The sequence below is a fragment of the Rhipicephalus microplus genome, chromosome 2 (genome assembly GCF_043290135.1).
Source record: "Rhipicephalus microplus isolate Deutch F79 chromosome 2, USDA_Rmic, whole genome shotgun sequence".
Taxonomy (NCBI): domain Eukaryota; kingdom Metazoa; phylum Arthropoda; class Arachnida; order Ixodida; family Ixodidae; genus Rhipicephalus; species Rhipicephalus microplus.
In genome coordinates, this window is record NC_134701.1 from 266,643,742 (window position 1) to 266,928,523 (window position 284,782).

Genomic DNA, 284,782 nt, shown 5'->3' on the forward strand with positions numbered 1-284,782 from the left:
GTCAGCAGCCGAGTACCTTAGCCACTAGACCACCGTGGCGGGGCGTTATTAAGTTTGTAGACGTGGTGATATTATTTGTTGGAGATCCCAAAACCACGATATGATTATGAGAGACATCACAGTGGAGGTTTCCGGAATTTCGACCACCTGGGGTGGGGTTCGTTAACGTGCACTGAAATTTTAAATCGCGGTACTCGAACATCTCCACCGCAATTGTGCCCACCGTGGCCGGGATTCGACACAGCAACCTTCGGTTCAGCAGTTCGGCACCACAACCACTAGAACACCGTGGTGGGTCGTCCGTAGACATGATGTACCTTGCAGACCTTTCTATGATACAAACGTTTGTCTGGTGATCTCGATGGGCTGAGGTTTGCAGCCACTGTCCGGAGAGATCAGCGCCGGCAGTCGGTTTGGTGACGACCGTCTTTGATGAAGTAGAGGGCAACACCTGCTTCATTGAGGGCTCAACAGACATCACATACGCACATGAAAACACAACTACTCAGCCGGTGAGCGCCGGACAATTCCGCCAAACTCCACCAGGCAATTTTCCCCTTTAACTGATAATAAAGGAAATACACAATTTATTCAAAATGTTACTCACACTTTAAGGTGACACAAAACAACAACACTGGAAGCACACCGAACCCGGAACCCTAGATAGCCGTGTCTTCAACGTTTTCAAACAAGTACACCTAAAAGAGTAAAAAAACAATCACTAGCTCTTGTCTAGGTCAGGAAAAAAAATGCCAGAGTTCTCGAGACATCCTCTCGCGTCAGGGGCATCGACTTAAGCCATCAGCGTTGCCATGGAGTACACCCTTTTTGTAGCGTATTTCAAACGTATATTGTTGCAAAACGAGGCTCCAACGCAGCAGGCGGCCGTTCTTAGAGGACATGGTCTGTAGCCAGGTGAGAGGACAGTGGTCCACTTCCACAATGAACTTGCTTCCGGCAATATAACAAGCCAGTTTCTGGACTGCCCAAACCAAGCACGCACTTTCCTTTTCGCTAGCGCTGTAAACCTGCTCGCGAAGGGTGAGTTTCCGGCTAACATAGAGAACGGGATGCTCTTGATCCCCCTCATCCCTTTGACTAAGAACTGCCCCCATGCCTCTATCACTAGCGTCGCATTGGACTATGAAAGGCCTCGAGTAGTCCGGTGAACTAAGCAAAGGTTGGCTCGACAAGGCCGCTTTCAAAACGCGGAAAGCCTTTTCTTTCTCCTCATCCCAGTCGACCATTTGGGGCTCGGTCTTGCGCAACGCGTCAGTAAGAGTGCTGGCAATGTCGGAATATCTAGGGATGTACTTACGATAGTAACCAGCTATTCCAAGAAAAGCCCGAATATCGGTTTTCGTTCGGGGCTGGGGAAAGTCTCGGATAGCTGCCACTTTCATTTCAGAGGGACGGCGATGCCCTCGACCGATAACATGCCCGAGATAGAGTACCTCTGCTTGTGCTAGCTGACACTTGGGCGCCTTTACCGTTAAACCTGCTTCGCGTAGGCGTGTCAGTACTGCTCTCAAATGCGCCAAGTGTTCTGGCCAGGACGAGGAAAACACGGCACGTCGTCCAAGTAAGGCAATGCGAAGTCCTCTTGACCCCGCAAAACCTTATCCATTAAGTTTGAAAAACAGTAAGGCGCGTTCTTTAGGCCGAAACTCAACACTTTAGGGCGGAATGTCCCCAATGGTGAAATAAATGCAGCATACCGGCTCGCCCTCTCGGTGAGCGGCACCTGCCAGTAACCTCTCACTAGGTCTAGCGTTGAGATAAATTGCGCGCTGCTTACCCTCTCGACGCGTTCCTCAATGTGGGGAATTGGGTATGTCTGATCCTTGGTGATGAGGTTTAACTTACGATAGTCTACGCAAGGACGCGGATCTTTGCCGGGTACCTCCACAAGAATTAACGGGGAAGTGTAATCACTTTCACACGGCTCAATCACGCCCAATTCCAGCATCCTGTTAACCTCTGCTTTTATTAGCTCAAGCCTGCGAGGTGACATCCCGATACGTCTTAGATCTTACCGGTTCCGACGAGGTAAGCTCTATGTCATGAGTGAGGACGGATGTCCGGCCTGGCTCGCTTACAAATCTGTCCTGAAACTCGGTCAAAAGACCACGGAATTCCTGCTTCTGCTTCGTTGTCAGTTGTGACTTTGATACTAAATCCTCAACTCTTTTCTCGATCGGGACTTCGTCCGATTCGGGAGCTAATTCAGGGATTTCTGCCGGAACCTCTTCCGGAACATTTAAAGTCATATTCACGATGGCTTCCCTCTCTTTGTAGGGTTTGAGTAAGTTGCTATGATACACCTGGTGTGCCTTACGACTTCCTGGTAATTTTACCACATAGTTGGTGTCAGACAATTTTCGAGTAACCTCGGCCGGGCCGACCCTTTGCACTTCAAGCTTATTTTTTTGGGAGGGCCTCAACAACATGACCCTGTCTCCTACAGCAATGTGTCGCGCTTTAGCTGTCCGATCGTAGTAAAGCTTAGCCTTCTGCTGTGCTTTGGTCATCGCACTCTCGGTCAGTTCTTGGGCTTTTGTTAGACGATCCAATAAGGTGAGGACATATTCCACTACTACAGGATCATCACCCTGACCTTCCCACGACTCTCTCAGCATACGAAGAGGAGACCGCAGTCTGCGGCCGTAAACAAGTTCCGCTGGCGTAAACCCTGTTGTCTCATGTGGTGCAGTTCTTAGTGCAAACATCGTTGCAGGTAAGCACATTTCCTAGTCAGTTTTTCGTTCAAAACATAAGGCTCTTAACACTCGCTTCATCACGGAGTGAAGCTTTTCTATCGAGTTCGACTGCGGATGGTAGACTGAACTATGCAATAATTTCACGCCACACCGCTCTAGAAAGGTTGTCGTTAAGGCACTCGTGAAAATGGTGCCCTGGTCTGATTGTATCTCGGCAGGAAAGCCTACCCGGGCAAACACGGACAGAAGTGCGTTCACTACTTCGACGGAACTTAGCTCTTTTAGCGGGACCGCCTCTGGAAATTTAGTAGCTGGGCAGATTAAGGTCAGGATGTGACGGTAGCCTGAAGTTGTCTTGGGCAAAGGACCTACTGTGTCAATTACCAACCGACGAAAGGGCTCCGTGATTACGGGTACCAGCTTCATTGGAAATTTCGCCTTATCTCCCGGCTTACCCACTCGCTGACACACATTGCAAGATTTTACAAACCTCTCTATATCTTTAAAGCATCCAGGCCAGTAGTATTCCTGTAAAAGACGATTTTTCGTATTCTTTACGCCTAAGTGGCCTGACCATGATTCTCCATGCACCAAACTAAGCAAATCCTGACGATACGCCTGAGGTACGACTACCTGGTCAAACTCTACTCCTCGCCTATCTAGATATTTTCGATAGAGTATGCCGCTCCTCTCTTGGAATCTCACATTTCGTTTGGCGATTCCCTCTTTCGAACTGTCCTGGAATTGCTTAAGCGTCGGGTCCCCCTTTTGTTCGGTTATTAATGAAGCGGGGCTCACCTGCAGCAGCCGACTGAAATTATCCGAAGTTGGCATGACACACAACTCTTTTGTATTTCCTAGTACCTGGAATGTGTCACCCTCTGTGCTATCCTCTGTACTACCAGGAATCGGCTTGGGAGCAACGGCATTTTCTATTTGCTCGGTCAACGAGGCGTAATTGACCCCTTCCAATTCGGGAGGAGGTTCAACGTCGCCTTTAGGAATGGTTGCCTCCGCGACTACGGCTTCTGCAGCCTGTTCTCGCACAAGTCGATTTGTTACCGTGGTGTCCAACTCGCAACCAGGCCCGTTGTCGATTTGAGGCTTGTTTGCCTCAGTGAATGTTGCTCTCGCAGCCAGCGCACGTGCCTTCGATCTAGTCAGTGCCTGCACTATGCCTTCTCCCAATTAGACCTTTCTCCTTCAGCATTTGATCTGACTTATTTGAAAATAAGTAAGGATACTGAGGGGGTAGATATGGCGATACCGGGGCTTCCGTTTCCAACGTACCAAATGCGCCTTTAAGGACAACTTTAGCTACGGGGAGGCACTGACTGTTTGCTTCTACGGCTTGTCTAATCCAAGCACAGTCTCCTGAATACTGTCCGGACTGAACAAAAGACGGATGAACTACGTCCATAGTGGCTGCGGAGTCTCTAAAAACCCGACACTGCTTGCCGTTCATGGTAAGGTCGTACATATAGGGCTCTAACAACTTCATGTTCTCGTCGGCTTCATTTATAGATAAAAAGGCCACCTTTTCTTTCGGGCAGTGTTTCGCGAAGTGCCCTGTTTCGTGGCAATTGAAACAAGCAGCCGGTTTTCTCGCCTCAAATTTCCTTTTGCTTGCCTCTGCCGACGCCCCATGGTTAGATGAATATTTTTCCTCACCCTTTTGTGCGAGACTTGTTGGTTGTTTTCTAAACGGCGCCTTATTCGGTAGTAGGAATTTTTCCCTTTCTGGCTCGCTGTTTGCCCCGAGGGCGCGGCGCGTAACGAATTCTTCCGCGAGCTCTGCGGCTTTCGTTACGGTGTTCACGTCCGGTCTACCCTGCACCCAGAACCTCACCTTTTCTTGTAACCTTTGATAGAATTGTTCCAGACCGATACACTCGAGCACCTTGTCATGATTCCCATACGCCTTTGCCTCTTTGAGCCACTCCCCTTGGCCATTAACTTGTAAGCAAACTCCGGGTGTGAATCATTGTTCCCTTTTACGGCATTGCGAAATTTTTGTCTGAAACCTTCCGCTGACAACCTGTATTTCTTGAGAAGGCTCAACTTTACCTCACTGTACTCGTCAGCCTCCTCTTTCGTGAGGCGCGCGATTACTTCTGAGGCCTTCCCCGGAAGTAGGGACAAGAAGCGTTGAGGCCATGTATCCTGGCTGAAACCTCGCCTTTCACAAGTTCTCTCAAAGTTGACGAGGAACAGCCCAATGTCCTCCCCTAGCTTGTACGATCTCATTAGGTCCGTCATTTTGAACCTGACCCGCTCTGCGGTACCGGATGCCTCGCTGCCTCCTGTTCTACTATTATGGCTAATCTCTAGCTCGAGGCGCTTCATTTCAAGCTCGTGCTTTCGCCTCTTATCTGCCTCGGCTTCTGCCACTTTCCTTTCGTCCTCCGCCGTCTTTCCTTCGGCCTCGGCCGCGGCCGCCTTTCTTTCGGCCTCTGCCGCTTGCCTCTCCTGAATCTCCTCGACACATTCTGACAGCTCATCATCCTCCGCCCCCAATGCGAGAATCGCCTCTATCAGCTCTGGCTTTCTTTGAGAGTCCGACACCTCCAGATTCAACTCCCTTGCAAGTAGCAACAACATGGACTTTCGCAGGGATTTCAGATCCATGGCTGCTTCCAGTACCGCTGTCTCTGTTCCACAAAGATTCCTGTCCTGCAACTAATTAACCTTGACGGCAACGACAGCTCTAGATACCTGCCTTGCCTCAAGTTTTCTGTTAACTTAGTGTACAAATAAAGCTTCAAAAAGCTCTTATACGGAATCCTGCCCTGCCACTGTTAACCTTGACGCCACCGACAGAAGGAGCTTAACCAAGCTATCACACAATTTCTGCCTGACGCAAGTTACCTGTTAACCCAATGACCAAGACAGCCCCTCTCTACCAGCTTTTACTTAACACATAGAGTAAATGCCTGGTAAAATTTAACAGAGAAAGCCGGCACTCACCCAGTTCGCAGTCATGTCTCCGGCATCGTGCCTCTCAGAAGTGCCGTTCGGTTCCCTTTGGAAGTCGATGAGCTCGTGTAATCCTTCTCCTGTCGTCCCGTTGTTGAACTTCGTGCTCACTCCGTCCAGTGGTCGCTTTCGGGGTTATCGGCATCCCGCCGCTGCCATCCAGTTGTTGGGACTCCGGGTCCTGCCGGTCTCGTTTTCGGTAGCTGGCCCCGTCGCAGGATCCATCGTCCAACAATTCAGCGAGAAGAAGCGCCCGAACGAACAACAGAGATTTATTTACATGTGGAGAAGTGGTCAACTGACCCAAAGAGAGAAGAGTGAGTGTGATACAAAACATCTTCGACATTTTATAGCGCCGCGCCGTTGACACTGGGCGCCCCGTCCGCATCGTCAGCCAATACGGTGTCTCCGGCACCTCGGCCACGAGAGAGGGGGAAACACACCTCACAACACATGGAGTGGCACAACCTAACACGAGGTCCATATATGGTCACGGCGCCCTAAAATGTTACCAAACATGGTCACGAACGCACAGCAGACCCCGGAGCTCTCCCGGCGAGAGGAGGAACCCGAATGGGGAGGTGGGGGTGGACGACACCGTCGGTCAAGAACCGGTTCTCCCCCAAACTCTTCCTGCTTGGCTCCCCAGGGCCGGTCGTAACAGCGGTCACGTACAAACAAGGGACGGGCACAGTGGGACAGTGTGTGGTTCTTTAACGCACACCGGGAGACAAGTACACGACCATCTTGAATTTCATATTGGCTACTCAACTGTATTTGCCTTATGATCGGTGAAGTGGTGGATCCGTGATGGGGCGTAGTGGGATGTTAGCAAGGACAAAGTAGTGGGCACTTGGAAAAGTTGGATCTATAGGTGGTTACGTACATACATGCAAGGGTAGGACAGATCCGCGCCTTTAGGAGCTTCGCCCCTTAAAAAAAAAAAAAAAATAAATGCTTCACTTTCGCTCAGTGGCACCCCTCAAGGGTTGAGGCTTGACTTTCGGAGCCCAGCTGTGTGCCAGAAAATAGCAGAGTAAGCTCGGGAGCAGCAGTTTACTTGCTGCCATTTCGATCGAAATACTGCCTCGGTGTCAAGCACCTTTCACGTAGTGTCACGCATAGTTTGGTGTCAGGCGTGTCAACTTGTAGGGGCGTATACAAATGAAGCTGGGGCGAATTTCAAGAGAGCTCGCGTAAGTGAATTAAGGTCCCGGTCTCACAGAATCGCAGCCTGTCAAAATATCATTTGAATACTTTCGTCACGGCGTTTCTCCTACCATCCTCGTTGTGCTGGGCCGTTCTCTCACTCACTCACTCAATCAATCGATCAATCAATCAATCAATCAATCAATCAATCAATCAATCAATCAATCAATCAATCAATCAATCAATCACTTACTCACTCACTCAAAATCAAAGGCACTCTGGTCTGGAGAGAGTATTTAATAATCCAACTGCAACGTTACGTGACTCGTAATTTTTTTACGAAAAAAAAGGTCACATCAGTCAGCGAGCCACTATTTGTAGAACCGGCAATGTCTTCAAGACACTGTCTGTGAATGTCGTCATAAAATACTAGGAATCAGCGTCCTTCAGAATTACTCCCATAGCACAAACTAGTTCATATTGCATAGGATTCCCTCTGACATAATGACCTGAGGCAAATAGAAGACAGAGGAAGAAATCACCCAGAGTTTTTTTTTTTTTTTGATTCCAACGAACTTGCATGCTTGGGGTACTTGCTTGTTGCCTTGTCTTTTTATTCCTTTTCAAGATGGGGGCGTTTCTGTCTCCTCTGTTGGGGCGTCAAGTGGAGGCTCTTAGAGAGTACGTTGTCCCCCGGCACCGGCGAGTGGCCTTGGTGGTATCCGGAGAACGAAGGCACCACCACCGCTTTGGCCGAAACAGACGCCCCTTTGATAACGTACGCGCTTTTCCCGCTACGCTCTCTGGTTGCTCCGCTCTTAGTACAACTGCTCATATAGTACGTGTGTATACATATAGTCTATATGCAGAAAGGAAGGAAGGAAGCAAGAAAAGGGAGAAGACAGGGAGGTTAACCAGAAAGACATCCGGTTGGCTACACTACTCTGGGGGATCAAAGAAGGGGACAAGAAAGATGAGAACGAGGGAAGAGAAGCAAAATAAAAAAAAGAGAGAATTACAGTAACTTCACTGCATCGTGTAGAACTTCACCGCATGTGGGAGGCGTTGACACAAACCCATCTTTCTCAAGAAATACAAGAGAACTTTCACTGCCTTGTGGGCTGTCAAAGGACGTGGACGCTGCTGTAATAGCACTTGCATAGAAAGAGGCCGATCATCTAGTCGCCGCATTGCGTTGGCAAGTACTTGTCTGTCTGAGGCAAATTGAGGACAGTGGCACAGCAGGTGTTCGATATTTTCATCGGTGCCGCAAACATCGCATGCCGCACTGTCAGTCATTCCGATTAACGTGGTTTAAGATTTCGTGAAAGCAACTCCCAGCCAAAGGCGATAGAGATCCATTGTCTGCTTACAGCATATAGATTAACGGAGAACACATATCGTTCAGCAGAAGCCACAGGTTTTTGGGAGTCAATAGACAGAAACCTGTCGTGGACTCCACATGTGAATTATGTGGAGAGACGGCTTATCACAACATGTCACATATCCACATTCCTTGCAAGAAAGAAATGGGGAGTGCCCATACCATCCATGCTACAACTGTACAGAATACTGTTTATCGGATTCTTGTGGTACAGCTTACCTACAATATCTAACACCGGCAAGACCAACCTGCGCACAATTCAGGGCATTCAAGAACAAGCACTCAAAATATGCCCCACAGTGCTTCAACGGCTGAAACCATTGCCATCGCTAAAGATCACTCGATAAAGACGCATATTATTACCGAGACATTGCGCATGCACCTCAGGCATTATGCCAGGACCCCTTCCCACCACCTGGCGAGCCTCGCTGCTTAAAGGCCCCGCACTGCATACGGTGCCGCTGTCTGCAAGAATCGCCCATCTTTTACGGAGGCGCACGCACCCGCATCAAAGCCACTGCTTCCTCCTTGGAGCTTGAGCCGGCTGCGAGTTTACCTAATGATCCCAGGAATGCGGAGAAAATACCGACACATGCCGTAAAACAACCGAGTCCATTCCTACTGGAACAAAACCATAGTATAAGCACGTGCACATTTACACGGATGGCCCGACTACGCCGTCCAGTTCAGGTGGAGCAGTGGTTATACCATCACCAGGGGTAACTCGGCGTTTCAAGACTTCACATGCGACGACGTCCACGACGGCAGAACTCGAGGCTCTGCGTAGTGCACTGTAACTCATCAATTCTGAAGAAAGACCAAGTAAATGGGCCGGGTTTTCTGACTCAAAACAAGCGTTACAGTGCCTGCGGTCAGTCTGTATGTATATGTGCCTATATCCGGGGCGGATTCAGCTTCCATTATAAAGAGGGGGGGAAGCGGTCACCTAAAGTACCACCCTCTTAGGGGGTCGTGGTCTTGACTTCTTTGTTTTTACTATCAGAAAAAATCACTTCATAGCATAAATACTGTTCGTGTGTGCTCACAGGGGTTTCACTCATTTGTCCTAATTGTTGATAGGAGGTGGACTACGAGCACTGAAGTGAGGGGAAGGGTGTGCTGACGCAGACATTGGGGGTGGGGGGAGGGGGTGGTCGCTTTTACTGTTTCCCCTCTCGATCCGCCACTGGTCTATATGTATATGTGTTTACATGGGCATATACGGGTTTTTCATCACAAAACCACGATATGGTACTAAGGGACGCCGTTGATCTCCGGAAATTATAACCACCTGCTTTCCTTCAACGAGCACCTGAATCTGAGGTAATCACACGGGCCCTAACATAGGGCTTGTCTCCTTCTTGTTCCTTTGTCATCGTTCTGTTCTCGCGATATATAACTATCGTCATGTCATACCAACTAGAAACCGCCACACTTCTAAATTGTGCCTCCATCGAAATGAGGCCGCCACGGTTTGGATTTGATTCCGCGACCGTTGGGTAAGGAGTCAGTACCTTAACCACTAATCTACCGTGGCGGGTTAGCAGGCATACGCACACATGCAGAACAGAACAAGAATTTCTGGGGAGGGAGATAGATCCCCCGCCTCCCCCGACTACGCCAATGCAGATGCACAGCCCCAGAGAAAAAGAAACAGATAGGTAAAGGAAATGCAGGGAGTTTAACACGAGAAGACCTTGGTTTGCTACCCCGTGCTTGGGAAGGGGAAATGGGTGTGAAAGAGAGGAAGAAGAGTTGGTGACAGCAGGGCAAAAAATGAAGTGGCTGGAGCACTATCCGAGCCATATAGGAAGCTACGTTGCCCACGAACAGTCACCGTTTGTCCAAGTTCGGTAGCTTGCAGGGACCGCAGCAACGCCCTCAGAGCAGCTCGTGATGCAGACCAGGTGGGCCAGGGCCACAGGATTTTCTTCTCTGTCAGGGGGGTGGTTGTCCAGTTGGCCTAGTGAGGTTGAGAGGGTTGCTCTTTCGCAGTTGAAGCGGGTGCAGTCACAGCGAAGGTGCTTCACTGTTCCGCTGCGCCCGCATACTTCGCATGACGGGTTGTCGGCCATTCCAATCAGAAAGGAATAGGCATTTGAGAACGCCACTCGAAGCCACAAACGGGCCAGCAATGTAGTGTCACGTCGCAATACGCTGAGCGGGAGACGTAACTGGAGGTCAGGGTCCGATGTATGTAGCCGTGCATTTGTGAATGCTGGTGAATGGCCATAAATATAACGTGAGACGACGGGCTAGCACACGAAGTTCTTTTGCGGCGTCGGACCTTGAACGTGCATTGGCGACACCGCTGACACCGTCATGGGCTGATCGAGCGACTGCATGCGTCCGCTTTGTCATTGCAATGCCATAATGACTAGGCAGCCGCTGTAATATCAATTTGTGTTCTTTTCAATTATTTCATGGTGCACTTGCCTGATTCCCAGGATTCCTGGTATGTGGACGTGGCATTATCAGATACCGGCTTCAGCTGCTCATTTGCTGCAGTCTGGCAAAAGCAACTGGAAATCGAACAGGCGAGGATTACATACTTAATTTTGTAGTAAATAGTGCCTAATCACGTTGACAACAAAATATGAGCTGTTCAAAATAATCGATGAAGGAGAAGGACGACGAACGAACTTTCATTGAAACCAGTAGTTTAGTTGGCTGGGCCTAAGCGGCCAACGCGGCGACGTCGAGGCATTGCCTCGTCTCCTCGCAGGCTTGCTGGGTGGCCCAAAGCTGGCCGTCAAGGGGGGGAATCGTGCTGGGAGGCGTGCCATCTCGACGAGCTCTCGGTGTGAATGGACGGGTGCTGGAGATGAAGTTCCCGCAGCATATTCGGAAGCGAGGTTACATGGTTCTAACAGATTTTACTAGTAAAGTTAGGATACATATATGGGTGTGCTTTGTGGTATCGATACAGTCACGGGCACGTGGGGAAGAAATTACGAAAAAAATATTTGAAGAAATAGACAAATATATGAAAGGTAGAATAGTTATTAGAGGTTAGCGATGGAAGTATTTGATCCCGCTCACTTAACATTAATTGTCCCATAATTACAAGGCTTAATTCTTGATTTCGGCAAGACCTATGCACAGATGAGTCGATCACGCTTCCGCAACGTGGCGACTTCCATTTTGTGGCAACCGACAAATTTGATGTCACATGCTAACTCCGTCTGCCGAAAATATGCTAACCTCGACCCACTGGCTGCGCCAACGGACTCGGGGGATATCGCAGGACGCGATCATGCCCACACGTCGCACAACTATAGGCGAGTGCTGTCGCAAATCGGGCGTCCAATCTCACTCGCCACGCAATCTCACTCCGGGTCCCTGCCGCATTGTGTATTATCGCGTTCGGGCTACACAATGCAACTGCAAGTGACGTGCGTTTGCCGCCGCGATGAACAGGCACAAATGCGCGCAATCGATATCGACACAGTGTGAGGCTACGGCCTTTCAGAGTCACTTTTTTTCTTTTTAGTAATACAACATATCTCTCTGTGCTCCTGCGTATAACTCCGTGCACTGTGGCGGAAAAGCGAAGCCCGAGGCGCACGGAAATTCTCGGGACGGTCGATACCAGCGTCACTCTTACCAACGCCGGCACCAAAGAAATGCGCAGTGGTGACATCGTGGCTCGTGCGATTCAGTCCTCCTCCCCCACTTTTCTTTTCTTTTTTTCGTCAACCTCGCGTCTCGCTTTTGTTCCCGCTCGTTTCCAAGCCACAGTTGCCGTCACTGAAGGAACGAATGACGAGATTCACTTCCTGCCCCCGAGCCTATTGTTACGTTTTCTTTCCTATTTTTTTACTTTTCTCCACGCGAGATGTGTCACTCGTTACTCAATGCTTAAGGCCAGGTCGCTTGGAGTTCCGTCGCCTTTTAGCGGCGTGAGGGGTTTCGTTGACGTTGACATGCGGTGCAGCGAACGAGCCAACGACCGATCCACAATGAGCGTGACGCCTCGAAGGAAACAAACACAAACGTGACTTGTCAATAAGGTTGATCGGGCGAGTTGGTGATACATGACGGTTTGAAATAAGAGCGCGACACGGTACTACGTAGTCTCTGTTTTTCTGTCCGTGTCTAAGTATTGCATTCTCACTTCAAACCGACAAACGTGACGTCTTAAAGAAGGATCATCCCTTGTGGGAATTGAGGCTGGCCCGCTGCCTTTAAGCGGGCTTTCCCGCCTTTTCTGCCGTTCTCATGTCCCGACATGTCTGCCCTCCGTTGCTGTCTGCCGCGCTGAGAGAGCGGAGTGACGTTTAACTCCCTCACCCGGTAGCGGATGCTGACGGTGGCGCCGCGCGCGGGGACTCCCAAGAGAGGTTTTCGCGCGCTGCGTCGGGAGCGGGCAGATACTCTCCGGGACAGCAAACGGTGAGCCACGCTATCTTTTCGTCCGTCGACTCCCGTCAGTCGGGGCTCGTCGGACTTCGCTGACGGCGCCTGGCGCCCAAGGCGAACGCTCACCCGCTGTTGCCCCGCTGCGTACGCACGGCCGAAGGGCGGTACGGTGTCCTAGTGCGTGGCCTCGCTACGCCGACCCGTCTCCCTTCGAAGCCCACGCGAGCGCCTTTGCCCTCGCTCGAGCAACCGGGCCTTTGCTCCGGTGTCTCCGTGGATCGGCTTTACCGCGGAGACGTGCTCGTGGCACCCCTGTGTAGTACTTTGTGCCCGTGGCGTGGATAAGCCTACTTGATTTCCCGCCGCGCCTATTTGCAACGGGCTGTACTGCGTTTGGTGTTGCCACAATAAAGTGTTGCGACTTGAGCAGTATCGTGTTTCCCGCCACGGCGACGGTTAACGCGTGCCCTGCGGCTCGCTAAGACCGGACCCACGCTGGTGGCCGTACTCCTTCGGGATACGTGTACACCACACTGGCGCCCAACGCGGTATCAAAAGCTCTAGCTTTTGATTGCTCTTAGCGAGTCAGTTCGCCTGCGCGATTCGGGCTCGTCGCAACATGGCTGCTTCGCGGGACTTTTGTCCGCTGTCCCTTTTAGCGGATGCCGCGTTGCACACGGAGGCCATTGCCTCTATGAACGGGAACCCTTCTGCACCCGTCAGTGTCGGCACCCCCTATTGCGGTGACGACACGAGGCGCCTAGCCGCTCCCTTTGGAGATGGCGCGTCGCTTCGGAATGGGCCTCTTGCCCTACCCGAACGTTACGCACAAGCGCCTCCGACTGCTAATGCGCCCTTTGGCATGCATGGCAGTTCGTCGGCACAGCGCTCGCAGTCGGTTCCCTGCGGAATTGACGGGGCCCTCGCCGACTTTTGCCCGCTATCAGCCGTGCAACCGACACTTCGACCGCACGCTGAGCAGGCGCCTGAATTGTCGATGGTAGCCGCACCAAGTGCGCCTTTGGTTCGACAACAGGCAAATCCCACAAGGAGCCTATTTTGCTCTGGGAATGGCGCGCAGGGCGGTGGTCTGTTTGAAACCGCCCCACTGATCGAGCTGGGCGACTGCTCGCCTTCGCTCGACCGCGCCGCTAACGCACCAACGGTTTCCTACGAAGCCGGTGCGACGACGCAGACTTTGCTGCAAAACGCCGTGCAGATGATCCAAGCACTCTCGGGAGCTGTGCAAACGCTTTCGGCTGTTCCGAAAAGCGGTCACCCCGCTGTTATGTTGCCTGTGCCAACCTACAGCGGATACGGTGATCGGCTCACCGCCCGAGATTACCTCGACTCTCTGTCACGTTATCAGAGAGCGATGGGTTTGGATGATAAGGTGGTGCTCGAACGTGTTGTTCCAGCTGCACTGACTGACACGGCGGCGAGATGGTATCGGCTTTCCGGTTACCGTGCAGCAAACCTCGAGGAATTTCGTGCGGTCTTTTTGCGCGAATTCCTACCCGCTGACTACGAAAGTAGGATGCGGCGAGAGCTCGAGCTCCGTACACAAGCTCCTGACGAGTCTTTACAGGAGTATGTACGGGCGATGGATGAACTTATTTCTATCGCTGAGCCCCGAGCCTCGAACGAGGAACGCGTCGAACGGGTGATACGGCAGGCACATCCGACTTTTTCGGCTTACCTGCGCGGCGGCCGCTTCAGTGATTTGGAAGCGTTGGCCGCCGAGGCGAAGCGCATCCAAGGCGACATTCTCGCCGCGCGCGCCTATCGCCCGCCGCCGCCAGCCAGCGACGCCCTTGAGCCGCGCTGCGCTTGGAGAGGGGCCATGACCCTTCCCCAACGGCAACAGCCTCTCGGCGCCGCCTTTGCGGCTGCAACCGGCTGTGCGTGGGAGTTGAGCGATCGCGCTCTTGACCCCTTTACGCATGAAAGGCGGGCAGCGTGCGCTGCTCCGCCTGAAACCTCCACACAGGGACGCTTTTCGACCCAACGTAATGTTGGAGGTGCGGCTCGTAGAAACGTATCCTACGATAACGTAGCGAGCCGATCACGACAGCTCGAAGCTGCTCCGTCTGGGAATACAGACCGTGATGGAGTGCGCTGTTACCGCTGCCGTGAAAGAGGGCACATAGCAAGGGAATGTACCGGATCCAGGCCTCCTGCGAGGCAGGGAAACGGGCTTCCGGGTCGTTCGTGAATGCACGACCGACCCAACCTTTGCTTCTTCCCTCTGCGTGCAGGGCAAGCACTTTTCTTGCTGATACGCACGCGCCGTTCATTCCGGTCACCATTGCCGGCCGTGAATTTTCGGCTTTGCTGGACACGGGCGCTAGCGCCTCGTTGTTTGGCGAACAGGTGTTGTCCCACTTGCGGAAGCACTCGGTGCGCTTGCGGGACAGCCGAACGACATTCACCCTTGCGAAAGGCGTGGCCCATTCGGCAGGCGCTGCAAGGTTGACTGTCCGATGGGGAGATCGAATGAGACGCTGCCGTCTTATTCATCTTCCAGGGCTCAATGTTCCAGTGATTCTCGGTCGGGACTTTCTCCTTAAAACCGGTATCGTTGTGGACATTGCGAATGGCGGCTATCGTGATGGCCCATTTTGCCAACTCAAGCCGTTCATCAGCCCGCCGGCGCTTACCGTCGCCTTTGCGGCAGAAGCGTCGGAAACGTGCCTTGCGCAGAGTTCGGGGCCAAGCCCCCGCTCACCGCATTTGCCCTCTCACAGTCCCCTTCGGGAACGAGAGGCGCGGCACGAACCGTGTCGTGCGCCAACTCCGGGGTCGTACCCTGGCGTTCCGCGCTCGTCGGCTCGAAACCCCTGCTTGGATCGACCGGCACGACACGAAGAGGCACTACATCCTTTGGTCGCCTGCGCGACTCAGTTGGATGAAGCACAGAAGGCTCGTCTGTCGACACTGTTATGTCAGTACGACGAGCTCTTCACCGATCAACCTGGCTGCACCGATTTTGTGAGCCATGTGATCGAAACTGGTGACGCGCTTCCTTTGAAGTGTAACCCCAGGCCCGTCAGTCTAGCCAAAAGGCAGATTATCGATGGGTTGCTAGATGATATGCTTGCGGCTGGCATTATTCGCCGCTCGTCTAGCTCCTGGGCGTCTCCAATTGTGCTGGTGCCTAAGAAAGATGGCAGTCATCGCCTGTGCGTAGACTATCGCCGTCTGAATGGAGTGACTCGTAAGGATGCCTATCCGCTCCCCACGATAAACTCCATCGTAGGTAACCTGGGTGATGCACGGTACTTTACCACGCTTGACGCCTCTAAAGGTTACCTACAGGTCCGGATGGGTACCCGTGACCAGTGTAAAACTGCGTTCACGTCCCACAGAGGGTTGTTCGAGTTTACTCGTATGCCCTTTGGTCTTTGCAATGCTCCTGCGACGTTTCAAAGACTCATGGACCGCGTCCTCGGGGAAGCAAAGTGGTCATACTGCATGTGCTACCTCGACGACATCGTGATTTATTCACGAACCTTCGAAGAGCACTTGGCCCATGTTGCCGATGTACTCGAGAGGGTGAGGACCGCCGGGATGACACTTAACCCCGCTAAGGTCCAATTAGCGCAGACCCGTGTTCAGTTGCTCGGGTTTACGCTGGGCGAAGGCTCCATAGAGCCGGATCGGGAGAAACTTCGAGCTATTCTCGAATTTCCCGTGCCCAAGGACGTACGTGGCCTTCGCCGCTTTCTAGGAATGGTCAACTTTTACCGTTCCTTCATTCCGTCCTGTGCCCGACTGCAGGCGCCCTTGAGCAAACTCTTGGGTAAGTCTGCTGAGTGGCAATGGGGACTTGAGCAGCAGGAGGCGTTTTGCCGACTGTCTAACGCCATAGCGGAGACAGCGCAGCTCAAGCTCCCCGACCTGACCAGACCGTTCGTTGTACAGACTGATGCGAGCGATCTGGGTTTAGGAGCTGTTCTCCTACAGGAATACGATGGCGTGTTGCAGCCGTTGGCCTTTGCCAGCCGCTCCTTGGTCTCTGCGGAGAAAAATTATTCCGTGACCGAAAAGGAGTGCCTCGCCATCGTGTTTGCACTGCGGAAGTTTGACGTCTATCTTGATGGGACGAAATTCGTAGTGCAAACGGATCACAGTGCGCTCAGCTGGCTGATGCGGCTCCGTGAGCCTGCCGGCAGGCTGGCGCGCTGGGCTCTCCTGATACAGCACTATGACTTTTCGGTGCAGTATCGAAAGGGGAGCACCAACGTGGTAGCTGACGCGCTATCTCGTGCCCCACTGTCGGCCGAGGACCTTGATCCCGGTGCGACCGCCGCTAGCGGTGCCTTAGCACTTGCAAGCGTCGGGGGCGAAACAGCAGCTTCGCCGCCGTTCGGCGTGAAGGGTGAGTCCCCATGCGGACAAACCTTGGCTGCTAACCAGGTAAGCGGCGCACCGCGAAGCGGCCGAGCGGGGGAGCTTTCCGAAGGCCACGAGGCCGAGAGCGAACCCGTAACGCCGACTCAAGCGGTTGTTGCTGCGGTCCTGAGTGGGCGCGATACCAGACTCCCCCATTTTGGGAGAATGGGCATCGCTTTCAGCAGAGAAGAGCTTCTGAAGGCCCAGCAAAGTGACCCGTTTTGTCGCGAAATGTGCGACGGTCTCAGAGAGATGGAGCGCCGTGACGCTGCTTGTCCTGCAGCGGGCGCCGATAACGACTGTCTCGACGAGACGGAGCGCCGTGACGCTGCTTGCCCTGCAGCGGGCGCGAATAGGGGGCTCGAACCAGCGTGTGTCGCTGAGTCCCCGGCGGATTCATATTTGCTGGACCATGACGGGCTCCTGCTGAAGTATATAGCCACTGACGACGAGTCCATAGACCCGTTTAAGGTGGTTATGCCCAAAAGTCTGAGAGCCGCACTGTTGCGATCCTCTCACGACGAACCCATGGCTGGTCACCTGAGTGGCTCGAAGGTTTTTGCAAAACTGAGCCGCGTTGTGACCTGGCCCGGCATGAAGCGAGACATTTTTCGCTACTGCCGTTCTTGCCGCGTCTGTCAAACGGTGAAATCAAGGGGTGGCAAACCGCCCGGTCTGATGAAACCGATTGTCAGTGAGCGTCCGTGGCAAGTGGCCACCTGCGATCTAATGGGACCATTTCCCAGAAGTAAGCAGGGGTTCATTCACCTGATGGTAGTCGCTGATCACTTTACGAAATGGGTGGAACTTTTCCCACTTCGGAAGGTGACAGCGCGAGCGGTGCTTGAGAAGCTGCAGGAAGTGTTTTGCCGGTTCGGCTTCCCGGAAAGGCTCATCACTGACAATGCTTCGTATTTCACCGCTCGGGTGTTTGGTGTCACGTGCCGTTCCCTCGGAATTGATCACTGCACCACTTCACCCTACCATCCCCAGTCCAATTTGACGGAGCGCGTCAATCGTACGCTCAAACCGATGTTGGCGGCCTTTGCCGAAAGTCAAAGGGACTGGGCAGACCATTTGAGTGAGCTCGCGTTCGCTATTCGAACATCCGAGAGTCGCTCAACTGGTTTCTCGCCCGCCTTCTTAAATTTTGGAAGGGAGTTGGCAAATCCGGTGACCAGCGTCACTCAATGCCAGCTCGAGGACGAGGAGGCGCCGGCAGACTGCTCTGCTTACGCGTCGGCACTTCGGGACAGGCTTTGTCGAGCTTTCTGCAAAGCAAGGCAAAGTTTGGCGTCGGCCAGGGCTCAGCAGAAGGCCCAATATGACCGCAAGCATCGCGACCTAGTTTTTGAGGTGGGCGATCTTGTCCTGAAGCGCAACCACGCCCTTAGCGATGCCAGTAAGGGGTTCTCAACCTCGCTCGCTCCTAAGTGGCTTGGTCCGTACCGAGTGGAGAAAGCTTGCACTCCACTCGCGTACTTGCTGAAAGATCCCCAGACGGGAAAACTCAGCCGTGCCCATATCGCAGACCTGAAACCCTTTGTATCACGGTCTGACGAGCTCGCGCAAGAGCCCTGCGGCACTTCGCGCCAGCAACGAGGCACACCCGGAGCGGCGGACCGCATTCGGACCCCGCACCGGTATAATCTGAGGAAGCGGTCACCTTTGTGATTTCGCGCCGGACGGCGGACTTCTCCGCAACCGAAGGCCCTCGGTTTACTGTCTAGCCTCAGTATAGGTTGGCTTCTTTACGGCCTTTTCTCGTAAAGAAGTTAACCCCGCCCTGTCTGCTGCCAGTTTTTTTTTTTTAAGTGTTCATGTGTATTTTATGTTTCTTTTGTCTAATATTAAGTGTTATTTGTATTTTGTTTTTTTTTGCCAGATGTTTAGTGTCAGTATGCTCTGTGTTTACTTTTTTTTTTTTTCGTGTTCGTTCGTCTACCGCGAAGGGAGCTGTGTGTGACCTTGAGTGTCGGTGCTTGCCGGGGGAGAGAGACGAAGGACGCTTTGCGCCTACGCTCGCGCAGCCGTCGGCGGTGTGTGTGCGTGTGTAAGTGCGTGACGCTTCAGTGCGAGCCCGCGAAGAGTGCGTCATGGCTTCCCCCCCATCGATGCGGACGCTGGAGGTGCTGGGGGGTCATTGACCCACTGACGTCAGACCATCTGGCTGTGCTCTGCTCTCGGCCGTCGTCGAAGAAGCCCCGCTGCCTTTACCACCATGGCTCCTGCGCGAGGCCAGCTGAAAGCAGCTATATGCTGCCGGCCAACGCCATTCGCAGCCAATTTGGGTCGGCCTCCCTGAGCACTGGAGAGGCCCGGCTTCGCGCAACGTTCCAGCTTCATCATCGAGCCAGAAATGCGGGGCCTCCGAAACACAGCCGAGGCAGCGTTCGTCGGACTCGCTGCTTAACAAGACCAGCAACGAGCCATCAGTGAGCCCCCCCTTCCGGTACCTCTGACCTCGCACTCGGGCATCGCACCCAGCGGACACTGTCACGCCTTTACCGCCCCTCCGCGCACTGGACGCTATCCCCCTTCAGCACCACGAACACTAGTGCCACGTTTCTGTGCTCCCTTCCGCAGTTATTTGTATAGTGTCATGTGTTTATTTTGTTATTTATGTTTTTGTTCCTCACTTGTAATCTTTTTCTTTAGCAGCAGTAACAGGGCTGGACTGAGGTTAGCTGTCGCTCATAGCAGTGTCATTTTAACTGCATGGGTGACGCCCGGCTGCCTTTTGCAGACCGGTAAAGGGCAAATTTAGGAGAGGGGGATGTGGGAATTGAGGCTGGCCCGCTGCCTTTAAGCGGGCTTTCCCGCCTTTTCTGCCGTTCTCATGTCCCGACATGTCTGCCCTCCGTTGCTGTCTGCCGCGCTGAGAGAGCGGAGTGACGTTTAACTCCCTCACCCGGTAGCGGATGCTGACGGTGGCGCCGCGCGCGGGGACTCCCAAGAGAGGTTTTCGCGCGCTGCGTCGGGAGCGGGCAGATACTCTCCGGGACAGCAAACGGTGAGCCACGCTATCTTTTCGTCCGTCGACTCCCGTCAGTCGGGGCTCGTCGGACTTCGCTGACGGCGCCTGGCGCCCAAGGCGAACGCTCACCCGCTGTTGCCCCGCTGCGTACGCACGGCCGAAGGGCGGTACGGTGTCCTAGTGCGTGGCCTCGCTACGCCGACCCGTCTCCCTTCGAAGCCCACGCGAGCGCCTTTGCCCTCGCTCGAGCAACCGGGCCTTTGCTCCGGTGTCTCCGTGGATCGGCTTTACCGCGGAGACGTGCTCGTGGCACCCCTGTGTAGTACTTTGTGCCCGTGGCGTGGATAAGCCTACTTGATTTCCCGCCGCGCCTATTTGCAACGGGCTGTACTGCGTTTGGTGTTGCCACAATAAAGTGTTGCGACTTGAGCAGTATCGTGTTTCCCGCCACGGCGACGGTTAACGCGTGCCCTGCGGCTCGCTAAGACCGGACCCACGCTGGTGGCCGTACTCCTTCGGGATACGTGTACACCACACCCTCAACATATATAGAAGAGGAGGATATCGGTATTTAGTGTTTCACTCCTACTGTCGTAGATAAGGTACTCTAAGTTACTCTAGACCACTATTAGAACTCATTCGCTCAAACCGAACAGCCCTGAAAGCTTGCTGCAAATACTTTGTTATCAAGAAGCCTTGAGACTGCTGCAATTTTGGAAGTCATGTGCAGCTTCAAGGCGGCGCTATTTGGCTACAAACAACAACAAGGAATAATCTGTATCTACATGACACTGACGTAGTCGAAGGGGGCGGTCAACACTCGCCCTGCCCCGGCTACGTTGCCACGTAGAAAAAAAATTCAATTTTGCACGTAATGTATGCACGCATACATGCAAATGCACGCACTGTACGATCACAAAAAGAATTGTGACACTCCACCCCTCCCCGAAAATTTTGATAATTTTGAGTGCGCCCCTGTTACAGGGCATGAGCTACGACAGGAGTGAAAAACAATATTGAAATTTAGGGCGAGTTGTTTGATTGCCTCACTGTCCTCTTAGAGCAATTAAAATAGTATTGAAAATCAGGACGTCACTACGAATGGAACCTTTTTAACTTTCAATACAAACTGCTATGCATGCAAGATTTTGACGGCGTTAGCGTAATGCTCATGAACGCAGAACTAAGGAATAAACAGCGTTTAAAACAGGAGTGTCAACCTGGTTACTATTAGACGTCTTTTTTCCTCCCTTTTTAACATGACAGAAATATTCACATAAATGGTGATCAGTGATTGCCACAAACGTCTGGCATTCTCATCAAAGGAAGGGCGTTTTTGTATGGGAAGCTTCCGGCAACAGACGACGCGGGAACGGCGCCACCGAGTCTTCTCTGCACCAGCAGCGAAAGGGGACACATGTGTTCGGAGAAAATGGCCTCCAGGGAGGATGCGTACGCCCCGAAGAGAATTTGTCTGCTTCGGCAGTTACTTGACGTTGAACCAGCGAGAAGCGCGGTCGTCGGTGTCGCAAGTATCGCACAGGCGGGGAGTGCGTAGTGTCCCGCGCAACGAAATGAATCGGCTGCAACCCCGGGCACCCTCGTCGTTTACCGAAGCGGGATTCGCTCGCTGGATTTCGTGCAAATCGGTTGTGCCTCCGCGATCTCTGACGACAGCGTAGCTCTGGCCGACTGGCTCGCCCAATTTCCTGACGCCGACAAGAGCTCTCGCCGAGTGGTGCTCCGTCCTCAGACTCCTGCGACCGTGTCCTTCTTTCTCTATCATCTCTTTACTTCTGTATGTGGGTATCTCTGGCCCCGTTCCTATCCCTATCTCTTAATCCTCCCTATTCCTTTTAATCCATCCTTACCCCCATCCCTAGTGGGCCACTGTTCAGGTGTCGCACTATGATGCAGACAGTTACAGGCTCGCTTGTATCTTTTCTCTCTTTTAAGAATCACACACCGGCTACGTACACCACGAGCTGGCATGGTTCGTATGGAACTTTTTATTGTGATTTTTTTGCAACCATAATTTTATTATACCCAGCCAGCTTTCAATAATTGCAGTTGCGTGCACTGCATCCCACAAGAAGCCAAGACGCGAGAGCACGATCTCAGGGACACGATTTCTTTGTGTCCCTGAGTTTACTTCATGTCCACTTATTTTAATAATATACCGCGTTGTGTATATTTGTACTCGTAGTGTTCTTTTAGAGCATAGTTTGTTTTGTAACTGTTCCTTTAATCGCGCGTATTTGTATTTTACCTCTTGATTTTTGTTAGCTCTTGCCATTGCCCTTGTTTTAATTAAATATTTGTTTGCTTTTAATGATCCAAACTTCACTACACGTGCAACCCCACACAAGCCGACCAGCCTATAACAGTTTGAATTGCACCACTTCGAGGTCATTCAGGCGTCGCAGGCCGAAGCATAAAGTAGAATGCCCGAGAGTCTGTCGCACGCCGCTGTTTTAGAGCGGCGGGGCCTCGCCCGAAGTGTGTGACGGTGACAGAGTCAATTTGACGCCACTGGTGCTACAGTTCGAGAGCGAAAGTGAAGAAAGGATGTTTCGCATTCGTTAGCACTGCATGCTTATATTAAACCTTTCCTAAATACAAACACTAGAAAACAAGAAAGAATAGTTTTAAAGTACGTGCACTCAACACTGACTCATCAGTATACTTTAAAGCAAAACATGTCTTAGCGAAGTAAAGGCACTTCGACCATTTTTTGCTGCCTAACTAGCAGCGTACGTCTAGGCGCTCTCGTGGTTGTCTCCTTAGCTTGATAAATAGCAATGTTGGCATGCGAGAACATGAGTACGTGATGGACACGACTGGCAGGTCATGGCGTGAATAACATGGCTCTCTATAGTCCCGTACATCATGAAACTTTTTCCCATTATTCGCGTGAGCACGTACCCTCATAAAACGGCCATATGGTTATGCGCTGCAGGGCGATTCACAATCAAGTGGACCTTCAAGACCCTTGCAGACAAACACCTTCTCGTGTCCTTCGGCCTCCCAGCATTTCATGCCAGGCATAATAGGCTAATGTGAGCATTGTTGGGTGCTAGCCGACACCTACCACATGACTGCAGTATGCACTGCCATACCTAATCTTTTTAAGGCCGAAGCTCCTTAGACTGTGGCTCAGTCCCACCGTTGTAGTAGCCACCCCTTACTTCTCACAATGTTCACAAGATGGCAATGCGTTGTTGCAGTACGTGAAGTGATCACTAGATGGCATGAAGCCACGCGTTGCGTGTAGTTTAGTTTGATAGGGTGGCAGACGGACAGATAGACAGGCAGAAGGACGGACGGGCGGATGGACGGCCGAGCTGAGAGCCCGTGAAGCCTTCCATTCATCATCATTCACTCCATGGATATGCTGTAGATTTTTTTTTTCTTTTTCATCCGCTTTTCCCTACCCAAAAGAGGGGCTTGGGAGGAGTTCCTGCTTGGCTGCTCTACCCGGGACGTTCAGCGCTCCTTGGTGACCCGTGCCAGGGCGGCGATCACCACCAGTGGACTTCCGGAATAGGGAGACCCAGCAAGTGCACCTGTAGTGGAACTCTGTACTTTTCTCATTAATGTTCTGTAATCACCACCAATTCAGAGGCAGCGCGAATAGAAAGTGACGTCTTAACGCTATCGTGTGAAGGATCCCGTGTTGCAGAAAATTGGGTGCTGGCGCCGATGGCGTTGACGCTGTGTGAAAAAGTCCCGACGAAAACACAGAATAAAAACTGCCGCTCCAGTCATAGAGATTCCGGGTATTCTTAACGACAGTCAAGTATTTTACAACACAGCCAAGCCATAGAGGAAAAAAAATACCAACAAGAAAAAAAACCCGTGACGTATCCACAAAGTGAATGATGCATTAGCGAAGCAGCAAGATCGTTTGGCGTTATTCCATCCCCCCTGGCATATCCACCAAGTGAATGATGCGTGGGCGAAATAGGGAGATCGTTTGGCGTTATACCATAAATCACTCGTTACATTGACCACTCACGCATGTAAATGAGTGCCCAGCGGTGTACAGTTAGTAGGCAATATTTACTGGTCATAACTGGTATGTTGTGTTGGGTTGCGAGTTTCGTTGTGCCTTCATTATTACAAGATTGTGGTATCAAAGCCAGAAATTGGCAAAGACAAGATCTGGGCACGTTGCCCTGGTAGTTGTTGGTCGTTTCTAGTCATACGAAATGCATCGTGCAAAACACCGATATATATCGCACCAGCCAGTCGTTGTCCGTGATCATCACCGCCATCATCGACGTCAGCGGCGGCTATGGCGCACAGCGCCGACGCCAACAGACAAGACTAGACCATAAGGAGCTTCGTCCCTAAAAGGCCATGTACAAGCACCGGCCAATAACAATCGGGCAATAACAATCGTTTGTGTTGGAAATCTTTCATAACAAGGACATCGATTCTGCACGTCACAGGAAGAAAATTACTCAAACACACGTTGCGATTGGTGGAATTCAGATACACCGAAGTCTTTGCAACAACATAACATTTTATTACACCGGCTTTTTTTTGCGTTAGCATACGCTATGAAGCGTGCCAGTGATATAGCTTGGCAAGCATTGAAGTACGCATGCCTGCAAAAATCTATTACGTTTTCATTCCTTTGGAGGGGGGGGGGGGGCGGAGGCGATATTGTGGCAACAGACCACATTGACATGATCAAATGCAGATTCGACGTTGAAGCATGATTCACAACGATACTTATGTTCTTTGGGAAACACGTGTAGCACATAAATTCAACAGTTCAGTTACACTGGGCCTATAAAAATATTCTGCAAAATTTCGGAACGCAGGAAAGGGCTTTCTTAGCGTGGGAAATATGGCAAATGAAGAAATTTCGTTACATGTTTTTTTAAGAGCGAACATTTGATATCGCGATTATGAACGGAACGTACAAGGTCAAACAATTTAGTGAACTATAAAATGGTACGTATAAACAATTGTAATGTTGCCAGCATACTTTATATCCACATTTTGGTATGATTATGTTTCGTAATGTTACCACATCTGTAATAAGAAGATAACAATTGAAAAAGGTTCTTTTGGTAAAGCACACAGGTAAACGATATCACAAGTTGAGAGCGCACCAACTCTGAACACTTGAGCAATGTTGAAAAGCAGGCTTTGTACGCTGTAAACGAGTTCGTCCTGTGAATGCATACGAAAGCGCGTCGATAGGACACGCCCGTCTCTGTTCCCGCGCTTGAACATCAGTGAGGCGCAAGCTTCTAGTCAATGCTTACAGCTGTAATATGATAAAGTGTGCGTCCGCAGGACTCCGGTATGTTTACACGTGATCAGTACGGCGCAGCTTAGAAAAATTCAGTAAGAAGGCGAGACACGTAAGGAGTACTCCCGGAATTACATCCTTCACATTCAAGATCTATACACGTACTGCATTGATAACGTATTAAACACATACACGAGTGGTAAAGCAACATCGATGAGACACTGTGGTTCGCACTGTCGCAGTCCACGTTCAATCGATCATGGAGATTGAGCTATCTGGCATTGCGAGAGAAACATGGATGAAGAAGAGAGAGAGAAATACAGAACAGTGTTATGGGGGGCAGCGCGGAAAAGTGTTTTCTGCGGTTCAGTGTGGAGATAATGCTAGAGCTGTAAAAACAAATACGCGATGACGCTATTGTTACGAATATTATTAGTCGTTACCTTGCATCGCCTAAATCAAGAAGATTTTCACGCAAACACGAAATAAGATGGGGAGCATATCTTCTAAAACACGTGCCACATAAGCCTAGTTATGAAGCAGCCAAGAAAGTACAACGTTTAGCACACTGGAAACTGAAAAGCCAATCAAGTATCGCAACTTCGTTTTAACGTCAAAGCTTACACGATGAAACATCAAAGATATATAGACGATAAATGTTCGTGCAGTTTGTCCAATGTAACAAGTGTACAACAGTTCAAAAAGACGAGTATAGCTGTCCTCATTTTTCGCTCCTCTACGGAAGCGGCAGCATGTCGAAATGGATGCAATGTATATACGTATACGCGTATGATGTATGGGGAGGGGTTGTGAGGCTGGCGGGAATGCTCCGTTAAAGATCGTCGTGCGGCACTTTCTTGAGGCCACAGTTGCCGTTCGGGTAGAGGACGTAGTGTTGCAGCATGAACACCACGTCGAACAAGATGCTGATGACGCCAAGGCCGAACTTGGTGAAGTTCCCGAACAGTGACGACCAGTCATCTGCGAGAGAAGAAAGTACACAGAAAAGCGGGTGACGCCCAAAGCATTCTCCGTGTTTTGTAAAGTTTCTAACGTGAGCTACTAGAATAAACTAACCGTTCACATTCACACTGTCAGTTTTTATGAAAGGGAACACGCGAGCGCGCGGCCTGCACGCTCCGGCGGCTGCTGGCAGCGCGTTCAAGTGGAAGCTTGAACAAGTTACCGAATAGTATAGTTAAAAGAGGCAAATACGGTGATTTCGCTCACGGGCCTTCGGTGTCACGAGCTTGTGATCACCGTAGATTCAGCGATCGCGCAGCATGTCAAATAACAGGCAAAGAAAGTAAAGAAATAAGAGAGAGAGAGAGAGAGAGAGAGAAAGGTTTGAAGATGGCTAAGCGTACAACACGTTTTAACGCAAAGTGAGCGGTGAGAACACAGCACGCACTAAAATATGAGCCATCTGCTAATGCCTGTCAAGAAGGAGCCCCCGCGAGTCGCAACCACGCAGGACCCCTCCCGGCAGCTCAAAGAACGCAGCTTCTGCTGGCATGGTTTCTGAGATGGCAGGCGCACGGCATGTAACCCACCGCAAGCCCGCCATCTCGGAGGTCATCCTTCTAATGAGGCGGCGATCGTAGGCCGTCTTCGCACGCTTTCAATTGCACACGAAACATGCGACGCGCGGCGCGGTTACCGACCTATAGGTTCTCATTTGAAACCTCACGGCAACGGCGAAAATGCGCATGGAATGTCCATATATTTACTATCGCAACAAAAGCGAAAGGAGTGACTTCACAAAGAGTTTCTCATGCCAAGTGTAGTATAAAAGGAGAGACGGTTAGCAATCCCCTTGATAAGGACGGAATGGCCCCTGGGCCTCAACACACATTCGGTTAAGGCACAGCCGCTTACTTCTCATGCCAAGGATCGCGGCGTGGCCTATAGGCTAGCGAAACATTAGGGTGTAGCATGAGTTACTCTGTAGAATTGCGCCATGTTGTCGAATTCGCCATCTTGTAAGCTCCCATTGAGCCACATTGTTGCTACGGCCCATGATTGGCTTAAAACGCGGCCGTTACGTAATTTAACGCCATGACTGAGCTCAACGGTGCCAAAAAGAATGCTCTCCGCCTATTTCCTCCCCCACGGTTTTAGGTATATTAAGCAGAGGATTCCACAATTATGTGCTGCGTCGGTCAGTGGGAAGAGATATGAACTGTTTCAGGAGCGTGGCTGTGAAACAATATCGTTGCAGGAGATTATGGGCAGATAACTTGACACATAACTGAGGCTTGGCATATATGCAAAATAAATAAAAAAGGAACCATGCACCAGCTTTCCGTCCACCACCTTGCAACAGAAATAATACATTAAAATGGGTAGATGGTTATTCTCTTTGTTGTTTTACTCGTTGCAGCCCCGTGCAGGTATACGTACTATAGGCTCATTCACAAGAGTTGTCGGAAAAGCTCGGAAAGATCTCGAGTTTCGCCAAGCTCGGGAAATCATCCATATAGCACCCATGTACATGTGTGTGGGTGCATAGAGAAAGAATGAAGTTTTTTCTCTATTGTATGTGTGTGTGTGTGTGTATGTGCGTGGGTGCGTGCGTGATCTACACGCGTGATTAAATTTCACTTGGGAGCTCAGCGGGTGTGTTGCTTAGCGATTTTGGCTTATTCGTGGAGCATGTTCCAGATCCTTATTACTGTGGATTGCAAGGATTTGGCTCGATACGATACACGCCACTATCTATTTGGCTGTATAAGACGGTAAGCAAGGTATCGTGCTAATGTTATGCGGCTTCATCCATCATGTCGCCGCATTGTTCTTCGAAATGTCGCCGCCAACGAGTGCCAGAACAGAGGTGGCTGGCACGAGAAACGCTGGGCATCTGTTCAAGCGGGCTCGACGAACGACGCAACGCAGCTGCTTGCATCTCGTGATCTATAGCTGCAGCTTTCGTATACACTTGAACTGATCCTCGTGACCTGCAATGCGAAAGCAACGCACGTACACATTTGACGTGCCCCGACAGTGGGTGTTTCGAGAAACGTCTTTGCGTGGCAAGTTAACACGGAAACGAACCCACGAAGGGTTTCGTTATTGTGGCGTATACAGTACACACGAATCGAAAAGCGAGAACTTGGGGCTGAGTACTGGCACATTTGCAACGACATGACGCGGTTATCACGAGCAATCGCTAGAATAACTGTCGCTATATATATAGTGACTGCACGTTTAAGTCTTTGTTGTATACCCTTAAAAGAAAGCATCCGCCTTTTTTTTTTTTGCGAGATCTGATTTGCCATGTGTATGGTAGCTTCAGAGACGCACGTTAATTCTCTATCGGGAGTAGTTTCACCGGGCAGTTGCGTGTTAGACTCAAAGGAGCGTTAACGCATTTCTTTAAGATAGGTAGGTATGTGGGGTTTAACGTCCCAAAATCACCATATGATTATGAGAGACGCCGTAGTGGAGGGCTCCGGAAATGTCGACCACCTGGGGTTCCTTAATGTGCACCCAAATCTGAGCACACGGGCCTACAACAACATTTCTTTAAGAGTGTCGTATATACGCAGCAAGTAAACATTCCCCTAAAAGAGTAGCACATACTCTTTCTTTTTCTGATAGTGCATACAAGAAGCACCGTCTTCAAGCTCCGACCCTCCTTTGCAAATACACATTCAATGCTTTCGTCACCACAGAGCAAGGACCCGTTTTTACAAGCCGCTTTTCTCGTTATGCGAGCGCAGTTTCACCGCAGTAAATTCATGTGCCAACTTCCATTCCAGCAAGCGTGCAGTCGCCGTCAGTTTTCCCGGCGTAATGTAACGGACATTCAATCGGGCACGAGAAAACAAATATCTCGCCTTATGCGCACGGGAAGAGAAAGAAAAAGAGTTACCCTTTAAGAAGGTATGGTAGTTGGCGACCACAATTAACAGTCAATTAACGCATCAAGGCAGACGGCCGCTGCAGAGTGGCATGCGGCGCACGAACGAACGACATTAAACGGAGAACGGAAGAAGCATGCAGTGCCATGTTGGCTACCGTCAACTCTTTTTAAAGACAATAAGGAGCACTTCAATTACCGTAATTGTAGGCGATGATAAACATCTGCAGCATGCTCAGGGTTCCGCCAGTGAAGTCGAGGAGTATGTTGCCGATACTCCAGCCTAATGTCGACTTTCTCCTGAAGTTGAGAATGGCCTGCAACGGGGGAGAGAGTGAAGTATTCGAGCATCACGACCACCATCAACACATTCGACTGAGAAGGAGAAGAGGAAGATGGCTGTTGCCTTCCGGTCACCTTAGGCAAACACACGAGAGACCGTGCGACTCATTTACCTGCGGGATGTACTTGACCAGGGTGATGACGAGCTTGCAGTAGGAGAAGTAGTAGAGGTAGAAGAGCCAGGGGCTGCGCCAGTGGCGCCCCGCGGCGAGCGTTATGATGCCGTAGAGCGCTGCGCCGATCCACACGATGCCCAGCAGTACCCGGGCCGCCATGGACATGCGCTGGTCCTTCCTCTGCAATATTCAACGCATTGATTGCCGCGTTTCGCTGCTGTTCCAATTACACCGCCGCCTCTTAGGACTGCCGGTAGTCGCCAAGGTTGAAGCATGCACGTGAATAGAAGCACGTGAATAGCTGACACAGCGTTTTGAACGCTGATTGTAGAAGCGCTAACAGGATGCATTCGCTATTGATGTTGCAAGTTGATTTCATTTGACCCACATTTATGCGCCAAATTAAGATATAATACTTAGAGTAATTAGACTACAAATTAGAATGGGCTAAGAAAGAAACCAACTACAAGGTGTCCGACGAAATTTCGACGACATATCTGCGTGCTATGTAAGGGGAAGTGATTTGAAAAGAAAAGAAGAGAAAAGTGAGCCCCGTAACTTTTTCTCAGGGGGAAGACACCTCCACAGTAGCTCACGAGCGATGAGGTAGAGAAGGGAATAAAATGATATGATGAAAAGGTAGAGAGAGAAGAAGGAGAGAGCGAGGCGCTGGGACAGGGAGCGACGGAAGTAAGGAGAGGGCAGGAAAGATTGACACAGTTGCAGGAGTCCGAGGACGGCGCACCACTGGCGAATGCTCTTGTCGGTGACAGGAGATGGCGTAGGGCTAATTCAGCCGGTCAGAGCTGCGCTGTCGTCATCGTAGGGGACCGGCGGCAGGAGGTGGCGTAGGACCAACCCAGTCGGTTAGAGCTGCGCCGTCGTCGGAGATCGCCAGGGCACAACCGGTCGGCACGGAATCCAGCGAGCGAGGTAGTACATTATTGTACGGTGTTATTGTATTCCATCGCAGTACCACTTACCGCGGTTGGAAATCCAACCCATGACCTTGTGCTCCGCAACACGACACGAAGATCGAGGCGTGCCATTTGCATGTCTGAGACAAATGTGTGAGTCGACGACAGACTGGGGTCGCGACGGTACATTCATAGTTTCACCACAGGCGACAGTGGCGTAGCCAGAAATTTGTTTCGGTGGCGGCACTATCTTGATCCGAAGTGGAGGCTGGGTATAGGCGTGTGCGTTCGAGCTTTATTCTGTGCACTGTGTCCCATGACACAGAAAAAAAGTTCTGGAGGAGGACGCGTGTGGTGTGCCATCCCCTGGCTACGCCAGCGTTACGCGACGACACAAACTTTCGCTGAGCAGTTTCATGAATAGGGATCGAAGGCGGAGGTTATAGTAACAGTTGACGGAGAGACAGGAGGCAAGGGCACAAACACCAGCTACATCAGCGCACAACCTAACGACTTGTTACTTTATTGATCTGATTAACCACCAGAACTGCTGCACCAATAAATGTTTTTCTGCCCCATTGCGGTGGTCTAGTGGCTAAGGTACTCGGCTGCTGACCCGCAGGCCACGGGATAAAATCCCGGCTGCAGCGGCTGCATTTCCGATGGAGGCGGAAGTGTTGTAGGCCCGTGTGCTCAGATTTGGGTGCACGTTAAAGAACCCCAGGTGGTCAAAAATTTCCAAAGCCCTCCACTATGCCGCCTCTCATAATCATATGGCGGACGTTCGGACGTTAAACCCCACATATCAATCAATCAATAAATGTTTCTCTAACTTGGAGAAAAGTAGATAGTCTTGTTTCCTTTACTCCTGTCGTGCAGCGCGATTTCGTCAAATTGCATGAGAAAGAACGCCATAGAGAAACACTCACTCCACGAAAAGGAGCGATCGCGGGCATGCAGCGTCAGTCGGGCCCGTCCGGGGAGCGACTCACCTCGTAGAAGTAGCACTGCAGCACTGTGATGAAAGTGGCGAGCGACGCGTGCAGGCCGAAGACGATGTCGTTCACCTCCACCGGCAGAACGCCCGTGGGATGCCGCGCGTAGTACTCGCTCTGCAAAGACCACACAGTCGAAGAATCAACGAACGAAACAACTTCATGTAGTCCGGCGAAGTTGATGCGGGGTGGGCCTCAGTAGGGAGCCTACAAACGCCGCGCCGCGCCTTCGTAGGCGCGGCGTATGTAGGCTCCCTAGGCCTCAGCCCTTGCCGGGAGCCCTTGGGAGATGGCATCTACGTGGGCTCACGGGACGGCCCAGAGTTCTAATGCGGAGCTGAGCTGAGCTCCCTTTCTCCACAACCTACACTTCCAGGCACGCGGTTTCAGTGTGTTTCTTTGTCGTCCAAATTCGAGTACTCGAACTCGAACATATATATACTCGAATAGTATATATGTGTGCCATTGTTGCTCTTGCATAACACGCCCTATATTTATCTGTCGAATAAAGATCAAGGTAACCCAAGAAGCTTGGCCTCTTCTCTGTCTTTTTTCTTTAATTTGCGCTTTCACCCTCTGCCATGTATCACGATAACAGAGACGGAAGGTGATTTGGGCAAGTGTGTGTGTTTGCAGTTGTCACCACGCAACCACCTAGTTTTTAATCAATCTGTTGTGTAGTGGTGGGAATGCGCGCCCTTTAAGCTTGTAGTGCTGTGTTATTATTTATTTCGCTCGTCATACGTTTCCCCAACTCTTCCCCGCGTGTGACCTCGGTATATAGAGTTGAAAAAAAAAAAAACGCCATAAATTTCTTAGAGTGCAACTTTAAAGCTATACCATAAAATTGAAAAAAGAAAAACATTCAGCCCTTCATAGCACAACAGCTCGAGTATGCCGACCAGCCTTTCTCAAGAAGCTTCTTAGTGGACAAAAACGTTTTCCTGTGTCAGGATTCAAACTATAGGGACCAGCTACTTTCCGGAGTGGTCACTCTAGGAAATGAACTAACCAGGAGGCCAGCGATTGGCGACGCGCAAGCGTATTAATCGACAACTCGAAGCATATGAATAAAAATTTGAGAAAATCAGTTGGTAAATGGACAGTTATAACGTCGCACCTGGCTCCAGCAATTTATAACTTCGGCTGAATCGAGGAATGGAGTAATTATGCTAACACACACGCCTCCACTTTGGCGTCAGATGCAGTTTATCAATTAAGGCGCTGTTTCTTTAAGAAGTGACGCCAGTAAGTTGCACTGTAGTCATTTCATAGACATTGAAACACACATGAACTTTACACTGCAAGCATTTAGTTGGCATCGCGTGTATTTCAAAAGCATGGATGAATAACGGTTTGAGTTCACCGCCACGCTTACCTGAACGACGGGGCTGAAGAAGACGCCAAGGTTAAAGAAGGAGTACGCCAGAAAGCCCGTTAGGTTGAGGCCGATGAAGTCGAAGCTCAAGCCGACAACACTGAAACGGGGAGTGAGACGAGAGCAAATGAGAGACAATCATCTGAGCTGCTGCACGCATAATGGTGCTTAAGCGAAGCGAACACTGTCAACGTGCGATTTATTTGTAATGACGAAAAAAATCCGCGAACAGGGGTCACGTGCTCGAGCCGATGTTTCGACAGGTGGGCTTGTCTTCCTAAAGGCTATAGAACACGTGAATTGTGTTTGTGTTACGAACACTTTCCGCACCTAACTTGGCTTCGCACTGACGGTCCAGGATCGGAGACATTGCAAGCTTATTGCACGTCACTTGGTGCTGTGCACTGCATGCCTCCGTGATCGCGGCTGCGCTTTGGCTAAGCGATGCTGTCATGTGATGACGTAACGTGGAGTCACGATGCGAGAACGCATAATGACGTCATGACGACGTCACAAATTTCGGAAATCTGTGACGTCATCCTGCAATTTTTGTATTCCTTGTGCTCCCACTGATGCATCGGGACGCCGACACTTACGGTGAATTTTTGTGTTCGATGGGGCATCCGAGGCTTTTGCCTTAATGCAGTCCTGAAGGGTTAATTTGTCGGCTGTATAGCTGGTTTAACATATCTTAAGGTAACCACGTGAAAGACGAGGTCCACAGAGGCACACACACCACAGTTGAAGCGCTTCGTCTTTTCCCGCCTCTCTGTTGTTCTCGTCTCTGACGCTGCTACCGTAAGATAATACGATTAATTGGAAATTTCAAAAGGTCAACGCATTCGTCAACTAGCCCTCCCGTCACACCTTGATAGCTATTACAACCGGCAGAAACATTCAGACCCACCTTTTGCGCTTCCAGTTCAGGTAGATCTGCGGGTAGAAGGAGACCGACCAGGCGACGAAGTAGAGCCAGCCGAACACTGCGCTCAGCACGTTGAGCCAGCTCAAACGGAGGACGCTGATGCGCACAAAGGCGTCGCTGGAACTGCGCACGCACAGAAGCACCATTAAAGCAGCACGTCTCGTAACGTGCACTATGCAAAGTACTGTACGAATTCCGAACGATATTCCAAGATGTGCGATCCATCGTTGTAACGCTTCTGCGTACAATTTTTTCAAGGAGTCCACCAGTAGTAGGCTTAATTGTTCACGGAACTGGGAGCGCGGGAGGAACACAAACACGAAGCAAATTACCAACTAGCCCACCTTTCCATCCTGTTGCAATGTATTACCAGTAGGCTTATCTTAGTGTCTTACTTTTTAGCGCGCAAAATGGCAAAAACGAAAAGCGACGCGCACACAGTCCTTGTCCTTTTGTACGCTAAACGTGAGACATGCAAGTGTGGCAGCTTGGGCTAGTTGGTATGAGGTGACGATATAGTTATAGCGCGAGAACAGGACGACGACACAGAGACAAGAAGGACTCGAAGGGCACGAGTGTCCTTCTTGATAGTCCAGTTAGTCCAGATACTCCAGTAGTCTAGATACTCCAGCTGGAAGTTAGCGCTCGTGTCCTTCGTGTCCTTCTTGTCTGTGTGTCGTCGTTCTGTTCTCGCGCTATAACTATCGTCGTGACACATGGGTTAGCGACATGCCCAAGCATGCGCTCTTTCAAGTTATTTTCCCCTAGACCTTCTAATGAGCTAATGAGGAAAGATCTAGGAGCACATAAGCACTAACATGACAAGTGGTGACTGGCCTGACGAATACGTGCCTCGATACGTTGGCTTCAGCGGCATTTATAGCTCGACATCCCATCACGACACGTCTCTTTTGAACATCTCTCTTTCGATGATACATATGTTATCAACTGTTGAGTAGGCTCAGCATAGATGAGCTATTCGTGAATTTGACTATCGAATGCGCGTCCGAGGCAGCGAATTCCATAAACGCTATAGTCAAACACCAATCTTTACTCGAGTATTTTTATATGCACTCTAGTATATACCGTATATGTAAACTATACAGTAACTGCTACCAGACCAGCACAGTCGACTTAAGTAGAAATAAACAGTGCCTGATACAAGTTTTGGGCAAAGTATGAACGTTCGAAGGAGTTAAAATGTAATTATACACGGAACAGGACGGAGAAATATTGTCACATGAACAAATATATACGCGCTCAGCCTATACTTTTACGCAACACTAACAAAACGCGCGTGATACTCGCTATCAATAGGCGATTATTCATATTAAAACATTTGCTCTATATGATTACTAACTTGATTGTAACAGAACACACGGTTACAGAACTTAGAGATGTGATATATACTCCCACCAAAGACAGAGTCTGTACAGCAACCGTACCCGTAAGCAGCCTAATAGGATATCTTGTTGATATAGCCCTGCCCCCGAGGGACATAAGCTAGGCATTAGTCATCTGGTTTCCCACTGGTAATCAAGCGGTTTCGGAGCCCGCAGGAAATTTTCTGAGAACGGTATTAAACCTAACTTTTAATTACGGTGATCCCATCACGTATGGGTGATGTTCGGGGCCTCTGTGGATACGCACGGGATCTGTTCGAGCGTGCAATTTTCCTACAGCGAGAACATTGTGCCTCGAAGTGCGACTGCAGCCTGTTAAGTGGAGGCTTCAACGAGAGCCTCATTAAATACCGATGTTAGAGTGCAGCGCGTAGTTCCGATGCCGTGCCAAAGATTTTGTTTAGCTGAAGTGTACATTGCACGCGCATTCTAAGTGATTCGCATCTATATGATCAATCTTTGTCGGTCTAGCGAAGCGACATAGACACTCGTCTTGGGACACTTGGGAGTAACTATAGTTGGGAGGAAGAACACTTGGGGAACGCTATGGAACACTCGGGTGGACTCGTTAAACGTCATGCTCGATTAAAAGAGATTTGGAAAATGTATATTTTTTTTTGTAATCAGCGGAACAGTCACACGTTGGTGGCGGCGGAACACGGAGTTTACAGTTTTAAGAAAATGTGAAGTTTTCACTCTGGCTTTGAATGATGAACGAGCGGATCGCATCCCAACACGCTGTTGACGATTGCCTCTGCATGCCCAAGGGTATAAATTTCACGCTTCATTTCAACCATAATTCCGTGTGGGCTTCGAAAGAGAGCAGGTAAAGTTAGCTTAACTGCTACAGTTCATTGTCAATTCAAGCATTATTGCCCGAACGCGGGAGATTAGCTTGAGTGCTTGCCTAATCAGCGCCTCTAGGCAGTTTATAGTATCTATTGTTCCTTTTCTACAGTGGAACAGACTGCCGGGATAGTTGGCCCAGCACTTTAGGAAAATTATATTAGTGCAAATGAAGACGTCTTCATTAGCGCTAGTTTATCAACATTTTTATTTTTGCGTACTGCTTATCAGTTGCTTATCCAAATTATTGACCAGTACGCCGTCCAATAGTTAGTGGCGGCGTTTTGTGAGAGCGAAATTTCTTCAAATGCACGTGTTTTAGGTAAGATGATACCGGAGAAAGAGAGAGAGAGAGAGAGAGAGAGAGAGAGAGAGAGAGAGAGCGTTATTATCTACAACCCTATTGCGGGACCACGGCTCAGCACGCCAAGTGGTTTACGTTTCTGCATTGATAAGGTGGTGAATGCGTTCTATTTCACTCTCAACCTCCCCGGAGTCAGTAATTTTTATCGCACTTTCAGCGTCTCTACTCGCGTGTTCGTTTGAATCAGATTAAAGCGATTCTACGTTGTACAACCATAAACAATGCCGTTTGTGATGGGCTAACCTTTACTACGATATTCACAGGCTCAGCTATACGTAGCGAGACAATGCGTTAGTAATATTTATTCATATGAGCCATTTCTGCCACGCGGAAGAGGTACTTATAGGTCACCAAGGTCCACTTATACACCCACGCATACGCACACCCCCGAGCATGCGCTTGGGTGACGCGTGAATTCGCGTATACGCGCATGCGCACTCACTCGACGTCGGGCAGCGACGCGTTGAGGTGGATCACGGCGTATCCGGCCTTGTGCGCACTCAGGTTGAGCCAGGTCACGGATCCCGGCGCGATCACGTGATGCCCTGGAGAGTCGGCGAGCAAGTCCTCGCCCTTAGATGCAACCAGGTTCACCAACACCGACTCGTTCCACGGTGGGCTGTGCGGGCACGGCAAGAAAGGCTGCAGCTCGTGACGTACGACTTAGAGCTTTCTACAAATGTAAGCGTGGAAAAATGTGGCGCTAGCGTCGGCACGACTAATGCCGATACGGCTGTTCGCTTTGTTCTTGTTTTGCAATGTCAAACTCCGACGGTGGAGTCGGAGCAAGTTCGTTCCTATGACACAGTGAGAAAGGGAGTCGAGTGTTTCGATGAGAGAGCTCGTGTGGATTAATAACGAGAGTTGTTTCATGGAGCAGAGCAAGTTGCTACGCTAGAATCGGCGGAGTCGACCGGAACTCGGAGTGACGCACTTCGGGGCACTGTCGGTAGTCGCGTTCATCTGTTTTGGTGGCAATGACAACATATATAGTCAGAACGCTTGAGCGATTCATCGCATAGTGACGCCGGCACTGACACTGCCTCTTAAAAGCGGGAATTGGACAAAATTGAACAACCGTAGAGAATAACTGCGCGTGAGGTATATATATAGCAACTCGGTACCCGAAAGGCAGAACTTTCACTTCCGACTTACTCCAACGTTGAAAGTTGTCTTGATATCGCGAATATGGAGGCGTTAATCTACGCCAGAATAAAGTGATCGCTAGCAGAGTCCGTCGCCTGCTCCGATAACATTAAGCTTGAACTTCGTGGCTTCAAGCGTGTCTCGCGCATACGTGTAGTTTGCATTGGTGTCGGCAGACTGAGAAATGGGTGATGGGTCAACAACATCCAGCCCAGCGAGATTTTTGTGTGCTATCTTTACGTTTCCTTGGACAAATTGTTTGTTCAATTTAGTATTCGGATGCCCCGACAAAGAAAAAAAAAGTCCATAAAAAAACTTCCTTTTTCCCTTTATGCATACATGCGAAGGCAGACATGCATGCACGGACATTCAGAAGAGGCAATCGGACCCACTCCGTTTCCAGAAAAAAAAAAAATTAAAACATTCTGGCTATGACCCCAGTCGTTTGAATAGGAGTTTCAAGCATTAACGCGAACTTGAAACTATATTTGTAGTCAATGAGGGTGGCGATTTGGGCTTGTTGGTATGGTTGCATGATGATGGATGGTAGCGCAGACAACGAACACGGACAAGAGAAGGCACATAGACACAACACAGCGCTAACTTTCAACAACAGTTTATTACACGCAGATCTCCGTGGTGTATGCGATCCACCACGCCAACGTCGCACGTGCGTAGCTCTAAAAACCATCAAATATAACCAAGTATTGGAACACGCGCGTTGGTTATATTTGATGGTTTTTAGAGCTACGCACGTGCGACGTTGGCGTGGTGGATCGCATACACCACGGAGATCTGCGTGTAATAAACTGTTGTTGAAAGTTAGCGCTGTGTTGTGTCTATGTGCCTTCTCTTGTCCGTGTTCGTTGTCTGCGCTACCATCCATCATCATATATTTGTAGGCCATAGATGTCTCGTTCCTAAATAAAAGTATATAATACGATTGTCACAGCCTTTGCTGCTGATTATGCTCGGCAAGACGTTAAGTTTTTGAAGACTGTACGGGTGCAATTGGCCACGCTGACACACAACATTGATAAACTCACTCGATGAAGACTTGAAATCCCGACGAATCTCCAAGTTTCCATTCCAGGTCGTGAGTAGAGACTCGGATCCGGCTTCCTTTGCCGGTAGCAAGTGCTGGGAACAAAAAACGAACAGATTTCAGACGTAGCGGAGAGAAGGGGGGGGGGGGGGCAAATGAATCTTGATGTCACTAATGCAACCTAAAGTTAGTTGAAGTTTAGTTAAGGCAAAAAGCGAAAAAAAAAGATGAGTACAATTTTCCCAGGGGACTGGCGAAAACGCATAAAAACCTGACAAGGCGTTTGCCCCCTGTGAATCTAAAATTCCACCAAAATGACACAATACTCAGTGTAAAATTAACAGTGAAAAAGGAAATCATTTTAAATGAGTTGCTATATGCCAGTCACATGTGTATAAAGAAACCAAAAACTTTGAATGTTGCGTGATATATATTCGTGCAGTACCACAGATTTCGCTTTTTCTGGTGAAGAAATAGCTATTCAACATTAAAGCCGATAAAATGAATCTAAGCTTGCACACATGCGTGAATCTGACCGCACATTACTGTCAGATTCACGTCTGCCCAAAGTATACCAGTGTGGAGCAGTCACGGTGGTAGAGTTGCTACATTGTTCGGCTACTGCGACCCAAAGTATCGGGTTCGATACTGGTCGCGGCGGTGGCATTTTAAACGCAGGCTAAGATGCTAGAGGATCATGCATGCACTTGGATTTAGGTGTCCGTCACAGAACATCAAGTGGTCAAAATTTCGTTAGAATACTACGTGTCTCGTTATCTAAAATGCGATTTTGGCCCATGAAACAACAACATCAATACTACTACTACTACTACTACTACTACTACTACTACTACTACTAATAATAATAATAATAATAATAATAATAATAATAATAATAATAATAATAATAATAATAATAATAATAATAATAATAATAATAATAATAATAATAATAATAATAATAATAATAATAATAATAATAATAATAATAATAAAAGTGGTCGTGCAGTCAGACGCAGGCAGCAGTGCCTGCGTGCGATACTTAAAAACAGCGTCAGCTATATAAAAGTAAAGGCTATCACAAACGACCGTCGAGATAGCAATGAACACTATATGCTTCAGAGTCTTGACGTAAGGTAAGTGACAACTTTAACACGCGGCGACTATCTCTTTTCGGACTTTCCCCCTTTTTTTCCAGTATACAAAAACCCACGTATTTCGTCGTGAACAAATTGGAATTTTAGCTTGTCTGTGGTGAGCCTTGAATAACTTCGGAGCTCAGTAAAATTTGGACTCGTCTCACAGCCAAACATCGTGAAGCTGTCCGTTTAGTTGTCGAGGTGTTATGGCTCGAAATCACGATATGATTAAACTGCGACCATTTGGGTGAGTTGGTCATTCATGTCGAAATGATTACGGCGCAGAAAAAAAAAACGGATAGTATTCCGTCGCTTCCTTTCTTCTGTCCACGTGTTTCCTGGGCTGTAACTATTTCGACGTGATTATGAGAGAAGACACAATGGAGGGCTTCGGAAATTTAAACCACCTGGGGTTCTTTAACGTGCACGTAAATCTAAGTATATACACCACCTCTGGGATTCCGCCTCCATCGAAAAATTCGATTACTGCGCCCGCCCGGGATTCGGTTCCACGACCTTCAAATCGTTGTAACGCACGCAGATGCGGGTTCGATAGGCTAACACTTTGGCACTGGGCCGAACGAGAAGCGCCCCCATCGCACAAGGCCTCGGCCGAGCGTCAGTCTGTGGTCAAATTCAACGGGAGAAACTTAGAGCTATGGCGTCCAGCGGAGTTTCTGTCGTTTTGCAGCAAGGCTGCTGTCGAAACTCGGTATAGGTTGAACCCTAGAAGTGTGGCAGCTTCATCATTAGGTTGAGCCCGTCAAACTCGCATCTGGAACGTGTTTTCCTTGGCATTGCCCAGCTAATGGTAAGAGCATCCGATGTCAAAGGAAGCGTGCAGTGCAGAAACCTCGCACGGTTCATGCACCCTAGCGACCGGAAGCCTGTTCCCCTCTTTCATAGTTGGCAGCGCTCAAGTCCGCCCATCTGGACGGCAGCGCAGAACAGGAAATTGGGGCTCGCACAAGCGCGACGGTTCGTTAGCATATGTTGTGCGCATTCACAGGCTGCATCATTCGGTCGAGTTGGTTTGTATTGCCACGGCCGCTGTATGAAAGAGTGATCCAGCGGCCGTGGTATTGCTCTGCGAGAGTTGGTAACACAATCGACGAATGCCACATAATAAACGATAACGAAAGCCGAGAAAAAAAATCACGGGGTAAATCACGTGTCTCGATACGTGTCACAACCAAGAGTTAAACAATTCATTGCTTTAGAGACGCATACCCTTAATGCGAAATAGGATGTATAGCGCGGCATTTCGAACTTGTCGCTGACGCAGCACTTCTCAAAATGCTCATCTGCAACCACACTTAAAGGAACAGTGTCTCCACTACAATCCGTGAGCGCTGTGAGAGAGTGCCAAGCATCTCAATGCGCCGACTTAATGGCACGATTTAATTAAATTATTGAGCACAATTCTCAGCGTTCCGGAAAACACGCCAAGCATTTGAACGGGATGCCTTGCACGGGGATACTCTTACACAGGTCGTTACGCCTGATTACGTATGCACCCAAGACGTAGCCGGAATATATAGCGCCCAGAGTTCAAATACAGCGTCAAGACACCTTTATTTATATAAGCCTGTGTGGATATGCGCTGCGCTGGCGTCACTCGCGGTGAGGCAGATTTGTTGTAACTGACAATGACAACTAAACCAACGCTATATACGCCCTTAGTAATGATTGTTCGCAATAAAGCCGGCCGATAAGCCAGTCAGCGGTCAATCTTCGACGTTACGCACAAGAAGTTTTATACCTCGTCCATATTCTGTGCACGATTTGCTTTGGCAATTGTGGACAGTGACAGCTGCAGGGTAAAATACGTTATCACGTATGTGTCTTCTAGTAATTCTGTTGTGATTTATATACGCGCCGTTCTAAATTACCGTTCGTCCATGAATGTGTATGCATAATTTACTAGAAGCTGCATACCGTAACGATGTTGCTTGCTAACTTGACCTTTGCTTAATATAAGTCAATGAATGTGGCATAATGAACGTTTGTATAGCGAAAAAAATATTGATTTAAATGGAGGAGGGCTGAACTTTACTAGGGAATTGCCTCAGAATTGTGGAACACGATTACTCCGACATATTCTGAACGTTTTAGAAGAACCACGTGTGCAGGCATTATACAAGATTCCCAAGACTTCTGTTAAACTTCTCGTCGAAGCACTCGAATGTTGTAAAAAAAAAAAAAACGGCATAGCCACGTCTTGCCCTAAGTCAGCCCTCATGAAATCTTGCGAGCACAAAATGAGTGATAGCTTTAACACACAGTTTACGCGTCTTTTAGAAGTAGGTTATCCTGCTGTTGCCACCGTCGCTAAACGTTTAAGTTCGTTATGCAAGCATGCGTGGTTGCAGAAAGCAATGGGAGGAAACGTGCCGTTGGTATACCATACGTCCATTGTGCGTCTCACAGGCTATACAGAAAGTAGAAGCAGACTCGGCGTTAATGTAGTTTTTACGGCTGAGAGTAAGTTATATGCGAAATTTGTGCCGCAATGCAGAGAAAGAATGAGCGAGCAAACGACCAGAAGCGGACCGATATTTGTTTCGTAAAACACATTAACAGGCTCACTGATCGCCGTGCAACTGTAGTATATAATGTTCCTTTCAGCTGTTGTCGCTTGTATATACGTAGGACGGATGGGCCCCTGCATTAACCCGATATGATTGAAACATCACAGATCGCTAAACGGAGGCTCACCTTCTAATCCTTCTTGACATTGTCGAGAATGTCAATGCACGCCGAAATTCGGTGAATGCGCAGTTTTGGGCCGGCGAAGGATTGAAGAAATGCGTCTGACGATTGGGGCATGGCATATCAATAACAACGGTAGCGCAAGCGTGAGCCAACCGTCGATTAACTTGCATAGCGATGAAATCAAATACCTGAACAGTTATCTTTCACGCAGACCTACCGCCTCGCGTGCCAGACTGATAGCTTCGCATGTAGCATGGGAATGCGTAGGTCAGCTGGTTCTCGTGCCTTCTTTCTTTTCCGCCGTTGTGCGCCTCTTCAGTTGTTATAATCAACGTCTGTGGTGTGCCGACTTCCTTCTGGTGTCCGTGTTTGCACGCCCTGTTTTGTTTTTTTTTTTGAATGATACGGTTGACAATCACATTAACAACTATCACTCCCTTTTTCAATCACTCACGTTGCCACCGCTACCGTCACTACTTATACTTTAGTACGTGCGTAGTAAATGCTGTGATAGTTAGTTGCTACCTTAAACCAGTAATCAATACTATTTTTTTTGTAAAAGGAGTGTGCGCGACTACTGCCTATGGCTGTCAATTTTCGATAAATGTCGACCGTCGGTGGCCACCGTCTCGCGCCGTCGGTCACTATACGACGTCCTCGTGACGTCACACAGATAGCAATAATGCGACATAATCATGGCGTCCCGAATTCCGGCGTGACGTCAGGTGACGTAACGCCACACGATGGCGTTGTAGCACTCTCCTTTGAGCAGCGAACTAAGCCAGAGAGCGCGACCTCAAGAGAAGGAAATGCAGACTGCGCTTGGCGGCGGCTCCTGAAGTCGCGCCTCGTGTTGCCTGCAAATCAACAGGAAACTCCTACTCCATCAACCAACAGGAAAGCGAGATCTCCAAGACAGCCCCATTAAGCTGCGCAACGAAAGATTCGTCACTGAATATCAACTCGATCAAACATGAGCAGCAAGATCAACATTGTACACCAAACTAAGAGCTCTCTCTTTTTTTTTAATTGTCGTCCGGTTCGACTGGGGGTGGAGTCTGCTTCTCCTGCACACATGCTTCCCCCTCAAAATTTCACTTGGCTCTGCCCTGTTCATTTTTCTTTTCTAATTGGCAATGCCTGCTAAACGTTTATGGTGCGGGCCGAGGATTTGTTCATTCTTATCTCACAATAAAGAATGCTCCCTTATACAGCAACTGAGAAGGAAAAAAAAAACGAGATGAATTTCAATTTATAGGGGAATGTCCAAGGAACCCTGCGAGTTTTTATTCGTCCTTAGCGCGGTCACAAAACTGCCACGGTACGAATGACCCACACGTATATTAACGCGCGTTAGGCTGGCAGCTATATTGGCCGGCCTCTTCAGCGAGAATGAGGAAGTCGATGTGCGCGCACTCTTGCGTGTCAGCCATTTTCTAGAGTATGCACGTCCCTGTATAGAACCTTCACCGCTGCATCTTTTCGCATCTACCCGTTAGCCCAATGACAATAAGCCGGTCTCTCGCTCTTGCGAAGGGAGCGCCTTAGTCAGCGTTATGGGAATTGACAGTCGGTGTCCAGATACGCATATTGGCGCAGGTATATATACGCGTCTCACCTGTGATGACGACCAGGAGAACGGAGAGAACCGAACTCGGAAGGCTGCCCCGTCTCGTCCGCCCGTAGCGCATGACTTCGACGTGTCAAGCTGCATTGACGGGTCAGAGGAAATTGACGTAAGACACGTGACATGGACGCGTGACGTAGACATATCGCGGTGTCGACAAAATACACACGTTCCCAGTTCGTCAATTCTAAAAAAAAAAAAATCGAGGAGAGCGTTTCATAGCGTTTCAAGCTACCAAAAAATTTAACCAGTAATTATCAAGAGATGCACGCGGTTCACCAATGGCTCGTGATACGGTGAAACAGAGCAGTAAGGATTCGAAAAGAAGCAAGAAAAAACTTTTCTGTGATCGACTGATAGCAAAAAAAAAAAGGAGTGCAGAAATGAGTTCACCTACACGACAACTTAAATGGTACTTACTGACAGTATAAACAAGTGTCACAGATTGTTAAGGAGACGTTTTTCGCTAACAAGAGACACAGTCATTTACGGAACAGCTGCTAGTACAACTGAACATACTACGAACCTATAGCTACATATGTCACAATCTTTCGCTACCTCATGGTGCAATTCGTCGAGACAAGCATGTAGCGAAGGCCCGCAAAGGGATCAGGACATCATGACACCTGTCCTGCGAGTGTGCATGTTAATCGGGGTTCACAAGACGATACAAAATTGTGCAATATTTGCGAACACATAGGCGTGACTGGAAACGTTGCCGACATTCATAGGTGAGCACACACAGGCACACAATGCATTTGTTTAGGGTTCACTTGGATTCAGCGTCAACAAATTTGTGTGCTTAAGCGCGCCTGACTTGCTAAAATCCTGCTTAGCTTAAAGTTTCAGTTTTAGGCTTAATATCACCGACAGCTCAGCTGGAGTTGTTGAAAAGTAGGGACCACTCGTACTCAGACTCGCCAAATGCCAGCACAGCCGGGTTCGCTCAGATTCAACGCCATCAAAATTTTATTCAACCGAACTTACTCAGACTCACAGGTCAATTGAAGTAATTTTTTAGCGCATAAACTTTTACGACAAGGGACAAAACTAATTAGTATTGCAGTTTCGTTATAGCTGCCTTGTTATATCCGTTTTTGTGCGCTTAGAAGGCATCACGGACTACAAAGTAGCCAATGCACACTGCCCTGTCGGAGTCTTAGCGAGTCGTCCAATGATCGAGTTTTCCAACCAATGCCGACGTACACTTTCTGTATACCCCCACGGGTAACTCAGAGCTGCATAGTACTCAACATAGAACGAGCATTCAAGGCACTTTAGAAGTAGCGATCATGGGAGAATATTAAGGTGTCGCTAATCCACGTTAAAAACAAGGCAGCAGTATAGCAGGGACAACTTTGACACAATGTAGAAACAAGATGCCTCCGATGCTACTTATCGTGTTACCTTTCGATATCAGTGTATATGCCTGTACGAGAACCGTTGTGCAGTAGCGCGTTTTCCAGCGCAGTGTTTCCGCAGGTTTCATTGTGCTCTCGGACATTCCACAATCCCCGGCATATAGTACACAGCTGAAATATGCTTACCACCTGCACTCAGACTGACGACCTGTGCTACCAGCACGACCTCGCGATATCATATGCAGTACTTACAGCTACTTACAGCCGACGTCCCCGATTAAAGGCCGCGATATATCTCGAGAAGTGGAGCGAGCCCTTCTTATCCGTAATGCGAGGTCCAAAGTATACATATCGCACAGATGACGCAACTGTGGGAGAGGCAGCATACACTTTGCGGAAGACGGCTGCCAGCAATCGAGCTAGGCGGTTCCGGCTGAGGTGAAAGTGTTGTGGAACATGCACCGTATACTTTTCCGTCATATCCGGTATGACGTTATTTAGACGACGTGCGAGCTATAGGTTGACGAACTCCTGGCACACAGACACGCACTGCGCGTATTCGTCCAGCTTTAAGCCTTTAATAAGTGTTGTGTATTTTATACGGGTGAGAATATTTCTGCTAACACGTTTATTTTTCACGTACTTTGGACCCGTACACTGAAATCAACGATATGATCACCGCTAAACCCGCACTTTCAGCAATGCGAAATTGCGCGTCAAAGTCATCGATTGCTTTACCTTGAAAGGAATTACCCTGCCCGAGTGGTCATTGATTTTCTACTTGCTTCTTTTGGGGGAAGGCGAAAGCCTTGTATGCCCGATCAACCGCGAAATTCGATTGTCAGCGTCAACACGAGTGGCGCAAAAAAAAAAAAAAACATCGTTGACAACGTCGCCATATGACGTCATGGCAACGTCACACGTCGCGAAAATTAGTGTCCGGCATCGTAAAGTCACGTGACGACGTATCACGTGACATAGTCGCTTCGCCAATCGTGGGCCGATCTCCTTCAGCGACAAATCGTGTGAGGTGCAGAACTGTAAGTAAAAGCAGCGCTGCAAAAAAAAAAAAAAAAGTTGACTATACACAGGCAAAGCGCATCTAAGCGTAGTCTAGATTTTTCTGTCCTTAATTTTGGAGCGCTGCCTTTACCTGCAATATGTTCTAACTATAGCTCTACACAAGCTCTTCTGAGGTGTAAAAAAACTATCGGAGAAGGAGGAGGGAGGATCAGTAAATCGACTCAGAAGATAAAGATGAAGGCACCTTTCTCCTTCGAGTCACCTTAAGCGGATGCATGAGGGGCACAGCAAGTTTTTATTTTCGGTGGTTCTCAATAAAGCGTCACAAGTTAGCACCCAAGCATCTCACGCGTTCTTTTGTGTACTTGTCCGCTCGAACACCGTTAGCCACGAACAACACTCGTAGTAAATCGAATACCAGTACATCACCGATTACGTTTTTTAAGAAGGGGAAAGGCTATCACATACCTGTTGCATGCACACATCCACTTGGGAGAACAGCCGTAAGCTACAAGCTAAACTCCGACGTGCCCCTTCCAGCTGAACCACATCCACACGACGTGACGCAGACAACAGAGGGCGCGATCTGCCTACGACGAATTGGCTGCCAGAGATAGCTATAGGATGTACAATGATAGCTATAGGATGTACAATCGATTCGGAAGACGAAGCTTGATGTATTCAAAATTTATTGCATCAGAACTGTCAACTGGGCGGGTTGGAGCGCTTCCATCTTAAACGAACACTATAGAACGACAAAAAACGAAGACGAAAAAAAAAAAAAACAGACCACAGTGATCAAAATTTATTTTCTCCTTCACCAACGCTTGTAGTTACCATAAGCTGAACTGTTTAATCTATTAACAGCATGGATAAACTCTGATAACTGGAATCTGATAACTGGATACGTATGCACAATGAGGCTGCGATCGGTCACTAAGCAGATCGATGTGAAGTTCAGCTCTTCATACTGTACTGGCTGCTCCGCTAAATGCCGCCCTCGACTATACGCCAGTCCACGTACTGCGCACGCGGCGATGTAATACGAAAAGTAATCGAACAGACATATCGAAATTCCAAATGTGAATCAAGCTTGCTCGAGACCGGGGGGAGGGGGTTCCACTCCCCCTTTTCCTCTTGTATCCACACTGGGCGCCACCCCTGTCAATACGGTCGTCATGTCACGGCTGCCTGTGCCTGTATAATGCACTATATATATATATATATATATATATATATATATATATATATATATATATATATATATATATATCTGCCGAGTTCCGACGTATAATTGCGAGCAAACGAGCGAAACCGCTCCACGCATAAATAATCGTCAGCTGTCAATGCGTATGGCAGTACGCGCGAGATAGTTGCATCGGTACAAAAGCTGTGTTTGTGGTACGCCAAGACGGACTTCAACCGGACGCCCGTACACGTTCGGCAGCAGAATATCAGCCCGCGGAAGCGACACGCTTAAATTCGTAGAATTCCAGAGTACATTCAGTGCTTAAATTCGGAGGATGCAGGTGCCAGCATCCATATGATTCAACCATGCCAGATGACGCTGGCATGGTTGAATGGAGCTGTGCACAAAATAAGTTGTGATACAATGCGCAGCAAAAAGTAGTGTTCGACGTCTCCTAGTTAATGAACTTCTGCGACAATATTGTAATAAGAAAAAAAGATAAATAAAGCGGAGAACATGCACGCGCGTGAAATAAACGACGGGCCGTTTTTTATTTTTTTTGCAGCCTTTAGTATCCATTCAGTGGGCGGCAACCTCTGCATTCCTCATTTCCGATGCAGGCGGAAATGGTGTAGGCCCGTGTGCTCAGATTTGGGTGCACGTTAAAGAACCCCAGGTGGTCGAAATTTCCGGAGCCCTCCACTACGGCGTCTCTCATAATCGTATGGTGGTTTTGGGACGTTAAACCCCACATATCTAACCTCTGCATTCCTTCTGCAACACCACGACGGGTCTTTTCGCTAACCCATCGGAATTTATATACCATGGTAAAATAAATCTGTAGCAAGTAGATTCAATTATAATGATTCGGTCGCCTCCAACAGACGCCTCTATTGCGATGACGCAATGCTATACGGCGTTTGGTTAATCATACCACATGGTTTATCGGAAGGCGCACCAGAATTTACTGCGATAAACCATGATGTACTGTTACGAAACACTAAAGCTCGCATGCGCGATTTCTAACAGCGAATCGACGAGCGCAGCTAGTGAGCAACTGGAGCCCATTTTGCAAGCTTTTGACGCTTCAGCGTCTAGTGGTAAAAACATCGCTCGGCACAACAACGAACGGATCCCGACGCAACATATGACGCACTCCGTGTAGTAGGACATTACTTTGGATTCGTAAAAGCTTGTCAATCAACCGGCTATTGGCGAAAAAAAAAATTGTTCCTGTATCGCGACAGTATGAACGTTAGTGCATTTGTTCCCCGTCCGTAAATTCGGCAAGAAAACCATACCAGCCGCGTTGGCAGCACTTTCGATGGAAGCGGAATGTTTAAGCCGTGTAGCTAGATTTAAGGACGCGTTAAAGAACACGTACCAGGTGGTTCGAATTTCCGGGCCCTCCTCCGCGGCGTGTTTTAAAATCGTACCATGGTTCTGGGACGTAAGATCCCAACATTATTATTATTATTATTATTATTATTATTATTATTATTATTATTATTATTATTATTATTATTATTATTATTATTATCGGCAGTCAAACCGGGGACTTCTTGTCTAACATTCGAGCACCACACACTCTTAGAGACACCGCATAGTGGATGGCCCGTCTGCCACGCGTGAAAGGTTTTCTTCAAAGACCTTTCAAGGCGGTCAGATTAGCGTTAGGCCGGTGCAGCGGCGGCTTTAGCAGCGCGGTTCCTTCAAGCAGGAATGAATGGCGACAGGGAAATGAATGGCGATGGTGGCCGCGGCCGCGGAGGATTAAGCACTCACCGGCTGGAACCCGTGGCGTCCGTTGCGTACCTCTGCCGACGTAATAAACACACGCACACACACAAGCACGATGGGCGTCCGGCGGAGCGCTGCAGCTGGGGCTCCCGTTGTCGAACGGTGTCGTTTCCCGCTATGACTGCAGACGCGCGCCGCACACGTCCACGACGACTCTTTGAACACACACACGACGCGTTGGAGAAGCTAAGGTTAGTACTGACGCCCCCTCTCGCATCTGCAGGCACACACGGAACCGTACTAGCCGTGCCAGCGGCTCTAGCGTCGCCGTGGAAAACTTGCTTGCTTGCAACGGCCGGGGTTCGAGTTGGCGGCGGCGGCTTCTTCTTTCTCTTCACCGCGTGTTCAGCGCCGCTCGCATGTCATCTTCCTGCTGCACGCGGAACAGCGCACTCCTCTTTTTTGGGTGTGTACTGTGCACGAGGGGTTCGAACGCCGCTGCCGGCACCGCTTACGCAACAAACCCCGGCGTGTTGGCAAAGATAAGAAAGAAAGAGCGCGGCGGGAAAAGGCGGCAGCTGCAGCGGCGGCAGTTCTTCGAACGGGAAAGACCCCCGTTACGCGTCGGCGTGTTAACTTTGCTCCTTTCTATCGCTTTCGTTCATAAGTTGGCGCACGTGAAGAAGCCCGGGAAGAGCGCTTTTGTCGGGACGGAAATTAAATCATCCACTCTCGGCGTTTACAGCTTTCACTGCCTCGCTTTAATCCCCCCGGGCGGTGTTTTTTCTTTTTTTTTTTCAATGAAAAAGGTCGCGAAAGAATCGGAACGGCTCTGCGCAGATGGCAAGTTTCTCGGCAAGGAAGCCGCCTTTTTTTGGTCGGCGCAATTAGATACGCGCGCCGCCACAAGCTGCTTCTTTCAGAAGCCGAGCTCGTTTTTCACCAGCATCAGGTTTTTTACGAGAAGCACGTTTCGCAGTCGGTTTTAATTGCTCGGTTCGAGTTGTTAATCGAGGCTCCTTTTGCAGCGCGACTCAATTTATTACTCTCTCTATATATACACACACATCAAAATAGTATACAGTACTTTAGATGTTATAAAAGAATAAAGCCTCCAAATTGTAGCCCACTGAATGACCTTCGTTATGCGACGTGTACTGAAAGAAAGCAGGCAATCAAAACATAGTGGAGCACAATCACCAAGGTCAAATAAAATTAATAAAATAAAACGGGGCACCCCAAATATGCAGGCGAGTGGGCCATGACAGACCTTCTTTTGATGTTTATTGAATTGTCTTCAACAATAATCCAGTCGAAGTTTTGGGACCCAGAACCTCGACAGTTATGTGGGGCGCCGAATAGTCGAGGGCACCGCAAGATTCCGGCGGTGTTTGACGAGCCCCTAAACGTAGGAACGCCACAACAAATTAACGTTCTTATGGATCGCCACCGACTCGCTCGCTTCTCCGCTTTGCTTAACTTTAATTAGGAACGCCAGTCTTCAGTATTTTTCTTCATCGAAATGCGGTTGAAGTATTTTATTACTCGCATTGCCATGTATTTCGACGGAGGCCAAATACAGAGCTCCTTTTCGTTAGATTTATGCGCACGCTGGAGGAACGCCAGGCAGTCCACCTACATTATATTTGGTCTCTCGTAATCATATCATGGTTTCGGGACATCAAGCCGCAACAAATATAGTAATAATAATAATTGTTGCGGCTTAATATATATATATATATATATATATATATATATATATATATATATATATATATATATATTGGGTGAAAAATAAAAAAAAGTAACTTGCCCGGAGCTCATGGCAAGTTATTCCTCCGCAGTTGGTTCATAAATTTCGCTGTCCTTGGAGCACCATGGCTCTCAACGACGAAAACCGGCACATCACATAAACATATGCAGACAGTAAAATATGCAATAAAATACTAAATGCAGACAATAAAAATATTTTATCATGCTTATCCTTCGAAGAAGCAGACATAAACACGGCTCACATAGCTGCGCATTTGTGAGCTCTCGCAGTGCCAATGTAATAAACAGCGGCGCAGGCGCCACGTGAGAGCTATAATCACGCTCTGCGTTGACGCCACATTGCACAATTGCACTGTTACGCCCTTTTGTGCAGCAAAACACGACATGTCGAAAGTGCCTTGGTGTTTTCGTTCCGACCATAACATGCGCACGTGTGCGCCTGCGCTCGTCCAAGAATGCGATATAAAATATTTTAGAGATGGATATAGGTGGCACCATATTGGGCCGTTATATAACCTAGCCATTTTGTGGTACGGTGAGTATGCACGCATAAAAAAAGTTGGGTTGATGCATCAGACGTTCCATGTTTTTATCAGTTCCCGTCGCGATGTACAAAAACAAACTTTCGTTTAACAGCCAGAGGTGTCGGCACCCCTATATATGTCTTACGTGATATCGTGTGTAAAATTGCTAATGCTTCTTGCTGTCAAGAAGGCATCGGGGGAAGAGTCAAACTTCGACTCAGGCCAAGTTACATTGAACAAATAATTACCGGAGTTTTACGTCTCAAAACCATGACACGAATGAGGGAAGTCGTAGCGGAGGGCTCCCGAAATATCGACCAATCGGTGTTCTTTGAGATGCACTGACATCGCACACTACACGACCCTGTAGCACTTAATTCGCCTCCGTCTAAATGCGACCGCTTTGACCGAGATAGAATTTGCAACCTTCGAGTGAGCAAGCAGGCGGGCGCCATGACCACTTCTCCACTGCGGCGGACTCGCGTAGAGGGTGAATTTATTCCGATTATTCTATGTTATGTTGTAGCATATCATTCGTGGAAGTTATAGTTCACTTATATATTTGAAGTACCAATTATTAGTAATAGAATATTTAAAACAGACAGAATTGAGCTAGACATTATTTTAGTCTCGATATCTTAACGGCGATCCCTGCGGCTGTGTGCCACAGTGGTCAGCCCCAAAAGAAGTCTGATACATCTCGGTACAGCTTGCGAAATGCCAGAGGCATTCCTTTGTTCACTGTCATGTACCATGCAGCGACAGGAGAGAAATGAACGACCGATCTTCTCCTGATCGCAGAAGAGGCACACAGGGAGAGTCACAATACTGGCTCTATGCTAATAAAACTTGAGGGAGCTAGCGCAGTGGCAAAACTTCGTTGTGGCTATTTCCATATATTTCTGCTTAAAAAAAAAAAAACACTGCGCTAGGGCAACAAGAGGTAACCCGGAGGGGCATTAAATACTGTCTCGTAAATTACTTAACTTTAGTGAGCGAAACTTCTCCATCGCAATTTGTGCTGTTAGCCTATAAACAGGAACGATAGGCGCCAAAGGCGTCGCTTGCTGCTACAAAATCGGCTATTTCATTTAACAACAAACATTTCTGAATTGCTGCCCATATCAAGTGAATACACCTTATGTGAGCGGGATCCACCGTTCGAAAGAGCTTTAGTAGTAGTGTCTTTATAAGTAGAAAGAGAGAAGCACACAAATAGTAGTTGCAATCACAACTGACTCATTGATGCTTAACTTGCGTAAAGTTGATGTTATTGTCAAAGTTCGTCTCAACATAAAAAAGAAGAAAATTAGGAAACCGTAATCATGGGTTAAATATATTGCTTACTTCATTTTTAGTGGACCAGTGGCCAGTAGAGGGATTAACCAAATTTCTGTGGCACATACTGAATTAAGATGACCGTTTTCTGCGATCGACTCGCAGGGGACAATTTGCGAAACAGCTTCGCTACTAAAGACACAGCAGCCAAAGGTGGCGGCACCTGTGTGCTTGGTGTAAAGTCGTATTACTAAGTTCAAAATAAATGAAGAAAATAGCAGCGTCAATGCGGTGGGGCAATACCAGTACAAGTGCAGGAGGTTCTAACTGCGAGCACCAAAAATCACAGTGACTATACTAATAAATAAAGGAAACGCGTTTAGGGCTTTTTTTGTGTGTTTTGAGTTAGGTATTTTGTTAAACGGTGTTTGTGCGTCCTTTTGGAGCATGGAGCGTGTAGCTACCGAATTCGCAGCGAGGAACGTTACTGGACGTTTTAGTAGCAATTAAGAACACCGGCACTTGGCTGCTGCGGCATGAGGGAGGGTGACAGTATACGCTACAGGCGATGTCTAGAAACAGCTGCTCGACAAATGTGAAACACTCGGCTATGTGACATGTGTGCATATATAGCCTTCTCCGAGCGTTCAGTCAGATGTGATGCATGGACCGTGAAATAATTATGCGGTAGTCCTGGCACTATTTTGCTCTGGTACGATGTATGTTCCCCTGTATACGGACTATTTCACGGGTGCGGCTCGGTGCCGCCTTATATATAGGGCTGTTAACGTGACCGTTTTGTGCCTTGAACAACAACTAAACGAACATTGCAACGGCGGACGTGTAGATATGAAAACAGCTGGGATGGTGCGTTAGACTTTTCATGTCCTTATCAATTCGTGTCTTGATATACCAAAAAAAAATCGTCAAACAGCACAAGATGGCGGTGCCAATGCGTACACATAAAATCGGCAATAACAGCCACATCCTTTGCGCCTTTGAGAAAGTTAAAAAAATGGAGAGATATGTCAGAGTGGATTGGTAGTTAGATTGGTATTTGATAATAGTGAGACAGCAGACGAGTCTGTCGACCTATACCAACACATGTTTCAAGCATGTTACCAACCACGTTAGTTGCTTATCCTGATGTACTCAGGTTTCACCAACGCCTCCTAGCATTTGGTTTCACCCACAACAACTGCTAGCAACGCTCGGCGGCTGCAGGCCGTCCCGGAATGACTTGGAAGCGTCTCAATTGTCTTTTTCTCTCCCAAGACCATCCTCTTAGTATTACGCGCAGGACGAGAAGAGTCAAGTTTATTCGCTAGCTTAGGCGAGCCTTAGCGATAATGCTGGAAGGTTTCATCACTAATTTATAAGAAAGGACACCTTCCATTAATGACCAGATTATTCACCTATGTACCGGCGACCGATGATTGTGCCCGAAGATATCGTTGCACTGAGCGTGTCACTTTTTTTTTTTCCTTGTGGACACAAGTTCGCCAGAATAAAGCTTTCCCTCTTGAAAATGCCGACTGATCACAAGTAAGCGAGGAGTGTTTCGCGAACTTTCTCGGCATTACTGAAACGAAGGTGAGCGATGTATAGTGATGAAATATAGATTGGTGAAGCCTATACTGTTGAACAGAGCATGATACTGAGCAATGAGTGAATGAAAGGTGGAAACAAAGGGTTAAGTATCCATATCTAACTGGTACCCTACCGCGATGGTCGATCGGTTATGACGCTCGGCCGTCGATTCGAATGTCGCGGGGTCGAATCCCGGCCACGGCGGCGCATTTTCGATACAGGTGAAAATGCTTGTGGCATGTGTATTTATATTTAAACGCACTTAAACAAAAAAAAAAAGCCCTGTTGACTGAAATTTTCGGAGATTTCCAACGCGGGCGTCCCGCATAATCATATCGTGGTTTTGATGCGCTGAAAACCAACAGTTATTGGGGTAATCTCTTGTGGAACATACAACAGTGCTCAATTTTCAACCACAGATAAATATCACAGTTCTTTCGCACGACAATGCGAATAAGCCTTGCGGCATTTCTCGTTCGTTTGTCGACGAAGATCATCACATCTCTGACGACCAGCCATTTACTAGCCTGGCAAGACAGCATTCACGCTGACGTGTTTTCTTATAGCGAGAACAAAGCTGAACTAACAGCGCAAAATGCCGGTCATATACAATCGTAACATCAACCCGAATGGGACGAGATGTGCCGGAGCATGATAGACGGCCTGCGGGACAGCTTCCGACGGGAAGGGTGGTGTTACTCACAGCGAGATAAATGGAGAGAAATTATCACTACTACACGGGTTATATGGGTAAATTATTAATCATACCACTAACCATAAACCAGTGTCTGACAGCCAGGATAGCGAGACAACACAGGGAAATGAAAGAGAGAGAATAAAAAAAAAAGAAAACTCTCTCATATATATATTCGTGTTACGATTTGTTGTTATTCTGCTTGTGGTCATGCGTCTTATGTTCTGATTTAATGCGATATCATTAAAGAGCTCATTTTGCAGGCATTTCGGCGTCAGCGTCGTTGTTTGTGAGCGAGAAATCATTATTGTGTCCTTGACCGAAAAATCAAAAGTGCAAATAAAATTAAATGTAACTATTCTTGAGTTCGAGTGCGGATTCAACCCAGGCCATACAGAGGCAGGCGTCTTTCTTTTTTTTTTTTTAAGACGATAGTCCTTCTTGGGGACCTTCGACGCAAAAATTTGGTCTGTCTGTATTTTGTATGTTTGTACACTCTTAACGGCACCGGGGTTTCTAACGCTTTGCTAAGACGAGACGGTGATGGCACCTACCCGTCGTCTTACGTTCTACACCTTATCACCTCTGAGACGGGCGCGCACACCCGTCTCAGAGCCAAGTGCTTCGTTTTCCGAAAAACTGCCAGATGGCGCTCATGTCTCACGTGTGACGTGCTTGATGCGCTTGTTCGCCTCCGCTGCACACTCGAGGCACTCTAACGCAGCGCCTCCGGAATACCGTTCACCCATTTCCTTGCGCAGAACATGTAATAAATGTTTTGTCCACTCTCTCTCCAAACGCAAGATCGTCTTTCGACGACATCTGCAGAATAACACGCAGATACGGGGCAAATTTTTTGACACGGTATTGATTATATTGCGTATTAATACCAGAAATGCTATGACGTGGTGATGCATTCACTCAACGACAATATTTGCACGAGCACTACACAAGCATTGAAAGGCTCGGGCCCGCATATACTGTGTAATCTGAGAATAACAAGAAAAAGTTATTTTGTCTGCTTGGAAATTCAGTGAAAATAAGGTTCATGCTTTACAAACAGACGCGTCCTTATACATGCTGCAGAATACAACATGTAATATCGTAGTAATATTGCGTCGTACAAGCGTATACTGTCATCAGGCGTCAGAGCACGTGATTATCATGACTTCACGGTTTGAAGCCGGCCACCATTGCACAAGGCCCGCAAGTTACTGCGCGTATTTCCTCAGGATTACCAGCAGGTGCATAGCAGGTTCGAAAATAGTTCACGCGCATAATCACTCGTGGTTTAAAGCATGCTATCCATTACACAAAATGCAGCCGTATGGGAAAGCTTTACTGACACAAGCCACTTTTCTCTATATTGACTACATTGTAGATATACACCATACAAAAAAAAGTATGCACACATTCGTTAATGTAAAGACAGGATATCACTATCACGTTGAACACTCCCAATTTTCGTCATCATTACCATAATCGCACGTATCTAGTCTATGGATATATGTAATCAACTAAAATAATCATTATTGTTCTCACTAAAATGCCCGTAATTTTGATGTATGTACTTGTAAAGTTACTATAACCATGTATTAATAGGTGTTCTGGAAGTTTTTGTTTTCTTCCGGAACGCTGGGACATCCTTCTGTAACACTCTAGCCAGGGTAATTGATTGATTGATATGTGGGGTTTAACGTCCCAAAGCCACCATATGATTATGAGAGGCCGTAGTGGAGGGCTCCGGAAATTTCGACCACCTGTGGTTCTTTAACGTGCACCTAAATCTGAGCACACGGGCCTACAACATTTCCGCCTCTATCGGAAATGCAGCCGCCGCAGCAGGGATTCGATCCCGCGACCTGCGGGTCAGCAGCCGAGTACCTTAGCCACTAGACCACCGCAGCGGAACACTCTAGCCAGGGTATGGCAACATGATTTTCTTAAAATATGTTCAAGGATGGGTTGGAGTCTGTGTGTGGCTTCGGCAATTTTTCTTTTCTCGTACGATAGCTACAAAACTACGCAAATTACGACATTACTCCGACCACTACCGAAGGAAAACCACGCGTTTAACAGCCTATTCCACTTGTCCCAGACACCTCGGGGGGGGGGGGGGGGGGGGGGGGGGCGGGGCAATGGTCAATTTTCACGTTTGATTAGGCATCAAAAGGCTTTTGGTTTAAAAAGAAATAAATAAACCATTCGCGTTAAAATACTACATAGCCCACCTGCATCATGATGCCGGAAAAAGTGCGGTTCCTCGAGGATCACGAATTGATGTCTAATTCCAGAGACGCAACTTAAACCTCACCCTGTGTCATAAACGATGTTGATGGTGGCGAAACGCACCATTTAATAGGGCTCAGATCTCTTCGCAGAATCCAGAACAACGCATACGCGCTGAAGCAGCCCCTAAAGAAAGACAGAAGGCAAAGTTTGTGCTTTAGGGTAGGCACAAAGTTTCACCTTAGCCCCTTCCCCCGCCCCCTTACCTACCCCATTACTGCTCTTAGGTCGTGTCTGAAATTAAACAAGCTTCGCAAAGGACGAGCAAAATGAAAATGAAGCGATGATACGCTTGTTCTAGTGGCCTGTTCTTGATCCCCTGCTTTCAAGCAGTAAATGTGTGAAGTACCGTTTCTCTGACACATCCGATGTCCTCGGTCACAACGATTGTCAGGAACCTACATGACTATAATTCTACACATTAAAATATTGTTACGTAAAAATGACCCGAAACGTGTCTATTTAAAATCTATATTCAAACTGATGCGTATGGCGTCGACTAAGATGGAAGACAGCACGCACAACCGACAGACCACTTCCTCGTTGTCGTCTTCTGACCACTGATATGTCAGCTACGTAGCATTACCCCCCCCCCCCCCCCCTGGGTGTAAAAGCGCCGTCTCGGTGCACAATAACTACGGTCTTCAGTAGGCAGGTGGTAAGGTTTTAGCCTGCTGACGTGCACAACATCACTGGGTGTGGTTGCAGGCAGGCTTGTGGTCTCAGATGCAGGAATGATCTCATAGGTGACGTCAGTTACCTGAGGGATGATACGGTAAGGATCCATGTAGCGAGACAACAACTTCTCTGACAAGCCAACTCGACGAACTAGACACCACAGGAGAACAAGAGAACCGGGTGAGAAGTGAACGTCAGCATGCCGGCTTTCTGGGTGGCTTGCGAAGCCGAAAGTCTAGAGCGGGCGATCTGACGTGCGTGGTCGGCACGAGCAATAGCGTCGCGTGCATATTCGGTTGACGGCGTTGTAGTGGTTGGAAGTAGGGTGTCGAGTGGTAACTTCGGATCACGGCCATAAAGCAAATAAAAGAGTGAATAACCAGTAGTGTCGTGGCGTGAAGAATTGTACGCGAAGGTCACGTGAGGTAGCGCCAGGTCCCAGTCATGCATGGTGGTAGGAGGACACATACATCGTGAGCATGTCCGTGAGGGTCCGATTTACCCGTTCAGTAAGGCCATTTGTTTGGGGATGGTAGGAAGTGGTCAGCTTGTGGTGCGTCGAGGAAGAGCGCAGAAGATCGTCGATTACACGGGACAAAAATGCGCAGCCGCGATCCGTGAGTAATTGGCGAGGAGCGCCATGGTGTAGGATGACGTCGTGGAGCAAAAAGTCCGCAACGTCAGTAGCGGTGCTGGTGGGGAGCGCTCGAGTGAAGGCATACCTATAGTCGCGTAGTCTATAGCAACGGCGACCCACTTGTTGCCCGATTTCGACTCGGAAAAAGGACCGAGAAGATCTATACCAACATGATGACCGGAGAAGCCCTACCTAGTTAGAGTATATATAGGACAGACTAGGCGTCTTTTGAACACTTGGTGGTGGGACTGCAGTGATATTTTTCCCCCTTCCCTACATGTAATGTACTCGAGCACATCACGAGTTACTGAAGTTACTGGAATTGCCGAAAAAAATTGCTCACCGGAAATCCTACGGAGAGATGGTTCGCAGAAGCTAAGCTCGAAGCTTAATCGCGCGATTCGCAAACAAGCGGACACGGGTCGGGGAGGCTGAAATCCAGAGACGTAACATCGAGCTGATTATGTCTCATTTGTACCGTGTGACGAGCTGCGCGCAAAATTCAGAGAAAGAAAACGCCAAGCGATGAAATTTTGCACCTATACGTTAGCCGTAACCAAACGAGGAAAAAAAAAAAACTATTACAATCACCTGAATAGCGCAGACGGTGTCGAAGTATCGCAAGACCGCGGTGAGTGGCCCATCATCAAGGCTCGACTGATACATGCCACCGTCACAACGGAAAAAAACGTTATCGTACATCGAGACAGATATAATTGTTGTCTTATGGGTCCAGGATATGTTATCCGAGATTCCTGCAGATTAAACAATGCTGACGAATAGCACTACGGGACAAACAAACCAGGCAACCGTCTGCATGACGTCCAGTACAGTCATAACGGCCACGAAAAATACGACAACACGTACTGGACGATAATACAAGGCCTGCGCGACAGCTTACAAAGGAAAAGCGCGGCGTTCCTGATCATATACAGCAGCAGACTACAAATAGAAGTTGAGTGGTTAAGAATTTGTTGTGCAGAGTGGTCGACTCATTCCAAACCTCCATGCATCTTGCTCTCTCCTGTCCGCTATTTTACACAACTATAGCAAAAGAAGTTGAGTACAAAAATGTGCACAAAGCATCTTCATGGGTCATTAGACAGGCTTGGAACGCGCTGGGCCTCTCCTAACGTAAAAATTGCTTTCACCCAACACACACACACAAAAAAGGTATCGTGACTTTTCTTTTATACATATGGGAGTCACATGAGTGGCGTTCCATTTAGAGAGTCACATTTTCTTTCAGAGAGTCGTGCGTTTTACGACTCTAGCTCCTGAAAAGAGTAATGCGACTTTTTCATATATAAAGGAACAGTAAAAGGACACCAATCCCTTTTTTTTAGAGTGGGACGTCATTTTGGCAAGGTTGCCAGGCCATAAAGACAAAAAAAGAGTCAAGAAAGAAGGAAAAGTAGCCAAGTTGAGCCAAGACTAGTAAATGTAGCCAAATGTTGATTTGCTAATTATGCGGGGTTTAGCGTCCCCAAACCACCATATGATTACGAGAGATGCCGTAGTGGAGGGCTCCGAAAAGTTTGGCCACATGGGGTTCTTTAAGGTGCACTCAAATGTGAGAACACGGGCACAGCATTTTCGCTCCCATTGAAACTGCAGCCGCGGTAGCAGCGATTCGATCCCGTGACCTGCGGGTCAGCAGCCGAATACCTTAGACACTAGACCACCACGGCAGGGCAAGTAACCAAATGTAGCCACGCGTTCATGAAAAAAAAATCACGGAATTGCCACGAAGTGAATGATGATGAGTGGGCGAAGCTCCAGAGGTACATCGGGAACCCGTGAATTTTCCGTGAATTTTGCCCAATCGATACACGCCATATTCACGAAGTGAATGATGGTCAAGGAGCTTGCTTCATCCGTCCGTCCGTTTGTCTGTCTGTTTATCGAAACATTTCAAACGCGGCGCGCACCTCCGCGCCATCTAGTGATCAATTCGAGTACTAGTTATGCGAGTGCCATCCCTCGCTGTAGTTATGTGTCGTAGCCATCCCTAGTACGCCAAGTGTACAAATTGGCGTACTAGGGATGGCTACGACACATAACTACAGCGGACAAGCCTACACCTTAAAAAGCTTCGCGTTAAAAAAAAGAAACAAATAAAAAAAACTGTGATACCGTTAAGGTACCAAATTCAAGAGAAGTTTTGTGGAAACGTAAATAAGTACGGCGAAAACTCTTCCAAATACCGATATCTGATAAATCATTAACTTTTGACGCTATAGCAATCATTTCATGCAGGATGACGAAGTTTCTTACAGCGTCGTAGAAATGGTAATATTTCAGGCGTTTTGCATGGCTTTTCTTAAAAGGCTAGAAGTATCAGAGACAATAAAGCTGAACACTTCATGAACGTGCTCAAAATGGCAGTCATGCAATTGAAGGATAAATTAGAATAACTTCCGCAATAATTTCTCGCATTAGGAAAAAGTGCGAGCGATTCATGCTCTCTAGTCAGAGTCCGTATCTACTCTTAAGAAACGTCACGGTCAGTTCGTGAAATATCCGAGATTTCGATTTGGGTTGCACTTTCTGCGCTACTTCAAGAGTGCTGCACTCTGGCTACAGTGAACTTTTAGTTCACTATAACTGTGGCGCTCAATTTTGCGAGTGCAGCGTGAGCCAATTGCACTTGTGCACTCGATTTGACGTCGCGCTGCACGAGTTAAATTGAGGAGAACTACTTCTTCTTCTTCTTCTTCTTCTTCTTCTTCTTCTTCTTCTTCTTCTTCTTCTTCTTCTTCTTCTTCTTCTTCTTCTTCTTCTTCTTCTTCTTCTTCTTCTTCTTCTTCTTCTCCTTCTCCTTCTCCTTCTCCTTCTTCTTCTTCTTCTTCTTCTTCTTCTTCTTCTTCTTCTTCTTCTTCTTCTTCTTCTTCTTCTTGTGTGTGCGCGTGCGTGCGTGCGTGTGTGTGTGTGTGTCTCTGTGTGTGTGTGTGTGAGTGTGCATGCGTACGTGCGTGTGCGTGCGCGTGCGTGCGTGTGTGTGTGTTTGTATAATGCAAGCGCACAATTCTAATTTGGGGTCTGAAAACATACATTAGTAGCCTCGCGCCCCGCCGCGGTGGACAAGTGGCTAAGGTACTCGGCTGCTAACCCGCAGGTCGCGGGATTAAATTCCGGCTGCTGCGGCTGCATTTCCGATGGAGGCGGAAATGTTGTAGGCCTGTGTGCTCAGATTTGGGTGCACGTTAAGGAACCCCAGGTGGTCGAAATTTCCGGAGCCCTCCACTACGGCGTCTCTCATAATAATATGGTGGTTTTGGGACGTTAAACCCCACATACCAATCAATCAATCAGTAACCTCGCTTTGACACCAGTTACTGGAACGCCAGCGACTGCGCCCTACCAAAACATTGATAACCTGCTTCAAATCGAGGCAGAAAAAAAAAAACGAGTCAAAATGTACCCAAATAGCCAGGAGGTTTCTTCCGCCCCCACAATCCTAAAAAAAAAAAAAGTAGAATATTTCGCGCAAAGTTGCGAAACCGGGCAAACCTGCAAACCTGCATTTCGGATTGTATGCATCATATTGCCAGGCAGCGTATGAAGTTCATTTCGCCTCTTTTCGCTTTGCAAGTGCAGTCACGCGTTCATTAATGCATTTGTCTGTGAATCGTTCATCCTGAAAGCGCGTCAACAAACGCGCGTGTTCATCCGGGTGTCTGAAGACATAATAGGCGTATCTTTGGCCGTTCCGTTAAACGCCCGCGTGTGACGGCGGCTATACTATGTGTAGTTCCGTCACGCACTCAGTTCGAATTGTTGTTTGGAAGGACTCTTTTATCCCACAAGACGACTTCTTACGCTACTTCAAATGAAAATAATCGCGTGACACTTCCTTATTGTTGCGGAAGGGTGCTACAAGCACTGGCATATCCGCAGGAAGGGGCTAGCTGGGTTGGCAACAGACCAGATTCCAAGAAAAGACGCGTGGGAGAAGCCTTTTATTTGATAATGATGATATTGATGGTGATGATAATAATTCTTTTAATACTGGCGCACGCCCACAAAGGGGGATCGGCTAAAAACCGGGCGGCAGGAGCTTTAAGCTAAAGGCTTACAGTTTTATAAACACAAAGTAACTTCAGACAATATTATATATATATATATATATATATATATATATATATATATATATATATATATATATATATATATATATATATATATATATATATATATATATATATATATATGAGATGTAATAGATAGTAATGCCACGGAATGTATAGGCGAAGTTATTAAAACCAATGTAATGGAGATAAGAAGAAAGAAAAGTGGGTGAAAAAATAGCTTGCCATGAGCAGCAAGCAGCAAGCTATCCTGCTCAGGGCAAGCTATTTTTTCACCTACTTTTCTTTCTTCTTATTTACATTACATTGGTTTTAGTAACTTCCCCTATACATTCCTTGGCATTATTGTCTGTTAGATCTCATTAATATTGGGTCAAAACACGGAAAAACGAGCCCTTAGTTAGACACTTCTTTCCCTTATTTATATAAATATATATATATATATATATATATATATATATATATATATATATATATATATATATATATATATATATATATATATATATATATATATATATATATATATATATATATATATATATATATATATATATATATATATATATATATATATATATATATATATATATATATATCAGCCAATAATCGAGAAAAGGAGTATATCTGATTAAGGAAGCAGGCTATCAGATGTGATTTGAGACAGAGGTAGTGGTGGGTCCAAAACCGTAATGATATAAGTAAATAAATGCACGCTAACATGACAGTCGCTTTGTTCACTTTGCACAGCTCGTAGTAAGGTCGATGATGATGACGACGACACAGTTATCGCTACTTCGCAAAGCTGCCGCTGCATTCGGTTAGATTCCGTCCATGGCGGCCGCATTTAAATAAAGGCTGACGTATTCGGGCTGTGGAATGGGAGCGTAAACTAATCCCCTCTTCCCCCCACCTCGCCCGAAGAAAACTGCCGGACTTTTCATTAGGTTCACTCATTCATTCTGCGATGCCATGTCCGATAATAATAATAATAATAATAATAATAATAATAATAATAATAATAATAATAATAATAATAATAATAATAATAATAATAATAATAATAATAATAATAATAATAATAATAATAATAATAATAATAATAATAATAATAAATTTTGAGAGCGTACAATGCCATGCCGATGATACCAGAGCGAGAAAGACAGCGGCGCAGCGCGTTGGTTTAGTGCTAGGTTCCTCCTTTTCAAGAACACGGACTAAAGCACGCTAACGTGAACATTTTGTTTGGTTATGCAACTCGGAGAAGCAGATGTGACTTGCAAGAGAGTTGGGAAGTGCCACGTGGCGGTGGCTGACGAGGCCATGCCGTCGTCGCTGTTTTACTGGGACGCGGGCGCAGGCTATGGTAAAGTGGTTAATTGCGGCTCGCAAGTCAAGCATTAGAACGCTTTAACTGCCTCGAGCCACGAGCCTTCGGCGCTGGTCGTCTGTATGTCCGGCCAGCCGGCCGGCACTGGCGTGGTGCTACAAGAGGCTTTAGGGAGACAAAAATTGCGGATTGTTAAAACTAACGCTTTAATTTAGAGTCCAACACTATAGGCGCCCCTTCCTGTGTGTAGCGGCGTTGCCGTGGGTGTCGGCGTAACTGAGAGAGCAAACGAGGACAAAAGAGAGCGAACGGGGACGAAAGAGAGCGAACGAGGACGAAAGAGAGAGAACGAGGACGAAAGAGAGCGAATGAGGAGCTGGCCGATATTGAGAAACACAGGCGTGTAACCTCGCTTTAGTCCTCCGTCACACGTGCTGGCCGCATGGTCGGAGCTCGTGCGCACGCAGGGCTGCCACGTGCACTGCGGCTGACTTCGCTTGTCGTAACGGAGCGGTCGGCATTTCGCTTCGTTCGCGAAACCGCAATGCACAGGGGGGCGGTAGCGTTCTAACACTGGCAGTTCATACGACAAATTGTATCGAACGTTACATTCCTACAAATGCGTTTAGCCAAACTTTCCAACACAGATAACATTGCCCCCCCCCCCCCCCCCCCGAAGTTGCACTGAAAATTCGCTTTAGGGAGTATCGTAATTGTGGTTGAATTTTATATACAAATAACAAAACTACGCTTGATAATGAGCCACAGAAGCGTTCCAGCGCAGCCGAGTTGAAAATTAAACAAGAATCGGCGCGACACAAACTAAAACGTGACATACACGAAGTCACGGGAGAGCGCCAACGTCACGCCCTCTTTCAACTACTGTGCTACTGCTGTCAAGCTACCCACAAGTTCAAGTGCTTGGCGTGGCCTAAGAGAAGAACAAAATAAGTACGCATCACAGAGAAAGTGAAAATAGTAGTTTGTGGGAGCGCCCTCCCGCCTTCCAATCTGTGTCGTATTTCCTCTGCTTTAACGTGTCACGATAATTCCCGCCAAAATTATGAGGCACGTAGTAGCAGGGAACTCGAGTGCAACTTCGCCCGCCTGGTGTTAGTTAACTTGCGCCTAAATTAAGGTGCACGTACGCTTCTCGCATTTCGTCCCCCACAGAAATGCGGTCACTGTGGCAGGGAATCGAACTCGTCTCCTTGAGCCTAGCAGCGCCACAGCTTAGACGCTCAAGAGACACCATGGCGTGTAAAGTGTTGCTGTATACGTGCCAAGCTCGGAAGCACGCATGACGAAATGCATCGAAGGAGAAATTCCGTCACAACTACATACATAGGAGGCGCAGAGGACACGCCGAAATGTTCGGAAAAGTTACCGCGAACGAAAACAACGAATGCTGTGTTGTAAGAATAGAGTTGCGCGATCGGCAGCAGACCAGTGGCATTGTACACTGCCCAAGACCGACCGACCGACCGACCGACCGACCGACCGACCGACCGACCGACCGACCGACCGACCGACCGACCGACCGACCGACCGACCCACCGACCCACCGACCGACCGACCGACCGTGACGTTGTGCGTGTGCTCCCTGTCGGGGTCTTTTACAATATAGCTCTCGAACTCTCCTATCCCTTTCCGCAGTGTAGTGTAGAGTACCAGCTATTCAGAACTCGTTAACATTCCTGCCTAGCTTTCCCTCCAGTCCTGTTTCCTTCATTCCCTTCACACAAAATAACTCGCGAAATCACACGAGCATTAAGTATTAATTTCTATCGCAAAGAGGGAAATGAATGTAACAGAAAAAAAGAGGACAGTACAAATCGGTTAGGAAATGTGTGTCGGATGGAATTTTGGCAACTTGACATGACGTGAATGTTCGCTGTGGTCTCTTATAAAGGAGGGCTGTATGAAAAACAAAAGCAATAAAGCCAATCTCTTCGGAGCGCACATAGATCGGGACAGGAGGAGTTACTCACAGAAGCAGCGCAAAGCCCCAGGGTAAAAAAGGACAGCCGAGTCTCGACGGTGCACGACTCACGCATCTGTGTTCGCAGAGTGGCCTCATAAGATTGCACAAGCCTGCTTCTCCCGACGGCCCTGACGTGAGAGTGAGCAGGGATGGTCAAAGCACTGAACTGCTTAGTGATGTCAGCCGCAACGCGATCAAGTTTATTTTGTCAATTCTCTGAAACTTTTCGTTTGACAAGAACAACAGAAGGAAAGAATCGGCCCAATATTACAGAGCTCGTAAAGCAGTCAATCTGTGGACGCGCTGCTGAGGTTCAATACACAGGGTGCTCTACATCAAAGCTTAAGGTTGAACAAGACAGACAATCTGCGCACGCACGGATGCCTTCATGTCTTCAGAGCATGAATCTGTGTGACTTGCCGTGGTCATTTTGACGACAATTACTTGTGACGATTTGCCATACTTTCGCTTCGTTGCGAACGAAAAGGTGTACTGGTTTTAAAACGTCCTATTAAATGGTCTTTTTTGGCTGCTGATTTCGGAAAAAGGGTACAGTTTTTATGAATATTCGTATGTGCTTGTTTTATTGAATTCACGTTCAGTGTAACAAAACCATGAGGCGATATAGCATTAGAAACGAAAAATTGCGGGACCCTTAAGCTTCGTCTTTAAAGGCAAAACCCCATAACCGCGAAAATGCTCGCGACAGCGACGAGCGACGCGACGTAAGTTTGACTTCGCGCGAACAGTCGGCTTGTGCAGGCAAACCTCATTCACGCGATGGCTTGGGTGAGCGAACTTCACTGTTGCTGGCGTGAGGCTGTCCACTCGTACAAAAAATTCCACGTAGTTGGCAATATGCTATGTAAAAATAAAACGTGTTGTTGTATAATGGAATAGGAGGGCTTTATTATTGCCTTGCAGCACTTCTTTTACGCGAACGTGCATAAATATTACGTTATTTCTTCGTTGTGCACACGTGACTCAGGCGGCGAGAAGCATGAGAGGAGGTGGTGGTTCGCAGCACATGAAGAAAACCGGCAGTGATTCAGTCATGTCCATTCTGTCCCGGCGCTTTTAGCACAACACTTCCGGGTGACGGGCGACGGTTTCCAAATCTTGAGAACCAAGCGATCAAGCGAAAACTACCTCGAGACACGTCGCGCGAATGCCCTGTTTTGTTGCTCATGGCCTAGCTCATCGCTGTAGCGTGCATTTTCGCGTTTATGGGGTTCGCCCTTGAGAGTTGAACGCGAGAGCGATATACTGTTCCGAGTGCATTCTTGAAACACTTAGTGCACGAGATCTTTTTGAACCTGTTAAGCACCCACTATGTGGTCTTAAGGTAATAGGCGCAGTATCGTGTGTGCCTCGTGTAGTGGGTGACAGGCTTTAAACCATGAGCCATTGTGATAATCACAAGTTCTGACGCCCGATGGCAATGCACGCTTTTACCACGCATTATTAGTGCAATATTTAGATTTGTATTGCGTAGCATTACCACGCATTATTACTGCGGTGTTTAATGTTGTATTGCGTAGCATGTATACAATACGCTTGTGTTTGTAAAGCATGCCAGTTACTTTCGCTGCGTTTGCAAGCAGGGGAAGTTATTTTCACTGTATTCGCAAGCAGATGCATGTCCGTAGAACATCCGCTTGCCACGCATGCGACCCTGGTTTGATCCACACTGGGACCCAAACGAGCCGTGTTGGATACCAATGCCGACCTAGAATTTCTTTATTATTTGTTTCCTCTGCATAGTTCTCAATTTTTGGTCACGCAGAAGGTGATGATTTTTTGCTCACTACTAACAACGCCGACACCGACACCAACGCCGACGCTAGAATTAATGCGGAATGAGTTCATTAACGGTATCATGTTAAAAACACGAAAGTGTGCCGCTTTACCAGCAATATTGCTGTTGTACTTCGAAAGTAATCAAAGTACCGATACCAGTTTGTTGGTTTTGGAGCGTGCGTTAACGGCTGTGGCGCGAACATGATACAGGCTCACTGAGAAGAAACGTAGTACTCAGGAAGAGCACTGGTCCAACCTACTCAACTGCTTCCGTGCGTGTATCAAGCTCACGTTGCAACCTTGGACGCCAGCTCAGCAGGCAGAACCATCCTTCGCCTTCTGGGCACACATCTTCAACTCCTGACCGGCCAGCTGTTTAAGCATGGCATGTCGTTGCCGAGTGAACTAGTTTCCAGACCTGACTAAGGGCGCATGGAAATCGATGCTATCAGTCAGGCATTGCTGTTGCGTTCTCGCGTGAATTTCGGAGAGTAAAAGCCCTTCCAGCGGTACAGAGCCTTGAAACTACGTTAGGTAAGAAAGCCGAGAAAGACAGCACGAGCGAGCGCCCTTTCCCCTTTTCCGAAGATTGGAGATATGCGGCAATGGCTGAGAAGCCCGCTACCCACTGCTTCCGTGTTGTCATTTCTTTTTCAACCTGTTCTACGTTACAAAATCTTGCGTCGGTGGTTCCTAGTCGTGGTTCCAAGGAGTACCAGCTCTGAGTGTTTTTAGACATGTGCAGGATTTGTTAGTATTTTCGCAGCGTGACCACTGTGGTGCCTCGTGGTTGCACCCTGAGTTGTGACGAACTGTCTGAACATTAGAAAAAAGTCCCCCCTCCCCCCTGTCATAACTCATTAAATTTAACTTGATGATTCCCACTATTTTAGTTAGAACAGTAAATACATGCGCATTGTGTAAAGTATCTGATCAGAAGAACAGTTGTGTATTTTTCTAAGTCACTGCATCTTGTTAAGACACGCAAATATTGTCGAAAGTTGAGAAGCAACTTCGCTGGGAGAGGTACAAACTACCGGAAACCTGTTGCAGGGTTCACTCACGACGTAGAACGCAACATTTGAAAGAAAGAGAGAACGACCGAGAGAGGGATACCGATCTCAATACATTCGACGCTCGAACTGCCGAACTTGTACAAAAACAGCTTCCATTTCCGTTCATGTGCTCACTGATTTCATTATTTCCCAATTTCACCCATTAATGTCGCCCGCTTTCCGCAACATTCCTTTGTGTCTACACCGAATCTTCTAGAAATGACCACGGGAGGGCACCAGCAAGTTAGGCTGCACCGCACAACCCATCGATTCGACAGAAAAGCCTTCACGAGCGCGCGCGCGGGAGATTCAGGGAAAGAGCCGGAATCGGCGCGTGGCTCCTCCTCGGTTCCTCAGCCTGTTTCGAAAAGAACGGGACTCCACATCCGGTCCCGCCTGGGGACACGTGAGGAGCGTCGAGCAGACGAGCGCCGCCGCTGGCCATGTGAGAGCGTCGGCGCCGGGCGCGCGCACGTGGCGCTCCCGGGAGTATGCGCGCCTGGCCACGGCTCCTGCTCGCCACGCTGGGTGAGTGACAGTCGCTACTTTTACATCCTAAACACGGCTTCTACTCGCCACGCTGGATGAGTGACAGTCGCTACTTTTACATCCTAAACACGGCTCCTGCTCACCACGCTGGGCGAGTGACAGTCGCTACTTTTACATCCTAAACACGGCTTCTACTCGCCACGCTGGATGAGTGACAGTCGCCACTTTTACATCCTAAACACGGCTCCTGCTCACCACGCTGAGTGAGTGACAGTCGCTACTTTTACATCCTAAACACGGCTCCTGCTCACCACGCTGGGCGAGTGACAGTCGCTACTTTTACATCCTAAACACGGCTTCTACTCGCCACGCTGGATGAGTGACAGTCGCCACTTTTACATCCTAAACACGGCTCCTGCTCGCCACGCTGGGCGAGTGACAGTCGCTACTTTTACATCCTAAACACGGCTTCTACTCGCCACGCTGGATGAGTGACAGTCGCCACTTTTACATCCTAAACACGGCTCCTGCTCACCACGCTGAGTGAGTGACAGTCGCTACTTTTACATCCTAAACACGGCTCCTGCTCACCACGCTGGGCGAGTGACAGTCGCTACTTTTACATCCTAAACACGGCTTCTACTCGCCACGCTGAGTGAGTGACAGTCGCTACTTTTACATCCTAAACACGGCTCCTGCTCACCACGCTGGGCGAGTGACAGTCGCCACTTTTACATCCTAAACACGGCTTCTACTCGCCACGCTGGATGAGTGACAGTCGCCACTTTTACATCCTAAACACGGCTCCTGCTCACCACGCTGAGTGAGTGACAGTCGCTACTTTTACATCCTAAACACGGCTCCTGCTCACCACGCTGGGCGAGTGACAGTCGCTACTTTTACATCCTAAACACGGCTTCTACTCGCCACGCTGGATGAGTGACAGTCGCCACTTTTACATCCTAAACACGGCTCCTGCTCGCCACGCTGGGCGAGTGACAGTCGCTACTTTTACATCCTAAACACGGCTTCTACTCGCCACGCTGGATGAGTGACAGTCGCCACTTTTACATCCTAAACACGGCTCCTGCTCACCACGCTGAGTGAGTGACAGTCGCTACTTTTACATCCTAAACACGGCTTCTACTCGCCACGCTGGATGAGTGACAGTCGCCACTTTTACATCCTAAACACGGCTCCTGCTCACCACGCTGGGCGAGTGACAGTCGCTACTTTTACATCCTAAACACGGCTTCTACTCGCCACGCTGGATGAGTGACAGTCGCCACTTTTACATCCTAAACACGGCTCCTGCTCACCACGCTGAGTGAGTGACAGTCGCTACTTTTACATCCTAAACACGGCTCCTGCTCACCACGCTGGGCGAGTGACAGTCGCTACTTTTACATCCTAAACACGGCTTCTACTCGCCACGCTGGATGAGTGACAGTCGCCACTTTTACATCCTAAACACGGCTCCTGCTCACCACGCTGAGTGAGTGACAGTCGCTACTTTTACATCCTAAACACGGCTCCTGCTCGCCACGCTGGGTGAGTGACAGTCGCTACTTTTACATCCTAAACACGGCTTCTACTCGCCACGCTGGATGAGTGACAGTCGCTACTTTTACATCCTAAACACGGCTCCTGCTCACCACGCTGGGCGAGTGACAGTCGCTACTTTTACATCCTAAACACGGCTTCTACTCGCCACGCTGGATGAGTGACAGTCGCCACTTTTACATCCTAAACACGGCTCCTGCTCACCACGCTGAGTGAGTGACAGTCGCTACTTTTACATCCTAAACACGGCTCCTGCTCGCCACGCTGGGCGAGTGACAGTCGCTACTTTTACATCCTAAACACGGCTTCTACTCGCCACGCTGGATGAGTGACAGTCGCTACTTTTACATCCTAAACACGGCTCCTGCTCACCACGCTGGGCGAGTGACAGTCGCTACTTTTACATCCTAAACACGGCTTCTACTCGCCACGCTGGATGAGTGACAGTCGCCACTTTTACATCCTAAACACGGCTCCTGCTCACCACGCTGAGTGAGTGACAGTCGCTACTTTTACATCCTAAACACGGCTCCTGCTCGCCACGCTGGGTGAGTGACAGTCGCTACTTTTACATCCTAAACACGGCTTCTACTCGCCACGCTGGATGAGTGACAGTCGCTACTTTTACATCCTAAACACGGCTCCTGCTCACCACGCTGGGCGAGTGACAGTCGCTACTTTTACATCCTAAACACGGCTTCTACTCGCCACGCTGGATGAGTGACAGTCGCCACTTTTACATCCTAAACACGGCTCCTGCTCACCACGCTGAGTGAGTGACAGTCGCTACTTTTACATCCTAAACACGGCTCCTGCTCACCACGCTGGGCGAGTGACAGTCGCTACTTTTACATCCTAAACACGGCTTCTACTCGCCACGCTGGATGAGTGACAGTCGCCACTTTTACATCCTAAACACGGCTCCTGCTCACCACGCTGAGTGAGTGACAGTCGCTACTTTTACATCCTAAACACGGCTCCTGCTCACCACGCTGGGCGAGTGACAGTCGCTACTTTTACATCCTAAACACGGCTTCTACTCGCCACGCTGGATGAGTGACAGTCGCTACTTTTACATCCTAAACACGGCTCCTGCTCGCCACGCTGGGTGAGTGACAGTCGCCACTTTTACATCCTAAACACACTATGCATCGCCAAGCCACGGAACAGCAACAATGTGTTGCAGTTCGGGTCTCCGCGAATACGCACTGTTGGCGCGAAAACACAACCACTGGGGAATATCTCTCGTCGTTACAAACGTTCGGTCAGTTCGTAGGACGCTTTGCACGTGCCTCGGTAGCAGAAGCAACTGCTTCGGGACCTATGTCTTATCAACCTACTACGATGACAAGGTAACACAGTGTATGCAATGTCCTTTTCAGTCTCCTCAAATAAAATAAAAAAAAAACTGTTTCGTTGCTCAAGTATATATATAGGTCTACCATTAAGAGTAGTGCATATTTAAGACGAAACCTAAACAATGCAGAAGTTCAGGGAAATACGAAATTTCAGAGCGATTAAATATGCTTGGAGCAAGGACCTGGAGTCAACGTGACAAGCTAACTTTTGTTGATGGCTAGACTGCGGCCTTGCAGGAGACAAGTCCATGTTTCTGTTGTTGTTAAGTCGAGTTGCAATAATTGAGTTGTAGCATTGACAAAGACAGGCAAGTTTGTCGAAACGTTAGCCCCTGCGACACCGCATGTTGCGAAAATTTTTCATACAAGACCGTTTTACTTCAAGATACGTGTTCAAGTTTCACTCAACGGCTAAGGAGTAGCCGGCGCCGTTATGGTGCGCCAACATCTCCTTATATATCATACTGTCGCTAGGTGAAAATAACAGGATACAGGACGACGGTGCAACCAGAAAAAACGAGGTCTGTATTAACAGAGCAAAAGAACATTGTTTGTTTGTTTGTTTGTATCCTTTAATCCATGGCTCGTACCCACTCTGGGGGATTGGCCAAGAGAACAAATAGTCTCATATGAACGATAACTGCATTATTGCTTACAACGAAAAAAAAAAAGGGGGGAGCCGCTTCTACTTCTTCTTCCTCGGAGGAACCGTGGGTGCTGTCCACGCTCATCACTTCATCGTCCTCTGTCTTCTTGCCCGGCCTTTAGCCGTGAAATTAGCCTCCCATTCAAGAAAGCATCGTCCCGATGCTTTATAATCAAAGCGGTTTGTACTCGTTGGAAACGCATGAGTTCATTCGGAGAAATAAGGCTTCATGCGTACCACGTGCCCAACTTCTGGAGCATACCTTCGACGCCTTGAAGAGTGCGTAGTATCAGGAACAACCTCATAATTAATGTCACTGAGACGTCGCAGAACTTTATAGGGACAGAAGTACCGTCTTAACAGTTTTTCTGAGAGGCCACGGCGCCGAATAGGCGTCCATATCCAAACTTTCTCCCCTGGCTCGTGGGAGACTGGTCAGTGACGAAGGTTGTACCGTCTTGAATCGTAGTCCTGCTGGCGACTAATACGTAGGCGTGCTAGTTGTCGGGCTTCTTCGGCCAGCTGAGTGATATAATCAGCATTCGTTTCAGCGTCTTCGCATTCGTGCGGCAGCATAGCATCCAGCATAGTGGTGACTTCACGACCATGAAGAAGGCGGAATGGCGTTGTTCTTGTTGTTTCCTGATAAGCCGTGTTATAGGCGAACGTGACATACGGCAAGATCTCGTCCCAGTTTTTATGCTCCACATCGGCGTACATGCAGAGCATATCCGCTAGTGTCTTGTTGAGATGCTCCGTAAGACCATTCGCTTGCGGATGATACGCCGTTGTTCGCCGGTGGGATGTGCCACTAAGTCTTAATCTTAAAACTGTCTGCAATAGTTCGGCTGCGAATGCAGTTCCCCTGTCAGTTATTACCACTGATGGAGCACCATGCCTCAGCACCACATTCTCTACGAAAGAATTCATATAAGACCAAACTGATAAGAAACTTTGTCGTTAGCTGCAGTAGACGACTTCGACTTCGCCAAGCTTGTTGTCTCTTTATTCTTTCTTGTCGTGAGAAATATCGAAAGCTTACACGTTGTTTTCTCATTCCTTTCGTGCGTTGTATGAGATGCCCACGTTGTGCCACATGTAACTGCCTTGATGTGAGTATATACGAAAACAGTGGCGTGCCCGCGCTGACCGCGTAGTCGCTTGACTAATTGCGCTTAGAACTATATTCAACGGTGCTCGGATGCGCACAGCAGTTACTCTTTCACGACATATTAAGGCGGTTGCTGCTGGACATCATCATGTGTTTCAAACCTGATGCACGCCTTGTAGGATCACTGATATTGACTTCCAGTTTTCTGTCAAAAACTGTCAGGTTTTTATTAAGACCCACGCGTCAAGAACAAAAAAAAAAAAAACCTAATCTAGTGGGTGTGTACCCCTTTCTTCGATGCGTTAGATGTGGAAAACTTCTATTGAAAAAAAAAATTGCACGTGGCATTTGCGTCTACATTTTTTTGTTCAGTTCGAGTTTTGTACGCCTATGCTTTCAGAATATGAAAAAAAGGTTGCGTGGTTGGCGCGCTATTTCGGAATGCACAGTTCATTCGGCGCTGAAGTAAAAAATGAACATACACGTTTTTGTCTAATTTCCTGTATTCTGATCCTTGTTTTCCGTTAACTAGCTGATACTTCATTTTTACTAATCATTGTACTTTCTTCTGTGATTACAATTTTCATTCAACTGTCGATTTATATCTAGATCACCCAATCGTGTCAGAGTTTTTTTTACGTTTGCAGATAAGAACTTTTTACGCATGCATATAATCGTTTTCTTTAAGTGTCCTGATTGCTGCGCTTATAAGACAACGTATTTTTTATGTCCGCTTTTTTTGGACACCGTGCTAGAAGCGTGCTCTGCACAATGTGCTGCTCTGCATACACTAAGCGGTAGTACTCAACACCTGTACTGAAATGTTAAGTATGCCATATGTTTCCCTAATATTGTTACGAAAACATGTCAACTATATGGGGAATGTGTGTACTCTATATGTATTCCGCAAATACACGTATGAAATAGTTCGTCATACGGAATGCTTCAGTGAGGATATAGGGCGTTAATACAGCAAAAGCTGTTTTGAGATCAGAACACGGGTCACGCGCGGTGCCGTAGTAGTCCACCGGTGTCCATAACCAGCATCAAAAGACAAAAAAAACTCAAAAATAAAACACCAATGACACAATTGGATTCAAAAACGGGTCCGCTGCGTGCCAGCTCAGTGTTCTACCACTGAGTCGTGTCAGTGTTTGGAACTCGTTTCTAAACTGGCCATATAGGCAAGGCTTGATTTCGGGAAAGGAATCGCGTTATTAGGAGTAATGAAGCATTTTAGAACATCAAAAGAACAGCCAGGTGTCACACAATGTGAATTGCGTAACGAGTGAGTCATCTAATAATCCAACCCATTAGAAAATTTGTTCTTGATTCCCTATTAACTGTGGCGCATATACCCACATCAGACAATTATTCATCGTCGTCAGCCACTGCATAAAAAATGCACAAAATTCCTGACAAGTGTGTAGCGGATACCATGCTTCTCCAAAGAATGACCATGGTCCTTCAATACTTTTTTGAAAAATATTGAAGGACCATGGAATGACGAAGGATAACATAGTGAATGCGGTCCTATATACTACACAAAAAAAATATGATTATTTATGGCGTAGTGGGTGTTTGTAGCAGTTACCCAAAGGGTATTAGGTTCTGAAAGGCTGCTCTTCTAGCTTTCGCTGTGACTGTGTGCTGCGCGTTCCACGCAGGCCAGGCGTTTGTTTGTACAACGTCATCATTTTAAGCTGTCAGTGGCGTTCACCTGACACCATGTTACATACTCAACAGCAAATAAACTAACAAAATGAAACGTTCACGTTTTTTTCACGTTAATCCCGGCTGTCGCGTATATAGTGCGACGTGACAACTTCAAACAGGGGTTGATGCAAACGGGATTGGAAGAGTGTGTGACGCATAGAGCATGTCGCAACAGATTAAAACACATGTTTACCGGGGGAGACAGCGAGGAGCTTAAGAGAGGTTTACAAGGAGCAGATGAAGGCGACAGCCAGGAAGAGAACGCTGACAGATTGAGTCTGCGCAGGCTTCGAGAGCGTAAACAAAAAGGGTGTTTGATAACAGGCATTACATCTCCCTTTCTTGTAGTAATGCGGTATATGAGCGGATTGCGCACACTGCGTACAACGATCTCGTCCGCAGAAAAAAAAAGCTATGTGGACCTAAGAGAAATTTCAATGGTCCATTACAGTAAGACTTATTTACTACATTGTTATAAGAAAGTAACCGTCGTTAGTTAACATTCGTAAACAGTTATTTAACACTACAGTCGGATGGAACTTTAGGTTGGTGGATGTACACAAGTCTGCACCAATGGGCGCGCATTTCACACTGACGCCATGAGCTGAACGGCCAGTGACCCCGCCTTCAAAGAACATTGCCGTGACTATTACTGCAGTCGCAGAACCGATCAACTGACATAGCTGTGTGTAGCACATGCAAGCATTCATAGTACAGCATAACGGGGGGTGAACAGAGCAAGAAAGAATGAGGAGGAATGAAAAGAGGGGTGCAGGGTAAAACTTACCATTGCCGTGCAGAGTACACGTAACGTGTTACAGGTCATCGATTGCTATAGTAATCAGTTACATTTTCTTGTGATATAATAAATTAGATTTTCGACACTGTTACGAACTGGTAATTGAATCAATTTTCTTTTAGTTGATTACAGCTAGTCGATTGCTGTTTTTATTTCAAAAGTCAAGTTTGGACCAGTATCCTACGGTAGTTCTCGTCCCAGAAAATGAGCGACCGCTCTGTATAGGATGCCCCATCCTGTCAGATGCGGGCTCCCTATTTTTTTCTTTTTAATGTTTTCTTTGGCTTTACCAGCGATGCCTTAACTGAGCGTCTTCTGGACTGGTCAACATCCCTGCCTTTGCTTTTTTTTCCACATGTTCCTGTCTTCTTACCCGGGTGCCAGCTACAGCGAAGCGTTTCATAGAGGACACAGACACTAGCATCGAAGCACTGCGCATCTACGAGATGGTGCGCAAGGTGTTCCTACGTTATCATACCGACTTTCCCTCCAGCGCATGCAGCCTGGGAGTGTTCTGTGAAGCAGGTGACCTGGCCTGTTAACGAGGAAACGTTGAATAATCAGAACCGACAATGTTGAGGTTACAACTCCTGTTCAGAGTAAAATATCACACGGACCACAGTAAAGGCATCTTAGACTTCTCTCTAGCATGCAAACCTCAGCATTAACGCGATAACGTTAAAAAGCTCGTTTCGCAGAACTTCCACAGTTGCAGTCATTCGTTGTGAGTGAAAAATCGTCGTCTTATGCGTGACCGAAAATTCCAGTGCAATAAAAATAAAATAAATAATAAAAAACCTGCGTCGGAGTGGGGACTAAACCCGGAACCAGAATCTTGTGGTTCCGAGCTGGGATAGAACTCTGGTCGTTTTACCACATAGAATTACGCCTCTTTGTTTACTTTATTTCCGGTTAAGCTTAACACACGAGATGACAAGATAAATATATTACAATACACAACAAACATGAGAGAACAATTACTACGACCGTCAAAGACTGCTAAAGCACATCACACCTTAAAATTCCTTCACAGTAAGCAGGGTTTCTACCCTTTCTATTAGGGAACACATTCAATTGTTTACAAAGTTTCACACGGCCAGGCCTCTGCTTGTGACTTGAATGAAAATAACTTCCTCTGCCTGGAAATGCAGTGAAAGTAACTTCCATGCTTTACAAACACACGCGTCCTCTATACATGCTTCAGAACACACCATAAAATATTGCAGTAATAATACGAGAAAATGGACATGGGCCGGGCATGTAGCGCGTAGACAGGATAACCGCTGGTCATTAAGGGTAACTAACTGGATTCCCAGAGAAGGCAAGCGGGTTAGAGGAGACAGAAGGTTAGGTGGGCAGATGAGATTAAGAAGTTTGCGGGTATAAATTGGCAGCAGCAAGCACAGGACCGGGTTAACTGGCGGAACATGGGAGAGGCCTTTGTCCTGCAGTGGACGTAGACAGGCTGATGATGATGATGATGAATACGTGGTACAAGCGCACATTGCCATCGGGCGTCAGAGCATGATTATCACAATTACTTCATGGTTTTGAGCCAGTCATCCACTACATGAGGCACACATAATACTTCGCCTATTACCTTAAGGCCACGTAGTGGGTGCACAGCAAGTTAGAAAAGATCTCGTGAATTAAGTGTTTGAAGAACGCACACGGGAAAGGATATCGCTATCGCGTTCATCTCAAAGGCAAACCTTAAGGGTCCCCTAATTTCTTTTCTCCTAATGCTAAATTGCCTCTTGGGTTGGTTACGCTCAACGCGAATTCAATAAAACAAGCATATACGAATATTCCTTGAAAGTCGTACCGTCACCAAAATTAGGAGCCAAAGAAGAATAATTATTAGGGCGTTTTAAAATCGGTAAAGTTTTTCTTCGCAATGAAGTGAAAGTACGGCAAATTGTCACAAGGAATTTTCGTCAAAATGAACACGGCAAGTCACACAGTTTCATGCTGTGAGGACATGAAGGCATCCGTGTGCTGACTATCTGTCCTTACCCTTAAGCTTCGCTGCAGAGCACCCTATGTATTAAACCTCAGCAGCGCGTCCGCACATTGGCTGCTCGCGAGCGCTGTAGTGTTGGACCGATTCTTTTCTTAAATTGTTCTTGTCAAACGACAAGTTTCAACGGAACGTTACTGTGCCTATTGCCTTAAGGCCATGTAGTGGGTGCTTAGCGAGTTCAAAAATAGTTCATGCACTAAGTGTTCGAAATACCCACTAGGTACAACAATTCGCAAGCGCGTTCAACCTTTAAAAGCGAAGCTTAATGGTCCCACAAATTTTTCGTTCAAGTTTGAGTAAACTTGTGGTAATGTGCCACAGCAATAAAATTATAAAAGGAAGACACGTAAAGGTAATTGATCGCATTTCTGTAATTGTTTCCTTGCTCTTCTGGTGCTTTAATTGATCACTTTAAACAATAACGCTTTCACGCTGTCCTTCTTTCTTTTAATCATACATATTTTTCAAAGTGCACTTGTCAACCGGCCGCCCTAAGGACCATTCCACGCACTTCCCGCACAGCCGCAGCGCACGTGCCAGGACCCCTACCACACGCAAGCAGGGGACAAATAAGCCCCCTCCACAGCGTCGCCAATTGGCTTATTTGGCCCCACTTGCGTGCGGTAGGGGTCGCGGCACGTGCATTGCGGCTGTGCGAGAAGCGCGTGGAACGGCCCTAACACTTGACGCATTGTCGTGCTTTCTCGGTTTCCGTCACGTTTCTGTGGGCATGCGAGATGTGTGTGTGTGGGGGGGGGGGGGGAGGCGAAGGGGTTAAACGCAGAAGTCACCATCTGACCGTGAGGCTCATCGTAAGAGGAGGTTCCGAATAAATTGTTCGACAAACTCTTGTTAGTTTTCGCACCTTGCCCCTATACCGAAACACGACCACCGTGGTTTGCATCGAAACAACAAACTTAAGGTCAAAAGCAACGTCATGTTCTGTAGGCATGATATATATGTGTGTGTTTGTGTGTGTTCTCCCGGACTGAAACTCGAGATCGTATACTTTTTTAGCAAGACAACTGCTATGAGCTCGTGGTAACCGTATCGTGTCGCTCCAAGTATGGGCACAAAAGGCAATGTTGGCTCTCCTGTCGATGTTCGTTCGAAATCACGCCGATATGAAACGAATTGTATAAACGCTGGAAACGAAAGTACGTGCATTACTTAGCCCCGCAGACAGTGCGGCATGCATGCGATGTTTGCGGCACCGACGAAAGTATCGAAGGCCCGCTGTGACACTGTCCTCGTTTTGCCTCGGGGAGACAAGTATACTTGCGAACTCATCGCGGCGACTGGATGACCGGGCCCCTCTCTGGGCAGGTGCTTCTGTAGCACCACCCACATCTCTTGGACAACCCACAAGGCGGTGAAATCCCTCTCGTGCTTTTCGAGGACGACGGGCAATTGTGAACGCCTCTGACTTGCGGTGCAGTTTTAACGCTGCAGTGAAGTCACTGCCCCCCTCTTCCCCCATCAGTTCCCTCCTCCCTCATCTTCTACTTTCTTTCCTTAATCCTACAGTGTAGCCAATCAAAAGTGTTTGCGGTTAACCTCCCTGCCTTCTCCCTTCCTGTTTGGTTTCGCGTTCAAAACCGCATGCACCAGTGCGCGTAGACAATTGCGTCTGCCATTTTCCCCAGCAAGGAAACAGGCCAGCAATGATTGCTTTTCGTCTCTCTATATATGTTGTCTCTATATATACATACAGAGACCTGCACACACACGCGACGCACCTTGGGGAGGGAATGCCAGACCGGCCTAATCAGGTGAACCGGCACTTGACCGGTGCTCGCGTAACGTAGGAGCTTTGCACGCACAGGGCTCTCTATTGTTCGCAATCGATCGTGCGTGCGTCGCCCTCGCCGGCTGCTCCTCCCAATGCCGAAGAGTTCAGGGAGCCCAGAAGACCATCAACGACCGAGGGCGAGCAGGGACTCTGCTTGTTTCGGGGCGCTGTTCGAGACTTAGGGAGCTCCTCTGTTCTTAGAAAGAAAACAAAAATGCTATCAGAGAAGCATCACAAAACGCACGAAAAATAAAAAGCTCCCTCGCTTTCGCCGGCGCACCAGTCGTCGTCGTACTTGCAGTTGGGCTGCAGTGACTCCGAACCGATTACGTGGACGACACCAATCTTGCAATCCAGCGAGCATGCGTGCGTACGCACTTGTTTGGTGTCTGCCAGTCACTCTGTTAGTATAAGTTTATATTATGCCACGGCGATACGTATTTTTTGTTTCCTTGGGAATGCCTTTTTAGCGTCAGCTGGGGTAAATATACGATACACCAAAGTAGGGCTTGAGTACAAAGCAGGGCTTGAGAGAATTACTGAGCGCCCGTGACCGTTGCGAATGGGACGTTATCCGCGCTGCATTTCAAACACACAAAGAAAAAACAGAGACACGGATATCGGCTATAGTCTGTGCCCACACTATAGTGTTTTGGTGCCTCGCTTATTCTTGCGGCATTGCACTTCCTCGGTTTAAAACTCGCGCGCTTTTCTAAGAATTCGCCTAAAACGGCTACGAGGCCAGTCTTCTTCTTTCAAGAACGAAGTTGTTTAGCAAATCGTTCCTTGTGAGCCGATCCACTAATCTTTCATCATCGTAAGAGAGTACGTGCCACAAAAACGGGGCAAGTTGCAGCACTCACCGCTGGATCAGTAAAAATGAAGGCGACCATTAGGCCAGAAAATTTCTGCACATCGGTGGCGGCGAGACAATACTAGCCAACGGTAAAGGCAACGGTAAAGGCAACGGTGGCTGCGAAAAGACCACGGAGCAATGCGACGCCTATACGCAAACGACGACCTACCCGTAGATTTACAAGAGGTGCGAGCGATTCGTTTGAGCCCCAGTGTCTGTCTCAGGGCATCCGTGTCGAGTCTGTCCACGGTTCAACTCGTACCTTTCTGCGCTGAGAATTTACCTAGAAAAAAGATAGCGACGACCTAGAAGCAACAAGATAAGTGTTGAGAATCGTCCTTTTTTGCTGTTCCAAAGGCTTGCGCGTCTTGGTGCAAGCTAAGCCAACATTTTCCATCTGTGTCGACGCAATCATCATCCAACAGCGACATCCGAAAGCTTTGTACCCTTAACATAGTCTTGCACTGTCGCGAGGACGGTAGGCATAATAGAATTAGTCGCTGGGCGACATGGTGCATTGCTGTTGATGTGATCGTAATTCGTACACACATAGTTCCATTCCTCATCCATCATCATCATCATCATGCATTATACGACAGTCACATCGGTTTGAGAGCGGAGGACGAGCAATGCGTGCACTAACTAACTTTCGATATCACTTGAGAGGGGTCTTGCATTTTGTTTATTAATTTATTATAGTACGTGTTTTTCTAGCTTTCTAAAATAATATACGAAATGACGGGATACAGGAGACACACGTAGGGAAACATAAGCGCCCGTCCAGCATACACTCTTAATCGGATTCTGGTTAAATGGTTCCTATGTTAATGAAATGAAACGAAAATTGTACAGTTTCCTCTTTATAAGTAGCAGTTTAAGGAGGACTTGATTAAGAGTGTACTTATCTCCTGTGTCCCGTATCTTCGCGCTCTGCATTTATTTTCAAATGGTAGGCATGACACGCTTTCAGCGTTTCGTCTGATTGTGCGTTACCTCCGCGATAAATCAGCCCACCTATGATCAAGCTACGGTGTCATGTTATGGCATCATCACGTGAAGTGACGTTATACGACTTCTAGGTGAGTCACAAATTTTGGCCACCTGTGACGTCATGATGAAGTCATCACTTGACACTTTTTTTGCATCACTCGTGTTGATGCCAACGCCAAAGGACGCCAACACCGACGGAATATTCTCGCGTTTGATGAGGCATCTAAAGCTTTAGGTCGCGTTCACACTGAGCATTCCAGCCGCCGAAACTACTCCGAATCCGGTTCGGCGGCAGCGAGATCCGCCGAAAGGGCCCTCTTCGCGCCGATCGCTCTCGGACCGATTTCTGCGGCGTCTGCCGCCGAATCGGTCACCGCGGACCAATAGGAGCGCTAGTCAAGGAATTTTGAAAAATGGCGGCCAAGCCCTACTCACTTGTTATGCCGCAGTGCACGTAACTGAAAGTTGAAACTGTTCTGCTTTACGCGCTCAGCAAAGACACAACCACACGAGACGCTAGCTAGCAAGGGACTGTTTATTGATGGCTCCCGCGCCGCGCGCGCGCCCTCTCTCAAGGTGGCCAGGTGAGGTGGGATCATCCCGATTTATTAAGCGGTGGCCCGCCTGGTACATCCTCCTTTTTCTTTAGGTGATGTAGTCGGCAAAGCGCGTCGGTGCTCTACGTGGCCTAGTTGATCTTCTGAGACTCGAGTCGGCTGCTTCTTGTGCCTGGCAAGTGACCTTATGCTGGGACGGGACCACGTCGGGGTCCCTTGATGGTTGACTTGCAATGGGTGGTGCACGTGCAGCTGACTGGTTCAGTAGAGCATCCGATGCAGGCGCCTGTTGTGACGGATGTCGTTCCTTTCGTGATGCGGATGCTGTTGTCAAATCGGGCGCTGTATCTGATGTTGAATGTTGTCTATGCTGTATAGGCAACGGGATTATCGGTGCGACATCCTTGTCATCCAGTGGGTCTAAGTGTTCGGGCGTCCTTTTTAGATGCTGACGATTCCTTCGATAACGCCGGCCTTCATCTGTACAGACTATGTAAGATCTAGGGCCAGCAAGTTTCTCTACTCGGGCTTTCGGAAACCACCCCTTGTCGTTTCTTATTCTGACGACGTCCCCTTCGGAGAGAGGTGTGAGAGGTATGCCTTTGCCGTGATCCTGTGGATGTTTCCGCACTGACGATGTCGAAGCCGATGAGAAGTCTGGAAGTCGTCCCCGAAGCATCCGTCCCATAAGGAGCTGACTTGGTGTGCGTCCGTCTATCAGGGGCGAGATTCGATAATTGAGCAGTGCAACCCAAAACTCCTCGCCAGCGTACTCACTTTTCTTCAAGAGGCGCTTTACGACCTGTACCCCTTTCTCAGCTAGACCATTGGCCCTGGGGAAGTGTGGACTGGATATGGTATGAGTAAAATCGTATTTTACTGCAAACTGTCTAAACTCTCGCGATGTGAACTGTGGTCCTCCATCGGTACAGACTTCAATGGGTATACCGTGGCGAGCAAACATGGTCCCTAGTGTGTCCACTACGACCTGACTTGTTGACTGAGGCAACTGTTCCACTTCTGGGTAGTTGGAGTAGGCACAGTACGCAACCAGGTAACGCTTGCCCCCATGGTCAAATAGGTCGACACCAATTCGCTGCCACGGCCGCGTTGGGATTTCCCTCGATAACAGTGGCTCTGAAGGTTGCCGGTAGGCAAAGTGCTGACATGTGGCACACTTGCTAATGAGTGACTTGATGTCAGCATTCATCCCAGGCCAGTACATCAGAAGGCGTGCTCTGGCTTTGCACTTGCTCATTCCCAAATGGCCTTCATGAAGACGTTGCAGCATGGATCGCCTCAGACTCTTTGGGATTACCACCCTGCTGCCCCGCAAAAGCACTCCATCAACATATGACAGTTCTGACAAACATGGAGCTAGTTCGCCTGAGACTGGTCGTCCTTCCTGGAGTGCCTCCACCACTTGCTTGAGGTATGGGTCCGCCAGGATTGCAGAGGTCAGTTCAGTCTTCGTGTTCTCACTTACGATGCTGGCTAGCACGCGAGTCGCATGGATGCATACGTCTTGTTCGCTTTCTCCGTCACTCGGTTGGGTTCCTGGAATTCGGGACAGTGTGTCCGCCACTAGCAGATGCTTCCCAGGAACATATTGCAATTTGATATCAAAAGGCATTAGCCTCAAGAAATAGCGCTGCAATCGTGGCGGCATTTCACTCAGGTTCTTTTGTGAAATAGCAAGCAAAGGTCGGTGGTCTGTTTCGACTGTCACTGATAACCCCAGTACGAACTCCCGGAAACGCTCACAAGCAAACGTCACGGCCAGCGCTTCCTTTTCAATTTGGGCATATTTTGTTTCAGCCTTTGAGAGCACCCTTGAAGCATAACCCACTGGGCGCCAATCTTGGCCATGGAGTTGAAGAAGAGCAGCACCTACTGCAAAGCTTGATGCATCAGCTGAGAGTTTCGTTTGCTTCAATGGGTCAAAAACTGCGATCACTGGAGCCGATGTCAAAGCCTTAATAAGATCTTTCCATTCTTTGTCATGGTGAACTTCCCATATGAATTCAACATCATTCTTTATCAATGACCTAAGGGCGTCAGTTCTTTTTGAGAGATTAGGTATGAATTTGCCAAAGTAATTCATAATACCTAAAAACCTTTGAACTTCCTGTTTACTCGACGGCTTTTGCATGTTGGCAACGCATTCAATGAGACTAGCATCGGGTTTTATTCCTTCTTTGCTGATACAATCTCCCAGGAATTTAACTTCGGCCTTCGCGAACAGACACTTTTCTTTGTTCAGTGTCAGGCCAGCCTTTCTCGCTGCCATCAGTGCTGCACGCAGGCGTTGATCATGCTGCTCTTTTGATGCACCCCAAATTAAAATATCATCGACATATACGCGTGTGCCCGGCAGGTTTTCAAACACTTCCGTCATTGCCTTCTGAAATACTTCGGGGGCGGACGCGATACCAAATGGCAGGCGCAAAAATCGGTATCTTCCGAACGGCGTGCTAAAGGTGCAGATCTTTGAAGTGTCTTCGTCTAAGGGGATCTGGTGAAACCCGCTATTGGCATCAAGCTTGGTGAACATCACCGCTCCTGCCAGCTCTGCTTCTATTTCTTCACGTGAGGGTAGCTGATAATGCTCGCGTTTAAGGCTTCGATTAATGTACCGCGGGTCTAGGCATATTCGCATGCGGCCATTCTTCTTCATAATAAGAACAAGTGGACTCACCCAGTCTGACGGCTCTTCCATTTTGCATATGATGCCCTGCGAGACCATCCGGGCCAACTCCTGCTTAAGTGGCGCTCGCAGTGCGTGTGGCACTTTCCTCGGCGGCATGATCGTGGGGCGCGCATCATCCTTCATTGCCAGCGAATATGGTCTACGGATGCAGCCCAGACCGTGGAATAACTCCGGGAACTCGGTGACCCAGTCGGTGCTAACGTCACTTCTTGAAGATACATCGTGAACGCGGGAAATCAGCCCGAAACGTTCTGCTGCATTCAATCCGAGTAGGACTTGCTTGCCTCTCTTGACCACAAAAAAACTGATATTCTCTTGCTGCTCTCCTAGACGTAGTGGCAGACTGATAACGCCCAAATGATGTATTTTGCTTCCTTCGTAGTTAGTAAGTACTGTGGTCGATGGCCGCACCATGGTCGGCAAACGCATCCTGCGAAAGTACGAGTACGGCAATATGTTCGCTTGCGCTCCTGTATCCACTTTCAGTTCTGTCGGGTGCCCGGCAAGGTCCCCTGCCACCGTCCAATCCTGATTTTTGGACACGTTTCTGATTTGTACCGTGAGAACTTGAATGTCTTCATCGGTAGCGTCCGAGGACTCCTCCAGTGCATCTTCTGTTGCAGCGACGCCTAACTCATGAACGCCGCGTCTACTCCTGCAGCAAGCTGCAAAATGGTTTCTTTTGTTGCACAGCGTGCACGTTTTTCCAAACGCTGGGCAGCGTCTTGGTCCGTGAATCTTGCCACAGTAGCCACAGCGTCGACGTTGTCCGCTCGTACGAGACTGTCCGGCAGCGTTTGCAATTTTTTCGACTCTCTGCACTTTCGCTTCGCTTTCAAGAGCCCGGTTCTGCGTTGCTGCCAGTTCCGCGGCTTTGCAGATTTCTACAGCTGATTCTAGGGTTAAGTCCTTCTCCTGAAGCAGGCGTGCACGTAGCTTCTTGTCGACGATACCGCACACTATCTGGTCCCTCACCATCGAGTCCCTAAGTTCGCCAAAATTACAAGTCTGTGCTTTCAACTGAATATCGCGCAAAAACTGTTCGAAAGGTTCACCATCCTGTTGTTGCCGACTGCGCAGAACGTACCTCTCGAATGTCTCGTTGCACCGAGGCGTGCAGTAGTCTTCGAAGGCTTTGACGATCGAGTCATAGTCCTCTCGTTGTTCTGCTGATAGAGGTAGGGTGTTAAACACTTCAATTGCCTCTGGGCCCGCGACGTGTAGAAAGATGGCAGCCTTCTGTGCTGGCGTCCGTTTCTTGTTGGTCTCAGTAGCTTTGAAGTAGAGTTCGATTCGTTGGCGGAACTTTTTCCAGTTGTCGGCCGGAGTATTTGTCAGTACAAGTGGCTCGGGTGGTGGTAGGCAGTCCATCTTCAGCGCAGGGTTCGACTGTTACACTTCTGACACCATGTTCTGCTTTACGCGCTCAGCAAAGACACAACCACACGAGACGCTAGCTAGCAAGGGACTGTTTATTGATGGCTCCCGCGCCGCGCGCGCGCCCTCTCTCAAGGTGGCCAGGTGAGGTGGGATCATCCCGATTTATTAAGCGGTGGCCCGCCTGGTACAGAAACCAGCGGGAGTTTAACCTACTCTGTGCCTACTTCGCCTCTGTATATCGTGAAAGAGGTGACCGAGCTTGCTGTTGGCGTGACCGAGCTTGTTGCGGTCTTGCAGAGCAAAAAGAACCCACCAACGCCGCTGGAGTCGGTGGTTTTTCTGCTCTTCGTGCATTACAAGACAGCCACTTGCCAGCAAAGTAAGCAGTACTGTCTGTTCTTGCTTCTTGCGTATGAGAATCGTCGAAGTATACACCACCGGATAGCGTAGTGGCGTTTGCGAGCCACGACAACAACCGGGTGACAGCGCATCCATCCCGCGTTCGCCCCGTTGTAGATGGCATATTCGGCGGCGCGGCCATAACGTCTATCCGAAACCCGGTAAGGGCCTCACGAAGGCGGAGGAGCGAATGCTCCTTCGCCTTTATACTAAAACTCTATTGTGCCCGGGAATCGCAAAACACTTTGACCCCGCTTGCACGGGGAAGTGCCCGCATTGTGAGGAAAATTCCTCTGACATTTTCCACATGGTGTGGGCATGCCAAAAAACCCCAAACCTTACCCCACTACCCAACCCTTCGCGGGAGGACTGGGAGGCAGCCCTGCTCGGCTGCTCTGACCTGACGGCCCAACAGGCCCTGGTCGAGCGTGCCCGGGCCGCGGCCAACGCCAATGGACTCCGGTAAAAGGGAGCTCACCTAGTGTTTGTACGGGGCGGCCCCTTAAGGACCGTTCCCACCCTCCCTGTAAATAACATCTGTAAATAAATGTTTTTCAGCAGCAGCAGCGCGGGGCGCGTCCAGTGCGAATGACGCTGCGTTTCGGCGGTAGGGGAATTTCGGTCGCTGTAGAAAGCGGATGTTTCAGTGTGAACTAAGGCTTAGTCCTAAATGTGATGCGGATGGTTTCCTCGTCTGATTTCGCTGTCTAGCGCTGCATTGCAAATACCGAGCCTATAGCGGTAATTTCATCGAATTTGTCCTGTAGTTTAAGATACCTGTCCTTTACTCGGCGCATCAGTATTCACCGGGTGTAGGCACAATTAATGGTTGTTCAAACTCAATTACAAAAGCGTGGAACAACGATTTTGAGCACGTGGGACAATACTATTCTAGGCACCACAACAATACGTCATGTTTGACGAGGGATCATGTCGTTGAGCAGGCAGAAACACCACTAAAAATGAATCCGAAAGTTAAATCCAATCAATAATACTTATTTGAGAATGTCAAATGGCACCAATGTTTCAGGCTCTGATCGTTATTCGTACACACATAGTTCCATTCCTCATCCGTCATCATCATCATGCATTATACGACAGTCAGATTGGTTTGAGAACGCAGGACAAGCAATGCGCGCACTCACTTTCAGCATCACTTGGGAGGGGTTCTGAATTTTCTATTAATATGTTATATTACGTGTTTTTCTAGCTTTCTAAACAATATGCCAGAAAATATGTCGTCCTAGAGCCTTGACGTGTAAACAATTGCCGTCACTCAAAGAGTTTTTGCTAATTATTAATTTCGAATGACTTTGGTGTGGCGAAGCATTTGCGCCTCGACGTAAGGTTTGTGTGCGAAGACAGCACGTTGCTGAATGTCATAGCAATTTTATTTTAAAAATCTGCCTTGTCTAATGAAAGAGACACTATTTATACATTAATAATAGTACGGAATCCCTCGCGCGGTCACTCACTCGCTCACTGCGTGCGCGCTTTTGCGTGTTCGTGTGTGTGTGTGTGTGTGTCTGTGTGTGAGATAACTGATGTTTTTTTTTTTAACATTGGACAAGTCCCGAGCTGTACTTTCAGAGGATATGATGTAAGAAGACTTAATAGAATGTAAGAAGTGATTGTTGATATGCCTTTCCAAGAGAGAGAGAGAGAAAGAGAGAAATAATTAAAAGGAAAAGACAGGGAGGTTAACCTAGACGAACTGGTTTGCTACCCTGTACGGGGGTGGGGAAAAGAGTCGGAAAGAGGATAGATATAGAGAGATATAAATTAAATTAGAAAAAAAGCTCCACCAGGACCTTAGAAGCTTCGTCTCTTCCTCCTCTAACCAACACGAAGGATGACAATGCGATATTTTTTGTGTTTTCACGCTTCAAGGCCACGATATGATTATAAGAGATGCCGTAGTGGTGTGCTCCGGAAATTTTGATTATCCGTAGTTTTTCGACTTGCACATAAATCTAGGTTCGGTGGCTTCTAGCGTTTCGCTTCTATCAAAATGCAGACGCCACCGCGGCCGGAATCAAACCCGCGTCTTTCGGATTAATGTGATTGATTGATATGTGAGTGCGGCGAGTTGGGCAGGTTGGTAACGATGCATGATTAAGAAATCTTAGCGCCACAGGAACGGAAACAAAAGAAAGAAACGTAGACAACACGAGCGCTAAACTTCAAACCAAGTTTATTAGGAAACACACATGAATATATACGCACTCAAATCACAGAAATCTCACGCCTACTTTTTTACACATATATTGTTATACAACGTCATACAAAAACAAAAAATGTAATATCAGGAAATAAACAGGTAAACGCGCATGTGTAAATGGAACCAAGAAAACTTAGAAAAAAAAACTTAACAGCCCCCCGAAAAACCCTACAAACGAAAAAATGTGACACCAACTGCGCATGCTTACCTCGGTGAAACTATGAAAACGTGCTCATTAGGAATGAAAATTCTTTATCGTGAAGGAGTACAGACGGATGACTCACGCACTTCTCGCCACGTTTTCGGATGAAGCAGGCCTCAACTAATTCTCGGGTTAACTGCTCTCTGTGACGGAATAGCACAGCTGTTTGATCGAACATTGGAGTACAGCCACACTGACGGCAATGTAATGCCAAGTGGGATGTCGGTGTGCCTTTCAAAGAGCTGTGGTGCTCGCGTAGACGGATATTGAGACACCGCCCAGAGATACATATGTGAGGTTTTATGTCCCAAAACCACCATATGACTATGAGAGACGCCGTAGTAGAGGGCTCCGGAAATTTCGATCACCTGGGGTTCTTTAACGTGCGCCCGAATCTGAGCACACGAGCCTACAGCATTTTCGCCTCCATCACAAATGCAGCCGCCACAGCCAGGATCAAATCCCACGACCTGCGGGTCAGCAGACGAGTACCTCCCGCCAGACTACCGCTGCGGGGCCCTTCGAATGGCGAAGGCGAAGGGCTGTTCATCACCTTCGGATGAACAGCCGAGCCCCGTAACCATTGCACCACCACAGTGGTCATAATAATGCAGTGGTTGGCATTTGCACTGGATAGTCGTGAAATGAGTTCACAGTACGTGACTGCACGCAGACGGAGCTGAGCAGCACAAAATAATATGGGTGGTGTAATGCTGACGCCTTTTCGGTTGTGCCTTCGCGAGAATCGGTTAACGTAGTTATGGAGCTGTTTGTTTACCCTCCTGGTAGAAGTGACGCAAGCTAGTGCTCTCTCACTGCTGCCCTTTAACTACAAATAGCAAAAAAAAAGGGGGGGGGTTGAAAGAGCGCGATCGCATTCTGACCTCTGACATATATGGCTCAGCGAGAGGTTAATTTGAAAGTTGTCACGGTTCGGAGATTCGTTGCACTCTTTAGCGCTGAAAACACGATGTTACCACGCTGCTGTGCTTTGTTAACGAAAGATTACCCAGCCTTGATGAGGGACGACTGCTTTGCGCGGACACGGTAGCATATTGTATTGTTCTCGAGATTAGAATAACGAAACGCTTGTTTCGAACCACTTCACTCTTTTACAGCGAAAGCTGTTATGAGATCAAATTTCGGGTCACGCGCGGCGCCGTAGTTGCAGCCGCCGCCGGTGTCTGTAACCACTATCGCGAAATAAGAAAAACAAACCAGATACCAAGGACACAGTGGGTCACGAACCCGGGTCCGCTGCGTGCCAGCTCAGCATTCTACCACTAGCCACGCCGGTTCTTGGGACTTCGCAAACTTGCCTTAGGCAGGCTTGATGTCGGGAAAGGAATCTCGTTAATATGAGTATATTTAAGGCGTTCTAGAACAGCAAAAGAACAACGAGGCGTCCCACAATGCGAACAGCGTAACGAGTGGGTCGTCCAATGCTCCAACCAATTACAAATGCTTGTCTTAGTGGCGAAGCTCCTTATGGCGTCACCCAATTGTCCCGTTATCGTAGTAATCACCGCTCGTATGCGGGTATGTGCCATATGGGATATGCCACAAAGCGCGTATGTGCCAGAGGGGATAGAGTTTTACGGGTGAAGCTGAGCCACGGTTCGTGCGTCCTCGATGTATGTATAGTAGTTAGCCACCTCTCGTTTAGTTCTTGGAATGTCTGGTAGATGGTTTAGTTCTTGGAACATCCGCTAGATGAAGGTACCTTTATATAATCAATATATGATGAAAAAATGCGAGATGGTGGTACTTTGAGTGTTTACTAGACGGACGGACAGACGCACGGACGGACAGATCAACCCATGGTTGGATGAACGGACAGATGCACGAACGGGCGGACGGACACTTCGCCCCACTCATCATCATTCAGTCCGTGGATATGCTGTGATTTTTTTTATCACCTATTCCCTGTGGCACATACTCACTTCAGGCATAATTCCTCATCGTCATCAGCCACTGCATAAATAATTGGCACAAAATTTCTTGCAAGTGTGTAGCGGATACCACGCTTCTCAGAAGAATGACGAAGGATAGCATAGCGAATGCTGGCGCACTACCAAAAAAAAAAACATTCAACACTTATGTCGTAGTGGGTATCAAGCAAGTATGCTTGCAGTAGTTACCCAATGAGTGTTTTCTAAGGCTCCGAAAGACCACTATTCTAGCTTTCGCTGTGACTGTGCTGCGCCTTCCGCGCAGGCCTGGCTTTTTTTTTTGTCGCAGCTAGTACTGTTAACCGCACATGGCAGTCAGCTGTGTGTTGTGTTGTTTCTTCAGAGTGTGCCTTCCTCTCTTCTTTTTAGTGGTAATCGTTAGCCTTCTCCCGCGCTATTTCTTTTTGTCCGAGCATACGTGTTCTGGAGGCGGAAATGTCGTAGGCCCGTGTGCTCAGATTTGGGTGCACGTTAAAGAACCCCAGGTGGTCAAAATTTCCGGAGCCCTCCACTACGGCGTCTCTCATAATCATATGGTGGTTTTGGGACGTTAAACCCCACAAATCAATCAATCAGCATACGTGTTCATACGCAGGTTTTGATGCGAATGGCCTATTAATAATTCATCAATGACGTAGGTATGCTTTCAGAATCAATCTAATACCCAACAAAGAGTATCATAAGCTCATCTGTAATGCCAATACGCCGGTGCGATGCAACGCACAATAAAATCGGGTAGATTAGTCTTTGTGTTACGCTGAAGCCTCATCCTTTCATGTCTGTGCTCGATTAACGAAATTATTATTTCGCGCGAATGCACTCACGCACACACTAACTTTTTTCGGTTCTTATTACGAAGAGATGAAGGATTTCTCGCCTGAGGCAGCAGAAGCATCAAAGAAAATATGTGGGCTCTGCTACGTATACTTGCAATGTAGCTTTGCCATTTCGTATAGTGCACAGTCCTCGAAGGCAGAGATTGTTGTCCGCATTGTTGTGCAACAAAGCCCTACTGAATACCACGTCGTCAAAACCAGTTTCACCGCTAGTGCGAAGCAATGAATGTGGTAGCAACAAATTATAACGTTATACGAAGTAAGTCTGGCCGCTAACACTTTTAGTTTCAGTATGGCGTAACTCTTCAAAACTCTGGTGCAAGAGTGTACGGCCGCGCCAGGAAAAGGACCGGATTTCGCAATGTCTCCTGCTGAGACAGCACGCGTGCTAGGAATCGTGACCACACCGTTTTTTTTTTTTTCAATGTTCATAGTTTCGGCTCACGATTCCCCCCTCCTCTCGCTCCATGAACCCTTTAACGCTCCTCAAGACGGGCGGGGGGGGGGGGGGGGTTGTTTCACGCAACGTTACTATACCTCTGCTTGAGTAGAATTCGATGGCAGACCTCACGCGTAGGGTGATCTTATCGCATGCGCCCTTGGACTTCAGCCACGTTCGTCAAAACCGCTTGCGCATTTAACATAGAATCCGCGGAGTTTCTTGTCGACGTAAAAATTATACGGAAAGTTACAGCGACGTCGAGAAGTGGTCCAGAATGCCCACATAATTGCTGTTGCGATAGTATATGCGAATAATCTTATTACATCTACAGAAGTGCGCTAGGTGGACACAGGAAAAGACAGGACATTTGGCGTTATTTTTCTATCCAAAAAGTGTCTGCATTAACTTAGTGCACGTGTAGAGATGAATCGACACCAGCTACCCTACTTCGTAGCTCTAATGATTATACTTACCATTTACATGGTGTGACATCTAGCCAAGCGCCGTTTTTTTTTTCTTCTGCAACCGAGCGATATAGGTCGCACGCCAATATTGGTTAGGTGTCGAAACAAAAATGCCGTATATATGTTGACAAGAATTGATTATTCTTGTTTCGATGCGTCTGCTTGCATGCGGGTCTCGTTTCCACGCAACCTTGCATGGTCTACATGCCCCAGGGTGCCGTCATTTTTGGTAATACGGTCGACTTAAAGGGCTTAGGTTACGGCGCCTATGCGTGGGCGACAGTGCAAATAGCAAGCGGGATTCACTGCAATCTGCTTGCAACGAGGAACAGATCGACAGATGCCTCTTACGCTCTCTTTCTCTCACTCTGTTCCTCACGAATGTCGCGAAGCATTCAGAATGACAACCAGTTGTTATTCCACCGTATGCAAACGCTAATGCGAATCGAAAAAGCTTTCAGTGTTCCGGCTTGACGTTAAAGTAGGTCACGGCGTGATACCATCTTTCGCAATATGTCAGCGCATGCTTTTCATGCACGACTAAACCCCTCGGGCTCTCTTCACAATCAATCATGCTGTAAGCTTGCTCTTGTGCTCCTAAGTACGTAAAGCATGTGGTCGATATATGTACGAGAGAGAGGTTCGAAGCAAAGACATGCGAGATTAGATAGACAGACAGACAGATAGATAGATAGATAGATAGATAGATAGATAGATAGATAGATAGATAGATAGATAGTGAAGAGGGCGAAAGAGGGAGAGGAAGGGGACGGGAGGGATATCGACGGGATGAAGAGAAAAGACAACTTGTATACGCCACTTCTTTCTGTACCCCAGAGCCTCGGTGCAAACAACGACGATTTGTCAGCTCAACACACACCAATCTGCCGGAAGCCAATAACGGCATTCCGCCCACGTCTTTCTTTTTCGGAGAGCGGCGAACATGACAGCTGTTTTCGCTCCCACAAACGAAACACATTTTTCCGCTATCTGATGCAATCGGCCGGTATTAGACAAACGTCCGATCTCGGAACCGTTCATAAGCGTGCCTCGTGGTTGTTTGTCATTCTATACTGATAAGAAACGGACGACATCAATATCGGACGTCAGTTAAGATAAGATCTAGTTCTCCTTCGCGTGTCAAGGTCCGGGGATCGATTCCAAACAGAGGAAACGCACACGTACTGAGGCGTACATTGACAGAGGAGGATCGTATAATTCATCGAGCGCGATAATTTGATCCCCCCTGTACAGGACGACGCCTCTAGCGCAGCCGTCCTTGCACCCGTTTCGCGACAAAGCCCGTGAGAGATCAGTTTCTCGTGCAACATTTGCCACGCAGTCACTGAAAGAGAGTCGGGCTATAAGCGTGACGCGCCTGCATAGTGTAAAGAAAATCACGTAAAACAAAGGATCGTTTACGTATAAAAAGATTACCGGTGCTCAACGGGGATGGTCGGTCGCCTCCGCGGTCTGGCTGAGCGTGCCTGATAAACGTCGCCCGAAAAAAAAAAAAGCCCGTGAGGCACTTGTTTTCGCGAGTCGCCGACGCGTGCTCTTATAATCTCTGAGCCGTGAAATGAACACGCGGCGGTCCTCCTCGTTCATCCAGGGGTCCGTCGGAAGCCTTCCATATTCTCGCACGGCCTTGCACAGGATGGGCCACGGCGCTCGTTCCCGCATCCCGATAAGGGAGAACGACATCCCCACTTCCCGCCACGTACTCCCTTCATTTCCTCCTTGTATTACGCGCCTGGAGCACGATGCTGTTTTAATACGCTACCATTTAAGGGAGTACCCCTCGGGAGGTTGTTTACTTGTACCACAAGCTTGGAGCAAAGCACTGGTTACAAAAGCGGTCAGGTCCTTTACTGGGGAGCTTTAAAAATTTTTCATGCGCGAACGGTTTTCCGTGCCGAAAACGTCACAGCGTTTTTTTTTTTTCGCCTTGTTCCGGTCTCAGACCTTTTATACGCCCAGCGCTTTCCGACCTCTAACTTTGAACTCGCAAGGCCCAAGCCCCATTAAAGTACAATACTCAAGGATTCAAACGCTACTTCAAACTTTTTTTAGTATAACAACTGATACGAGCAGCTAGTCAAGATAACCACGCTATGTCATGACGAAACCGGTCTCCAAAGGTAACGTTGACTTCGATCTATACGCGTTCCAGTCGAAATCACGCCGATATGACTCAAATGAAAACAGTGGAAACGAAAGTATGTGCGTTACTTAGCCCTAAATTGTCCTGTATGAATCCGCAGTACCTTAAATCTTGTTGGCGTGTTTTGAAACAGGCCGCAAATACAACTTCAAGGCTGCGTGCCGAAACTGAGAAAATGTTCATCTGTTTCTCGTGTCTCGCTGTTTCTAAACTTTTGACGGTGCTGAGAGTACGTTTCAAACGAGAAAACAAGGGCCATACCGTATACAGTTGTGGTATAGGTACGGAACGCGAAGTATACGCTGCCGGAACATCAATCAAGCCGCGAGGCTTTTCGGGAAGATTTCCTGCTTCCTCTTTACCTCTGGCTTCTTTTCCTGCTTTCTCGGAACACCGCGCCTGCTATCTTCGTTGAAGTGCGGAAGGGTAAAGCTCCGCGATAATGAAACTCAGCTCGTATTTCATACTCGCAAACTTCTCTCCCATCAAAACGTTCCGGTCCTCTGTCTTGCCTTTCTTCTTTCGTTGCTCCGATGAAAGATGGGACTGTCAACGTTCTCGGCTGAACAGTGCTGCGAATAAAACGGAACAGCATTTGCATGTCCGAGCATTGTGTTTCACAGAATTCTTTCATTCAGAACAGAACATTAATGATCAGGACAGGTTTTATCGCAAAGGACCATTCAAACGAATAGTGAAGAGAAATGCTGAAACGTTATCAAGCTATTATATAATATAGTTTTGTTGATCCCATCTTTAGTAAATATGTTAACGCGAGAACAACGAATGCCACCCATCGTTGCTCTGAGCCCTCTAAGCTGATCGAATGTTCGGACTTTGTAGCATCCCTTTAGCGGGATACACACAGCCACAAACTGCCAAATCACGATACTCTAAAAAAAAAAAAAAAACACGCGCGCACACTAATATATTGTTTTCAAAAACCTTGTCTAAGTTTCTCCTTTCACTTTCTATTAACTCCTGCACAAAATAATAGTAACGAATTTCGGTGTTTTAAGTTTCAAAACACAATTACATGATCAGAGATGCCAAAGTAGAAGGCTCCGTAAAGATACGGCCACCTAAGTATATATATGTACATACATGGGCTTCTAGCATATATTCCATCGAATGCGGCCGCCACGGCCGGGATTCGATCCCACCATCCTCGGTTCAGCAGTCGAGCCCCACAACCCAAAAGACAACCACGGCGGGTTAATGAGCGAGTGAAGTCCGAGTGAGACAGTACTTTTTTTGTTTCTTGAGCAGTCGAAGACATCGTGGTCCACCAAGGTTAATTCGGGGGCTACGGTTACATTTCGGCGGAGGCGATATGGTTGAGCATATGACAGCGCACGTCAAAGAACACCAGGTGGTCGAAATATCCACAGACTACGGCGTCTTTCATATAACTGTCGTGGTTTCGAGGTGTAAAACCAGAGATACTATTATTATTATTATTATTATTATTATTATTATTATTATTATTATTATTATTATTATTATTATTATTATTATTATTATTATTATTATTATTATTATTATTATTATTATCGAAGACATCTTGGTTGTAGGCTAGGTTAATTACGCTTAACATGGGTAAGATGAAAGCTGTGCGACAAAGTATACATAAAATACGACAGTACATGCTAAACATGCGAGCAAGCGTTCAACTCCGGGCTGGCCACTAAAATTTTGGTGCGTAGTTACAGTGCGCACCGAAATTTCGGTGTGCAGGATAATTCCGAGCCATTAGAGACTCTGCGAACAAGTACTCTAGCATAAATAAGAACAAAAAAAGATAATTATTCAAGTTACCTTTCAACTCCATGGCACATGGTCAGGTATTTTTATAAGTGTGATGAAAGTAATGAGTTATTCTTTGACTGTTCAATATATATTGCAAGAGAAAAAGAAGGGCAGAGATTTAGGACTATACATGTGAACAAAATGTTTCTTTTTCGTGCAATCAGGTCATTAATGACGTCGGAAGGAAGAAGCTTTGCAGATAGTGCCGGTAGCCGGGACCTGTCAGGCGTATGGTCGGCAGTGCACTGGAATTGTTTTATAATTTTTATTTTTTTCTTGCTTCGCTGAGAGTTCGACTCGGAAATGGGGTGTTCTTCTCTTTTGTTTCGTTCTTTTTCTCTACAGAAGCCTGCCGGTAAGACCAGTGCTGCCACAATATGCACAATAGCTGTAAATCAAAAGGAACTAAAAAAGAAACAGAAAAAAGGAAGAGAGCAAGACAAAGCGCTGTAAATATCGCCCTTTATCGGTAGAGTCTCGTATGTCTTATTTTTGGGGTGTTCCACACCAGCAGACACAGACTACGTGCCAGGTGACGAAATTGCTTTGCAGCGTCTGTCCTTGACAAAGGAATAACCGATAATTATCCTTAGTAAACCCCGTAATTCTTCCCCATTTATATATATCCCTTAGGGAATAGTGTCCGGCATTCGCCTTTATTTGGCTGCGAAACTGAAAATTTGACAAAATTGCAAATTGCAAAATTGCAAATTTGGCTACAAACTTTTGGCTGCAAATTTGGCTGCAAAATCGAAGGACGGAATCAGTTACAGAAATGCTCCGTTCTTCTGGCCTCCATTTGTCAGAAACGCGCAGACAGAAAAATCGTCTGAAACTATTATTTCAATTTCTAAGTGGCCAAATAAATATTAGCAAGGAAGTATACTTACTGCCACCAGGTAAAAAGAGCTCAAGAAGCAACCACAACAGGGCCATTCAAACGTACAGGACTCGTACGGATACATTCAAATACTCATTTTTTTCTAATACAATTGAAATTTAGAATGAATTGCCAGTGAGTGTTGTTGACCAGAACGATTTGTCGAAATTTGAAGAGACCTTGGATGATTATCTGTACTATTGTAGCGTTTGATCTTGATCCATCCTGTATTTGTGTATTTGCTAATAATGTTCTTTTTGCTATAATGTTTTGTTATGTTACCCTCTCTGTAAGGACTCTCGCATGAGAGTTGACAGTATTGCTAAATAAATAAATAATAAATAAATAAACCACATAACCTCCGTCAGTGTGTGCTATTCAGTGCTCGTCGAGATACGGTTGGCTAAAACAAAGCGCAATGCGGCGGGCGGAAGGAGGTATGTACTAAGATATGATCTGACATATAAATCCCCGTAGTCGCTGAATGTGTCGCTAATACGCCTTCGCTGCTGGGAACGTTATCCAACGCAAAGCTAATGGCCTGCTTGCAAGATTCACCTCACTCACTCGCGTTATCTGTTCCTCCATTCACGCATTTTGTCTGCACTCCCCGAGGGGGCGCCCTGATTAAAAAAACAAAAAAACAACGTCGACCTCTGAGCGAAAGAGAGCACACTGCTGGGAGCGAGCGGTGCTTGATTGAAAACCCGTGCAACCGAGGATTTCCCTACACGTTGAGAGACAGATAGGAGTTGTCCCCCTGCGCCCTGGTTTCATCCCCAATCTCCCCACGCCGTAGATGAAGCGTGCTCGCAGAATGATAAAAAAAAAAGCTAAAATTTCGGCGCGGCGTTCATCCTCCCGACATTTGCGGGGGCGGCGTGCGTTTGTTTGGCAGCCAAATGGCAAGAGCGTGTCCCCATGCTAATGAGCTGCAAACAAAGGCGCGCTCAAGCGTAGATAGGGACGGGAGCTTTTCATGGGGAACACACAAGAGCGTGCTTGGGGTTCGCGGGACGGTAGGGACGATTCTGCAGTCGAGCGCGATGAATGCCCAACAAATCAAGAGTGCACCGAGATAGACGCGCGTGGTTGAAATAGAAAAAAAAAAGTTAGGAAATAAAAATCCACCACCAAGGTCGCCAGGTCCGAAATTGAATAAAAATTTCGGGTCTATAGCGTCATTTGCGAAGAGAATGCGGCGACGCGACTTTTCCCCGGCCACATTCTTTTTCGTATAGTGTGCGTGAACCGTTCCGACGGCTGCCCCCCTCCTTCTCTCTTTCCTCGCGACGACAGTTCACGAATCTCTCTACCCTCGTTCGAGCTTAATCTTTCATCGCTCTCATTTTTGTGGGGCTTGGTTGAATTGTTGCTAGGCGGGAATTGCACTGTTTTCCCACAGTGTGACCGCGCGTGGTTATTATGGTCCGCAGTTTTCCTTTCCTTCGCTTTCCGCGCCAATCAAGAAAAGAAAGATAGTGATTAATTAATTTTCTTACTTTAGTTATAGTATGTGTTTCTAGACTCGCAATGGCCGCGTTTACGTCTTGTATAAAGGCCTTGAAGCAGTGCCGTCATTCTGTCAACTCTCTTCATTGCTTTCTCTTCAGTAAAGCAGCGAGAGTTTAAAAAATCACAGCATATCCACGGACTGAACGATGATGAGTGGGGCAAAGCGTCCGTCAGTTCACCCGTACGTCCGCACGTTCATACGTTCATCCGTGCGTCTTTTCGTGCGTCCATCCCTCTATCCGTGCGTTCATCCGTGCGCCTGTCCGCCAATCCACCCCTGCATTCGTCCTTGCGTCCGTCCGTTCGTCCGTGCGTCCATCCATCCGCCCGTCCATCTATCGAGTTAACACTCTAAGTACCGCCATGTCGCATGTGTTTATAACATTTGTATTGGTTTATTCCACCAACAACCATAACCTAGCGGTGAATGCTGGAACTACTTGGCTACGCACTACATACATCGGGTACGAACGACCCGCGCCTTAAGGAGCTTCGTCCCTAAAATCTACATTGAACAAAAAAAAAATCGTTAGTGATTCCAAATTGTGAATGCGGGCGACCAACGGGGCTTAGTAGCACACAGATTTGTAAATTCCATTTATTCATCGGTTTGTGAATCTTTATTTATAAATGCCAAGCGTTAGATGCCTCACCAAACACGAAACGTTGGCTGTCGATGGCATCTACACAAGTGATGAGAAAACGTGGTTTATCCCTCCGTCATCGGAATCGGTAACACACGAAAGTATAGCGTTCTCACTTAAGAAGTGGCTTTTAGCACCAAATGCATCCACGTTGACGCTTAGTCATACATCTCCATCCTGACGACTTACGGTCAACATTGTAATGGTTAAACAAACCTTTGTGGTTATAGACGCTTCTGGTAGCTGCAGCAGTTAGCGGTGATGGCGGAAACAGACAAAGTGCTGTGACAGCCAGAGAAACCGATGTGACTGATTGGACGCGGAACTTGGGCTAAGGTTGCCTACTCGCGGCCTGTTGCAGCTATTTAACACCACTGCCCGATCAGAGGGAAACGTAGCGCGTGTTGTGTCTTCCTTTTGGCCGGCCGCTGGGCGAGGGTAAGCGGGAAAACGCGGAGTTAAAGCCAGGCGAAGCCGGCAAGCGTCGCAAAGGTGTTCTTAGTATGAATGAAGGCCAAACCTCATAAGCGCGAAAATGCACGCGACAGCGACGCGACGTAGATCGGCTTCGCGCGATCAGTCGCTAGCGCAGGCAAACCTTTATTCACGCGACGGCTTCGGCGAGCGAATTCCACTGTTGCTGGCATGAAGCCGTCTACTCGCACTATCAAAAGCGCGTAGTGAGCGGCATGCAATTTAAAGTACGATATATTGTTGTGTAATGGAACGGAAAGTGTTTATGAATGCCTTGCAGCACTTTTTTATATGCACATGCGTAAACATTGAGTTATTTCTTGTTGCGCATACGTGACTTGGGCAGGGTCACGTGCACCTATGTAGTCTTTGTCTTTTCCGGTTTTTCGCTATTGGCTGCTTGAGCCCAGCACTTCCGGGCGATGAGCGACGGTTTCCAAATCTGGAGAACCGAGCGATCGCGCGAAAACGAGCACGCGACACGTCGCGCGAACGCCCTGTTTCGTCGCTGATAGCGTCGCTCGTCGCTGTCGCGTGCATTCTCGCGCTTATGAGGTTTGCTCTTGAATGCTATGTGCGACGCCGATAATTAGGGCAAGTTAAGGCGTTGATAATGTTGCAATTTTTGTATTGGAAACGCATTGAATGGGACAGACACTTGGAGACAACGCGTAGAAGCAACTAATCGTGGATGTCACGGTCATGATACACTACTGCACCAAGGACGCTACGAAAGGACAATGGTATATATAAAAGGCATATTTTTAAAAACCGCACAGTGCACGCCATGCTGATGTTAATGCACTTCCGGTTTGACAATGCTTCTTTCAGTCTATTTGTTCATTCGTGGAATCACAAAAGGTTCAACCGGAAGACCTTCTACAGATGAAGGAATTAAATAAAAAAGCTTGTAAACTTTGACACTTCTCTATCTTTTATTTTTGTTCTTGTTTGTCCTTTGTTTGGTATATGTTTGTGAAGGTGCCCTATCCAACCTCAACGAGATCGCCCATGATGCAGCGCGCGCACTTACCGACCGCACTGCCACAGGGCAACCTCATCTTGCTGGGTTGGATACCAATCGGGATGCACCAATTACGTACAATGAAATTACAAAGCACTTTTACTTGGAACGCCGCATTTTTCCACCCCCACATCCGAAACTTAACCGACCACAGGCATTAACCCTACGCCTATTACAGACACACACGTACCCAAACCTTGCCACGCTTCACGTTTATTATCCCGATGCATACCCCAGCGACACATGCCCATCATGTGGACACACAGCGACACTCGAACACATGCTCTGGGAGTGTAGAACAACTCCTCCCGACTCTACCTCAAGCAAGTGGGAGAGGTCCCTCAGGAGCTCACTTCTCGCCGACCAGCAATGGGCCGTCCAGCAGGCCCACGAAGCGGCCGCCAGGTACTCCCTGTCGGTCCCTACGTGGGAGACGCCCGCTACGCGCTAAACGCGTCCTGCAGGACTGAAATAAAGTTTTTTCATTCCATTCCATACTGTATGTACATAGGCAATAAAAAAAGAACGTGGTGGAGTGAATAGCGTGCCCGGCATCTGTTGTCGCGCATCCAGAGGTCATGGGTTCGAGTCCCAATGACAGAATTTCTTTCTTGTTTGTCATTTTCCCGCGTGTATTTTTGACGTCATTTCCGTGAAAGAAATACGTCACTGAACTCTTTGTAACTCCGGCATAAAACACTTTCGTGTTCGAGTCACGTGATTACGCCACCATGACGTCACGTATCACTAAATTTTGTGACGGCACGTCGGTATGACGCCATAGGGATGTCACTTCATCACATCGTCACTTGGTCAAGGGTGGGCCGATCTTAGAGGCAGTGCGAAACTACGTAATCTCCAAAAAGCTTCCAATGCCACCGATCCTGGAGCCCATGCAAGAACACATTAGGTCCACAAATTTACTGGACGTTGTGAGGGAAGTTCAATCGACTGAGAGGAACAAGACGAAGAATATGGCTATCGCATTCTGGTCGTCCCCGGAGAATGTAACATTTGAGCTTTTTTATTTACACATGTTATTCAATCACCTTTTTATTTATGTTGCTTTTTTATCCTTAGAAGACCAGCAGTGAATTGGGATTATCCAATTAAGACGCCACATACACGTTAGTTCTCTCTTTCGGGGGACAGTGGTAAAGGGTTCATGGGACCACCGCTTTTCGTTTCGCCTAACCATAGAAAGCTTCACATAGCGCCGTGATGCCAGCTATTCTCAAATGTCTATGACCATGAAGCAGCTATACGATGGATTGCAGCGCAAGTTCAAAACAAACTTTGAGATCCGTTGCATGTAGAGTTGTCCACTTTTCCAATGCACGCGACTCCTGCGGAACCGAACAGATAATGACCGCGACATGCGAAACTGAACTCGCTGTGACACCCTGCGATGTCCACTCCGGATGCTTTCGGGCCAACTGGACTCAAAGCCATCTTTTGTAAAGAACATTCTGGAACCACGGTCACGTGCATCGAGAGTGCAGAAGGCATCGAATGGGCTACTGGAATACCTGAAGTCAAGATATCTGGGCGGCTGTCTGTATATTCACTTCATAAGTTCCCCCAAAGCGTGCTTGCGATTCTGTACATTCCTGGCGTCCATTGTAGTGCACCGTGGCAATAGACGAATGTCTGTTCAGTCTATCATTGAATGCCTTCCACAGAGGACATCGCTCACAGCTGAAGGCGGCCTAGCAACGCTTGAAAATTCTAAGAAAAACTAACTCGGATAAGATGCTGTGACATTGATATGTTGCTGACATGTTACTGACTGCATGTTTGTAAGTTTTCTGCAGTGTGTTGCGCGCTAACTTAATTTCTCGTTCCACCATTTGTTCTTCCTCTTTCAATCTCCCCTCCAAGTTCTCACGTGCAGGGTAGCAAACCGGCTTTTATGAACCCCCGCCTTTCCTTCTCCACAATTTATTTCATTTCCTGTCCACTCCTCCTTTTCCCTTCTGTCTCTATCTTCGCCCCTTTGTTCATCCCCCCAATGCGGGGCTAGCAAACCAGACGTGCGTCTCCTTGACCTTCCTGCAGTTTATTGCCCATTTTTTCTCCCTTTGCGCGTCGATCTTTCGGCTTAAAAGCGTACACAGACACTGGAGAGACAGCGATAGCCAGTACAGAGCACATGGCGCACGCAACACAGTGCCCAGTGAGAGCCCCAACGTGGAATCGATAAGGTAGAACAAACCTCACTTCAGTAATTTGGCCACACATCGTGCGGCGCTAAGAGCTGTGCGACTGACGGCTACGTGGAGGCACGGTGACTATGAAATCAGTCGCGCCTACACAATGCCATGCAAAGGAAGGAAATAAAATGGCAAGCCAAAGTACGAGAAAGTGTTCAAAATTAATGAACGTGTCAGCGGCAGAGATGAGCTGCAGAAAGGCTCCCATTTGGGTCTCCGCCACAGCAAGACTGTTTTAAGCAGTTCTTCGAGAATATCAAAAAAAAAAAAAAGAAAAGAAAAAAGAAAGAAAGGGGATGAACGCACTTTTTTTTAACGACTAGTTTAATTAACGGGATGGAAACCCGATAAGCCATGTGTAATGAGCGCAGTTCAGTGCTTCTTGTTAACAGAAAATATTTACATTTTTATTTTATCTGTTGACTAGCGTATATATCGTGATTACAAACTTTTTGTTTGTTTGCTTTTTAACGAATCTGAAGATTGAAAGTGAAGGCGGCTCAATTTCTTCGCCCTATTTCTAACGCAAGACACAACGTGGCTTAAGAAAAGTAAGATGGGGACGAGGCCCGCAGAAACACATTAAAAAGAAAAAAAAAACTGGCAGAGCCCTATTAACAGGCTTTGACGGTGCCCATATGGATGGGTTCTAACTGAATTAATCTTCGTTAGTTGCGCGAAAAACTATAGATAGCACGAATCGCGCATTAGCGTCGAAAAAATATGCTGCCGTGAAAACATTGCGCTGATTTTTCGGGACAACCTGCGCAGCATTGAAACATGTAGGACCAGCGAAACAGAATAAATGCCTTCCAATGTATTCGCGATAAATCGAAACCAAAATACATACATCTTCAAAAGCAATAATTCCCGTTATAAGACAAAATTCACCCAAATCCACGCCATGAGAACAACCGGACAGCATTGCTGTCTTTCCTTTTCGTCAGGTGTTGCATTTTTTTTTCTGTCTCATTTCACAAGTATTTCTAAATAATTTTCCTTCCTATCTCATTGCTGTTTTTTCATTACTCTATGTTGTGGGACCCTACGGTTCCGGAGAACGCGGGTTGCCCTGGTTTGTCCGTCTGTTATTGCGCTTAAGTGCCTTTACTTTTCTCGTGTTTCTTCTTTTTTCTGGTGATGCTCCAGCGTCTAAACTTTTCCCCAATGTTTTGTACAAACTAGATCAGAACAAGTTCGTTTAGGCTTAAGTCGCATCTCTTACCTGCCCAAGCCTGTTAAGACTCCATACCCTCTATCCACTTGAGCGAGCGCACAACGACAATCCTCACCTTCTCTCCCTCCGAGCGGGCTCCTCTCTGGCCACTCTCGGCGAGGGGCAGCTCCTTCCCCCTTTCCACTGAGCCTTACTTTCGCCCCTAAGGTCCCGTGAATAGCGAACGCCGACGCCGGGTGGACTGAGACCACCTTGATGCAAAATATTGCAGTAGCTGAAATAAGGCTTCTTCATCACCAAGCAATCGAGAAACAGCACAGCATAGTGTATCAGTGGATACCAGGACATGGCGATATATATGGCAACGACCGCGCAGATGAGGCCTCTAGATCTGCACACGACGGTACCCAATACACAGCCATCCCGTTCTCAAGAACCAACGCAGCGACAAGACTTCGTTTGCTTGCACGTCATCTTACACTGGTACAGTGTAACTCAACAGAATTCACAAACGCGCTCCTGCATAACTTGGATTCCGATCTGCAGTTTCGTCTTCCCTCAGGGATATCTCGAGATGAGGAGACTCTTCTATGCCGCCTGTGACTTGGAGTGGCCTTCACGAACGCATACTCCTATCTCTTTGGAATGGCCAGCTCTTCTACATGCACCTACTGCAGCTGCGAAGAAACCATTGCGCACTTTCTATGTGAGAGCACCCATTTCAACGCGCCAAGACAAGAACTGACTGCAGCTCTGGATAGACTGGATGGTCGGCCTTTGTCGGAACAAAGGATTCTGGGTCACTGGCCGAGCCCATCCTCAGCCCAGAAGGCTTTGAAAGCTGTGCTACGCTTTTTGCGAACAACTGTCCTCAGAGATAGACTTTAGTGTATTATACCAAGTCTTTGATGTTGCCTTTCCTCTGTCGCTATATTTTATGGGCGAAGCTCCTTATAGCGGCACCCGTTCGTCCCTCGTAGCCGTTGTAATGTGTAACAAGCATAACATTTTGACCTTCAAGGTGGTGCCGGTGAGAGATTTCTTCTGTGCGTTGTTGAACAATAAAAGATAGTGCTTAATGTACATGCCAATGACTGCTAAGGGGGAATGAGAGACAGGAGAATGCGGCTTTTAGTTAACGCGCACGCTGCGAATTTTTATCGTTCAACAAAGCACAGAAGACAAGAAAAGGTTGCTACGTTATACTCGCTGGGCGTAACCTCCTAGGTTTTAGAAAGGTTTAGCGAGCGTTGGGCCGCAGTGCCACGGATACAGTGATCTAGTATATACCATGAACTCGAGGTGGTTAAAGGTGGGAAGTAGACACGAAGTGCAAGCCGTAAGAAAGTGTGCGTGTGCTTCCTCTCGTTTTCTGTCTCTTTCTCTCTCTCTTCGCATCATTTCTTTTTATCATCTTTTATTCCCCTCACCCCTTTCCCCAGCGCAGGGTAGCCAGCCGGTCTAAGAACTGGCTAACCTCCCTGTCCTTCCGCTTAAACTTTCCTCTTCTTTCTCCTGCGGCAAGAGAACGCGCGCATTTCGTAGAAAAGTGCTCGAAACGTGTTCTGTCGTAAAGACAGTTGCGAAAGCATCTCGTAAACTGAGAGAGAAAGAACACGCACACGACGAAAGTACCACACAATGAAACCGACGTTCGCAACACCAGCGTGCAGTAATTATATTACGGCTGGGGACTGCAAGTCACCGCTCACGCTTCTTTTCGTTGCTCGTTAAGTCAGAAGCAGCGTTTCAACTCGACAACAGTGAACCTAAACTAGTTATGGCTACTGCAGCTAGAAAACTAGATTTGCTTTCACGCGTTTTGCAGCTTGACTTACGGCGTGGGCACAGATTGCCGCACGCGCCTTCTCTGAACGGGCAGAACTTTTCTTGCTCGTTTGGTGCACAGAAAAAAAAACACTTTTAGTCCCCGCGTGGGACAAACTGCCACTTTTAGTCCCCGCGTGGGACAAACTGTACACTCTTATTCTGCTGCACTACCATGCAGCACGATAGAGGTCAAAATTGCGTGTCGTCCAAACAGTGGCGCAAAGCACAACTGTGGGACTGTTCATCCTTGATTGCTCCACACCACTGCGGTATAAATGATAGAACTTATTGGATGGCTCATTGGGCACTCGGCAAACCGGACCTGCAGTTCAGCGAACCGCTACTGAAGCTTGGACATTGCCGATACTAGTGTTACTATTGCTACGTGGCCATAGTGCTGAAACATGCGGAGCGTACTAGGCATGTTTTGCCAGTAATCGTTTTGCCATTATTACTATTTTGTTGCTACTATAGCTGCTGTTCTCACTACTACTACGGCTACTGCCAACCGCGTTTCATAAATAATGTGAAAATGAAAACATAATAACAATAACGGTGGTGACATGATTAGTAGTAGTAGTAGTAGTATAATACCAAGATAATGCGAAGTGGGTGCAACGTATGACTCTCTTGTATCCTATTATCCTAGACAACTGAACGCCGCGGCTATGACGGAAGGTGCCTCAAAGGTGTTTGAATTAATACTCCTTTTTTCGGGGTTGTACAGCGCATGAGCCCTTCACCTAGCGGAAAAGTCACGAAACTCTTCTTGATCTCAAAGGCTTGCATCCTGGCGATACTCGTTGTACCAGCCATTACCAAACAGAAAAGGGCAGCACAATAAATTAGAAAAAAAGAAAGATCCTAAAGGTCGATTCTGACAATTTAATAACGTGGGTTTGAAGCACATGTGAAACATACATCTTTCCCAGTTCACATGAAAGTCAACCGGCATCGTACCCGCGACTATCGCAATCACAGAACGTCTGTGTGTGAGCGTCCGCTTCAGCCAGTCTGGTCCGCTTCACGGATAAACCGATGACCACGAATCGCAAAACACCCGCCTTTCCGCACATCTGGTCATGGTGCCGCGACTCCGGCATGCAGCGCACTGCATGACATTTGCTAAGGTGCGAGAAGGGAATGCACATGCTCCAGTAGCGTAGATGCTGGGGGAAAAAAGGAGGGGGGGGGGGCGTTGTTGAAGCGTGGCGGTGTACAGTCAAGGCCGCCCGCGAGAATCCCTTTGTGCCCGCGAGCACCAGAGCGGAAGCCGTGCCAGTGGCGGTCGCCCGCCACCACTGGCGGCTTTTGTGCGCGGCCGTCGCTATCTTCTTCCCAACGGCTCACGCTGCGGAAGCTCGACAACTGAGAAAGCAGAAAGAAGCGAAGGAAGAGAAAGTCGAGCGGAAGATGCGGGGCTGGAAGGGAGTCCTAAAGCCATTGTGCCCCGCAAATCACTCACGTGAAGGGGGAAAATGGACGGTCCGAAAGGAAGGGAAAGAGAAGATGAAAGCGCGTCCCCGCGGCGAAGTCTAACGGTCAACAAGGAGGCAGGCTAACGGGTACATCGAGATGGCAGCAACAAAGCAACCTTATGGTCAAACAACGAAGACATTCACCGTTGTTGCGCCCTCCTTCCGTTTGCCTAATACATTTGCAGCCACATCGCACAAAGCCTATACGAAAGAAGGAGAACAAGGCGGCGTAGCGGGGACTGCGCGAAGTGACGCGGTCCACGTGAACGGGCTTGCACGAATGGAGGACAAACAATCGGGCACGTTTTTAGACGCGAGCTCACCCCCTCCCCTCTCCACCACCCAACCCTACCCCTCTCTCCCAATTTTGTTTTTCTGCTCCCGTTTGGAGGAAGGCAACGCGATTAGGAGGGGCGCACAACTTTCCGCGAATCGTTAAATCAATAGACGGAGCGCCGAAGAAAGGGGAAGGCGGCGGTCACGGCTGTAAGTGAAAGTTTGAAAACTCCCCGCTGTCTGTCCGAAAACCGATCGATGCATCCTCGCTTCGCCTTGTCCATTTATATATATCTATATATTTTCGCGAAAGGAAGAAGTGAACAACGCGGGGAGCGTAGTCTGGCAATGAAGAAAGCAAACACCGCGGTTTTTTTGTCATCGCGGTGAGACAAGTTTATGAGTCTGTCCGCGAAATGATTAGTGGCTACGGCTCGCAAGAGACGCTACAGCCCTTTTATCGACGCGCAGTTTATGGCAATCACAGTGTTAAAACTTCACATTTTTTTTCGTGATATTGGAAACATATTTTTCCGCGAAGAATGGTCAGCGACGGATGTATAATCTTCGCTTTGATTAGTAGTTAACAAAGAGTGCACGAGCACTATAGCGTTAAGCGTGATTTTTTCCCCCTGTAATGTACGAAATAGGTGTTTCCACAAACTCAAAGAAGAAGAAAATTGACGAACTATTCTGTTAAATGTTGCCGGGATGAGCCAACACAAACAAGATGCAAATCAATAATTTTTGGCCTACGTGTATGCTTGATCATATTTCAGAGCTTGAAAACATCTGGTTTAAGGATACACGTTTGATTATATCACCCGTGCATAGCGTGTTAACAGTGTTTATTAAAGCAAGCTATTAATAAAGCTGAGTGTATTATATAGGGTGACCAGCCAATGACCACTACGCATTGATAAAAGCAAATAGATGAGAATTTATGCCGAATTTCGCAGCTGTAGCTCGTCACCCAAATTAGGGACATCTCGCATTGCGTGTCTGCGTGAACTACATTCTGCGCAAGGCGCATGCCCCGAGCGCAAACACGAAATGCAAATGCAATAGGCGCCCCTATCATCGTACCTATAGGTCCGTCTTTATACATACTTTTCGCGATTCACCGGTCGGTCTCATCGGCTTATAAGATTTCCCATACTATATGATTGGCTGGCATACGTTACAGCGAAGGGTCCTATTATAGCTTAAGAACACTTCTCCGGTTACTTATCTCGATCCTTGCGGGCGCGTCTGAGAAATCGCGGGTACCAGGCGCCCTGCTTGTTTCATTTATGAAATGGCTTACTCCGGGTCGACTACCGGATGAGGAACGCGATCACAATTAGAAGAGCGCATCTCTCAACTTCCTCTTAATATAGGAAGTCGAGCTCAACTTTCAACAAGTTGTGTAAATACCGGGGAGCCATAATGTGCCGTTTTGTGTTGCTCACAGTTGAGGCTTTTGTGGACGTCGAATTGTATATTGGTACTGCAAACGATTGCAGTAATCCTACTGAAATTAATCTCTTACGCGTAGTTGTGCGTACTAGCACAACTTAAGTGTGAACGTAAGGCTCCTATAAAAAAAATAGTCATGTCTACCGACTTTCGTTCTTACTTTCGGCCTTGCATTCGCACTGCTAGTCCTGCGGACACGGGCCCCGTTTTTTTCGAAACCAGGGTGCTCGGTGAAAGTCAAAACCCGTTGACCAGAGAAACGTTGGAGGCTTTTTGCCTAAATAAGAAGGGTGTCCAGAGTGTCATTGTGCCGTCTTCAAGTTTATATTGTGATAATTATTATTCAATGTAGCACTGTTTGCTGAACTTTTATCATTTCGCGTGCGGAAGCCATGCCAGGCCGAATGGCATTTAGCTTAGCTTCGTTTTTCTGTATCTCTCCAGAAATAAAATCCGACCACTTTCATTTTCATATCACAGCGAATTGCACTTTTGAGCCAAATCTTGATAACTGAAGGTCGTGTGTCATTCTTTTACGGATCTGTGTGACTGACACATGTGTTTGAAGTTGGCTAAATTAATTAATAGTTCGCACAAGTCTTGTTATTTGTCGTCCTCCTTCCTTTGTGCCTTTAATTTTTATTAGACTTCCGCAGTTGACCGGAATGAGTCTGTTCGTTTCGCAACGGCTTATTTCAGTTGTATACGTAATCCAAATAACTTGCTCTATATAGTTCAGGTGCCTGCTTGATGTCTCACAGCACAATTCAAGAGGTCCCCTGCACTGGCTTTCAAATTGATGACAACGCCATGAATTTAAAATAGGTTAGCTTAAGAAACTAACATATAAGGGGTAGCAAGATTGGTGTCGTTAGTAAAATGACACAGTTGGTGTCACCGCTAAGAGAACAAAATGTCAATAAAATGTGATAAATTGACCGTGTTTGTAGGACGTAATAGATGCGAGAACAGCGCAACAGACAAGAAGTGGCGAAAAACACACATACAGTGCTTGTCTGTCGCGCTGTTTTTACATTTACAACGTCCGAGGATCTCCGTGCCACGCAGTAAAACATGACAACGCAGCTCATATTTTGTCGTAGACGAAGTAAGTTTAGTAAGTCGTACTGGTCCCGGAGCTCGATCTTTCCCACCGCACATAAAACACCATCCCGTCGCCGGAACTGGCACGCTGCCCGTGAATGATATGCAGGGACATGACCGTGTAGTCAAGGTCAGTGTTGCAATATAACCCGGTTTGACGCATTTCGCCGAGCGTACACATATCGACTTGACCCGTCGGATGGCTTTGTTTGGCGCTGCATGCCTCAGCTGACCTTTTTATTTATCCCCAAGACTTCACTTGTTTGCTTTTTCAGTAGCTCGCGATGAACTTCAACGACGCACTCTTGCGAGTCCTGGTGAAGTGTAACGAGATTACACGAGACTCGGAATAGATTGGCAACCCTAGGAAAATGTTCAAGAGAAACCCCGCGGCACGATTTGCCAAGGTAACATTTAAAAGAACGTTAAGACCACGAAAAGCATCTTTGAATGGAAATGAAAAGCTCTATTCTGCAGTTTTTTAAACGCGTGTTTAAAATATTGACAGTTTACAAGATCTAGACATTGCTAACCACGATAAGAACTTTTTTCTGTATTCAATAACGCGACTAACTACAAGCGATTTAATGTTAACAGAATCTTGAAGCCATGCAGATATAGCTTCACTGCATTAAGAGTGTCAATAAGAAGAAGCCTACCTCACAAGCGAGAAGAATAATTTATTAAAATTGCGAACGCGCGCGCACGCACACACACACACACGCACACACACACACACACACACACACACACACACACACACACACACACACACACACACACACACACACACACGTGTGTGTGTGTGTTTGTGTGTTAGTGCTTCTTCAGCAGTACACCAGTAATGTTAGTGCTTCTTGTGCCCATGCGCACAATAAGCGCTCTAATTACAACAGTATACAGTACAAGAACAGCTTCTTTTATTGCGCTGCCATCAATAATCCATGCTTTACGTTCCATTATCAATCTTCTTGGGAAATTTCGTCACAAAATACTCAAATTTGCTGTCACAATATACCCAAACTTGCTGCCTCAATAATCGATCTTCCTTAACGTAGCAGCTTTCAATCAACATATTGTTGCACCGGACTTTCAGCGGTCACAGTCAGCTGCAAGAGATCCAGGCAATATTCTGATGCCGAATAAAGAGAGTTCAAAATGAAAGGAAAATATGTATGTATTAATTATACTGCTTTGCATACCCGATCGGCCAACACAAGGCGCGTTACATATTCATGTTTCCGTCATCACGAAGTGGTGTCAAAGGCAAGAAAGACCAATACAAAACGATTCTTTATCGAAAAACAAACTTGTACGTCAGAAAATATACTAACGTTTGAAAACTAGAGAAAATCAGCGAAAATGATTTTTAAGATTGCAAAAGAAGTTGATTCCTCGAGACTCATGGCATCAAATCTTTACCTGGGTCAAACAAGATTGCGCAGTGACCACACGGAGGACAATACTTTTCACTTCATTATGCAAGTTTCCGCATGAGGTTCGAGTGGAAGACATGAAAGTGTACATGCCTTGAAAGCCTTGGGTAAGTGTTTAAGCAAGGCACAGGTTCTCAGCAAATCGCGAGAAAGTGCGGCTCTTTGACGTATGAATCACATGAAGGCTGACTTGCTGAAACCTAGTTGGCTTGAAAATGTTATTTCCCCATTCCAAGTCGAACCCGAGAAAGCGTCGAAATTGAATCTGCGGTTTCGTAAGAGGGTACTGGAGCCTAAAAATGAAAAACTTCCGCAGACAGAAAACTATGCCTCTTGCGCAACATTCTCAGCATACTTCTCGAATTTGACTCTTGACCTTTGTTTCTTCACGTCAGGCGGAAAGACCGGCTTTGTTAAATAAACAGGAAAGTAGAAGAATTGATTCCCTCCAGGAACTATGCTCTGTGACCAGTATAACGGCATTCTATCGAGAGTGCTCCGTTATATATACCCATGAGACGTTATGTTAGATATATACCTGTACGCTTTCAGTGACCGGAGCTGGTAACAAAGCCCAGTTGTTCTTAAACGCCGTAGCGATAGTACGCGCATTATTTGTTTTCCCTCTTCTTGTGCCTCTCTTTTTTTTTTAATGAGAGGCACAAGCCGGTATTTGTGTGTGCGGCATCATAAACAAATTTGTGCCGCAGAAATAGGTTAAAACCCACTATTCCCCACTGGTCTGCTAAAATTCAAGGCAACAGGCGCGTTGGACGACCACGCTGCGCAGATCCAACCTTCAGAATCAACTGTGGGTCATCCAGCAAGCAGGTGAGGCGGCGAGAAGGTAGGGTCCCCGGTCCTTCTCGGGGACGACCTAGGCCCAGACCACGGATTTGCCGGAGTCATTAATAAAAATGTTACCACCATCACCACCACCACCACCAGTTAGCCCAACAAATGGCTTCGAAACCACGGCGGCGAGCCTACGAACCCGAGCACGTACAACGAGAGAATGCTATAAGGAACAAGAGAAGGCAACGATGGCGGCAAGAAGACCCCGAAGCGATGGAAGGTGTATACATCAACGACGACGACGTACACACACATCTACGAGAAGTGCGAACGTTCGGTTCTAGCGCCCGTCTTCGTCTGTGTAGTTTAAACGCACGTGTCGTGTCTGGCTGTGGTTTAACGCGAACCTCTCTGCGCTGAGAATCAACGCAGAGGCAACCTAGAAGGTACCAGATTTGTCTTAAGAATCATGCGGCTTCGCTGTTTCAAGCCTAGCGCGGCTTAGTGCAAGGTTAGCTGTTTTTGTTATGTTCTTTTTTTAAAATTTCTACAACAAATTTCTCATTCCCAAATGCGGGAGTTGATAACCATGGAAAACCTGATTACTGATGCAAAAATCTACACGCGAACAGGACGAAGACAAGGAACATTGCGCACAGCCCGGGCGCCGAACCAGCTTAACCATCTCACATCTCCTTCGCCTGTTTTTTTTCGCTCTCTTTCGAACACCCGTTGGCGTCCGTCGGATGCGGCCATTCTTACTTCCCGATTTTTAATTCTACGAGCTTCCACCTCACGCACTCCCACGGTTCTCGCAGACTTGTGCCTGTTGCCCTTCGTCAAATACGTTTCTTGCCCTAAGGATAAACCATGCATTCTAGGGCACGGCGGGCCTATGCGAACGTATTTTGGTGCAGTCAGCGGATAGAACATACATTTTCTCTTCTCTCTCCTATGTGTCATCTTTTTTTTTCCACATTTGAATTCCTGTAGTGGAGGCAAAACATGTCGGTTTGTTTGTTTGTTTTTCTTCATACCTATGCTACTACCCCCCCCCCCCCCACAGGGGGATCGGTCAAGAATGCGTAGTTGAAAATTTAAAAGGTTGTTTGAATGATGTTAGGTGATTAAAAAAAACAAAGGAATGAAATGGCATTGATACGTAATACATTAGATTAGGACAATTATTATGCCGTTGGGCTCGTATCGTCGACTGTCCTATTAACCTGATGGGAACAACTTTGAAGACTTGACGTTAAACCGTGATGTCTTCTTTCATTTTGCTCCGTTCCGCACGTTCTGACAGCGGGCGGCGGGTAGCTAAACATACAGGGCTACGGTTTTTCAATCGGTTTTCGCCCTTTCTGTCTTCTTCCCCCCAGCACCAACGCTCAGTTATACTGACTGATGCAAAGAAAATTTCGGAAACGGGTGGCTAAAACACCTGTAGGCACCGACAGTGAATAAAGTTTGAAACGTACGCGTGACGTTGAAGCAAGATGCTAAAGGGAGAGCGAAAGCAATTAAAAGGAGAGAAATATTTTTTTTTTTCGCGCTGAACTTAAGGCACGAGAAGACGAAGAAAGTTAAAACGACTGCGCACATGCTCGGCGGTGCAGAAAAGAAGCAAAAAAAAAAAAACCCGTTAAATTTCTATTCACATAGGGCTGGTCTGGCGATATCACCGCTATGAAACTTTTGTTCAGAATAAAAAACAATAGAGCACTATTTTTTATCACGTCGCCGATACAAATTGCTCAGAAAAACACACTCAGTCCTCCCATTCGCTAGCCTGGGGCTGAACTTCACAATAGAAAATATACTTTCCTTCGGTGCTTCCGATCTAGGCTTCAGCCACGAGAACGTTTTCTATGCAGTTTGCAAGTACCTTAATGAAAGTAAAAGAATTAAGCTTTTAATTGCGAGATGATTGTTCCTGCAAAAATATTCCAACATAAACAGGAGCTTTGTTTAACCACGCTAATTCCTATTCAAGGTAATGAATGATTGTCTGATCTGAACGAGTGACAAACAACTATTGCACTCATTTCATTCTGCCTAGGGTGTCTTTTTTTCTTTATTTTTTCTCTGGTAGGCGGTTTCGATATTGAACATTAAAAAAATGTTACTGTAGTAAGTAATCGATTCTTGGCCGATACCCCTAAGTGGGTACGATCCATGGCTGTGTAATCATCATCATCATCGCGAGGGAGTAGGGGGATGAAGAAGCTTATGAATACAACCGTATAGCAACGCGGCATTTTTTGAGGTTTGGGTGTTTTCCCAGTGTTGTTTGGAGCACATAACATATGAATCACAATAACGTATGGTTCGCAAGCAATTCATTGAAGTTGCGGATCCCGTCACGCTGGTTAGTTCGAAGCAAGGCAGCTTACAACTTTAACTTCCAAGAATTCATTGTGATTTTTCATGCCTGATGTGGAGACGCAGTATGCCTAAACTGTGCAAGTAGGAAACATTTCGGTCTCGGGTACCAGCACTTAGACTGTACAAAACTTCTACATTAGGCAGATGTTGCGCACGCTTTTTTTCTCGTTTTTTTTCTCTTCCTTTTGCATCGGTAGTCTATCTTCAAGCCCCGATAACAAGGAAACAAGCAGGGTTTGTGTATTGGAGGTACTTAGGAAGGAGGGCAAGCAACTTGCAAGACTTTTAAACCCATCTAACATTGCCCGAACGTAGAGCCAGCGTAGACACGCCAGATTGCTGCACTAAAACATTGTTCGTAGTTTTTGAGAGCTTTGCATTGTTGCGAAATGTAACAAAGTAAATGTTTAGCGTGCCTATAGTCTCCTTTTACTGCCTCCCCAAAGACAGCTGGGGAACGCTAGACACGATTTTGCAACCTATTGACAGCAAATGAGCATTTTCTTCTTTAAATTGTTTTCCAGCCTATGCATTAGTGGTCGACCTGAGTGCACTTTCACAAGTGTGCACACTTCGGAAACTTCATTGTCTTTTATACTCCCACGTGCTGTTCCAAAACATCAGCATTCTTCTACCAGTAGCTCTAACACATATACAGAATAATGAACTTGCGATGCATGGGCATACAAGTTCTGACCTAAAGTACTTCGCTTGCGCTTTTAATAATCCACACGTGAATGAAGTAACCGTGAATCAGCGTTTCCAGAATAAGAAAGAAGGAAAGTTCATTTGCATAATTCACCATGCGTCTTTAAAAGTCCATAATAAATTCTCGAGGTTCAGATCAACTATGGTGAAAACTCATAGCTGTGACCGCTGTGACCACAAGACGTACTCGTGGCTCGCCTGCGTTCTGTTCTTGAGTCTCCCGAGTGCGATTGGTAACGGTTTCGTCGTTAAGTTGCGCTATACAATGGTTAGGCATCAGCCGCACTAATGTTGTACTACTGACAACATCAATCTACTAGGAAACGCCGTCATGTTTTGCCACTAGGTGACCTTTTATTAATATTGTGCGGAAGAATCAGTCATCGTCCTTCAGTTTTCTTTTGTTTATCTGTCTCGGGGTCGTCCGCACTTCGCTATAATCGGTCGCTATGATTATCGCTCGACATTCAATAATCGACCTGCGAACTCAAGTACGAAGAACATAATGGTGCTGTTCAAAACAGGGTATGCAGCTTTCGTGGAAATGAATCGTGAGTACGTTTTGAGGTTATTTTGCGACCGGTTCATGCGGCAGCTCAAAAACGAATACTTGTAAATAAGGGGGGCGGGGGGAGAAGGGGAAGACAACGCGTTGTAGATAAAAGCTGTTTCCACACTCAAGACTGTGTGTTCATTGATTTCTGAACTGACCTGGACGAAAAAAAAAAAACACATTCGCAAACAGAAGTCGGTTCTTACAAAGCTCTGATGTTTCGAAACGAAGCGATGGGAGCAGTTGCCTTTCTGACCCAGTGAATGAGAGACTGATTCGATGATTGGGTGGCCGTAAAGCTACCTATAAGTGTATGTTTACTAATAAGCTATAAAATTTTACAGACTGAACACGAGTGTGTAAGTGAAAGTGCAAAGGTAACCACGACTCATTATACCTAAGTAAAAGGCTATGCGAATGGGAGGGAGATAAATTTTTCGATGAAAGGAAGGTGGAAAGTTTGGGTCTAACAAAAAAAAAATTACTGTTGCGCGTTGGAGAATGAATGAATGAATGAATGAACAAAATTATTTGTTCATGCCTAAAGGGAAGGGGGGCAATGAGACAGAGGGAAGAAAGGAAGGGGGGAGGAACTACTTCAAGTAGGCCAATTGTACACCTCGCAGCCCACTCCAGGATGGTCTCCTGAATGACGGGCTTCGAGCTGCCCAAGGCAGCTTCCTTCTGCTTTTTACTATAGAGACCTTTGCACAGCGAATACATCCTTCATGCTAGTCTGTAACATAAATATTGGATGGGCAGGCATGCTTTTTGTGAACGTCAGTCTTTTTGACCGTGACATGTTGCACTAAATGTTTGAGACGCAGAGAGGAGGATTTCTAGCCTGCGCAGCATTGTCGGTTTGAAAAACATATAAGACTAATTAATCGATCGATTTATTAATTGATTGATTGATTGATTGATTGATTGATGCAAAGTGATAGCGGAACAATACGGTTCAAATCCGAGCAAATGCCGCTCCCACACGGGTTCTACCTATCTATAGCCACATACAGCTTATATCCTGGGCTCCCATAATAATGTTTCCTCCATGCAGAATGACTTGTTCCTGGGCTAGTTGGTGCAGGATCAAATTCATAATGTAGCGCAACAAACGACAAGGCGTTTCGCTGTTAAAGATAAAAAAAGACAAAAGTTAACAACCCAACGTGGGGGCACACAAATCCATCCGTAATACAGACTATGCTAAGCAGAGACGTAGTCACAGGTAACGACGCTGTCATAGGCACATATATAATTTCATTGTGATTTAATCTAAGCAGATATCCAACAAGTCGGCATTATTCCCCAGTATGGCAGCATTAGCCAGTCGTGACATCACGAGAGTAAATATGGTAAGCCTCACATAAGAAACACAGTTCGAAAAATAATGATTGCTCTAGTATACATTCCGATTCAATTATAGTGCCATAGAGTAGTTCGTTCGTCCCACATTTTTTATACACATAGAGATTTGTTTTTTTAGGGGCGAAGCTCCTTAAGGCGTGGGTCTGTTCATCCCTCGTATGTATGTATGTAGTAGTACGTAATCACCGGTGGCACATACCCGCCCGCTCTAGAGCGGTATGTGCAACCCCAACCCCCTCTAGAGCGGGTGGCACATAGAGCGGATATATATATATATATATATATATATATATATATATATATATATATATATATATATATATATATATATATATATATATATATATATATATATATATATATATATATATATATTGTTACGGGAAAGATTTATTCACCGAGAGCTGGTCTTGCTAACGGCTTAGAGAGCGCACAGTCAAGCAGGCCAACGGGAGCAACTTCAGAGTCCAACCCACTACAACCTCCTTGTCGTCTCCTTCATTTGGGTGCCAATTCAGCTGTGTCGGTGCGACAGTTCCATACACGTATCATCACCCCGGCCCGTAAGGCACCGTCTCGGTGCATGTTACATGAGCGAGTCGGCGTTGTAGGGCTTCAGACGAGAAACGTGGACCACTTCCGTTCTGGGAGCAGCAGCTGATGAGTTTGTGGTAGCGACAATCTCGTAGGTCACAGGTGTGACCTGACGAATGACTCGGTAGGGCCCAGCGTATCGCGATAGGAGTTTCTCGCAGAGGCCAACACGTCGAGATGGGAGCCACAGGAGAACAAGAGATCCCGCAGAAAAAACGGCATCTCTATGTCGACGGTCATAAAGAGACTTCTGTGCTGTCTGCGACGACGATAACCGAGCACGCGCTACCGCACGTGCCGTGAGGGCACGGGTGATTGCATCCTGAGCGTACGAGGTGGAGGATGGGTGGTCTGATGAAAGCAGTGTGTCAAAGGGCAGTAGGGGATGACGTCCGTAGAGTAGATAAAAAGGGGAGTAGCCCGCTGTTTCATGACGCGACGAGTTATAGGCGAAGGTTACGAACGGAAGAGCTATGTCCATGTCCCAATCAGTGTGGTCGGTAGATACGTACATGGAAAGCATGTCCGTCAATGTGCGGTTTAGTCGCTCCGTAAGACCGTTAGTCTGAGGGTGGTAAGATGTGGTGAAGTTGTGACGGGTAGCACAAGATCGGAGTAGATCATCAACCACACGAGGTAGAAAGTAGCGACCACGGTCTGTGAGCAGGTGAGTCGGAGCGCCGTGCTGGAGAATAATGTCGTACAGCAGGAAGTCGGCAACGTCGGTTGCGCAGCTGGTTGGTAGCGCTCGAGTGATTGCATACCGAGTGGCATAGTCTGTGGCCACTGCAATCCATTTATTTCCAGTTGTAGAAGTAGGAAAAGGGCCTAGCAAGTCCAACCCCACTCGATAAAATGGCTCGGCTGGAACTTCAATAGGTTGAAGTAGACCGGCAGGGGGAGTCGTAGGCTTCTTTCGGCGCTGGCAGAGGTCACAAGATGTGACGTAACGGCGAACAGAGCGGTACAGACCCTTCCAGAATACTCGTCGTCGAATGCGGTCGTAAGTTCTGGAGACTCCTAGATGTCCAGAAGTTGGAGCGTCGTGAAATTGTCGCAGAACATCCTTTCGCAGGTGATGCGGTACGACGAGTAAAAGTTCGGCGCCGTCGGGGTGTAAGTTGCGGCGGTACAAAACGTTGTCTTGAAGCAGATATCTGCTAAGAGAAGGGTCAGCATAACGCGATTGAAGGCGGTCAATGATGGTGAGCAGCGACGGATCTTGGCGCTGTTCGTCAGCCACGTTCAGAAAGTCAGTGATGGCTAAAACGCAGGCATCGGATTCCAAATCAGTGGAGCTAGGTGGATCAACGGGGTGCCGGGATAAGCAGTCAGCATCGCTGTGCAGCTTTCCAGATTTGTAAACAACCGAGAACGTGTACTCCTGTAATCGAAGTGCCCATCGGCCGAGTCTTCCTGTAGGGTCCTTAAGCGTCGATAGCCAGAAAAGCGCATGATGGTCCGTGATGACTGCGAACGGACGTCCGTATAAGTACGGACGGAATTTCGCAATAGCCCAAACGAGGGCTAAGCATTCCCGCTCAGTGATGGAATAATTTTGTTCCGCTTGCGACAAAAGACGGCTAGCGTAGGCTATCACACGGTTGGTGCCATTCTGTATCTGAGCGAGTATAGCACCAATGCCATGGCCGCTTGCATCGGTGCGAAGCTCTGTTCGAGCCGCTGGATCAAAATGAGCCAACACAGGTGGTGATGTGAGGGCGGTAATTAGCGACGCGAAGGAATGTTCTTGGTCACTTCCCCAAGAAAATGCCACATTCTTTTTGAGGAGATCCGTGAGGGGCCTAGCAATATCCGCGAAATTGAAGACAAAGCGGCGGAAGTATGAACAGAGCCCAATAAAACTGCGAACTTCTTGTGTGGAACGCGGAACCGGGAATTCTCGGACTGCACGGACTTTGTCAGGGTCGGGTTGAACACCAGTGGCGTCAACAAGGTGGCCGAGTAGTTTAATCTGCCGACGTCCAAATGAGCATTTCGACGAATTAAGTTGGAGACCAGCGCAACGAAAAACGTCAAGAATTGCCGAGAGGCGAGACAGGTGGCTTTCGAAGGAGGGCGAGAAAACTATTACATCATCCAGATAGCAGAGGCAGGTCGACCATTTGAAACCGCGAAGAAGAGAGTCCATCATACGTTCAAAAGTAGCCGGGGCATTGCACAAACCAAAAGGCATGACCTTGAATTGGTAAAGGCCGTCGGGTGTGATGAATGCCGTCTTCTCGCGGTCACGGTCGTCGACCGAAATTTGCCAGTATCCGGATCGAAGGTCAAGGGACGAGAAATAGTTGGCGCCGTAGAGGCAGTCGAGCGCATCATCGATTCGAGGTAAAGGATAAACGTCCTTCTTGGTGATCCGATTCAGGTGGCGATAGTCGACGCAAAAACGCCAAGTGTTGTCCTTCTTTTTAACTAAGACCACAGGGGAGGCCCAAGGACTCAATGACGGCTCAATGACGTCTTTACTGAGCATTTTCTCGACCTCCGTCTGTATTACTTGGCGCTCAGCACGTGACACGCGATAAGGGCGTTTGTGAAGTGGACTGGCGTCGCCGGTGTCGATGCGGTGGGTTACGGCACTTGTGCGGCCCAGGGGACGGTCGTCAACGTCAAAGATATCCAGGTAAGAAAATAGAACACCCCGGAGCGCCGCAACTTGGGATGGTAAGAGGTCACTGGATATCATTTTGTCAAGGAACGCCTTATTTTGCGACGTGATGACACGTTTCGTCATGGTCTTAGTGTCAGGTGTGAAAGAACAAATCGAACATTCATCAAGGGTGGAAAGATCGGCTAAAGTGATGCCTTGGGGAAGCACTTGGGTCGACGTAGAGAAGTTCAGAACTGGAAGTAGCACCGTGTTGTTAGAAACAACCACTATAGTATGTGGTAGTGCGATGTGGTGCGTAAGAGTCAAATCAATGAGGGGAGCTACCAGATAGTCTCCATCAGGAACGGACGGGAAGGGCGACAGAGGAATGTACATAGCAGCCTGGGGCGGTAGCCGTAGAGACTCCACGGATCGTAGCCGAGTGCGACTTGGAGGAGTGAAATCGGAGCACAAAGGCAATTCGAGCCGTAAGATACCGGTAGAACAATCGATGAGGGCGGAGTGGGCGGTTAAGAAGTCAATTCCAAGGATGACGTCGTGTGGGCAAGCATCGAGGACTGCGAAGAGAACGGAAGTGTGGTGGCCAGCAACAGTAACGCGGGCAGTGCACATACCAAGCACCGATGTTCGACTTCCGTTGGCAACTCGAACAGTAGAGAACATAGCTGGTGTGAGAACCTTTTTCAGGCGAGATCGAAGTGTAGAACTCATAACAGATACTTGGGCACCAGTGTCAATTAGAGCAGTAACGGCGTGGCCATCAACGAACACCCGAAGTAAATTGCGTCTTGAATTTGTAGCCGGTTGAGGGTTTTCGTTCCGAGTCGTCAACGCAGCGCCACCTCCAGGAGCTGCACTCGTCAGTTTCCCGGGGAATGGGCAGAATAAGCCGGTGACGGAGAGCGGCGGCGTTGAGGGGAGCGTGACGGCCGACCCTGAGGTGACGGCGAGCGGCTGGACCAGTTTCTCTGGGCGACGACGTCAGCGTAGGATGGTTCGGAGCGTGGAAATGAACGGCGAGCTGAAGGGTCCAGAGTATGGTCATCCGGAGAACCGGGTTGCGAATAGTGTCCGCGGTCCTGACGGCGATCTACATTACGAAAGCTTGGCCGGAAATACGACCTGTTGCGGCAATGGCGGGAGATGTGCCCAACTCGAGAGCAAGAAAAGCAGATTGGTCGATCATCATGCGTGCGCCACTCAGATGGATTTCGGTAGCGTGGTGGAAACCGAGGAGCCGAAGCTACCGCAGCGACAAGTGGAGCAGAGTGGTGGTCAGCGTTGTGGACGGGAGTGCTCATGGGCTGCGGCATAAGTTTGGCGGGCTGGGGAACCTGGACGCCCAGGTTAGCAAACTCCTGACGTACGACGGCTTGAATAAGCGAAACTGTTGCCCAGTTGTCTTGCGCAGGGGGCTGATAGGAAGCGGGTGCCATGGCTTCCAGCTCCTGGCGAACAATCCTTGCGATATTCGCAGGAGGGGCGAGTGAACGGGGCGCTGCAGAATCCTCGCAAGACGAAGTCGCAGCAGTGTTTGGTAATCTCGCGATTTGGTGGGTGATTCACCTGCTTTTAGCTTGCTCAAATCGCCGGCATTCAGATATGATGGAGTCGACAGTGGTGCAGTTCTTGCACATTAGTATGTTGAAAGCATCATCAGCAATGCCTTTCAACACGTTGCTGATCTTGTCCGCCTCGGACATGTTTTTGTCCGTCTTCCGGCACAGTGCCAGTACGTCTTGGATGTACGTGACGTACGACTCCGTCGATGATTGAACACGCGACGCGAGTTCCTGCCTGGCTGCCATCTGACGAGCAACTGACCGACCGAACAAATCGCGAAGTTTTTGCTTGCATGTGTCCCAGCTGGTTAATTCTTCTTCATGCGTCTCATACCAGGCGCGTGCCGTACCACGTAGGTAGAATAGAATATTTGCCAGCATAAGCGTTTCGTCCCACCTGTAGTGCTTGCTGACGCGCTCGAATAATGCGAGCCATTCTTCGACGTCCGTGCTGTCCGTCCCGGAAAACGTGCCAGGGTCGAGAAGATGGGGGGGAATCACAGGCGATGGAGCCGGCGCGGATGGCGAGGCCTGAGTGCCAGTTTCGGGCATCGTGGCTGGACAAAGCTGGCGTCCACTGCGGAGTTCCAGAGCCGGGTTGTGTGAAGACCCAGCACCTTCCACCAAAAGATGTTACGGGAAAGATTTATTCTCCGAGAGCTGGTCTTGCTAACGGCTTAGAGAGCGCACAGTCAAGCAGGCCAACGGGAGCAACTTCAGAGTCCAACCCACTACAACCTCCTTGTCGTCTCCTTCATTTGGGTGCCAATTCAGCTGTGTCGGTGCGACAGTTCCATACACGTATCAATATATATATATATATATATATATATATATATATATATATATATATATATATATATATATATATATATATATATATATATATATATATATATATATATATATATATATATATATATATATATATATATGTGTGTGTGTGTGTGTGTGTGTGTGTGTGTGTGTGTGTGTGTGTGTGACGCTAGATGTGGGAGACGTGGCCTGGCTCATACGCCATGTTTATTCCATTCTCACTTCTTCCTTCTCTGCTTCTACAAACCATCACTTCATACGTCACACGATTCCCCCTCCCCCCTAAATAGTGAGCGCGTTACAATCAACAAAACAACAAAAAGCATAAAGTGAAGAATGTCAAAATGCACGGTAGTTCGATTTCATAAGGGAGTTTCTTATCTCGCACAAAAGCTTCACAGCAGAGGGCAGCTGTCCGGTCAAATCTAGGGTAGCTCTGGTGGACGAGGCTGGGTGTTGCGCCCAGGATAGCATAAGCATGCTTTGAGCGTGAAATCAGATGAAAACACTGCCGGTATTCTTGCGATGAATGAACGTGGTGTGATGGCCTTGAAGCATTGGCTGGATGATTTGCGCAGGTGTCGTGCTATTTGTCTTGATTGGAACACATGCGTCGCCACCCGTTCGCGTGCTTGTTGACCGAGGCTGGTGCGGTGATTTCTGCGTCCTTGCGGAATACAGGGTATGGTTGGGCGCCTTTCTCGACGTTGTATGTCGTGTTGCCTGAGTCTTGATCTGGACTGGAGAAAGCTTACTCGACGTCCCTTGGGAAAATATCCCGGGTTCGATGGTTTCTTTGTTTCGAGCAAGAAATCTTGAATATGTCGTCGGTTTGGTTGACACGTTTGTAAACGGCTTTCCATAAACCGCCTGTGTTCTTCCGAAGATGATTCCATTCGTCGTCGGCCTTGTTCGTATAGCCCTTGGAATCTCTGTTGTTCTTGGACTTGCTGGCATTGATGATGTTGCTGCGAAAAACTTTAGGTGGCAGCCCTTTTTTACCATGACACTGACTTTCTGGGCAATCGAATGTGGTGTCGAGTGGGCAGGTAGTAGTCTCTAGGCTGTTGTGCTGCATTTCGGATAATGAAGGTAATGCTTCAGAGTTGACAGATACATCGTGAGGGGCTTCTTCGCTGTTCGCTGCGAGTGGTTCTTGCTCCTGAATCTGGATGGTAGGTTCAGGGCTTCGCTGAGTATTCTCCGAGCTCCGCAGCTCTATCCCGACCATTGTGAGCGTGCTAGATGTGAGGTGGGCGTTGTGAGCGACGAAAGAGCCAAGTGGCGGAAAACCAGGAGGTAGCCCGATTGTGCTAGATGGAAAATAAGCTGATCCAATGAGTGAAGACTGATTTTCACTCTTTGAGCCGACGTGGCGTTGTTCGGCATTTTACTCATGTGTCAGCTGGTCTACCATGAACAATGCGTCCTTATGACACGGATAGTGACCGTTAGGAGCCTTTGAAGAGCTGCGTCGTAGAAAACCAGGTGGTGGACCATGTATGCGAGACGAAGTATGTTGGTGCCACGACTTTGGAAATGCCGACTTTCGTGCACAAGGAAGCTGCGCTTGACGGTTGGATTTTTCCCAATATACGCATGGCCTTCTGTAAGTAAACGCATGTGCCACTTCGTCTTGAGGCACTTGTAGATTCGCGCTGGACTTTCGAATGCTTGAGGACTGCTTCGGAAATTGACGATAGTGTGCAGTTGTCTCTTGATGGTTGGCAATGAGTAAGTCTTGGTCATAGTCATTAAAACGGGTAATCATTTTCCCTTTGATTTTTTGTCATGACTCGTCGTTCTCGAATATGTGAATTAGGTAAAATTTAAATGCCTCACCGGTGACGTAGTCGGTGATGTTCGTAACTATCTCCCGTTCCGACCAAGATGCAGCGGTAGCGTGGAGCTCGTACAGGTAGAACCAGTCCTGCACGGGTCCATCGTCCGCTGATCCGGTGTACTTAGGAATGGGAAGGTCATCTGATGCTGCTGTCATGATGCTTGGTGGTCTTGGTGGTCCGCGTTCAGTCACTGCGTCTCGCTGAGGTCTTCGATGATGACGGCCGGGCGATGAAGTGGTTGCGAGGTCTTCATCCTGTCGACTTGTGTGACGCTATGATGAACGGAAGACGTGGCCTGGCTCATACGCCATGTTTATTCCATTCTCACTTCTTCCTTCTCTGCTTCTACAAACCATCACTTCATACGTCACACACACACACACACACACACACACACACACACACACACACACACACACACACACACACACACACACACACACACACACACACACACACACACACATATATATATATATATATATATATATATATATATATATATATATATATATATATATATATATATATATATATATATATATATATATATATATATATATATATATATGCGTGTTCCTCCAAACAGCTATACACGCATGCATGTCGGCGTGTACGAGCACCACCTGAGTGCCAGACGGTGTCTATCCGGCAGGGCAGCGCGGTGCACGGCCCGACGAAGTTGTCTCGCGTCCTCTTACCGCTCCATCCTTCCCGGAATTCAATATCCTCCGCGATGAAGGAGACCGCTGGGAGAGCCGATACGGCGCGCGGCTTTTCTCGCCGAGGAAGGCATGCCACTCGTTCGCTGCCCTTCCTTTTAAGAAGCCTGCCTCGAAGTGAGCAAGGCTGCCGCCTCGATCGAGCAGAAGAAGCTGTTTGCGCACCCTTCTCTCATTACGCGAATTTCTGATGGTTCGCCCTCCCGATAGAGGGCTCCGCGAAGTGCACTGTTGGGAGACCTTCCAGAATGCATGCTCGAAGGGAAGCGTCCGTAGGACACTGCCGGACTTCAAGGTGGCCGTCGCCTTCGTGAAAGAGCTATATTAAAGAAGCCCAGTAACATTTTGCCGAGTAATTAGCTAATTACTTCGTTGAAGCACTTTAGTGCATCAGGAATCAACTGCAGCAAAAAAAAAATTCAGGGTATGTTAAGTAAAAGAAAAGTTACAAGGATTTGTCACAAGCTTTAAGCGGTTTATTTCTGTTGTGCGAGCACGCTGAAAGCACCACAGGTCGGCATGATACGAGGCCAAGAAGCTACCGTCTATTCGTCAGTGCGTGTCATCACCATAGGTCAGCGAACTCACTCATGAATCAACAACTCACTCGGCCTGACTCATACTCAGTAATATTTTGGTGAGATTGAGTCCGAGTGAGTGCGGCCCAGGAAAATTTCGGCGAGTCAGAGTTCGAGTGAGTCCTAAACTCTGAATATGTCTCATGAGTGAGTCTCAGTGAGCTCCGCAATTTCTGCCGACCTATGGTCATTACTTTTAGCACATCTGTTCGAGATGGTCCATAGTTTTTTTTTTCTTTGAACACACGGCATACTTTCAGCGTGATCGTGAGCACGCCGATGCGATTCGATACTGCGTGTAAGTCTTGCCGCGTAGAGTCAAGAGCGGGCTCGTCGTGACATCCAGTGGAGGCCGCGGTAACTATGCTGCTCACGATGATCAGATAAGCCAGTGGCCCTGAACTTTGCGTTTATGAAGCGGTCATTTCTAATATGGCATCGTTTGCCGATAGGAGAGCCAGTGCTTTCCAGCTTGCTTCGAAACTTTATTGCAAATTGCACGTCCCGTGCTGCGTTATATTTGGCTCACGTGCTCTCGGAAGCCTCGGCTGCCACTCGGCAACCTATTTGGCTTGGATGAAAGTGTAGCAGGGTCCCTTCAATTCGAGGTAAACTAGATATAATAATAATAATAATAATAATAATAATAATAATAATAATAATAATAATAATAATAATAATAATAATAATAATAATAATAATAATAATAATAATAATAATAATAATAATAATGTATTACTGCTTCAGGGGGATCAGCATATTGATGTTGGCTTCTTTCCCTCTCTCTAATGAATGCGCACCTTCCTTCACGGAAATCTTAAAGGTATGTTGTTAGCCCGTAAAACCAGTGTCTTGTGAAACCATGCAGTGTCTAGGCGGGGATTTCGAAATAATTCTCAGCCCTACAAACAAAACATAAAAGTAAATAAACGAGAACAACAACAACAACAACGACGACGACGACGAATCCGATAAACCGTGCCAGAAATGAAAAAAGACAATTTCACAGACAAAAGCCGAGCGTTCATGTAGAAGCGAAAGGGTAAACGTTGCGCACCACGCGTTTCTCGAGAAGAGATTGCTTCGTAGACCTAAGCATTGAGACAAACAAACTTGGCCCATACCTCATGTTTCGCAACACTGTGCGAGTAAAAGCGTTCGAGGCGCGCAGTGTTGCGCATTTAATCAGCTGGGGAGGTACGAAGTAATGAGAAAAACGTATACGCATTTTGGTTTAACAAGGTGAAAACTAACTAACCAGCGCTGGTCAGTATAGTGTACGTAACCTAGATTCCTCATTCTTTACGCCCGTTCCTCGCGGTCTCATGATCTAAGATAGAGGAGCGAAGAACGCAACAACTCCTTTCTTTTTATGCTCGCTCCAGGTTAATAAAAATAGTTTAATATACTCGCTCTATAAAATATTTGAGCTTGTTGGAATCCAGAAGATGCAGAACGTACCCTATTTTAGTGTTGAGCTCTTGTAACAGCTGAGAGAATGGAGATTGCGTATTGCCCTCAGTGGCAAAGATCTGAAGAAAAGAGATGATAAACAGAAAGGTATTCAGCAGGAGCACACGAAGCACGCTGATTCTTTATTTTCCGTAATTTTCCTTTTGCACATCTATATAAAGCAGTTACAATACACTTGAAAGCAGTATAGAATTAACGTCCACTGTATCTTTTTACGCTTCATCATCTGCTGGTTTTTATTAGGACAGCGGTTGAAGTGAGCCCACGAAATTCTCTTCTTTCATAATATACCGGCATATAATATAATCTTGAACACGGATGAAAACGAGAATCCGAGCTGTCGCATGAAGATGTTAGAAGCAAAGATTCGATAAAATTGCGTTCCCAAGAATCGCAAGAACTACATATCGCATGCTGCACTAAGTAGGACCTGTTTTACTTCTGCCACCGGCATTAATTTCTGGCCACATTGTGATTATTATGCTTTAGCCCCATGATGACGCCTGCATCACTCCGTATTGTCCCCCGGAAGGCGTCTTGGCTCCACCAATAGCACACGAGTGCTAAGGAGGGAATTCTTGCTTCAGCCACTTTTCCTGAACTTATGCGTCTTAGCAAGCGCGACGCAACAATAACAGGAGGGGAGGAAGGCGCTGCTAGCACAAATAACTGCAACGTTGAAAATGCAGTTATTTATGTTAGGAGCACTGTGGACACCTTTTTGCAGGTTATGCGCACGTGTGGGCACAGCCATTGTTTTGTGTCTGCAAACCTTCAAATGATGTCTATCGCCCGTCCTGTTTATGTGTGTTCTGTTCATGTGATTGTTCCTCTGCGCTTGTTAAAATAAGTTAGTTCAGTCACCACAACTAGCCCGAATTTCAGCGTTCTATATTTTTTCACCAATATCTTGGCACTTTTATATGTCTCAAAACCACGATACGATTGTTAGGGGCGCCATAGTGGAGGGTATCGAAAATTTCGACCATCTGGTATTTTTAACGTGTACCTGGATATACAGACATACGTCGTACATGGGCCTCTAGCACTCTACCTCCATTGGAATGCGCAGAGGCTGCGATCAGATCCCGCGACTTGCGGGTCAGCAGTCGAGCACTGTATAAGCACTATAGACCACGAGTCACTTTTCTTTTTTCGCCTCAGAGACATTTCCGCTCCGCGTCACCTCTCTGCGCACCTTCACAGTCGTTTGCCGGCGAGGTGGGAAGCATTCTCACGCCGTGTTTCCATCCATCTGCCTGAGAGCATCCACCTGCTTCCCCAATTCTAGCAAGTGAATTAACCAGTCGATGAATTATTGAACGGTGAGGGAGGAGGGTGGCCAAGGGCGGCCAGCAGGCCGATCAGGTGGGCTAAAGTGCAGCAGCTGGAGAGTACGCGCAGGGCGCGCTCAGCTGACCCCAGCGATAAGACAGAGTGCTCTCGTGTTTTGTTTTTTTTTGTTTTTTTTCTTTCTCTTTATCCTGTCGGGATCTCGTAGCCGTGTGTCCCAAACGAGAGAGCGGGGTAGTGACGGCAAAACAGCAGGCGGGCGTCTCTTTATTCATGACGGCTGACCAGTGCGGCTTAGTCGCGCCGCCATTAATGAGTAAATATTTGGCCAGCAGCCGGGGGCTAAGGGCCGGTGCGATCGAAGCAGGCCTGTCCTCTGCTGCGCAGCCGTTGTAACTAGCCGCGGACGCTTCAACGAGAGCCCAGATGGCCTTGTCCTGTAGGGAGACGAGCTTAGCGTTTCAATTTTCCAATTTTATTTCTTAGTAGGCACGCAGATGTGCATACAATGGTGACGAGGAGGAAGAAATCGAAGAGGTCGCCCGGCAAAAAAGGCACGATTAGCGCTATCCGTCTTCGCTCTTGAAGCGGAACTGCGAGACAGCTCCGCCCCCGTCCAAACGGAGTGGGTGAAGGAATAGAAGTTTGTTAACGACGTCGAGCTGGGGACAAAAACTTTTGTTCACTGTATAAGCAGGGTACAGCGCGTAGGCACAAATTGATCGCCACTTATTGCACACCTGTACAGCCACACTCACCACATTAGCTGACACTAATGTTTATGTAAAAAAAAAAACTTATTGGAATAAATGATTGCCACCTGCTCCAGACGACTCACAGGGTGTTCCTAAATTTGTTGCATTTCATTTTTACCCTTTCTCGCGTTTTCTCATGTAGGCTATAGAATGAGGTGAGCGTGAGATTGTTTGGCGCCAAAATTCAGACGGGTGGGCACAAACTCAGCCACCAAAGAGAAAACGGGGAGCAGTTATCTGCATATATTCGACAAACAACCTACAGGAAGAGACTCTATCATGTCAACGTTTCGACTAGAAGAGAGTGGCTTCAATCACAAGTATTATTCGATGACTTCTCTTGTGTACAATCACTCCTATCGTAGAGGCTTCACGTCTGCATCGTCTCACGATTGCGTAATAGGTGTAAAAACGTGATCCTCGAATTATAAGCGAATATGGGCGTCTTCATTAGGAAAAGGGGTGGGGGTTGCGGGGTTCAACTCCCCCTCCACCTCTTCCGAATATTTCAAGTTTACTTGTGTATATTTACACGCACACATAGAAACGCACGCACGACATACATGAATTGTTGTTAACCACCCCCGCTCCTCTCCCTCTCCCCTCCCCCGGGAAAAAAGCATTTTTGGCTACGCTACTGGGAAGAGTAGCGAAATTTCATCAGTGTACCGCCACCCCTCTCCCCAACACCCTTACATTAAGAATGCAGACAAAGACGGGGCATCAAAAGTCCTCTCTCCCTTTTCCTGTGCGAATGTTTAGGCCTATATAAAGGGCACAGTTCCGCTTTTGATTGCTTGTCAGCAGGTTTTCACTGCACATTTCAGGCAAGTTATGCAGTAGACATGGCGGGTTCATAGTAACCGGACAACTGACAACACTCTTGGCCAGCTATAGGCATAAATTCGCGGCGCTTTCTGCAACTTTTTCCTTGTCGTGGAGCGTATGAACGTGGCTTGCTCCACTGCATGCAGACACCAAGGGAATCAGTGGCAGATTCGACCTCTAGTGCCAGAGAAAGAAATCGAACAGACGTGTGGAAGAGCTTACCACGATGCGAAAGAAGAAAGACGGATAGACAGCGAGGTTAATCGGAGCGAATCTCCGGTTTGTCGACACCGCTCCGGGAAAAGGACGAAAAGATCAAAAAAAGAAGTCATCAGGAGAAACACACTGGTGAGCGCCCAGCGACGATCGGAACCTATCTCAGCAGTTTGTAACTACAGAGAGAAAGTGGGTGCTTTATTACAGACACTTCCGTTGACACAGTTTCAGGACGTCGTACATACACGAATCGAAACTTTACTTTGGCTTCAGTACAAACGTCCTCGCTTTAGTAGGGAACACTGAGGTCAGCCAATAGCAAGATAAACGCAAGTTAAGGTTGTTTCGTTTCTTTATAGAATAATGAAACAAAAATGAACGAAAGAGTTGTCACCATTGCCTGGCGACAGCTGCTTCTCTTCACTTAGTTGTCAGGATATGAAAACTAAGAAACCAAAAGATATATTGTGAGCAGGAGAAGTGAATGACTCTTCATTCTCGTTACGTATCATCATAACATGCACATCTTCGTCATCTGTATAAATCATCGTCAATGTGATTTAGCCCGAGCCTGGCTGAATAAAGCTGTTCCTCATAATATATACCAATATACTGTCCAACATTTGGTGAGTTAGAAAATTCTAGTTTGAACAGTCTTTGTGCAGTTTCTTTCTTTCTTTTTCTTTCTTTTCTTCACTCCTCTTCTTTCACTTCTTCCTCCTCTTTTGGGCGATGACCAATGGCTACCATTACATTTTACTATAACTAGCGTCGAAGTTCAAGAGCAGATAACAGCTTGCAATGATGAGAAACCATCGAAACATGGGCATTTGTAGCTTTCAACAACGACACCGTAGATTTCTCATCACTTTGCCAATAAAGATGTGCATGATGTTAGTTTTACGCCATTATTCAACATGTGCTTTTCAGCAACTCCTCCTTAAGAGGGCGGCCAAGGAAAATAGAAAAAAAGAGCACTGTTAATTACGTTTCGACAAGAGCCAATTAAGCCCGAAAACTCCCACAAAAATTTGCGAATTTCTCTGCTTTGCAGGCGAGAGTACACCGGAGCTTCTTAAATTATTGGCCGCCTCATTTGGTAGTACCAACAAACTCTGAACATAGAGCTTCTGTTGGATCCCGAAACGACAAACTAATCAAGGTGGCTTTTGAAAGATTAATGGCGGATTAGGGACGTAGAACGTTGCCTTTAGCAGCTGGATCTGCTCCTCTGCGTGCGAACACCCGTGCAGGTCTGCAAAGCAGTAATGATACCTAAAGCGTATTCCGAACGCCGACGTTAAGTAGAACCCCTAAAATTAGCAGCGGACGTGATTTCGCGTAAACCAGAACGCGATGACCGTATTAGCAAACAGATCACCCGCACAGTGAACTGATTATACATATAAAATAGAACCATCTTGTAATCGTCAAACCGCCCTTGCATCAACTGAAAGCTTAGTCTTAGGGCGTACAGCTAAATTGTTGTTAGCTCTTAATGCTAGTTATTCACTTAAAATAGAGATTAGGTGCACGGTTCATCATTAAGTGTGCGGCCAATGAATACACTGATTTACACCAATGCTCAAGTTCAGGGGCTCTTCCCTCTCCTTTTGGCATCATCTCCTTCCCCAGACACGGTAATCTGATCGCCAGCAGCGTAATACCGCAGGCTTAACGTAACACATTGCCTCCAGATATCGGCGAAAAGGAGCGACTCCTTCGCTTTTGCTCGGAAGACGCGGAGAGACGCGGGCGAAACTAACGCGAGACTCGGGATCTAACGATGTGAGCGTATATTAAGGGGGCCTGCCGTTAACGGCGGCTCTTGCATCGCGTGGTTCACTTCAACAAGAAAAAACAGCTTCATCGGAGGCACGAGCGGAATTTTCTTCCTTTCGGTCGGCAGCGTTCGATGAAGGGCGAGAGAGATGATGCTTAGAGGCGCTCGCTAACCACGATATTAACGTCATTACTGCGCCGCAAGTGAACACGGCTGTGCACATACCAGGCAGTAGAAGTTTATGCTGCTTGTGAAGAAAACGGTTAATTGAGGAACGAGCAACCTTAGGGAAACTTTGCAGGCATTCCGCGTGTTAGCATTATACGAATATTCATGAAAAGCCATCCATGTTCTCAAACAGCACCGAGTTAGCCAACATATAATCGACGCCCGCAATTTGTGCACCAAGTGGAACACATATAACCAAATTACGACGACCAACACGTCGCAGCGTTGAAGCACATTTACCCGAGCAAAAAAAAAAAATAACGCAAGAATTCGGGAACTCGTTCATAGCACCTCACCCGAGTTCTTGCGTTTCCTTTATGTGTGAATGTACTTCAGAGCTCAATTTGCCAATTAGCAAGGAATACGTTTTTTCTGAAGTTTTGATAATCGCGTTGTAAATTTGTAACGACTAAAAGAACTGCAGCACACCAAGCTTCTACCACCTGAAGAAAGAAACGATTCTCGGCTTTCACATGCTTAGGTCTCCCTTGCTGCTCGGCGCTAGACTAGGGTAATTGGGCTTACCGTTCAATAAACCTCGCGAAGTGGCCTTCACAGCATAATGTGAACGCCGAGTGAGAAGTTTAGTGAAAAAATAAATGACTGCTTAGAAAGTTTGCTCCAAGTGAAACGAAACTTCAAGAAAAGAAGTTTTCAAGCTGCGAGTCTCTCAGGAGGTAAATAGGATATTGATTGCCCGTCCATGAAGATTCGGTTCACTTTGACAACTTATTTACTGACTGCAAGTATTGAATGTCGTAGAAATTCGAGAAACAAAGTAGCGGTTATTGCTCCGCACATTTTTTACTTCGTTAATCGCTCTTTGTTTTATACATAGACATACTTCAAGTACTTCTATATACTGTTAGATACATTTACATTGTTGCATTTTATACTGAACAACAATTTGCGCACGAAGTTTAAGAAAATTACATCTTTCTGTTTATGTCGCAGGTATTTTGGGAAAACGTTTAATCGAAGCTTTGCGTGCGTCGCAATCTGGAAACAGTGCATGAGAAGAGTTTCATATTAAACGCGCATCGATCTCGCTGGATGGTCGATAACCTGGTAATCCTGAAAAGTAAAGCCAGCTGGGAGCTCACATAAGTTAACCTTCTGCGCGAAAACCTTTCAGCTGTAGTCTTTTCGTGCATATCTTCCGTAAATTATTTCCAAACTTATACTTTTCTCATTTATTTTTGGAATGTCTGTGCTCGTAGCAGTGACTTCTGAAAAACACCGCCAGGTTATGAAGATAAATACACAAATAATGGCTCAGCTCACTGATTCCTGGAAAGATATCAAGCGGAGCATGCATCTTGAACATTCATTCGATCTTTGACAACGAAAATTTGGAAGAGATGCACGAAACCTTAATTGTTGGCATGAACTTTATGTGCATTTACCGCAGGATGTATTCCCTGAAATTACCGTATGACATGCGTTGAGACACATGGCTAGATGTGATGCGAAGCATTTTCAGGAGAACTGCCGGGCTGCTTGAAATCCGTGCACTAAAGGGTGGCCACGCTGTATGTTTGTATTATTGCTATTCCGGCCTGTAGTGGCTTTACGAAGTTATGTTTCAGCGTTGTCCTATCGCTGCATGCCTGTGAATTACATTTTGCGTGTCGAAAGACTTCCAGAAATTGTTCAGCCTAACACGTCGCTTTACACAAGGAAAGGAGGGCGTAGATAGACACAAAAGAAAGGAAACGCTGGAAGGTCAACCACGGACGGTCCTCATTGGCTACCATATTAGTGGGAAAGGGGGAGAAAAGGCAGATCAGAAGGGAAGAAGATAGTCAGAGTGTGAACAACAGTTGATGAATGCCCAATCGCATCTAATATGCAGACAGTATAGGAGTTTCAATGCAATCGCCGTGTTGACACACTTGGCTATGCCGTGCTTCATGAGTACACGCGCCGAAAAGACTCAAAGGTGTTCGCAGAAGCCTGCCGCCTTCAAGGAGCACCAATGTTCCTCCAACGTCTTGTGGAACGATGAACCGCAGAAACGGCGTTAGTGCAGTATACTTTTGTGGGAATGTAGCCGACCACCCATTCTACGCAACACGTTGCAGTGTTTCTTTAACGCGAAAGCCTCAGCTATCTCAGCAAAGACAAAAAAATGGCCGTCGGTGTACGCAGCGTCCCGACGAATAATGCAAGATCATAACGTGATCACGTCCATATATGACATCAATACGACGTCACATATTTCTGAAATTCGTCACGTCATCACATGACACCGCCGCTTGGTCTAAGGATAATGGATGCCATGCAAATGCACGTGGGTGTGCAATCCTTTCGGAGAAGGGTATAGCGATGATCATTACATCGACTGCGAAGAAAAGGAGACACTCGCCCACAGAACATCTAAGGTGGCTACGTAGAAGACCCTGTGAGATGATGATAATGATGATGATGATGATGATGATGACGTCATATTTTCTTGACGTAGGTATCTCACACTGCGTTGTCAGTCATGATAAAAAAAAGGTAAGGTACGCAAGCAAGTTATCCATCCGTACAGTCGTGCAGTTGATTGATATGTGGGGTTTAACGTCCCAAAACCACCATATGATTATGAGAGACGCCGTAGTGGAGGGCTCCGGAAATTTTGACCACCTGGGGTTCTTTAACGTGCACCCAAATCTGAGCACACGGGCCTACAACATTTCCGCCTCCATCGGAAATGCAGCCGCGCAGTCGTGCAGTTCTAATCGCGCATTGATGAAAGGCGAATGATTGGAAGTGTGAACGAAGATTAAGAACTATAGATGAAGTTTGCGCCAGAGGGCGAAGAATACAGCTACTTGAAGATGCGACTCGTAGAATTATACTTTCTTTGCATATAAGTGGTCTCTTATTCGCGAGGAGCCGAGGCGCTGAAGAAAGACCTCTGGTGAAGAGAATTGCAGTGGTGGCGGCCGCATACCGCGGCAACACATCCCTGAGGCATGGCACACGCCAGCTGCAGCAGCAGTCCGCGTGCTGCGTCAACCCGCGTCACAATGAAATTTGCGCCGTTTCGATTACTTTACGCGTGCGCGACGCGTGGAAAAAGCCGCGCGCACCACTAAAAGCGAAGCCCACGGCGGGCGCGCCTCTTTAGTGCGCCTGCCTCAAACAGCGCACGGCGCCCGAGGTAAACTGGGCGCGCGCGTGCGCGGGATGAGAAGAAAAAAAGGAGGAAATGAGGAGAGCCATTCGCGAGCTTGCACCGCCGTGTATAAAAACGAGCCAGCGGGGGGAGAACCCATCGATGGCCGATATATGCGAAACGAGAGGAGTTTACTCTTTTACGAGCTTTTAACGCCGTTTGCCCAGCAATTTAATGGTCCCGCGGCGAAAATATTGATGGAGGAAATAGAGAGGGGGGGGGGGTGAGAAAAGAAAAAAAAACTCTGGCGATTGGTACGATTCCACCCCTTTGCTCCGTTACTTAGTTTGCCTTACTTTTTCTACGCCGCTTTCGATTTCAGATGGACTCGGCGCGCGGGGTATGACTGCGAGGGGCTTCGAATTTGATGGCGCACTCTTGACTAGTCTGAAACTCCCGACTATGTGGACGCTAAACTTGCCCAAATGGGAATCCTCTCGCGCCGGTATTTTGGCGTTGATTCGAGGCCGTCAGCTAGAATGTGCGAATCGGAGCTGATCTTTCGAAGGTTCTGGCTAACTGGGGTCTAGATGTTACGAGGAGAGAAAGTTAGAATGTCTGCCATGAATAGCCACCTAAACGCATGTATACATTTGATATACTTAAAGAGAACAATATCGATCCCTGCAGGACACGAGAAAGATGTTTCGGCTCCCATAATAGATGCCCTGTTTACAATGAAACTGAAGTGTTGTTTGATTCTTCGAGAGAGCTTAAAGCATGACGTAAGCAGCGCGTGCGGACTGTTACTGAAAATGACAAGCGTGTATTGAGCAACACGAATTATAGAAGAAACGACAACGAACATTAATTAGACGCATATATAGGCCTATCTATTTTTGCAATGACAGGGCGGCCACAAGTAGGGACACTATAGTGGACTCACCTTTGCATATTCGTAAAGGAAAATGAGGATACACCAGAGAAAAGAAACTATCATATGCATTGTTTTTCTTGTTGATTCGTTGTAACATTCTCTTCTTTTTAACGTAGAGAACTAAGCTAAGTTCATTCTTTGCCTACGCTTCTAGCTATCCTTCCTATGTTGCTTTTTTCCCCCTTTCATTTCTCTCCGATACTTCTCTGACACTTTATTTCTCTCTGTTTGTCACTTTATGGTAATTAATATAAACAAAAATCATTCATTAAAATTTTCCTTGCGAGTGATCTTAATACAAATTACAGTATATTCAGTACAACACAACACTTTGTGTGATTCGATCGTTTCTTGACATTTTCAAGCTGCGCCGATCTGGGAAATTAATGCGAGCAAACTTAAGTCGCTGATACGCACCGGAACACTTTTCTTTCTAGCTTGTTTTCGAGTTGACGAAGTATGTGTGGTGACATAATGTTTATATAAATGTATATGCGAAAAGAGGACACAAAATAGGGTCACTTCTTTCTTTCGCCGGAAGGCATTCTTCGCCAAGGCATCGAAAGAACTAAAGAACACAGGATCACAAGGTTGGGGCTCTGTTTCTTGTACCATGTTTTCGCGCAGGCGATTGTTAGTCGACGACGATGCAAGTTCCATGGACCCGAGTCGTTTACTTCGGGAAGTTTCAATACGAAGCTTACACAGAAGAAACTAGGTGGGCTTTCAGGTCAAGTATCACCTCACCATGTTTAATAATAATAATAATAATAATAATAATAATAATAATAATAATAATAATAATAATAATAATAATAATAATAATAATAATAATAATAATAATAATAATAATGTTCCGGGCTGTACGTCCCAGAACCTTTCCACTATGGCTGAGGAAAGCAGTTGTGAGGGCTCCTGAAATTGCGATGACCAGGTGCTCTTCAACGTGCACCTAAATTTAAATGCACGGGGCTCGAGTATTTCTGCCTCAACCTAAAATGGGGCCACCGCGGGCCGGATTCGATGCCGCTGCCTTTGGGTCAGCAATTGAGCACTGTAACCATGGATATTGCCAATATGAGAGCACGTGGTGGTGTAGAAATCTTAGCAGACAATGAAATAAACGAAAAACAATCAAGACAAGTTGTAGCTCAATAAAACAGCGTTTTTTTCTGGTTTTAGAAAAGCGCTTGAAACACGCGATGCAGGTGGGAACGTCGCACACTACTTCAACGAAGATTTTTTTTCCACGCTCAGCTTCAGTAGTAGATAAAACAAAAACAAAAAAAAATCACAGAATACCTACGGAGTGAATGATGATGAGTGGGGCGAAGCGTCCGTCAGCCCGTCCGTTCTTCCGTCCGTTCGTTCGTTCTTGCTTCCGTCCATCCGGGCGACCATCCGTGCGTCCATCCATGCACCCGTCCGTCTGTCCACGCGTCCATCCGTGAGTCCGTCCATTCATCTGTTTGTCTATTTGTTCGTGCGTCCGTACGTCCACGCGTCTATCCATCCGTCCAACCGTCTGCTAGTCTGTCTGATCATCCGTCCGTGCGTCCATCTAGTGAACACTCCAAGTACCGCCATCTCCCATCTCGCATCCCCTGCGGCACATACCCGCTCTAGAGCGGATATGTGCCACCGGTGACTATGTACTGCTACATACATACATACAAGGGATGGACAGACCCACGTCTTAAGAAGCTTCACCCCTAAAACAAAAACCCCGCCAGTCTTGCACGGAACGTCCAGCACAGACACAGCGAAAAATGGAAAAGTGATCTTTTAGACACTCTTTTAAGCACGCTTAATTAAAGTACACTTGCACGGTACCGATTATGCCATAAATCATAATTTTTGTGTAGCGGGAAAGCGTCCACTACGCCATGATTAATCATTTTTCGCAAAAGCGGGGAAAGCCGCCTGCACACCTGCAAAACATTATGCGCACTTTGTTGAGGCTCTGGCTGACGACGATGGAATAATTATGTGTAGATGCTTTTGTAATCAGTTGGAGCATTAAACGAACCACTCGTCACGCAATTCGCATTGTGTTACGCCTGGTTGTTACGTTCCAGTTTTAAAAGGCTTTATCAGACATGTTACCATGCAGGATTCCTCACGCATCATGAAGCCTGCGTAGGATAAGTTGTCGACGGAGTTTCACACAACGACGTAGCTCAGTGGTATTGGGCTTTCACGAAAAGGGCCCGGGTTTGATTCCCATTCTGGTCTCGGTATTTTTTATTTACTTAGTTTTTTTTCCTTCTTCCGCACGATAGTGGTTACAAACACCAGCGGCGGTGGCAGGCAACTGCAACTTTAGAATCAGCCCTTCTTGTTATCTCGTAACACCTGTCGCTGTAAAGCAAAGGTGTCTTTAAAAATCGTAAATGCATGTAAACGTGTAGTTAGCAGTATTCACTCACTATGCATGACAAGCGTGAGTGCCTTCTAATTATGACGAAACTAGATGACGCATGTGGCCGTCGCTGGCTACTTTTTTGTCACGTGGGAATGATATACTAAAGGCTACGCAGATAAAGAAGAAACACATAAAATTACTGCACTATAAACTCAAGCTTACGTAGTAACTCAAGCGTTTGACTTTAATGCAGTAACAACAGAAATAAACAAATTAAAAAAAGGAACAGGAATGCAAAAAGCTCAGTTTTCCTATAGGCGTCGTGAAAACGAAGTTCTGCCACTATTTCACCCAAACATATCCGAAACAACTAAGAAATGACTGATGTGCAAAAAAAAATGTGAGGAAGAAGAATAAAACAGAAAGTGACAAACACAAGCACTGACTTAATTTGCTTTCCGTTTATTACTTGCCTTTCTGTATTTGGGTGCTTCGCGGTGCGAATGTTAAGCCGACACGAGAACATCGCTATCCCCTTTCACGATTTAGGAAGGTTACACCCAATTTTCTTTCTCTAACAACAAAGTATTGGTTTGTATGCGAAGAAACTTTTGAAAACTACTCAATTGCAGTCATCGCATCAACACAGCATGCGTGCGATTCACATGGCACGCCACAGCGCTGGGCAATGAATTAAATTTTAAACAGCCATAGTTTTTTGGCACCCTTCAAGATCTAAACAGGTGAAAATGTTGTAGCCTCGTGTGCTCATATTTGGGCGCACGGTAAAGAACCCCAGGAGGTCGAAAATTCCGGAGCCCTCCACTACAGCGTCTCTTGTAATCACATGGCGGTTTTGGAAGGTTGAACCCCACACATCAATCAATAAATCTAGATCTAAACGCACAAACAGTTCTTTCTTTTGGATAGCAACTGTAATGCGGTCACGGTGTTGCGCGCGCACACACACACACACACACACACACACACACACACACACGCACACGAACACACACACACACACACACACACACACACACACACACACACACACACACACATATATATATATATATATATATATATATATAGTCAGTGGGAGTAATAATTCAATGGGCCAGTTAGTCTTTGTGAAGGTATGGGATATGGCACAACAGGGCGTTGTCAACAAAGATAAATATATTTATTTCCCAACAGTTTCGGGAGGGGTCCTCCCTTCATCAGGGGATGAGTTATCCCCTGATGAAGGGAGGACCCCTCCCGAAACTGTTGGGAAATAAGTATATTTATCTTTGTTGACAACGCTCCCGTTGTGCCATATATATATATATATATATATATATATATATATATATATATATATATATATATATATATATATATATATATATATATATATATATATATATATATATATATATATATATATATATATCACTTTCGAACGAAACGAAACTGGGGCTCAACCAGTTTGCGCCGTTCCTCCGCAACGTAAGATGCGCGGGCGAACGTTTGAAACTTCATTATAAGCATTCACCGAGTGGTTCATGCACGAAGACTGGGTTTGCTGTTCGTTGCCAGGCTCTGGTATATACTTTTTGCGCAGGAATCGATCCTGTGAACAGTTCGCACGGTTCCGCGTGCTATGCTAAACACAGCTTGTTCTTGCATTTCAATTGCCCCTCTAGTATTATTTCGTGGAGCTTCGACTATAGTTAGGAGCTGTTAGAATCTCTCGGCCTGTTGCTTGTGCATTATTCACCCTCACTAAAGATTCGACGGCGCTTTTCTACGCTTCATCGCCTCAAGCCGTTCGTAGGTTTGCTAAAAGTTCGCGAATGGTTCTTCCTTGCGAACGGTTTATGCGAGTTCTGAGCGAGGCACGTGCTTGCAACTCGTATTTATAAAGTTTGCTCTGTAAGTGGTTCGCAATGGCTAGTTCAACTACAAGGGACAATGTTTGCTATAGTCAGCGCCATAACGGTTGTCTCCACACAGCAATGTCTTGAGCGCAGTTCGATACTGTTACGATTTATTCTATGTAAAGTGCAAGTCCGAGATTGATCACTCGAAGCCCGGTTCTTATATTTGGGAGCTGATTGTTTCCCACTAATGAGGTTGTATTATACGATGATCAGCCAGTCCCCTCCTGGAAACGAATCAGACAGACAGACAGACAGACAGACAGACAGACAGACAGACAGATAGATAAATAGATAAATAGATAAATAGACAGACAGACAGACAGATAGATAGATAGACAGATAGATAGACAGATAGATATATAGATAGATAGACAGACAGACAGACATATAGATAGATAGATAGATAGACAGACAGACAGATAGATAGATAGATAGATAGATAGACAGACAGATAGATAGACAGACAGACAGACAGACAGACAGACAGATAGACAGACAGACAGACAGACAGACAGACAAGTAGATAGATAGATAGATAGATAGATAGATAGACAGACAGATAGACAGATAGATAGATAAATAGATAGATAGATAGATAGATAGATAGATAGATAGATAGATAGATAGATAGATAGATAGATAGATAGATAGATAGATAGATAGATAGATAGATAGATAGATAGATAGTGTTATAACCGGCCCTGGGGAGCCAAGCAGGAAGAGTTTGGGGGAGAACCGGTTCTTGACCGACGGTGTCGTCCACCCCCACCTCCCCATTCGGGTTCCTCCTCGCCGGGAGAGCTCCGGGGTCTGCTGTGCGTTCGTGATCATGTTTGGTAACATTTTAGGGCGCCGTGACCATATATGGACCTCGTGCCACTCCATGTGTTGTGAGGTGTGTTTCCCCCTCTCTCGTGGCCGAGGGGCCGGAGACACCGTATTGGCTGACGATGCGGACGGGGCGCCCAGTGTCAACGGCGCGGCGCTATAAAATGCCGAAGACGTTTTGTATCACACGCACTCTTCTCTCTTTGGGTCAGTTGACCACTTCTCCACATGTAAATAAATCTCTGTTGTTCGTTCGGGCGCTTCTTCTCGCTGAATTGTTGGACGATGGATCCTGCGACGGGGCCAGTTACCGAAAACGAGACCGGCAGGACCCGGAGTCCCAACAATAGATAGATAGATAGATAGACAGATAGACAGATAGATAGATAGATAGACAGATAGATAGATAGACAGATAGATAGATAGATAGATAGATAGATAGATAGATAGATAGATAGATAGATAGATAGATAGATAGATAGATAGATAGATAGATAGATAGATAGATAGATAGACAGACAGACAGACAGACAGACAGACAGACAGACAGACAGACAGACAGACAGACAGACAGACAGACAGATAGATAGATAGATAGATAGATAGATAGATAGATAGATAGATAGATAGATAGATAGATAGATAGATAGATAGATAGATAGATAGATAGATAGATAGGTGTGTGGTTGAGAGGCGCTTGCACGATTTTTTCACGTGAAGATGTCTTGTACGAGCTCAGCGTACTTCTTTTTTTCTTTTTTTTTAAAGGAATAGGGCAGACTTTCAAGAGGCTGCCCAACTGATTTCCCATGGCATTGGTTTTGAAAGTGTATGTCAGTTACCAATCACCTAAATTAAAAAGGCGCACATTCAACTTGCATTCAGGCAGGGGTTTAAGGCTCTGAAATTTATTAGCCTAACTGACTTACACCCAAACATATAACGCGCCAGCAATTTACAATTCCGAAACATTCGAATCGCACTAAGAAAAAAAGTTTGACTCGTTTGCATAACTTTTTTTAAAGAAAGCGTGAAAATAGCGCCAATCTTAGCGTTCTTCATTCACAATAGCCAGCGGGAGACTGCTCAGAAAAATTCCACAAACAGGACACGTCTCAACTCGGTGCTCTGCTCCTAGAGTCCGAAGTGTCTCAATCTCTGCGCTGCTTAAAAAAAAGATAAAAGATCCAGCACGAAGCCTTCCCAGCGGATATAGCGAGAGGCCAACGGCCGTGGATGAAGCTTTTAATTAAACGCTGGCACGAAAAGGGTGTCTCCTCCGGGACCAGAGGGCGGAACGCTTTCACGCGCTCGAGTCTTTTGTTATCCGGGGTGCGACACTTATCCGTCTCTCATGCCCCGCCATACAGATAAAACGGTGCAGCACTGCCGCATACCACACACTGGGCTTTGATAAGGGATAATAACATTTTACACGTTGTTAAAACATATACCAGTATTGCCACGCGCGCTTATTCCATTATTTCTGATGTGATCGAGTTTTTCAAACAAAAAATGTTGGCACCGCTCGGTGCAGTATACACGCTGGAATGGTTGGCAAGATTCACAGATGTTTCAGATTTTTCTGTTAGAATTACGCGCAGTACGAGACAGCCGAGTTTATGCGAGAACTTGCGCGAACAACAGCAATAACGCTGGAAGATTCGATCACTGATGTTTGTATATAAAATACGATGCAGCCCGACAATGATCAGATTATCGACGACGAATGTCTGTGTTTGCCGCTTTCGCTTCACCTTCGGAGGTGCTTCTTTTATTGGACCAAAGTTCGCCAAATAAAAGGTGTCACCTTTACCATGTAGACTACCACCTTCTTTTCAGACGCTTTCCAGTATAGTTTTTTTTTTTTTGCAAGATGGGTGGTCAGTAGTTTTGTTTTCTTATACACATTCTACTATATAGCGTATACAGTTAGGCTAGCTGAATAGCGGACTGTAACCATCTCCTGTATTGGCCTTTAATACATCGATGCTGATTAAGCCACCCGCATAAGTTAAGTCACGACATCAGTGCCTCCTGAAGAGCTCTATACAGCTTGCCGAATGGTAACGAGTACAGTGCATTCTGTCATGTGACAGATTGAATTTCATACACCAGGACAAAGAGCGGTACACGCTATAGGCTCGTTTTTATACAAATGAACCTCTGTACACATGAAATCATCAGTAATATTTTCATATCCCAAATTTTTCATGTTTCATTGGCTTAAAACCGTAAGAACTGGGTGGTGCATGTGCTACCCTTCGTTACTTGTGCTTTCATTTCTGCGAAACAGAGAAGTAAACACAAGAGCACTAGTTTTAGCGGCTATGGTGGCGTTATATACTCCTGGCCAAAATGATCAGTCAGGTCAACGCGAAATACAAAAACAGAAAGCAAGCGGGGTGGGGCGAAGCTTGTCCTAAACCGCGCAAAGCTCTAAACTTTATATACTGTAATATATATATATATATATATATATATATATATATATATATATATATATATATATATATATATATATATATATATATATATATATATATATATATATATATATATATATATATATATATATATATATATATATATATATATACAATAAAATTGCTTCGAGGTCGAGTGACTTGTAGTCATAGGCTTACCCACATCTTTTTTTGAAACGTAATTTAGTCGTATGGCAAAAATACGCAGCGAAAGCTGCCACTCATACACGATAGCTAAAGGTTTGGTTTACTGTACAGGCAGATTTCCCAATCCCGAGTTCCTGGGTGACGTCGTTATACAACTCACAAAGACCTGTGCTTGTAGAAGGAATGCACTATATAGCACAAACCAATCCCAAGCCATTCTCTGACCCCATGAACGATGTCTTCGAAGCATTAGCACGTTAATTGGCCTGAAAGATAGCTACGAATAGCTCCGACTATACTGCACGCTACTATTACGAGTAGCGAGCCCCGGTGAAATCAAAGCATGAAGCGCGTGAGGCCATGAGATGGGAGCGAATCTGTATAAAGGGAACTGCGTTATTCTCATTCTCCCGAGAGCTCTCTGAAAGCGTCGAATATCGCAGTGCACGCAAAGAGGCGAAGTAGTTTTGAACGTTCTGCAATTTTCCGACTTTTATACGAAGTCTATCGATAAAAACGGGGAGGAAAGAAAACCGAGTGGATCGCATAGGGAGTGAATGATGCTGTTTGAAACGATGTTGACTCTCCGGAGAACGGCGCGCGAGAAATTGAAAATAATAATAAAAAGAAACGGACGAGGAGCGCGTTGTTCGAGAGAACTTTTCTCTTCTTGCGCAAACAAAATACGCGATTCGTCCAACTACGAGTGAGAAATAAAAATAATAATAAAACGCAGTATTTCGTGGAAGAACAGACACAGCAGCATCATCGGCGACGTTCCCGCTGCGTCGTCCTCACAGGGGCCAGAAACTTTTCCGCGGTGCATTGATTGATGCGCGAAAAAGCAGACCTAAAAAAAAAAAAAATCGTTTTTTTTTCTTTTTTACTGAGTGATTTGCGAAACGAAGATAAAAAAGCTGCCCGCAAGCGTTTAGTTCTTAAACTGATTGACGGCCACTTAAGTGGAAAGAGAGAAACAAAAAAGACTTCCGGCGATGCAGAGTTTTTGTTCGTATTTCACGAGCGATTAAGACTCGCTTACACCAAAGCGGAAAAAATCTGAAGAGTGGGAGGTGCTGAATCTGACCGGTAGTATATTGTCACGAACAAAACAAGACCTGCAGCCAGGAGTTCACTTGAACCAGAGCAACGAAGATGTTCTCTTCTTCTTCGCGCCCAAAAACGCGTATGAGCCACAGTGGCTCGTTCATCAATGGTGGCATTACCCCCTCTCCCAAGAAGCATCGTCTCGATGCTGTACATGAAGGCAAAAAAAAAAAAAGAAAAGAAAATTAGATGAAAATTAGCATGCGAGCAAAATGAATGGCGTAAGGCGGAATAACGTAGTTGGTTGTGGGGACAAAAGTTAGAGAAATAAGAAAAATAGGAAAAATGTAAGGAAAAGACGAAACAAAAAGAAAGACGCGAAGTTACTAATACAGTCAGTCACTCCCTGGCGATTCCCAGCGCGAAAAGTATGATTTGAGACGTGAAACGTGAATGACTTCAGTTTGCGGGGTGAAACGGGAACGTCTCGAATTGCCTTGTGGGAGAACCTCGTAAGTGACGTCACTGAGACGTCGCACAACCTTGTAAGGGCCGAAGTAGCGGCGAAGAAGCTTTTCGGAACGTCCACGCTGTCGGATAGGGGTCCACACCCAGACTTCATCACCTGGCTTAAAAATAACTTCACGGTGGCGAAGATTGTAGCGGCGCGCGTCTGCGGTTTGGTGACGTTGAATGCGGTGACGAGCAAGTTGACGGGCCTCTTCTGCGCACTGCGCGAATTTGGCGGCATCCGTGTGGTATATTCCTAAGTCGTCGGGCAGGAGCATGGCGTCGAGCATCGTCGTGACGTCACGACCGTGGACTAAGCGAAAAGGCGTGAAACCGGTACTTTCTTGAACAGCAGTGTTATACGCAAAAGTTACGTAGGGAAGTATGGTGTCCCAGTTCTTGTGATCGATGTCCACATACATTGACAGCATGTCTGCAATTGTCTTATTGAGTCGTTCAGTCAGCCCATTTGTTTGCGGGTGGTAAGCCGTTGTTTTACGATGTTCCGTGCCACTTAATCGCAAGACTTCCTGCAGCATCTCTGCGGTGAAAGCTGTCCCACGATTAGTTATGACGACAGCTGGAGCACCGTGACGTAAGACGATGCTGTTAACAAAAAATTGGGCGACATCTGCTGCGGTGGCTTTTGGAAGTGCCTTGGTTTCACAGTAGCGTGTTAAGTAGTCTGTAGCGACGACAATCTACCGGTTTCCAGACGAAGACGTGGGGAATGACCCCAGCAAGTCCATCCCAATCTGATGAAAGGGCGCCTTTGGTGGGCCAATTGGGTGCAGTAGTCCCGCTGGTCGTAAAGGTGGAATCTTACGTCGCTGACAGTCGCGACATATGCGAACGTAGGGCTTCACAGTCTTTGCGAGACGTGGCCAGTATTAGGAGCGTTGAATCCGTTGCAGCGTGCGCGTATAGCCGAGGTGTCCGGATGATGGCTCATCGTGACACGCACGTAAAATGTCACCACGAAGCGTAGTTGGCACAACAAGCAGATACATAGCTTGTGTAGGATGAAAGTTCTTTTTATAAAGCACTCTATCACAAAAACAAAAGGAAGATAGTGAGCGCGCAAAGCTTCGGGGAAGGTGGGAATTGCGTCCTTCCAGGTAGTCAATGAGCGGGATGAGCTCCGAGTCATGACGCTGTTGCTCCGCTAAGCTGGTCGCTGATACGGCAGAAAGAAAAGTGTCGTCGTCTTCAAGGTCAGTGTTGGCATTTTCGACCGGTGCACGTGAGAGACAGTCGGCGTCGGTGTGTTTCCGCCCAGATTTGTGGACGATGGTGACATCGAAATCTTGTAGCCGAAGGCTCCATCGTGCTAGACGACCTGAGGGATCTTTGAGATTCGCGAGCCAACAAAGGGAATGGTGGTCGCTAACTACCCTGAATGGGCGGCCATACAAGTATGGGCGGAACTTTGTTATGGCCCAGACAACAGCGAGGCATTCCTTTTCGGTTGCAGAATAGTTTTTCTCCGCTGGGGATAACGTTCTGCTCGCATAAGCGATCACGCGCTCTATGCCATTTTGCCACTGAACTAATACCGCTCCTAGTCCAACGTTGCTGGCGTCAGTGTGTAATTCCGTGTCAGCGCTTTCGTCAAAATGACCTAGTACAGGCGGAGCATAGAGGAGGTTTCGGAGGGTGTCGAACGCATGGCACTGATCGGGACCCCAAACAAACGAGACACCGTCTTTTGTAAGCTTGTTGAGGGGTTCAGCAATCTTCGAGAAGTTTTTGACAAAGCGCCTGTAATACGCACAGAGCCCCAGAAATCGGCGTAGGTCGCGCTTATTTGTGGGCACGGGAAAGGTGGCAACGGCGCGGGTTTTCTCGGGATCTGGGCGGATGCCAGCATGGCTCACAACGTGACCAAGGAACTTCAGTTCTTCATATCCAAAATGACATTTGTCGGGTTTGAGAGACAACCCCGCTGTTCTAATTGCCTGAAGAACTGCATAAAGGCGTTGGACGTGTTGTTCAAACGTGTCTGCAAAGACCACGACGTCATCAAGGTAAACAAGGCATGATTGCCATTTGAGCCCCGTGAGAACCGTATCCATCATTCTTTGAAAAGTAGCTGGCGCTAATTTAAAGGAAAAGCCTTGCGGGTCATATAACATGGCCTCACTATTACTGCTGTTGCGTGCCTTACTGCCATAATCTTATTTGATTATATGTCTTGCAGTAAAAAAAGTGAATAAAAGTGAAGTCTGGAGATACGAGTGAAACATTATGAGGTTCAAGCGCAAACAAACAAACAAACAAACAAACAAACAAACAAACAAACAAACAAACAAACAAACAAACAAACAAACAAACAAACAAAAAGTTCAGAGAAGTGGGGAGTTGCTTTCTGTAAACGTGAAGTCATCTTAAGCGAGCGCCTATTGCAGGTAGATCTTGGGTGCCGTGTTGTCAGTAAGGCAGCGGCATCCAATCGGAAAGTACTAAAATGGACAGCCATGTTATTGTTATTGTTAGAGTAAAACTCCTTCCACTCCCTTCTGTAGCAACAGCCGCTAGGCAGGTGGGAGAGCTCTGCTCAAGGGAACAGAGGGAGTGGGTAGAAGGTTGAGTTTTACTGTTAGTGTTGTCGCTGTTGTTGTCGTTGTCGTCGTCGTCGTCGTCGTCGTCGTCGTTGTTGTTGTTGTTGTTGTTGTTGTTGTTGTTGTTGTTGTTATACTGTCAGAATGCTTGGGTTCGATTCCTGCTGGCACCGTAGCACGTATTTTGCATTCGTCGGGTCAACGCTGCCGATGTCGGTTTTTCTTAACACTCCCGTACTTAAATTTTCAATGACTGTTCTCGCTATTCCTGGTGAGTTATAAACTGTCAATCACCTGTGACGCATACCCATATTGGCCACCCCGTTGTAAACGTTACGTGTCACACGCTTCTGCAAGAAATAGTTTGATGACGTACGCGACGCAGCTTTCCCGTTATTCATGTTATGACCAGCCAGACATATTCGTCAAAAACTCTTACCCTCCCATACTACTTTTGGCGTACACCTTAAGTTAAGGAGGCGATCACGAGAGCACCCAGAAGTATGTAGATGGATAGGTAGACACGCTCAAAGTGCCTGCCGTCCACTGAGAAATGCCTCCCTGTTGATATCTAGTCCCCTACAGTATGCACTTTTTGCCTGTGGATAAACACTTTTTTTTTGCGCACAGAGCTTGTGTTCAAATACTTACTCATTGTTCACATTCTTTATACATTGCAGTAGAAATATGACTGTTGTTGTGTGCAATTTATCACGCAAATTTCATATAATTGACGCAAATACTGTGAATATTCGTTCACGTTTTATGCATGGCCCCCTCAACATGCCTCATAACTGTCGGAGTTTTATGAACCCCGACCACGACATGATTATGAGAGACGTCGTACTGGAGGGCTCCGGAAAAGGCACTCATAAGGTTATGTAAAGTGCACCTAAGTTTGCGTACACGGGCCTCTAGCGCATATTGTCCCATCGAAATGAGGCCGCCGCTGCCGGGTTGTGATCCTCCGACTTACAAATCAGCAATCAAACAACTTAACCACAGCGCGGCGGGTTCCCCTCATATATATATGATGTTCAAAAGACAATGTTCATTTCAGAGTTTTATATTGAAACTAAGTCCACTGATATTCCAACTGAACCACAGGCAGGAGGTGAATACTGGTGGTCAGAGGATCGTACCATATTTGTTTGTAGAGTTTTCAGCCACTCAACGACGGGGTATATGGGGCCCATCGTCAATAGCCTGATTCATTAAAATGCGTTGCATCAAACAAATAGGGTTTATGCTTTCCTAAACGAGCTTCCGATGAAAATGGTTTATTATAAAAATAAATATAAAGATATAAAGAAACAATACCGTTTCTGACGAATGCGAATCTGCCAGAGCCAGGCTGGCTGAGGCAGATCCTCACGTTGCGAATATACAATAGGTGTCGCTCCCAGAGTATTGGTTATCTATGCTGTTCCCATTCCACGCCTGGATCGGCGTGGATCATGTTTCATAATAAATAATGGACGCCTATACAGAATGGCCATTCTGCTCGTGTTTCTGGCTCGGTCAATCGATTCGTGAGGCATGGTGGCCCCGCCTGAGTGAGAGGGAGAGTGAAATAGAAAGGAAGGCATCGAACGTGCCCTCTAAATGGGCGATATCGCTGGCCTAATGTTGCCAGCCTCATGACGAATGCCACGCTGCATTAGTATCCTCGGGTGTCACGGAGTGTGCTGTTTACCCACTGTGACAACAATCAAGGCGTACGATAGAAATAGAAACAGAGAGATGGGAGTGACATGTTCAAGAAATGAATAGAATGGGAAAAAATTATCGGCGGGTCATCCTCACTTTAGATCTACAAGAGAAAAAAGTCACCTTTCAGATTCGATCTCAGCAGTGCACGTGCCATTTTATAAATGTCGAGTCAGGGCTACTTATTGCTTCAGCTCAAAAAATGACCGTGACGTCGAACTCAATTACTCAAGCACATGAGCCTTTTCGATTTACCTTCAACAATGGCACGGCTCACGAAAGTCAAGAGGTGAAGAGCAGCGAACAGTTCTTGTGAACGTGAACGCTGACTGTACTGGTTAGACTCGAGTTATTGCGCTAGCTCAACGAATGAATTTATCATTTCCGAAAATAGAGCTCGTGGGGCATTGTTGAGAGTGCTGCGAACGCGCGAAGCGAGGTATATTGACTATTCGAACAGCAAGAACGTTATTGTCCATTTCGCATTCGTCAGGTCATTTGTTTCTTATATAGGTCACTACTTTGATTTCCGATAATGTCACCCTCGCGAGTCTGAAAGAGCACAGATACACAGGCCAGAAACAGTGATTGTGCAATGTGCAGGACGTTTAAATGTTAGAAACTATTGAGAATATATTACATAAAAGCCATAAAAGGTATATCTGAATGTTCATTGGTGGTAAGCGCTGAATAGATGTCATGACGTTGGAAACTAAATCAAAGTAAAATTAAATGAATGACGAAGGTTGCAACAATGACGGCCAGCCAAAGGTCCCTTATATTCTAAACCAACTGTGGAACACTCTGAGTGTTGGAGCCTGTGTTTGCTTGGGTTTCAAGTGCAAAGAGATCGAGGGACATGCAGTGCAAGCCCTTTAGGAAGCTGCGGTGCAACTTTGGCAATTCACCGGTAGTAAGTGCATAGCGATAGCAACCCGCAAGCGATAAACGTGGTCTTAATTTGCAAGTACCTTTAAAATGTGATTTTATTTGCGGAAGAATGAATTTAGTGTTTATTTTTATGTAAAGGACTTGTGCATTACAAAAGAATGATTTTATGAAAAGAATTTTATGCAAAGTTATTGTGCAATACAAAAAAATGATTACTACACTTGTATTACTTTTAAGCAACGCAAAGTAACTTTCTCGGTTAGAACGAACAATAATATTGGTTGTATTATACTGCCTTGCTGCCGAGTCTGAAAGGGCGAGGTGTTTACGTGAACTTACGGAAATGGTTCGATTATGGTTTTATAATTCACTCAGCGAAATTCGTAAGAACACCATTGAAGGTCCGCAGAACCGTTGAGTTGTTTTCCGTGAGTAGGAGGTTCAGGAGAAGTTTGACGAACAGTGGTGAATGCGGCACAATAACAGGCGTAGAAATCTACTAAACACTCCAAGTGAAGCGCATTCAAATGCGAAACATTTCTTAGCGAACGTCGGCGAGTTTCAGCGTATTTGCACGATCTCTTCAAGTACGGGCACTGCTTTACAATGAAGCCGTCATCCTTTTGAGCGCACCATCTCAGGAGTTCCCACAGAACCACAACGTGTATTTTAGGCGTCGAGAGTGCCACGGAGGTTTTCATAGTTATTTATTTATTTATTTACAAAATACTGCAGGCATAGAGCCCAAGCAGGAATGGTACAGGCAGTAAGGCAATTAAGCCAAGCATCACACAGCATACAATAATCCAATCATCACACACATACAACAATAATGCAACCAAGCTTATCATAACAGCAATGAATTAAGTGGGATTGCGAGAATCGAATTTTTTATTATTTTTTTCAAAAGAAAGGGAAAGCAACATGGCACTGAAAGTAAGCAATCAACAAAAAGGATCAGTGGATAATAAAACTGCAAATCATTTTTACATCCTCAGGAAAACATGTGCGTCAATAGAATCTGTCGACAGCAGGGCGGCAAACGGTAAATTGTTCCACTCACAGATTGTGCGCGGGAAAAACGAAAATTTGAAGAGATTAGTTTTGGCGAAATACGGAGTTAAGACAAGGGAGTGTGAATGACGACCGCGCCGTGTTTCCAGGCACAGAATCCATCTTCCACACGCTCCACGGCGTAGTGTTCGCGGAGCATTATGGGATATTACCACCCTCGAATATTACGCTGCGCATCGCAGCAACGGCAGAAAGGCACTTTTATTGCAGTAATAATAATAATAATAATAATAATAATAATAATAATAATAATAATAATAATAATAATAATAATAATAATAATAATAATAATAATAATAATAATAATAGTTGGAGTATCATGTTTCAAGAACACGATGAACACGATGTGATTATTAGAGCCGCCGTAGTGGTGGGTCCGGAAATCGTGACGATCTGGTGTTCTTGTAAGTGCACTAACTTTTTACAGACTACGGGTTTCTGGAGCTTTGCCTCCATCGGAATGCGATCGCCGCCGCCTTGATTGAACCTGCGATCTCTAGGGCCAGCAACCGAGCGCCGTAGTACCGCTACACCACTGCGACGAACTATTGTAGCCTTATATTTGACTTCACAATGACAACACAATATGGGCCTCACGTTTCTACGCGAAGACTGTACGGCGATCGATCACCACGCGACGTTCAAAATCGCTACTCCAACTTTTCGATCAACAATTTAATCAATCGGTCGATTCATAGGTGTACCAGCCATTTATTGGATCTTTAACCGGTTACTTTTGTGAACTGTGGAAATCAAGAGAGATGTCTGATGCTACATGCATCGACCTTCCTTTCAACTGCAATATCGTGATGACGCGTGCCCTATCCCGTTACACCCATTAAACAAAACCAGGGTGATGTATTGCAATTCAACAACAACAAAAAAGGCAAACTCGTGAGCAGGCTATCCTGATCATGGTTACAATACGTTCTGATAAATAGCCTGCGATTAGTCTTCTGTGTAGATTGTACTTGTTTAGTGTAAAAATACAGAGCAGCTTAACGTACGTGACTCACTAAATAACAGGCGATCGGGAAGTTGAAACATACACAAATACACAGGGGTGAGTGAATAGTGAAATTAAGAGCTGGTTCTAATAAAAGCCGAATAGCGATCATACCGAATCGAAATCAACGTATCGAGTGCTACTCGAATAGCAAGCATTTTCAAAACTGCCCTACAAATATACAACTCTTTATTTTAAGAAAATATTTCAAAACAAAAATTGGCCTCGTATGTGCACGTTACATTGCAAATGTCGTCGAAAGACGATAGTCTTGCGTCTGGAGAGAGTGATCAAAACGTTTATTTGATGTTCTGCCAACGTTAAAAAAAGTTGTGTTCTGCGCTAGAAAAACGGTGAATGGTATTCTGGAGGCGCTGCATTAGAGTGCCTCGAGCGTGCAGTGGAGGCGAACGAGCGCGTCCGTCAAGTCACGTCACACGAGAGACATGAGCGCTATCTGGCCGTTATCTTCGAAAACGAAGCGCGCGGCGTGCGCGCCCGTCTCGGAGGCAATAAGGTGTAGAATGCAATGCGACGGGTAGGTGACACCATCGTGTTGCCTTAGCAACGCGTTGAAAACTATTGCCTTTTCGTGCAAGCGTTGCATCGTCAGCGCAGCGTGATATGCGCTACGGTTGTTATAATTACTTATGTACGCCTTTTCTAGTAAAAATACACACATACAGAATATTGACGTGTTCTTATGGTGCGTCAGATATGCGCAATGATTGCTTTTTAATAGACAATCGCACAAGTATGAACGCTAAACCTTGAGCAATATTGGTGGGCGCTGCGGATGGGAACGGCCGTTTGGGATATCGTTTGATGCCGTTCAAGGTATCGTTAAGGGCAGACAAACAGACAAATGTACAGACAGAGACAGACAGACAGACCAAAATTTTTGCCTCGTAGTTCCCAAGAAAGACCATCGTCTTTAAAAAACGGTTAAGAATACTAAACACTGAACGATCAAAATATATCGCAAGCGAGCATTTCTATCATCTGAAAATGCACTTCTCTGCACCGCATCTTCACTATAATCAAATGGCGACACCTGTCTTGTTTCAAGGGAGGACGAGGTAATAGCTGCATGTGGTGCACCTTATGTATTATGCGTGTTTATATCAAGAGACCCGAGTCTACGTATCCCCCGTCATTGTGCAAGTGAACTGCGCTGGAATAGGCCATTTGCAGTGAGTGGCTAGGCCGCTAATTTATTTCGGCAAATTACTGCATAGCAGGAAAGATAGATTTACAGTAGCAACAAAAGCCTTCGAGTTTTTTTTTTAGCTGTAACGTTACTTTAATATTCGAGGTGGTACTTTGTTAACAGCGTTTATGTAATACGAAGACCCAAAAGTTAAATACTATTTCATGAATGAACCCCGTGAATCTCATTATAACGATAGTGGATTCAGGATACATTTGCTTCGGCGACACTGGAGTTCATAGCGCTAATTCCTTCATCAGGTTATGAGTACAGTTTCGATAGTCCCGTAAATACTTGACCTACGTATGTCTTGGTAATCAACTAATTAATAAAAAAAAGCTTATTCATGGCTCTTTGAGCGCTTCAGTTAGGGGCTTGTCAGTGGCAATAATTCGAAAAGTATTCGAAAAAAAACTTTGGTAGTTGGAATACGAGTTATTAGATTCGGAATCCAAATTGATTAAAACAATATTCGTTTCAACATAAAAATTATTCAAATATTTTCGCGCCCTTAAAGAAAACACCAAATTAACACAGATACTGGGCCTAAATGCTAACTTACTTTAGCCGTATTAGTAAAATAAAAGAAAAAACTATACAGGGCATATGGTTGAAATGCTAACGATTTCAGAAAGTTGAATGACGCGCGGTTGCTGGTACGGGCTGCACAATCGAAATTAATATGCTCGCGGACAAGTTTTCTTGGCAGTGAAGGTAGATTTACGGGGGTGGAGCTTTTGCATAAGTAATCCTACGCGAATTAGTCCGGTTTGGCACGTGTTTCATGCCGCTGCGGGAAGTGAAAGCTGCGTTGGATATCGACGCAGACACCGACTAGCGTTTGGAGTACGGGTGAAACGGGGCGACTTTCTGACACTCGCTAAAACGCTAAGTGACAACGTAGAAAGCAAAACAAATAATAATACCTCACTGGTGTGCGCTACGTCCAGTCTCAAAGATATACGCGTAGTATATGAACATGAATCTTTTATACATCACGAAAAAAAATACGGCCGAAATTGGGGAATTACATTCGTTAGAGATAGGAGGCGCTCGATTTGTTTCGGTAGCATTCTATTCATCACCAACGAAAGTTGTCAGAGAGCAGCCTATACACCACCACTACGACAGGTACGCTCTTCATCTCGCGCGGCCATCGGCTTATTGCGAAACGCAGTAATTCCTCGCATCGACCTTGTCGGACGCGATTTGCGACTCCAATCAATGCGCGTCCGCGGCGGTAGCTTAACCTCGCCGCCAGCGGCGTCGGCAGCACGCGCGACGGAAGTCACGCCACTTCCCGAAGGGGAGCGTCTCGTTTTTCCCGGCATGCCGTCCCGAAAAGCGCGCGCGGTAGCTTCTGCCCTCTCTCCCCGTTTCCTTCCCTCATTCGGGAAAAGAATCCGGGCGAGGAGGGAAGCGCGCGGCGCGTAACGGCAGCGCGGTCAGACGCCGTCGTCGAATCCGGCGCCCCAGCGCGATTCCATCCCCACGGAGCGCCTGGAAGAGTGCGGATACGTTGTACGTCGCAGCTGCTGCTGCCGCCGACGACGAAGCCGAGAGCACACCGCGGAGCTCGTGCGCCTCGACTTTAAACTCCCGACTACGGCCGCTTTGTGAGAAAAAAAAAAAAAACGACAGCGGAAGTTGAGGACGACTCGTCCTTCTTTGACGACCAGAGACAGTTGTCCGGCGGCCACGACATGCTCGTTATCTTCTAAGGTGAGCGTCCGTCGGTAAACTTCTTTATATATTTATTTTTTTGCTTGTGCGATCCTACTGGTTTATTACATTTGTTTTTCTTAAAACGAGGAAACGTTGGTACGGTGAGGACACGTTGCTTGGGATAGTCGGTTGGGATTCGTTGCACGAAATAACGCACACATTCAACGATTAACATTCGCATCTTACCGCAAAAAGATTTCGTAGTTGACTTTGAAGGATACTCTACTGAACTAAAAACTAATTTATTTTTATTCATTTTCACTAGTTTGGTTATTTGCATCACCATTTGTAATATTTTTTTTGTATTTCTTTGTTGCCTAGCATTAGGTAACATCCCATTCCTGCTTGCGGTATGTGTAAATAAAACATAAATAACTAAATGAAAAAAAAAACAAATCAGCACGACAGAGACAGGTACAAAGTGAGACTGATCCCCGAGAGCTCCGAATTTCGTAACCTTGCCGTCGATACTGTTTCGGTAGTCGTGTTTCTAAGCTCTCTCGCTGATCTCGTTAGAAGCGAGCGGGAATCACGCTCGTATGTTACGCGATTTGCATTTTCTAAGTTCGCGCGTGGCTGAAGATCTGTTGGAAGTGCGTTGAAGCCTGTTCGCGTTCCAATTATCGGTGTTTGGAGCTTCCTAAGTTTGACTAGTTCTAGATGAAACCAAAGCGCCGCTCTTCTGAGAATGGCCGAAGTGTCTCAATGTCTTCTTGTAAAACAAACACGTGAGAAAGCTGTCATTGTGAATTTCGCCTCAATTCATCCGTTTTGATATCTTTGTACCTGTACCGCAAATTTTGTTTGAAATCACATATTCAGTGCATCGCCAAAAAAAAAAAATCTGCGGGATTCTTTTTTTTCGAACGACTTTCAAGAAAAATAAAAGCAATGACACACTATTACGTACACTTGGTTCATTTTTAATAAGTGTTCAAGTCAGCAGGTTGCGTTAATAACTCTGTTTACAATTATATGAAACACGAATATTTTTTTTACAATTTCTGCCAATCTTAGTGGTATTGCGTTGCTAGATTCGACAAGGGCTACATAAATCCATCGTTTCCTAATGTCCAATGCAAGTGTACATGTAAGGGTCGTCGCTTCGATCTAGAGCGCGACGACCGCATATAAACATCGGCGGAATGCAGGGGCGCACGTGCGCCGAGATTCGAAAGCCCGTCAAATAAATACTGCTAGTCAAGTTTATTCTGGCGTCTAATTTTTCATTCTAGAAAGGCCATGTACGGTATTATTTATAATAATGTCACGGTGTTAACGTGCAACGCCAAACAAAAGTTTGATTTTTAGAAAACACTTTCAAACATTGCAAAAAAAAAAAAGGTGAGCTGGGTTCGGCGGCAACCGCCACAGACCGTTACAAAGCGGTTCCCATGGCTTCAAGATCTATTTGATAGGCACTTGTTCGATAGTCTCCGGGACGGCCATGACGGAAATAGTTTGAGAGTAAGCAAGATTTATCAGTCGCACGACTCTACCTGTAGTCGTTGCTCATTTTTTATTCATTAAAACTTTCAACGACTGACCCACCAATGAGTTACCTCAAGAAAAAAGTTTATTGCAGACAGTGTCAATAAATAATGTTACTCGTTCTTTCAGAATGTACGTTTTAATAAATCTAATTCACGCACTTTGAATGTGGATTACTGCTAGTGAGATAAACAACTACGAATAAAACAAAAGTTCAGTTTGACAATTGGAACATTGAACATTTATTTTAACATTCTGTCATCAAGTAAGGCTTTAATGTTAAACTGGTGATTTCGACAAGTGGTGCAAGAAGCAGCGGTAGAACCAATATTATCTCAGTACTCTTGAACTCACGTCCGTTCGCTCTTGTTTGTGCTATATCATAAACAAAACGCCAATGTAAAAGTCGAAGACTGGGTGTTTTTCAATATTTGTGACAAAAAAACTATGAATGACCACACAGAGTGAATCAACAATTACTTTATTATATATATATATATATATATATATATATATATATATATATAGGCGGAAATATTGTAGGCCCGTGTGCTCAGATTTGGGCGCACGTTAAAGAACCCCAGGTGGTCGAAATTTCCGGAGCCCTCCACTACGGCGTCTCTCATAATCATATGTGGTTTTGGGACGTTAAACCCCAGAAATCAATCAATCAATCATATATATATATATATATATATATATATATATATATATATATATATATATATATATATATATATATATATATATATATATATATATATATATATATATATATATATATATATATATATATATATATATATATATATATATATATATATCTGTTTCTGTGGCCTGACCTCTCGTTCCAGAAGGTTTGAAACAACAAACATACAAAACAACAAACTTCATCACAGTCTGTGTTTTATTCTTGAGCTGGTCGCATAGAGCTGTTGACTGACTTTCAACCGAAGGGGACGTCGTTTAACAATTGACGTTGCCTGCCTGCGGAGCTCTTCAGCGACGTTTTACGACTCATTATTTATTTCGTACAAGACCAGCTTCGGGTGTAGGTATGTTTCCCGTATACACTAAAAAAAAGAAAGAAAATAGTTATAGTAGTTCGCGGACCGTTCGTACCAGGAGAACGTTGAAGAAGTTATTGCGACGGCGCTAAGAGTTTTTCCTTCTTATACTCTCCGGAAGGCATTGAACTCGCTGGTTTTTACGCCAGTGCTGGAGGATGGGCTCCCAGGACTGTGGTCACGCACCGCGATGGCGCGAAAGGTAATTCGTATGCTACGCAGTACTAAGCGCACACCGACTCGCGCGTGCATTGTTCAGCCTTCTTCGTTCCTTCATCTTTATTTTTGTGTTATCTCCGTCGGCTAGTACAAAAAAAAAGTCAGAGCTTTGCCGCAAAGGTGAAGCAATGAACGCAATAGAAATACATTGGAAGGTCACGCGCAGAATGGCAAGCAGATCGAAACGTGCCCCGCGTTTCTCACGCACAAATAACGCACGAAACGTACGCACAGGTACAGATGAACGCGAATAAGCGTCTCAATTGTTACTTCGCTGTGTCTGAAAAGCGCGATATTTTCGCAAACGGAGACTGTGCAACAATTGCAGTGACCTTTGTGCGCCCAGTAACTACAACAGAATCCTTTCGGTGAAAGCTCAAAGACAGCCAAGACATATGATGCTGCCAACAGTGAAATAAGGGCACGCTAGTGTGCGTTGAGAAACTTTAGGACCACCCACTCCTCTCCACGAGGCAAAGTACAAAGTACGCGTAGAAGATTGGGGTGCACGCCCCCACGCGCTCATTGCGCCTTCTTGCAGGTAATGCTAAACACACGATACCCCCACCTCCCCCCTACATGCCCCTCACCAGCGGTAAGTGGTAGACATAAATAGCTTGCCGTTTGCTATTGGAGGACGTGCTCCTCGGTGGCTCAGTGGTTAACGTCTCGCCGTGATGCAGATGTTCAAAGCAAAACAGCGAGGTAAGCGAGTTGCTACTGACCCATAACTGCATATATGTAGCACGAAAAAGATGCGGACAATAAAGGATTCACCACAAGCAGTTGGCGTGTTCTTGGTTTGTATTATTGCCTTTTGTTTCACCCTCAATGCGCATGCACGGGATTTCGCTGAACACCAAGTGTAAGCGTTATATATTTTCGGTTCAAGCATTAAAGCGCTTGTGGTGCCCTTCCTTGTCCGTGTCTTTTTCGCTCTACATTTACGCAGTTGTGGAACAGCTTGGAAGTTAGACTCCGCGCGCCGGAGTATTTTTCTGGATTTTTTTTGCGTTTTTATATATACGTATACATATACGGTGAGTGACGGCGACGCCGGCGTCAAAATACTGCCGATAGTGTCCATATAATTGCTATCGCAATAAAAAAAAAATAACGCCCGAACTGCGCGGACCACGCAGCACAGTTACAGCAAAAGCTGGAAAAGCGACCTTTCTAGAGCGAGTTTTTGGCCCCCTTGGCGCAACTAATGCAAGTACACATGCCAGATACACCCTACAGCATAAATTAGCGTTAGCTTTATGAAGTAAGGGAGCACCCCCTATGCCGTTTTTTGTTCCTCTGAAAAGAACCGTGGTACACGCAACACAGCTGTGAGACATTATGTACACTTTGTTCTGTAGTTGATGACAATGAAGAACTATGGCTGAGCTCTTCGTAATGGGTTTTAAAGCATTCAACAACCCACCTGCTCTGCAAACAACATTGTGTGACGCTTGGTTGCTTTCTTTTTTACTCTTCTACTATGCTCGAATACAAATGTTAGCCTGATTATTTGCCCGATATGACGCGCGTATAGGGTATTTTTGCAAAAGAGTTTCAGGCACCGACGTGGCTATGAAGTAGAATGCTCCACAGCAACGCAGAGCACCGGGTTCAAAGCCCATTTGATCTTAGCATTTTTTTTTCTCATGCTATCTGACATTGATCTTAGCAATTTTTTTTCTCATGCCGCTGATGCTACACAAGCGGCATCAGCGGACAACTATAAAATCGGCTGTTGTGATTTCATAACAGCTTTCACTGTTAACTTGTTAATTAATACTGGTGACAAGTCTAATCAGTCTGCTTTGTTTGACAAAACATACACACCTACTTCCATTGCACATGCTTAATGCACAGCCGCATGCCTGATAAGGCCATAGCTCAAGATAGAATTTCTCTCGTCTTTCTGTTAAATTACTTTCTTCTTTGTACACTAATATATTTTTAAGCGTAGTAATGCGTAAAAATGCAGTTACTATGAGACCTCGGAGACGTATTTGAAGGGCCTGATTGATCTGTATTGCAATCGAGCTTATGGCAACGCTTCCAGGTGTATTCATCTCGTCATCCCCGCTGCCGTTATCGTGCTGTACCGCTATTGACGGTGCATGCACCATTTCTGCCTGGAGGTCGAATGATCTTTCGAGACACACAAAATCTGTATGGCTAAAAAAACAACGAACCTAATTTGATGAACAGTCATTGATGCTTGATCGCTTGGCTTAAGCGCGAGATACTACAAATCACTGCGCTGTTGTAGCCATCAAAAGCTACACGTTGGGCTTGACACGCCATTTTTTATGTCAGTGACGTAGCCCATATATGACGGGACGATGAGTCGCACTGAAGCACACATATCCAGCACTAAACGCACACACATCGCAGTTGTAGCGATTCGCAACCAGTGTGTATATTCGAGTTCGTTCGTCTCACCAGTTGCTTTTTCTGCGTTTGTCAACGACACATCAATGTCATAGTTGATCTTGTAAAGCTTGCTTCTCCTTGCTAGCGCACTTCTAGCGGAAGAGTGCACTTGCAGGATAACATTTCGGTTCGTCAGTTTTGTTTCGGGGGGCAGGTCCGGGAAGCATATTGACACGAAAGGGGATTTTTATGATGCGCTACTTTAAAATGTAATTGAAATATTGATTTTGAAATGATAAGAGTCAAAACCACAATATGATTGTTAGGGACGTCGCAGTGGATATTTTTAACCACCTGGGTTTCTTTAACGTGCACTGGTCTCACATAAGACAACGTGTTTCACCAAAATGACGTCAATAAATGAGCCTAAATACTCTAATACTGTGCTTACAAAATTATATACGAATTGAAGCAATTTACCCTGCTAATAAAGTGCATACGAAAGTGCTGTATGCGGCTTCCTTATATCTAGGCAAAGAAGTCCTGTTTGATAGTCGGTTGACTCGTACACTTTTCTCGCTTTCACATTTTTTTTAGGCTAACTATAGAGCAAATCTTCTGGATGCCATTCCACACCAAATAAATAGATATAACACCCACATGTGTTTATTTCATTAGTACTTCGACCCTAAGTATTGATCGATTTATTTTGCCAAGCCATTTCGAGAACACTGCGATTAACTTTTATCTGCAACTTCGTAATAGTTCAGAGAGAAAAAAAACAAAAAAAAAACAATTCGGCTGATCTCACGTACCTAAGAATCGACGTTACGCGAAGCATGCGGAGGGAAGGTGAGCGTGTTGCAATTTTTTTGTTGAGAACACGTCATGAAATGATGCTAAATATACGTACAAACGTTGCACATACAGACTTATGTCGAAGAGTTGCAGATGTTTATATAACCAGTAGCTTGCACTTGTGCAACGATGCCAACTGGAACATGCGTATCAGCAACACAAGAAGCTGATATGAAGCGCTGATGCTCGCAAGGATATTGGCCCTGGACACTGCTACATAAATGAAATTCAGCGCATGAAAAACTACCACAATAAACGTTATCCCGACGTGACAGCTGTATCAAAGGAGTAGATATGTATTGTTTATAAAATTGGGTAGACAGTACTGCAACCACTATTAATGTTTTACGAATATGAGCGTCTATTTGCAAAGTAGTTCCGAGACCTGGCGTAGCTCTGGGGTAAAATTCTTCATTGCCACGCAGAATGCTTGGGTTCAATTCCAGCTGGGACCCTGACATTTATTCTTTGCATTCATCGGGTCTACGCTACCGATGTCGGGTATTTCTTAACGCTCGCGCGTTAAAATTGCCCATGTGTGTTCTCGTCGTTCCCGAGTAGATACTAAGTGTGAATCAACTGTGGCACACACCCGCATACCAGCGGCACATACCGGCCCGTAGGTATGTGCCACTGTATGGTGGGAAGTGTTTGATGACGTATGCGACGGCATTGTAACATTCTTGTCTTGACCAGTGCGTCATATTCGTCAAACCATCTTACCCTCTTATGCTAATTTTAGTTCACGCCAAGTTAAGGGGGTGACAACGAGAGCACCCAAACGTAAGCGGATAGATAGATAGATAGATAGATAGATAGATAGATAGATAGATAGATAGATAGATAGATAGATAGATAGATAGATAGATAGATAGATAGATAGATAGATAGATAGATAGGTAGGTAGATAGATAGATACGCTCAAAGTCGCCAAAGTTCGCTAAGAAATACTTCGCATTTAATACAACTGGCTCAAAAACTTTAGCGCGCTCCCCACTGATAACCCAGGGATATCTAGACATTTCGGTTGCGTGTTCAGGACCAGGAAGTCTGCTCTCGCGATTCGGTAGTGCCTCAAAAGCAAAAGAATCAAAATATGGCTGACTCGATCATATTATCGGCCATGGAGCAGTCACATAAGGGGAAGGCCAGCGAATACGTCTCGATGTGGAAGAAGGCAAATTGTGCGAGAGTGAAGATGGTGTGAGCCTGAAGTTGGCACCACAAGTGTTAGTGGGGTCCCGCGCGTTTCGCCAGTTTCGGCCAACGACGCCGGCGTTTGACCCTACTTTGAAACTTTGCTACTGAAACTTTGCTACTCACAGCTCGAGAGCAGCGCAGTCAACGCAGCCTGGGGACATGATAGTGTCGTGGTTCCCCAATGACTAGACTCTCCTTACACCTTGTGGAGTTTCAAAAGCCAAAACCACGATATGATTGTGAGGCACTTGTAGTGGGTGCTCCAACTAATTTTAACCCCCTGGAATTTTTTATATTGCACTGACGTCACACTTAAAATCTGAATTTTCGTCACAGAAAAGACGTAAGTAAATCAACATGCTTCTGGGTGAACTTGTGCACACAAAAAATACAGACCAACGAGATTGTAATACTAGGCTATTACCGGAGAGCTGTAAGTAACGTACTTACAGGTAGGATGTTCTGCCAAGCAGTTTACACAAGCAGTTTACACAAGCAGTTTACACACAACAGCAATAACAATACCTGTTGGGTTTAACGTCCCCAAACTACAATATGATTATGAGAGACGCTAGTTGTGTTAAGAACAACAGGCGAGTGACTTACAGCGCTATGAGCGAAATATTTACTAATTACCAGAAGAAGAGAAACGTTGCTCGTTTGGAGAAAAGCTATTAAGCAAACCAGCTTCCATCGTCTGTCCAAATAATAACAGACCTAATTATCGCACTAATTTATGAGCATTTTGACCACTGCGCATGACTTTTACTGAGGCGAAAGCCTTTTATGTCTCATACTCACGTGCGCCCGTCCATGCCTGAAAATATGCCAGTTGTGGCCTGTCCCACCTCGCGATCTCTCAGTAATGACGTGATGGCACAGTGGCGCGTATAAACAGTTGAAACACCACAGCTGCGGCCTCACACCTTAAAACTCATCATTCACGGGATTGTCGACAGCGTAAAGAGAGAGAGACACGGCACAGTCGGTCGAATGACCACATGCTTTCGCCGAACACACTTTGGAATTCACGAAGTGTCCTTTAATTTTGCCTGAGACCTCATAGTGATTCAGAAGAAAAGGAAATAAAGTTACCACTAGTCTAGGAAGTTCGGCAAGCTTCACGCTGAGAATCCTTTATGATACCAGTGCCCTAGACCGTAGAGTTTTCTAATATACAATAGAGGGAACTCTGGCGCTAGTGTCTATGGGAGCTACAATGCACGGTGCTTCAGTGAGCATGGGAATGATGGGTAGTACACACATTTGTCTAATCTTCGTACTTCTGGCCTGCTTCTGGCTCCATATGTGTTCGTGTGGCTTGGAGCTGTTTTCTCCCGAAACAAAAATCAGCAAATGTTCAGCGGTTCCGCTTCACCACCTTATTCTTTTATACTTATCTTTCCAAATCAGGTCACGAAGTTCAAAAGGGTCGAATCTTTCTTTCAACACAAAACTGAAACGCAGCGATAAACGGAGCCGCAAGGAAGATTTGCCGCCCGCAAGAACGAAGACTAGACAAATGCGTGTACTACCCATCATTCCCATGCTCACCGAGCAATCACAGCGACAGAGTCCCCTCTAGGTAATTTTAGGAAGCTCAATACTCTAGACATTTCAAATGCGTGTCTAGCCGTTTGGCGCAAGAGGGTTAACTATGGAGGGCCACCTAGCTACGCTTCATAACAAACCAAACCCATATTTACGTTATTTTGTTTATTACTGTCTAAGAAAGCGCAAACTACCTCTCTGAAGTCACGTTTAACGTTCGTGTCATAACCGATTCCTATGAAAGTATCATGAACCATTTTTGATCTTCGCGCTTTCCATAGCAAGTGCTGGAAGCCCGTGCTGCCACTCCCGTAAGCGATATTGAGTCCACAGGAATTCTGAGCAGTGTTTTATGCATTAAATCAGAGATTACGGTGGTATTACTAGGACCACCCCAAAAGAAAGGATTTATAGACTGAAAAAAATCCCATTGTCACGTGATTTATTCACATACAAACGTATACTGGGAGGCCGAAGAACGACAGTAGACCGAGGAACGTCAGCAAGCCGAAATCCAAGCAAACGCAACCTCGGGTCGCACGCGTGTATCACCAACGCTGCGGCTTGCCTTGATGGCTGCTTTGTGGTCGTCTCGCATTGTTCCCTACACCATGAAAAACTAACACATAAGAAAGTTTTTAGTATAAGTTAACTAAACCAATTGTTTTTTTTCGGAATATTATAACGTACTAATGGCTGCTTACGACAATCAAGTCACAGAACACTTACAATATGGCCGTTACAGTACGCAAGCATAGTACGAAAAGCACAGTTTCTCCTATATAGCAGAACTCGGGTATAGAACGTCAAATTATATTCTGCTGTGAATCTACCTCCAAACACCAGCAACAAAAAGTGCTTACTTTGCTGCGGCAGTGGTGTAATTTGTAAAAATTAGCAACAAGAAAGAATATGAGTGTTATGACACCTGGAATTTTACTCTTTCCTGTAGTTCGGCATATCAATACTTTCTTCACAAGGTTATAAATACACGTTAAGCTTCCCGCAATTACCGACAAGATAATAAAATATACGTATGACGTGCAAAAAAATGAACAATTAGGCATAAGCAATATAGCAGCCTCCGCTGAGATATGAAACATCTCCGCTATTATGAAAAGGTGCTTAAGTGATCAACGATAACGTTTAGCTTCGCGAAGTTCTTTCGGCTATTATTGATTTATTTGTACCAGCTTCCGTTACACGTTGTAGCACTTGAATCATTAAAGGAGAACAAAATCATCCTCAGCGAGACGCTACGTTCCACTTTTTCATAAGTGACGCAACGGTTAAAACATCACGCTTCTTTGAATCTGCTCGTTATGAATAACACATGAGAGAACTCAAACTTTATAATTATTAAAACACCCATTATAAAGGCTAATTCGTTAAAGCCCTCAAAGCTACAATTTGGAGATTGGGCATGGTTTAAGACTGAGAGCGAAATTGCTTAAACGCACTATTTTTTTTCATCGTTGAAAAGCAACGTATAGAATAATTATAAAAGCGAAGACTGCACCAAAAGCGACACCGGATAGGATAAGCCGGTTAGAGGCAGTGCAGACTAAACGTGGAATTGAATGCCTGCGCGAAATAGCACTAGCAGCTGCCTCGTGAACGCTAGCTTTTGCTTCCGAGTGATGAGGACCTGTAACTATTCCGTTATAGGCTGGTCATTAAATCATTATTGTAGGCTCTTATCACATGGCGTAACTATTCGTAATAATAATAAAAAAAGTGTTCCCAACAAAAAATCGGAAGACGCCTGAGATTTCAAGAGTAAAACGTGATATTGATCGCACACTTCTCGTACAGTATTTGCAATCGCTGGCCTCGCTTTGCGTATCGGTTGACACCTAAACCTTGCCACAAGAGTAGCTAAATTGCGAACGCGGGCGGTACCATATAACCATGCAGGCGGCGCGACAGAACACAGAAACGCCCATGTGGGCCCTTCGCGCCCTCTTACGGGTCTTCTGTTGAGGCGCTGAAGAGCCTCTAAGATGTGCGTATTGCCAACACTAGATGGAGTACATAAATAGCTCGCCCTTAATTAGTATGCTAGAAGATGTGTGTGCTGTAACCAAGCAGCTAGACGCATCGCGCCACGGAGTGAAGGGTACCCAGGTACAAATCCTCGATCTCAATCAAACCGAAAATTTATTAGTCTTTCTTAACTTGCATCCTTTCGTGTTCGGACAACGCCGATTTTCCTCTCGCAACCGAAAACGCCGACGCCACCGACGCCGGAATATCTGAGAAATAACGCTCTCGCGTTAAAACGACCGAACAACTCTTCCACTCAGTGAAGTAACTGGTGCCCTTTCGACCCGGTTATCTTTTGTAGCTGACAGAAACATAGTGGCCCCTTCATTTTTGCAATAATTCTGCAGAACCATGCTAAAAGATAATTACGTAAGTACGTAGAGGTTGAGCCAGTACGTTCTACGCCGCGAAAACCATTGGGCAGCGATGTTATAAGCACGCGAGTGCATGTGATGGTAGATTGAGACACGTCAGCGGCCGTGACTGAGACAGCATAGTCTGACTTCAGACATCATCATTACGATGTTGAGTATCATCAGCATTATCACTTCGTTTATTCCTTCCTTCACCCTCCCATCTGTCACGCCACCTGCGCGACTACTGCTATACTACTACTGCAACTACTACTACATCTTCTTTTTTTTCTCGTTATTAGCTTTTTTGTTTATGTGTGGCCTGTCGACTTTTGCCCATACCCACTCTCTGGTTGATTGTCCAGCTTCGTTAGAAATAAAATTTCAGGCCGGAAACTGTTGTCTAGATAGTAAGACGAAAACTGGGGGTTCCTAGTTGAATTATAGGAGTCAAAATATCAAAAGGGTGTTTTCCACGAAAAAATGAAAGGAGTAGGAAATTTTCGACGGATCACTATACAAGCGTCAACTGATACTTGAGCGAAACCCAATAACATCGAAAGAAAGACCGCCGCCAGAGAACGAATGGAGTTTTATGCAAATGAGAATAATCGAAGCAGCAGATTTCGCAAGAACGCCTGGCGTCGACGTTCTCCGCCGCGAGTCCCACATAGAGGAATAGGCATCGGTCCATCCCATTCTCGGCAATGGGCGAGGCTGCGAACAATGTATCCCGCTCGGCCGTGGCCAGAAACAAAGCACGCGCCTGGGCTAACATGCAGGGAAAAGAGAACGCGAGGAATATATATTGGATCTAGGCCTCGCGGTTCGAGCAAACGGTATACTGCGGATTCCTCATTCCAGATGCAGGACGGGCCCGGATTTGAAATTTAAACGAGTACGAACGAGGGAAGCCCTAGAAACGGAATGATGAGCATTCGCCCGCGAGCAGATAGGGCAGCGTGCGCGCGTGTTGCGATTCGGCGAAAACCATGGCGTGGACAGCAACGCATTTCACGATGCACAAGGGTCCGTGTTGTGCTGTAACGCATACACACAGCTTGATGACCATTCGGGAGCGGAACGCTGGCACTCCCGTGGCGTATTTGCGACAGGCACGCAGTTATTCGCGAGGCGAAAGCTTTATCTCGCCGGACTGACGCGACGACAGCTAGATAGGCACTATCTGTTTCTTGCGCGGAGGGGCCGCCGTTCATTTGCGTACACTGCAGTTCGTCGTGTTCTGCCGTTTGTTTTTGACCGCCGACAGGTTGCGACCCCCCCCCCCCCTTCCCACAAGTACCCGCCTGGTACAGCATTTCCTATGCGTTTTATCATTAATGCCAGGAAAACATACAGGGCAACGAGTACGCGAGGGCTCTAAGCGGAATGAAAGAGTCTAGGATACTGCAACGGTATGTCATTCCGAAGGAGAACCACGCCCATCTGCTTTTAGATTAGATACAAAGACACGAATGGGGCGTAGGTAAAAAAACATGGACATACATATTCGTGAAGTTGTACACAGATGCTATAGACTGTAACAAGATAAATGTTCGACGTCATCTGGGAATTATGGAGCGGGCCTTTCTTCGTGCCTACTAAGCCGACTCTACTGGAATGAGTATTCAGCGATCCTGGTATTGGTAGAATCCTATACCGGGAGTGGAAGCTGAGTCTAAAACACAAAATGGGACGTCACTTGGACATTAAAGAAACAAGTTGTCAACAATGCAGTCGACTCGATTATGCAAAAATCAAGAAAAAACAACCGTACGAATTGTTACAGTTCTACTTACTAAACATTATACAGTACATCGCCACTCGGAAGAATTTCGTAATGTCTAGTTGCATGCGAACAAGAAACATCCCACCGACTGTGCTGATGAAAGCATTGAACTGAAGTTTCAGCAAGCAATTCGAGTAATGGAACTATACTGCTTTACTTGATGTGTTGCCGGATACCTCTTTTCGGATACCTCTTTAGTTAGCGCTCTTGCGGCCATCCACATTTGACGAATGATATCTAAAAAAAAAAAACACCAATGACGCCGACATGCGCATTCTGGCTGAACAGATGAACTAATATAAGCGTACACAAAGTGATTAGAATCCCTCGCACATTGCATAACAACGTTGTAACTGCCATGTAATCTTCAAAATGGCACAATAGCACAACAGTTTGGCCCGGAAGCACATTCTTCGACAAAATACCGGTGAGCGTTTTCTCATTTCACCTTCCATGCCCGAGATTCTTCAAAGTGTTTCACCGACACACGTACAGAATAGGCCGTAAACTTTGGCGACGGTGTTCGGAAATGCACGCACAGTGAGTATATCCATTGCGCTACTGCATTCTGAGTGCAAGGAATAGAGATGTGAAAAAAGGCTTATCACTGGTCAACAAAATTATGGCACATCGGTTACCTGCAACATGACGTAAACTGGAACAAAGTGTGAGATCGGGCTAGTCAGCCTTTTGTTTTAAAAACTGCTCAGCGCAAGGAGTGGACACAACACACACAAAATTGACGAGGACCAGCGCAGACTTCCAAATAAATTTCCTTATAATGACGCATAGTTTTATAACTTACAAAAAAGATACGACCACTTGCTTATGCACGAATCAAACAAAAAACTAAACCGGAAAACGGAACATAAAATTAAAAGACAGTAACTGACCCGGAACACCCCGTGGCGAAGAATCCAAACAGACCAGTTCTTTTTGCAATAAGAGTATTGACAATTTCCTGATAGAACTTCCTAACTTCCTTGACATTTTGTGGCGTTTTCAATGATGATTCTGGTGCCTTCGTTTGAGTTAAAAAAAACGTGTCTTTGTAGCTCAAACAAAAGCTGGCCCCCACATTCTGAAATGAGAGGCAAAAAAAAAAAAGCCTTTTCTCCCTAATTTTTTTCTGTCTGGCAATGTCCTTTGCAGCTTCACGTTAAGGCACCTGCCCATTCGACCAACGTACCTTTGTCCACAAGACTAATAAACTCTATTGCACAACCAAGAAACTTCTTTTTGTGCTTAATATTGCAATGGTGCGCAGGTCTCTCTACATGATTAGTTCGGACGCATAACTGAGACAGATGATGCCGAGCTAACGGCGACGAAATAATAATCAACACAGTCTAGTCCTCTTTAGCTACGTTATTGCCTGTTCTCGACACCAGTGCCCAGCAGATGCACAGACACCCTTCATCTGCATGGAACGCAAAATCATACGCGAAATTTTCTGAAACTGAGCAGTAGCAACGATTCATTATATTGTAGCGTAGTGTTCTGGTCGGGTCGCTACCTGGTCGCCGCCGTAGAGATGACACGTACACACACCAGATCCATAGAGTTGCTCCTAAACCGATTTATTCGGCTTTGTGTTCATAATAGACGTTGTACACACTTGTACGCTGCATAACTCTAACAACTCGGAGCAGCACCCGCTGCAACCTGCTCTCGTGGCGTCTCCGGTGCGACTCTCCCTCGGCTCCCCTGTAAGCGTCCCGAAGCGACCCCCGAGACAAACAAAAATGACCACTCAAAAGTATCCGTTCACCACACCCAATCGGGTGTCACGAATTCAAACAGGTACACCCAATAGCGGGCGGTCTCCACCGAGTTTGAACTCGATGACTGCCGTCCGCCTAAACACAAAATGACCTAAACTAAAGTAAAAACATACAACAAGCTACCGCGACATCCGTTAGGCTTCTACCGTACAACTCACCCCGCATACCTTCAGGCGCCGCGGAAGCAAAGCCGTCTGCGGTCCCCTAAATTGGAAACAGACCCTCGCAGGAAGGAAGATAATGCGCTCGTACAACAAAGCCGGTGAGCCACTCAAGGACACCACCGCAAACCCTGCTCCTAGGCAGACCCGCGACATTGAAACGAGCCAAAAGTTGAAAGAAAATAGCTACATCTATATCTACGCGACAATATATTATATATGCATTTTGCGGAATAGCGGTGTACCAACTCACGGTAGACCACTAGGAAGGCGGCGACTCGGACAAAGCGTATACATATGACGTGAATAAGCCCAATTTCGTATGGCGAGTAGGACGACCTTAACTATTATAGTGCCGATAAAGCTGAAATGAAGAGACAACCTCACAGTTCTATACTTGCAGAGTTTTGGGCACAAAACATGCAGCACGATGGTGAACAGCACGCGAGATAACTGCTCGGCTCACGTCTTCTTTACTGAACTGAATATCGCTCTTCTCAACGCTGGAATCACAGGCAAGCACAAAGTTCCCCTTCAGGGTTGGGGGCGAGGGTTCGTCGCAGCACTCCCCTCCCTAATATCTCATTGTACGGGTCTGACCACGCACCCCCATCTTCCCCTCTTGGGTGACCCCCCCCCCTCCCCATCCCCTCGTGCGCTCGCCTATGGCTGGAAAATATCGTGGATGTCAGGCGTAAACGGAAACGAGTTACGGAAAGCGGCCATAGCTAATCCAGTTTCGATTGAGCCCTTTAACTGCTATATATCGCAGTGAAGCGTACACAAAGATGAGAGACCCGCGTGACAAAGAGCCCGTATAACTTTAACGCGAGTTTCGATAAAAATCGAGTCTAGGAAGGCAACTTCGGCCGCCTTCCTAGTGATCCCGATGCGCGCTTAAGCGATGCGATAAGAAATATAGGGAGCCTGCAGTCCGGCCAGATCTCGAGCCGAGCCACTCTAAGCTGCGGGATTACGTATGCCGAAGCAGAGGCTCTTCAATCACGCGGCTTAGACGTTTGAGCACGTACTTTTAACTTTTTTTGGAGCAGTTGCGATTAGTTGCCCCGCGCATCTGAACAGCAGCTTTACTTTTCGGAGAATTGACGGCAAGGGATTTCTCGCAAGCGATAGGGCATACTGACAGCTTGACTTTAAAGGCCAACACGAAAGGTGGGCTGAGAAAATAATTAAATACGGATAACACGTTGAGTGTCAGAATCGCCAGAGGACACATCTTTACAATTTCCTGTAAAATTTTATGTCAAGAACCAAAAGAAAGTGCTGCCGCATTAACCTTTAGATTATTATAGAGTTAAGGTTCAAACAATCTATTCCTCAGTATAGGAGTCCAGAAAAAAAAACTAAGCGGCCCGGTTGAAATTTTTCCTATTAAACATGGCGATTCCGAAATATTTCAGCGCAATAATAAGTCTAATTATTGACGTCCGTTTGAGATGACAGCTTTCTTGGGCTCCTAATTGGCGTCAGCAACCCCAAGAGTGCATTCTTACGCCGATTATGCACGCACCATTCGCGACTAGAGAAAACCAGAAGCGGCGGGCGTTAACTAATCGATTAGTAACGCGGCTAACTTTTATCGAAATGGACGCAAAGTGGATAACGACTGTTGATATGCCACTCGCGCATTTCCAGCGGAGACGGCGCAGATTTTGCTTAAATGACAAAAAAAAGAAATACAACAAATTTACTGTGGCCGCACATACTCAAACCACATGGTATACCATTACTATACGCAGAACTGCGCGGTTGTCTTTCAGTATAGCGCCTAACAGCTGTCGTTTTCGAGTGTAAAGCCAGGAGTTTTTTACTCGACGCTTATGATGTGCTCGTCAAGGCACATGAATACTTACACTGCGAGGGCGCCTCGGACCACTGTCACCTTGGGTGGCGGAAACAAAAGTCGCTTGCCCGTGTAAAAAATTGTAAACTTTCCTTCGGTTAAATTAGTGTAGTCATAATAACGTTTAACTTTGCCTTGACAACACGCCTTTTACCGATATACGAGTTAGTAAACGTGATAACTCAGCCTAGATAGAAGAATATAAAAATTAGGTTTTCGTGCTTTACATGCCAAAGCTTGAACAATGCCCGACCTCAATTAGTAAGTTTTAACGGGAATTTATAACTTTGTCGTCAAGTTCTTCAGCACAAACGAGCTAGCACTGTATACGCAGGAATCACTGTTATCTTTTATCATCGCATTAGTATTCACAGTCCTATGCGCAAACCGTTACCTAACTACATTGTACATTAAGTACTGCGAATGTGCTTCTGTACTACCCATTGTACTACGGTGCAGCTGTATTGTATTACTGCCCGAATGGCCCACATTGCTTCCCGCTTACCAGTCCGCTCTTCTGTAAAATCCTCGCGCCGTGAGGGCAGAATAAATAAATAAATAAATAAATAAATAAATAAATAAATAAATAAATAAATAAATAACTCGCGATTTGACACACCCCTGACAGACTGTACACATTCATTCTTAGTCGCCCCGCCACGGTGGTCTAGTGGCTAAGGCACTCGGCTGCTGACCCGCAGGTCACGGGTTCTAATCCCGGCTGCGGCGGTTGCATTTCTGATGGAGGCGGAAATGTTGTAGGCCCGTGTGCTCAGATTTGGGTGCACGTTGAAGAACCCCAGGTGGTCGAAATTTCCGGAGCCCTCCACTACGGCGTCTCTCATAATCATATGGTGGTTTTGGGACGATTAAACCCCACATATCAATCAATCAATTATTCTTGGTTCACGTATAGAAAAAGAAGAATACAGAAAGATGACGTGGCATAGGAAGCTTTAGTAGACGCGGTAGTTACGAAATAAAAAAAAGAAACGTCCGATCACAGTATAGATGGTTCGCCGAACGTCCCAAATCTCACAATAGCGCACCTCTCACGATCCTCGAGACACGTCGGTCGCGGGGACCGCGGCGGCCGCCCCGACCTTGCGGTGGCGCTTGTCGGCGATGCCGTGGAAGAGCACGACGAGTCCGACCAAGAGGCAGAGGCCGACCAAAATGAGCCAGGCGCTCGAGTCGACGCGCAACGCGCTCAGGGCGTCCGGCGACTTGGCCTCGGCGCGAAGGCTGTCGCGGATCGCTTCGAGCACGCACACGCCGTCCACGTCGCGGTACTCGGCGTCGCACGCACACAGACCGTGGCGGCAGTGCGCGTGGCGACCGGGACAGCGAGCCTGCGAGCAGGGCTCGCCCAGCCGCGCCGTGGGCAGGCAGTGGCCCGAGACGCGCATGAAGGACGGCCTGCAGGCGCACACCTGGAAACAGCACGGACAAGCGAGCCGCACTTGGTCAGGAGTGGCGAAAGGACGGCGGCGGACTGGTCCGCAAGACAGCTTCGTAATGGCCGCTAGCGTACCAGTCAGTACCATGGCGTACCAGTCATAATGGCTGCCAGCGTACCAGGTGGCCGTCAATCACGATGGAGTGCTAGCTTCACAGAGTGAGAGCCTAAACTTCACTCCTGCCTCGATTCGTACCACCAATCGGACAAGATCCTCTTAGTCTAGCTGCTCAAAGTCCACATCACCTTTACTGTGCCTAAACCACACTGCTGTGAAAAATTCAGCCCCGTTGCACGAGGCTGCATAGTGATGAAGCCCTTTGCAGAAAAAAGTATGATGTGTTCACCTTGAAACCCGCTCCTTTTCACAACACTGCAAAATTTGTCCCTAGATTCGTCCGTACTTTGCAGCACTGCCGTACGGCCTTATACTAACAGAGAGCTACTTGGGACTCATTGTACATCTTTTCTTAAGCAATTTCTTGATGGAAAGTGCTGAACGTTCCCGGTGATAATTTTGTGCCCGACAGCCCGAGTTGATATGCTATGGAGCTCGGCGCTATGTATTAGGCAATATTTACCACGTTAACATAAAATATTCTATTTTTAGACTTTTTTTTTGCCATGGTCATATTGTAATGAACTTAATTCAATTCCTTCGTGTGAATTTCTGGCTAACAATGTCACTATCATTACCATTAAATTTCTCTTCTTTTAGATAGACCAGACGAATGCCGATTCAGCGTATGGCTGATTTCCAAAGCATCATATATATTTGATGCTGTAGACACTCGAGTCGCATATGCAACAGTGTTACTCAATATCGATTAAGACCATCATTGACCTTGTGAAGTCCACATGCTGCAGACGACTACAAAGCCTCGCCGAGGTTTGCATCTTTGTCTTTCTTGGGTAGCGTTTACATTTACAGTGAAATCTGTTATGAGATGCCACAAGTTGTGTGCGCCGTAGTTGTCCACCACCGCCGCCACCTGTTTCCGTAATAACACCGCGCGAAAGAAGAAAATAAAAACTAATGAAATAAATAACACCAAAAACACGGCGAAATTCGAACCCGGGTCCCCTGCGTGCCAGCCTAGTCTTCTACCACTGAACAACGCCGGTGCTCGCAACTCCGTCAAAAATTGATAGCTATGCTTGATGCCGGGAAAGGAATCGCGTTATTATGCATGATAGAACAGCCAAGAAACAACCAGGCGTCAAACAATAAAAACTGCGTAACGCGTGGGTCGTCGATTGCTTTACCCTAATATTACTAAAGCTTCAGGCATACTTGTTCATCGTTGTCAGCCACGAAAAAAAAAAAAAAAAATTGAACAAATTTCTTTAGATGCCACGCTTCTCCGAAGAATGATGAAGGATAGCACGGTGAATTCCTCTCCGCAAAAATTATGATGACAATTGGTGTAGGGGTTACCCAGAAAGTGCGCTTGAAAGGCCCGCGAGTGCTCTGAAAGGCCACTCTTCCAGCTTTCACTGTGACTGTGCCGCACGTTGCGCGCAGGCCTTGCGGTTTTTATTTTATTTTATAGAGCCCGAGCAGCTGCTCATAACGGCTTTAAAGGTAGAGATGTCTGCAATCCCCATCACCAGGAACCTGGTGCCAGCTGTTAAGATCAAGAAGGCGCCACCTTTTTCTGGACTTTGTTCTTTATTGTGCCCCTTAATTGTCTGTCGGCGCGGGGCACGATTACGAGTTGCTACCCTCTCGCCCACGCTGCCGATCTTTCCCTCGCTCACCTCTTCCTGACACCAAGAGTCGTTGGCTGCGCACTCGTGGTCGAACACGCACGCGTCGCCCAGGCGGGAGCCGGCGTAGCACACGCCGTGGAACGGGTCTCTACGCGGAAAGGCCTCGCGGCAGCGGCACACCAGGCCCTGGCTCTCGTCCAGGGCGCACGACGAGCGGTCTCGGTGGCAGAAGGTGTGCAGCGAGCAAGACTCGACGCTCACCGAGGACAGCACCGAGTAGTTGGCGCGCATGTGCGTCTGCTCGCCGCCGTTCTCGGGGTCTAGTATCTTGCAGTGCACCACGCCCTCGTGCGGAGTCTCGGAGGCCAGCCGCAGCAGCGAGTCGCGGACGTAGAAGCCCCGGCCGCGCTCCAGGTAGATGGAACGCGAGCGCGAGCTGAGCGACACGTTGACGCTTGCCGGGTGCTCGACGCGCCAGCGGAAGCGCACGGCGTCTCGCGTCGCGACCGAGCAGGCGAAGAGCAGCGTCTTGCCCACGGCGTTCAGCGGCTGCCTCGGGAAGAGGTGGTAGTCGGGCACGCGGCTGATGTCGCCCTGGTACCACTCGCGCGGTTCGTCGCCGGACGCCATCCACCAGGAGACGGCTGCGAGGATGACGGCCGTCGACGAACGCATTCCTCGTTGTCAAGACGGAGCGGCGCCGCTTGCGGCTCGTTCTTGCGCTTGTTCTCCTTCTGCTGTGCCTCATACCCACTGAGTGGAATTCGCCAGGAATTGAGTGGTTTTATAAAAATAGTACGAAATTTTACAATAATGAAGGTTTCAGAATAAAAAATATTGCAAGTTATATAAAAAATGTTGATGTTTATTCATATATGTCCAAAAAATAATGCTTCTTGATAACTAATAAATAATAACTTAAATCAACTCCCTACCTTGAAAAGAAATTGAAGTTGTGGGTGTGTTGAAAAAGCAGGATAATAATATAGATTAGCTAGTTAATCGTTTGGTTTCATTGAGATCATTCCGCACGTTTACGCATGCTTTCCCACAGGAGAAGCCGGATATATAGGCTCGAAAATATAAGAGCACGGGCTAAGTAAAATTCGTTATTATAGCATGTAAAGTTCCTTAATTCTAACTGACTTCTTCGAGCTGTAGTAAATCGCCGACAGGTCAAGAAATGATCCATAGTTTGCAGCTCGCCACAGAAAGCGCACATTGGGGAGAGTGCCTCACACTGCAGCCGTCACATAAGCGGATGATGGAAAACATGATGAAAGTGGTCCACGTATTGATGACTTCGCTACACAATGGGTCATTTCATTTAGGAACAGCCCTTTGTGTCCAGGCACCTGGCCACAACTAATCAAACTTCTTTTTTTTTCGAATGTGCGGATATTAATGCACAAAACGCCTTTATCATGGGCGAGTCAGCCCCAGCAGAAAGTGCAGTGCGGAGAGACAGAAAACATTTTATTACAACAGTAGATGTGATTTCCGTGTTTAACTTTCGTAAGGCAAGCACCGCTGCCAGAAAATCGCTGACAGAACGGCAGCTGTCATGCTCCGCTTCGTCTTCTTCGCAAAGCGTGCTGACTGCGCTGCACGAGGTTTTGTTCGAAAGCTTATCCTAAAAGGTATTTCATTATTCAAAATTGGCTATTCAAATCAAAATACCATTTGTAAAAGCGGCAAAATATACACTGCGTTGGGCCTAAGCCATAATGCGAGAACAACAATAACATCGATGATAACACAAGTACAAAGGCATTGATGTGGCGCACAATACAGTGTCTGGGTTTTCACATAATTCATTCCGTCGTACTACAGAAATAATGAAGCTTAAGGCTGCTGAATTCTAGAGAACATAGCAACTCTGGGTCAGACTTATACCATCACAAGAGCACGAGATGACAAGAATGAATTGAACTTCCGTCTAATTCGTTCTTTAATATGACGCAAACCCCTTCACTCTTCCTACCGGAATCGAGGCGCATTATCTAGAAGCCAGTGGACCACTTCATCCTAAAGGGGAAAATAAACGCTTTTGGTGTGCCACAACAGTCTAACACCTTTAAGACGATACCTGTCCTGAAAAGCTAATTCACAGCGCTTTTCGAGTCTCATAATGGTACCTTGATTTATTTTTCTGGAAATTAAAGAAAGAGATCGATCCTGGCAACAACCTCCGTTTAGAAAGCACTCAACCATTTTCGCGACTCAGATTTTTTAATATGTTTTTATGAATGCTGTTGCTACTAAGCAACTGAGCCCATTTTCACAGAATGCAATCAGTATAGGGGGGAATCCGAAACAATCTTGGGGCTACTATAGAAAAACGGGCCAACCATTAACAATGAACACGAAAAATCCAAAAGCTTCCTGAACTCATTGCCCAGTGTTCGATACAAAGGCATCAATTCTGACACAAGATCGATGATTTGCAGAGTGGTTTCATGTAGACTTGCTATGCATACACGTCCAAGCATGGTGACCCGTAAAAGCGCGAACCATACGATTAATCGATTTATGTACACCGAGACAACAGCATCGAGCGAAAGAAGAGGACGTCAATATAGACACGACAAGCGCTAGTTTTTAAACAGGTTTCAACGAAAAATACCAGAGTGAAGTATAGAGCCTATCGACGAAAATATTGACACGGGATATTTTCCGTCGAGCCAGCAACCCTGCCGTAACTGGAGCGATCGATGATTAGAATTCTTGTCATGGTTACTCTAACAAGTGACTTTACATGCCGACTACCATGTTCAGTTTAGGTCAAAGATCCAAAAAAAAAGTCATTTGATAGCGGTCGACCTTCTCTAACGACATCGGCCAGCTTAAACTGTCAAACTACCACGAATAAAGTTTAGGGCGCTTAAGGTAAATGTTTTTGAAGAAGTAAAAATTGGTGAGCCCTTCGCTTCTTTCTTCACAAGTTAATGATAACCCCGTCGTCAGTGTTCCTTGCACAAACTCCTCATGGTGCTTATGATGCTCCACTGTTGTAGCGGGCTCAAATTTCGGCCGTGGCGGCCGCATTTTCGATGGAGGCGGGAACGCTTTACGCCCGCATACTTAGATGGTCAAAAATTACGCAGCCCTCCGATACGGCGTCTCTCACAATCACATCGTGGCTTTGGGACGTTAAACCCACAGAGTTATCATTATTATACCCTACACACAAACCGTATACGGTATATCCGATCGCTCAGCGAAAACAAGGGGGACTGTTTGGCATAACAGAGACCTTCTCAGCAAAACATAAGTGAGGTGTTGCGTGCGCAGCTGTAGATGGGAAGTTTGAACGCTTGACAGTTTCGAATAAATGTACGAATAAATCAACGTGACAAGTAAGTCGAGGTCGGTAAAATGGTTGTTTGTGAGACCCTTCTTCATGCAGGAAATCGTACATTGTCAGATTGGCAAAGGCGTTAATTCTCGTCGGTGGGATCCGATGGGGCTTCGTTGAGAGGGCATGCCTCATCAAATATTTCGTCGCATTGTTGAGACTGAACGTGCACACCTTTTATGCACACGTCGAGGTTTTATGGAGGCGCCATAATAAGAGAACGCGGGAGATCGCCCAAGCATTACACATTCACGCGTCTGGTGACATCTGTGTTGGAGGGCCTTGTGTGCCATCCCGTAAATCAGAAAAAAAAAGTTTATAAGGCCGCGAATATATACGTTGTGCTTTGATCACGTGCTTGTATATTTAAATTTCCGAGTTATTAAACTAAGTTGCAAAACTGCGCCTCGGTCGCCCACATCCTCTCGTTCATTGTAACTATGAAGATAATGATACTTTTTTTTTGCGCGATTCAGCATAAGTTAGACTAGCTGCTTGTCACTGGCTGCAGGTATTACCCCTCATGAAAAAAAAATTATCAGATGGTGAATACGAAAAACTAAGATTGCAGCAAGTAGAAGATATATATACTGCACGAAATATGTAAAGGCGATATGAAGAAGTACACCGGTTGGTAATTATCTACTGGACATAGAATGAATTAAGCATTAAATCCGATATTCCTGGGCCGCCAGCCATATTATAAACGAATAAAATGCAAGGCAAGGACATTATCAAACGGCCATTACTCAAATAATCCCTGGAGAAAAATGCGCAAGGGATTCTGATCAGTTGCGTATAGCCATGGGGAAGGGTCAAGGGGTTTAGCACCTTGCCGCCGAATCGAAATTTCGCAATCTTTGATTTGTAGATATACACGCACAATAACACACACACGCACGAACATACAGGAAACATAGTTCTAGGTCCTCTCCATAAGAAAAATGCATGGTTACTTTCCAGATCCTAATGTATTGTTACCATAAGATATGTTCTTTCAAGTCATAATTGATGCTAGCTCGCGAACACAGCATAATATGTTACGGGTTACCGCCTAAATGACTCCCTATGATGAATAGGGGCAGTATTTATTCCATATTTTGGCATTGAGGATATTGCGCGCTTGCCCCTTTAATCTTGGGCGCTACCCACCGTGGGATTTCACCCATGAAATGAACGGCGTCTTGCTATTCAAAAGTATTTGTTCATAATTTCGAAATATACCGCAATATGATTCAATGTTAATGAAGATGATGAGTTACTTACACACAGACAAATTTTTTTATATAAGGCGTCGCTACCGACTACAGCGCTGTGCCATGGCACGAACTCGGCGGACGCCGGAGAAAAAAAATCGCAGCATATCCACGGAGTGAATGATGATGACTGGGGTGAAGCGCCCGTCAGTCCGTCCGCGTTTCCGTCCGTAGATTCGTTCTTGCTTCCGTTCATCCATGCGTCCGTCCGTTCGTGCGTGCGTCCGTAGGAGCATGCGATTTCGGTGACTTAACGAACTACATGATACGCGACCGCCTCATAGAAAAAAACCACAAGTGTATGCCTACGTCAACGCCTTCAGCTGGAAAAGTCTCTCACGCTTTTTACGGCTCTCACCATTGCCAAACATTACGATCAAGCGACTAATGAAGCAAGATGACTTGCGCGAAATGACTTGCAAGCTCATCGTGTAAAAGATACTTCGAATCACACAGAGAACGGCATTGTAGCACGTGTACTTACACGGTCGAAGTCGCATACCCCAGAAAGAGCAAGCATGTTATCGTTGTGGTTCCACGGCGCCTTCAGCGTTACAGAAAATGATGCATATGATCGTGAAAATGTGCAAATGTGTCCTATTCTACACTGATGGCATAATCGTGTGTGGGCACTCTCGTGATGACTACTTGCGAAACAGCGCGCTGTTTTGCAACGTCTTTCTGATTCTGGCCTCAGGCTCAACAACAAGAGTGTCTTTGACGTGGCAGAGTTGACTTTTCTAGGTCATGTTGTGAGCGCTAAAGGATCATTTCCATTGATGTCATCCATTATAGCCAAAACACGGTCACCTACAGATGTTAACGAACTGCACTCGCTACTGGGACTTGCAAGCTTCTATTCCAAGTTCATTCCTCATTTTTAGGATGTTGTCGAGCCAACGCGCGCCTTGCTACTAGGAAACGCGTCTTTTGTTTGAAGTGCGGCTGGAAAGAGCAGTTTGGAGCACCTGAAATCTCCGCTAACATCTGGAGAAGTTCATCTTTTTGATCCCAACTTGCCTGTGTACGTTACAACTGACGCCTCAGAATGTGGATTAGGTGCTGTACTTCAGCAGGACAACGGAACCTCACTGCGAACTGTCGCATTCGCTTCACGCACACTGCAACCACATGAACTGAAATACTCAGTCGGCGAACGTGAGGCCCCTGCCTGCGTTTGGGCTTGCGAACACTGGCACGTTTATATATGGGGACGAATTTTCATCTTACGAACGGATTACGCGGCGCTGGTTACGATCCTTTCGCCAAACGGCACCGGTCACAGACTATTAAGGATTGCGCGCTGGTCATCACGGTTGCTCTGCTACAACTATATCGTCGGATACAGAAAGGGTAGCGAAAACGTCGTGACTGACGCTCTCTCCAGGCTACCCGTACAGAGTTAAACTCACAATGCACCAGAAAAAGAATTTGTCTGTTGTCTCTCGTAGTTACCATGCAAGAGCTTCAAGAAGCAAGTGCCAATAAACAGATTATCTGTGAAGTTGAGCACTTCACTGCTACTTCTTGGCCTGACAAGAAGTCAACGTCAAAATAGTTGTCACCTTACTTTTGCATAAAGGCTGAACTCTCTGTTGTAAGTTATATCCTATGCCGGGATGACAGGATTGCCATGCCTGCGACTTTTACACGCCGCCTTATAGATCTAGCTCATGAGTGACACCCAGACAATAATCGTACCAAAGCTGGCCTCAGAGAGTCCTATTGGTGGCGATGCATGAATAGCCATATTGAAGAACTGGAGCGCACATGCGTGATTTGCCAGTTTTGTGACAAGTCTGAACGTGCCTTTGCAGCGACACTGCAACCTGTTTCTCTTCCAGACTCAGCGTGAGAAAAAGTCGCCATTGACATTGTCGGACTTTTTACGCAAGCTTCAGCCGACTGCCGTTTTGTTGTTACTGTGCAAGTGGCCTGAAGTGACTTTCGTACGAGATGAGACCACTTATACATTAAAAAAGTTGTTTTGAACTTTTTGCGCGAGAAGCATACCCACGTGGTTTTGTATCCGATAATAGACCACAGTTGTCTTCAATAAGCTCTACCGAGTTTCTTACAGAGCGTGGAATAATGCATAACAACTTTTCTGTGTATTACCCACTAGCTAACGGCTTCGTGAAAAGATTGAAGAGGGCGCTGAAGTCGTATATTTAACTAGTTCTGTTTGAGCGCCGTTATATAAGAACAGGCATGCTTCATTACCTCCAAGCATATCGCTGTACGCATCACACGACGACTGGTGCAGCACCGGCTGTTTTCTGCATAGACACAAACCTTACACCAGACTTGACATAGTGGGATTGCCTACAAATGATTCAGCACGAACTTATCAAGGGCGATTGAGCAGTTGCGAGAGAGTGTATAAAAACAAGCAAAGGATGTCGAAGAGCTACACCGATGAAAAACGTGGAGCCAAGGAGCCCAGCTTCGCCGTTGGTGATTACGTGCATGTTAAGTTACCTGAAGTTTACGGCAAGCTGTTTCCACAATCTCCGCGCCCGAGAAGATTATTAGGAAATGTGGGCCGGCCTCGCACCTCTTGCAAGATGGGCGTGTGTAGAACACATCCAAGTTAGCCACTGTTCACGTCGGAGAAGGCGACAACATGAAACCACGTACCTCTACTGTTATGAACTGTTCACCTGCGCCTAACCAGTCATCCAGTGCACCACAACCTCGCACATCAAAAGCGGATGGCCATGAAAATGCAGACCCTGGATCATCTGCTGCAGAGGGCACGAAAGTTTCAACCAATCTGTCAGGATTTTATGCGTGCGGGAGAAGCAAGCGTAAGAAGTAGACTCCGGAGGAATTACAGGACTTTGTTAGAGAGTAAAGAATAACTGGGTTTGTGTTTTTGGTTTCTTTTGCAAAAGGGGATATGTTATATAAGTAGTCCATACTGACTACATGTCTGCGCCATGGCATGCACTCGGTGGCCGCTGACGTAAGGAGAAAAGGAGGATGCAATAAACAAAATGTACCAACTTATGCAGTGGTAATAATTATGTACGATATAACAAAATTGAAAAAAAATAAGTAAATAGTTATCCCTTTTCGCCGCATATTTTTTTGTTATGAAGTGGGCGCGTTGAGTGCATTCGCCTGGGGAAGCGGACCTTCGGCGGACACTGCCGTGGTCGCCTTCATGCTTCGGTATCCGAAATCCTTGAGCGTGTAGCACATCGTGATGATTCCCAGCACGACGCCGATTCCGGTCAACATCAGCAACGTGGGGGCGTCCGTGCGAAGAGGACCGAAGGCCTTCACGTTCTGGAATCCCGTGGCGCCGGTGCCACCAGCGAAGTCTCCGGACGAGACCGGCGCGCACACTCCATCCACGTCGTCACTGCGGTCTTGGCAACCACAGCGGCCGTTCTTGCAGACGGTGTAGGGCGCGGCGCACTGGTCCTTCTGGCAAGGCTCGCCAAGACGTGCCACGGGCTCACACGAATGCGCGACGGGCCTGTGGAGGGGCCTGCAGGCACAGACCTGGTGCAAGCACCAGGAATGTTCGGACTCACACTCGTGGTCGAAGAGGCAAGGGTTGCCCAGCTTGACGGGCGTGTAGCACACGCCGTGGAAAGGGTCGCGGCGAGGAAACGCGTCAGAGCAGAGGCACGAGAGCCCCTGCGCCTGGTCAGCCGAGCAGAATGCCCGGTCCCGGGGACAGTAGTCGTCGCCCAGAGTCAAGCACGTCTGGATGTTCACGGAGGCCAGGACCGAGTAGTTGGCGCTCATGCTCGGCGTCTGCTGTTCGTTCTCGGCGTCAAATCCGCCCTCCTGGGAATAAATGTGAGCCTTCTGGTATTATATGGTCACCAACTGAAGCCAACTTACCCCCAACCTGGACCGACTGGTTCAAGTTGGTTCCGAACTGAGAACTGGTCACGCTTTTTCCAAATACCCGTTGTCCCAGTTCTGGACCAAACAGGTACCAGAAGTGGACAACTGGGCCCATTAGTTTCAGTCTAGGACCAGTCGAAACCAGTTGGCCCAATTTCATTATCAGTAACTCAATTTCACCTGGGTGCCGACGACGGTGCACTGCACGGTACCTTCGTGTGGTGTTAGCGAGGTGATGCGTAGGAGAGAGTCGCGAACGTAGAAGACCCGACCGGCCAGCTCAACCTCTGAGGAGCGGGCCCGGATGCTGCGCGACAAGTTCACGCCGGCGGGGTGCTGAACGCGCCAGCTCAAGTGCACGGCGTCCCGGGTCGCGGCAGAGCAGGCGAAGAGCAACATCGTACCCACGGCGTTTACGGGTTGCAGGTTGATGAGGCGGTATACGGGCAGCCTGCTGACATTGCCAATGCCATTGTACCACTCGCGGGGCTCTTCGTCAGCGAACACCGTCGACAGCGCTGACGCCACTGTGAGCAGTACTAACGCCAAGCGGTTCATCCCCGCTCGGAATCGATACATGGTTCTTATAGATGTAATGACTTGACCCACTGCAGGGACCGAGTCCACCCCCTGTTAACTTTTACTTGGACAGGTCAGGTATGGCTGTCCTTTTGCGATCTTTCTGTAAACGGTGTGAAACGATTGACTATTTCTTTCTATCTCTGTTTCGCAATTTTGACGAAAAATAAGGGGACCTTTATGCTTTGTCTTCAAGAGCTGAACGCGATGCCGATATTCTGTCCCTAGTTGGTTGGTTGGTTCCTCATTATTTTGGCGCAACCCACTCTGGGTTATAGGTCATGAGTTGGAAAGTACCTTGTTTAGAAAGCCAATGCGCTTATTGAGGAGACAGGCTAGCTGTCGGAAGACGGGTGGCTGAGTGGTAGAACACTCGCTTACCACACAACCGACCCGGGTTGATCGTCACTCGGACCCAAATGACCCAGGTTTTTTTTTGCATCTTTTTCGATTTTTCGGTCACTCACAAGGTGATTTGTCACTCGCAACCATCGTCGCCGGATTTGCTGCGAAACGAGCTCTTTAGCGCTATCGCGTTAACAGAATACTAGTACCACGTCTTTAAAAACTGAGCAAATCCTTTGCACTGGGTATGAGCCACTGGCGATGATAAGAAGAACAAAATAATACCAACTTGGCCAATCCACCAGAAAGGGTATGTGCCACATTTTAGAAGAATCGAGTCAAATAAAATACCAAGTCAAAGAAAATACCAAGTCGTATAATCAATGCTTGGCCGATCCTCCTGAGTGGGTATGAGCCATAGTTGAGGCATCATGTTCAAGCGTGATCATGAAAAACGGCAGACTCGTGCAACTTCGAAAGATCGAAGTTCGAATTCAAGCGAAACAGTGGTCTATATAATTCTGAAGGGCCAGCGAAATAAATTTATTTAAACTGTAAAAGTGTTTTAGCACCTAAATTATTAAAACGCATACAATATTTTCCAGCACGGTGTCGTCAACAAGCCTCACCCATGGTACATTAACCGATTCGATGAGATTGAGACCTACAAACAACTTAGATATCTCAGCACACCAAAGAGTAATGTTGTCACGATTAAGCCGGAGCCCACCACCACGATATGCCTCAAACTCATACTCGAACTCAAACTCATAACGTCAAAACCACATCGTCTATTTTAAAAGCAACAAATTGGACTACTGACCTGAATATTTTACAACACGCAAAAGAAAAGGAAACGTATTGAAAGCTTTCAAGCGCTTTTAGGCGCACTGACTGCTCTTTTATGCTGCAAAGGGTGATAATAATATCTAGGGATTTACGTCCCGAAATGTCAATACAGACATGAGAGACGCCGTAACGAAGTGTTCCGGAAATTTCAACTATCTGGTGTTCTTTAACGTGCCCTGACATAGCACAATTCACGGCCCTGTAGCATTCCGGTTCCACTGAAGTGCGACTGCAGCGGTGGTGATCGAACCCGGAACCTTCGGATGGGCAGTCGAGCACCACAACCGATACACCACTGCGGCGTGCTGCAAAGAAGCACGACGCTCTTAACAACGTAATCTTCAATTTTTTAGCAAATATAATTACGAACGTAAACTAATATTGCTACCAACAAATGATTTGAAGAGCGGCCTCTGTTTGTCACCGTGAAAATTGAGCAGGATAGCATATCCACGTTCCTACTGCAAGAGCCGACAGGGCAGACTGGGCCGCGCGATGCGTCGATGCAACTTTATCGTTCCGTCTGCGCGCATTATATCAAACATGTGCGCATAGGCGACACATTCAAACGATGGCTGGCACGAACGACACAGGCCAAGGAAGAAAAATGGGAAGAGGGGGGGGGGGGGGGTGTCAGTACGAACCGGCTGCGTTTATTCACTCATTCACTCAACACTTAAACCGATTGAATTAAATGGCTCGTTTAACGCACCGAATGACTATTCTTCGAGCCTTCTTCGCGTGCAACTGTGTCATTAGCTGAGTCGATCGGAGGCGAATACGGGGCATATCGATTGACCAACGATTCCTTTTTCTTTCTTTCTCTATCTCTCTCTCTGTGTCCTTACACTGCTTAGCGCAGTTGAATCGGCCTGCTTGTGTAACTGCTACTTTATTGCTCCACTTTTTCCCGACATTCCTGGTCCCCCATCCTAATCTTCACTCTAGCAATTAAACAAATTATCGCACGTCCACTAATTCTCGCGGGGCTGGGTCACATCAGAGTTTGTGGGTACCAAGCTGGTGCTGGCTTGGCTAGGCGTTCACCGTATCACCTCTGTCTTTCCCAGGCCTTGTTATATTATAACGTTAAATGGCTATGCTTACTTTTTTTATCTTTCTTGTCTGTATTTTTATGCCTTTATCACTATCTCTCTTTGTTTCTATGTCCTATTTTCTGCTTCGCTTTTACATCTTTCTTTCTCACCCTTTCTATATTTCTTTCTCTCTCTGCAGTCGTTCTTGCTCTCTCAGTCCTCCACCATAACCGCTCCGATGCAAACTCACATAGCGCGGATGCGCCACAGAGACAGGACAAGTCCCACCACTCACCACACCGGTCCAATAAAAATCAAGAAGGAAACAAACGCGCGCAAACATCGATCAGGGTCTAAGTGTACTGCGCGGCAGAAAAGATATGGGAAAAAGACAAGTACAAGCGCGCGCTTGTCCTTGTCTTTCTCCCGTCCGTGTTTTCTACCGCGTAGTACACTTAGATCGTGTATCACTATCTGGCCCAATCGTCCACTTCGATCAGGGGCCGCACGTTGCAGTTTCACTGGTTAACCATCTCATTTGAATGTTTAGGCGGTGATTGAGCGCATTACGGTTCATGATGACGATTGTTTTTATCTGCGACACAGCGGCCCTCGACCACAGCAACTCTGCTATAACGTCCATGGCACTAGAAAAAATTTGGGTCTATTTATACTGTTTTGTTGAGTTTATTTCGCAGTTTCGAACTTTTATCTTAATTCGAAGCGACTTGCCCGAAGGCGTATGAAAGACGCGTGCAAGTCAGATGCAGTTTTCTGAAAAGAAAAAAAAAACTTTGCGAAGAGATTGAGCAAACTGACTCTTCATTACGTGCGACATTAAAGCCAACACATCAATCAATCATCAATCATTCAATGACTCCTTCATTACCCAGTGGTTACACTCCTCAAGCACGTCTGACATTAGTTAAGTTTGATTGGAACGGATGTGATTGAGGACACCTTCAAAGTGCGCTGGAACGCACGCGCACCTCTTATGCAGTCTCTCAAAATGGACAATGCTGACATAATTAAGATATAGTGTCTGGCGTCTAGGTTTTTCCTGTCGAGTAGATGCCTTTATTCGGTTACGGTCCCTAAGTAGTTCCTGCTGAGTTCACGGCATCGTGACGATTCGGCCGCAAAATTGCCACGGCGAATGCGCTGTCTGGTATTGCGGCATTTAGGCAAAAATGACCGAGAATGGTTCCCAAGCATTGCCGTTGTATATAAAGAATAATTGGGCGAAAACCAGGGCTCGAAATACCACTCAGCGTGACCACTTCTGACGCAGGTGCGATAAATGTATCAAAGTCTATGTGAATTTACTGCGTTAACTGAAGCAGCAACAGCAACACAGTAGGAATACGAGAACAAACGACCGTTCCCTCCTGCTATCATAATATATATATATATATATATATATATATATATATATATATATATATATATATATATATATATATATATATATATATATATATATATATATATACTACAAAATGGAGACACGTCGTGGTCCAGGTGCCATGCGTTTATTCTAATGCACGCGCACTTCCTCTTGGTCGGCTTCTCCTAGAATCACCTTGTTGATGCGTCACACTTCCCCCTCCCCTCGAGAAAGTCTCAGTTCAGAAGGTTCAAAATAACGCCGCAGTTAGCTAACATGAACAATGTCAGAGTTTCTACGTACGGGTAGCACGGAGTGGTTGATCTCATAGTTCACTGTTGAGACCTTGCGTAGAATCTTGTAGGGTCCTTCCATGACGGAACTCAGTTTGCCGTTGTTGGTATGCCATGGTGTCTTGTAAAGGACAAGGTCACCGACTTGGAACTCAATCGGAAGAAATTTTCTATCATAAATGACTTTGTTCTTATTGTGGTAGGCGATAGAATTGGTAACTGCAGTTTTTCGCGCTTCTTCGACAGTTTCTCCTCGGTGTTCCAGTACAGTAGGATAAGATGGAATTTCATACGTCAGGAAGGAAGGTGCGTAGCCGGTCACTTCGTGGGGTGTTCTTTTGTATTCGTCAATTACCTCCGGAAGCAGCTTAGTCCAGAAATGATGTGGCACTCTTTCAGGTCAGCCAAGGAACCCAGTCACTTTTCCTCGTCGTCATAGTCCTTGATGGCCTGCCCTCTTTTCAGTCGGTAGTGAATGAAGAGACGGAAGGCATCTCCGTCAGTCGTAGCAAAGCGGGCTTGCATGCCACGCTTGATATCGTCCCAAGTTGTCTCGCCGTTGCCGAAAATCTCTGTCAGGTACCACTTGAACGCTTCCCCTTCAATGTATTCGCTGAAGTGACTGACCCGATTGCGGGGAGTCCATGACGCCTCGGCTGCCTTCATGTCGAAAAGAAGAAGCCACTTGTCGATGGGGACGTCTTCTGGTGTTCCCTTGAACTTCTGTATGTTGAGCGGAGGCTTTGGCTTAGCCATGGCACGTTGATGAGGTTGATCCTGTCGACTTGTGTGACGCTACAAAATGGAGACCCGTGGTGGTCCAGGTGCCATGCGTTTATTGTAATGCACGCGCACTTCCTCTTCGTCGGCTTCTCCTAGACCTCGCCTTGTTGATGCGTCACACACACACACACACACACACACACACACACACACACACACACACACACACACACACACACACATATATATATATATATATATATATATATATATATATATATATATATATATATATATATATATATATATATATATATATATTCATTTACTTACCACCAGTCGTTAGAGTGACGTCCAATATATAAAAAACATAGTTAAAACTGAAAAAAGTATAACGTACGGCTTTATTAGAATTATTGTCCACATTAAGGACCCCGCATGTTATTACAAGGAACTTAGCTTAAGACAACGACAGCAAGTTCGCTTATAATGCGGGAGGGAAGAACACAGAAGAGGGGCTGGTACGGGCCCAGCATTCTGTGGAATGGTGTGGACGATCATCCAGAGAAACATGATGACCCATAAAACGCACGGACCATTTATTCCCAAGTCTTGGAGGAATAAGAGTCCCGGCCTTCGCGGAAGCTGCGTTCGAAATCATTACGGGCCATTGTTAAGACTCCACAGTGGCGCAAGTGTCGAGCCGTTCGCGACCCGCGTTCCGTTTATTTTCCTTGGGAACTCGCGAAAGAAGACGCGTTTCACGGTCACTTAGCGAGCGCTGATGAACGTACAGGCTAATGGACTCTCGTCGTCACTGCATCGAAAAGCACACAGCCTGCTGCATATCACGAGGACACTCCGGGGCGATGTAGAAACAGAGAGAGAGAGAGAGAGAGAGAGAGAGATTAGAGGGAGCCGTTGCAGAGGTTGGGGGGAACTACACAGTCTCATCAGAGTCTCACCATACGGGGCGCGCACGCAAACCACCACCGCATGCAAATGTGATGGCGCGAACATTCGCTGCCGGTTGTCTCCACACGTGTACGATATAGCGTAATTCGAACCCCACGGACGCCATCTTGGTTCTCAGACCTGTACTTCGGGACACTCGTTCGCATTGAGTGGGTGGAAGGTGTTTCTTGCGAAGAACTGTTTGATGACAAAGAGGGATGAGAGAGAACCTATGCGCACACAAACCTGAGCTATTAGCCAGAAAAAAACTGGATAAGGAACAGCCCATAGCACACTTGACGCGCCTAACAGAGTCGCGAAGAAAGAAAGAAAGAAAGAAAGAAAAAAAGAGAAAAAAGAAAAAAAGAAAAAAAAGAAAAAAAAGAAAGAAAGAAACAAAGAAAGAAACAAAGAAAGAAACAAAGAAACAAAGAAAGAAACAAAGAAACAAAGAAAGAAACAAAGAAAGAAAGAAAGAAAGAAAGAAAGAAAGAAAGAAAGAAAGAAAGAAAGAAAGATAGATAGATAGATAGATAGATAGATAGATAGATAGATAGATAGATAGATAGATAGATAGATAGATAGATAGATAAACGTTATGCTGCGCTATTAACGCTTGCAAACATGACTTCCGTGAATGTTCCTTTGTATACTTACAACCCCAAAATTGAGAAAGGAAGATAAAAAGAGGGAACCCCAACGATCTCGAGAAATCTTCCTTGTACGATGGAGACCTTAGTTCAGGAGCCCGATCGCCCACGCCACTCCGTAGGCCCTCTGAAAAAGAAGTTGACTTTTTTCAATGGTCATGCATGAGTTTTTAAGTTCCTGTTGTGCTACTGTTTTTTTCGCGCACCAGCGTTGAGATGAGTTACCAATTCATCAAGCAGTCCATGTTTGTTAGGTTCCCTTGGATCTTCTTGGTTATGCATTCGCAGTCTACTTTGTTTGTTTTATTGGCTTCTGTTTTTCGGTAACATTGATATTGATGTATGTTTGTTTTTCGTACTGCTGTTAGATGTCTTCTTTTTCGTTTTTCGATTGTTTGTAAAGAGTCGTGGTGCTTTCTGTTTAGTACAAAAAAAATGACGAGGAATCGCAGAGAAGATGCTATAACCACCTTGCTTGAAATGTGAATGTTTAGTTCATTATGTTCGTTATTTTAATTTTGCACGTCCGGTTGTCACACGTAATTTTGTTGCATATATATGGCTTTGCGCTTCATGCTGTAGTCAGTTCTTAGTCATATGAGGGTTGTGCGTGCAAAAGCGATTGTCGCACTGCTGCGCACGTGAAACACTTGTTTTTTTCTGAACAAGGCTCATACCCAGTGGATGGGACTGGCCGAGTAGAAGGTAAAATTTGCCGATACTTTTCGCATTAGTTCATTCCTAGGAGCGACAGTTATATAATTATGATTTGAAGTGCTACTTGCTAATCCGAAAATACGCAGTGCACACAATTGGCGCACAGCACTTGTAGGACTATTCTATGGTACCTCCCCGCTCATTTCATCTCGTCTTTGGCGCAATGCGCTATCATCCTCCCCCCCCCCCCTCCAGATTCCACTGGCAACGTCAATCACAATAACATGCCTTAATTACCGTGTTATTCCGACAACTAATGGTGTCCCATGCGTAAATTTGGGATTGGGCTTAGAAAATCCCGTCATTGCATTGTCTCGTATTTGTCCTATTTAGATGCGCATGACTACGTATACAGCGTCTCTAGCATGGTACGTGTTCCTAAAAATAACCTATTTCTGTAATTCCAGCATTACCACTACACATAGTCTTCCTTTAGTACTTGAGATCGTATCTCCGATATTTTTACAACCGTATTTCAGCCAGTCCTCCGTAGTGGACAGGAGCCACAGTGTCAGAAGAAGGCAAACGAGCAGGCGAACGCACGCCTGAATTTCGTCTAATTTTTCTACGTGATCCTCGTCGGTATACCACTTTGATGAGTAAAGCCCCATCAACTTAAACTCACGTCCCTGGCAGAAGAGGAGTGATTCGTAGACGCAATGCAAGTTCACCACAGGGCGCAACCGATCGTGGCGATGGTCGTCGCGTCAATGACGCTGTTCCGAGTGCCAGTGAAGTCCGAGAAGGGCTGCGACGCCTTCTACAGCCGAACGAACGGCACCACCGTAGTCGCGTGCGAGGCGATCCGCGGACACGGACCTGTGGGCTCCAATCTGCTCTTCACGTGCGGCCTGCGCGACGGACTTCTCTCGGCCGTCTACTGGCACGTCGTGCCGCCGAACTGCTGCTCGGTTAGCGAGGTCTACCGCGTCACGCAGACGGACCAGAAACGCGAGAACGCCGACGTGCAGCTCACGCTGAAGGCCGACCATCCAGTGACGGGGACAGTCACGGCCCTAGTCGTGGCTGCCGGAGGCAAGATCCTGCTCAACGCCTCCATGCCGTTCGCGGTGTCAGACTCGCCGGAGGACAGCGGCTGTCGCTGCAAACGCCGCTACATGTGGTGCAACGCGTCGGGCCACTGCCGCTGCCCCGTGGACAGGCCCAACTACGACCCTGTGCACGGCGTTTGCGGAAGCAGCATTCCCTTGGACGGCGCCTGCCGCTACCACCACCAGTGTCAGTGGAACCACAGCACGCTCGAGTGCCTGCAGGGCCGCTGCGACTGCGGCTACCGGGCGGTGCGCTCCACGGCCGGAAACCCTCGCGTTCCGTGCGTGCCCACGGCGCGATACGGCGAGCCTTGCGCCGGTCGCGACGCGTGCGTCGGCGCCGGGACCACGTGCGGTCGCGCAGGCCGCTGCATCTGCGAGCCGGGACAGAGGCGCGTGCGCGGCGGCTGCCTGGCACCGTCGACGCCGAAGCCGACGGTGCCGCCGCGACTGCTGGGCGACGCCGCCAACTGGCCCCGGCTGTCGTTCATAGCGGCGTGCACCGTTCTGCTGGCGCTCGCTTTGCTCTCGCGGCTAATCATTAAGGGCGTCCAGTGGCTGCTGAGACGCACCAACATCCTCGAGCCGAGCACGGACGCCGGGGAGATCTCGTACGCGCCCGGGGAGACCTCGAGACCAGTCGCGTCCCTGCCGTACGACAGGCCGGATCCGCTGCACAACCCGAAGCCCGTGAGCGAAGCTGGGCTCTGAGTCCGGGGTTGAGCACGCGTTCCGGTCGGAAGACACCACCGGGTAATGCGACCATGCAGCGTGGGCTTACCGACAAAATGCGGTCTCAAGTGGATAATCTGTCAAGTCAATGTGATACGCGCGTAAAACATAATCCATTGAAACGAGAAATAAAGCATCTCAAGCACGTTGACCTTATGAATTGTCGCACACTAAAACTATACTTCTCACTCAATATACTGTGGTCTTTTATTTAAAGAAATGTCGGTTTCTACATTAAGGACAAGTCACATTAAAGCCCCGTTTATTGTCCTTCGATAGCGGCGTGACACCTTTGCAGTTATAGGACCACTCACGTTGGCTACTGAACACGCGCGCTAGGGGCCTAGCGGACAACAGTGTGGTTGAAGGCAATCAACAAAACCGGACAAAGGCGACCACTTGAATAGAGCACGTGATCCAGTATACTCTGTCCGCGTTGCTTTCTTCGTGCTGCAGACTCCATATTAAAGCGCAAAACAATAATTACACAGAGAAGAGACACGTAAACAGGACGGGTGCTCGTCTTCCTTGTTAACGGACGCGTCTCTTACTTTTGTGAGTGAACAAGCAGTACTTAAGGGCTCGTTTTTTTTTGTTAGACAATGATAATTAGAAACTAACAGACAAGAAATCCAAGGAGAGGAGAATGGACGTTATTTGTAGCAATTATGAGGCACATGAAAAAAGTGAAAAAACTGAAAAAAATTACTCGCCGCTGGCAGGGAGCGAACCTGAGACTTTCGAATAACGCCTCCCATGCTCTATACGAACTGAGCTACAACACCCGCCAGCCCAGAATAGAAAGGTTGAACTCTATACGTTTACATGCACAATTAAACCTGGAAGTGTTAGTCAGTACTGCCAGTTGCCATGACGGCGAATGGAACGCGTTTTATGCCTCCTGACGTCACGAAGCACGTGATCCTTATTTACGAGCTGAAATCTCACGAATAATCCCTAGCACACTACCATAAGGAGTCCAGTACGCCAGAACGGGATCTTCTAAATAAATGAACCAAGAGGGAACGTGGAAGTGTTGCTTTACGCTTGTAAAGAAGTAGAACTTCAGCATACTGCCAAATATACCAAAATTTTGCATCGACGATTCCATCTTGTTCTTTTTGCGTCGTCAATCACGCCCCGCCAAGTGTCCCTGATGACCCACTCGGTCGTCGCCTGCACTCCATCACGTGTGCCGCACTTCCTACAATGGCCGCTATGTCCGAGAGAAACTACAGCTGCGTGACCCGAAGGGTGCCTCCAGCTCGCCTTCGATACACCAGCCGGCGCCCCACGCCGAATCCAAACCATGAGCGCGCCTCGCGACAGCTGGCGGAGGCGAAGTCGCGTGTGCACGGCAGCGAGATGGCACTCCTCAAAGCTTCTCTGACTGCCTTTGTCCGCGATTCCAAAGTTGAGGCGTTGTCTGCATAAGCATCCTCTATTTTTCTTTGTTATCTCTGAAGCCAGCCACCGTACTTGAAAGCACAGATGGCGGCTGAAGCAATCAGCTGGAGACGACAAAAAATGAAAGCACCAGAAGAAAAATCTTTTGGCCAATATGAGCAGCTTTTCTTTTTTTCGATGGCACCAGCTTTTCGCAAGCTTTCACTTTCCCTTAGGTCCTTATCGCTCTGTTTTGCTCCCTGTGCTCCGCGACTGAAATTCCGTGCATCCTGTGTTTTGCGGGCGTTCCCAGCATGGAAAGCATTCCTGACGCATTCCTGGCGCGGCAACGCCAGATGGTTGCGTGCCTGTTATAGGCCACGGCTACACTGCTTAATTTCCGGCAATAACGCTTTATTTGTTTACAGCCTTAAGGCAGTACTCGGGTGTACGCGCTTTCACCTCCATAAAGCACACTCTCGCAAGCTAAAAAATACGCTTGTCTAAAAAAATAGTTTGTCTTCTTTTTCTCGTCCCTGTTTTTGTCGCGCTATTATTCGTTGAAGATGGAACTGCAAAAACTCGCCCAATTGTCCCTTCCGATGTAAAAAAATATGCATCAGAATACCGGCTCTAACAGCATAAAAAAATTCATCCCAAAGATGCTCCATTCATGTTGCGGGCTTGTAGTCTGCTGATACCGTTGAAGGGCGTTGTAAAAAAAAAAAAGAAAACTGTATCTACGTATTCACAGCTTTTTTTTTTTTTCACAGAATCAGTGGACTCACAGCCAACTCCACACGTACCCCCTAAAACAAAAACTTGAGGGACCCAAAATGCTCGATAAATGTGTGAACTCACTTCATCTCAGAATGTAACCTCCAAATAAATATTCCAGCACCGTTGGTATTGTAACCTATACGTTCAGCAGTTTTATTAGCGCAAAGCTTCTGATTTGTTGCCGAGCCAACACCCAGTATTGTTTTGTTGTTAATCCGGAAACCTTTCATTACACATATGGTGTGTCTAATTGGACGGTTTCGGGTAGGTGGCCCGTAAACTGCATCAATCAATCGATCGGTTAGTTGCTCCCGCGATTCCGCACCTTTGTGAAGCGCTGAACCGTATTAGCGGTACACTGAGCCCGGGCTCTCTAGTCCCGGTATAAAATATCGGAAGCGAGGCCCGGCGGCGTGAAGAGCTTTCATATTTCTTATGTCAACACGAAGCCTGCGTGCCGGGGTGTCTTCTCGGCGGCCACGGTTGTTGCTCCTGCTAAGGCTGTTCTCCGGAGAAGGGTGGCTGGTTTTCGAAACGCGAACTGGAGCATTAAAGCCACGGGTGGGCCTTCGCGGCCAAAATATTTGAAAACATCAGGCACGATTCAAGCAAGCGGGGAGCGACCCAGAAAGTGTGAAAGCGTTCGCAAGGCGGCGCGCCTAACGTATATCCGAAGCGCCGCCGCAAACGAGCTCCGTGGGATGAAAACAAGCGAGGCGGAAGATGATATGTTTGCCTTACGCTCGCGTCCCATGCTTCATCACAATAAAGAAAGATAAAAAAAAACAAAGAAAAATTGTATATGTTCCTTTAAAAGCAAGGCAGAAACACATGGAATGGTTAAAGGCGCAAACATTTTACGTGCTAAAGCTTTGTTTTGCTGGCCGCAGAAAATGGGCGTGGGAAACCACACAGGTTGCAACATCCGTTTAAACATACAACTCCTGTGTTGCGCGCATTTTGCGGAGCCAAGGAATCGTATCAACGCACGTTGGTTTTGATGTTTGTTGCCACGTCTCGTTATCGTGAGTTGATTTTGAAACTGATGTTTGCGTTCCAATTTAGGCGCCGTGCAGCGGTCGCTCTGCTTCCATATTTGATTCCAACGTTGATATGCAGTGTGAAGGCTCTCTTCTACCTGTGATCAGCCACTGTTGAAATGGCGAATCCCTCATATGCTGAGTATTCATCTGCCAAAAGTTGGAGATGTACTACTTTCTTAAAAAACTTATGTTTCATTCACAATATAGCTTGAAGGCATATATATATATATATATATATATATATATATATATATATATATATATATATAGCTGAAATTGGGCACACTTGTGTCCTATATAAACAAAAATGCCCGAGAACAATGTTTACGTGCCCACTGCAAGAACAACTCGCTTGCTTGCTTGCTTGCTTGCTTGCTTGCTTGCTTGCTTGCTTGCTTGCTTGCTTGCTTGCTTGTACCTCTGCTGTGGCTGTATACACACTACGGGAGACTGGCCATTCAATCGGCTATTAATATAATAGAGAAAAAAATTCGAATTTTCCTCACAAAAGAAATTGTTCAGTCATCTAGGCAATACAGAAACGTTCAATTACAAGTTTACCTACGAATAAAATAGGTAAAAACAACTAATTAAAATGAATAAATAAATGATAATTGCAAAAAGTCTAGAATTTTGTTAGCAGAACCTAACAAGCAAACTTCCCGGTTCCTGCGTTTCAAATAGATTCAGAAACTGCTAGGCAGACGCTCCTGTTGCTGTGGTCCGACAAGAAGCCCCAAGGGAAAGGATATTTTCATAAACAAGAGTAATGCTTAGAATCTCTGAATACAGTTCCTAAATGTTTCTTCCTATGACTTGTGAAACGTCGGCAAGTAAGTGAAAAATTATCGACGTGTATTTGTGTTTTTTTTTGTCCCTGACAGTAAAAGCAAAGTGGCGATTGCACTTCACTAGACATGTACAAATAAAAATTAAGAGGTGGAATCCGGCATCGATGTAACGCGCTTCCTTCTCTTCTGAGTTCGGCAACTCGTCTTTTCCGGTCGCGTGCAGTTTGCACGTGCCTGAGTATAGTCAGCGTTGATCCTGGCGTTGACAGAATAACGTCGAAGTAGCTTTTCGGGGAGCCCACATGCGCGTACGGTAGTCCATACACACACTACAGTCTTCGTCGTAGATTGTACCGATCAGCATCGTCTTTCTGTTATCGATAAATGCGATGTCGCGCTACCCCTCTTTACGCGAAGTCGCTGGTGTTATGGTCGGGGTCGGAGTAGTCATTGACAGGTATATAACAGTGCATCGAGGTGCGTGGTAAAATACCTGCCAAAAACGAGTTGAAAAGGTGTTATTCGTGTCTGTCAATCCATGCGCGTGTGGATGATACGCTGTGGCTTTTTCTATGACAGGTGTGCGTACACCTCATAATGGATATTTGTCAGTTCAGCATGTAAACCCTGTTCCTCGATACGTGATCGGCTCTGTCGGAACTCCATGCCGCAGCACGAAGAACCCGGCTACATCGGTATACCCGTTCCCCGAACAAGCGATGCTGTCTCGGCGTGTCGAGTTAACGATGATCCATCGCTTCCCTTATAACGACGTGAGAAATGGGCCAAGTAAGTCTATTCCCCCTTGTGCGAAAGGGGTTTCTATATAGCGGTTCTATGGGTTGCAGAAGACCGGCTGGTTTTAGCGGTGGTGTTTTGCGCCTTTGGCAATCCTGACGAGTTCTTAAGTAGAGTTGCACAAAGTTCGGCATTTTCGGCCAGTAATAATTTGTGGGAATACGAGCGAACATTCTGCTCACTTCTAGGTGTCCTGGTGATGAGCCATCGTGGTATAGTGCCTAGAATATGCTTACAAGTATATTCTAGGCACTATAATCCAAGATCTCTATAGTGTTTAGGCAAGACAAACAGAAAAGTCTCTGTACTGTGCGTGCGAAATTCTTTTAATGCAAGACGTTATTTCGGAGGACGAATGACGAGAGACGCCTTGAAAGAACACGAGGGAGATCAACGGGCTGTCCCTCTAAATAGTTCATCAGCAGCACTAACTCGGGATGAAATTTCTGGTGCTGTGTTATCTGCCATGTAGTCACAGCTACCCCCCTGCCAAAAAAAGAAAGGGCGGAGACACCTTGTCCGTTTTCGTAGAGGATGGCCCCGTAGAATCAACCGGTGCACATGACAGTCAGCAGCGCTACACTTGCGACCAGACTTGCAACAACCGTTATGCCGTATTCCTGCAGTTGTATAGCTCCATCTCACAAGACGACCTGACGGGTCTTTGAGATTCGCTAGCCAGCAGCACAGTGATTAGGGGTTCCTGATGGCTCGAAAAGTTCCACCATATCAGTACGTCAGGAACTTGCTGATTAACTAAACCAAACACTATATATATATATATATATATATATATATATATATATATATATATATATATATATATATATATATATATATATATATATATATATATCGGCCTGTAAAGCGCAACCCTCAGCAAAAAAACGAAGAATCCCATGTGCGCGCGTTGCGACCACGCAACACTCAGTCACGCACCAAGTAAAGTTCGCAAATATAAACGTTCGCAGCATTCTTCTAAAGACAACCTGCCTAGAATCATTTTTACTCAGCACAGATCCCGACTTTGTCGCACTCACCGAAACGTGGTTGTCAAGTGACGTCAGGGACTTCGAAATAACGCCACCCAACTATGTAATCTTACGTAAAGACAGAGCTACACGGGGGGGGGGGGGGTGTGGCCATCCTAATAAGAAAAGATATCGCCTTCACGGCCCTCCCCGATGTCGATGGGGTGGAAGCAGTTTTTTGTAAAATGCACTTGACTGCCTGTCCAATGGTAATTGGTTGCGTTTATCGGAGCCCCTCGTCACACTCGGAAGCAATGCATTCCCTGTATAAATACCTGCACATTCACGCTCTTGCATGTAGGCTTATACTTGTTGGCGATTTTAACCTCCCTGATATCGACTGGCTCACCATGAACCATCAATCATCTTCATCCGACATTATTATTGATACTATGCTGACATTCAACCTCTCCCAAATTGTTAAAGAGCCCACTCGTGTACAAGGGTGTTTCTCAAATATACTTGACCTAGTTTTTATTAGTGACCACTTTCCTGCAGATGAGGCCATCATTGAGCTAACTGATGGTATATCAGATCACAAGATAGTATTGTGTTCGATTCTCTTGCATGAACGTATCAAGAATTCAAATTCAGTTTTGCCATTTCTTGATTTCAGCAACGCTGATGACACTAGTGTACTTGACCACTTATCATACGAATTTAGCTCATTCGAGCAGCTTGCCGATAATCCGGATGTTGATATCGAAACGTTGTGGCAGAAATTTAAAGAAATTGTTTCGTATTGCGTCTCTCACTATATACCTTCTAAAACAAAGAAAGAAAGACAATTCAATCCATGGATAAACCGCGACATTATTCATGCTAAACGTAAAGTAAAGCGCCTAAGAAAGTCTTTCAAACAAACATCGAATCCCATAACTGGTAAAAACCTTGCGGAAGCCATCAGTTCAATGAAGTCTCAAATTAAAGCAGCTAAGAATCACTACTTTTCTTATACTCTACCTAATTTTCTTAATGATGCACCTCAAAAATTCTGGAACTACCTAAATCCAAAAAATAAAAAATATAGTACAATGTCTCCAGAAGAAAGTAGAGACCGAGCTAATTTGTTCAATAACTACTTCCACTCAGTTTTCACTACAGATAACGACATCCCACTGCCTCTCGAAATTCATGGAGTAAACCCCATTGAACCTCTCCGTATAAACGAAGCAGGTATATTTGACCTTTTGCTAAAAACGAAGATCAAGAAACAACCAGGGCCTGATAATATACCTAATGAGTTTCTCACACGTTACGCCGAATGGGTAACTAAATATCTGTTTATTATATTTAACATGTCCCTAACAAAATCTTCACTGCCCAATGACTGGAAAATAGCACAGGTCATACCAATTCACAAATCGGGTAGTGAAGCTGACGTCGCTAATTATCGCCCGATATCCTTAACAAGCACAATCTGTAAAATATTTGAGCATATTATTCTTAAACATATAACTACTTACCTTGAAAATGAGAACATTTTGACACCATCTCAGCACGGGTTTCGTAAAGGTCTTTCCACCGTTACGCAGCTTACCGAATTAATACATGAATTGTCATCGGCCATTGACCATCAAAAGCAGATCGACCTCATCTCACTCGACTTTTCTAAAGCATTGGAGCGGGTTTCGCATCAAAAGCTCATGGAAAAATTGCAGGTGACAATAGGTAAAGGACCAATCACAAACTGGATTAGAGCATATCTAACCAAGCGGACGCAGTTTGTGAAAATAGACCAGCAAACATCGGAACTAACGGAAGTTACCTCAGGTGTACCACAGGGCGGCGTCCTAGCTCCTATTCTATTTCTGATTTTTATCAACGATTTGCCCCAATCCATCGGGACGAACATAAAGCTTTTCGCAGACGATTGTATTATTTACAAAGAAATTAACTCACCTTCAGATCATATGGTCCTCAGCAATGCTCTATTATCAGTGCACGAAATGGCAGATGACATTAAACGTAAAAAAATCAGCCTAGTTAAGAATAACCCGTAGACAAATCATTTCAAAGTTTGCCTACACTATGGGTGGCACGCAACTAACTTCCCTGAAACAGCATAAGTATCTTGGACTAGTCATTTCTAGTGACCTTAGATGGGAGGCACATGTTAATTACGTTACATCCTCAGCCTTAAAAAGATTATTTTTTCTTAAAAGACGACTACAATCCGCACCACCTCAAACAAAACTCTTAGCCTATAAAACCTTCATTCGACCTACAATTGAATACGCTAACTTAGTCTGGTTCCCGGCCACAAATAACTTAATTAAAAAGTTAGAAAGTGTACAAAGAAAGGCGGTTAGATTTATCTACAACAAATACAGTCTGCTCGATTCACCTACTGAATTAATCGCAAAAGCTGGGTTACTAACATTGCGAAATCGCGCTCAACTCTCACGTTTAAAAATGCTCTTCCAACTCATTCATAAACAGCTAAACATCGACAGCTCTAGGTTCATATCAATTTCGGAAACTAGACAGTCACGCCATAAATATCCTTTAACTTTACAGGAATACCGTTTCAACAGCAACTGCTTCAGGTATTCTTTCTTCCCACAGTCAATTAGAGAATGGAATAGATTACCCGGCTGTATAATTAATAGTAAAGATTTGAATACATTTTTGATGTTGCTTAATAATCATATTCGTGCCACCCATAGTTAAATTGATGTTTTTTTTTTTGCTCAATTCTTGAGTGCCTTTTGATCATGATAAGTATATCTGTGTCGTACGCATGGAAATGTCTTTCATGTTTATTAGTGATATTTCTTGCATGTTATTAATAACCGTCTATTATGTACCAAATCTGTGTTCTAAATGTTTTTCAGCACATTGTTTATGCTCCCATATAATCCATGTAATATCGTATATGATCTGTAGTCATACATTTTCACTTTTTCAATGTAAGTGTATCTATAGTATCTCTGGTTGCCCTCCTGCAATAGTCCCCATTGGGACTGGCAGTATGTATAAATAAATAAAAATATATATATATATATATATATATATATATATATATATATATATATATATATATATATATATATATATATATATATATATATATATATAGTGGGAGTAATAATTCAATGGGCCAGTTAGTCTTTGTGAAGGTATGGGATATGGCACAACGGGAGCGTTGTCAACAAGGATAAATATATTTATTTCCCAACAGTTTCGGGAGGGGCCCTCCCTTCATCAGGGGATGAGTTATGCTGACACGAATTTCCAAACTTCGTTGCTGCCGCGTCCCTCTCGCCTTGAAAGATGTTTGCGAGAGTGAGAGGAAACTGGAAAAAAAAAGGGGGGGGGGGAGAAAAAAAGAAAAAGAAAGAAAAGAAAGAAAGTAAAAAAGAGGAAGAACCACTGTCAACACTGAGAACGAAACCAACTGTCCGTACTCAGTGTTGACAGTGGTTCTTCCTCTTTTTTACTTTCTTTCTTTTCTTTCTTTTTCTTTATATATATATATATATATATATATATATATATATATATATATATATATATATATATATATATATATATATATATATCTTCATTTCAACTTTTTTTTCTCACCTCCAAGCGAGCACTTGAATTTTCTTGACAAACAACTTCAATGTTTTTTCTGCTTGTTTTTGTCTGCATGGAAAGTTTGCGGACTGGATTTAGCACTTCATCATCAGCTGCAATTTTTCTATTTTGCTTGGAAGATATTTATCCAGATTTCAGAAGAGGTCCCGGGCACCAGGTGTCTCTGTAGAGGTTGTGTGATTGATATCTTGAAAGTTGTAGCCCTTCGCTGCTGCCTTCACAGCTTTCCCCGCGTGACCTGGAGCATCGTCGAGGAGCAGGCGGACGGACGGCGTTACTGAAAACCACATACCGCCTCTCGTGCCCTGAATCCCCCGTCATTCACGTAAATACCAATATTAAAGTGTGGCAGCTTCGGCTAGTTGGTATGACATGACGATAGTTTTAGCGCGAGAACAGAACGACGACAAAGAGACTTCGTGTCCTTCTTGTCTCTTTGTCTTCATTCTGTTCTCGCGCTATAACTATCGTCATACCCATATTGAGTCGAAACTCAAACGCAGGTCTCCAAACAGATGGCGCTATGTGCCTAAGCGTCCTAGAGTTACTCCATATGCTACCTTCAGGTAGCATACCTAAAGGTAGCATATACAGTAACTCTAAAGCGACCGTGTTGAAATCTCCTACTTTTGATGTCGAGCGGGAATATTACTCAATTGAATTCATAACACAAGCGAACGCACACTTGAAGCTAGCCGGAACGACCCAGGACAATTTTTAGTTCCGAGTCATTCTATGTAGTTGTTGAGCTATATGCATTAAGGCCTTATGTAATTACGCGTGAGCTACACCCGAAGCACGCGGACATATGAGCGTAGACAGTACTAACCTAGCTATACTGAGGATGCTAGTTAGTTAGTTAGTTAGTTACTTAAGTTAGTTAGTTAGTTAGTTAGAGTAGTATAGTTTTACTAACATTAAGTTTCATTAAAACATGAAACATTGTCAAACGAACTTCTCTATTTTCTACAACACTCACTCGGACATTGCAAGCAGCGAAAGATAGCAGCGCAGCATGATTACACACATCCCGTCGCACCACAGCTACACAGTGATAACTTGAAACACACTCACGTTAACATTCGAAGTCATCAGCGCCACCAGGTCTCCTGCTCGTCGCACCCAAGTCGTCTACAGTGCAGAGGCCGGGCCTCTTTTGACGAAGCGACCAGCCATTCCTATTCGGGGCGCTGCTGCCAAAAACAGACTCCCCAATATCGGGACGCACCATTGTTCAGCATCCTCTCTGAAATTGCGTTCAATAACTTGCGGCCGCCTATGTCGTGTTTTCTCGATATTAATTACCTCCGCGTATAGAATAGGCGCGGGTCTCTCTTATAGCGTGAGCTGCGATGCATTGCTTCACCATGAACTATTTTAGTAAATAAAAAAAAATGAGGAGATAGCATGGGCATGGACGCTAATGTTAAACCTCCTTCAATTGACAGCTGCGCCACGTCTAAGCAAAATGCTATCTCAGCGAGTAAAGAAATTTGACAATACGTGATACAGACCCTGCGGGACAGATTACACAACATACCGGTCTCGTATCATGGCCCAAGTGAGTGTTGGAGAAAATATAGGAGTTCGTTAGTACCATGATTTGGGCGTGAAAGATTAAAATTTTGAAATGTGTACGCTGCGCATGAAAGGCTGAAGGCCTTTCATGCGTAGCGTATTAAAAGCGAAAGCGGAAATTAAGTATAGTGTACCCTCGTGTTAAGGGCCTGTGTCTAACATTCAGAAAAGCAGTGAAACACATCCGTGGGATGCCGTTTAGAACTAATTCATCCCCAGTTTTCTTTCTTTCATTTTTTTTTCAAGCAGGCGTAAATGTTCCATTTGTCAAATCGCTCTTGTATAGTTTGTCCCCACAGCAGTGCTTAGGTTAGCGAAAAAAACTTTCTTTTTGAGAAAAAGGATGCTGTTAGTAAACCAGTCTTGTATCGATAACAGCACGTTTAAAGTTGCTGCGGATTTCCGGTGGCAATAGTTTGCAATAATAATGAAAGAAAGAAAGAAAGAGAGAAAGAAAGGAAGGAAGGAAGGAAGGAAGGAAGGAAGGAAGGAAGGAAGGAAGGAAGGAAGGAAGGAAGGAAGGAAGGAAGGAAGGAAGGAAGGAAGGAAGGAAGGAAGGAAGGAAGGAAGGAAGGAAGGAAGGAAGGAGAAAGAAAGAAAGAAAGAAAGAAAGAAAGAAAGAAAGAAAGAAAGAAAGAAAGAAAGAAGGAAAGAAAAAAAGAGCACATAAACGGGACAGGGCAAATGTACAGCAAGCCGAAGTAGTTGGTAATGCACTGTGAAAAAAAAAAAATAGCGCGAAAACCAAAAAACGCAGCAAAAAGACATCACAGGAGCTAGCGCCCATGTCGTACTTTTTGCTGTGTCCTCGCATTACTTTGCGCGATCTCATCCTTTCATCTTATTCAATCTTTCATCTTGCTTCCTTCTCGTCTCTTCCCTTATTGCTTTCACGCAGCCTTGCAGCAAATCACACGAAAACAAGTCGTCGAACGAGACGACGACAGCCCAACGAGCCTTAAGCATTCACCCAAGATGAACGCGGACGGGCGAGAGCCCCGCATATAAACACGCATAGCAACGCGTTCAGATGGGCGACACGGTGCTCGAGAAGATCCTAAGCACGAGAAGATCCTAAACGACGAGTGAAGAAGGCGAAAAGCTCCACTCGCAATGCAGACACGCAGGCGGAGTCGGGGCACGGAGTTATTCCAACGCTCGGGACGGCTTCTGTAGCTGGTGTTGCAGTCTGTGCGGTCATAACGGGACACGCGACTAGGGATCCGGAAGCGCGCGTGTAAGCACGGGGCACAAACACGCGTTGGGTGCCTGTAAGGCACTGCGGTGGCACCGCTGCTGCCGCTGACAGGACATCACGCCGCGTTTCGAAGAGGCAGCCGCCCCACGCGTAACCACCGCGTTTGCGTATACGTATCGTTAATCGTCTTTCGTGCGCTCGAGCGGACGGCAGATACCGCGGTACACAAGCGAAGCGTGAAAAACTCTGCACCCCTGCCGCTGATCCGCTACCGCCCTTCGGCAATCATTCTTTTCTTTTCCCGCGGAAGCTCGATCGTCGAAGGAGAAATATGGTTTCTCGTCGTCATCGCCGGCTTATAGCGATAGAGACACGCGCTCCGATATCGATAAAAGCGTGCAGTGTGGCGGAAAGTGCATCCAGCTGGCATCAGCTAATCAGGATCATCGAGACATAGACTTCGGAAAGAAGTGAAACAGATTTTTAGCTGGCTTCGTCACTGCGGGCTTCCTGAGCAACGCGCAAGCTTGGGAAGAGCTATTCGTCAGGAGCTACAACCGAGTAAAATAACGACTTGGAAATAGAGTAGTAACTTCAGCGTATCGGAGAGTAATGGAGAGAGAGAGAGAGAGAGAGCAGACGGATAGACGGGCATGTGTTGATCGAGTAACATGCTCATATAATCAATACGCTGTTATAAGTATATCACAAGCGGCCACAAACTATCGCTAAATAAACTAACTGATTCATTGATTGAGTGAGTGCGTGTTTAAGATCCTAATACTAAGCAGGGCAGCCCTGCGACAAGACAAATTCACTGTAGGAAATTCGCCATAATGATGTGCACCTGCAAATCTTCAAGGTGCACTTACGTTCTCGGTACACGAGTGGTTCGCTTTTCAGGCCTACCACAATACCACTGCAACAACCGGATTATCGAACTGCCCGGCGACCCCCGTACAGTTCCCAGATGGAACGGCACAGCTTTCAGCCATGAAGGGGGTCATTCGTATTGATCTTTGAATCTCGCTCTTTATGCCCACATCATTGCTGCGAAGAAAGGCGAAGTCGCTAATTGAGTTTCGTTTGACGTCGAAACAGCCACTCTGTTTCCATGTTTGTCCAAAGGAAAGCGCAAATAATGGGCGCTCGCAACGGCTGCACCGAAGTAATGCAATGTATACAGCTGGCGCAGAACCATTAGCTGCTCCATGCATTGAGGCTGCATGGTGTTTGGCAACGGGTCGTCTTAATGCAATACACCGGTGCCTTTACGTAACGAACTGTCTCAGGCGGCGACGATGCCTTCTTGACGCGCACTAACTTAGCGAGACGGGCGCTTTGGGTATAGAGAGATGGGTGAACATAAAGTGTGTTCGAGTATGTACGCCTTCCTTTATAGCAAGGGTCCACAACTGACCTCAGTTAGCGGGAACAGTCACGAAAGTTAATCCTGCAGGGGCCGGGATGATGAAATTTAAGGTTGGAACGATAGAAGAGGTGGCAGGTTACAGGCTGTACAATCCTTGGTACTGATCACGCGTTGCCGCCGTGCTTAGTAGCATATTTTCGAGCAAGCTTGACAGGGACTTGGAAGTAGATTTGAAGGATATAATCGTTAGAATATTTCGGTATGTCAGCAATTTTTTTTCGGCGAGAAATGTTGAAATAGAGTCATTTGTGAATGAAGTGTTTCAAGGTTTTACCCATCGAGGTGGTGGTCTGAAGTTCACCTGTGAAATTCCAGTGGACAACGCCTTACAGTTTCTCAATTTATCCCTGCATTTTCGTCACAGCGCGTCTGCTAGATGTATGCACCCCGGTCGACAAAACCGCTCTTGAGCTACCGTTCCTACCACTCTAAGCTGATGAAGAATGGCATTGCTTTGTCGTGTCTTAAGTCCGCTGTAAACAGATCTTGCACGCATTTCGCTCTGCGCAGCTTTCAAGAGCAGGTGGAACGTCTAAAGAACGTAGCCTTCCCTGTCTCGGCGATATGTACCACCTGCCTTCGCCTTGTCAAACAGATAAATGGTATCGATTCACGCAGTTAAAACACGGCTCATAATGACAAAATAGCTGTTACGCCATATGTACACGCACTCTCACATCGGCTTAAGAAAACCGCCCAGCGGTTTGACTTGAAAGTCGTTTTTTCTGCTAATAACAAGCTCGGTAGACTATGTTCAATGGTCGGCAACAAGCTTGATAAGCTCGGGACGCGCGGTAGCTCCATTAACCACGAGGTCAGATTCGTGTCGTGTATGGCCAACGTCGTTTATTGCATCCCTCTGTCGTGTGGTCGTGTCTACGTGAGCCAGAGATGTCGATGTTTAAACATTCGTCTTAGGGAGCATCAGTCTTCCTTGCTGGGAAGACTCCTACCCCCGAATGCAGAGATGTTACTTGACTCGTACTTGACTCGTTCTTGACTCAAGACAGTCTTGCCGGTCGCCATAAATCGTTCTCGAACTTGCGGATGACTTGAAGGCGACTTGGCTCGGTCGAAGTCAGGACAAGTTTCAAGTCAGCTGCGGGGCTAGCTTGAAAGCGACTTCACGCGTTATTCCAACATGGCCACCTCACGAATGGACGTCGCGTGAAAGGTGGCCGCTTTTGAGTTTGCTTGCCTCACCATAAGCGTAGCATTTTTTGAGGCGCACTGCCTGCCGAAGATTCTTGAAACCGCTTTACGTGACCAAGGAAACCCGATGGTGTTGTACGACGAGCAACAATTCCACGCTAGGTACAGATTCATGAAGAACGCCGTGGGGCAGCTGCTCGTTATGTTGCCGCTCCGTGAAAGTGGGGACAACCGAAGACAGCCCGTGCATCCAGTGTTACAGCTACTGATGGCTCTCAGGTTTTACAGCGCTGGCACATTCCAACCAGTCACCGGAAATTTCGTCCGCATTCCGTAGTCGACAGTGTGCCGTGCAGTCGGAAAAGTTATGCTACTCATCGCAAAGCACCTGTAACGCGATGCTGGTGCACTTTCCGCAGCCGGCGGACTGTTATGAAGTGGCTGAGTTCTCTTGCGTTACAGGTTGTGTCGACTACACACATGTGCGTATTAATAGCTCCGGTGTCGACAAGGCCGAAGTGTTCCGTAACCGCAAAGGCTATTTCTGTTTTTTCTATAACACGACGACATTTTCCGTCTCTTTCGGTAAAAAAAAAAAATTGACTCTGTGCTGTGTCCGTGTGCCTCGTCTATCCTTTCGTCCCGTCTAGGGAGCTGTTTCCCGCTCAGAAAGGCATCGCTTGTAGCACAACGCTACGTAAAATTACACACACATAAAAAAAGAAGTGCCCCTATCACGGGTTTTTTTATCCGCGTCACCATGATGCAGCGATACATTGCTGTACCCCGCGAGACAGAATTCTGCTGAGGGCAATGTCCTAACCCTAGCTTTTTCTCTTGTTTACCAAGCTCAACAAAAGGATACGAATCACATTTGTTCCCAGAACTTTTTTTTTTCATAATAACTGCGACCTAGCCCATTACAGGCATGCACACTGGTGAACAGAAAGGCAAATACCGTGGAAATCGCGTCACCTCGCCAGGTCAGCACAAATACATGCCATGGTGTTCGAGTGAGAAAAAAAAACTACGAAAGAACCACTAAAACCAGCGGGCAACGAACGCTTTACAGAAGCAACACTGCGCATCGCTGTAGTGGCAGGCACCATGTGCCGCTCGTTAGCCGTGAAATGGCAAGAATATGCTTGTGGCTCTTCGTTTCTATAGTTATTTTAAAACGTATGGTCTTTTTTTGGTGTAATGCATGCCTTACGCGAACAACTTCATTATTACCCTCGTTAGCAGGCGAGCAGCTTGTTTCTGCTTTGAAGCTCGTTCTTGACTTGACCAAGCAAGACAGCCTGAGCATCTATGAAACGCGAAGGCTGACTTGGGCGTTTTGAAGTCCGCTGCTTGCTTCGCGCCGACTTGCTCAAGTTGTTAAGTTGAAGTCGCGAGCCAAGTAACATCTCTGCATTCAGGGGCTAGTGCACCTGGCCATGCACTGCGTTGAGTGCCAGTGTGAAGCGCAATTTTCCGCCACAGACGTATTGTTTAGGCACCACGATCGCACGACCCGAAACCTTGTCGAGGCCTACCACATTAACGCGAGGGCTCCCATGTGCGTTAGCAATTCTTCTTTGGCCTTATCGGACAAGGAAGTCGCACTACTCATGAAAAGGGGGTTGACCGGTGGGGAGGGGTGTGCAGGAGATGTGTTCTTGGTCTGTATTATTGCCGTTTGCTTCGCCTCCAATGCGCATGCGCGGAATTTTGTTGAGCACCAAGTGTGTTATATATTTTCGGTTCAGGCATTAAAGCTGTCACTTGTGAGTAAGCGCTTGTGGCCCTTTCGAAAAGTGCCGCCTGTTGCTAAACGTCCTCTAATCGTGCTGTGATGTAACATGCGTTAATGTTGGACACTTGTATAACCTTAGTTGTCACTGACAGTACTACGACAAACCCTGCACTCAACTTCTTACGCTGAAACTTAGCGGATGAGATTGAGTTGAGACATCGACTCTACTCATGGACATTGCCGACGCTCTTGTTACTCGGTTAGTTAAGTTGTTACTCGGTTAGTGCATCATCGACAAACAGGCGCCTTTTACCGTTAACAGTTAGCCCACGCAACCGGTGATTTCTGGCGACACTTCACCCATCCTATAGATCAAATGTCTCAAACTCGCATCAGTTACCGAGCCGCGGTCAGAACGGAATTTATATTCCCGTAAATAGTCGGGACAGCGAAGAAGTATTGAACACGATGCCAGCTACCATCAAAAATTCACAGGCTTTTCCCATACCTCATACATTGAGTCAATTCTCGCATGTGGGTAAGGACTTCAGAAACATATTGACACCGACAATCTTCACAACTACCGAAATCTGGACGCCGATTCTGAAGTAGAGCTTTTGTGACGCGGCTATGTTGCAGCACGAGGTGACCGTATTAGACGCTTTACGAGATTAGATGTACAAGACCCGTGACGTTTTGCGTAACTTACCCGAACAAACCGTCGGGTGAGTAAATAATGTGGGCACGCCATAGCATTGTCAGAAACAGCAGCGAAGTCACAAAACAAAATCTGGAACGAGCAGTCTCACGTGCGGCGCGCGGGCCACGTGTTTGAGGCCCCTGCTATAGACCTATTCCATGTTTGTAAGCAGCGGATAGGCGTCGTCAACGTGCTGAGGCGCTTGTATAGCAACGACCCGGCTCGCGCACTCCGCCCAGCCCAAAGCTTGCCACTGCCCTCTATGATCACGTGAAAACTGTCGAAGCAGCTGCAAAGTACGCGGGAGGCTCCGCCCATGTGCTCGGAGACGGCTTTGCAACTGCTCACCTTCACAACCGGCGCTTACCTTCACGATACCGTAATTCCTCTCCTTAGCGTCCGAGTAGACGATAATCACCTCCTGCGTATGCCTCGATAAGACACTCAACTGGTCTCAGAGACAAACGTAAAGCAGTGTCGTTAATCGCTTTACTTTTTTCCTCTTTTTCGTCATATTTTTGCCCCTTCACCCTTTTCCCCAGCTCAGGCTAGCCAGATGGTCTGAGAACATCCTCGTCCATCTTTTTTTCTTTCCCTCCTCCTTCAGAAAGTCCGGCTGCCTGCAGAACGAGCTCACATAATGCATCACTTCATCAACGTAAAAACTTGTTCGTGTGCGCCTGCTACAGCACTTGGGAACAAAAAAAAAATTGCGAATATTTAGCTGACCTCAATTCGGGCTTCTAGAACACTAGCTTTTTATTATTTGAAAGTAATTTAATCCGAATGAACGGTTTGTTAATAGCTGGCCACGCCTGCGTGTCCACTTTTCCGGATTCTCTGTACGTTTATTTTCTTGAGTTTTACTAAGTTAGAAGGAGTATGAGGGGTGCGTCCATATGTTACTGTTTTACTATGATATACGTTTTGTTATAAATTGATAATACATCGTTGTATAATGTAATCATATGGAGGGTGAGGAAGTTTCAGCCTGACGCTACCCAGTAACGAGGATGAAAAAGTTGTGTGGTGTGGCAACGTTGGCGTGAAACGTGATATTCCCGGCCTGTGTGCCATGGGGCTACGAGATGCCTGATGATGTGAACTGTAGAATAACTTTAAAGAAGGACAGAAGGCGGAACAATACGGTCACGATAACAAGGAAGTGATAAGTTGATTTCGGTCTTTCGAAAAGGACACACTGTTATCGTAGGAAGGAGCAGTAGAAATGACCCTGTGTTTGCTGTGCGTGGTTTGGGCTAATATCTGCTCTCAAACCAAGTTCCACAGTGTAAGATTTTTTTTGTTACTGTTTCGTGTATTGCGAATACGCGCGTGGACACAAGCTAAGAAGATGCATCATACAGTGTCTATGTCTAGTTAAGCCCACAAAGCTGTTTCTCCTCTTTACACGCAGTACTTGCCGCGTGGCAGACGAAAGAACTTTGAAAAACGATATGGTCATTACCCACAAAAGCAGCAGGAAAATTTTTGTTCTAGTGTCTCAGCGAACTCGGCGCCGGCTTTTTAAAGTCTAGTTTCGGAACCTTTTGACAAATTTTATATGTTTAAGAAAGTGGTCGTTCGCCATCTTCTATTTATAGCGGGCCAAGAAGGAAAAGGAACAGAAAATGCGACTCGAAAACCTCCTCTGGGAAGTCTTTGTAGGTAGCTTAAAAACTCAGCCTTTTGGCGTCTAGTGCTCCGGCGTAACGACGGTCCCCACAGCGTTGCAGCGGAACATGAAACGCCACGAAACAACCCACCGCTCATTCGCTCGTTTATTTTCGATATCAGTATTTAATGTTTCCCGTAAAAGGTGGCGTATAATGCAAGTTATATCTATACACGAGAAAATGAAAACATCCGCAAAACTTCGCCCACCTTGCCTATGGCGTTGCTGGCAAGGCAAAACAACAAAGAAGATCACAACGCCAAAGCGTGTGCTCCGAGATAACTTTCTACTGCTCCCATGGTAGCTAGCTGCATCATAAAACTTTCCGAAGGAAAAGATTTGAAAAAAAGATATTCCAAGAAACAGTTGGCAGCTGGAAATCTCGGTCTTCACTCGGCAAGCGGTGCGCTATACAGAGGTGATTTGTGTTTCATTCGGGTAAAAGTCATTTTTCCCCCTCTAGAAGTAACCACAGAAGAACGTGGCCTTCCTGTTTGTCGTCGAGCGTGTTGTTCTACTGAAAAAATGTCATTTCTTTGTGAAAAAAGAATCGCAGGAAAAGTAAGTGCGTGTATCTGACAGCACAGTTACCACGCTGACTTTTGGCGCGAAGTCATTTTTATTTTTATTGAATTTTAATGACATGTTATTTAAGTATCCAGAGCGTCAAAACACCATGGTGCTGAGTTACATCTGCCATTAAAGCAATAAATAATAGTGGTAAAATGTTTATTTCGCGTAATAAATGCTTTAGAACATGGCTTCTAAGAAAAGCATGAGTCGGACGTTTTTTTTTTTCTTTCTTCCACATTCTCGCTCGACTCGTACATCTGTCGCGTTTAGAGACTCGGGCAGATTTTACATTTGTTGCCATAGCCAGCTAGTACTATGCAGCATGTAAAGTAAATGTACAACTCGCGCTAACAAAATCGGCAGCGGTGTTGAGCAAAAGTTTAGCATTCGAAATTACCAACACGGGCGGACCGTCTTCCTGTCGAATTCTCACGACTGGCAGTTCAGATAACAGAGGTTAGTGGAGATCGGTGATAGCGTAGGTGATGAACGTAAGGGGTCGCAATGTTTATAAATATGGGCAATCATAAAGTTTAAACCCCTTTGAGAAAGGCATGTATTAGGTGAGTTTTACCATAAGAGTGTTTACCATATCGAGACCCTGGCGACAGCTTACATGGAGCAGCGTTAAACGCACTGTGCGCGACGTAACTATATGAGCACAGTACCCATAATACCCAACGCCTTGGCGAAGGGGTAGGTGGCCGCGCTGTCGAGGTGAGAACCGGAGCACCATTTTTATCTGGTTGAACATGCCGCAGCTAGTACGAAACACAGCGGGACTACCAATCTCACGACCTTATCTACAGGCGGTCTGCAGGACGGCCGCAACTCGATAGCAAAGAACACTTACTATCTCTCGCTGTTATGAGTGCCGGTGTGAACCATACTGACCCATCACAAGTCATTGTAACGGGTACATCGCTCAGACATTAGTATCGGAGTGGCCAGCAATAACATGCCTGAGGGTGAAGGAATGTAGGGAATATCGTTTTCAGTGCCCGAACAAAATTTTTAACGAATACACGAAACTCAATTGTGCCGACACGTCAGCCACCCAAAACGTGGCCCGTCCTTATAGGGGCGAGTGAGCAAGCGGACTCCTGACCCTGACTTCCACTGGCAAGGTTTGGGTAGACGAGGTATCTTGTTTTCAATTTTAAACGCAACAGCAGTGCATGCGAAGACAGCAGACATACAGTTCGACGAAGACAAGCCCCGATGGGCGACGCAGCGGTCGTCTTCGCCAGACTGCCTGTCGACCTCACAGGTGCTGTAGTAACATTCTCCACTGGCAAGCTTCACAGCACTGCACGCATTTAGTGAAAGTGGGCTTACTTCGAGAAGGAATCTGGGACTGCGGTGGTTACGCGGCGACAGAGAGCGCGCTAACGCGAAACCACAGCGAGCACAAACGGCTTCTTCTTCGGCTTCTTCCGTTCCTAAATTCAGTGGGAACACGGATGGACTCACTGCGCAAAAAAGCAAGAAAGTGCACACAGAAGAAGTCAGATTCAGGAGGTGTAAGATTTTTTCCCCCTGAGCCGTACAAATGAAAGAACGGCAATTCGCGTCCGTGGTTTACAAGAAGAATGGAAGACATTCCTCTATTTTTTTTTCTTTTTTCTCTGTCTTTACTATCTCCTTTCGTTTTCGGCAAACGTTGAACCAAATGTCGGCGGAAACTTTCTTTTGAGCTTATTTGATATTCGAAGACGCTTTCCCCGCGCCGAATATACGTATATCTTACGCTTTTGTTAGGAAAAGAAACGCCTTGTACCCAGCTATTCGATCGACATATCGAGCATCGGGACTACCGTCGCAAGCGATAGTTGCGTCTCTCGCATTCCGTCGTCTCGCTTCTTTTTTCCTCGAGATGTTTAGATGCATGCGTTGCTAAACGACGTTGTTGTAAGAAGATGCATCGCAAAAATACGGGTCTCCGTTTTTTTTTTTGAGCAATTCAGTAACAACGTTCTTCGTCGCGACGCTCCTCGAACAATGGCGCATCTTTAGTAGTGCGAAGTATGGAAAAGAAAGAAAGAAGGAAAGAAAGAAAAAAGAATAAAAAAAGAAAGAAAGAAGTGAGAAAAAAGAAAGAAAGAAAGAAGAAAGAAGGAAAGAAAAAATGTCTATTTGCAAAATTCAGAATATCTCAGATGGGTTCACACGACAACCAATGGAGAAGAGAAGCGCGAGCGTTGCTGCGGCATGAAAGAATGCCCAGCCCGTCTTGGATGCACGTATGGTAGAGCGGCGGAAATAAGCGGCAACCGAAGGACACGCCAGGACACATCGATCCCTTATATGTAGGCGGAGAATTCCACGAGGAAGACACGAGGTGGGAGCATGCTCCTCGAGGAGGATGAAGGGGACAAGAAAGATTAGGCTATTTCCCTAGCAAGAGATGCATCATGAAAGCAAGAACGGGCGACGTCTGAAAGAAAAAAAAAACGACCATATCGTTTCGTCGCTATAGAGTTATGAACTGATGAATGAGCTGAATGCAAGACATGTGGTGTGCGTGCGAGAATTCTGTCGCTAGGCCCCGCTACGCAGCACGTTTTTGAAGATTATCCGAACAGATAAATTCGCGCTCGAAGACGCATGCTTAAAGTTTTCGCGGTCACTTTACAGTCTCTAGATCAATGTACATTATGAGAAGCATCAGTATACACTTTCCCTTGCCCGGATGAAAACAGGTGCATAAACGAGTGCATTTATTAGCCCATAAATGCGGCGGTTGTAGACATACCACTTGCGTTGACAGCTATAGCATTTTAATGAATATGATGATGTCTTGCGTATCATTTGATAGGTTGGACCAACGCGTATGTCCTAACATGTCTCCCTTAATTTAGCATCATTACTTAATTATGTAAGATATCAAGTCAGTTTACGTTTCACAAAAAAGCTTGCACGTGCACGTATTTCACAAAGCTTATTCTGTCTGAAAACAAAAGCCCCTGTGTCCAATGTTCTCGGAAAAAAAATTAATGCCTACTCTATTTGTACTTGCAGTGCGCAATATGGGTTTGATTACTTAATTAACTATACTCCTTATAGCTACAATTACCAGTGCCATAACGAGATAGCTTGAGTAATAACAATTACTAGTATATTTTTACGATCTCAGTGCATTTATTGACACAATGAGGCATAAGAAATACGTTATGATCAATTTATTCATTGCGGACGCATATTCTCCGAATTTCTTCGATGACGTAAAGCATATACCTTACATACTAGGTGAGCAACGCATGCGATAAGCGCATGTACAGGTGTACAGATAGCATGGTCTAAACAACGTCGCTACTTCTTAATTTCAGCTGAGATATACTTAGCCCCAGTTTGATAGTTTGATAGTAGTCCCTGCTCCACTCTGCTCCCTTCTTGTCTCTGAAAATTGCCCCGCCGCGGTGGTCTAGGGGCTAAAGTACTCGGCTGCTGACTCGCAGGTCGCGGGATCAAATCCCGGCTGCGGCGGCTGCATTTCCGATGGAAGCGGAAATGTTATAGGCCCGTGTGCTCAGATTTGGGTGCACGTTAAAGAACCCCAGAAAGTCAAAATTTCCGGAGTCCTCCACTACGGCGTCTCTCGTAATCATATGGTGGTTTTGGGACGTTAAACCCCACAAATCAATCATGTCTCTGAAAATTGCAGCTATCACCTCCCTTTCCACTTCTCGATGTGTCGTCCTCAATTTAAGCTGAGCCCTCTTTGTAAGCATCCAGATTTCTGCTTCGTATGTAAGTACCGGCAAGATGCAGCTGTTATATACTTTCTTCTTCAGGGTTTGTGCTAGATTACCATACGTGACTTGACAATGCTTGCTGAGTGCGAAATATTCTATCCTTATTTTTCTAGTTATTTCACTCTCATCGTTCGGCTCCGCGGTTACTACATGACGTAAGTAGACATATTCTAATGAGCCTCAAAGACTTTCGCCATTATCGAAAATGCGGCTGCCCCGGCCGCGATGCGATCCTGCCACCAGCGGGTCCCGATGCGTTAAACTGCTTCAAAAAAGGAAGCTGCGCAGTCGTCACACCACGCAACTAGTCGAGTTAGCATAGTAAACCTTGGCAGATGCGAGGAATGCCAATTCGCGGTTGTTGAGACCCACTTAAAGGCGAACAAATGTCTTCAAACTTACAAAAAAGCTATAAAAATACAAAAATGCTTTCGCGAAGCATTCATTCACGTCAGGTTTTCGAAACGTAAAAAGAAAACAAAACAAAACGATTGATTCAATTCCGATATATGCACTTGCTCGCTGCAGCTGGTCTGTTTACGTAAGTGAAGCTAGTCTTTCGCCATCGTGTGTTACGAAAGCCACTCGAGCCGAAAATTTTCAATGTAATAGATTACACTGTCTTGCTTAAAGTTTTTTTACGATACTTAGTGTAACCTTTAATACTTAATCTAACCTTTAATACCGATACTTAGTCGAACCTTTATTCACCAAATATATCCTCCCCCACTGGAGCTCATTAAGTTATTTGCATGCCAAGAAACTTTCTGAGCATCGTTCATACGTGATGCTTCGCATTAAAATCCCCATGAAACGTCTGTGCCGTAGTCATCTTCTCCCGGCAAGGTGGCGGGTAAAGGCGTCAGCCTCGCGTGGTGAGCATGGCTGCACGCGAAGTCGACGACGACGTCGGAGAATCTTTCGGTCAGGCGCCACCTAATTACCTAGCCGTTCGTAACGCCGTAGTTACCACGCTTTCAAGCGTGGCCAGGCGGTGGCGATTATAAAATGACGTATGACGAGAGGTCGCTCTCAAGAACTGACCGTCGCGAAAAAGGTCTGCGATAGAACGGCGAAAGAAGGAGAAAGAGAGAGAAACGAGACAGTTTTTCTCGGGGCATGCAGGAATTATGCAAATTCCCGGTAAGGAACGGGTACGGATCACGCTGCGAGCCGTAATGCGCGGTTCCCTCGCTACACAGCGCACGGGCCTTGTATTGACGCGGTAGGAAACGTTTTGCCAGAGGTCGCTGGCGAGAGCCGCCGCTAGGGGGCTACCCTCTCTCTCGACGTACTTGGAGCGAAGCTCGAGAGCGGGCAGTAAATATTTTCGGAAAAAGGTTTCGGATATGGAAGCCTGGTTAACGAGAAAAGAGAAGTGCTGTCGTTAAATTCTCCTTTTCTTTTTTTTTTCTACTTCTGCCGCAAACTCTTATTACACTAGGCCTAGCGAAAGTAGGCCGAGGGAGTAGCTTCGATTCGTAGGAAGCGGAGGGAAGAGAATAACCTCGTTACCTGAACGTGTGCTTCCCCTAGTGCCGTAAACAGTGCGGGAAAAGTGGCAGATAAAACAAAACAACGCAGTATGAGAGTATGTTGCATTAGTGCGGCCACCGAAAGACCACTCGGAAGACGCTCTTCGCGCTGCTCAGTCGTTGCTGGCATGAAAAAAAAAAAGTAATGCTGTTTTTGGAGTAAACATACCTGCTGTCGAAAGTTGCGCCTTCTCTTGTTCCGTGCTTTTGTGGAAGCTGCGAAAGAGAAAATGGATGAAAATTCATTTTCGCGGGTGAGTGCGCGCCGCATCGGATCATGCATCCAAGCGAAAACACGTGCATCAAACATGCGTTGTGAAACACAGATTCGCGCGGCATGAACGGTTGAATGAGCTGGTATGTTGCACATTTGCTCTTTTACAGCTACAGCGGTAAAAATAACACGCACGCTTTGGTGTCTACTAATACTAACATATCGCGAAGTGTTTCAACGGACGAAAACTTTATGATTTTTCGCGTCAATTTTTGCATACATGTTTTCTTCAGATAAAATCTCTATACTGCTTGCGAAATCTACATCCACTGAAAACAATATCAATCTACTGCAAGTGTCATGTTTCGAAGACGAGGCCACCGCGGAACTGTCTGACGCGATCCGTACATCAAGTGTCTCCAGAATACAAACGCTCCCAGAGAGTGTAAACCGAGGTGTACTCAGAAGCCCCCGAGGAACAATATCGGACAAGGTTTACAAGCTTTCATGGGCAGCAGATGCTTTTATGGCGATATTAACTTTTGCGATTGCGCGAGTAGATTCACTGGCACCTGATTTATGCACTTCTTCTAAGCTTGCCTCTCACACAAGGTCTGCCATGAATTAATTGCATATTAATGTTTATTTCACTCACTTTGTATTTCATGGTACTTAGAGAGAGAATAAAAAAAGTAACAGTGGAATAGCTGGTAAGAATTCTCAGGATCCCTCAAGCAGTTGCCTAAGATTACTCGAAGACGAAAGCCACCCTCTTTTACTTTTCATTCGACTGCATTGGCCTTGCACTAGCTCTGAGATCAGAGGCACCGCACGGTTGTGCACATCCCATGCATGCCGAATTGGCTAACCTGTGATCAAGCGACGATATACTATGATCACGTCAAAATGTCTTTACATATCTTGATTATCTTTGACGTCATTGCGACGTCATCATATGGCGCTTTTTGCAACATTCGTGTTCGTGCCGACATCGACTGCCACTTTTCGTGTTTAATGAAGCATCTAAAGCTTTCGCATAATTAAATGTGTTACCACGCACTACGAAAGATTACCAGAGAGTAAGTCGATGCGAGTAAGTCTCATTTCGACCGCTTCTTCCAGTGACGCGTTTAGTTCGACAACTTGTCCCTGTTCACCGCTAAGTAAAGCACTCAGACGGCATGACGTCACGCTAAATCTTATGCTGACAGCGCTATCCCTCCACACTCATAGCGTCGCTTAGCTTTAGAGTCATGCCGTTTCTACACCGTCGGCTTGTCAGCTTACGTCCCTTACCACAACGACACTCACGTTTCGCCGCTAACACTACATGACTTAAACTGAGTGCTAGCAACTAAATGGTAATACAGAATACTGTTCGAAAGTGGTGGAAACACAATTTGAGCCGAAGTTCCTTTCTGGGCCAACGAGCCTACGCAATCGGGGGTTGGCAAGCCTCTATCTTCGACACACCACTACTGATTCGGTTGTCAAAGATGTGTCTACTTCGGTTGCCTCGGTGTCTCAGAAGAAAAAGCCGAAGGTGGAGGGAGAACGAAATTACAAGACTTCAGTGCGCCCGACAACGGATGGAGACAGCGTTATTCCACCGGCTACACCAGCTGTCACGTATCCATTACCGAAGAAACCCAACCTCTACAGTTCGCTTTGTAAAGCGTGCTTTACCGCAATTACAGTATTTCAGTGGAGAAGCCGCCTTAGCGAAGATTGTCAGAAGGAACAAAGTTTGGAGAGATGTCAGCGTCAAGGAGACTCCGCTGACGAACTTATATCGAAAGCTCGCTTTTGCCAAATGGTAGGCTAATTTAAAAAATAAAATAAAACGGCAATAAATATGGTTTCCAGTACCTTGACTTTCTTGAGTTTTATTTTTTTCCGGTCATAGTACTTCGTAAAATAACCGCCTCTTTCGGATGTGACTGTTGAAAAAAAATAAATAAAAATGAAGCAACACTAAGGTTGAAAAATGTAGAATAAAAATGAGACCAATATTTGACAGACACATCTTCGAAAGTTCTCGACGCAGGCCTAAATAAAAGGCAATAATTATTATTATTACTTATTAATAGCCTTCAGACATCCGCGAAAAAAAAACTCAAGCTAATTTGAAGGCTTTAATGTCTTGTGAATGTCGAGTGTGCTATTAGAAATTCTGCGGCAAAGAATTCCAGAGTACTTGATTTTTTTCTGCGTATTTTACGTGTTTATGTTATCATTACGAACTATGTATTTACAAAATCTGGATTTCTAAACAAGTTTTTTTTTCAAACATTATGCATCAAACGTCTGTTTAGGCTAGCTTTAAAGTTTATTTACATGAACAGCGCTTTTAGCGTTTATTGTATATCCAACCTAAAATCCGAAGCTACTTTTTGTATCATTATAAATTTGCTAAGTAATGGCTTACATGTAACATCAGTATGCATTCTTATTGTACGACGAAAATATTAATGACCATCGACTCAAGGAGCCAACATATCCTGAAGCCCAAAAGCGTTTCTGAAATATTACACAAATTCAAAGCTTTTATTGTTTGCAATGAACATCTCTAAATGTTCTATACCCGGATTTTACGTTTAGTCCTAATAATGGTCAGAATAATTTCGGGAATATTGCGCAAAGAGTTTTAGTGTCAAGGCTTGGGCGTGTTCAAAAAACAGTGGCGGGCACATAGGGCAGCGTGTGTGCCACCTTTCCTTGTTCTCGTCTTATTTCGCGCTGTGTTCCCGAAATTTCATAAGGAGAGTTCACATGCTGAAAACAACGATCTTATGTACTCCTGACCTGCCCAGATAGCGGGGCCCCTATGGAAATGCATGTCCCTGCTCTAGTTAGAGCGTTCGTCATTTGTGGCGCTGCCTGTAATCTGTTCGCCTGCTGCTCTGCGGCCGTTTAAAAGACACTGAAGTAATGGCACCTGCATTATATGACTGTTTCTGCAGTTTTAAACGGGGGGAAGGGGGAGGGGAAGGTCAAGTAGGCTGTTCTGTGCGGTTAAGTATTTACCGCACACTGATTGACTGACACGTGAAGCCGTAGACTTACATAACGTAGGGCGGCCGTGTCCTTATCGGTGTACATTCAAACGCAAAAAGAAAGCTAAATGTCCTCGCGTATTTTTATTTCCAAGGTATTTTGCAGTCATGCATAATATTTACACGATCTTAGGAATCTACCTGGCGAAACATCACAAGAGAGCTAAAGCTGTCATCCGTGAACAGGTGCTGACTAGCGCCACAGCTCTCCTAGGTTACGTCTCTAGCGGCAGCAGGTACGAACTAAAGAGTGTGCGCTGTAGAGGGGAGACCTGAGCAGGTCAAGAGTGCAACATGCATGCTATGCTAAACATCATCTACCACGCACCTTCTTAGTAGCTTATTGAACCTTCAATATAGCTTTAACGCAGTAGACAACCTTCGCAAAATTGTCGCAAATATTTGCTACTAAACTTCCGTCACTCGGCATTATCGTTCTTACGATAGCTTGTGCTACGGTCGATATAGAATATGTTTGACTCACAAGATTAAATTCCTAAAATTCTCCGCAAGAGTTTTTTTTTAATTTTCAAAACCTGCTCCTGATTAGACACGCAATGCACGCATTCTGAATTGCGCAATGTAGACTCAGCAACAATTAAGTGCCTGTGTCACATCTTGCCATAATAACTACATGTAAATCTGACACAGGCTCATTATCGTGTCCAGAAAGGCTAGCTGTTATCAATCAGTGAAAGATCCAACCCTCTACAATGTTTAGTTTTTTTTAATTGTTTCGATTATCTTTTATATAGTCCTATCGCATAGAAATATTACCTCCACAAACCCTGCATTAGGTGCATTTTTTTGTATCGTAGAGATCAAATTACGAGCTTTTCCACATATATTTTCGTTAATTACGCTCAGCTATATTTACGGCAATGACGGAAGCGAAATGTTAAGGTAATATGACGAAACAAACTGAAATATAAGCCTAGCGATTGTTACATCTATTCTTAGTGCATTTTCGCTCTGTTGTAATTTTATCTCAATGAAACGTTGAAAGAGAGAAGAGACATCAAGTTAGAGCCGCCGTTCGAAATGTCACCAGGCTCAAAGCACGGCTTCTAGAAGTCGAAGTGAGAAACCTTATCGTGACTATCGACTTTCTTCAAAAAATCGTGCGAGTATTTCAAAACGAAAAGAAAAAAATGCATAAACGCATTGTTCTTTCACGCGCACACGGCTAATCCATATAGTCATCTCGTCAGAGCCTTCTGATTAAAACTTCATCCGCATCAGAGTACTCATGCGTAAATAGCGACCTGTGAAAGAAAATAGGCCCAACCAAACAATTACAAAGCGAGCGTTTGACAAGTCGCGCAGAGCGAAACATTATCAACGAATAAATTTCTCGGAAAAGTTTGAGCAAGATTCACCAGCCAAGAGCTTCGCTAAAAGGTCCCAAGTCTTTAAAAAAGTTAGCATGGGCGACGAACAATTTCCATGATGTGATAGAACGAAATTCATCAAAACAGTGCAAGCCCCACCGTTCCTCCCGTGGAGTAATAAATTAAAGAACTTGCAAGATAGGCAACAAAATAACCTCACGCGAAAAAGTGCAACGCAGTGGGGCGGTAAATTGCCTTCGCATTTTCACTCTTAGAAAAGAGGACAAAGAAACCGCTTAGTCGGGGCGATATTGTTACAAGGAATGCTTAAACAAAGAAATACGTCGCAGTCGAAAAAAATTAGATACAGAAGCCGTAACTGAAATTGTAGGCATTCATCTCTTGAGTTTAATTTCTGAGGTTATTTAGATATTTCAATGTTATTTACACTATACGCGGCCACGACAATGTTGTCAGCAAATGAAAGCAGCGAGTCACGGTTATATGTGACAATCTCAACATCTCGCTGTTGCTACTGCTGCTTGGAAGTAATTTACGCCCTATTGCGCACAAGGTTTAGTGTGATAGCGGATAGGATGCAACTCGACAAACTACGTGGTTATTGCGACTGTTGACGCGGAATAACGGAAAAAAGAAAAAAAGAAAGAAAGAAAGAAAGAAGGAAAAGAAAGAAAGAAAGAAAGAAGGAAAAGAAAGAAAGAAAGAAAGAAAGAAAGAAAGAAAGAAAGAAAGAAAGAAAGAAAGAAAGAAAGAAAGAAAGAAAGAAAGAAAGACGAAGCTGTGAGGGCTCAATCTAGCTGGAGTGATGGTTACTACACAAACCATTCAAAAGAGAAAGAGAGAAGAAATATGAGAAAGGTAGAGAGGTTAACTAGACTAATTCCAGCTCGCTACACTACACATGCGGAGGAGAACAAGGAAGTAAAAGCCTCCTCAAGGCAACCCTTCTGAATTTTATATAATTTCAATAACGCGCAACGTTGGGTAGGATCCGCAGGTGGTCTGTATATGTCGATGAAGGAAGGCGGTACTGTTATCACTCAACTTCGAGCCCTGTCATCCTATGTACACAAAGTGATGAAACTTTATTAATCGATCTGCGGATTATAATAACCTGCCAATGCGTTTGGCATCTTGCCTGGCAGATTCTAGAAGTATCACTTCAAAATTATGGGGCCGTATATGGAACGTGTTGCGAGTAATATATGGCGCGTCTGATGTAACTGCATTGTATATACAGGGAGTCCGCTTTCGATCAGTAAATAGTGAGACATGGCGGGTGAGACATAGTGAGACATAGTGAGACATAGTGAGACACGCCGCCAATGCATCAGCAGCGAACGCCATGTACTTCATTTCAGAATGTTCTTTTTTATTGCTAGTTATGCTCATGAGGAGGGAAGATACTGTCAAGGTAAGAGAAATCTCGCACGATTGCTAAGGAGAGCTACGAGACCAATGAACATCATGTGAATTTGAATGCTATCATCGAACTTGCACGATCTCTCTTTTTTTTCTTCAATGTAATGGAGCCTTAAGTGCAATGGGAAGCGATGATTGTGTTAAGTACCAATTTACTTGTAGCTTATGCGCACGTGAAAACAGACAGATAAGTTTTTGGGCACTTTCTAAAACCACAGTCGCCAGCAGAGAGACAGGCTTTGCTGAAACATCACGAATGTATGGGTGAGATAAGCTTGGTCGAGCTTGCACACACAGACGAATTTCCCACCATGCGCAGTAAAATCAAACGTAACGCACTTGAGCCTCTTGTCTTCAGCGTGTCCGTAAAAATACATACAAAGCTGTTCACTTTTGCATCTACGACGTTCTACTTAATGACCAAACGCAAGCCTTAATCTATGCATATGCAAAAGACCACTTTGAACTATGTCGGCGTAAAGCGCTTCGTTACACGGCGCTCTTTCTTAGCACCTCACTTTGTCCCAGTGTTGGCCCGTTACCTTTTTTCCGTGTTTTCTTTTTGTTGTTGTTGTTTTTGTTGTTGTTGTTGTTGTTGTTGTTGTTGTTGTTGTTGTTGTTGTTGTTGTTGTTGTTGTTGTTGTTGTTGTTGTTGTTGTTGTTGTTGTTGTTGTTGTTGTTGTTGTTGTTGTTGTTGTTGTTGTTGTTGTTGTTGTTGCTGCTGCTGCTGCTGCTGCTGCTGCTGCTGCTACTGACACTTTCAAATCAACGTGCTTCTTGCCCATGGATTTACCAAGTTACATGCACAGTCGAAAAGCTACAATTCGCGTTTGCCAACCATAAAGGAGAAGCGCTCAATGTTAACCTTCGATCGCCCTTTGCGCAACTCCAACCATGGCCTCGGAGACTGCTGTAGAGGTCGTGCTTCCACTAAATTGGAAATCCAAAGTAAACGTGCGAGCTCACAGCTGAGAACATAATGTGGTTTACACGTTGTATGAACACTAATAACTGCCTCAAACAGAATGACCGACGTTTCGATGTGTGGACCGAACTTCGTCAAAAGCACGTCATCTTTAGCGTGTCAACTTACAGGGGGTCTTATTTGGAGTAAGGTTGAGAAGGCGCCTTTCACAATGATAGAGCTACGTCGCCAAGCCTGCCTTAGGTTATATTCCCGTTCATACGATCTCTGCATTCCAAAGAGCGGGACAACTTGCATGTAACATAGTTACACGTAATCATGAGCATTACGAAAGGAGACACCGAGTTAGTGTTCAAGCAAAGATTACTCGTCAAGTGCGGGTGTACTATGACATATCATTTTGCGAGGCTACTATCAACTGTGTTGACTATCAGCATCTTTGCGCGGAACAGCCAGGTGCTCCCGTTTTACAGACGTCATGGCGTTAGAAAAGAGCGCAGAAAACCGAACAGTGTCACCACACGACGGATGCGACGATGAGGAATCACGCGAGAAAGCAACCGATGCCAATCGGCAGGTCCCACTCGCTCTGCGTGGCACTCTTCTGATTGCGCTGCTCCTCTCACTCGTTTTCTCGCCTTCATTCCTCCCAGTTGCAAAAGGTACATTTCGGCTCAAAGATATCGCTTTAAGAGCATTTCCGCGCTTGACTACACTGTTTGGTCACTATGATCATCCTCATCGCGAGCCTGTTTATGTCTACTGCTGGATGAAGGCCTCTCTTACAATTATCTCCAGTGCAGCCCATATTTTGCGAGCCGATTCTATTTTAACCCTGCGAGCTCTTTAAATTCGTCACTCCACTGAACTCTCAGTCTCCCTTTACAGCGGTGGTGGTGGTGGTGGTGGTGGTGGCGCTTCTCATCTCTTAGTAATCATTCTATTTTTTTACCGGTTGTATGTTCTACGTATTACGTGACCAGTCCAGGAACGTTTCTGTCGCCTGATGTCAACTAGGACGTCTGTAACCCCTCTTTGTTCCCTGACCCATCAGCAGTCCTCAGACCTTCCAGGATCATTCCTATCATTCTACGTTCTGTCGCCCAATGCGTGGTCCTTAACTTTTTCTATAGTTTTGTTATTCTCTGTGTTTCAGACCCACGTGTTAGAACTGGCAGTATGCACTAGTTGTATACTTTTCGTTTCAATGCTCTCTTGAACGTAATTTCGCCGTTCCTTATTATATCGTTCACGATCGAACGATGCGCCAGCCCTCTTTTCTCCCATTCGCTGAAACACGTACTTTCACTTACGCGAGCCTCTACAGCCTTCACCCCTACACGGTGCTGCACGGAGCGCGCGAAACGGAGTATAAGCAAGCTTACGCAAAGTCTTAAAAGCCAGGAGCAAGGACTTCCTACTTCCTCCTATTGTTCCACATTAAATGGCTCCTGCTTCGAGTCAGCCATCCACAGTATTTTGACTACTACACGCCCACTCAGCACCCTACCCGTCAACGGCCTCGGGACGCTATAAAAAAAGATTTCACGGCTGCCGAAACTTTGAAACTGGTGCACAAGAAAGTATTTTGAGAAAGTAAAGACAAGCTTTCGAAGCCGTATAATGGAACTCACCCCCAAAAATGTTCTCTTCAGCAACAAGGAAACCCTATTTCCTGGTCAAATCTTATAAGACCTCAGAGGAGAGCTTTTTGTCTCCCATCCTCACCTTCTTGTGCATCGGCCCTTTGTTTCTCTTATCCTTTTTTGATGGAGCGCCGAGGTCAAAACAGTTACGTATAGGGATTTTAGGAAGTGCATACTTTATTTCGTACTCTCTCTGTTTCGTGAGCTAATCTTTCAAAATCGATCAATTCAAGCAGATCGAGCAAAGCTCGCAGCTCTAGAAAAGTCTTCAACGAATGCTTCAAGGATTACATGAAGCATGACTTATCATCCGAAAGTTCTCACTATTGCACAACGTACCTTATATACGCGGTGAATAGCTGTAAAAAATACCGAGAGACACGACTTCTAAAGGCCCGAAACTCTACTGAAATGTTGAGAAACAACACTTTCTCTTACTAATTCGCTTCATATTCTTAGCACTTTTATCTGGAATGCATTCGGCTCTTGAAGATGCAGGTGAACCCGGATATATCGATGTGGTAGCGAAACGAGAATCAGTTTGATATATAAGGAAATTCGATATTAAAATTTTAAAAAACTTACCGTATTTTCGACGCAAATTTTGGTGCGGAAGTTGGCTTCACGGCACTGCTTTCCGACAATGAAACAAAGACACACACACACACACACACACACATACACGCACACACACACTCACTCACACACACACACACACACACGTTAGCAACAGAAAGGACCACAGAAAAAGAGAACGGCGACTCCGTCCGAAAGGCCGACAGGCGCGACGGGGAAGAAATCTTCGGAGAAAGGACGCCCTGCGTGGTTCTCTCCTAATCACACTGCTCGCTTTCCCATTGCCTGCTATATGTTTATGGTGCGGGCTGAGGAGTAGTTTTTTTCTTCATACCTCACAATAAAGAATTACTGCTCTCCCAAATCACGCACGGAAGTACCCTTTCTTGAGGAAAACACCGGGGAAGGGCCAAGCATGCATTGTTTTCTGTGTAGATTTATTTGGTGATGCGCCAAGCCTGATCGAAGTGGGGAAGGTTGGGAAGGGTCTTTCCGCTGCGCTGACGTCGTCGGGAAACAGCGTAGGTATGCAGCTTATTCTAAGGTGTTTCTCCTTCATCCTCCCCACATGCTCGGCTTCAGTTCCCTATACAGCATGTATGGAAAAAGTGTTCCTGCTCCACCAACATCACCGTTTATTTGTTGGGACAACTGTTGCCTCCTTCATTTTTAGTGGCCCGCTGACGAGTAGCGGGATTTAGCCATTGTGGCGCGTATCTGTTTTTATGACTGACCGTGAATATATGACACACCGTGACGACAGGAGACGCCAACAAGCCTGGATCCTATGGTGCAGCCGAGACTAAAAGCCTGCCTCTTAGGGAAATCCGACGTGGGATTTTCCCCACTGCCCGACGTTCGATATATCAAATTTTCGGGCTAATTTTGTTCGGTATATCCGTACATTTTATACAATGACGTTAAATATTTGTGTTAAAATATATGCATATCCCACGAACCTTGCGAATCAATGTCATGCGAAGCATGCGGAAGGAAGGTGACTGTGCTGTAATTCATTTGCTTGAGCGAAACGTTACAGAATGACGCTAAAGGTATGTACAAATATGGTGCGCACAGACATATGTTAAACAGCCGCTTGTTTACTGCTGGATGACCATGCCAACAGCAAAATGGGTACTAGAAACAAAAGAAGCGGTAAGTTGATTCGTAGCCTTTGCGCCAGCCAAGATGGCGGCCCTGGATGCTGCTAGATGAACGAGCTTCAGTAAATGGCACTTCACTACAATTATCACTAACCCGACGCGACGGCAGTATGGTAGGAACATGTACCTACTGTTTATAAGATTGGATACCCATCACTGCATTCCAATCGACGCTTCACGTACATTAGGGTCTATTTGAAAAGCAGTTGTCACACCTGGCGTGGCTCTGTGTTAGAATATACTTGGTTGCCATGCAGAAAGTTGGAATTCGATTCCTTCTGGAACACTGAATTTTTTTTTCTGCGCGGTCATCGGGTCAACGCAACCGATGTAAGCCCTTTGTTAACACTCACGCGTTAAAATCACTCATGTCTGTTGTCGCCATTCCTGGGTAGATATGACGTTTCAATCCCCTGTGGCGCATACCAGTATGAATGTATGTATGTATGTATGTATGTATGTATGTATGTATGTATGTATGTATGTATGTATGTATGTATGTATGTATGTATGTATGTATGTATGTATGTATGTATGTATGTATGTATGTATGTATGTATGTATGTATGTATGTATGTATGTATGTATGTATGTATGTATGTATGTATGTATGTATGTATGTATGTATGTATGTACGTATGTATGTATGTATGTATGTACGTATGTGCGTATGTATGTATGTATGTATGTATGTATGTATGTATGTATGTATGTATGTATGTATGTATGTATGTATGTATGTATGTATGTATGTATGTATGTATGTATGTATGTATGTATGTATGTATGTATGTATGTATGTATGTATGTATGTATGTGTAGACGCCAAAAGTGCTTGCAGTACGCATAAAAATGCTTCACATTCAATACTACGTTGTAAAGGATTACTCTTGTTTCGAAAAACATTGTACCACTAAATTACCACCGGCCTGTAGCATTTCAGCACTAACGAAACGCGGCCACCACGGCCCCGATTCGACTCCACATCCTTTGGGTCAGTACTCGAGTACCATAAGAAAAAAAAAGAAAAAAAAACCCGCGGCGGCTATATCTAGTTCCACCCTGTATGATCAATGTGGATCAATTATAGCGAAAAGGTTTACGTTCCTCACCGGAATGCTCCTTGATGTTCACTAACCACTATAACACCTGGGAGAAGTAAAGATTCACGAAATTTCCTGTACTTTTTTTTTCTACATACGGTCGAATTTCTTCCCATAGTCGCATTCTTGAACTGATGCGCTGTGATTATAGCAGAGTAAGAGCTGAAACAAGGGGGTACGGTGAAACAATATGCGACGAAAAAAATGCTAATGATTTTTTTCTTGTTCACGGATTGAGCGTACATACTCCCTAATAGACAGTGCATTGACAAGTGTGTCCTTAGTGAAATAGAATGCTGGAGGAGGAAAAGAAACAAAGATTACAAAGTTAAGAAAAAATTCACCGACAGCTAGACGATAGAAATTAAATTCAACTTATCGACATAAAACAATTTACAAAGAAATGTAAATATTGCGGAAGCGCATTTTAATCCATAGTCTAGTTGGAATTCATGCAACAGTAACTATTAAAAAACCATGTGATATAGCTGAATGAAATGTATTCACACAAAATATTTTACTATCACAGCGGCTTCATAAACTAATAACGTATTCATGCTCATGTACGGAGCATTACAGTTGATTTCGGCGCACTTTTCGATAAGAATACTTGCAATATACAGCTATCGTAACGTAACAAGACAAATTTCTATACCACGAACGAACAGTGAAAGAAAAAGTTAGAAAAATTCATATTTAACTGGATTATACTTCTTTGGAAATCGAAAACTGTCTGAATTACGCAAAAAGTTTATTAAAGCAATCAAACAGCTGTCATTCATCGAAACTGACTACAACAATTACCATTGCGCTTACAGGTTAAAGGTGAAGAGCCTTTCTTGCTCGGTAAATCGGAGAAACTAAACTGCTCTCAAACAGCGATGCTATAGCTGTGCGAAAAGGCTGGAACCAAAAGATGCTCGAGCGCGGTACAGCCTAGTTCAGCGCAGCATTGGGATCTCAAGGCGGAAGACATTGAAGTACTGTACGGTGGGGCGCAGTATCCAACGCTATCAAGCACAGACGCTCTGAAAAACGAAGCTCTTAACTTGCGCAGAAATATTTCCTCCGCAAGCTCAAAGAAGAGCAAATTACTCCCTCTACCTGCGAGGCTGGCGAAGACCTCTCCTGAAACGCAGGCTAATTTGGCTGCCGCTGTAAGTTCGAGAAGTTCTATCCAGCATGCGACTTTTATTTATATAGGGGGGGGGGGGGTATTAGTCTGCATATACTCACTAAGAAGCACTGGTACTACAACATCCGGACACACAGCGTCGAGAGTTCTTGAAATCGCTATATAATCAGGAAGGTGCGCGCAGGAACAATACGAGGAGGAATCCAGATTTCTCGAAGAATCCCGTGCTCGCAGAGTAACGCGGCCATGGCCGTTTTTTACCTTCCATCTCGTAAGCCGTAGGAGAAAGGCGATGCTCCAAGTAAGTCCGCTTGCTCTTCGTTATTCACCTTTGTTCACCGCGTGGCCCCCAATACCGCGCCCTTTTTTCGGCAAGTCATTGCGAAATGGAATGAAGCACTGCCGATGCTCACGAGAAGGCTGCAAACTGTATAGATTTCTACTCTCTTCCCCCAATTCTCCATGTTCCTCTTTTCCCCGGCCCCTTCTCTCTCTCTCTCTCTTCCGTTTTCTTAGTGAGGGAGGGAGGGGGGTGGGGGTGTTAAGAACGCCACGGCGCGTATTCGTGCCGCGCCACCACCTCTCATTCCTTTACAGCCCAGACTTCCCGACGAGCTCAACAAGGCCATTTCGAGAAGCATCGCGGTCGACGGATAAAGACTGCGAGAGGATCTCGCTCCATTCATTTTACCCACAAGAGAACCGCGCGAAGGACGCCATATAACACCGGTTGAAAACTGAATTCCGCAGCCCAGAACCGCAAAAATAAAAAAAAAAGAATAACAACGCCACTTGCTCCAAGTCTCCTTGCAGACGTTTTTTTTTTTCTTCATGCGTACTTTGACTGGAGACGTGATAAGCGTCCTTGATGGAGACTAACGTTTTCTTTTTCTCTTTAGTTAGCTGCTAATGTTTGATGAGATATCTTCAGTATACGACATAATTCGACACCGCCTGCAAGCACAAACATTCTAAACGTAGTGTAGGATGTTTGTGTTTTGTGTGGACGCAACCCTGAGGGCTCTTTGACCCTCTTAGGTCGAGCAGGGCAGGCTCCCAGCTCTGTAGGGTAGGAGATGGAGGGGAAGTTATTGGGGGGGGGGGGCACTGGGCTAATTGGGCATGCACACACCATGTGGAAAGTATCCGCAAACGGATGATCACGATGTGGGCATTCCCCGGAGAAGGCCGGATTGAAATGCCTAAGTATTGCCGGGCACAATACTATGATAGACGTAAAAGCCAGCGCTCGTCGGTCCTCCTCGAAGCTGTAAGTGTCGCGGCCTTGAAGAAGGCAAGCAAGTCCACTTGTCAAAACGTTGGCTTCAGTAACACCCCGTGTTCACGAAATTTTTATCTTATGCCGCAAGTTTGACTAGTGCACCAAACACCCAAGGATTTACAAATACAAAGACCTTCAGTGGAAGAAGTGCGCTATGCGTTTAAAGTGCTAACGCGAGCCAACAATCGTTATATCACACCTTGCCTGAAATTGTTTCGAAGCCACACTGTCTAGATTTAGGTTTCGTGATTAGTAAACAGCCAATCTCTAAAAGCACTTCGAGCTGTGTGAATCCTAGATTGATCGTATCCCTCCTCTTTCTTTCTATACGCGTAGTCGGTGCAACATGCACAAAGACTTATCATTACCTAATCCTTAAAAAAAAAAAGAAGGAGGGGGGTATCTGATATAAAGAAAAAAAATCTTTAACTTGGCGTCTTCAATTATTCGTCTCCGAGACCACCAGAGGCGATGCCTTCCGCTGATAAGCGTTGCGTGTGCGATGGCTAGGGTGGGTAACCAAAGAGGCCCGCTGGCGCCCTCTCGTATTTAGAGGCAACTTGTTATTACGCATCACCCCGGACGCTAAATGCCGTGACTGGCTGTAATCTGGCTTGTTTGTACGCGATATACATATATGTCTATAGTTCCAGTGCACGTGGCGACCTTGTTTTAAATGAAGAGATATCAAACGACGAGTGAACCTACATATCTAACGCAAAATGCGCTGTAAATAAGTTTCACTAAAAAAGTGTACGTGCGATCATGCTTTCGCTTCTGGAGTGTTTTTTTTTTTGTGCTATATTCTTACCGATGACACAAAATGTAGTTGACGCGTTAGTGATCCGTGCTTTTCTTCATTTCCGTTACCATCGTGCTGGTAGCATATATTGCACTTTTATTTCTACCAATTGTGTCAGCTGGAAGCTCCCGCAAAATAAAACGAACAAAATTCTTCATTGGGAAATACGAGCGCATAGCTTAAACAGGGACTCAGGAATACAAGATCAATGTCGTTGTCCCTTGAGGTCCCTGCTTCAGTCACGCGCTTCCATTTCAAGCATCATGAACCACGAACTCGACCAATCTGCCATTCTGACAGGTTTATTGAGAATGCGCTTCAAGTCAGACACGCAGAACATCACTGTCGGGTAACTGTCACACAACTCCTCAACGTTGACAGGAGCTATCGAGTTCCATATCACCTGTTAGCTTATAACACCGTTCTCGACATTATATATCGGTTTTTTATGTTTGGAAAGCGATTCGCCATGTTTGCAATACAACGATATGTAATATACTGACCGACACGACATAATGTTCGGCCCCCGCTGATATAGCGTCATTCGCTCACGTTAACGTGATGCCATTCTATCGTCAAGACAGACAAATTGTAAAACCAATCCCTGGATCACCAGAGAAATCATTCACATAAAAAGAAAACTAAAACGGAAACGGAAATCTTGTGCAAAAAATTGTACCCCTGAAGGAACAGCTTGCATTTCTTCAATGAGACAAGAACTGAAACGTCTGATCAAGCAGTCCAAGGATCGGTTTTTCAATGTGACATTGACGAAATACTTGAAGGAAGCCCCCTCAAGGTTTTGGCGCTTTGTAACTCCCCCAGCAAGCTCTCCGAGGCCACCTGAAATTACTCAACAACGTGTTGATGATTTCAATTCTTTTTTTGCTTCTGTGTTTACTCATGATAATGGCAATTTGCCCGAGTTTTCTACGTCACCATTGCAGCGGCCGATCGATGATGTGGAAATTAGCGAAGAGGGTGTTCTAAATCTTTTACTTAATATAAATACAAGAAAAACCCCCGGCCCTGATGGTATACCAAACGAATTTCTGTACAGATACGCTGAATGGGCGGCTCGCTTCCTTACAAAAATTTTTCAGTCGTCCCTGCGCAGTGGCTCTTTCCCACTAGCGTGGAAGCAGGCTAAAATTACCCCTGTTCACAAAAGTGGCTCCTCTCGAGACGAGCGCAACTACCGTCCTATTTCGCTTATCAGTCATGTTCAAAGATACTCGAGCACATTATTAACAAACACTTGATGTCCTATCTTGATACGCACAATCTATTATCTTCGAAGCAGCATGGCTTCCGCCGAGGCTTATCTACAACAACTCAGTTAATCGGATTTGCTCATGATCTTTCAAAAACAATCAATTTGCGTGGTCAAACTGATGTGGTATATTTGGATTTCGCAAAGGCATTTGATAAAGTGTCGCACTCAAAGCTCCTGTTTAAAATTGACAAAACGTTTCAAAATAGTCACTTGACAAAATGGTTTTCATCCTATCTCAGCTGCCGTCAGCAGTTTGTTCAAATAAAAAATAAACAGTCTAGAGCAGTTGCAGTGAATTCTGGAGTTCCCCAGGGGAGCGTGCTGGGTCCCCTTTTATTTTTGTTATATATAAATGACCTACCAAACCGCGTTACGGTCCCGATAAGGTTGTTTGCCGATGACTGTGTTGTTTATAGTAGAATCGAGACTGAACATGACCAAGTTAATCTAAACAACAATCTTCAAAGAATAAAGGATTGGTGCGAAGAATGGCAAATGAGTTTGAACACAGAAAAAACAGTCTTTATGACTATAACTAGAAAGAAAGCACCTCTAGATTACAACTACCAGATTGGCAATGCTTTCCTCAAGCGTGTACAAAACTATAAATATCTTGGGTTATGGTTCACGCCCGACCTCCGGTGGAACACTCATATTGATAATGTATGCTCCAGGGCTACCAAGGCATTGTATAGCCTTAGACGTAACCTTTATACCGCCCCATCTGATATAAAGTGTCTTGCTTACAAAACTCTTGTCAGACCCATTATCGAATATTCTAAAATTGTCTGGGACCCTTACACAAAGACAAACTGCAATAAAATAACAAAAATACAGCGACTTGGTGCGAGATTTATTTTTAATAAATATAGCCGACATCATTCTCCTACTGAACTCTGTAAAAAAGCTGGACTGGATAGTCCTGAACTTAGGACGAGGATTGAGCGTCTGAAATTCCTCTTCCAGTTAATTCATAATCAATTTAAACTAAACTATTCAGATTACTTCCAGGTCAACACACAAGAACACTCCAGACATCGCCATAATATGTATATACCACCCCTAGTCCCACGTAACGATTGCTTTAAGTTCAGTTACTTTCCACGTGCTATTGAAGATTGGAATATGCTGCCAGAGTCTATAATTGGTTGTTCCTCGCTTACATCATTTGAACTGAATCTAAAACGTTTATTTTCCGAATAACAGTGACATATGTTTTTTTTTTTTTGCGTGTGTGTGTACTTTTTGTTGGTTGCATGATCCTGCAGTAGTTGTCTTTCAAATCTTCAGCGCGGTGCAAAAGTGCCGCCTCAAATGCGTCATGTGCTGTTCTGCGCGTATGTATTGCATCGCATGTGTGTTCCATTTATGTATGTTATGTATAACTTCGAGTTGCTGGTCACAATAATACCGAGAAATTATCTCGAGACCTGTACGGTACTTCTTTTTTGCAAATAATTGTTTGTACTTCCACCCTGTAACGGCCCACTTCTGGGCTAACAGTATAAATAAATGAAATGAAATGAAATCATGAGGCCAAGCAGATGCACTCGCTATATATATCACGCACCTCTGCTGTCAGGCAAGGCCTGAGCAATATGCGCTGCACGACCGTTCAGACGAAGGCCATTTCCGAAGGTTGACAGCTAGTTCGACACCGATTCGCTGGCACTCGCCTCCGAAGATATTAGGGTCCACGAAACTTCGCTGTGAATCTTCGTTCGATAACATTACTTCTCGATTTACGCAATAGTTTACTTCTTGCTGAGTAGGGATGCGTTTCAGCGTCGGACACAAATAGCAAATAGGAAGCCTCCACCTGTCAGAAAACGTATGCAACTTCACCAAACACGGGATCACCAGAGATGTCACCGGGCAGAAGCGATGACAGTGAGAATTCGTGATGCTTTCCTGAGTCATGACGAAACCGACGTGCGCCGTGTCACTGTTCTTGCTGACGGTAAGCAATGAAAAATAAACCTATAATCTCGCTAACGGACTGGACGTATATGACCATTCCGGTTTGTCAGTTCTAACATGTGGGGCGGAGACCTGGAGAACAGCATAGTAAGAAAAGACCAGGTGGCGTGCGGTATTACGAGAAATTATAGGCGTAGCTTTATCAGATGAGAATCTAGCAGAGTGAAGTAATGGTCGCGGTGCACCGTTCACCAGAACGCATGAAATCTCCTAATACGCTTACAGTTGAGACAAATAATTTTTATCGTATATCTCTTCATCATTCCTCGCTGACGCTACGGCACGCTTCCGGCATTTTCCCTCTCCATCTTGCGCAAGTTTTCAAGATCACGGAAGTAAACAATGTTATTAGCACTTGGTGCTGAGAGAGATATTTAAATGAAAAAAAAAAAACTGGCATGAAAGCGCTGGAAAAAAAGGTCAGCATGCAGGGCGAACACGGCCAGCATTCTTAAAGTCAAGATATGTTCGCTCCGTTGTTGTTATCCTGTACGAGAACAGGCATGTCGTATCTGGTCTTAATATATGTTGTAACAACAACAACAACAACAACAACAACAACAACAACAACAACATCATCATCATCATTATCATTATCATCATCATCATCATCATCATCATCATTATCATTATTATTATTATTATTATTATTATTATTATTATTATTATTATTATTATTATTATTATTATTATACCTGGGTTTTAACGTCCCACAAGCACGATTTGATAATGAGAGACGCCGCAGTGCAGGGCTCCGGGAATTTCGACCACGTAGTGTTCTTTAACGTGCGCCGACACTGCACAGCACACGGGCCCCAACCATTTTGCTTGCGTCGAAATGCGACCCCCATAGCCGGAATCGAACCCGCGACCTTCTGGTCGGCTGCCGAGCCCCTTAACCACTACTCCACCACGGCGGACTACGAGCTGCAATGTGTACTCTCTCTATATCGCATTACTCATTGACACTAGAATGCAGTCACGTTTGACGAAGATGATCGCCTTCTCGGCGATGCCATTAAAATTTTGAAAAGAAGCCTGACGACAAGCTGTGTCCACACTCGCTACGCCGACCTAGAAAGGGAGAGTAGCGTATTGCTCATTTCAACGCGATAGCGTCGGAAGCTCCTTTGGCGGAAATTCCGATAGCGGCGTCAATGGCGGCGTCTTTGGTCGCGAGCGAAGCAGCGTTGGCCGTGAAAGAAAACTCAATGTAGATGTAAATAAATATAGCCCTCGGGGGGGGGGGGGGGGGTGCACATGCGCTTTTCTGGTAGCGCAGTAGCCATGAGTTAGGTATACACTGAGAAGCGAAGGCAAGCTACCGTTTGGAAAATGATAATGATGAAATGTGGGGTTTAACGTCCCAAGACCACGATATGATTCTGAGAGACGCCATTGTGGAGGGCTCCGGAAATTGGGACAACCTGCGGTTCTTTAACGCGAGCCCGAATCTGAGCACACGGGCTTACAGCATTTCCGCCACAATCGAAAATGCAGCCACCGCAGCCGGGATTCGACCCCGCGACCTGCGGTTGAGCAGCCGAGTATCTTAGCCCCACTAGACCACCGCGGCGGGGCACGGATTGGGAAAGTGATGGTGCGTGTGTGTACGTGCGTGCGTTCAAGAATATCACAACCACTTTCACCACTTAAAGGCAAAAATTAAGCGTCCCCTAATTCCTTTTCTGCGCGCCAACGTCTATTTGCTCTACCACAAGCGTTTATCAATGAAAATATATGTAACATTTCTCAGAATATGCAAAGGAGGATGTGTCTAATTAAATTCCGCGTTTCGGACACACAGTATGGGCCTTCTTTTTTACGCAAGTATATGTGACACGGCGATAAACATTATGCCCAAGCTTCAATAGCATCCTTAATTAAGGCTTTTTGATCCCACGTGCAAGAGTAATTAGGTCAGACACATCCCTCTCGTTGAGAATAATTGCGTTATAGTATATGCCGTGCTTCGGAAAGGCATTAAGAGTGCGAAAATGGTCGAAATTAATGCACACGCTGCTACCTCTGTGTCACTTGTGCGTATTTCGCAGGGACAGTAAGCGCCTCAAATAAGCACTTTTGTTTATCTTAAAACCATAGGACAGCGAGAGCGTGACAGCAAATGTGACGAGTGAGACAGAGTGTGATCGACAAGTTCGTTCATTGTACGAATCTCTCGTCCCGTTGTGAAATTCAGTGAAGGTATTGTCGTTGTTTCATGCTAAATAAATTCAAAGAAGTTCCCTATCTTGTGAAACCCACATATGCTACACTTGTTTTGTCTGTAAGCGGGTCATCGGCGCTCTGTCAAGCTTTTCGCGCCCTTACGCCGATCCCCTAGGCGACTATCTATACTGGCTGTTCGAATGAAGCACGCTTCAACTTATACCTATCAATCACCAAAGGGTTCCTCGGGGGTCCAGTTGGTACATGATACTGCAAGGAAACGGCGTAAAAAAACGGGTCTAAGAGGTGACACACAGCGCCTGTCTTGCATGTTAGCTCTATACTTAGTCCAGTTTTTTTTTTTTTGCGTTGTTCCCACGCAGTTTCGATTACCAAACGTTTCCGCGGGGCTCAGAAACCGCGGTCGCTAAACATTGCGTCTCCCGAGGAGCTCCCGCGTTAAGGCCACTAATTGACACGCGTCACTGGCAGAGCTAAACCAGGAAAAACCAGGACAAAAAACAACAAGACAGCCGCACATTTTTTTTTTTTTTAAGTGCTCCCGCGAATGTCGAGTAGAAGAGTGCCGCTCCGTCGCGAAACGGAAAAGGCACGCGAAGAACTCGGTCAGGTGGCCCGGTATGCGTCGGTTGCATTCCTGCGCAAAAACCGCGCGCTCTGCCAATTTAGAATGTACTAGAGTGAAGTCTCTACGAGGCATGTTCGCTTTGCCGCCGAACCCTGCAGCTGCTGGGCGTACCCGCGCCCTCCGTCTATTGCACGCGCCAGCCGAAAATTCCACCGCTCCACAGCGGCGCGGTAAGCGTACCCCTGTGTCTGCGGACACCTTTCTGGTTTCGCGTAGCTCCTCATGTTCCTCCCCTTACCGACCCACTTCCCAACACGCACAAACATGCACCTTCGTCCTCCTCCTCCCCCTCTTCACGCCCACCGCAACAACTTCTTTCCGGGCTTCTTCCCGAGCACGCTCTAACAGCCGAGCAATTACGGCGTTGGCACGCTAAACGTGCATGCATCGTAGCACGAGCCCTAAACTAAGTTTTTGTCTTACATGCTAGGCGGCTAACGAAATGTAGCTTACAGCTGTTCCCCGCGTATATTTAGTCATTCTGGCAGCACGCCAGAAATAAGCGGCGAGAAATTACTCTCGAACATGTTTTCACGCGGAGCGTGGGTTGAGGTTTATGCAAGTTACTTCTGTAAATAAACCTCTCTCTCTCAAGTTGCTTTTCTATTTATTTCTCTTTTACTTTTCGAGACTCACACTTGTGCTGAGCCAACTGGCTGCTCAACAGCAGGGAGAAGTGTTTCCAGAATTTTTATACTTAAAGTAGACATATAATATACAAATAGAGGGAAACAAACGTAATTTTAATAACATGTTATTTCCTCTCTGTTTCTCTTTCTCCACCTTAATCCAACACGACCTGTGTGCTGAAATCTGCAAATGCCATTGGTATTCAGTTAAAACCCTCTTTTACACATTTCGCGGTGGCTAAGAGGCCCTATGGACCCCGCCATGGTGGTCTATAGTGGCTAAGGCACTTGACGGCTGACCCGCAGGTCGCAGGATCGAATCCCGGCCACGGCGGTCGCATTTTTAATGGAGGCGAAAATTCTTGAGGACTATGTGCTTATATTTTGGTGCACGTTAACGAACCCCAGGTGGTCGAAATTTCCGGAGCCTTCCTCTACGGCGTCTCTCATATTAATACGGTGGTTTTGGGACATTAAACTTCAATAAATAAAAAAGAGGCTTTATGATAAATTTCACGTTTTACGGCGTAATTCTCACTCATACAAATCAGCACTTGCACCCTTTTCCTTCTCCGCACCCGCGTCGGAAGAGAGTATACAAAGCATGCATACACGTACACCCACGAAGAATGCTGCTGTCGCCTTGACAGAGAAGACAAGAGCGCACCTGGACGCAGCCTTGTCCGACCACGTTTCCGCGTTTACGAATATTCATCCTTTCGGGCATTCATCTTCTCTTGCCTTTCTACCCTTCGTTCGACAGAGAACTGTTGTTATCTAAACTTACTGCGCATGCAAAAATAAGGAAGAAGGGAAACGGCATAGAGCTTTCCAAGTCTTGACCGCGCAACCAGAGCATCCTCCATGTTTGTGAGTTCGAGAAGTCAAAATATTTTGTTGGATTTGTTACACACGCCATACTGATATCAAGAGATTCTCGGTTTTGTGCGCATTGTTGTGGAGCAACGATATATGGATGTATAAAGTAAGTGTATATGCTACCTTTGAAAGTTGCATATACAGTAACTCTATGCATGCCAGTGGCGTAGCCACGGGGTGGCAAACCTGGCCCGTGCCCCCAGCCCGCCGAATTTTTTCCCCACCATGGCATACAGAGAAAACAGTGACCACTTCAAAAAGGTGCCCCCGCCACCGAAATCAAGATAATGACCCCCCCCCCCCCCCCACTTGGAGGGGGCTACATTACCTTGATTTCGGGGGCGGGGGTGGGGGCACCAATAGAAACAAATTTGTGACTACGCACATGATGCATGCTCATGTTTGGCTTCTCCAACTCAAAATAGACATTTTGTTTTGTGTGCGCTCTATCCCGCCTCCCTTCTTCCTTCTTTGTGTTTGCGTGACAAGTCTATACCTCTCAGTATGAACCAACTAGACAAAAAAAAAAGAAGTCTAGCTGCCACCATTCTTAGATGACCAATTGAACCATCTTACACCGCCGTACTTTTATGGTGTTTCCTCTATTTCACCCTTAGAATCCTTATTACGAGAGAAAAAAAGTGCCCAAACTTCGTCATCTTTATATTTACTTTTACTTTTTTTTTTCAAGTAAGAAAGCATGCCTCAGTCCGTGCTTGATGCAGTCACCGGCATGAACCGAGCATGCACACCCACATTCGCGACTCCATGGTACGTGGTCCTCCCGCACCGTCAAGCCTGTCACCGGGAGAACAGCGTCCTATAGTATTGTAAACACACTATATATACCTACGCGGCAGAGGGTCCACCTGTGTGTTTCCTATACGCATCCTGCGCACGTATATAGTGCGATATACAGCGCGCCTCCATCCGCCGCTTTCACCCGAATGGTCATTCACTGCATTGCGGCGGCACGCCTGTTTTCCAGCGCGTATTCCGCATCGCAACGTATATGCTCGCCTGTTTTCTTTTCGAACCGTATACAGAAGGTCGAGAATACGACAGTTGATGTACACTTGGACTGAGTTGTTCTCTTTTCTAGCTGCGTGTCTACCCTCTAGCGAAAATGCTATGCAGCTCGACGAACGTGACCGCGTGACCAGGCACGTTCGCTGTGTTGCCGCTCCACTCCCTATTGTAGCCCTACCAGCCTTGTATGTTTAGATCGATAGCCTTGTTTACACAGCGGAAATGTTTGGCCCTGAATCACGAGCCGATTTGGTAGAGTTTGCAGAGACATTTAGGTTTACGTCATTTCTACGTTGACCCATGCATGCCTGCTCGTACAGTGAGTAGCCTTTTGGTCTTGTCAAGTGCTGTTAAGTAATAAACTTGGAAAGAGTTTACTGCTGGGCGAGTGGGTGTTTTGGTATAGAAACCATCGTGAGTAGAGCAACTATAGACAGGACACACAGGGAGGAACAGATGGGCACAAGTGCCCGCTAACAATTGATGTTATTGAAGGTATCTGCCTTCAATAAAATCAATAGCACCCTCTAGTTTATTGAATAGTACAGCTAGACTAGCCTCGCTAGAAAGTGTTCTTACATTGAACGTAGCCAAGTTCTGATTCCAACGGCGGTCTGTCCGAACCCAGATATTTTTGGCACCCTCCGCTGCGTCACAGGTCTGACCGCTGCCTTGGACAGTAGCTTCGCAGCCACTGGGGAGTGAGGGCCAAGGGTTATTTGGTACGTTCATAAAGGAGGTAGTGGCCAAGTACTCCACCAGGGTGGCTAATCCTGCTTTGGTGAGAGAGTGCATTACTCGCATGTAGTCACCAGTGAGGGTACACCCCAAGAATTTTTTTTCTTTTTTTCTTACTTTCAACGATTCCTTCATCACGCGTTTTAAATAAATATACGATTGGAAATGGTCCGGCATCTGCATTCGAACCGAACTTTGTCAGTGGATGCTAGGCTTCGGCGCTAGCTCTAATTGAGGGGTTCTGTAGCACTTCTTTAGCACTGTAGAATACCACCTGACCGCCTATCAGCTCCTAACTTCACATGAATCATAGCTCGCCTGGCCTTTTATTAACTGTTTGAAAGTCGATTTTCTATTAAAAAAAAAAACACCCCGCGCGGTTTCGAACTGACCTTGCGAGCTCAAACCGGCTTACGGCCTTGGATGACCCTCCTTCTCACGCGTTTATGCTCTCCTAACTTTTCCCGCCTCGCTGAATTTCGACATCGTTGGCTTCAAAGTGTCCGCAATGTCGAAGCAATACTTCGACATTGCGGAAACGTCAAAATAGCAGTTGCGCTCCTATTTTGACGTTTCCTCTGAACTAACGAGTTGCGCGCTCCATTTGTGCGAACTGATCGGCTACGTCTACGCGATTGTTACGTTGAGCGTTTACGTCGCGGGTGGTTGGAGTGCATGAAAAGTAAACGCGAAAAGTTCCTAACGGCTGAGGAATAGACTGGCGCTGCCTTTAAGGCTGTATTCTATTTTGTTGGCGTTTTGTAGTAGCAATTAAAGCTCCGGAAAATAGATATAATAGAATACAGTGTTCCTCAGTTGGAAGTCAGGTATACCTACCAGTAATTACATCTACGGCCAGCCTAATAACGTAGAATATAGTGGATGAAACGGTAAGGAGCGAATTAATTCTACTTCTAGAGAGCGGCGAAAGGCAAGAAACTTCGTTCGACAGTAATGACGTGTTTGCATCACTTACTGCACAGCTTCAGCTTGAATTGATAGATCCCGACGACTCTCAGCACCACACACATGGACAGCGATAAGTCAGTGCGACACGTTCAGCTCGCGGTGAAAAATAAGGAGGACGATATTCGCAAGATCGATTGATCGTTCAGTAGATTGATTGATTGACTGGCCGAGTGATTGGTTGATTGATTGATTGACTGGCCGAGTGATTGGTTGATTGATTGATTGACTGGCCAAGTGATTGGTTGATTGATTGATTGATTGATTGATTGATTTGGTCAGGATCGTTTGGTTGTCTCGCCAATTGGCTTTTCGCGGTTTAGTTTAAAGCTACTTCGTCCACTTTGAGTTACGTAACTACCAGTCAATAAGCAACCGTATACCTATAGTGCAGTGTTGTTTTTCATTCTTTGTCCTCATCTCTCTGCCTCTTCCCGCAGCCGCCCTGCAGAGGACAACGATCGCTGTGCGGCCGGAGGAGTCGGAGGAGGAGGAGCCGTGGGCCCCCGTGAGCGCCGTGCTGGTGCGCTGGAGTCCTCCCGCCGTGCTTGTGCGCTGGCGCTACAGGTACCCGGCTGCTGAAGAGGAAGACGCGCTACACTTCCGAGTCTTCTACCAGGAAGTGCACGACAAGTGAGGGAGGCTTATAAGCATATTGGTAGGAAGATTCAGGGGGCGAGTCCGTGGTAAATGGAAGATAAATGCAAGAGCACTACACATGAATACTACTCTTGATTACCTAAATAGCCAACATTAAATGACATTAACGGCAGTAAACATTTAGTCATCAATAGTCAAAAGCATAGTCAAAGCAGGTCAATAGCAGGCAGGTTTTAGACATGTGCTAGCCAGCATTATAGAGTGCTGGCATTGTGCGAATTAATTCCATGCGCTTCTCACAGGAGGTTTCAGAATAATGTTTAGACTCGTCTTCATTTGCCCTCTTAATATTGATGAATCGAAATGCCGTGACTCTATATGGAAGCTACTTATTCGGTCTTTCCTTATCTCGAGCAGTTATTATCCCATTCAGGTGCAAATTATGATTCACTGTCTAAAACTGTGTAAAATTCTCGCAACATAATTCCAAGGTAAGCCTAATCGATGTTGTAATACATCTCAACAAATATTATGAGGCAACCAATACGTTGTTCTGCGCAAATTTCCGTAACCAATAAAAATATTCTCATAATTATATACCTAATTTTTCTTAAATCAGATCCAATTCTTGCACCAGAAAAATCGAATACTCAGCTCCAGATGTATATACAGTTTGTATTTAATTGCATTCACTGCAAAAAAGGAACAATACTATTATTAACGTCGGTCTTCGATTTCACGTTGATGCGTTACTCAGTCGCTGTCCTGTGTGCATGGCATATATGCACCTAACCTGTAAAAATTTTTCCGATCCTTGCTTCGTTGGCACATTTGCTGTCTTGTATTGTGACCAACAGCACTCTGGCGAGCATCCTATTTGCTTTTTTTTTGTTCGAGGATTGTCCAATACGGTATCTTAAAATATTTGAAGACTAGGCAATCAACCATAAGAAGAAATATATATAGGGTGGTGTACAGACCACAGTTATGGTATTGACTTCAAGGGTCATATAACTAGCACACTTCTTGTGATACATGTTATCTTTGTCACACAAAGAGGAGTAGCTGGTACACAATAAAAGCACCTACTTTTCCTATTAACCGTATCAGTGAATAATAGTTTCCGCGAAACAGTTCAGTCTTTGAATAACAAAGAGCGGAGATAATATGTGAGTACTCATTTTAACATGAGTACTTACCACATCGTATCTCATCAAGACATCACAAAAGCCGTATCAAGACACAACGGACGACTCGGCGTTTGTGGTGTCATGATTTATTTTTCTTGTGTCCGTATTTGCACGTCCTGCAATCTATAATGAGAAAAGCCATGGCTTGAATAAGAAACCTTGTTAAAACCGCCCCAAATAATTTACGGCAACGCTCAGGCAAACTGTTCACGCGGCTAATACTTTTAAACCACGCAGAAGCTCCTATATCGCCAGCGCCTGCGTCGCTGGCGTGGCGTTAGCAGTCGCGTGTCGACACGTATTTAACTCGATCCGCGCACAAAACACGTCCTGTTGAAACCCGACCTCTATTCACCCGACTGGCCATGGCTTATCGGGGACTGCTTGAGATCCTGTAAACACGGCTACAAATTACCGATCCCCCTCGGGGTATATATTCGGAAGGACGTGGATCCCCCGCAGGGACTTGTTAGGAGGCCGAGTGACTCGTACATAAAATGCAGCTCGCGGAGCGTTCAGACGCAGCGGGAGAGTGTCAAAAGAAAGTTGGGTGTCCCAGTTAAGTTACTGCAAAAAGTTATGTGCAGGAAAAAAAAAAGAGCCTACAGTTCCTTGCTCCGGGCGATAATGAAGCGCTTTGTGTGGATCGCACAGCATGCGTCGCGAATGAGCCGGCGCCTTAATCTCTATTTTTTTTTCTTCCCGTTGTTCTGAGCTTTGTCCGGAGCAATCACAGCGAAATGCTGCCTGTCCGATTAGAAGCTTTTCGGCGGGAATTAAGGCGATCGGCGACTCTGTCAGAAGCCGAGTCCCTAAAGTCGCGGCAGCGTGGTGAGAACGAGTAAAAAAGTGGCTGAAAGTAAGAGGGAAACGAACTAAGTAGCCGCCCCCCAATGACGACTTTCTTGTCACTTAGATGACACTCTATATGTGTCGCTGAACAAAAACAAACACCCGACACTTCTCTTTATTTGTAGCCCCGCTCAAGGTCAGAATAACCTTTTTCTCTTGATAAGACTGCCAACATCATTTTGTGCGTAGGTTTACGAAAGTATGAAATACATCAGTCAGCTTAAGTTAAATCCAACCCATGGGCCATTCGTCCGCAGCCGTTATACGACGGGAGGTAGGTGTCCTTTAATGTAAATGAAGAGCTCATGTTGGGAAATGAGGGCTTGTTTCTAAGAGGAGAGAAAAGTTGGGTTGGTCTGAAAAAAAAAATATATATATATATATATATATATATATATATATATATATATATATATGGGCCCGCCTTCGTCAGTGGTGACACTGACGAAGGCTGGCCCAACAGCCGAAACGTATGTATTATATATTATTACGTGTGTTTTATGAATCGAAGTTTGTCGTGCCGGCACAGATATAGCCCTTGTGCTTCATGTTCCGTACGGTGTCATCTACAAAGTAGCAGCACGTTCAACATCACCAGAAAAATTCTCGACGTGATGTGTATTTTGTAACGCACACGGCAACAGTGAACATGAAAACAATAAAAAAACACAAGATGCTTTGTCCCAGTTTTGAAGCCACGAAATTTTTGACGGGCTTCGGGTGACACGTTTGGTGTTCTTGTGTGAATTTTCGCTGTGTTTGGAGAGATTGACTAAGCCCCCCAAAGTGGCAGAAAAAAAAATGTTCCCTGAAGAAAAGACGTCCCAAATTACTCGTGCAACTGTAGCATGTGAGTTGATCGCTTTCTAATCAGCTATCTACTGAAATCCTAAATATAATAGAAGTAGAAGTAGAAGCTAAAAAAAGGATACAAAGGTATTGGCGGTATATTCGTGTCCTGGAAAAGGCCAAGAAAAAAAAATAAAGGCTGTCAATTCCCAAGATGCAGCTCTATATATCGATAACACATCACAAATTGGTTGGTTGTGACCAAAGGGGTGGCACCGTGTTCCGGTCACTTTCGCGTTACCTGTAACGATGGCTTGGGAGACAGTCGAAGATGACATAAGGCGGTCTGCTACGCTTAGGCCATTGCGTCAATTTCGATAAAAAAATGCACGAAGGCGCCATTGCGGCCGGTATATACGATATGTCGGTACGCAGCGCGTTGTCACTACGCGCTTGTCAAAGTGTTCACGACAGGCATATTGCGTTTTTTTTTTTTTGTCTGGTCGTCGGTACCACATCTGAACAACACTGTATTGTCTAATGCCCAGTGACGGCGAAGAAACATTGAGAACAGCCCGTTTCATACGCCCAAGGTGTTAGGCATACTTACGACGTGAGATTTGATTGATTGATATGTGGGGCTCAACGTCCCAAAACCGCCATATGATTACGAGAGACGCCGTAGTGGAGGGCTCGGAAAGTTCGACTACCTAAGGCTCTTTAACGTGCACCCAAATCTGAGCACACGGGCCTACAACATTTCCGCCTCCATCTGAAATGCAGCTGCCACAGCCGGGATTCAATCCCGCGACCTGCGGGTCAGCAGCGCGAGTACCTTAGCCACTAGACTATCGCGGCGGAGACGACGTGAGATAACCAGGTCAATTCGGTATACAGACGACCAGGTCAATTCGGTATACAGACGAAGGTTGTCGGCGGAAGACATTTTTTGGTGTCCATGGCCTCGACGTGTCAATGGCCAACCAATAGAAATACGAGCACGACACTGCTCGACAGTTTCTCGGTGTTTATGCACCGCATATAACGTATACGGTGAAATCGATATGCTAACGCATCAGTGACGTATAACTAGCGGCACACGTTTTGCGGAACTTATAAAGACAAAAGGCTGGTGCGTTGTTATGAGTCTCAGTTTTACTTAAGAAAGCGAGGCGTCCGGAACTATACGCGTTTATGGTTGCTGTGACAACAACCCCCCCTCTCCCACCAACACACTGCTTTCTTGTCATTGAAATAACTTTTTCCTTTTGACCCAGTGAATACGCAGGGCAGACGCCGTGCTACCCGGCTAGAGCACTCATTATTATTATTATTATTATTATTATTATTATTATTATTATTATTATTATTATTATTATTATTATTATTATTATTATTATTATTATTATTATTATTATTATTATTAACGTGATAGCAACCACCCTTCTGAGCAGCTCCTCTTTGAGAGAAATGATAACTGTTGGGGGGGTTTTACGTCCCAAAACCAGGCTGCGACTATGAGAGGTGCCGCAGCGGATGGCTGCAGAAATTTCGACCATTTGGGGTTCTTTAACGCGCAAAATGCGGCCACCACGGCTGGGATTCGATCCCGCGACCAGCAGCTCAGCAGTCTGGCGCCATAACCACTAGAGCATCGCGGAAGGAGGTTCCGCTCCGAGAAAAAAAAAAAGGGAGTACAAATACACTTGAAAAACAAAACAGGCGCCTTTCTTTACTCTGACTTCATTACTTTTTCTAACGAACCTTTTCGGTTAATACCCAACAAATTCCACACCCGTGTGATTGTTTGCGCTGCTGTCTGAATTACGTACTACAAACTAGCTCATCAGTCTGTCCTCATCACATATTTATTTATTTATTTGGTTAGTTAGTTGATTAGTTAGTTAGCTTCAAAAAGTGGGTGTAGTTAGAGACGATTCTGTTCCTACGAGATGTAACATACTGAAGCCTCCCTTTGTGTAATATCTTGTCATCTTTCAGGGTAAACAAACGAAATTAAGTATTGTCAATAGCACATCGAAAACAGCACAAGCCAAAAGCAACTGAAGCAAGTGAACAACCCATCATAAGAGGAGTCGAGAGTCGCACGTGAGCTTAACAAGCAACCGAGCAAGCTCTTTCAGAGCACGTTTCGCAATACGGACGGAGACGGCAGCAATCGCCGGTCGGTGCAGCTTGTACACTGGGCCAGCAGCAAAGCTTTCTTCTCGAATCTAGACAGACTGCAGAAGACGGAACATTAACTACTGTGAGACTCACTGAATAAGGAAGAACCGTAAAAAGATATCCGAATGTCACCTTCGTCTGATGTTGTTGTCGCTTCAATGACTCGCTCATATACAGACATATGGGATTGGCTTCACTGTAGTCGATAAAATATGTCCGAAAATAACAAGAGAACGGAGCCTTTGGTGTGTGCTGCTGTTGATGCTACTGTCACTATCGCTCCGTATAGGCGTGAGTAAGGTTGTCTAATAGAGCAGGGAGCAGGGGAAGGAGGGCGAAGTTGCACTTTCTACCCCCCTCCCCTCTCACCACAGTCACCGAGGTTCTTACAATCAGAACCGAGTGCAAAAGCGAGGTAATAGGCCTCCCCCCCCCCCTCCTGGCCCCGTGCACACACCTACCATTGTTATAATTCTTGCTTTGTTGCCCTCACTGTCCTTGTTAAAAGCTATAAGCAGTAGCCCACAAAAGAATCCCAATCGGGAGGTCCCATTTACCGACTACCGCTCGGCTGAACATTTCCTTTAACTTTTCACGATCATTATTAATTTTGTTCAGCAATTAGGGCTTTCGCATTGTCGTTCTCCAGATCGTTCATTTAATGCCGCCTGGCGCGCTTCTGTTCCACATTTCTTGGTCACTCAGCCGGAGTGGCTTTTTTTTTTTCTCGGGATAAGGCGGCAAGCAATAAAGCGGCTCGAATAAAAGATTCAAGGGGCGCCGTATAGGCTTTCCCGTTTTCAGGCCGGAGCCAATTAGGACGCTCGCATCCAGTGGACGCACAGGGGAGAACAACCGCGCCAGGGGGATCACGTCTCCTGGGCGGCCGCCTACGCCGCCACCATCCCACAGGCTGTGACGCTTCTTCGTGGTAGGCGGCCGGAGAAACGTTTTCTGATGCCACGTCACGTTCATCGGGCGTATAGCGAGAGGTCCAGCGCAGTCCCGGCGGCGTTCAGAATTGTCGGCACAGAAGCGTTCAGCCATGGCACGAGCTGAGAAACCACGTGATGCGAAACGTTGTTTACGGCGTAGGAAGTAGCTTGGCAGCGCTGAGGCAATGTTGCTGCAGTGTGTATGTTGTGTGTACCACGTCTCAATCACTGTCAGTAAACTAATTTTTGCCATGGTCTCCGGGATACTGAGCAAGCACCAACTCCCCGTACGATATCGGAGGCAAAATTTATGGAAAAGCTATTTTCCCTATAATGCACCCAGGGTCAATGAAAGTGTAATTGGCGAACGCGAATTTTCGGCAGAGCTGTGTCAAACACGCAACGTGCTGGTGGGGACATGTTTTACTTATTTGAAGTAATGGTAGTAACAATCACTTTTCGTAGTCCCTGTGGTAGAACGTCATTGATTCCGCGACCATTTTGATTGATATGTAGGGTATAACGTCCCAAAGCCACCATATGATTATGAGAGACGCCGTAGTGGAGGGCTCCTGAAACTTCGACCACCTGAGCTTCGTTAATGTGCACCCAAATCTGAGCACACGGACCTGCAGCATTTCAGCCTCCATCGGAAATACAGCCGCCGCAGCCGGGATTCGATCCCGCGACCTGCGGGTCAGCAGCCGATCCACGACCATTTTCAGCAAATCAAATTAGCTCCTTCCATCGAGCATTGTATTCACGCTGATCTTCTGATGTTTAATTTCCGTCGTGTATTCACGGAAATCTTAAAGTGAACTGAATGAGTTGCTAGACGGTTCTCCCTTTTATATACGAAAGCGGGAAACGCGCACGGAGAAAAATATTGACCAAATGACGTCATTCTGCGTGAAATCCAAAGTGCAAATCACCTGTAACGTAATCTTTGCCAGGAACGCGTAGGAAGGTTTTCCTATTGTTCACAGGTGCCTTATCATCCATCACGAGGTTTCGATCCTCGTTTTGTTGTTTTCTTCATTACGGGCGAAGCTATTTAGTGTTTCGGTTTGTCGGTCTGCCATGTTGTCACGGCCCGTCATAAACTTCGTGTGCGCCACAAAAAAAAAAAATTAGATTAATCTCACGACTGACCACCAGTCTACTGAAATGAAGAAGGCAAAGTTAGCCCAGAAATATCCAACAGTGCATCAGAATTTAAATGCATTAATCAACAAAAGTTTGTTAAATTCCGTCGCAAAATTAATTTCTAATCCCAAGCTTTCTCCTGTAAAGCTTACTTCGTAGCATGTTATGATTTGTAAGACGAAGACAACTTACAAAAAGATCGCTACCAATACACAATAAAAGAAAAGCAAGAAGACGAACAATACGAGGACGAATAAGAACAAGAACAACACTAAAAAGAAAGATAAGAACGTAATGATAAGCTGAATTCCGACACAGTTTTCCAACGACGTTAATGAAGCTGAAACACCCATCCCTACAAGCTAGGTTTCAGGCCTGGCAGCACTAGTGAATCATCAAAGAAATCCCTCAAAACAACGGGGTAAATTACCTCTGTCAAGCCCTTCTATATACTCTTCTCTTCGTAGCCCGTCAGCAGCGATATTGCCGAGAGAAATACCGGAGCACACTGCATGCGTCGTCCCTACTACTACGTGGTTCTAAGAGAGAAAGGAAGAAAAAAGTGAGCCCCGTAACTGTCTGCTTCAGGGAGCGACACCTCAACAGTAGCTCACAAGGGATGAGGGTGAGGAGAGATTAAAAGGATAGGAATAAAGGTGTAGAGAGAGAGAGAAACAGTATGCCAGAGAGCGAGCGCGACGACATATCGAGGGGAGGGGATAGGAGAGATAGGAAAGATGGAAACATGGTCACAGGAGTCCGAGGACGGGGCACCACTTGCGAGAGCTCTTGTCGGCGTCAGTAGACAGCGTAGAAGACCAGTCGGTCAGAGCTGCACTGTCGTCGAAGGTCATCGGCGCAGGAGATGATGTAGGGCGAGCCCAGTCAGCCAGAGCTACACTGACGTCGGAGATCGCGAGGGCACAACTGGTCGGCAGGGAATCCCAGTTTTGAAACGAATACAGAGCTCTATGCTTGGTTGCAAAGAAAGGTATGACATTTGCATTCAGTTGTTAAAGGGCCCCTGCACAATCCAGAGGTAAAAATTTAGTAGTGGGGTTGCTGAAAAATTGAAAAAACGGAAGACCCTAAAGCCTTTTTTTATTTAGGAGTTGACCGCGATAGCAACCTCCTGCTTTAGTTTGTACTTCAAACATTTAGTGCATGAAACTTTTTCCAATTTTCTATGCTCACCCACTACGTGCCCTTAAGCGAATGGGCGCAGTAGCATGTGTGCCTTTTGTAGTGGGTAACTGGCTTTCAACCTCGGAGCCATTATAACGATCACATGTTCTGACGCCCGTTGGTAATGGACGCTTGTACCACGCATCATTACTGCGATATTTCATATTGCATTGTGAAGGATGCACATGCGTGTGTTTGTGAAGCATGAAGGCTACTTTCACTGCATTTCCCAGCAGAGGAAGTTCTTTTCACGGCTTTCAGAAGTAAAAAACAAACAAACAAACAAACATAGCTTGGCCTTCTGGTAGAATATCCGCCCGCCCCGCAAACGACCCGGGTTCGATCCCCACGTGAACCCAAACAACCCTGGCTCGGTCGCCACTCTGCTCCAGAATTCTTTATAATTCGTTTATGTTTACGTATTATATTTGCATCGTTCTCGATTTTTCGGTCACGCATACGATCATTTTTCTCTCACAACCAATGACGCCGACACCGTTATTTCTGCGAAACGAGCTCTTTAATGCTATCGCGTTAAAATCGGTTTACCCGAACTGCTTCGTCATATGCATGTAAGCGCAACTGCGTCAATGTGAGTCGTCCCAAATTCTGATCCAATCGGCTCGTTTCAAATTCTTCTGAACTAACATGCAAGTTCTCTCTCTCTTTTCTTTTTACCTTTCTATCGCTCATTTATTGAAGGGTAACAAATCGAGTTATGCGTCCCGTTTATTATTCTTGAATCTCAATTGCTCTTTCTATTCTACAAGTGCTGACGTGGTACGGACATACCATGGAGAGAAGAGACATGCAGGAGATGCTACAGGTCTGAAGAGCACGGACGTGATAGGTGGCGTGCGCACATGGAGATTTGGCATAGCGTGTTCGCGTATTGGCCTCTGCTTCAACGAGCAACTTCCCCGCTCTGACGTTACGAGGCTGTAGACATTGGGTGCATGACCCATGAAGTTATCTCTGTCACGCTACGTCCTGTGGCTGAAGAAAAGTCTTGCGTAACGCTGAAAGAGAAGGTGCGTGCTCTTTCTCTTTCATTATTGCTGATGTATCAGAGCGCCTTTCAGTGGAATTGTAATCTAATCTTTTGATTCCGAAAGTAACGCTATTGCAACGCAAAAAGAAAACAAACATCTCAGGAATGAATGCGGACATGCATCGTTCCTTTTAAGGAAACTCCCTCTAAATCTTACAGACTTGCGCAAAACTCTTTTCCATTGACCTTTTTCCCGGAGAGGATGGTCCCTCATTTCTGGACGGGAGTACAAAAGCTGATGTCACAGCTTCGGCCCTGCATTTCTGGGGGGTCACGCATGTTAACAACAGCCAAGATGGGCTTATGGCGGCGCCCGGAAAGCGGTCCTTGACAAGGTCTATAGAAAAGCAGTGAGAAGCCAGACTACTCAGCAAAGATCCAGATGTGCAAGTCAAGATAATGTGGTGGCCGCAGGCGGCCGTTAGGATATAACGACGTGTAGCCGCTTCCCTACAAGTGGGCACGCCTCCAATGGCATCCTATTTTAATTTACCATTCGGCGCACTTGGTCTTTCTGTTCCGACGTGGGAGCGGCCCGCAGCGTGCTGAAGCGCGTTGCCGAAAACTTTATAAGTCTATTCCTCCATTCATCCTTCCATTTGGCACACTCTCACAGAAACGGCGTTTCCATACCACGTATCTCACTCAACGTTACGTGCTTCAGTAGTCACAACACCTTTCAAGCTTTCTATCATGGTATACTACCAAAACGTGTCAAGTCCACCTTGATCGCTCTAGAGGAATGCGCCACCATGCGACGATCTCAAACATCTGTCTTTTTATCACATAACCACAGTACTAGTCCACGATACCACTACTTTCCATAAGCTCTGTGCACTTGCGACAAGCGTATATACTGAGTTCACAACGGGCCACTCTTGCAGCCTGTCCCACTCCAGCCTGGTTCTGATTTAACTTTCTTTACGGGCGAAGCTCCTTACGCCGTGGGTCGTATGTCCCGTCTCGTCGTAGTCGTCGTAGTAGTCAGTTGCATTGCATTCCATGTCAATAAAAGTGGTGTCACAGCATATCCAGGGAGTGATTGATGGTGAGTGAGGCGAACAGTCCATCCATTCGTCCGTGCTTCCATGTGTGCATGCGTGCGCCCGTCCATCCGTCTTCTCCAACAACAATAAAAGTTAATTTTTACACAACACACAGTGTTTCTCACGTCTTTAGCTTGATGATCGACTATAGGGGCCATTAACCATCCTGCGGAGAGCTTCACCCCACTCATCATCATTCACCTCTTGGATATGCTGTGATTTTTTTTTCGTTATTCGGGTATGTGGGTGAAAACTGCTAATAATGATATAGCATTCAAATGTACGTTTTCCTCCTTATTAAGACGAAAGCCTAAGAAGTTTCATCAAACGAGAAATTTGATCGTCGACGTCCCGCACTTTGTGGTGTCGGAGAAGAATGACGCAAAAAGAATCATCACGAGACGACGTCACCACGTGACGTCACAAATGCAAAAAGATGGGCCGATCACGGAGGCAATGCTAAACCGGGTGAGGTGCCTCAGATCTCGGAGAAAGTTCTAAATCACGTTTGGTGCAGAAAGCTTTCGGTGGGCGGCGGGGCAGCATCAATACATCGTCTGACAAAAAAAAAATGGCTTTCGTTTTAAAGTTGTCTTAAATGAATGCATATGGGACCCTGTCAGGTTTTTGTTTGTTTCCTTCACGGAATCTGTTCTGTAAAGCAACGAAGGAACTGGACTGGAAAAACAGCGCGTGTGCAGAACACCGAGTGTGTAATCTCTTTCGTGTCCGGTTCTTCTATAGCCTGGCGCAATAGGCTATATATGGTTAACCAACAATATCCCACTGTAAAGCTTCTCCATTGCCAACGAGCCAACAAAGGAAATCGAGCGAAAGAAATGGAGCGTTCACGCTGCTAAGCCAACAATTTCATCTCGGCACACGCAACTCAATACTGAACCAGCGGTGCGTGACCGTCCCCTCCGATGCATTTCCCATTCGTGCGTACGCGCAGACAAGCTAACACTGCGTTGGGAGCACGGTTATCGACCACGCAGCTCGTTTCGTGCTTGAATGCGCACGACGTCGTTGTCGCGGTCGCCGAGTGTGCTGGCTCAACACCACCTAGATAAGTCATTTAGGTGGTGTTGGCTGGCTCGACCATTTATCTTGAGGTGACGTAAAGAGCCGTCCGCTCGGATGGGCTCTTCGCTGATATGTCTCAGAAAACTTCGTGGTCAAAACATCTTCGGCATGCAAGAAGAGGTCGTTCGGGTCTTTCCCCATCACGACCAGAGGGCAACCTCCGTGAAAAAAAGGAGGCAGTGGTACAATAGGAAAGGAAAATTAAGGATGCTCACCGGGACAAGTACCTCTTTCACAATATCCTACACCGGAGAGTTAGGAGAAGGCGATTAAAAAGATAAAAAGGGACGAAACATTAATGCGGTTCCTTATGCAATCGCCTTAGACGACTCGAAGACTAAGGCCACCTTCTTTAAATCGATGTTTTTTTTTTCAGTGATAATATACAAGCTCCCCGCCACTGATGCTGTTCAGCTGACAAAGCAACGATGAATCGCTCCACCTCTCTGACTTGAAAACAAAAATGCAGTAATTTATGGACAGCAACGTACGACAGCACTTCCCCCAATCGATTATCGAAGTTGCTATGAACCTTGGACAGCAGCAATCGATAGTTGTGTGAACGCTGTTCTTAAAGAGTGATACTGTATACATACATAGTTTTTTATCTTTTTTCCTCAACGCAGATTATCGGCCCGGGTGGCGGTAGCCTCTGGCGAGCAGCGCAGCGTCCTGCTCGAGCGACTGCAACCGGAGGCGGAGTACGTGGTGCGCGTGTTCGCCTCGCCTAGCCTCGCCACGAGAGCCAACCGAACCACAGACGCGCCCGTCGGACTGGTGCGCTTCGTGGCGCCCGGAACTGCGGCCACCGCAAGTGCGTATACAGAGGCAGTGACTATAACGTATACATGACGCACAGCGACCAATTCACCACGGTTATCCTACTGAGATGCCTTGAATAGGTTATACGGCTAGGTATACTCAACACTAATATCCGTCAAGTCATGGCGTAGCGAACCTATTTGGATATCGGCACTTCGGAGGGTACATTTTGAAGCGCTTGTCACGGAAGCCAAATACACTGCAATTATTTACATTTGAGACAGTGCTTGCACTGGACTCTTAATGATTTGAAATCATTTGTGGCCATTTCAGGTAATCTGGTCAACTTATAAGTAGAGAAACATTGGTGTTCACCATGAGTAGATGTAGTCCTGCACAAATCCACCGGCAATGGTTCAGCCCGAGCATATCCTTTTCAAACGAGAGGATAAATACACTACAAATTTAGATGTGACACGTACACTGTTTCGCGTATCGCTAACTCTGCCAAGGAGGCTAAACGGGCATGGTCTGGCATTTGTGCAGCAGCAGCAGCCAATGGCAGCAGTAGCGGCAACAACAGCAGCAGCAGCGGAGGCTCCCGTAGCGGCCTGGTGTCGGCTCGGAGCGTGGTTGTTCGCGACGAGGAGATCGTGATAGTGGTGCTCGTGCTGAGCGTCTGGCTGGCCGTCATCCTGCTATTCTTCAACAAGTGGGGAAAGATCCGCATGTTGGAGCCATACCAGCCGCAGTACCACGAACAGTTGGAGCCGCCTTCGCCACCAGTGCTGCAGGTACCCTCTCTATCTATCTCTGTTACACACACGCACACACACACGTGCACGCACACACACACACACACACACGCACACACGCACGCACACACACGCACGCACACACACGCACACACACACACACACACGCACGTGTGCATGCGGGCATGTGTGTGTTTGCGTGCGTGTGTGTGTGCGCGTGCCTGTATGTGCCCGTGTGTGTGCGTGCGTGTGTGTGCGTGCGTGTGTGCGTGTGTGTGCGTGCACGTGTGTGTGTGCGTGTGTGTGTGCGTGTGTGTGAGAGAGAGAGAGACTGGCTATGTGTACATGCACACTGGCAGTTAGATAACGAACACAGCGTCACAGAGCTACTGACAAGCTTCCATAAGCCTCTCGAGGGACCATGTTGTGCGTAATATTTTCGCAGTGTTGTCCCCCATACGTTCACATACTGATACCCCAATCTGCGTGCGCAGGTGAAGAGCGCGGTGCTGGAGCGCGAGCTGCGCCGCCTGTCGTCCAACGCGAACGGCAGTGGCGCGGCCGCGCTGCACCGGCTCCATCGTCTGCGCCACAACTCGGTGTTCGTGGGCAGCCAAATACTGGTTCCGCTCTCCCGACGCACGAAGAGCGCCGAAGACATCAAATCCATGGTGCTGCAGATCGAGCATCAGCCCAGCACGCAGTCCACCGCACTATGAGACTCCGAGGGCCTACGCTACTGTCGTAGGCCGTCACACTGCTGCTACGACTGCTGCGTCGCCACGGAGGACGGTTCAATCGCTGCTGAGAGAAACCACTTTAAGGGCATGATGCCCGTCGTTCGGTGATGCGTGGCATCTAGCACTCACCAAGAGTGAAGGCCTGCTGCGGATGTTGGAAAGACGCGTTTCGAGTGCGTTTGTTCGGCACTGCGCGTATAACAGAGGAAGCTCCATTGTAAGATTGCTATGCGATCGGCAGAAGAGTACGTTTTGGATCGTGCGCGGATTGGCAGATGTGTGCGTGGAAGAGAGCTGCGTTTTAGAGTGTAGCGAAATGGTGTGCCGGTCTGTGTGTATACCGTCTAACGGCGTATGCGAAAGCGACCACAATTTCTCGCGTACCACTCCGATTAGCGAGAGTAAAGCAGTCGCGTTGTGCCAGTTGCAAGTTCAGTGGCCAAAGCAACCCTTTAGTGCGCGTGACAGTGCATCATTCGCGCTGCTCTTGGGAAGGGCCGGTCAACTACATGAATCGTTGATCAGCTGCGACTATATTAGGGGGCCAGTTTTGAGTACGTAATCGCTACAGCATTTCTAGATGGATTGTGTGTACAGGACCATAGAATGGTGTATAGACGACATTATATGCAACATGACGGAGAATCAAGAAGGCTATATGGTATGAAGGACGTTTCGCGAACGCTTACTTAGCAGTGTTCTTTGTGCGTGTATACACCGGAGCCTAAAAGTCATTGCTTCACGTGCTTATGGAGTGATAAGGTAGTGAATGTCTACACCGGAACCTAAAGGTCATTGCTTCGCGTCCTAATGGAGTGATAAGGCTGTCTCAGTCGAGGGTGACACATCAGTGGTCAGATATTTTTAATGACTCTTGCCATGACGTTAACCAAAGGCACTACGCGTATACGTATGCTGTTGCTTTTTTTTTTTTTTTGAAGGCTTTAGAAGCGCATGAAGAGCTTTGATAGCCAAATCAAAGCCTTCAAATGACTCGACTGTGCCACGGGAATGTCTGCTAAAAGCGCCCTGGGGCCACTTACAGCTACACCGTCCCATTTAGAGCACTTTCACGATGCACACTGCTCTCAAAGTAGCTCGACAGCGGATTTTCGAGGCAAACTGATTCTTGCAGCATATACTTATACACGTAACTTTCACTGCTACAGAATTACCACTCAGCGTACTTTTCTCCTTTATTTTTTCACGTTCTTAAAAAAAATTGTTAAATATACTACGGACGATATTTTAGGAAGGCGGTAAGTTACCAGGTGCCACAAATTTCAGGAGGAACGCAGTCTAGGATTGAACAAATTGACAAACTCGTAATCTTAACCGTTAGCTACGCGCCGACATTGCTCAGACTAAAGTGGTAAACATGTTCGACTGAATTCTGACCGGTTGAACTAAAACATATATCAAGGAGACAGGCCAAATATACCTCTTGCGGCAAAGACGATACCAAGGTGTGTGAGTGGGAGGTTAGATCAAACTTAGTAGTGTGGCACCAACGCTGAACTGGGGAGATAACGTCACTCAGACAGCTGTCCTTGTAGATTTTTTTTTCTGAAGGAAGACATCAGGCCACTAAAATGAATGTACTTAGATAAATTATAAATGTGCGAGTTAGAAGCTGCTTGATAAGCCTTTTTTTATTTCGACTTCAAATAAAAAAAAACAGACCTGAGTTCATCCGAAAAGCAGACCATTTTGCTAAAGTGCGAACTTGAAGACAGAAAGTTCCCATATCGAACTCAATCGCGTCTGCTTATTCATATTTTTTCTCGAAACGTCGAAATACTGTAATACGCTTTTCTTGAAGCTTTCTGTTCTTTGTGCCCCTTCCCGCCCATGCCTTTAGAGCATACTGAAAGAAACAATAACAGCACAGACCATATCTTACATGATCGTTCCTCCAGATAGATAAGGTGTCGATGTCCAGTTTGCGCGGAAGCTATGATAAAACACACCACAAATTTGAGTGTTGTGCCAAGTTGGGTTAACCAAACTACCTCTAAATATCACTGAGTTGTCTCTGTGTTATTTTTTCAGCTTTAACGCGAAGGCATTAAAGAGCTCGTTTCACAGAAATTCAGACGTTGGTGTCGGCATCGTTGGGTGTGAGCGAAAAAGTATCTCCCTGTCTGTGACCAAAAAATCAAGAGACATGCAAATAGATTAAATATTAAAGTTTCCGGGTCCAAGTGACGATCGAACCCGAGCCATCCACTTGGCAAGCGGTTGTCCTGCCTCAGAGCCACAGTAATTGTTGACAAAAGGACTATACGAATGTTATAAACTGAATAGAGTCTCCTTAACGCATCATTTATTGCACGGCAGAGGCGTAGAATCGCGCCAGGCGTCGAACGATGTGAATTGAGATACGAGTGGGTATCTTAAAGGCCCACCCATTAGAAAGCGCTCAGGCATACTAAATCTGGCTCATCAGTAGCAGAATCATAAACAATGTGAACAGCTCCGTTGGTTCACGTGTTGCCATGCGGACGCGAGATGGGTTCTCGGCTGATTGGCAAAAGGAATAATTACGGCGTAGCGGGCCCTTAACAACTGTGCTTGCAACAGGCATTCATTCAATGACACTTTGAAACGGCTAATGTTGCGCTCACAGTCATTAGTTTTCTTATTGCACGGTTGAGGCATGCACTGGGAACCGAAGCAGTCTAGCATTTGAGAAGGCGATGCTCACGAGGCCCGATTCTCAAGCGTCCTCCATATTTTATTGCTTCCATGCAACTCAAGCGTCCTCCATATTTTATTGCTTCCATGCAACATGATAGAATAATTTTGCAAAGGTTTATGCATTATCACTTTATTGTTGTTATTTCTCTGTACGTACATCTTTTGTGTCATATACCGAGACAGAGCTGACGAGCGCGGCCAACCACGTATAGTACTCGCGCATTAAAACACGACATCATTTTGTTTATGTTTTACTGTAACGACTGGTATACGCAATTCAGCGAGATAATCACGTCGCGTCGTGACGAATCTGCCGGGTCTCTTCAGGTGATAGTTTTCGCGCTGATCTTCACGTTCGAGTTGAAACTATGCCAATATGAACCGAAACAAAGACGGTGGAAACGAACTTGTGCGCGGTATTTAGCCCTGAATTGTCCTGTTTCGATGCGTGAGTTATGTACAGGTGTATGAGGACAACACTGCGAGTTAGAGCGAGTGCGACCACAGTTAAAGCGGGTTAGATCACGTGCTCGTGAAGTCACGAATTATGATTTGAAGACTCAAATGAAACGACAAAAACGACTGAACAGCTCTGCACAGACCGTTTCAATGTACTATATCTACGCACAAGTACAAGCAAAACGGAGTATTTCATACAGTGGCGTTAGAGTTACCGTTTGTGTTCCAGCATATGAAGTAAGTTTAAGTGTGTAGGCTAACCGGCAGAACCTTAAAGATCAAATGAACATAAAGCAAAGTATGTCTCTAACATCGAGACTTCGATAGTTAAACACGTCTTCGCTATCTTTCTTGTTACCTCAATGAGACTTTCTAAACGAATGGTGCACTATAGTATGACCTACTGCTCGTGTGGAGCAGTTGCCGCGAAAACCCGTGTGGTACGAATCTAACATCGCCCTATACTGACGTTATGTGCGGACATCACCACGTTGAAACAATCTAAACGCATTGTACCATCTCATTCTATATTATTCCGTAAGTGAACTAAAGTAGAACAGATTACCAGCATAGAGGAAATGAGCGAAAGTGACGCTGCCATCGATACAAAACCGATATAAAATCGTCTTCGGGAACCACGTTTCTGTGACCTGCTGCCATAGCGACCGAGGTCGCGGTGACATGTTTAACGCTGGCGGCATATAGGTTAACTCAATAGAGCCTTTTCACGCTGCTGATTGATGGATCGTGCGGGGACCGTGTTAGGGCGGATAAAAGTGGAGGCAAATAGCGAGGTCATTAGGCGAGTTCCCGTCCGAAAGGGAACTAAGAGAGACAAACGGCCTACGAGAAAGGGTGAAGGAATGGAGAGCGCGTTCGTCAATCTGAACCACGGTCCCAGCGTTAATGACTCCCACATGTACCAGCCCTCGCGCCACAGAGGGAGCGGAGGCGTGCGACTCCGCTCTCTCTCTCTCTCTCTCTCTCTCTCTCCATCGTTTGCGAGTATATTTAACGTCGAAGCGCGCAGCATCACACATCGGCAAACCGGTTGGTACTGTGAATAATTAATTCGAACATTCACATTCAACTCATCCCTTCCTCTTGGGTCGTTCACTAGAACTATAGCAACATATACACAAGTCGATATCGCTGGCAATGTTTTCTCATTACGCGGCTGAACAGAAAAGGGGTGCGCAACTGGCTGTGAAAATCCGAGTTTGTATCGATTGCCGGTGCAACAAAGGCGCATCCAGGTGCAATTTTAATCCACACGAGGAATCGTTCGGTCTTATTTGCCCCGCGTAGTTGCAGCAGCGAGGCTGTTTGCCTGCCTTCGCCAGCCTTCCAAACGCTTACGCAAACGCACCCGCCGAAGAAGGCCACATCTCAAGCCGCGAAACATATAATGCTTTCATTTCGCGAAGTGCTCGCGCGCGGGACAAAATTACGAAGTCTAGCCGTTGTTCTAATGGTCGTTAAGAACCAAAATGGCGCACCTGGATTTTTTTGGCGCCGTGCAATGTTTGTTTCTTCAGCAGAGTTATGTTGTCCGAGCAAATCTCAGCTTGGTAGGCTACTGACGGGACATCAAACGTAACCGCGACTAAGTGGACTCGTAATAAAAACATTTTTCTTTTACATCCCAAGATCACCCCTTGATTTTGAGGGACGCCATAGTGTAGGACTCCAGAAATTTCGGCCACCTGGGCTACTTTAACGAGCTCCTCAATCTAAGCACATGTGCGCTCCTCTAACATTTCGTCTTTATCGAAATGCCGCAGCCACATTTCTGATGTTCTCTGATGTTTGGCACAGATACAGGCGGTTCTCCCTTTATTAACAGGTTTATTAGCAGGTTATTGCAAGTTGCTACGCCGACTCCTAAAGTAAACAACCTTAGGGACATAGTCGGCTTGTTTGGTCAATCTAGAAGCCAGGGCCGAGTTCGCGAAACATTTCTTTAGTAGGTTTGCCCCTACAGTGGGCCACCGTTAATTATATTACCAGTGTCGTGATTGACTCAAAGAGTTTCTTTCGAACAACTTCAGCGTATGTGGTTCTAATGAGTGCGGTCGCAGGTGCCGCATCTCTTAACTCGTACGTACATTCGCCTCATACGTATCCGCAGCCAGACACCAAGTCAGACCGCGTTACAAGCCGGAGCTTTTGTTTACTTGAACAGAATGGCGAAACACTCGGCTATGCGTAACTTCGTCCGAATACTGATAGTCTGCTGCTGTTAGGTCAACAAAGTTTAGCGCTTGCGCAAGTGATGCGAAAAGAAAACGCCGCGGTGGTGCACTGTATATAAAGTAAACAAGGACTTCAGCCCGCTGCACAGCGTATACAGACGTAAGATGGCTGCTGTGCGCGTTTTTTGCCCTTATTTATCAGCGAACTAAAACTTGCAACGTTCCATGTCTTCTTCCATAACTTAGAATTCCAGTCTTCTTTCTGAAAGTGCCGTAGCTGGGTTGTCTGGTCAAGGTCAAGTCTTCATATGTATTTGAGACTTTTCAATAATTCGAACAACAAACAATACAGGTAACCTCTCAAGAGGCTGCGCTACATCCGTTTTCTCTTCTTATCTTAACTGAGTGCACGAAAAAAATTGAAGTACAAAAGGAAGACACCTGGACACAGCGCACACAAACAACTGAAACTTTATTCGAGAAAACAAACATCTATGCTGCTCTTCTACGAGAACACGTGTGGTGAAAGAAAATGATTAGATGAGCAGACATATTGTATTAACGATGCGCTTCCAGAAAAGCTACCTCGGCGCGAAGTAACATAACGGAGGGTTGCGCGACACACGAATCACCAGCTTTGTTGATGAGATACGCCTCTTCAATTTCCCGCGCTACCTTATCCCTAAATCTAGATTTAACAACCGTATCACCAAACTGATCGGTGAATAATAATTAAGTAAATAAATAATTAATTTGTTCGTTCATTAACTTATGTCTTACAGTCAGATACAAAGAAATAAATGCAATACGATCTCGCAAACGCACAAATCTGCGACAACAGTGCGACACCAGGGAAAGTAATTAATTTGAAAGTAAAGCTTGGTCTTTGTTTTCTGCGCTCCGTATATAAAAGGCTCACTGCGAACACCGCACGAAGAAATTGTGAGCTTTAAGAGTATTCTGCGAGCTTACCGCAGCGCAACGTACTTCTACAAATTCAGTGCTCCATAAAATAAAATATAGGAAACACAAATCGACAAAGAAACGGTCCGTGTTTCTATGACCAACTAAAGGCGATTCCGGGAGCAGGCCCTCGAGCATTGACGCGCCAGTGGGCAAGGCCGCAGCCCATACACTTGAAAAGATTTCCTACTGGTCTCAACACGTGAGCGTGACGTCTAATGATGACTGCAACACCAGGCTTGTGAAGAGAAATCAAACAAAGATGCGATTTTAATGACTCGCGCGACCTTGAATTGCACTTGCGCCAGCAAACATCGTCACTTGCTAATACGTAGTTATATGTGCACTGATTGTTGCATATATTGCTCAGTGCAGAGCAAAAGAACACAGACAGGTGGACAAGACAACACTGTTCTTTCGCGATAAAGCGAATTCTGTACGTGTAAACAAGCCTGTCCAAGAATTGTTATAGCATCATTTTTGATGCTTTTCTATAACATGTTTTTTTTTTGCGTTCGTTCACTGATTCGCGTTGTAAACGCAAGCAGAAGCAAACTGAGTAAAAGCTCCCGTTTAGAAGAATCGCGCTACTTGCTGGTCAGACGCCGTCATCAGAGCATGCAGTGTTATTTACGGATAGCCTTCCGAAATTTATGCGGTAGAAACGAATACATCTCTCTCGGTGGTAAAAGTAATAAATGGACAATTTTTTATTTTTTTTTTTCATTTCAGACATTCTGTATGAAGCCTTTCAATGTTTCGGTAGAAAGCCTCTAATATGTTCTTTATGAACAACTTGCGTATTTTGTGACGCTGTTTTGTCTAACAGCGAACCTACGACCTTCGATTCTTGCTCACGGCTGGTTATTTTTTCATCCACTTTTCTTTCTTCTTATTTACATTCCATTGGTTCTAATAACTTCCCCTGTACATTCCTTGGCATTACTGTCTGTTAGATCTCATATATATATATATATATATATATATATATATATATATATATATATATATATATATATATATATATATATTTAATGTTACATCTGTTGGTACATGCATGAGTCAAAATTACGCCAATGCGACACGAAATGTATGCGTATACGCTGATAAGAAATGTCAGCGCAGTATTTATCTCCGAAATTTCGCCTTTAAACCGTGAGTGCCGTAAATCCAGTCGGAAAAGTAAGAAGATGACGGAGACGGGCCACAAGGGTAAATATGAGGACAGGATGTCGGGTATGTTGCTTAGCACATCATTCACGCAGTCAGTCTCAATAACCACTGAGTGTGATCAGGATCGCATTTCTTGACCGTAGTTGGCTCCTTAGCTTTAGGTGCGGAAGGGAAGCGATTCATGTTCAGAAATTCTTTCCCGATTGCGCGTAGTCCTAATTAGCAGTGCAGAGTGTGGCACGTGTGTGAGACACGATTCACACAACCGCGTCAAACGCTTTCACACATCGTCAAACGTTGCGCCATGTCAACATTACGACAGCATTGCCCATTATAAGGTTACTACCTTTTCTTGCTTGTTTCTCTTAAGTATATATATATATATATATATATATATATATATATATATATATATATATATATATATATATATATATGTATAGTAACACGCCCTCGGCGTTGGCCGACAGATGACAGATGCGTCCCATTTTTGAAAAAATAAGCGGCCTTGTGAAGCATGACGCAAGCTGATGCCGTTACAGCGACGTGACTGAAAATTTGACGGCTGTTTGACTGAAGTAATGCTTCAAGCTGAAGCTGCTGCCGTAGTATAAACCTCACGGCGTACTTTTTTGCTGTAATCAATCCTTATTTTTTACGGAAAACTGCGCAGTCCGAAAAAGCACGCGAACAGGAAATTCAAACTTTTTCGATAAGCAAAAAAAAAAAAAACCCGCAAACTTTTCGATGTGTCTAGCTCAACATGACATTGAAACGTCATGCAAGTTGTTAAGTTCGTCAGGAACGATATTTCATTTAGTGCGTTTTATTTCTTGGCAATACATTGCTCAGCTATGCTCTTCCATAACTCTCTGTGTCCCGATGACTCCAAAAAAGTTTTGTCATTGTGGTCGAAACTTGTTATATTCAAATGTACACAGTCTATAGAGCGAGCAACACGTGAGAACGATCACATGCATGTGTCTGGGAAAAAAAGAAATCTTGCGCAGATTACAGTGACCGACGTCGCTTTTTGATGCATTGTATACCGACACGGGTGAATGGAAAGGGACCAGAGCAACCCGAGACTTCCTGTACGAGAGTCTGCCGAAATGCCGTTCCTGCACAGGCCAATGACATATATAACTGACCACAGCAAGAGTTCGCGATTTCACTTCAGCTTGCAAAGGTTTGCGGCAGGGCAAACTGGCGACGGTCAACTGCGATTGTACCGTAGCTTATAGCACTCAGCGTGTTTTTCAAAGCTTCTCAAAATAGAAAAAATGTTGTCATGGTGCATAGCCTGTAAATATTTTACTATGTAGTGGTCATACTTACGGGGATACAAGCTTGGGTGACTTGTACCGATTCATGGCGAAACGAGCACATAGCAGAAGACGGGGACACATATCAAGTATACCGTACACGTACACAAACATAGCACCGGGGTGCAACAATAAAGTGATGAAATTCGGCCTATAATGGGTGTCTTGCTCTGCTTTTTTATGCCCGCCTCCCACTTGGCACCGCTTTTTCCAAAGCATATAAAGAATGTCGACGCACGGCTTGTGAATTTCGACTCAGCGTTAGTCGCTAGTTGCATTTATGTTTCCCAAACTAACCATTTCGAAAGTATGTGAACGAAAGTAGAGCAAAAAAATTGGCACAATTTGTGTCAGCAGATAATATAATTAATGCGAACAAACGGTGAGGTCAGTGAAAAGGGAAATCAGTTGAAGTTCATAAACAGCGTATCGGTCGTGTGATAAGATACTTGCGTAAATTCATTTACTGAGCTTATACATTATTTGATGCGTCTGTCAACATGAAGAACTTAAGTTCTTAACACTAGCAGGTGAACGCTTCATTGTCACCACTAATGAGCTCCACACGCGGTACTTCGGTTATACTCCTACATGCTTTATACCGCAATGATCTGATAGTTTTGAGACATTGACGGCAGTAAGCGTGAACATACGGCCGGTTTCTAAACTGCTCACTGCGAGTAAAACACGTGTTGCTGTTGATGCCTCTGGCGTTTGTATCAGCCGTTTTATTTCTCCATCGCGTTGCGGGCCAGCTTTCTCCCCGTATTCCAGAGCGCGCCTTCAATCGGAGCTCTACCTCCACTCGAGTGTCGGTGGCAGATTTACTCTTCGGCAGAGATGTTCATCGCATACGATTGATAGTCGTCACCGTTTTCTGAGAACCACTGAGCCATCTTAAGTCGAGTGGTGACACGTTTCTCAGCTCGGTCAAGTGAATGGTGGAATTCGAGTCGAGGCTTGTTTCAGAATACGGAGATGAGCCTGTGACTTCCGTGAGGTGAAATTGCAGTGTGCGAGATACCAGATAACATAATTGAAGAAAAGAGCGCTAAATGACGTGCTGCTTCACAACTTGTTCATCGCAACGTCACGAGTTTCGAAAAGCGTCCGCCAAGAAAGAAAATCGCCTCGTTCTATTGCTTTATGTGTGGGTTAGCGTTGATTTCAGTATGCATGCTGAGACCAGCCGAAATCTACGCACATTTATCTATTTATGCAGAAAACCCTTCCACGATGAACTACGGCTTGCCAGCTGAACAAGAAACAATACAAACAAGCCAGGTTAAGTTGCTTGCAACATGTCATTCACTTTTTTCCTCATATGATTTCCTTTCGTTGAGAAAGCTAACCACTTGTTTTAAATGGAGCTTTGGCACTAACTCAACTCAAGGTATCATCGTTACGAATACGCAGTTTTAATGTCTCATAATAGTGCCAGCTATATTGACAAGCATCAGTCAACAGCCAGGTGGTGGATTTAACTGAAATTGTGCCCACATCCGCATAGCTTCTCTTGCGTAAGAGCGCCTCTTCGAGTGTATCGTAGTAATAACAAAACCAGTAATACAAACAATAATGAAGCTGTAAGAGGATAGAATTCGTGCCTTGATGTCGCAAGATGAGCTATACCTTATAATGGAGAGCTCGAAGTTACCCAATGTTTTTTTTTTCCTTCCTCCACTACTATAAATAAAATGCTCGCCGTCCCTATCAGGAATTGTGATTTCTTTGTTCCGTAGTCGAACGATACCCACCGAATATCCTTGGATGCAAGGCACTTTCGCAAGACATGTTACGCTAATCTGAACCCTGCAATCGTTTATCCATTTTTTTTTGCCAGCGCCCTGTTGCTGTCGACGTAATATAGTATAGGTTGGGACCATACGTATATTGCAGCGTTTCTCACTTTGATGTTCTTGCGAGAGTTTCGCAAGTAATTCAGGAAGTCCCAGCTCCAGACTGTATATTACGTACCACGCTAAACAGCGATCCTATGCACAATAAATGTATTTTAAAAAAGCCTATGCGACGCTTCTTTTGGAAACATGTACGACACAACAGTCTTCAACGGCACCACCAAGTAGCACTGTTATCATGCGACGAAGTTAAAGTCTTTGCCAACTCATAACGCTGCCACTCCACGTAGTTGAACAACATTCCTGCATAACCACGTAGTACTCCACGCAGCAGCTGTAGACCGGGAAGAACAGTGTGTATTGATGACAACCGATTGAGAGCAAGTTTTGAAAATAAACGCTATATCTTTTCCCTACAAACGCGCCCCTGAGAGAGTCCTTGAATCGACGCCATCGTCCTTACACAGACAACGACGTTCAGCACGAAACGGCAGAGTGATTCTCCATCCTCCGGCGGTGCAGCAGTGGAGCGGCAACGTGAAAGGCGCAAAACGACTGCATGCGCGAAACAACTGGTATATTTACTTTGCCGCACAAAAGTGACAATTTCAGAATTTCCAGCAGATCTTACAAAACAAGAAGAGCTACTAAGTAAGAGCTACTAAGGAGATCAGCTACCAAGGAGCTATACTAATAATGAGCTACTAAGAACGTTGACACAGTTTCAGTGTGGCCTGAGAACTTTTGACACCCCCCTCCCCCCTGTACATTTAATGAAAAAAATTACAGCACCCTCGATGGTCGCGTAGTTTGGCGGTTAAGTTACCCAAACGGTAGTAGCAACTGAAACATGATGTATTCCCGCAAAAATGATAGGCCGGACAGTATATTTTTTTCTGACAGACAAAACGCCACTTCACAGGGCTGCGGTGAATGATGTACCTGCTGTTGTAATTTGCGGCATACTGCGAGGCGATCCCTTTCGCTATAAAGATACCCTCAGAGAGACGATAACGAAAAGAGGAAGGCAGGGAGGTTAACCAGAAGTTATAGCATCTGGTATGCTACCCTGCGCTGAGGTCGGGGAATGGGTGGTTGAAAGATAGTGAAAGAGAAAAAAATGATACAAAGAAAACATTCGCCACCCCACACATATGTGCACGCATCTTCAGAGTGACTGAAGTTCACCTATGATGCCATAACGAAATGCGGGAACAGCGGTGGAATCGAACTTCTTTCGTCTTCCAGCATAGCTGCGCGATGCTCTCACCAGTATATGCCATGCTCCACTCGCACACTTGTGTCTAAGGCGTTCTTTAAAACGACCAGCGCGTATTCTTTGCGCTCCACCTTCGTGAAACATACAGCATTGTCAAGATACCACACACATCCCAGATCATTTCTGCCTTGGAGATCGGCTCTCTCTCTTTTTACAGAAGAGCTGTTATGGTTGAGGTCTGCCGACTGTCATAGATAGAAAACGACCGCTATCGTGAACCAGAACGCGCTCATGATCACCACCCAAGTACTTGATAAAGATGGTTAACAAGACAAGCCAGGAGATAAGGCTCCTGATTGGCGTTCGCCATCTGTATGTGTCATTGTTAATTTTTACTGGACCAATGTGTCGAGCAGTGAGATTTTTCTAATTTTTGTGGCACAAATGCGTTATTGAAGATTTTCGCAGCAGAGTAGTTGTGGTCGAGGCTCGCGTACAGGCACGGATAGAAAGAGATAAAGAGACGCGGACTAAAAACAGATGAAAAAGAGAGCAAGCATAGTTATGTATACTACACCATAGTAAGGGGTGGGAAGGAGACAGATGAGATGGCGAAAGATTAGCCAACTTAACACCAGCTAAGTGCCCACCAGCTCTGCTTTGACTCAGCCTTGCACGACTTAGTGCAAACTGTTCGTATCTTTTGTTGCACGCCTAAACAAAGGGTGAAGGCGTAATCAACCACGCGCAATTTATGAAGGGACGCTAGAGAAGAACACAGCTACAGCTGAGCGATTAAAGTTGGTTGATCTGCTACGGATTTTCTATTTAAGGCAGCAGCCTTGGGTGCCTCATCGAACGCGAAAATTGGCCGGCGTCCCGCGTAGGCGTTTCCTGTCGTAGACGTCAACACGAGTGTTGCCGAAAAATAATCATCAGAAGAAACAAGGCGCAAGCCAGACGAACACAAAGAGAGGCATGGAGAAACGTCTTGTGTTTGTCTGATTTACACCTTATTCCTTCCGTAGGGCATGCACCAACTAGCCGAACAAAAAGTTCTACGTGAATCATCAGCACATGATGACATCAGGTTTTGGCGTCCTCATGACGTCACAATCCACGCGATTTGTGTCGTCATTATCACGTCAAAGTGACGTCATTCGTCGTACCTTCCCCAGACGACGTAGATTAATTGTTCGAAGGTGGCCAAGCTTCCGGAAGGTAGCGGGGCAGTAATAATTAATTAATTTATTTATTATTGGATTGGTTGATTGATTGATTTGTGGGGTATAACGTCTCAAAACCACCATATGATTATGAGAGACGCCATAGTGGAGGGCTCCGAAAATTTCGACCACCTGGAGTTCTTTAACGTGCACCCAAATCTGATCACACAGGCCTACAATATTTCCGCTTTCATCGGAAATGCAGCTGCCACAACCGGGATTCGATCCCGCGACCTGCGGGGGCGGGGCAGTATGAACACATCGACAGAGCAGAAAAGATGCACGCATTTCCACAAAATTAATCATGACGAGTGAGTACCGTATATCGCTGAGTAAATATACGTTATTCCCAGCGTTGCCCGATGCAATGTAAATTTATTTGTTTACTTCTTTAATGCTATATTAGTCGCTGTCCAAACTCTCTACGTTCAAGTCGCCAGCTAGTATAAAGGGTTTGTGCTCGTATCTGTTTTTTACTGTTCCGGTACAATTATGATTCATATTAGTTTATTTTAAAGCCTTTGTGCCTGTGTGCGCGTGTGTGCGTGTGTGTGGGCGTGTGTGTAGGCGTGTGTGTGGGCGTGTGCGTGTGCGTGTGTGTTCATTACGTTCAGACCATATAGGAACGGTTATAAAACCTGACCACATCGAGAATTAAGGCGGGGCTCTAAGGAACTTCGCCCGTAAAGGACGATGGCTTTCCCCTTCCAGTCGTCCTGGGTGGGTACATAGGGAATCCCGCAATTTCATTTGATAGTTCAACCCTCACAGCTAATGTTCATTTCCGGTCCCCCGGAGTGAAACAAGCCACGGCACGGAGGAAATAAGCAAGCAACTAGCACATAACTGCGAAGCATAAATGTTAAAACAGTCAACTCCTACTGCAAGTCGTAATGCGTTAATTGCATTTTGCGTTACTGCCTCTGGGCTCACTATATTTTTTCTGGCTCTGTCTGGGGATCTCTAATTCTTTACCCATTTCGGAATAAGAATCAATTATCACTCGACACACTCGCAATATCTGTACACAGTTTGCATCAACCACGAAGAGGCTGAAAAATGCATGTATAAAAATGTTTTAACGACCGTCACAGCAAGCAGCGCCGGTGGTAATTCAGAAATGACTGTCTGAGAGATGCGTAGATTCATAAAAAAAAAAAGCCGACCGGGTTTAACTGCAGATAAGTACCAAGGAGACGCAATTTAATCAAGGGAGGTCATCAGCACCGCTCGCACTCGCGGTCAATTAAATCCACCATCGCCACAAGTCGCAGCGAATCCGCGATGGGCAGTAAGCGTTTCGACACCGCTCGACGTGTGGGTCACTGCGGCTGTGCATTTTGTTCCCTAGGGTCGGTATTTGCGGCTAGCCACTGCACCCTTAGGCGTTGCACAAAGATGTTGACAGAAGCGACAGTGCTCGCTCCAGCGAGAGACAGGACTCACAAGGAGCCACCTCGGTGTTGACTCTGATCTCGAGGTCTTAGGAACAAATAAAAATAGGGAAGCCAACCGTAATCCAGTATGTATGTATGTATGCATGCATGTATGTATGTATGTATGTATGTATGTATGTATGTATGTATGTATGTATGTATGTATGTATGTATGTATGTATGTATGTATGTATGTATGTATGTATGTATGTATGTATGTATGTATGTATGTATGTATGTATGTATGTATGTATGTATGTATGTATGTATGTATGTATGTATGTATGTATGTATGTATGTATGTATGTATGTGTGTATATGTATGTATGTATGTATGTATGTATGTATGTATGTATGTATGTATGTATGTATGTATGTATGTATGTATGTATGTCTGTATGTATGTATGTACGCATGTATGTATGTATGTATGTATGTATGTATGTATGTATGTATGTATGTATGTATGTATGTATGTATGTATGTATGTATGTATGTATGTGTGTGTATGTATGTATGTATGTATGTATGTATGTATGTATGTATGTATGTATGTATGTATGTATGTATGTGTGAATGTATGTATGTATGTATGTATGTATGTATGTTAGACAGACAGACAGACAGACAGACAGACAGACAGACAGACAGACAGATAGATTGACAGATAGATAGATAGATAGATAGATAGATAGATAGATAGATAGATAGATAGATAGATAGATAGATAGATAGATAGATAGATAGATAGATAGATAGATAGATAGATAGATAGATAGATAGATAGATAGATAGATAGATATGTGTACACTTAGCTGAGATTTGTAATGCAACATTCATGAATGGGAAGTTTCCAGCCTTGTATGTATATCACCGAACATTTATCATGCTTGTAGCCATATGAATGGACACCGAAATTTCAAGAGAATATTACACATGCGCTTCCTAATTCAGTGTTCCCGTATAAATGTAGAAGCTTGGGCGAGTTGCTTTTTTGCGTTCTTCTTTGGCGAGCTTTCCGGAGAACTGAAGCACGGCACTTTTACGGCCGCGTCCACAATAAAAGCGAGTAAACGACGTATAATTTGAATGCGTGCTGTGCTTACGAGTCCGGTGACCTGCATCAGCGAGGAAAGCTGATTGCACTATGAGTAAATGGCGCATTCCTATTCGACCGACTCACTGTAGACCACGGACGACCGCTTTACGCGACAGTGTTTCCTCCGTCGGTGCTCTTATCTGACCAAGAGAAGTGGTTATAAGAGCGAAAAGAAGAGAAAAGTGAGCCCCGTAACTGTCTGCATCTGGTGCGACACCTCAACTGTAGCTCACAAGGGATGGGGGTGAGGAGGGATTAAAGGGATAGGATTAAAGGTATATATATAGAGAGAGAGAGAGAGAGAGTTGCGCTGGGACAGCGAGCGAGGACATATCAGGGATAGGAGAGATAGGAAAGATGGAAACACAGTCACAGGAGTCCGAGGACGGGGCACCACTTGCGAGAGCTCTTGTCGGCGTCAGGAGATGGCGTAGGGCAAGTCCAGTAGGTCAGAGCTACGCTGTCGCCGGAGATCGGCGTCAGGAGATGACGTAGGGCCAGCCCGATCGGCCAAAGCAACGCTACGTCGGACATCGCGAGGGCCCAACCGGTCGGCACGGAATCCAGCGAGCGAGTCTTATCTGACCAAGAGTTCGCTTCATTGCCCACGAAGTGCGGAGTCGTCTCGAGTTGCCCTCGTTGCACAGAGCAGAATCTTAATCGCATGTAGGAGCATATAGTCACTGGGCGGGGACTGCGGCTGAGGTGGAACGAATGTCTACGATAGCGTACAACCTGTCCCTATCACGTGTTTGTAGCCAATTTTCACTCGCCGTCACTGGCACTACATAAGCAAACACGCCCGGTGCGACTGGCAATAAACATGGTCAGCATTATACGTATTCTTGCTCTAAAATAGGGTGTGTGAGTAAAGAACCTGGCTTAACCTTTTCCTTTTCTTGGTATGGCCGTCAGACAGCGCCTACCATCAGCTGACGAAGGGGTTGGTGGGGTTCAGACTCCTCGAAGTTCTGAAAATTTGCATATGAATATACGCGTGCCACGTGCACATGCACTCATGCAAACAAACACACGCACAAACTCTGAAAGAGTGGCTTTTTTCCAAGGGAAGGGTGCATCCACCGTGACATTGTGTCGCAGATTGATTCTAAAGTAGGAAGTTTTTTTTTTACAAATATATAACGTTTCCCTTTTATTTTCTTGTCTCTTTCTATATTCTGCTAAGTGACGTGCACGCACACAAAAGTATCATCTCCACCGAGAATTGCCCGCCTATTTATTTAATGCATCTGGCCTGTCAATCTATTGAATGCCACATCTGAGAGGCTGTCCTCTCGACTTCGCTACCTCGATGATAGTTATAGCGCGAGAACAAAACGACGACACAGAGACAAGAAGGAGACGAAGGACACGAGTGTGCCGTCGTTTTGTCAACTAGCCCACACTTCAGTACCTCCTTTGAAATCTTATACTGGGACGTTTGTATAACCTTGCACTATAACAATCTTTCAGCTTCAATCTCTGCGACTGTAGGTGCGTTTCTAGTCGCGGCAGGACGCGCATCTCCAGTGGACGCCGCAGCGGACGCTTCGCGGACACGCTCAATTACGGCGCGCCCCGAGGCGGCTCGAGTCGCTCGCGCGCTTCGCCACCCATTCACATTGTCGCAGCGTGTGGTGTCGCTATTCGGAGGACGCGTTACGTAAACGGCAATTTTCCATACGCTCACGCAACGCGTCCGTCACGCTAATTGCTAGGCATGTAATAAAAGCGTGGCGACAGACAGTGGACGTCCGCGACAATGGTCGTCCTCGAAGCATTCAGACTCAACGCGCCAGTGTCAAGGCCATACGCTCTCTCTCTCTCTCTCTCTCTCTCATTTCCTGCGCCGTACAAAGGTGGCCTTCGCTAACAGCCAGCCCACTACACCGACATTTGACTCACTCGATTGTGCTTCGTTGAGAACCACGTGCAGACACGCTGAATGTTAGACGCTATACGATGCGAGGCATTAAACTTGTTATTTTAGATAACTCGACGTATACATATGAGAGAGGGACAAAGAGAAACAGATACGGAGAGATGCCCGCAGACTGTATTGCTTATTTCTATCCGGTCTTGTACATCACAGCTGTTCTAGCCCTGAGTTATACGCAGCTCTGCAATACACATTTATATACATGTCCATGCACCTTTACAACTGTGGGTTTTCCAGCTAATGCTAATAGGGCATTGCCATATTTTCCTTTAAACTGCTGTTGATGTGCATTCAAAAACGCAGAAACGTCCGCCTTTGTACTGCCTTGTGACAGTCCAGAAATAAGTGCACTGCTTATCCCATGGAAAAGTAGGTCTACACACACACACACACACACACACACACACACACACACACACACACACACACACACACACACACACACACACACACACACACACAGATATATATATATATATATATATATATATATATATATATATATATATATAATGTGTGTGTGTGTGTTTGCACTCGAATTATTTTTTAACTGTCAATAACTGCCTATACTTTCTATTTTTACTCCCAACAAGTCATGAACCAAATGCACGTCCACCGTAATATGAGGCACGTGATCGCATTATATTTGATTTCTTCGATTCTGAAGCATGTGCTATGGATTGAACATTCGCTTTGGAGGGGGGGGGGTCAATGAAACTTTGCTCCCCCCTCTCCGCATTCTGATAACCGCGAGGGCTGTTCCATGCAATGTTTATGTTAATAAACATACGCCGTCATCGCTGGCCACTCAACAAGTATTGCATTGAGATGGGATATCGAAGGTTTAGCCCATCCGGACCAGCTGCCGTCTTCGGGCGTTGCACTGCACGACCTGTTTTCAGCTGTGCCACAGTGCTTCCGCACAATACGACACAACTGTAAGCCGCACGTGGTGCTTCCAAAGCGACATAGCTGATAAACCATAGCCGCGATCTAATTATATACATCGTGGCCTACTTCTTCGAGACCGGCGTGCGATAAAAAGAAAAAAGACGACTACGTCCCAATTTCAATCCTTTCTGGCTGAAGTGGTGGCACCCAACCCTTGTTACACGTTTGCGTCAACAAAACGACTCAGACATTGGCAGAATAACTTTTCTCTTAATCGATATCAGCGCCGCAATCTCGTTTTTTTTTTTCGTTCCCCACAAATCAAACTCGAATCACTATAGCTTCACGACGTAAAGTCTCTCGCTTATCATTATTTCATAATTTGTATCACCATCCCACATTACATCCGGAATTCGTGCCACGACCTTATTACTTATCTCACCGCATTGATCACCAACACAAAGTTAGAATTTGTGCGTGTAACACCTCGTGTTTTTCAAAATCATTTATACCTCGTACATCACATGTCTGGAATGACCTCCCGGTTGATACTGTCAGTATTATTAACAATGGGAACTTTCGGAAAACATTACGGAACATTGTACAGTAATAAGCGTTTGTGCGAACTAATGTCACCTTAACATTTTTTTGTGGCATACTATTATTGCTGCAGCTGTCAGTCCCGTCATCTCATTTCAAATAAACCTGCAGTTTTTCATACATCCCTGTACTTCACCAACCCAACTTATACTGTATAAGCAACAAATTTCACGCATTCGTTAATTATTTATGTCCTCGTTGAGTGCAATATTCGTCATACTCCGATAACATTACATGATTAACGAACATTGTACTAATTATGAATTGCGTTCCTTGGATATTATTGCTGTCTTCCCCCCCCCCCCCTGTAACCCACTCCCCTCTGTAATGCCGAAAGGCCTTAAGGGTAAATAAATAAATAAATAAATAAATAAATAAATAGTAATCACCTCGGGATATTCCGGCACACGGAGCTCAAGCGCGGCGCACGAATGAGAGTGCGATTGCACAGACGGATAATCTCCAGGTTAAATCGCGCTACTCATCGTTATGTAATGTAAATGTGATAATTCAGGATTGTGTGACTATTGTGAAAGCTTACATATTCAACCATAGTTTTGCCTGTTAACACAATTTTTGATTAATGTTTTTCTGTGAGCAGTTCGGACGTAATATGCAATGCATGCGGGTATACGTAGACAGCGTTGATTTTAAATAGCAGCCCATTATAATTCACTGCATCTCATATCAAATACGCCGTGAGAAATCATTTCGGTGTTGCGCATGTAACAAATGCAACCGGGATGCTGTAACTGTAACAGGGAAATGTATACCTCAACCAACGCTCGCCCATAGCTGTGAGATAAGGCGCCCGAGAGCGTGCATGCGTAACAAGTTCAAAATGTTGCTTGAGGAAACGTTGACGCCCATGCGTATGTGTGAACATTTCATTTATTGCATCCTTAAAGGCCCGAGGGCATTACATAAGGGGGGGCAAAAAAATACGCTGTAAGTGTGTATAATTCAAGTTGAACAAATTATTATAAATAGTACAGTTCTAATATGGTAGTTTGGTCAAAAATGACAACAAAAATGAATCAAATAACACACAAAAGAAACGCTTTGGCTGGGAATTAGAGTACAAACAACTAGGCACAAGCAAATTATACATACAGTACGTTGGTAGAATATATTTACAGCCACGGGTTAATGGGTGGAATCAAAGTGGGATTCCAATTTTGCACGGAATGATGTGCGGTCAGGTGTGGCAACAATGGTGCCGGGAAGGCGATTCCAAAGTGTTATTGCTTGGGGGGAAAAGGAGTCGTTCATTGCGGATGAACGGCCGTTGATTCGTGCGATGGGGTTTGAATGGTTAATGCGGGAGGAAGTTCTGTTTGGGGGCTGTAAAAGTTCGTGTCTTGATTGGGGTCGGAAAACATGAACTTCGTCTTTCTAGCTTCGACAGACGAGCCTATACTTTCTCAAGGGATGATCTTCAAGAAAACAGCCGCACTGTCACCGCAAAATACATGTTCTCACATAAGACTATACAAGAGCTTCTGAAGCAGGAAGCACGAAAGTTCGTAGTCTACGTAGTAACCATCATTCATTGGATAGCGCAGTGTATATATATTGCAATTAAAGTAACGTGCAACCGTCTTGGCAGAGAACAGGGTTTTGCGATTGATGGCCAGACACTGGAAGTTGTAAAGGAATAAGTCTCCTAAGACAGGTGTAACCACGAAGCCGAAGCACGAGAGTGAAATAAGTAGTCGTGTACGGGCGGGGCAGAGCACATTTGGTCAGCATTCACAGATCGTGAATGGTGATCTTGGTACATGACAGCTGCATCGTGCCGGCACTTATTAACGGAGCGGTAACCTGGAGGCTTACAAAGAAGGTTAAAGTTAAACCGAGGACGACGCAGCGAGCGATGGAAAGGAAAATTATAGGTGTTAACCTTAAGAGACAAGAAGATAGTCAAGGAACAAATCGGGGTTAAGGATATCATATAGTTGAAATCAAGAAGAATAAATGGACATGGGCCGGACACGTAACACATAGGCAGGATAACCGCTGGTCATTAACCGACTGGATTACAAAAGAAGGCGAGCGCGTCAGAGGGATATAGAAAATTAGGTGGGTAGATCAGATTAAGAAGCTGGCAGGTATGACGTGGCAGCAGTAAGAACAAGACCGGGTTGATTGGCACAACATCGTGGCAGAGGCCTTTGCCCTACAGTGGGTGTAGTCAGGCTTATAATGATGATAAATGCAGCTTTGCCGTTTCCATTTTCTATAACTGCGCATGCGCACTCAGTGGCGCGTAGTTGGCGCCACAAACGCACTTGCGTTGCTGGTACCACAAACGCGTTTTGCGTGCATTGTGTTCGCGCACTTGTTTTTTTTTTTTTTTTTGTAAATGCGTCGTTTGACGTTTCATTCACGAGTAGCATATTAACGTCTTGGGCGGCTCACATTCAACTGAATCGTTGTGAATCTGACACCTTAACGGTAACATGACTGAATCTTTAATATCTTAAATTTAGTGTTACAACACATACGCTATCTTTGAATGTCAAAATGCCAGCCCCGACCATGCATGTATGCCGCGTGGACGCGCCGATTCGTGGGCCATCGGCTCGGGTTTTGGCGCCTGTTCTTTCTTGATTATGCGGAAATGAATATATCACAGCTGAATTTCGAGTGCATCGTTGACATTGACGGATCGCGCGTTCCTTTTCTTCGTCCGAGAATCGTCCACCTACCAGAAAATGAGTGTCGAGTTACTGTGACCGTTGTCCTGGCGTTTTTTTTTTTTTGCTTTTTTTAATATACGGTCACTCTGCCACGTTATACAATAAAGCTGCATCGGATGCTTCATGCAGCGAACACTATTCGTGCCTATGCTTGACAAACCGCCTATTATTTAAATGAACCAAATCGGTAATACATGGGTCATGGTTCTTTGCACAGCACCTATCACCAGTCAGGATCTCAAAGAGTAACGTAGCCAGCTTTTCTTTTTTCTTTTTTCCGGGTGGAGAGGCGGGAGGGGTTCGACCGCGTACTTCGTACTACGCGTGCATGTATGCAAAATAAAAAACGCACACAAAAAAATTCAAGGAACGTTTGACCCCCCCCCCCTTTCCCCTCATACATGTAGCCCGGACGGCACATGACTGTTATATACCCATATGTTTTCCCCTTGATAACAATGTTCCCGAGCTAAACAGCCTTGACTTGTCTCATAGCAGTACTTTTAATTTTTTGTGAGGCACCCCACGCGTTCACCACACTAGCGTAGCCTGGAGGTGGCACACTGGGCCCATGCCCCCTCCCCCTCCTCTCGAAAAACTTTTTCGCCATTGCATATAGAGCGAAAAATGACTACTTCAAGGAGGTGCCCCCCCTCCTCCTCCATTTATTTCAAGAAGGTGCCTGCCTACACCCCAGGTTCACCATGTGCGGAAGCAACCGTGGACCAAGAAGTATACATTATTCCAGAATCGGCGTCACGATTTGTGACACGCTATAGATCATTTTGTTTCTAGAAACAAGACGTACGTCATTATCACTTTCAAAATAACCGGTATACGGAAACGACCTTCCAGATGGCAACTTTATAGCTGACATTTCGTCTCTCCACGTACGTTGACAAACAGGGTCGGGATGCGAACGGGAAAACGTTGCCGCGCCGCTATAGGTAAGGACGCACGCACTCACCGACACAGGAGCGCTTCTGCCGAGGGACGATCCGTCACCACGACGACTGCGTTATCCACGTGCTCCGAAACGTCGGCACCGGTCGCCAAATGCCACGCCCACCAGCCCGCGCCCGACACGCCACCCTGCGCGAACGACTCGATCTGCCGCGGCGTTTGCCGACGAAGCTGTATCGCGTGACAGCGCGGCACGGCGCGAGCAAATCTCACGACGGACTCACCAGCAGCGCCTACCGATGACAAAGCATTCCAGCGAGTACTGCCCGTTTGGGCGACGCTGCATACCGGCTCGTTACGAGTGAATCCCCGAATGTGGTCGTTCACTAGATAAAAGAATGCGGACTGAGCCATGCCGCGTCGCAACACAGATGAGAAAAGGCACGTAATTTCTGCAACCCGGTCGGGAGCACGGCGCAGTGCCTACTGCGCCGTGCTCCCGATGCGCCGTGCCTCGCAATGACCGGTATCGCAAGGAGCGTTGTCACCCAACTAATGCTCTCTCTCTCCACTCTATTTTTCTAACTCTTTCAATCTCCCCCTTCCCGTTCCCCCTTGTAGGGTAGCAAACCGACTTTACTGGTCTGGTTAACCTCCCTGCCCTCCTTTTTCTATACAATTTCTTCTCTTTCTGATCAATAAATATTGAAACGGTAACGATACTGCTTTGGAATATGTGTGAGCAGACGTGCTGAATATGAGTAGATAGAAATATTACAAAGTAACTGACAGAGAAAGATAACAGAAATTATACACGAAGTGGAGCCGGGTACACAGGCAAGTATCAATACAAGCCTTACTCAGTATGGAAGATTACTTAATCGCGGTTGCCATATACTGCCTACATTATCTAGACACCTCGTCTGCTGACCCGACATGTACAGCACCCGTTGTATTTGCTACAAGCGGACCGACCAGGCTGTACCTATTCACGATGCCTCGATACGCATAGACACATGATCCCTTCAGGCTTTGCACCTGCCGTAATCAGCAGAGTGCCTCCATGGACATTGACAAAACCACTCGTGTGCCTTCACATACGCGAAATTTCGAATAAGTCGCATGTTTGTTATACTGCCCTCAAGCACCTTGGAACATTTGGATGACCGATATAGCGACTCTGTGCACATCTACACCGATGGATCCGTAACTTCATCCGCCTCAGCTGCAGCCTTCCTGATCCCTCAACTCGGTATTTCCCGACAGTTGAAATTAGATCACAGGTCATCTTCGACAGCTGCAGAGCTTGTTGCTATACGGGAAGCCATAAAATTTGTGAACGACCAAGCACCGCGTAAATGGACGATTCTGTGCGATGCAAAATCAGCGCTTGAAGCCATCCATTCTTACTCAAGAAGAGGCCAATTTTACGCATTAGCGTTAGGAATCGTCCAAGCATTTGACCCAACCCACGGGAGTGGTCACTTGATTACACTCCAATGGATTCCGGGACACTGCGGCCTGGTTGGCAACGAAATAGCCGATAGCGAAGCAAAAGCGGCAGTATAGAACGCTCCAATGTACGTCAAAGTACCGTATTTGCAAAGTGACGTCAACACATTGTTGAGATCGCTCATGCACGAATCCACTGCCACTTACTGGTCGCTACCAGATCATCGCAACAAGCGTCTGCGGGAAACAGACCCCGATATAACTTTTCGTCTTCCAGCTAAAATGAGCCGAAGACATGCTAATATACTGCACCGGATTCGCCTGGGCGTCGCCTTCAATCGTCACTACACCTACCTAAACGGTTTTGCGGACAGCCCTAACTGTGAGTGCTTCCAAGTGAGCGAAACTTTAGCTCACATATTTTGTGACTGCCCATTGTACGTGGAGCAAAGAGAAATACTAACTGCAACGTTGGCAAGCATCGGACGAACGCCACTGAGTGAAAGCCATATATTGTCAGCAATGAAAGAACAGTGTCAAAAACTGCAACAAAGGCTGTTTTAGACTTTATCAAAAGCACTGGACTAGATACTAGACTGCAGGGTACTATGCTAAGTGGCTACTGTACATACGCACCACCACTTCTTGTCCTCATCATCATCCTTCATTCCTCTTTCCTCCCTCCTACCTTTATCTCCTGTGTAGAGTAGCAGGCTAGAGCGAACTAGCTCAGGCCGACCTCTCTGCCTTCTAATAAATTCTCACTCACTAGACACTCCGATTATACGTGCCTTGCTCACTTCTCAATTTATTAAAGTTCAGTTTCTATATATGAATGTTAATATAGTGAGCATCAAGGCATTCTTTCGAATATTTGTGGGCACATGCAAATTGTCTCACTCACTGTTTTTCGTGTTGCAGGACAAACTAACACTTTACGAACTGAAGGCTCACCTGGCGCAGTAGCCATTCTTTCTTGGACGTGTGCTCAACCTGGATCAACTTCACTGGGATCACAATTTTTCAAACATTTTATCGCGCAAATGGCAGCAAAACCAAACTATTCGTGCATAGCGATAAATTCACGCATGTTTTGTTCGTAAAAGGCGCCT

General features: G+C 46.2%; 2 protein-coding genes and 1 non-coding gene across 4 annotated transcripts; 2 read left to right on the forward strand and 1 right to left on the reverse strand.

The window, feature by feature from the left end:
- Positions 1–24,471: 24,471 nt before the first annotated feature.
- On the reverse strand, positions 24,472–220,402 carry LOC119169239 (cystinosin). Of its 2 annotated transcripts, none has more exons than XM_075881107.1 (10): positions 220,384–220,402; positions 44,044–44,133; positions 38,573–38,666; positions 36,823–36,999; positions 33,750–33,890; positions 32,843–32,942; positions 31,462–31,581; positions 29,550–29,732; positions 29,294–29,411; positions 24,472–26,213 (listed from the first exon to the last, which is right to left on the reverse strand). In XM_075881107.1, the coding sequence occupies exons 2-10, from the start codon at positions 44,114–44,116 to the stop codon at positions 26,065–26,067; spliced, it is 1,155 nt and encodes a 384-aa protein (XP_075737222.1). In that variant the 5' UTR covers positions 44,117–44,133; positions 220,384–220,402; the 3' UTR covers positions 24,472–26,064. The 2 variants fall into 2 exon arrangements, with proteins under 2 accessions (XP_075737222.1, XP_075737212.1); XM_075881097.1 differs by lacking the exon at positions 220,384–220,402 and adding an exon at positions 49,411–50,036.
- On the forward strand, positions 27,014–27,114 carry LOC119170913 (U6atac minor spliceosomal RNA). The gene has a single exon (XR_005109785.2). It is a non-coding gene; the product is annotated as a U6atac minor spliceosomal RNA (small nuclear RNA).
- A 23,399-nt stretch (positions 220,403–243,801) lies between the features above and the next one.
- On the forward strand, positions 243,802–260,217 carry LOC119169238 (uncharacterized). Its single transcript, XM_037420351.2, has 5 exons — positions 243,802–243,820; positions 245,646–245,838; positions 257,899–258,086; positions 258,581–258,828; positions 259,284–260,217. The coding sequence occupies exons 1-5, from the start codon at positions 243,802–243,804 to the stop codon at positions 259,506–259,508; spliced, it is 873 nt and encodes a 290-aa protein (XP_037276248.2). The 3' UTR covers positions 259,509–260,217.
- Positions 260,218–284,782: the final 24,565 nt, after the last annotated feature.

Excerpts from the sequence above, each read along its gene's own strand:
- LOC119169238 (XM_037420351.2), top strand. Across the intron at positions 245,839-257,898 it reads TACCAGGAAGTGCACGACAA|ATTATCGGCCCGGGTGGCGG; the intron begins GTGAGGGAGGCT and ends TCCTCAACGCAG. Across the intron at positions 258,087-258,580 it reads CGGAACTGCGGCCACCGCAA|CAGCAGCAGCCAATGGCAGC; the intron begins GTGCGTATACAG and ends GCATTTGTGCAG.
- LOC119169239 (XM_075881107.1), bottom strand. The coding sequence starts at position 44,116 with ATGCGCTACGGGCGGACGAGACGGGGCAGCCTTCCGAGTTCGGTTCTC. Across the intron at positions 29,733-31,461 it reads TGCAGTGCTACTTCTACGAG|AGGAAGGACCAGCGCATGTC; the intron begins GTGAGTCGCTCC and ends TGAATATTGCAG. Across the intron at positions 26,214-29,293 it reads TATCATCGCCTACAATTACG|ATGACTGGTCGTCACTGTTC; the intron begins GTAATTGAAGTG and ends CTTCTCTCGCAG.